Raw genomic sequence first — 279485 nt, 5'->3', positions numbered from 1 at the left:
ATTTGGAATCATAGACGGGGCCAGGATGCCACCAACAGACCATTAGTGCTCTTCAGACTCAGCTTATAACTAAGTTATTAAATTATTCTTTTGAGTTTTGATTGCCCAGTGTTCTTTACAACCAAATTAAATATAAGCTAACAATAAGTGTTTACGTTGTGAAACTGATTGGGATTTTTTGGGTTGCAGATTTTGGGCACACAAACAAGCCAGGCAAGCATGATGATTGTTGGAGAACCTTGCTTAACCCTGTTCACGCTATAGGTCAACAAAAATAATTAGTGACACCTTTGTTGCGAAGCGAAAGAGAAACAAATATAAATATAAAAACTAATACGTGATATGATAAAAATATGATAAACATTAATTACATATTTAAGATGAAAAAATATTTGTCAATTAGATTTAAATATAATTTTGTTCACTCAAATTTAGGTTACATTTTGTTTTAAATTTCTTCAAAGTAATTTTTTAGTTTCTAATTTGGAAATAATATACTTTTGTTCTTTATCCGTAACAACCAAAAATATTACAAAAGATACACATAAAATTACAAAATAAGACAAAAGTAAACTATTTTTCAATTAGAAGACTATTTTTTTTAGATTTGAGAGAAAACAATATTTAAATCTTCCAATTACTGTTTTGTAAATAAATCCTTTTTTCGGCCTCTTTGTGAGGTGGTGATAATTGCGGTACATAAGTATATTTGATGATTAAATCTTACAAAAATTATTAGATTTCTTCTATTTTATTACTCATTTTTATGTGAATAATGAGAATTCTAACATCATTCAAATTATTGATCAACACGTGTTTAATTTGGGAAATTTATAATATTTTGATATTATATTTACTGTAGAAACATAGAATAAAGTTTGGAAGAGAACGTAGAGATATGAAGATTCTCGCTCAATGTGCAACACTTGTTCAATGTACAAAATTCACATGGAGAAACCAGCTATCACGTGAAAGCACGTTTAGCACGAGCCACGCGCTAAGTGAGTGAGTCAGTGGTCACATGTGTAAATTTTAAGCTGATTTCACTTATAAAAAGAGGAAGAGACAAAGGAAAAAGATACACCAATATCGAGAAAAATCCCACAAAATTAGAATTTTCCAAATAGGGGAAACTAACCTTTAGGAGACATTTCTTCCCTCTATCTGTATTGTTCTACTTCTCTCTCGATCAATCCCCAGCAAGTGCAAAGTCTCCCATGACAATGAGAGGTTAAACCCCCTCATTGTTTGGAGCCTAGTAACCAAACGATTGTGATGTAATTTTTTTCTACTATTTATTTAATGTTATTTTAATTTCTATTGTCTCTTTTCTATGCTTAATTTTACTGATTGTGATTTGATCACCCATATTCTTGTATCTGTTTTAGAATTTAGGCATTGAGAAATGTTTATCTTCTAAGAACTGGGAAATGACATCTAAATGATTCATGTTTAGGGATAGAATGATATTGTTTAACTTGTTTCATGCATATCCGTTTCTAATGCAATTTGCTTAGTTTATTCTCTTAAGGGATTATGAGAAAAATTAGGTAAATTAGACTTTTTCACTTAAGGAATCATGATTAAAGTATATGAATAGATGTAGGTGTAAATTAAAATAATATTAAATAGAGAAAAATAATTAACATTACATCGAGAGTAATTTTGGGAATTTAAGCACAAATATATTCGCATTTTGTATCAACCTTCGCATCACAATCCCAAAGTGTTTGCTTTTCTTATTCTTGTCTATTTTAGATAATTAGTTTAATTTTATGTCAATTTATTAATTGCTTGAAAATTGAAAATACATTAATTTAAGTATAAACAAAATTCATGTAGACTCAATACGAATTTTTGTTTTAATTTTAATACTTGTAATAATTTGATATACTTGACAATGAATGAATTAATAAGTAGACTTGACTAAAAGTGTCCTATACTTTTTATTTATTTATAGAAATTAAAAATAAATATCAAAAAGACTTGTAATACCTCACACAATCACACATTCTACTTAACAAATTAATGAGTTAGATCCCCTCGAACAAACTACCTTGCGTTGACTTTCAGTTGATGGAAAATTTGCTTCACATCAAAATTTAACTTACCGCATTGAGAGATTCTTTTATACTAATATTTTACTACTTTACTAAAATTAGAACTTGTTAACACCACATAACCATACGTATGGTTAAATAACAAATACAATATTGTTGAATTAATTTAGGATGATTGCAAAATTACGCCAAATATTTCTCTTATATTGATTCGAATTCTTTTGTCCTAACCTTGCTGTCTTTGGTTTTCTTTCAAAGATATTCTCCAATTCTGTATGATTCCCGAAGACAAGGAATTAAGTTTTGGATCAACCAGGACGTCACAGGTGATCTCGTAGTTCGTACGGGATGGAGACGATGGAATTGATCTATGGATTTTTTTTCCTTTTATCACATTTCACATTTCGCTCAAAGGATAGAAGAAAGATAGTAGTACACCAAGCTGTTGGCAAGGGAGCTGTGCACTGTATAGAAGCAACCTCGTATACGTATTTGTTGAATGCAGCGGCTAAAATTTTCTTAGACGTGCTAGGATTAAGACTCAAAAGCAAACAACAGTTACAGATCGCTTAACCGCCACTAAATATTCGATAGCTTTTTCTTCTTTTTTTTATTTATAAAAAGAAGTGACATTTTAACTTGAGTTAGCATATTGTAATTGGAGAAAAAGGAAGATAAAAAAAATGGAACTTGGGATTCACTGTATCACACAGTTACTGCCACCTTCGTCAACCTATTCAATATTTCCTATTGGTGGCTGATACATCCTAGTAATTAATTTTTTTTTTAAATGTTTGTTTCAAATTGTATTAAAGCCTTATTTATGTAAATTTTAGAATAAAGGTTATGTAGTAACTAGTAATAATAAATGATAATAATTAAGGAAACATGCATTTTAACAAATTTATTATTATAACAACTTTGTATTTTTAACAAATTTTAAAAATTAAATTTTAAAATTCATAATTATTTTTTATTTGTATGTTTGTATTTCATTAAATTCAAACAGTTAATTTTCAACTAATCCTTGACGTCGGACTTTATTTTTAAATTAAAATACACACTGGCACACTGCACTTAAGGAAATCTTAATAATTCTTTTATTTAACATTGGTTTTTTTTATAAAAAAAAAAAAAGAAACTAAGCGTGAACAATGTTATTTTTTAAAGAACAGATAAAGTAATGTAATTTAAACAACCCAAATAAAAGTACAATGCAATTAACTATTCATGTTTTAAGTTTAAGACGTATAGTTCTTGAGTTCTCATTTGTCCATTATCGCCAAAAAAAGCCTATATACCAATAAAAAAGGACAAATTAACAGTCTTAAGAGGGTATGATTAAAATTTAACTAGATCAATATCAGTACCCGAAATCGCAAAATCTCAATACTTGAACTGGAATGAGGATCCTTTTTCATGTTAGATCAATCAAATTGAGAGAGAGAGAGAGAGAATTGTAATTAGACTCATCAATCATTATTATTTATTGACTTTATTAGTTTTATTTTTATGTATTTTTATTTGTCATATTACTCATTGACAAGACATAATCCAAATAGCTTGAAGTGTACGGCTTTCAATGTTTCTAAGTATGTTCTACTATATGCAATTAATCAATCATTGAATTCTATGCCTGTTTTTACTGTTATAGTCAATAAAGTTTCTAATAAAACGTGACAGCAGAACAACTCTTCCATCTTAAAAATGTCGTTAGTACTTTTTAAGTTGGATGCTAAAATAACAGTGCGGAAAATAGCGGGAGGATGTTAGTTGTTTTTTTTTTTTTTCTTTTAAGTTTATTTTTTTCCCTCTCTCTTCTTTGTGGAAATCCAATCTTTGCTTCTTTAATAAATTGGTCTATATAATTGAAAAATCAAATAATTGTGTGGGGTTTGTTCAAATGGATGATAGACCGGTCTACACGGAATGTGAACCACAAAACTCTGCAATCTACACATCTTTATCTATTTGCCGTCTAAGTTAAAGATCGACAGTGATTGTGGTTCCGGCATCAAGAAACCATGTTTATGTTGCCAGCAGCTTAAAGATTGCAAAAGTTGAAGACAAAATAAATACTTTTGCATATTATTTTCTACATATTTTTACATTATTACACTTATATACATATTATATACTAGTATGTTTTTTGGACAAAATTTTATATAAAAATTAAAGTGCTACAGAGTAACATAAAAAAAAAAACATTTGTTCTATATTGTTGGTATACTTCTTAAAAAACTAGAAATATGTATTCATAGTAAGATCTTTTTCTAAAAAAATTGTTGAAACAATGAAACATTATTGAATTAGTATTTTTTTTTACAACATTACTGGCTTAGGATAAAATATTCATATAAAAAAAGTTGTAATTAATAGGGAAAGTCATGATGTTGATCCCTTTGCTTCGCAATTTTATGCCCCTCCCTTTCTTCCCTAGTTCATTATCTTTTTTTAGCCAGTTTTGCTTTCATATTTTTCCTTCCTTATATTTATTGTCATAGTGATGATGATGGTCTCGTGTAGTAGTCGTATACTAGTTATATATGTTGGTCATATCTGGTTTTACAATATATATATATATATATATATATATATATATGAGATTTGGTATAATACTCCCACTACTTTTTATGAAGCTGTAAGATAGCAACATACACCTTTTCAATTGGACCAAAAAACCCATTTCCGTATTTTAAGGTTAATTCAATTTGTGGGTATTCAAGTAATTTCTCTTTACTGTTTTCCTCTCTCTTTCCCACGACGGTTCGTGACTCGTGAGTACTTGGAAATTACTTGTTGCAGCTCTCGTTTCTCTCTTTCTCACCATTGTTCATTGTTTTGAGTTATCGTCCAAAGAAAGGGGAGCTTTCATCCCACACTTCCATGCTTAAACGTTGTGGTAAAAGTACTCGTGTCTAAATCTTTTTTGTTATTCTTTATATGCTCTCTTTCTGCACCGAAGAGCATAAGCTCGTTCTCAATCATTACCCTTTAAAGATAGCCCACAATTTGGAATTTCTTTCTCTAGATGAGTAAACCCATATGGTGCAGTTGGGAATTTGTTTTGCAAATTTACAATCTAAGAAATAATGATTATGCCAGAACCGTTTAAACGACACACAAAAATCTCAATATAGATTTATTTAAATCTGCCAAGGATCAAAATAACTATACGCTTTGAGGCAGAGGAGTTTATAAAAGCAACAACCAATTAATTTTTTATATGAACAAATGTGAAAAGGGTACAATTGAATCAAAATTAACCAACAAAAAATTGCAACTTCTTAAAATGAAGACTTTCTATCCATTTATACGTATTAAAAGGGTTGGCCACTTTGCTGCAGATCTTTGGTATTTGAATCCAAAGGGGGAAAATGTTGGCTATGGTGTCGGTTAGTATTTCATTGTCTGCAATATTGAAGCCTATGTCTAGATTAACCCGAAAATCGTTGACTCTAAACCTGGCCCTCAATTTCACCTTCAACCGCCCAGACAACATGTCCCAGATGCAATGCGTGCGTCGACCCCAATTTCCATAGACCTCGAATGAACATAGTGAGAAAGAGGGAGAAAAACAATAAAAGAAAATTACTTGAATACCCACAAATTGAATTAATCTTAAAACAAGGAAATGGTTTTTTTGTCCAATTCAAAAAGATGTAGGTTGATATCTTACACCTTCATAAAAAGTAGTGGGAGTATTGTAGCAAATTCATATATATATATATATATATATATATATATATATATATATATATATAAGGATGAATTTGAAATTTACTCGTTATTTCGATTTAATTTACAACATACCACCATCTTATGCAGTATTACTTAATGCATGCATTTGAATGTAATCATTATGGGATTCATGAGGGTGAGAGAAAGAGAGAGGGGAGGATTAGTGTGACTTGGTGGAACATGACAGACATCCTTCAATTTGAATATCGGCGTTTGTTAGTGGGGATCAGTATCCACAAGTTCCTTACTTCTCCGTCGAACTTAAGCTTATTAATATTAGTGTTGTTCTTCAAAACAAGCCAAATCCCCAACATGACAAATGCACCTAATCAACTTTTACTTCGCTCATTGTTCAAACAAAACAAATAACTATGTGCTTTTATTATCCTTTTTTAAAGCGGTCTTATTGAGTGAATTTCTTTTTCTCTTTTGAGGTCTTTAATTTGGTGGTTTTGCAGGTTTCATTTTGTTTTGTCGTCTTGTCGCATAGTTCAGTTCTACAAGTTTAATTGTGTCATCACATCATATCAATTGAAAAAACTCAAATTTTATTGAAAATATATATTTGTATACTCAGTTATATATAAAATAAATCCTTAAATTCAAAGTGTAATAGTGTGCTCTACCTACGTATAAATATAGTAATTCAGGGATACTTTTTTATTGTAGATAATTTCCTCTCAAACAATTTAAAATGATTTTGCTGGAACTTAGGCTTAAAGATTCAAGATAAAAATTAAAGACTGACAATCATGAAGAAAATGAAAAGGATAAAGCAGTTTACAACTTTCTTTGTATCGTGCTCTCCAAAGAACAACTTTTTTCAAAATCTCTAAAGGTTCTTAGTTAAAATCATTTTAACTAAAATTCTTGTAGTTTTCGAGGAACTTTTTTTGGATGAATTAAATATGCATATAAAGGACTAAACGAATGACATTCACTACAAAAATAATTAATAAATGTGATTATTATGATTATGATTGTGACTACGTAAATGGCATGTGTACTGATTAGATTTCTCCCCTAATACAGTTACGGGTCAGATTTAATGTACTAATTAGGCAGCTATAATATTTTCAAGAGACATCCTTTCTAAAGCAGCCCACGACAAAAAATCATGAATAATTAAGCATGTAACTTTTTGTTTGGTTCCTTTTAGTATTTAATTTTATGTATTCTGAACATGCATACACGTATGTTTAATTAATTAGTTTCTTCGTGCATATACATTGTAACCACTTTATTCATCTAATATAATATGTGAGTGTGCGCATTTTCTTTTAGTTTCTAGCCAAAGTGATAATCAAATCCTACGTGTTTAACTTAGAACAACTTCGTTGAGATTAATTAACTACAAAAGCTTAGCAAAGCCAAAACAACAAACTTATATATGAGATTAGGGGAACGGCCAAAAGTGAATATTTTCCTCCGAGAAGGGAACACGTACTCTTCACTTGATTCCATTTTGTTCTCGTTTTATGTTGTGACAATAGATTCCAACATTTTCCCATTCATTTCAGTAGGTATCTACATGCAGCTCTATTAGTTAGGCTGGCGACACTTATGCCCTCTCTGATTTGGATCAATTAATTTATATATAATGTCACATAAGTATGGCCCGTGCCTAAGGGCCTCAGTGCTTCCACTAAAACTCCTTGTCCATTGGTTATTTATTATGCATCATGAAAAGAACCACCAAATATTTAACTAACCTATACAATAATAATAATAATAATAAGTTGAAATTATGGCCTAATCCATAGATTTGGATACCTCAGGCTATATTCATTAACAATTGGTTTAAATCAAAGGAAAGATGACTGTCATGAAGGCATCAAGTTTTGGGTATAATCCCACTTTACATATAATAATCCAGTAATATGCTACTACTGGATTCATTGTCAGGGAGGTTTTACTTGGAGCAATCAGTCTGTGAGCTAGCTCTGTTTATTTCTATTATTATTTTTGTGATGAAAAGAAGTATGCGTAATTGAAAAAACCACTTAAAGTATATGGTTTTTTTTTTATTAAAAAAATGACAGGTTTGCCACGCGTGTTTATCCTTTATTTTTTGAAATAGCTAGAGATGGAAATGTAGGGCTATAGGCTCTGAATGTTGATGGCAAAGTGAAACTAACTAGAAAAAACGACGTCGCTCGATCTCATCCTCACCAAAGAAGCGGAAAGCTGTAAAGCATATGTATGATTGTCATTTCCATCGTTAAGCTCCTTCCAAGCTTTTTGAGTAAGCTTTGACTCCTTTGTCTTTTCGTCCATGCTATGATTGTCCACAAGTCCATTCCAATTGACGAAATTTGGCATGATCATTTCAGATTAGAACCTTTGCACGTCTTAAACTCCCTTACCTATTTAATCGCAACTAATTGAATGTAATTGGATCTTTTCGTGTTTGAAGTTTGCATTAAAAGTTTTGGATAAAGTACTGAAACTACAAGCCACCAACTTTGCCCTCCCATCGTTTTCCTCTTACGTAAACTATTGAGCCAATATTTATAGAAGCATAATAATCAATTGAGTAGGATAGTTTGAAACTTTTTTAAATGTAAATTAGAACATTAAGTTGTGCCTAATTAATTGGCAAATAGTTCTAGGTTGTTGTTAATTTATAATTAACCAGCTCATCATTAAATATTAATATCCACGTGAGTTGTTTAAAATTATTATGATAATGTGACACCATCACACTTCACAACCATTGATAATAATCTATTCTATCAATTCATAGGATTTAAGACCTAATCACCAAAGTTAGAAGGGAAGATATATCCAACGGTTTCCAAGTCAATCGATTTGTGAGATAAAATTTTACTTTTTATGTTTTGTCCTGGTAGAATTTAAATTTCAACGCTTACTTTAGGTAGTGGTTTTTTTAATTACTGATAATAAAAGAATAATTATGATCCGATATGACTGCTAATCGAATTTAGATACTAAGAAGAGATGGTACGTTGCAGATAATGCTGATTATAAAAGAGAAATTGTATTTATATAGTTTTTTGTTTATACAATAAAATAAACGATAGATAAAAGTAAAAAAGTTAAAAAAAAAAGTGCAATATATATAACAATTAACGTCATAGAGAAAAAAAAAACAAGAAGAAGATAATGTTATAAAAAAATATTACATGAAAAGTCTTGTAAAAATACTATAAAAAGACAAGACGAACCATTCTAAGAAAGGGATATACGTGTAGTTCGCTTAATCATGATTTAATAAATGTAATTAGTGGGATTTGGTTTGGATTTATACGTCAAATTAATCCATTCTCAGCGCATTTGTTTCTTTGGCTTGTTGTTATCTTATTGGTAGTGACTCGGCTAGAATAATCTTAGTGGGAGATGAGTAAGTGAAGATTAAACAGAAATAAAGGGGGAATGTGGAACTTATACATAAAATAAATATTGAATTGAAGATGTGTTTAGAGGAAGTGTTGTATATGGGAAAAAAATATCTTAGTATCCCTGTTCACTGTTGTCCTTGGCGTGTACGTTGGGTGGTGGAATGTGACGATTGAGGACTCTTGAAATGGGGCCCAAAATTGGAACATGGTTTGGGGCCCAAATATTCCTTACACCTAACCTCATCTGTTTCAATGACTACTTTTTGTTAGTTTTTTTAACTGCCTTTCCCGTTAAGACAAATGATAAGGTTTGAAATTTGCATTCTTCTGCTTTACTATCGTTATTTTGTTTTATTTATTTATGTATATGATATATGATATATCCTTTAGGCACTAGCTTTTGGAAAATAATGCAAGTTACAATCATGTGACGAAGATGGATAGATGATCATTAAGCTACCAAGTATTGGTTTGAATTTTGCTCTAGCTATAGGTATATATGATCCACAAATCACAAGACTAACATAAGTTTAAAGGTGTGCATAATGATCATATATAGTGGAGGAACAGGGTGGAGGCAAATTCAATATTGTTATAATTTTTTTTTTTATCACTATATCCCTCCAAAACAAGAGGTCCATGTCGCCAACCAATTTAGGGCGTGTGGCACTCCTTGTGAGGGACCTTTCATGATCCCAGTCATTATTTTTTGCATTATTTAGAATGTATCTAATTCAATTGTGTTTTTACATAAGCATGTTTCTCCCTGTATCTCTCTTTCTCTTTTGGTTACGGTTGTGAAATATGCAATAATTCTACGACTTAATTACATTTTTTACTTTTAATTTTTAATAAATTTTATTCCAATTTTTTAATTTGACGTATTTTACTTTAATTTTTAAGAATTTTACTTTCCATCATTTTACTATTAACATAATTGTACTTTTTTATCCTAACTGTTTTTTTTAGTAAATTTGACTCTTATTTTTTTTATTTTTTTGATAAATTTTATCCTAACTTTTTTTTTGACAAATTCTACTCCAACTTTGAAGCCTATGGTAGAAGCACAATTGCACGATGTCATTTGTTAGGTTAGGTTATTAACTAAAAGCTGATCAGCATTGATGCGTATACAATAAGTATAGCCGGAAAAACAGAAGGCTCATTAATTCAAACAGGATGGGAGAGGAGGAAGAAAAAAATCACGTGGAGAGATTGCATACACATCAGCCACAACTACTTCCGTCTTTCCTGTCTGAACTTCTTGTTATCAATTCAATTACTCGTGATTAATTATGAAATACTACTTTAGTTTAATTTATCTGTCATTTAAGTTAATTCTATAAGAATTAGAAATTGTTAAATAAATTTAATTATTAAAAAAAAAACATATTACTATCAAACTATAGTTGATATAATTGATAAAAAATCATTCATATCTAAAAAAGACGAGTTCAATTTCTTTTCACGGAGAATTTCTTGATATGTAATTTATAAATACTTCTATACATATTTTTTGAGTTTTGAGACATACTCTAGTCTTATTACAACTTCTGCACCTAACTTATCTAAATTTTTTTGTAACAAAAGAAATTATTAAAAAAATATTTAGATAATTGATCAATTTTCAATTATAAATATTTAAATTTTATTTCTATAATATCAATCTTTTTTATAATTTTTGGGAAAACTAAAGGATTAAAATAAATTTGAAAATATTAATACTTATTTAAAAATAAAAAGTTTAAATAAATTTTTTGAAAGCATATAATTTAAGATAAATTGGACAAGATATATTTATTTGACCTTTTGTATTAACTATTTAGTCACACGTTTAGGACGTATTTTCTCCGTCAATAATAAAATTACAAATACGACTTCCAAGTTATTCACCAATTTAACGTAACCTTTCAGGTTTATAACATATATCCAAAATTCCAAATACACTATAAGTTGATATATGTAGGTTGGTTGCCAAGTTCTCTACAGAAGAACGATTTTTATTAAACTCAACAGGTAATCTTAATTGTAGTCGTCCAATTCTATTTAAAAAATTATATACTCTGATGTAATACTACTCTCTGTTTTCATATATTGATACTACTACTTTATAAAAATAAAAATATTTTTTAGGGGAATAATAAAAATATTAGAGATTAGAGAATGATGCATTAATATTTGCATTTTATAAGGTATCGAATATTTAGTGCTTCATGATTCTTATAACAAGATAATTTATGATAGAGAAAGCTCAATCTTGAGCTCACAAACACTTAATATTAAATAAACCTCGATTAAAAATACGTAGCTGATCTATAAAAATTACGTAATTATTCAATGATAATAATAAAAATATAAATCTGTTCCTAGATTCTCAACGGATAGTGATGTTTGTGTATTTATTCACCGACTAATCTCGAGTGCAGTTCAACTTTAATTTATAAAAGCTAGAAATCTAAAGTCTGATATAGGAGGATTCTTCGAAATTTTTTGAAAATGAAAAACTCAGAGGACGTTTGGTATAGGATGACTCGTAAGTTTTCTGAAAATTTTAGGTTGAAAATGTTTGTTTTTCATATTTGATTTTTTTTTAAAATATAACAAAAATATTTTTTAAACGTTTTTCCTATACAAAATTATTTCCACGAGGGTGGTTGAATCTAACTTTTTTTTAGTTAAAAAAATTATTATGATAAAAATATCATTATTTTTATTAGATATTTTTTTTTATCGGGAATTAGATAATTTATATAATATTTTTTTTACATGTTAATTTTTTATTTCCAGAAAACCTTACATAAATAATTATAAGAATGTTAGGAGTGATTAAACTATTTTTTGTGATTTTTATTATTTATAATTCTCAATATTTATGAGAATCAAGATTTTTATCACCGCTATCATTACTTACACTAATAATATTATTGTTATTCTCATAATTATCATTATTACATTGTCATAATCATCATTGTTATTATTATTATGATTGCTAATTAATTTGTTGTCAATATTATCATTATATTGTTGTTCCTAACATATAAACACACTTTTAAATTAATTTTAATAGGATAGATAACTTTCAAACAAAATTTATCACATAACTATTAGAGAAAAATAAATAAACTAATTTTTTAAAAGATGATAATTGTCTAAAGTTATCTCATCACCTAAGGAAATTTATGTTTCTTTAATCCAAATTCATATTTACTTTTTTAAAGTTTCAACCAAGGATAAATTTGAAAGCATCATTAATTTTTTTTAAGTATAGCTATATTGGAATATTGATGAAGAGTCCTTTTTTTTATATTTGTTTTTGTATTTAAGTCAGTAGCTTTTTGAAAAAATGGAACCGTTTCCCACTTCATTTATTCTCACACTGCAAGCTATAAGAAGAAAAAAAATAGGGAACGAAAGATTCCGTGGGCCGTGAGGAACGAGTACACCGTGGGCACTGGGCACTCCTGTCACGGCATGCATGGGACGGATGGTGTTTAAGTACAAAATGAATCATCTTCTTCTTTATTAATCGAACGGCTTAAACAGAATCTCCTCTCACTGTACTCACTAGAGTAGAGCACATATGATTTATCCCATATTCATCAGGTGCTCTACACAGCGACAACCTTACCATAAATCCATAATGGACCCCTATCTCAATCCATATGATGTCACATGGTCCTATGTTGCATTTCATTTTTCAGAAAATAATATAAGTATATTATATATGTTCTGGGGTACGGCACCCTAGGCTGCATCCCAATTAAATGCTTCAATTAGAATAATAAAATACATTTATAAAACATCCTAATCCCAAACAATTAGGCAGGGGAATCCCTTTTTTGATATCATTATTCCACGTTAAATTCTTAATTGCCAAGGGGCAAATCACAAGGTTCCCAAGTCGGAAATCTCCATATCCAAATTGAATTTACAATTCCTATATGCGCTTAAACGAAAGTAAAATATCTAAAGCCTAATTCGAGGCATTTTGCTTTATGTTTATCTAAAGATCATGTATAAACTTTATCAGACTACAATAACCCAATATCGTGAATCATGCATGCATTTGTACGTTATTTATAATTAGAATGAGGTCACACAGTTACATGTCCTTTTACAACTTTTTCATCATATAAATTCGAACAGAAGAGGAAACCGATACACAGTATTAATAACTCATTTAAAGTATTATTCTTGCAGCCTTTTCAGGTTTTTTTTATCTCTCTTCATTAATTTCATTTTTTATTTTTATTTTTGGTTACATTTTTTTTTTATAATGATAGAATAATAAATATCCATATGGCAGCACTTGATTTCTTTTCTTTTCTTCTTTATTTTTGTGTTTGTTTGTTGCGAAACATGCAAGAGGATCATATTCTCTTCTTGTGAAATTGACATGGCCAGTTCACCCATGAGTGCGCGATGATAATCCTATCCTCTACGGGAAAACCAAAAAAGAAAAAAGAAAAAAAAAAAAAAAGAGAAACTGAGAAAAGTAGACCCCACACTCTGGTACTTCCTACTAAAGAAAAATGACGACACTAATCACCTATCTCCCCATAATGAAAACCTCTCTATAAATACCTTTCCACCCCACCATCACCTCTCAACCCAATTAATCTTTGTTTTCAATTCCTTATCTCAATAATTCTCTTTCTCCTTCTTCTATAACTCTCCTCTGTTTACTCTGTTTTTTTTCACAAAACAACATGGCTGCATACAGAGAACCCATGAACATGAACATGAGCGACAGAGCCCCGGTTTCTCCGCAGCAACCACACTCGCCGTGGCATTCTCCGGTTCCGTACCTTTTCGGTGGTTTAGCAGCGATGTTGGGTCTCATAGCCTTCGCTCTGTTGATCCTTGCATGTTCCTATTGGAAGCTCTCCGGGTACCTCGAAGGGAACGGGGAAACAGAACCGGACCTGGAAGCTGGCGAAACGGAACAGGACCAGAAACCTGCGAAACCGTACGAGGAGAAGATCTTGGTGATCATGGCCGGGCAAGAGAAGCCAACATTCTTGGCAACTCCGAGCGTGTCTTCGAGTTGCAGCACTAGCAGGACCTCTTCGTTCGGCGACAACACTAGCACATGCACCTGCGAGGAGAACCGAAAATCGCTTGAAATGGCCGTCAAAGAGGGAAGCGCTGCCGGGACTGGGACCACCGAAACCGCACACACCTCATCAGATCAGAACCTTTGAAACATAGTCACATGTTGGGGGTTTTGTTTTGTAGTTAGGTTGCTTTCGTGAAAAAGCAAAGCTCGTGACACCTGGGTGTCTCTCTAGGTTGCATGTTCAACAATTGGTGCTGATATGGGGATTCTCTTCTCTTCTCTTCTCTTTTTATTTTTTCTTTTTTCTTTTTCCTTCTTCTTCTTCTCTTTCGATTCTCGTCTATACATTATTTCGGGAATGTAAATTCTTTGAGGTGGAATTGAGACATTTGCTGTTTCACAAATCACAATTTTGGTTTTTTTGTTTTTTCTTCCTTTTTAGATGAGATTTATAATTTTACTAATTTGACACTCTGAGTGGTTTTTCTGAATTGATTTTAAGACGTGGAAGGTGGTAGATGTTGTGGTGTGGAATTGAGGAGAAGGTAACGAGTGCAAGCGAAGCGAGGGTGGGAAAGTGGTTTTATTATTTATGTGTGATGTGTCTGATGCGGCGAGAAGAAGCTGTGAATCAATCAATGCAGTGGCTGCACTGCTCCTCGTGCCACTCGCCTAATTAGCTTCAGTTTAGTTCCTTCCTTTTGGAGTATTACTCGTATTCTCTTTTTTTGGGTTTTTCTGTTTCTGCTGACGACATGCATTCTCAATTCCTGGGATGAAAACGGCCCCTGGAAATGCTCAAACGGCCCCTAGAAATAGAATCATGGTTTTGGCTTGGTTTCATTGTTTCAACTTGCATTCCAAGCAAACGTTTTACATAAGTTACTCGTCCCTGCCCCTGCATCTGAAAGGGTTTTATTTTATTATGTTCTAGAATTTTCAAGTACTGCAGTTTTATTTAAAAAATACAGTATTCTAATCAAATACCTACATTCTAATATATTGTTTTTATATAAAATACAGAACAAGTGAAGCATTTTTCTTTCATTCATTTTAATACATTCTTTATTAACTGCTTGTAGTATGAATATAATGTGTCAATGTGGTATGAATATTCTGGTAATGAAATATATTTTCTTCTTAATTTTACTTGACTGCTTTACTTGTTGCAAGGTCTAGAATAACCTTTTCATTGGGGTCCTTTTATTGATTGATGTTCATTGAAGTAGTGGGGTAAGGGTGACGGTATTGTGGGTTTAATGTATGTCCATAGTGTGTCTCCAAAATCATGATAAACACTGCAGAATGGTTGGTATCGGTACTTGTGAATGTGAAGTATATCAAGTAGTATTATTCGTACAACATTTTTTTTTTCTATTTTCTTATTATTTTTCATTTTTTCTGTTTATATAACCTAAAAAATAATGTACGTTTTAACGTTTTCCATTCTATTTATAGCACTGCAAAGTATAAAAGAAAAAATTGCCTCTGAAAGTATTTTTTAACCCCTATTTTCATCCCTTTAAGATAAGATGAATTTCTTTTCAATTTTTTTTTATCAATACTTCTGTTATATTTGAGTGTATATATATATATATATATATATATATATATATATATATATACACACAAAGCCGTGCAGTTATGCTTTTTTTTTTTCCAGTGTGTGATGCTCTACGATGAATTAACATGTAGACTATTTCTTTGGTTAAATAGTTTGATTAGGACAGGAAACATTTAATCATATCTTTTTTTTTTAATCATGTAATGATATCTGGGGGCTTTATATATTGACAGGAGAAATAATCTAAATAAATGTAATAGTACTATAATAGAAATGGGTGTTTTGTATATTAAAAACACTGTTATACATGATTATCTTCTTTATAACAATTACCACACCCCATATAATAATAAAGAATTATATTATTTAAATTAATTATTTTACAGCACGTTCAATTTGCTGTCTGGTTTTAATCACATCTTGTTATTTTACTACATATTTATTTTTATTTCTTTTTATCTCTCAATTTCGTATAAAATGTTGCACAAAATTAATTTAAACCAACATTTTTCAATAAAAGAAATCTCTATGCAGTGCAGGTCATACAATTTTATTTGTATAATTAAAGATTTAAAGTAATTAATACTGATATTGATATGGGGGGACTAAGTGACAAACACAAATGCGTGGTACTCATATATTCCATTAAAAAAAAAAGATAATGGTAAAGTGTGGGGAGAAAAATATATAAGAAACATAATCCTTTTAATTCTTGTAGTTTTTCGACCAAAGCAAAAAGAAAATATAAAGGAATCTCTGTACAATAATGCGGAATAGTTGAGCTTGAGTCCATTCTTTCCTCTTTCCCTTGAGCAAATCTAATACTTGCCAAGTGTATGTAGGCACTTTTTCTGCCTCAGTTTCGTTAAAGCAACACCATAGACAAAAAAAAAAAATTAGTGTTAATTATGTTACAAGCTAGTCTTAAAAAAATGTTATTAGCTAGCAATACTCTTGCATATTCACGAAAAGAAAAAAGATGATGACAGCTTCCATTGTTGTTTGACTTGAGCTTCTATACTTTTTCACATTGAAAATGCGTACTCAATTGCATAGTATAGCGCACCATATGCCTTTAAGGGTAGACCTTGATGTAATCGTTCACCAAAAATGCTGTTCATCTACCATCTTCATGGTCTAAATCATGCACAGGCTATTTCTTGAAAATATATGACTTAAATATATTTTAAATTCTTAATAAATAATTAAATTTTGTTTTGCATTTTTAATAATTTTTATTATTTTAAGTTTCAGGTATGTTAAAAAATTTATTTTGAGTTTTTATGATCAATAAGTAATGACGTGATACTATCATCTTAATCCTAATCATTTATAATGTTAATAATATCAATTTATAAAATGACACATTATCACTTAAGATAATAATAGAAACTTAAAATAAAAAATTTAATATATTAAAAATTCAAGACAATAAAAAAAATTATCAAAAACTCGTAACAAAATTTAATCATTGTGGATTGTGTAAAATATATTTATAATTATAAGCGACCGAGTTATCCTTTGTATCAAAAGTAAAACCATTACTAAACTTCTCCGATTCATCTTGCGGTTTACACTGGTCGCATGATGTTCAAGAACTCTACGAAATTGAAATTAAAGCCAATACGAATATGCACCAGACGATAGCAAAGATATGTTCCGTGTATTGTTAAATTAGGTTCCACGATAGGAAAACACACGGACGCATAAAACAAAATGCTTGATAGTTGACAAATGATTGCTGTTGCCATATTTTGTTAACTCTATTGCTCTAGAAATTGGATTCAGGGAAAGGAAAATGCCAATTTAAAGTGATGTGGGCGTCTCTAAAATAGAAGAGCTAATCTTGAAATTAATATCGTAAGGCTCATTGATTGAGACACGAGAAATGCTAACAATATTATAAAGTACGTCCATTTCTCGAACCAAGCAAAAACTTTCAGTAACATTTTTCCTCGTTTACAACATTTTTTTTAAGAAACTCTTTTACAAATTACGTAATTAAGGAAATTTGTCTTTTTTTTATTTGTTAGGACAATTAATCTTGATTAGAGAATCTACTTGATCATTTTTAATAAAAAAAAATTCAATTACTTTTTTTTAATATTTTTTTTCATTTACAAGAGTTAAATTTAAAATTTAATTTAAGTAAATTGATATGATTCAGATCAATGATTTATTAATAATTTTTTTTCTTTAATTCAAAACTTTTTTTTTTCATTTTGGATATTTTACACTTTGCCCCTTTCTCCCTATTGTATTCGGTGTATGATGAAATTCTTCAATGGGCTCCACTTTTACCTTCAAATAGATGCTACATAATTGGATTTCTCCTCTTTGGAAACGAGGGCGAGTTTGTTGCAGATTTTGGCTGGCTCTGTTTTCCATAGTTGACACCGTGTCAGCCTCCCTCATCTCTTTTCATGTGTTAAAAAATATAGTATAATGCTTAATTTTTTAATGATTCAGTCATTGAAGATAGGTTGAGAGAGAAAAGTAAGTTTTTCATTGATTTTGAAAAGTGGTTTTGGAATTTGAATTTGTTTTTGAAAAATAAAATTGAGGGAAAAGGTGAAAGGGTCATATATACCTACCGATGATGAAAAAAATTAAGAAGATAATTATCTTTTTTTTCTATATGTATAAAATTGTTGTTTTAAGAATTAGGATGAAAGAAGCAAAACTTTATAACAGGAAGTAACATCTATTATTATGATAATGACAATGTGCAACTAATTAGGATAAATATGGTCCTATGCGGTTAGCTGGTCTAGCTTGTATCGTCTTCAAATCGAATAACGCTCATTGTCGTCGTTAAGGCTCTTTATTGACATTGATGCAACGAAATTGTCTGTATTAATAAATCTTTGCATTATTAAAGGAAGCCATATATATGGTATCAATAGAAAGAAAACAAAAATTGCATATCAAAAAAAAGAAAGAAAACGAAAATTGAAGAATATCATATTGCTGTATATACTATATAGAGCTAGCGTAAAAGTCATAGAGGGTAAAATTTAGTAAGCTAGAAATCAATATTGATATGTACAGGCCACAGGCAACCTTGTCTGTTTTTCCCACTCTCTTTATCTATAATGATGTCGTTATGTAACTATTAATTTCATTTACTCGTAATTCTATATAGTCATATCCATGCATGTAATTGAGCATGATCATTTTTCCTCATTCATCAATGTTGGTTAATATATGATTGGTCAATATATATTTATGAGGGGGGGCACCAACTTCCTCCCACAATAGCAAAATGTGACAAAAAGCAGCTATATTTGCATACGCCTGAACAGCTCAATGCAAAAATGCGATTACAGTAACCTCCATTAGGGTCAGAACCCCACCTATTCACTCTAATTTGGGCCAACATAGTGCTACTAATCATGGTATGTCTCGCATCCTCCATGGGAAGACCTACTTCAGAATAATTAACTTTCATATTCATATAACACGAACTCAATTTCATTCTTTGACAATGTTAAATAATTGAAGAGAGATTACAATATTACATCAACGTTCAAATATATCATAAAGAAATAAATCGCTTGGTTATGATGTCCGGAGATTATTGTGGGGGTGACGGTTGTTTGTAAAGAGAAATTAAAATTTGTGGATTCAACGAGGATGAGGGTGCCAAAAATTTTGAGTTGCCCATTAGCTACTTGACGTCAAATCAAAACATTCCCAAATATAAATCATGACAACAGACAGTGGTAGCCAAGACTTGAACTTTGCGCACGTTTATTTTTTCCCTACCACGAGAGAAGAGTCACAACTCTTTGGGGGCCTGTGTATGTATATGGGTAGATAAGGCCCGTGTCAAAGATTAAATAACTGGCTTCTGACCTTAATTAAAGGGATTGAGCTATTTATTACTATTTAAACATAAAGATGAATTAAACGGAGCTTTAGATCAAGTCAAGGTTACTTCAACAGTAAAATTAATAATTAAAAAAAATACGAGTCACCAAAGGGTCACATAGTTGTTTGGCTTAGATTTTCTTTTGAGTATATGAAACATGTTGGGATTGAGTTATTTTTTTTCAATCACAGTAACTCTTTTCATGAAATTTCAAGTTATTTGTATTAGTTTCAATTTTTTTTGGCTGATTATAAGAATAATCATCTTTCCAGAGAATAGCACAAGTAAATCTAAAAACTTTTCACTCCTCTCCAAAAGTGTGATTGGAGAGAATTGTATTAAGCACTTATCGCGAATTGAGCCAAGGATCATTTCATATCATATATATAACACTTCTACTATAATTATGGCATATCATTTTTTGTCTAAATTTTTATCTTTAATTTTTCTTCATTTATTTTTTATTATATCGTGTTTCTTTCATGTGTATTGTTCTTGACTTTTCATACTTTTTAACTTGTCGATTTTATGTTTTTTTAGATAATCTTGCATTCCATTCATGCATATTACACATACTTTATTATATTTGTAACCTTTCCTATTTTTTTAATATTTTTTTTACAAAATTAACAACTGAAAGTTCATTAATTCTTAATGAATACAAATACACAGATTTTACATATATTAATCTTAAATTGAGAAAAAAATATAGATTAGATAATTAAAATAATTACTAGTTTAACTTTCTTAGATATATTAAGACGTAGGATTAATAGAAGAGATACCTCAAGGTCTCATAAGAGATAACAAATACTTTAATTAACTTTCTTAAAATAAACTTGTCCAAAAAATCAAATGTTTAAGCACAAATAATTAATGTGTTAAAGTTGACGTTGAATCATTTAGATATAATTTAAGTTTGATTCTTAATAAAAATAATTTTTTATCAAATTTTATTTACCTTTTCATCAAATTTTAGATTAATCAAGATTTATTCTTTCTGATAGAGCGGAGGTAAAAAAAAAGTATATCAAAAAATACATAATCAGTGATTATTTTTTGGGATCCAAAGATACCATGGGGCTTGAAAAAGTTTTCAGCCCATTCTGATATGCGGAATGTTTTCATTTAGTTTGTCTTTAGATTCAGACAGGTGTTCAAATGGGTCTAGGGAGCAAAAAAGATTTTTTTATTTGGAAAACAAAATGCAAAAACCCTCATGTTCACCAATTTATAGCCATGGCATGGGACCTCACACTCGCACAAACCCCACGGATTGAGTGAGAGTCTTGGAGAATGTAGGACTGCTCAACACAAATCTCCTCACCATCATAAAACTCTTGGCCTGAGGGTTGGATGTATAGAGCTTATTTAATAGCTCGAAAGTGAGCCTCTTGGTCCAAAATGGTGACAAATGCTTAATAGCCGATAGGATCTGTTAACAAAAATAATTTGGGTTAACTGTTGAATATTCGGAAGGATTACTTTCTAGTATATCGTTTGGAATTTGGAATGGGATGACTTTAATCGTTTTATAAATTTTGAAAATCAGCGACAGAGATACCAAAGAAAGTTTTTTCCGCAAACATGTAAAAGAGGAAATTAGTCCAATAAACATACAAATATAACCATATCAAGTTTGAATGTCATTTAGTAATGTAGATAGATCACCCGAGTTGACTAATATTTTAATTTGTGCCGCATACACCTTCAAGTTGAAAAAAATCTAAATTTAAAATCAACGAGAACTTGCATTTCGTCCAATTGGTATGTTAACACGAGTCTGTTTTTCTTCTTCTTCTTCTTTTTCTTTTTTTCTTCCAAATTTGCCAAGAAGGAACTTGAGGTCAAATATCAAAGCTTACAACTTCGTATGACATCGAGCTTCAAAATTTCTTTTAACAAACGTGAAAAAAGGTTCTCGTATGACTACGCATGTGAAAATTCTCAATTAGCGAAAAAAAAAGGGTGCGATCTTAAAGTAATAAAATTAACAACTGTAGTCATTCGTATACTTGTATATCCCAAGCAAATTGAATCAGTGATCCTGCCTCACATAAATGTTCGAAACCAAACTCTGAAATATATCATAAATCCTTTAGTTGACTTTACTTATACATATGTAACAAGAATTGTATAAAACATGAAACCAACGTATACATGCATCTGAACCAAAAAAAACGTATACATGCATAACTTTTAATTCGTTCCTAAAGAGAAGAAGAAAAAAAAGATAGTTTAGTGGAATTAACTCCCTGTAGACAATAATACTCTTGAGGCTTGACCAATTCGAGGACAACGGCTCAAGAAGGAATCTTAAGGGCATATTATCTTTGTTAGAATTAGTCAATTACACCTATATATATATATATATATATATATATATATATTTGCATATCTATGATTTTAAAAAGTACCTAATAGTATAATACATGTTGCAACCCCTTTATTATAGTTGTTGAAGCAAACTTAATATGAAAAGTTGGGTTAGCCGGCCAAAGTCGTTCGGCCGGCATTAATTACATGTGTGATTTGAGAGGACCAAAACCACTGTTGTATACTTTAAAAGAAAAAAATTCATTTGGACACAAGCTCCTTAAGTTGAGCACTTCATTATTCCGTAACAGTGTGCCAATTATGGGATCCTCCTTCAGTTGCTGCGGCTCAGAGAGGGTCGAAGAAGTGTATGTAAAATTACGTTTCTCCATTTCTATTTTGTGAATTTCAATGTTAGTTATGTGAATTAATTATTAGCTCTCATAGTAGTAGTTGTTGGCATGATCATCAATCTTTACCTAGCCATCAAAATTGTGCATGTAATTTTGTATAGGCCAACATCATTTGGCGTAGTTCACAATTCATGGAGAATATTCACATACAAGGAGTTGCACGCGGCTACCAACGGATTCAGTGATGATAATAAGCTTGGTGAAGGTGGTTTTGGAAGTGTCTATTGGGGAAGGACTAGTGATGGTCTTCAGGTAAAAATAGAAATCCTAGCTAGCATTCATTATTGGGATTGTCAATGACATATAGTGTAAATTTCAGTCTCAATCTCTTTGACACTTTCCCATTAGTCTTACATATGGCTAACTCTTAATGGCAGATAGCGGTGAAGAAACTGAAAGCAATGAACTCAAAGGCAGAGATGGAATTTGCTGTGGAAGTTGAAGTTCTTGGAAGGGTTAGGCACAATAATTTGCTGGGTCTTAGGGGCTATTGTGTTGGGGATGATCAACGGCTCATAGTCTATGATTACATGCCAAATCTCAGCTTGCTTTCTCATCTCCATGGCCAGTTTGCTGTTGATGTTCAACTCAACTGGCAAAGGAGAATGAAGATTGCAATTGGCTCTGCGGAAGGTCTTCTGTAAGCTTCCACCACACTCATTCAACCATTATATTGGCTAGAATTAGTTTTTACTAGAAGTATGATGTATCAATAATATATAATGATGAAATGATCTATTGGTATGATGCATCATACTATTATTAGTATAAATTCAAAAGGATTAAATATATATTTAGTTTGTGTAAATTAATAATTAAGAGATATTTTATATTTAAGGCATGCTTGGTAGGAGTAAGAATACATGAGAATGAAGATACCGTCTATTCAAACATACTTTCTATTATGTGCTCTAACCTTAATTGTCACTTTTCACCGTTGAATTTTTGAAATAGTACATTATTGTAAAGGATATGAGCATATGACTTATTTTCCACGAATGACTACAAAATTGACTTTACATTTGAAATCCTACATCTAGTAGCATAAATAGCTTGTATTTTATGGCAAATTAAGAATCTGAGTCTAGCTATGCCTCTTTAAAAAAAAAAAAAAAAAGCTTTGGCTCTTTCAAATTTTAAAATTGGATGTTGTTGCTAGGTACTTGCACCGTGAGGTGACACCCCACATTATCCACAGGGACATTAAAGCAAGTAATGTGCTTCTGAATTCAGACTTTGAGCCTCTAGTTGCGGATTTTGGGTTTGCAAAGCTAATCCCAGAAGGAGTTAGTCACATGACCACACGTGTGAAGGGTACATTGGGATATTTGGCACCCGAATATGCCATGTGGGGAAAAGTCTCCGAAAGCTGTGATGTCTATAGCTTTGGAATTCTTCTCTTAGAACTTGTAACCGGTAGAAAACCCATAGAGAAGCTCACGGGTGGGCTTAAGAGGACAATAACTGAATGGGCCGAGCCCCTAATAACCAACGGAAGGTTCAAGGACCTTGTTGATCCAAAACTCAGAGGGAATTTTGACGAAAACCAAGTCAAGCAAACAGTCAATGTGGCAGCTCTTTGTGTCCAAAGTGAGCCTGAGAAACGACCCAATATGAAGCAAGTGGTTAACCTTTTGAAAGGGTATGAATCTGAAGAGAAGAAGGTCACTACCATGAGGATAGATAGTGTCAAGTATAATGAAGAATTATTGGCACTTGATCAATCTAGTGATGATGATCATGATGATGCAACCGCTAGCTTTGGTGTTTTTAGTGCCATTGAAATCCAAAAGATGAAGGATCCATACAAGCAAAGTGATAACAAGATTATGGGCTAAGTCCAAAGAATATATATAATATGAACTTATTCATTGTGTGAAGTCTTTTTTATCTATTGGTATTTGATAATGTAATCAACTTTCAACTTCTAAGTATAATTTTCCCATAATGATTAATTATTCATCTTATGCTTTTAATCACCGCGGTGTACAAGGCTAGGCCATCGAAGTTGCTGTCTTAGATCTCTAATTTTTTTTTAATTGTTTGCTTTATATTTAACTATATCATATTACATGTAAATTTTGGAGGGAAATTTTTTTCATATACATTTTGTTAATTTACTTATATTCTTGAAAAATGATATAATATCAATTTAAATTTTCACATGTTGGAAGCTATTTGTTAATAAGAAGTAATAGAAGACTAAAAAATTAATCCAATTTATCTTTCCATCACCTTTGCGTGCAATTTTGTGTGCGCGTTCATGCGAATTTTGTGAATGCATGTTTTTTTATACATACGTGTAATGTGGTGTGTGTGATTTTGTTTTGTGGGTGTGCTACCTATGTCTTGTTCAATTCAATGTATAAAGAAGCACATTAATGTTTAAAATAATTGCTTGTGACTTATAGATTTGAAAAACATTCTTCACCCATGAAAGTTGTTACCGCTACAAAAAGTTTTTTTTAATTAAATAATTTTTTTATCTAAAATAGATAATATTATAAGTCTTTTTTAGAGAAGATAATATTATAAGATAAAATCAAATGAAATAATAATTGTATTTACTAAGAGTAAAATAATAGAAGTGCTCGATTATAAAATTTTAATAAATAATTTTGAAATAAAAAAACTAGGAGATTAATACATTTATATAATATCAAGTCTCTTTAAAAATGACACCTAAGATCCCAAAATTCTTATACTCAGATGTATTTTAAGACTAATTCTCTTTTTATAGAATCTTTCATGAAATTGATTTTCCTCAATCCTCCTTCACGGGACAAAAAAATATCAAAATGTCTTAAATTCTTATCACATAATATCTCATATCATGAATTTGATAATTTCATTTACATAATTGTTAGGATACATAATTCTGACTAATGTCCTTATAATTTCGAATAGAGTAACAATGGCAACAGTTGAATTGTAGTTTGATGTTTGAAATGAAGATGTGTTAACGAATTTGAATAGTAAATCTTTTTGTTTGTCTAATGAGTGAATACCTAATAATTAGAATTAACAATGAATTAAGGATATAAAAAAAATTAATCCTTGATAAGTTTAAAAATTAGTTATTATTTTTTATAATTAAGATAAAGAAAAAAATCAATTTATTGCTTATATATAGTACAGTAGTTAGTATGCAGTGTTGTTAAATCATCAAAAGATTAACTTTGTTACAAATTTCTTTTCGCGTTTGGGATCCACACGCACATTAGTACATTGCAGTGTCGCTTCAAAAAATTGAGCAACAAATAACGCAATTTTATGTGGAGTATAAAATATTGTGACTACTACGATGTAAAGTCCACTTTTCTTTTTTGTTTTGGTAGCAACCCCGATTATCTCTATATAGACAGAATAGCATCACATGTTCCACTTTTCAGTATTTTATACTTCTGAGTTGTAAAATCAGCATTATTATTTAACGAATCTTGAAGTGAAAGTCGCACATGCTTATTCAGAAGAGGCGATTCTTATTCAGAAATAGCAATAATTGGATTTACAATGACCTTATCTTCCTTGGAAGGGAGAAAATTATAAAAGGAATCCATGCTTCCATAGCACACTACAAGGCCATCTGTTTAGAAAATTTTCAATTCTATATTTTTCCAAGTTAATGAGAATATCCTTATGAGCCCCAACTATTATATTTGTCATAGATTTTCGGCTCATCCTGCTATTGCTACAATTCGTTGTATTATATCCACCAGGGTACTTTATGACCCTCTAAATTATGTTGTGCATGACAAAAATAATGAAGACTATGTGCCATCCTCACAAAGTTAGATAGTGAAATAGGGGAAATGTTGCCACTTCATCCATCAGAAAAGAGAGGACAGTTAGTGTCCTCTCAAAGTTTCATTGATGTTAAAGTGATGAGTGAAGCTCTACTTTTTTGGGGAGTGGCAAATAGATCAATAGCCTTTCCTACCAAATGGAAGTAAAAAACCAAAAAACAAGAAGAAAAGGTACCTTTGTTTACTAAATTTGAAGGGGAGCTTCATTTTTGGCTTACATAGCAAGATAAATCAAATACGTGTCCACCAACTTTTCTTATACCCCAAAGCAACCAACTACAACACTTAATTGTCACCAGAGAGAGAGAGAGAAATAGAGTCTAATCAGTTTTCCTATTACCACTCTTAAAGGATGGCTTTTTATTTATGCTTCTCCAACAAGAAATTGGACATGAGGTTGGCCGTTGGCCTCACAGCCCTAACTGAATTTAATCATGCTCTTCCTTTCACTACTTATTCAGTAATTTTAAGCCGAAAATGCATTCATTCATCCGTGTGTGACAAGAACTAGCAGAGTAAATAATTCCATTTCTCTGCACACACTCACAACAGTGACTGAACCTGTTGGCCAATTTTCATTTGAAAATGGTACTTCCCTCCCCTGCCAAAATACTAGTTGGCCTCTCCTTAGACCCAGATGACAACAAGGAGCTTCTCTCATGGGCAATAAGAGTTTTAGCCAATCCAAATGACACCATTGTGGCTGTGCATGTTCTTGGTTAGTCACTATGTTCTACCGAAATTGAAAATTTTCAACCATTTAGCCTTTTATTAGTTATTACTTAGTGCTTACTACCTGCATTATCACTTATTGAATGGTGTTTTGATAAAGTTCACTAAACTTAAGATTCTAATATTAATGATTGACAATTTGACATAGATTAAACCATCTATCTGTTCATACTGTGAACGGTTAGTGTTGTAATGGCCTGCAAGTTTTTTAAATTACAGTTGTTGCGGACAAGAAGAAGCGTGTCTCGGTCAGAAGAAGGCAATCACAACTTAGGCAGGCAAAAGCTTATGTTATATCTGTGCTTGGAGAATTTGTACAATGCTGTTGGTCTAAGCAGGTAATTCACCAGGATTAAATATAAGATTATAAAATGTCCCTATCTATAAAAGCAGCAATTTTTTTTTTTTTATATTCTCAGACAACGGTTAGACTACAACATGCTAGCTACTAAAGTCTAAATGCTCATGAAAACATCATTATCAGGTTAATTTAGAGGCCAGGGTAGCACTCAATTCCTCAGTTGGTGAAGGTTTAGTGGAGGAAGCCAAGTCCATCAGTGCTGACTATCTTCTTATCCGTGGCTCGAGAAACCGAACAAATAAGTATGAACTGAGTGATGTAATAAGTAATAAAAGTTATTTATTTTCTTTATGAAGATCATGCATGACAAACCTGATTTTTTTTTTCTTCTTAGAATTGGAACTTCTAAAGGAATTACCAAGTATTGCTTTGAGCATGCACATGATGGGTGTACAATGGTCTCAGTTGGGAGACTTACAAAGGCAAATCAAAGTGCCAATTCAAACTCAACACGTTTTCAAGGTAATTCAGTTCTCAGAAATAATGTAACAAAATACAAATTACAATGGATAACCAGTCCCTTAAATAAGAGATACCTTGTATCTTTTCACTAGCAGATAAAAGACAACCAAGTTCAAGATGGTTTAAGAAGGATAACCAATATGGCAAGGGTACCTCCCCTGTTCTAAAGGATTATATATCAGGAAGCAAGGCTCAGAACCGTTCACCAAGAACAGTACTAAATGGTCTAGAGGGACAATCGAACAGCACTGAAGATGATACCTTCAGCACTAGGGTCTCAAGCACCACGTATACCCCATCGTCATCGGATTCTAAGAGGCGATCCAAGATAAGAAAACCACAGTTCTCGTTCAGGTTCATAGCCTCATTCCTTGCTTCACCATTTAGAAGCAAAAACTTTAGCATATCCAAAAATGAAAAGCGTCAGCCTTTGTTGAAGTGCTTCAGCTATGAACAGATATCCAATGCTACCAAAGACTTCCACCGAGGTATGTTAGTTTTTTTGAACTAAACTTGGATACATTTTCTCAAGTATCTTTAAAATTTTGTTATTCTCTAATCAGAATTAGACTGTCTCTTCAATAATGTGTGTTATCCTTTAATGCAACCCTTTATTGAATGAACAGCAAAGATGATAGTTCAATTCTGATAGGAGCAACACTTACATCACTTAGGAAATTTTATCTAAGTTTTTTCTTCTTTTTTTTTAATTATTTGTGGGCTCTGGAAGCTATTTTAAGCTACTAGGAAACATTGTAATAAGAGTCCTAATTTCTTTTTCATTTTTTTTAAACAACAGATAATTTGGTTGGACGAGGTGGGTACTCGGAAGTATACAAAGGTGATCTTTCAGATGGACGAAGCATTGCTGTGAAGAGGTTGGCCAAGGACAACAAGGATCCTAACAAGGAAAAAGAGTTTCTTATGGAGTTGGGTGTTATTGGACATGTCTGCCATCCCAATACTGCAACTTTAGTGGGCTGCTGCATTGAAAATGGGCTTTATCTGATTCTCAATTACTCTCAAAATGGAAATTTGGCTACTACACTCCATGGTATAAAAGTCTCGTATTCCAATTCCTTATTTTATTTCATTTTTCAGCATGTATTGTTTTTTATGTCATTTGAGAGTAATGCATTGGATTATTATCATTTATCAGGTAAAGCAGGAGATTCACTAGACTGGCCAATCAGATACAAAATTGCCATTGGTGTTGCAAGGGGTCTTCATTATCTTCACAAATGTTGTAAACACCGAATAATTCACCGTGACATTAAAGCCTCTAATGTTCTTCTGGGTCCTGATTATGAACCACAGGTAGAAATAGAATAGTACTCAAATCAAATTCAAACATTTGGAGTTGGTAAAACAATATTGTTTTCACGTGATTCAATTCAATCAACTTACACTTTTACTTTTTGAACGTCTATTTAGATTACCGATTTTGGGCTTGCAAAGTGGCTTCCTAACAAGTGGACCCACCATGCTGTGATCCCCGTAGAGGGCACATTTGGATACTTAGCGCCAGAGTACTTTATGCATGGAATCGTGGATGAGAAAACAGATGTTTTTGCATTTGGAATCCTACTTTTGGAGATTGTAACTGGACGGAGACCTGTTGATTCATCGAAGCAAAACCTTCTCCTATGGGTAATCATACCTTTCATTCCCTTATAGAGTATCACAATTCACAAATGTTGCTGATTAACAAATTAGGAAGAGTATGCACTTAAATTCTTCCTGAAAATTTTAGTAATGCAAATAGAGATGACATTAATCTTTGGTTGGGACACATTTGTCCTGCTGGAAAGGAATAATGTGACCACTTTTGTAGAGATTAGTGTGAGAATTTTATGTTATTAGGGACTAATGTGTCCCATGCTAAATTTACTCCATTTAAGAATTATTACCGAACCATAATCCACTAGAACATACATGTATAAATTGGTTAAGCAAGACATTAATATACTTTTGTAACATATAGGCAAAGCCTCTTATGGAATCAGGGAATATTGCTGAGCTAGCTGATCCAAGAATGGAAGGAAAATATGATGGAGAGCAACTGCATAGGGTAGTTCTAACGGCTTCATACTGTGTGAGACAAACTGCCACGTGGCGTCCCCCAATGAGTGAGGTGAATGAACAATAATAGTCGTATGTTTGAGTTTCTGAGTCTCAACAAGATACACATCACCTAAATGAATCTTCCTTTATTTTCTGTTTTTTCTTCTTTGGTTTTACACAGGTATTAGAGCTGCTAACCAGTGGCCAAGAGAGTGAGATTGGAAAGGGCTGGAGGATCCCAAAGTTCATTTCTGAAGAATTGGATGATTACTCTATGGTTTTCGGATATGATGTACCCTCAGACATATCATTGGAGGATTATTTGTGAGAATGAAATGTTGGGTTCAATTTCAATTTTCTTTCTATACTCTATATATGTTAGGTTTTTGGTAGGAGTGAAGTAATAAGCATTATTAGATCAGAGGTTGGTTCTTTATTTGTGTAACTTATCATATGACTCTTTTTTTGTGTGTTTATTTTGTACACCTCAGTCTAGTCTATCTTTGTTGATTTTTTCTATTTTTTGGAGTTGAAGGGGAGGATTATAATTTTTATGAAGATTTTAGGGAAATATTGTTAATACGAAAGACATTCTTGTCTGTGCCAAGTTGTTTGCATACAAAAATATTATAAAAAAATTAGTTTGTCTTTGTTTTGGTGTATGCTATTTGTTTGGAAAAAAAAAACATTCAGTGGATGTTTGAATAGATTGGCAAATGAAAACAAACCACATAATTTTTGTACAGTTGTCTTTCCTAATAGTGCCAGCATTTCGCTAAATATATATACAGTTGTCATCCTGTTTATAATAAAAACATGATCACGTCTACCTTAGATCTTGTTTTTATGATCGATCAAATGGATAAATGTGTCGTTTTGAAATATATGATTTTTGAAAGAAAAAAAAAACAATTCACAAAAGACAGAATTTTTAGAACGAGAAAACGGGATTTGTTATCGAATACAAACATGCTCTTGGAAGTTATGTCAATTGTTGTTAGGCCATGTAAAAGTATAAGTTAAAAATTTAACTTTCTTACGCATTTTTATTTAATTAATCATAATGTTAGATATGATTTTAAACATAATTCTCTTTATATATTTTTTTCTGTAAAAAATATATAAATTAGAATATTTATTTTAAACGAAAACATTTTTAGAAATTATTTTTAATAAGAATATTTATAAGAGTTTTTTTAGAGATTTTTGTCAGCATCTTATATTTTTTTTAATATATCCTTTTCATATTTAATTTTAAATTAAATTTTAATACCTTTTTAAAAAAATATTAACAATTAAAAATAACATTTTATCACAATAATAGTAATTAAATCTAAAATATAATTTATATTTTAAAAATATTTTTTTATTTTAAATTTAAATTATAATACAATTTATAAATTAAAAAATAATTTTTATTATAAATTTTAGTTATATAAAAGACTTAATTATAAAAATAATCCTCCTATTTTTTCTAATTCACTAAGTCTCCCTACATTTTAATTCATTATTAAAGTTTCTATTTTTTTTAATTGACTATTTGAGTCTTATGACTAAAATTAGAACAAAAATGTTAATTATCACATGTCATTATATAATTGGCCGTTAATATTTTTTTATTAATATTCAACGTTCAAATTTTATTTATGAAGATTCAAATAGTCAATTTGAAAAGAAAAGAAAAGATTCTAATAATGAATTAAAATATAAGAGATCAATTTAATTAGTTGGAAAAAATAAGAGAATTATTTTTACAATTAAGCCTATATAAAATAAATATTGACAATGTAATTTTTTTCCTCCGGTATATTTAATTCGAATTCATGAATATAAACTTTTTTTATATATTTCTTGGGTCATTAGACATCCATTTCTTATTTACGTCCAGTGGTCATTGTATTGGGCTCAACACATAGATAGCTAAAAAAGCTAGCTAAAGCTCAAAAATTAAAGAATAAACGATTTTTGGTTTGCAGCTTTGCACTTTGAGCGAAAATTTTAGATGAAAGTCCATTCGTTATTGGCAACGGTAAGCAAGTTTGGCTTTTATACGTAGCAATAAAAAAATAAGTATCATATATTATATTTAATTAACTGAATTAAATTTTGTCCGTAAGAAAGTTCAAAGTCCTTTATTAATTTATTACAAAAATAAAAGAAGATGTGATTTATTTTCTTTTAAAGACTAATAAAATACTATAACATATTTCTCATCTTTTCATACCTTAGTAGTGTGTTTTGATGAAGCAATTTAATAGGAGAATTTATTTTTTCAAGGAATTTAAAATGATTTATGATAAAATAGTTTGTTTGGATAGAGCATTTGAAAGGAGATTTAATTTTTAGTATTTTTATGAATTATTTTGTTTGATTTTGGAATTTCAAATTCTTTCAAAAAAATATATAATTTGAAATTCTTTTTTTGGAGATGTTTACTCTAACTCATATTTTTGCTCGCGACTTTTTCTCGTTCAACACACTCACAACTATGGGTGACCAAAATTTTTACGGCCGATATCGACATAAGTTATTTTTCAGTGACGTTGGCCGAGGTTTTTTCAGTCAGAATTTTTTTGTATAATGTCAACCAAAACTATTTTTTGCCGATATCGGCTAAGATTTTTTTTTAGATGATGTTGGTTAGGGTTATTTTCTCACTAACGTCGGTCATGAGAAATTTTTGCTAACGTCGGCCAAGGATTTTTTTGGTCATTGTCATTCAGGTTTTTTCAGTTGATGCTGACCAATGATTTTTTTGGTCAACGTTGGCTAGATTTTTTCTACTGACATCGATCATGACTAACTTTTGAGTAGACACCTGTTAGAATTTTTCAGCCGACGTCAATTAGGTTTTTCCAGCCAACATTAGCCAAAGTTATTTTTTAACCAATATCGGCTAGGGTTATTTTTTAGTTGATGTTAACTAGGGTGTTTTGGCTTATGTCAACTAGATTTTTCTAGCCGACGTTGGTAAAAAAATCTAACCAGCATCGGCTGAAAAATAGACTCAACCAACGTTAGCCAAAAAATAATTCTGACTGACGTCAGCTGACAAATATTCTCAACATACTTTGACAAAAAAAATCCTATTTGACGTCGACCGAAAAATAACCTTGGTTGATGCCGGTTTAAAAATATCAATGATTGTGGTCTGGCAAAACAACCCTAGTTAAAATTATCAATATTTTATATTTATAAATTATTAAAAATTGAAAATATCTTTTAATTAATATTTCAAAATTAAATTGTGTTTATGTTCTATAAAGTTTAATATTAAAATTTCATCTATTTAAAATATAAAATTAAAATTTTACATATGGTGAAAATTGAATTGTCCTATCCAAACAAAGAATTTAAAATAGAAAAAATTTGAATTGATTTATCCAAACAAAGCATTTAAAAAATGAAAAAAATTAAAATCAAAACAATTCAAATTTTAGACATTTCAAATTCTTTTAAATTTTGAAATTTTTAATTCAAACACAATGTAGGTGTTTAAAATATGAGAACCGTGTTTCAGTAAGAAGGCAGGCTGTAAACTGACAAAAAGTTTAAGGAACAGAAGTGAATATATTTTTTTTGGAAGGCGGACGGAAGTAAATATATTGACATGTATAAATTAAAATTATGGTTGAACAGATTTTAATTTTATGATTATAAAAATAAAAGAGGATATGTGGTTTATTTTTCCTTTAAAGACTTCTAAAATTCTAGAACAGAGTTCCCGTGCAAAGCATGATGTGCAAAGCAAAAAAAGCTACTCAACAGTTTTTGTATTAGTACAAAAGCAAGATGTGGAAACTCGAAAGAGAGAAAAAAAAAAAGTGTTAAGGGTTAAAGTATATATAATACTAACATGTGTAAGTTAAAATGATGGTTGGACAATTTTTTTTAGATACAGGTTGGACAAATTTTATGACATTATTGATTACTCGAGTGAATATAATATTGTTGCAATCTTAACAATATTTTTAGTAGCATTACAAAGTATTCTTTTTCTCTTGCACACTTCAAATTTGACACTAATAGGTAATCCCATTTCAGGGGAACGAAATTTCAACATTTAATTTTTGTATACAAATTCATCTATATTTTTAATCTGCATTTTTTAAAATCTATTTAAATAATTAACCATATTTTATAATTTTAAGTGCTTTATCTTAATTCAGTTATTTTCTATATTATTTAAATATACGTGAAAAAATGTATAAGATTTTTTTTGTCCACGTATGAGATATTATTTGTCAGTGTACTTATAAATGAAAATAACTTCTGCCAACTTAAGCCCAAGCTAGCAAATAAATAAATAAAAATGCAAGAGAGCATAAAACAAAGAAAAGGAAAGGACCACATCTAGCATCTACCTTAAGTTTGGATTTTAGTTTACCCCTTCTTCACACGGTAACATTGGAAACCGAATTGAAAGCTCAAGGAAATAAATAGCACATAAAGAAGGTTGAAAATGAAGGTGCATCATATTTATCCAAACACAACCCCTTCAATCCTTGTCCCTCAATGGATGTAACTTTCTTACACAATGCCTCAATCCTTACCAAGAAAACAACCATTCTAAATTGAGATCAAACAATTACATGCAATAGGAGGAGACCAATAGACCAAACCCTAACATGTTATGTGTCTTACTAGATTTGTGGAGTCCCAACGCCCGAATCAAGATGTGGATATGTTACATGTTGCTGTCGGGAATTACTTACTATGCATCTCTATTTTGTTTTACATGTTTATAGTATTACAATAATATAAGGGAAAGAAGGTTATGTATTAGAAGTGTAATACACAATTACTCAATTACAATTAATTAACTTTTTAAAATAATTTAAACAATAATTTATGATTATATGATAATATAAAACTATTTTTTTTTTTAGAGTATATAAACATTAAACTGGTGATGTATTGGTGAATGATATCCCAAGCCAAGTGTTGTGTTGACTATGCAAACCGTAACATAACATTGTGGGCTCCTCTATAGTCTATAGTGGGATTGATGATAGACAAAAACTTGAATGGACCACACTGGACAGTGGTGCTGCAACGAGACAAGTTGGGCCACAAGGGGATGGTTTGGACGGGTGGCGCACGTGAAGGGGGTGTGGGCCGGGGCCACCTTGTAGCCCATTTGACAGTGACCCCACGTGAAACAAGTAACCGACACCTTTTCGTCTTCATTGTTCTATCCCATATTCAGATAAAACGCAGCCTGCCACTATCCATATCAGTTTTCAGTTTTCTTCAACAGAAAAAAAAAATAATATATATATATATATATATATATATATATATATATAAATAATTGGTTGCTTGATGCTGATAATTGAATGAATCCAAATTGTAACCAGTTCTCCAAGAATGAAATTTTCGTCTTCAAAAGGACGTCAACAATGTAGTAATAAACAAATATTTTTATTTAATTTAAAATATATTAATTAATAATAGATAATGGCATTGCATTATTATATTCAAAATTATCCTTAAAATTGTTACAACTTATTATCTTTTTTCACTTTATTAATTTTTATCTCATTAATTAATTTGTAGAAAGAAAATTATTATTTCTTTATCTTGGTAATTTGTAGAAAGAAAATTATTATTTTTCTCTATTCACGTGAGAAAAGGAGTTTATCTGATTAATTTATATTATTCATTGTTTATTAACTAAAAAAGATATATGTAATTCAGGTTAGTTGATAAAATAAATAATTAATAAAAAATTAATTTAAAAAGAATCTTATAAATAAGAAAAAACAAATTTGTCAAACGAATTTTATATATAGGGAGGAAGTAACAATTTATATACTTGAACTATTCTTTGATCATGTATGAAAATAATTTTTTATCAAATTTTATTTATGTGGATCGGTCAAATTATTCTTTTGTGCATGTCTCACAAAAATACCTGAACTATCAAAAAGCATTAAATTTACTATAAAGAGCATCCAATTCATGTGTTTCCTTTCTTGTTTTCTCAATAGAAAAATAATACTTCAATGGAAAAAATAGCAAACAAGAGATAGAAACAGAAAATTGTCATTTTCATCCACATATCAATTTTTTATTGAAAAATGGAAAAGGAGACAGTAAATTAGTATAAGTGATTTCTATGAATATTTATAATTTTTTATACTAACCAGACAGTAAATTTTTTTATTAAAAATCGTAGTAAAGGTATATTAATAATATTCAATATCATATATTTTAATAAAAGAAATACTATTTTAAAATTCCTTATCATTACTCAGTAAAACCGTGAGAGAAAAAAAACTTGGAAAACTCTGAACTTTGCGATGCGAGTTCGTTATTTGCTAAATTTGAGGACATGAAACTTTTGGGCACTTATTTCCTAGTTTACATACAGTTTAACAACTAGATTTGGGTTAGTCAACTGAGAGCTTCCGATTGGGTGTATCAGAGATCTTTTTGGAGATGAAACCTTTTCTTTGTTTTAAGAAAACCGCGCTGCATTATTCTGTTGGAGTAACAACCAAGCACATTGACCATAGTCTGAAGATGATGTCGTTACTATTGCTTTCGAATTTAAGAGTGAAGTTCAGAAAATCAAAACAAGGAAACAGTAGTAGGTAGATTGATCAATCAACGCCAATTTGATCCTTTCTCACAACTACAGGCATCAGGCATAAGTCCATTGGAGGAGCAAGTTCAAAAGTTAGTGGGGACAGTGATTAATGAAGGACAATTGCATTGTATATATATAAATATAATAATTCTAAACCTTTCTCACAACATTCCTGTATTAATCTTTCTGTTTATTTTATATGATAAGTATTTAATGCTTCTTATATTTATGAGATATTAAACATATTTTATTTTTATTTAATGATTTCTTTATAAAGTACTCTCTTCATTTTAAAATAATTGATATTTTAACACATAAAAAATTCATATATAATAGTTAGTTTTAACTCATAAGATAATTGACATTTTAACGCATAAAAATTCATATATAATAGTTAGTTTTATGTTTTATTATTTATTTAAATATTGTGTTATTTAACACGTATGCATTTGAGACATTGTCGTGATATTTATTCAATGTAACACAATTAATTTTATATGATTTGTTTTCATTTAAATTTAGAGGAGTGCTAGGAACATTAATTATTTATTAAATAACTTATAGTTTATGTTACATGATAGATGGCTAGATGGACGTGCATCTATTTTAACGATTATTTTATAAATAATTATTTATTAGTATTTTAGCTTATGCAATCCACAAGATAAGTATTTATTTCGTATAACTAAAATTTATACTAAACATTTTTTTAAAATTATATAAATCATATTATAATTAAAATATAATAAATAGATATTTGAACATATAAATTATATTTTAGATTTATAATAAATAAGTTATAATGTGATACAAGATTTTTTTATGACTATTGATAAAATTTTAAAATAATAAATTTAATTTAGAAATAAAAATAAATAGATAAACATATTCTAATTTAAAGATATGATATGTTAAAAAATTTCAAAAAACACTCTTTAAAAAATGTTTAAATATATTTTTTATCCCTAATATATACTCAAATTTTGTATTTGGTTTCTAATAAATTTTTCTTTGCAATTAGTCCTTGACATTTGAAAACTTTTATAATAAGTCATTGTTGTTAGAAAAATATCGTTAGTGTTGAAGTGTCTGTTAACTTGACACATCAATAAGCCACTTCTAGTGTCATATAAGATTAAATATGACATGTAAGTTGATGATGTATCGTGTGACATGACTTCATATTTATTGTTAAGTCAAAGACATTTATGTCTTAAAGATGAATCAGAATTCCTAATTATTTTTATTAAATGCAAATAAATATAAAGGATAAAAGTTATGTTTGATGTGTTATTAGATCATGATCTGTCTCTATGCGTTTAAAGTTTTCAGAAGATACACTCGTAAGACGATATGATATAACATTCAAATAATATATTTAAGACCTTCATTTAATATTCTATGTTTGGGATTCTTTCATGCAGAAAATATTCTCTTAGGATCTGTCAAAGTTCTATGAAGAATAAAAGAAGCTCACAATCTCAAAGACACTCATTCTCATCAAAAGGCGTACTCTATTGTTGCAAATATACTCTGATGAAAGAAGTGACTTCCTTGCTGAAGTACAAAACACATTATCTTATCAACATATATTTTGCATGAAAAAGGGACGTGTGTTTAATGCATTAAGTGCTCCAACGGACTAAAGACATCAGACAAAGAACAGGGCAAAAAATTCAATCGTTGAGAGACAACAGATACTTGAAGATAAAGACTATATAAAGAAGAAGTTTTAAATAAATAAGATATGAAGCATCTACATGAATCATTCTTTTATTCTTTCTTGTAAAGTTTTTTGGGAATTCTTGTAAATATACAAAACTTTCAAAACACCTTGTATACCTTAAGATAAAAGACTAAAAGTGTTACGTGATATATCCGTCTGTTAGATAATCATACTTTAGTCAGTGACTACTTTTTCAACAAATCTTAACGATTTGTTTAGAGCCAGCAGTGACTTAGTAGGATAAATAATATTTGGTTTAAGTCAAGTTTAGGGTAAAGCTTGCAAGTGTAACAACCAAAAGTGACAGTAAACAATACTCGTAACTTTGATAAGTTAGTGAAAACTTGATGGTTGCCAAGAACTAGATGTATTATTGAGGTCGAGATAATTTGCAATATTAAAGTTTTTGGTGGCCGATACCGATGATGTTGGAGGTGATGAGAATAATTTTGTATTCGATGGGGTTGAGCTTTTAATCTACTCACAGAGAATCCTTAGTTTTTCAATCACTAACATTCCCTCTTCGTGAGTGACCACTGCGGTGTTTACCTCATGACTTTGGTACAGGCGCGAGGGTCTACCATTGAACGTGGTGGCAATGATGAGAACAACCACGAGCAGTAGAGCAACCAAACCTTCAAGTCGTACCACCACTTGAAAACCCTAACGAGCCACAAAAGCATAATTTGGTGCATCAAGTTCTCCCACAACAAAATCTGTTGAGCCACCCCCACCCTCCTCCAACACATCGACCACTTTGAAGGCATTTCTAATTCCCATTAGATATGCTCTGCCTTCGACGATTACACCCTCCACATCTGGGATGCCACTGGTGCCGACATTGCTAGATCCGCGACCACAACCACGATGCTTTTTGTGTCAACGTCAAGATCCTCATTGTATTTGCTAATTATGTTTTTAAAAGAAAAATCCATTTCTTAATTGGAACCTTTACTCAAACTTGGAGAACACGTGGCATCATAGTGCTGGTTGGTGTGTCATGTTAACAACCACGTGAACATCTAACGGAACCCTTCTAACGATAAGGACCTATTACAATAGTTTTCATATGTCAGAACCTATTGTAAAGGAAAAAATTATTAGAGACCAAATATAAAATTTAAGTATATATTAAAAATAAAAAAAATATTTAAACCTTAAAAAAACACCCTAAACACTCTTGTAAAAGAATTACATTTAAATATGTTCTCCTTCAAAATAACTATTCTAATTTATCGTATATACAAAGATATTTAGATCAAAAGTACATTTTTTTTAGAAGAGATCAAAACTCATTTAATAAATAAATACTCTTCAACCAGCTTTTTTAAAATATTCTTAACTTGTCTACAAAGAATTATCCAATTACTAAATAATAAATTGATATTCCATAAAAATATTAGTTTGATTTTTATGTTAATGTGAGAATCTTGTTACATAATAATTTATAAATATTTATGTTAATATTCTTTGAGTATTAAAGTCTATTTTAAGGATGATGACGTTGATGAGTCATGGGAATCCAACACAACTAAATATTTTTTTGATAAAAAAAAAGTATATTCTGAATCTTATAATAAACTATCATCCTATTGTTAAAAAATAAAACTACCATCCCGATAAAAAGAAATCAACAGCTCCAAAAGTATTAAAGGAAAACTATCCGGAATGTCAATAGTTGTATTAATTGACTTGAAAAGTCTTCAATCGCGACTTAGCCAAACATACAAGTTATCAGATTCAAATGATTGAGTTATAGATTTTCGCTGGATTTATGTTAAAATAATGAGTATTTGAAATAATATTTTAAAGATTTTGTTAGAATATCTAATTTTATCTAGTTACTAAATAGAATCGTATCAAAACATACAATTATGTATAATTAAAAAAATCATAAGTCTTATATAAAATTAATTAATGTTACACTTTTTTTATTAGTAAGAATAGAAAAAATATACCAATAATTTGAAACATTTTGAATAAAAATTCAAACAGACACTTAACTAGATACCAACCTACCTAACACATAAAACACTGTTCAAATAGATTTTTCAACGAAAGAAACGTGATTTTCCTGTCACCCAACGAGATACTTAAATTATATATATGCAAGTCTGTAACAAGTCAAACGATGGTAGGTGTTACTGTTGATTTCAATCTTTGTGTGTGTGTGTTTTTTTTAAAATATTAGTTATTAATTGTCAGTTTTTTTAATTAGTGAGAGTGTGAAATCTCTCACTTTCTTTCTTCACTGTTATATTAACCTTATAGGTATATTTGTGTGTTTGGTCTGAATGAATGAGAAAAAAAATTAATTTTTTTTAAATATTTTTAATTATTTTTAATTATTTTTCATTCTATTTTCTTCCATCCTACCAAATCAACCCTTAACAAATTTCCAAACATATCAAACTAAAACTTGCGTTTTTCTCTAAATTATTTATCATTAATAATATTTTTTTTCACACACACAAATTTAACCTTTTACTCTCAAATAAAACATGCCCTTTTTTTTAAGTCATAAATTTAACTATATTTTTATAATTTTAGTTTTTAAATATTACTTTAGATTTTAAATGCTTGTATGATGTGAGATACCTACTAGTTGAATAAGCAATTATTAATAAACATCTTTAAGGCATAACAAAATATATTATTCTCTTTGTTTCAAATATATATATATATATATATATATATATATATATATATTCTCTACTGCAAAACTATTGTCATTTTAGAAATTCAAGGTTTGGTCTGTTTTTTTAATCACATTCAAGTTATTTTTACTAGCTAAATGAAACAAGTGAATATTAAATAAAAGGGAGTTTTAGTCAAAGTATAATTATTTTTTAAATCAACTAATGATCTCTTAATTGTTGAATGTTAACTAAAGACAATAATTTCAAAATAAGTATAAGATATTATAAAGGGAAATATTTAATACTTGTTTTAAAAAATTAATAAATATACTTAGTAATTGTGAACTAATAACCTCAAATAATTTATAATTATTTTTTAAATAAATACAACTTCAATTTTAATATGAACAAAAATTAAAACATGAGCCACTTATAGCCATGAGACACAACACATATAACATGAACGTAAGCACATATATATTGACTGTGCCTATGTTTGTATTTGTTTAAATTGATAATCAGAATGCATATGTGGTTAAGAAATATTTTTATTGAAAATTATGTTGGTATTGCTTTGTAAAACACAAAAGATTGGATTGTTAAACTTTTCAATAAAAAAAAATCCAGTTTTGATTCTTTAATTATTGCCCTTGGAAAATTGGTTAGCATTTTCCTTTATATATTTATCATTATGTCAATAGAAATTGTTAATTTTTATGATAAAGATTCTAAAAAAAAATACTGGGAGAGATTATCACACAATTTTAACAATTTTTTTAATAATAATAATAATAATAAATCTAAAATAAGATGATGAACTATTGAATTATGTTTTTCACCTTCAATGACTACCAAACCTCGAATGAAAAAAATAATTCAATAAAAAAAGTTTATGATACACTAAAAAACAGTGGAGAGTGTGAAAATGAAGATGGAAGCTATATATGGCACTAAATGATTATGGATTCACTATTTTAAGTTATAAATCGAGAAGATATATAATTTTTTTTTGGCATTGTTATTACATATACAGCAAGATGAAGGTGAAAATGGAAGACACGACCAAAGCATGAAAATGAAGATAGAAAACACAATCAGAGCATGAAGATGAAGATGGAAGGCACAAACATAATATTAAATAAATATGTCAATTGAAAAGGAGGTGAAGATGAAATTCGAAGCCATGAAGACACTATGAAGACAAGGTTGCTCAAAAACAATGAGATGAAAATAAAAATGGAGAAAGAAATATGAAAGAAGTGGACCAAAACAAAAACAAAGACTAGGAAAATTGAGAAAGTGCAGATTTTTGTGACAATGTATGTGGAAAGATTTTCTTAAAGTACCTAAAATTTCATTTTTACTATTTTTAGAAGGTTAAAGTTAATTATATTTTTTTGTCAATTGAAATTGTTGGCACTAGTGGTGTTCCTCTTCTTATCCAACTAATTAATTAAGAGTATCATCTAAATTTTGGAACCATATTCAAGTCATGTCCTCAATTCAATGTTTTAGAGTTGTATTTTTCTTTTTTAGTTTGAACACATGAATAATGTATCAAACACACATAGTGCACATGTTGTACAAGTGTTGATGTTTGACTCTTGTTAAAGACTTTCAACACCCAAACACATCTTTAACGTGTAATATTTGTATTACACATAGTTATAACCACACACATGAATAAACATTTTTTCCCTCTTAAGCATATCCTTCCTTCGTTTCCTTTTAATCCATATCATTACCTTTTTTTCTATTATTTACATTGACAACAAGGAAATTTGAATTGAAATCTCATTCAAACTTCTCATGACTAGGATAATCCTAGTTAGTAATGATAAATTAGTAATTAAAAAGATACTATTGCTTATAAATTTATGTGTCTCTTAGAATCTATATAAAAAAAGATCATTAATAAAGTGAAAGAATAATTATTAAATGTAATTATACTCTTGGAATTAAAATGCTGAACAATATTTGAAATATTTACATAAAAGACTAAATAAAAGTACAAGCATTTCTCAAACGAATTTTAGGGAATCAAAAGCCGAAACTTGACTTGGGGTGAGCATAGAATGCATATAACTCGTTGATAAAACAAAGGCTTTGATGATCATCATATAATAAAAAAGTGATATGATAAATATAGTTGGGAGTGACAGCCAACAGGAACGGAGGAAGAGATCCGTGATCTGGCTGATAGAAAAAAGACACTTTTATACTAAAAAAAGACAGAAGGCAAGGCAGTGAAAAGAGTTTACAGTACAGATTCTAATTCTACACGAGGTGAATATGAAACAGCAGCCCCCTTTTAAAAGTTTTTTTTTTTTTTTATAAAAAGTAAACGGGCTTTTCTGGTCGATCGAGACAAATCTTCACAATAATCTTCCCCCATCGCGCTCCAGCTAAGAATCACGTTCGTACCGATTCGATTCTTCACCTTTTTCCCCTAACAATCCCACAGAATCGCTAATCATTATTCTAAGATTCATGCACTCCATCGTTTCTTCATTTTGAAATTAACTAAAACGATGGTACGACGCCGTATGGAGTGTCCAGCATGAGCACCGCAGGGCCAGGGCTATAGAGACGCTCCACATCCGAGTCAATTTCTGTTCGTTTGGCGAAGCGGCCTTTTATCCTGGGCCGGGTTTCCGCATATGCTTTTCGCGATGCGTATCGAATTGTCTTCTCGAATTTTCGGTTCTTCCTTTTCTCTCTGTATCGCAGTACCCTCGCTTCCCGATCCATTCCACACAACTGCGTCGCACCTTGCCCCACACTATTTCCTGACACAACAACAATCCCACTCGAATCCGAACTGTTCCGACCAAAAGAATACGACATGTCTGACACCGTGTTCCCGTCCGGCACCACTCCAACATCAAGCGACGACGACGAAACCTGTCACATAAATTTATTTTTTTTTTAGAAAATTCCGTCATCAAAAAATAGTTTCCGTCGCTAAATTTAAGTTGTGTTTTTAGTACTCACGCTTTGGCTAAGAGAATTGGAAGGGTAGTTAAAGGAGGAGAGCTTCGAGCGACAAAAATCGACGTCGAAGCAAGTTTCTGATTGGTGGTGGTGGTGATTATTGATTAGGGGAGGGGCGAGAGAGGGTTTTTGAACTGGAACGACGCTGTCGTTTCCGGCGCTGTTGTTGTTTTGGAAGGAGTTTGAGTAATCAAAATCGAGGAAGGGGTCCATTTCAGAGAAGAATATCTCCTTGGACTTGATTTCGGGGGCGTCCATGAGCTTGGACCCGAAATTAGGGTTCGGGATGAGCCACGCGGCGGCGTCGGAGTCATCGGGGGCGAAAGCGTCGGAGGCGCCGCCGTCGTCGGATGGGACAATGAACCCGAAGGTGGCTGCAGCAGAGGCTTTCACTATGGACTCAGCGGAGTCAAAGAAAGGTTCCACGGGGACGCGCTCGTGGCGTTGCGCGAGGGGGTTCGCGGAGTGGATGTCGGAGTCACACGTGACGCAGAGGGCGGCGGCGTCGGCCTTGCACGTGACAGCAGCGGGTGCCTGCTCGCACACCTCACACATCCACACGCGCTCGTGGCGCGACGCGAGTTTGTTCGAGCAGTGAATGTTGGAATCGCAGGCGATGCAGAGAAACGCGGAATCGGGGCGGCAGAAAAGCGCCGCCGAAGCCAGCTTGCAGGAATCGCACGGCTTGGGCGGCACGCTCCAGGCGCTCCTGAATCCCTTGAAGCCTCCTCTTTCAATTCCCATCGCTAATTCTCGAAAATCACTTTTGAAAAACGCGGCTAATGGTAGTACTGCTGTTGTTGCCAGCGAGGAGTTGAAGGAACTAGGATTAGCGACTTGAATGAGTGAGTGAGTTGATTTCTTCGGGTGCGGTTTTTCTATTATCTATATTAGTGACTAGTCCTAGGGAGGAAATCTAGGTGATGACGAATGAATGCGGGACACGTGGTGCGCTCTTGGCCACGTAAATGGTTCGCTCAGACCAGCAATATTAGAATAGATATGTATTGCGCAGTAGTAGTTGTCATCGTGTTGTGTCTGTGCCGACGTGGGCCCGTCACGGATATTATATGCAATCACACTTCTTTTAAATGCTTTTGTAACATTTTTTTTAGTATTAGTAAGATAATAGAAAAAGATTAAAGAGGATGAATTTCTTTTTCAACTGGTCATCTTTTTGGAAAAAACGAAAAGAAGATAAAATATTTTTGTGTCTTTTTTTATATTGTCGGGATCTCAAGTTTATGGACATCATTAAAATTCGTTATATTTAAGATATTGTTTGTTTAAGTGATTAATCATCGTGATTTTGTTTTTTAATGAAAGATATTTTGACGGGTTGTTAAAAATGATATAGTAAATGATGGATGATTTTAATTCTTAAATGATGTGATAATTTATGTAGTATATATATATATATATATATATTATTTTAAAATATTGACAGATATAAAATAAATAGATAATATTTTGCTACTATCAAATAAATGATATATATACTAAAATTATTTAATATTTTTACACTAAAATGATAAATCTGTTAATTTAATAATATGTATCTTTTTTTTGGTGAATTAATAATATGTATCTTAAATATGATACTTTACCAAAATATTTTACATTAATATCTTCTTGAATATATATAATTTTCCCTTCTATCAGTGAGAGCCTCATACTCATCTATCGAAATATCAGGAGACGCAACTGGGAAGGGGTGACATGTTAAAAGTTGGCAGGAAGAGGCAACAGCAAGCCCACATGGGTAAAATGAGATATAGGAGAGAGAATGCACAAGTTTAAAGTTTGGATTTTAATTGATATTTTTTGTTTATGTAATTGCTTAGTGTGTTCTCCAAACATTTTTCTTTTAAGTTGATGCTAATTAAACTGTAAGTAAATTTAATTTGTGGTACATGCCAAATGAAAAATATTTTTTGTCAAGTTCCAATTTCCTTTCATCTCTTACAGATAATTTTGTTCATTTTATTTTCTGAGTTTATAAGATTTTTGCAGAATTTTACAAGCTGACACTTTTAGATATACGCTTTCCTGGAAATAAAATGTTTTCAGATTTGGAAGCAGACAATAGCCAATTATAGATATTCATCTCATGTGGATATGAAATTTGCTTTCTAAACTGTAAATAAGCGTGAAATCATATGATTTCAATCCAGTGTAGTAGTCAAACAATTACGTAAGATGCAGCCTTTGTTTTTATGTAGGAGCGGATATTGGTCATTAGAATGTTCTAGATAATTAAGCACCTTTTTATTTACGAAAGATCATAAAGCACCCTTTTTTTTTCAAGAGATAATTAAGTACCTTGTTTTTAATTAATTTGCAAACACTCAAGACACATTATACATATTGTGTGGAATTGTTAACAGATGCCTTTAAAATAACAATTAAGAAAATAAAAATGAAAACATTAAATAAAATATAAAAACACTAATCTCTTATTCAACCACTCATCTAAAATTTTTTAATTAATAGGAATCTAACTTAGTTAAACAAGATATGTGAGACTATAAGTATTGTAAATCTTAATATCATGTTGAATTTCTCAGATAAAAAAAATCTAAAATTTGTTAAGGTATACAAGTCTTAGCTTTTTTGTTATTATTATTGAAGAAATCTTAGGTGCTAGTATATATATAACAGGTTTTTGTCACATATATATATATATATATATATATATATATATATATATATATATATAACAGTTTCGTAAGCAATCTTTTGTTAAAAAATATTTCTGAATTTATAAAAGTAACTTGCGACATTCTTATAAATTCTTTTTAAATTATTTTGATACTTAAATATTATATTAAAAATAGTTTGATTTTTATATATTATCAGTGTAAATTAAGATTTTTATACTATATATTAACTAGTCAAAAAACATTTTAGACATAATTTTTAGAATAATCATTATATATACTACTAAACTTTATATACATATCGATTTATGATAAGATCAAAACATAAAAAAATTATGTATTCACCATACATTTTAAATAAATTCATTAAGAAATGTATCATTAACGTTTTCACATCTTGCAAAACTTTTTAGTCCATCAATAAATGAGAGACAAGTACGGCCTTCTAGAAATGCTATAACATATTTGGATTATTTTGTTAATTCATGATATTTTCATTCTTTTGGGGAACATTTTGCTAAAGAAATGCATTTTTTTTGTCGTTGCAAACAAATTGACCAATAATGCTCACATTTCTACGCGTAACATGCTAAATGGAAATAAATAACCTAATAAACGTATCGGATTTGCCTCTTTTGTTGTGTCATACGATAGGGGCACGAAGAAGAGTAATTTTTATTAGTATTTTTTATGATAAGTACCATTACGACACTGGTATATATGATTCCCACTATAGATAGGAAGGTATAAAATAATTTGGAGGTATACTGAGAAAATATGGTATAGTGGGAATCATAATCATTGCATCCAAGGCACTATAAGGAAAGTCAAACAATGCAAGGAGATTGGAAATGATATGCTCGTGGGGACCGTTCATCTATTTTGTTAAGAGAGGAGAAAAAAAAAAGTATTAGCCTTAAGCAGTGTTAGAGTGGAAAATGGGTTTAAGTGCCAATTTTTTTATACCGCAGAAAACTTTTCTTTTCTTTGGGTTACTGAAGAACCTTCATTTGCTTTGGAAACTTTTGAAAAAATAAACTTATGGCATGATTTCATGTGGTTCTTGAAGTTATTGGTAAAAGAACAATTTTCAGAACATTAGATTCGTAGAATAATATTTGGTACTTAATATGTTTTTCCTTGTTAGAAAAAGGGTGTTTATACAAAAATTAAAAATTTAGCAACCACAACAAGAAGTCGCAAATTTCTTAAATGCAGTGGCTAAATAAGCTTGCAACTGAATTTGTCACTGTGAAGAACCAGCTGCCAAAACCCCAGTTGCAGACAGGTTTGCCACCGAATATTTGCATCGGTGCTAATATTAGCATTTTTGCTACGATTGTACCGGTGCCTATATTAATCTTATTTGTTGTTTGACAATGATCATAAATAAATCCGGTCACAAATAGATACCGATTTAGTAACAGATATATTTGGTAGCCAAATTAAAAATACATTTTTTTGATAAATTTAATTGCAAAATTATAATATGATTTTAATTATTAATGTCAATTAATTTCCAAATTGTACCATTTTTCAATTTTTCAATTTCAATAGTTTTGTGAGGATTTTTATTTAATTTATACCATTTTCATACTCTTTTATCATTTTTTAGCATTAAAAAATTAAAGACTATAATTCATAAAAGAAAGAAACAATAGAGGAAAAGTCTCATAATGCTCTGTTACCCCTACATCTTGTGTTCTTCCTTTATACTTTCTCATTTTCTTTCACCTTCAACTACTTATGCATTATGTTACTTCAACTTAGCTCATGCAGTATTTCAATACCTTCTATCATTGTATCTCTTAGATCAAGAGCCACCTGATACATACATGTATTTCAAAAGTGAGTTTGTTTGACAAGTTCAAAAGTGGGATAAGCAACAAGAAAATGTGAGAACTGAGAACCCAAATATAACAATTTAATCCTGCCCAAATGTATCAAGGCTTGAGACTCCAAAGAGTATCATATCCTGTGATGTGATGAAGATAAAGGATTTCAAGTGGCGAAATAATAAGTTGATCATAGTGACTACAAAGGGAAGTAAAACATATTGATCAGAAATAAAGCCTACACATTTCTTTAGCAAATAAACATAAAAAGTCTGGGTGGACACAAGCCCCATGAAATAAGAGCAATTTATATGCAATTGGTCCAATATGGTGAGTCACACCAAAATGGATAAAATACCATACTTTCATTTTTCTTTAGCTTAATTTTCAAATTTGTCTTTATATTTTGCCTATTTCATCAAATCGGTTTCCATATTTTTTAATTTACTATCGGAGTTCTCCTATATTTTAAAATTTATTATCTGAGTCTTTTTATTTTTAATTCACTATATGAGTCACCCTATATATATATATTTTAATTTATTATGCTTTTATAATTTTATATATTATCTTTTAAAACATAATATATAAGATTAAATTTTATTTTCACATAAATTAAAATATGTATATTTATATAAGTTTTATTTTTATTTTATATATTATATTTATCTTTTAATATAATGCTTGTGATTTAGTGACAATATTTTTTTTATCTACATTAAGATATTTATCATATTTATTATAATATAGATAAAAAATATTGTCAATTAATCACATACATAGATATTTTAAAAAAGTATAAAATACTATCATTTTATTTAATTGTGTATCTTTATCATATAATTTAATTATTTTAAAAAAATTAGATACATGATTAAATAAAATTAAATATAAATAAAAATACTATTATAATAAATAACAATTTATATAAGTTTTATTTTTATTTTATATATATTAGATTTGTATAATCTTATGTATTTTTATTATATTATTCAAAACTTATTTTATACATTAATGATATAATATAACTATACATATTCTTGTAACTTATTATAATAGTATTTTTTATTTATATTTATCTTTATTTAATCAGGTATATACTTTTTTAAACAATTAAATTATATAATAAAGATACATAATTAAATAAAATGATAGATAATATTTTCTATTTTTTAAAATATTTATGTATGTAATTAATTGATAATATTTTTTATTTATAGTATAATAAATAATATGAATATCTTAATACAGGTAAAAAAATATTATCATAAGCATTATTTTAAAAGATAAATATAATATATAAAATAAAAAAATTATATAAATATAAATATTCTAATTTATGTAAAAATAGAATGTAATCTTATATATTATATTTTAAAAGATAATATATAAGATTATAAAAATATAATAAATTAAAAAAGAATAAAATTTAAAATATAAAAAGACTTAAATAATGAATTAAAAAATAAAAAAAATTGATTTAATAAAATAAATAAAATATGAGGACAAATTTTGTAATTAAGCATTTTTCTTTGGGTAGAGAAATTGTTGTAGATAAGGTTGCAAGCGAGCAAACTAAGACCTAATCATCAATTGCAAACTCCAATTTAGGTATGACAAACAGAGATCAAGGTATGCGGGAACTGAAAATTAGGTACTAGCTAACTTGTGTTTTACTTTCAGGGCACGCAAGAGATGAGTCGATTAGCCAGCGATTTTTTTTTTCTTTTCTAATTTGAGTTATATGCCAAACGCGTGTTGACAAATTGATAGTCACTGAAAAAAAATCTAAAAAAATCACGAATTATAACCTTTAAATAAACAAAAAGAAATGTGCATAAAACTTATTTAAAATATATTTAAAGGATAATTATCATAAAGTGTTATCTATAAAGTTTTATTATTTTTTTAAAGTAATATAAAAATAAAAGCTTTTCGTAAAAAGTAAGAAAAACTTTTTGATAAGAGTTATTTATTAAAAAAATTTAAAAAATTTAAAAATTGACTATATAGTGATAATATAAAATAATTTTATATTATCATTAAATTACAGATCATTATATATAATAAATTTATTTTAAAAAATAAAATAAAATAATTTATTTTTACAATAATTATTTTAAAGTTATATTAATGATAATTTTTAATTAATTAATAACAAAGTTGATAAATGAACCGTTCGACCTGTCACGTTGAGTCAAGTGTGATTTGAATTATGTCTAGTGATACAAAGGGTTTCATTGACCACACTGGTTATAACTAGATTTTTTAGTCATTTCTAGTTTCAATAAACACCAATCTTATACCCAAAATTATAAATTAAGTATCTTTTTCCACTAAAAACTTATTTAGGCTTTCACAAATAGACTGTTTGAAACATTACAGGAAATTAACTCACAAAGTGAGACTATAAAAGTTTAACACAAAATACAAGGTATCTTTACTAAGCAAATGATATAACTATTTTACCCTTGTAGGAACTATCGTCCAGGGGATACAAGGTTTAGAGCAAGAGATCACAAATATGTTCAGAGCGTGTAACTACTTCTCTTTTCTTCAAGTATTGCTATTATAGACTTACTCAACAAATGTTCAATGTGAGCAAACGAGCTTTAGCTTCTTCCTGTTGTGAGTCTTAAATAATATAATTGATTATGCGTGCGAGCATAATCGTTTTTTTAATTTTAAAAACTGTGTTTTGCTTTTTTCTATAAAAAAATTGTAAAATTAGATTACGAAAATAAATTTATGTTTAAGGATAAAATCGTGTTTTTTTAATACTATAAATGTATAGTAGTAACATAAAACAGTTATTAGCAAGACCGCAAGTCAACTCATTTATTTTAAGCAAGGAAAATACGTGATGGATGACCTCATGGGCACGTTTAAGTCTTTAACAAATTACTATGTAGTTAGTAAATAGGAAGGGTCCAGAAAAAGATAAATTAATTTATTGACATGCTATCTTAATCTACTCAGTTTTAAGGTAAGGATTAGTGTAAAGAAAGAAAGTTGAAGACAATAATGGTGGCACACCATAACTTTAGGTCACTTTCCTGGGCGGTGGCATGGTGAAAAAAAGAAAATGGCGTAGATAACGACAAAGACAGAAGGAACTTAGTGGCAATGACGCGGGCTAACGGCAATATAATTGCGGGGATGATAATGCCCCTAACGTGAGACTCCAAAAGGCTACGTTCGTCTTCTTGTGACTAGCTTCCTCTTCCCTCACCCAAAGGGCATGCACACCTTTCGGCATTAGTTGCAAATTAATCACCATTTCCAAATAACGTTTCAATTAGCTAGTTGACCCTCAATGCGGTTTTAATTGAAAAAACTAGATTATGTATTAATAACAAAATAATTTTTTAGGAGAATAAACTCGTGTTTTATTCATAATAAGAAGTAGAGATAAATTTAATCAAAGATATGATGATTAACATGAAATGGAGACGCGCTCTGGTTAGAATATAAACAAGTCGATCGGAGAAGACAGTTGAACCTTTTGCTGTTGAGAAAAAAATGTTTACATTTTTTACTATGAATCCTAGCATAGAAAATTTGTGGTTTATGTTTGCAATACATATAACATATTAAATAATTTTATATTATTATTTAATTATTATAAAAGTTATCCTACAAAGTAATTTTTAATTGACAGACAATAATTATTAAACTCTTTTAAATTTTAAGTTTTACTTTAGGATAATCTCACTTCAAAAGTATTTTTTATGAGTTTAATAATTATGTATTATGCAGAAAATGTAGATTGTCAATTAATAAAAGAATATTGCTAGTATAATCTTTATGATGATTATTATAAAGTTCATAAATTTTAGTAGATAAATAATTTTTTTTGGTGAATGCTTTATAAATAATTTATAATAAAATAATAATATAAAGTTATTTAACATTATCAATCCATAATTTCTTTTTTCTTTTTCTTTCTAAACACCGCATAAGAAATTAGGCATATTCCGCCGGTAGTGTACTCCAGACCAGTTACGACTTATGTAATATATAATGTACGTATGTATATATATAAACACAATTAACTCCATGTGACTTTCTAGTAAGTGATCATAAAATTTTAAGTCGCGTTCAGTGATAATAAAAGCATCTGGTGCTATTAGGAAGTGATAATAAAAATATTTTTTTTACAATTTATGAAATTCAAATTAATAAAATGTTTTTGAAAAATTAAAATCTAATCACATTTATATAAACGAAAACATACGTACAAAATTGACAGTATATAAAAATGGTAAAATAAATTATTTGAATACGGTTAAGAAAGCATCGGCAATCACTTAAATGATGAACCAAACCATATCATCATAATTTCATAAACTTCACTGCGAGATCAAGAGTTATACATTTAGGTGATATTAAAAACCAGTCACGACAATAATAATGGAGTCCCGCAAGGAATTGAGCATATGTGGATAGAAAAGATCCCAAATTTGAAACATTATATCAATCATTTATTCTATAATACCTGAATTAATTTTACAGTCAGCCCTTATGGATAGGCTATGCAAGAAGATTACACAATCAATTAAGAAGATTTTTTTTTTAAAACTTTTCTTTTTTTTTTCTTATCAAACAACTTATAAAATCATCCAATTTTCTACCTTTTTTCTTCTTCTTTCCTTTTAGCTTTCTTCTCTAAACTAACCAAATCCTATTGGATTGATCCAACAGGGCAAAAATATTTAAGAATATTTTATAAAAGAAATACAAGTATTCATTAGATTGGGCCCTTAATGGACCGATGGTCGTTTAGTGGTTGAAACTACAAGGATATGTGCATATAGTTCCACTTCCAAGAAACCCACTCCAACTCCTACCCATATTCCCCGGTCCCCCATCCCCAACATATAATAATAATAATAATCTTCGGTTATTTGGATTGTAACAATTTCATGAGAATTGTTTTAGAGTGGAACCATGTTAAAAGTATTAACGTGATTATGTGTAAGGATGAGAGAAAGAAATCACGATCATCTCCTTTGTCCTCATAATTTTCCCTCTTTTAGAGCGAAATTTTATTTTAAAGCAAATTTGAAGAAATTGTTTTGTATATTTTTATCCACTCAAACAAAGTATTTATTTATTTATTTCCTCTTCAATGATTTTTCTTATTTCTTTTAGCATCCGAAGTGTTGGTCTTTTCTTTGGAGGAGTGCTCCAATTTTTTTTCAGTCCATGGTTATGAACTAATGATTGAAGCTCGAATTTACAAGCCAATTATATTGTTCTTCCAAAACCTCCCAAGTCCCTGTTGCACGCGCTATATATCTATATAGCTAGCTGTTTCATGTATTCCGTTGGCCATTTGGATAACCGCCACTGCAACCTTGTTTTAGTGGTAGTAATTGTGTCATAGTTCTATTTGGACCAAGCACATGTTGGATGTACATGAGACACCCTCCATCAAGGTTTTAATTAACTAGTGGAATATGGACGCAGTTAAACACTTACTACCAAAAAACTCTTCCTACTAACACGAATCATAGCAATGAGAAAAGAAAGAAACTACTCGGTGAAGGGTGAATTCTTTGAAGGGAATGCTTCATAGTATGAATTCGTCTGACACGGAGACCACAAATAAAGGCAACTGCTTTTGTTTTCAATCAAAAAGTCTTATTTTTATTTTTTTAAAATTCAATATCTATCCAATAATACACAAACACGCGGATTCGTTTTGTCTTCGTGCTAAATGGTTTGTACCATATAAAACAAATGATGTACATGTCAGAATTCATGAACGGGCTCAATTAAATTTTGCTTCATACTTCACGATCACGAGCCAAACTAAGTTCAACTGGTTCATATATGATATATAGGCTCATTATCAAGATTCATGGCTAAGATATGGAGTTACACAGTTCGCAAGTTTAATTCAAGGGGAATTCAAGTCATTCAACTAATTTCATGTTTGATTGAATTGATTTCAAGCTGATTCACTATTCAGCAAATTGATATGGAAATATGGAATAATGGAAGAACTCTTAACCACTGTGAGAACATTAAGATGCTTAAGTCACTCATAACAACTTGCTGTGGATATCTCAATTAATGAAACTTCTTATTATAAGTTTCCACAATTGTAAAGAACATATTTTAATTGCAACAACTATTGTTCCCCCACCTCACTTTTCTTTTTTGCTTCCCTCCTTAAGTACCTGTTTAGTTATCAAAAACTCACAGTGATAAAGGATGTAGAACTACTTTTACAATTACACCACAGCATTTTAATTGAATTAATGCCATAATTTTTGTGATTTAACTACTACTTATGTACATGTATTAAGGGGACACCTAAAAATTGAATCACAAGCTCACAATTTCTGTTAAGATTCATATCTGTAGGCTGAGAAGCAAACGACTATCCCAATGCACATTGGTCAATGACAAAGCAGTAACTGCAATATGGTTTGAACTCAGTCCTGCCATTTGAATTTGATCTGTCTGAGACCCATGGTTTATATATCTGTCAGGCAATGTCAAGGCTCGCCACTGCACCAAATGAAGATACTATCAGTTGATACACTATGCAAAAAACTAACAAACTAACAACTACCGTTTGCCCCCATAAGAAAAACAAAACTATGCACAATCCATCTACTTACAAAGAAAGGTAACAGAAAAAGAGTCTCACCTTGAGATTACCATCTAGAAGACCATTCAAGCCTAGAAAATGAGAAACATGAGAACCAAATCCTCCAATGGATCCCTCTTCAACTGTGATAAGAATCTCATGCTCTCTAGCGAGTCTCCTCATCAAATCTCCATCTAGAGGCTTACAAAATCTTGCATCAACCACAGTTGTTGAGATGCCATGAGCTTCAAGAACCTTAGCTGCTTCCATACAACTTTGGACCATTGTTCCATAACCAACAAGAGCAACCCTACTTCCCTCCTTTAATACCCTTCCTTTACCGACCTGTATTTCAATTGTCAGTTACAAAAAAGTAAGCATCTTTGGATTAACAAAACAAGAAAATTTTGGAAACTTAAAAGGATTAGTTGAAATAAGCACCTCCAATGGCGTGCCCTTATTGTTGGGTGGAAGAATGGTACCTATGCCATTCCCTCTTGGGTACCTAAAGCAACTAGGCCTATCATCTATGGCTGCAGCTGTGGCTATCATGTGCATCAATTCAGTCTCATCTGATGGAGCCATGACCACCATGTTTGGCAAACAAGCCATGAATGTTGTGTCAAATGCTCCACAGTGAGTTGGACCATCAGCACCAACTAAGCCAGCTCTGTCTAACGCAAATCTAACTGGAAGCTTTTGAAGATCCACATCATGTGCTACCTGCATGCACGACAAAGCCACAGTGTCAACGCGGAGATATCAGATATGGATACCACTAATAATTTCCACTATGCAAAGAAAGAAAATGAAAAAAAAAAACTAGTTTGGTTTAATTCTCCAAAGTTTCACAACTTCTGACCTGATCATAACCTCTTTGTAGAAAGGAAGAGTAAATTGCGCAAAAGGGTTTGAGGCCCTCAGCAGCTAGGCCTGCAGCAAAAGTTACAGCATGTTGTTCTGCTATCCCAACATCAAAACATCGTTCGGGGAAGCGCTTTTGAAACAAGTTAAGCCCCGTGCCCCCTCCCATTGCAGCATGGATGGCAACAATTTTCTCATCAACTTCTGCTTCTGCTGTCAAAGATTCTGCAAAATACTGCGTGTAAGACCGCGTACTAGCTTTGGATTTCAATTGCTTCCCTGACTTAGGATCAAATTTCACAACACCTACACAAAATAGAATCCATTAAGCCAATTGTATTATGTTAATGTTATGTAAACAATTAAGTAACAAGTTCAGAATAGTAAAAGGCTAGTAATACATATGTAGTCACTTAATTACCGTGCATCTTGTCAGGAGCAACTTCAGCTGGATGATAACCTTTTCCTTTCTCAGTGATTACATGAATGAGAACAGGTCCAAGTGTCGGCATACCCTTGACACTTTTCAGGATGTGCACAAGGTCTTCTATGTCATGGCCATCTACTGGGCCAATGTAGAATAACCCAAGCTCTTCAAATAAACATGCACCAGCACCACCTACCATCCCTCTAAGGTAGGAGTCCAATTTAGATGTAAATTCATATGCTCGGCTTCCAATTTGCTTCGTGATTCCCTGTTCATTGGTCACCAAATATTAGTTCTAATTTAGAACTACATCGGCATGATATTTTATTAATGTATACATATATATTATTAGGCCTATACTTTATATGCATTAGGGGAAGCCAAGGTTGTTGCTTCCTGCATCCTTTTGGGATTTTTTTTTACCTTTCGGATTGATCATTGTGAAAACCGAAAAAGGGGTGTATTCTGGAATGTAATTTTACATTCTAGATGGGTCATTTTGAAAACCAAAAAAGGAGAGCTACAGGAAGCAACAAACGGAAGAAAATTGAGCATGGGCCAAAAGTGTGTGTCCATGATGAAACTAAAATAGGCCCATGAATGAAATTCAATTCAAGGACCAATTAATTTGACTCAAAACAAAAAGAAGCTTAAAGGTTCCACTATTCAAGTTCAATTGTTACCTTTGCGAGGTCGCGTAGTTGATGGAACTTAGAACTAGTATTTAGCCTGGCGAGGGCTCTACTAAGAGCTCCAACCGGTGGAGCTGGTCCATCAATGGTTGCAGTGGGAAGGGAAACTTGTTCATTGTCGTTTAAGATTATAATAAGATTGGTGTCAAGAAAACCAGCGTTGTTCATTGCCTCGTACGCTTGTCCACCCGTCATGGCTCCGTCGCCGATCACTGAAATCACATGGTTATCCTTTCCAATCAAGTCTCTTGCAACTGCCATACCTGAAAGTCACGTGAAAATTGATGATTAAAAAAAGTTCCTCAATTTGAAGAAGCAGAAAAAGGTCTACCATGATAAAGACAATACATCAAGTTCATGGATATCTGACTCAGAAGTAATAATTTATGCGTAACGTCGCATTCGCAAAATATTGTTTATAATTATTCGTGTGTTATGTGCAAATAAATTGTACATCTTTAATAGATGCTTAATATTGTGAACGCGTGAATTGAAATGAGTGGCATCATTGAATTTTCTTAGAGAGAGAGAGAGAGACTTGTAACTAATTAAGATATCAATGATGACATTAACTGTAATTAAACAAGTACTACATATAGTTTTTACCTAAGGAAGCTGAAATGCTAGTAGAACTGTGACCCACACCAAAGGCATCGTGAAGACTCTCATCTCTCTTGGGAAATCCTGCAAGTCCACCAGTTTGTCGAATTGTGTGCATTTTGGATCTTCTTCCCGTTAAAATCTTATGAGCATAGGTCTGTCAATCCACCAAATTAATTAATGATTACTTCATATTCTATAATACTACGACTTTAAGGGAAAAGGAAGGAGATTAATTGTTTTGGGTACCTGATGACCAACGTCCCAAACGATCTTGTCTTGAGGAGTGTTGAATACATGGTGAAGTGCCACAGTTAACTCTGCCACACCTAAACTTGAACTTAAATGCCCCCCAGTCTTTGACAATGTATAAACAATCTCTTCACGGAGTTCATCAGCTAGCTCCTCAAGTTCCTGATCATCAATATAATGTTGCAAATTAACGATGAACAGTGCATTATTATTTAAACATTAATTGGATGACATTGCAAGAATGCTCCTTTACAAAAAACTTTCAAGTAATAAGAGTTAAGAGCAAAACACAAAACAGGACCAAACAAAAGCAAGCAATTAATTAATCAAGTACCAACTCCAAGTGATAGTATATACTTGTCTAGTAGGTACCTGAATGGATAGATTTTTCATGTGTATTGGGTAGTTAATGGTGTCCAATACTGGTGTGGATGGCTTCTCTCCTGAGAAGTTTAGAGATCTCCGCAACTGTTGATTAGGTTCGTAGCTTTTCTTCATCATTGTGCTATTCATCTCCTCACAAAAATTGTCTCCTCCAGCAGCTATCACTTGGTTCATCTGAAAATGAGAATCAAATTCAATAAGTGTGTATTTCCTTTTTTTTTTTTTTTAATTTTATTGATGCTAGAATTATTAATACCCTTTGTGGATTGGTGGTTATATTTGAAATACTTGGGGAGCAGCTGTACTTATCATGAGAATAAAAGAGTGGAAGGAAAGTAGTCCCAAGAACAAAGGAAGCCATATTAAGTTGGTAAAATGTGGGAACTGGGAAGAAGTTGTGTTATGTTGTTATGTGGTGAGAAGAGGAGAGAAATTTGGGCACAATTAGAAGAAGCACTTGTAGGTGCGGACTTGCAGGGTTTCCATTGAGCAGGACAATTTATAGATACATCATACATAGTACACTGTTCCAAAGTTAAATAGTTGAAGTTGCACGTTTAGCACGCGGGCTTCTCACATCACTTACAGTTTAATTAAAATCATGTACTCAAATTAGATTATGTCATTAATTCAAATGGTTCCTGCGGTGCCAAAGCTATTCATTTCTTGTATACTAGTATTAATTTTCCACGCTAGCGTTTGTGGTTTATGTATACTAGTATTTTCAAACCATCGAACGAGAGTACCAAAAACGAATCAAGAGTGTTTAGGTTAAAGTCTGTATTATTTTGCTGTAAAAAAAAATCTATATTGTTTTTAAAATAAGCAATGAGAAATATTTTTCTTTCTTCTAGTTTTATATATATTTTAAGTATATAATTAGAATAAATATTTGTTAGAAAGATATTTAGGCCATATATTTGAAGATGTTAGTCTGGAAGTTGAATTATTTGTTCAGATCAGTTGTCATCTAATTTGCGTTTGTACGGATGCTAGGGCATCGAATTAATGTTCCGTGAAAATTAATTCTTGAACCACAGAGCACATGGAGCAAAGGTCCAATGAGGCCTGAAAGTTTTGGATCAACAACTAAAATGGATACTCTTTAATTACAAAAATGTTGATCACGTGGCATTTATTTTAAGATAAGTTTATTGAATCCTATTTTTATAAAATGTAGTACTTCATTATAGAATGCTAAACCCAAATTGTTCTTATCCTCACATTTTAGGATTGTGAACATCTTATTTTCACCTCAACAATCCCATATGAGGATTGATAACTGAGAAATTTGGGTTTAATTGATAGTCAATTTTGATTAAGAATGATTAATTTTTTTTATTTTATTGTTGTTTTAAATGAAATAATGATGATTTTAATATCATTTTAATTTTTGACTAGCGGGATTCAAAAGAAGAAAATTAAAGTGTTTTGGAGGAAAATTGACAAAAATTTGAAAAAAGAGCTTTGAACAAAAAGTTAAAGATTGTAACAGTTTGCTTAGCACACAAGACAGACTCAGCGCGTAGCGACCAACCTTAGCGCAAAGAAGGCTCACGAATAAGCCCAAAGGTGTGTTTAGCACGAATCTCGCACTTAGTGCGTGATCGATGCCATACTTGTTAAGCCCAGTTGTCGCCGCACTAAGCACGTAATCACCGTCATACTCCCAGGAGGATGCAATTAGCGCGAGATCGTGTGAATGGTAAGTAAAAGGAGTAGGAAACAAACGAGAAAGACACACTAAGACTTAAAGCTCTCTAATGCATACATCCAAAGCCTGAGTATCTCTCATAGGGAAAACTCTTCTTCTAAAGCCATTCTCCCCTTCGCCTCCTCTATATATCAATCCTTTTTCTTCTTCCATTCCCATCAACCCCTAAAATGTAAAACCTCTCATGACTATGAGAGGATAAACCCTAATACATTTGCATTATGAATTCATCTTTTGCATTCAAATTATTGTTTATTTTTCTTGTTTTCTTGTCTTCTACTTTTCCCTTTTAAATTTTTTACTCACAATTCCTTATCTCTTCTACTCCCTCAATTGCTTAAAGATTAAATATATACCAATCTAAATACAAACAAAATTTCATATGGATTCGATACTCGAACTTCCATCTTACTTTATTACTTGTGTCAATTTGATATACTTATCAATGAATTAATAAGAATACGCACACATATTTCTTTCTAATTCTAAACATCTTATTCTCATCTCAAGTTCTCAACAAGTACACATGACCAGACATGCATTTTTATCTCAATGGTCATCACAACTCATATTGAATAGAATTTCATCAACTTTTTTTTTTTGTTAAGGTAGAGATATGAGTTAAGAATTCTCTATCTCTAACATTAACTGATCGAGATTAAGATTTTTTTTCCATAGATCGAATAATCATTCACATTTTAATTTTTCCCATCAGTATGAATTGATAAATTTACTTTTTTACGTATCTCATATTTCTTGAAATTTATCCAAATTAATTTATAATATTTGTTCAAAAGTAACTTTTTTTTAAAACCAAACCTATTCATAGTATTTGAAATTTCTACTAGTCTGGCTCCACAGAACAATGACAGCTAACCAAGAAATATATTCAAATACCAAAAAAAAAGATGAAAAATAATAATAAGGTAAAATTTTAAGTTATTAATCAAATTAAAAAACATTGTTTCATTTTTGTTCTAAATAGTATATTATAAAAATTAATTTTATCTGATTGAGAAATGTAAATTATTATCTTTCTTTCAATTCAGTCATTTATTGTCTTGTAAAATGTGAAAATTATATATAAAATTCGATATACTATATTTCATGCTTATTTATTCACTTGTTAAATAAATCAATGAAAATAATACTGATTCTTAATTGTTTCTCTCTAAGATATTTTTTTTGCTATGAATATTTTGACATGTTTTAATTAATCATATGATTGGATGAAAGGAAAAGAAATAGAAGAAAAAAACATAAATAATGATATATTTTTTAATGAAAATAGTAGAAAAAAGAAAGTTTGAGTTTCAGAAACAAATTCAAGGAAAAATTACACTATTTCTTTCGTTTAAATGTCAAAATTTTCTAAATAAAAAAAAACTTCAAATGTTTTCCCTTCGTTTTCCTACTTTCAAACGGATAAGATTGGCCGCGTGTTACTATTCAGTGTGATATTTCATATTTGTGTGATACACGTGAATGGGAAGAGCTATATTGCGTAATACGCGGTTTGCTAAGTATAAAGTCTTGTCGCTGTCATTTAACACTTTTAATCTATTAGTTCTCATCATCTTCACAGTAACTAGTAGCATGCGCAGCCTCCAATATTCATCCCTTTCTTTGTTATATCAGTCTATATAATTTTTTTTTATCAACATCATATTAATATAAGATATTTATTAATTTTATTAATAATTAATTTTTATAAAAAAATTTGATTGATCACTTTTATTAAAAAAAAATTAATTATATTTTTTTATTTATAAAATTCAAACTCAAAATCTTATTTAAAAAGATGAAGTTCAAGATCACTCAAATCAATTATTTGTTGATATCATATATAATTATTAATTTATTTTTTAAAAATTTATATATATATATATATATATATATATAAATAAATATGTCATATTTGAAGAGTTATATTTTTTTTTATTAATTTTTAAGAAAACAATCAAAACATAGTTATATCAAATTTTTTTATATGTTTGAATAATTGATACTTTCATTGTGTTGAAGAGTTGAAGATGAAGTTAAAATTAAAATTGACTGAGTTTTGATATATATAAATTAATGTGAGTTTTTTATGTTAAATTTTTAAAGTTTTCCATCACAACTTGTATAATGCAAGCTTATTTTATTAATTAGGTTCTACTTTTTTATTATATTTATACAATATTTTTATTTTTCCTTAACCTCATTTTCTCGGCATTTGTTTTTTCAAATCACATACTCGTTTCACTTCTATTTCTATGTATGTAGACCTTATTGGTAATGCTGTATTCGACCCTCAATAACACTTCTATAAGGAAAAAAAAAAACCCTTAATAATACATTCCCAATAAAGTGCGTTTTTTTAATTACACCTCCTCCAACGACGTCATCATAATTAACTTCTCTTTTTGACTCAAAAAATAATAGACTAATTAATTAATTCTCTGCATTTGAATAGAGAAATAATTAACGGTTGGATGATGTACAGGATCCTATTTGCACAGCCACTCTGTCTAAACTAGTCGATGCTTTGGTTATAATTAATAAACAAAGGTGGTAGCTAGGTTGAACTTGCTATAAGATAATAATGCCGATCGACGTGAACTGATATTTATATAATATGTGTGTCTGTGTGTGTGTGTATATATATATATATATAAATTAAATGCATTTAATTTTCTTGTTATGTGAATTTTGATACTGATAATTTGTTCTTACTCGAATATTGATGCCAAAATTTTGTATTTTCTTTTGAGATATTGTTTTGAATGTTTATAAAATTCATTTGAGTTGTGCTAATGGAAAAGAGGAAAATGTTAGAGTGAATAACCAAAGCCTTCTTTTGATAATTGAGATATTATTTTATGTATAAGGGTATAATATCATAGGTTTCTAATTAATCAAGGCATGTCTACGAATCATTAATTCTTGTTCAAGAAATCGTAAAATAATAAGAACGTGAAATAAAGTTACATTAAAAAATGTTTATTTAAAGTTGTTTAGTAAAAGTAATTTTTTTTATCTCTTTTCATATCATAAACAACAACAACCATTAATTCTTGTTCAACTTAGATCGACTGCATGAATCGATTGAACTAATTAACTGTCATTAATATTATAAATAAACATCATTAAAGTTAGATTTAAAAATTAAATAAGAACAAGGTCTTTTCATACTTTTTTATATTATAAAGTATAAGCAATTAATTATTGTTCAATTTAGATTCAATAACATGATTTAGTTGACCTAATTAACTGTAATTCAATTACACATTATCGTTGATAATTTTTAAAATAATTATCATAAAAATCAATAAATTTATTATATATAATAAATTATAATTACATTAGTGAATAATTTTTTTTCTTCCCAAAACTGAAGTAAAATGTAAGGATTTATATTTAACTGATGACAACTGGCAAGCAATATTTTAGTGTTTAGACTCAAACTTCAATGAAGTTATATAGCAATATTGTTTAGGAATCAAACTTAAAATCATGAAATTATTACGAGTGAAAAGTATAATGAAACGATTCTCATCAGAAAAAAAACTAAATAAATACGAGTAATATCTTGTAAAGTGCAAATCTGAATTTCGGCGCCACTTTTAGGATCCTAAAGATAAAGATTTCTCTGGATAAGGTAAACCACTGAATTATGCCTATATTAAACAAACGCCATGGCTTCATCTATAACTGAATTCTTTTTTTCTTTTTTGTTATACCATATGATTAGATTTGATTTCCGGCTGAAGCAGTGAATCATCTGTAATCTGATCGGGAATAATTTAAGAAACATTAATTTTAAAGTTTTATTAACACAATTAATAAGTTAATTCAGACACACAATATTACATACTAAAAAGGAAAAAGACTATATTATTTAAATTGTTTTTCTTTCATTTGTTCTTATTTATTGAAGTTCAGACTTAAAATTTGCTAACTCAATCTTCTCTAATTTTTGGGGAAGTACTCGAGTAGTACGTAGGTCCGTTCAAGAAATCGTGATAAATAACGGTAAGAATATATTTTTTACAATGACGAGAGATCAGATTTATATAATGGAGAAATCATTTTTTTTATATTGAAAATAAAAAATAATATTAAATTTACAATAATTTACTCAGTTCAATCAACAAGCTAGAATCTTAACAATGAAAAAATCATTTCACCATTCATGAAATGGACCTTATCATTTCAGCCACTAAAAACTTGACAAACGATCATAGAGCCAGCTTCGTAAATGTTAATTAATAACCTGTACTTATTACACTTTTTTATTGTTAAGTAAATTTACTATATAAAGAATAAGATTTATTAAATAAGAAATAAGATCCTCGCTGCCTTGTCAAAACCACATAAATTTAACTGAGTAAGAGAATTAAATCCTCTTGTGATAAATTTTTACATAATAATCATATAATGCGACTTTTTTTTTAATCTATCTCTTCATAAATATTTTCAAATTGTAATAAGGTTTTGCCTATTTAATGTCTATAAAAAATAAGGTAATTAAATATGAAAATTTCACATAACAAAATTAATTTATATTGCATAATTATGCGTAATCATTGTGTATTTATAATAACTGAAGATAGCAGTAAAAAAAATAACTGAAGATATTATCACAAAAAAAAATCCAAAGATATTAATATATTATTAATTTGGTGTTTTTCTAACGGCCAAACAAATTTTATTAAAAAGAAATCTTTAAAGAAGCACAAGATATATATATCCTATAGGATCCAAGGGAACAAAATCCAAAAAAAAAAAAACAGGTTGAATCACAAAGTCTGAAGCAAAAATAAAAGCACATGAAAACAGCATGTACCATACACCCAATACGCAGACACACACGAAAAGTACATCTGCATACCCACCAGACCCCTAATTCTGAGACGCAAGAGCCAGGGACATAAATTACACCTCCCAAAGCCTCTAACAGAAATGAGCGAATGAGAATCACTCGAAAATATAGCCCCATCACCAATACATGCATAAGCACCAAAAGTCCAACACCTCACACCCACATTCATACTTAAATGAGATTCTGGCCAGCCACAAACACAAACCTCCACCCAGCAACAACACCGGAACAGATTCACAGAAACAACACCCACACCCCTCCCAACAACAGAACTCTTCACCGACAGTCACATCCCCCCAAGAGGACTGAGTAACCTTCTAAATCAACCGATGAGCCTCTTGCAAGAGCCATGATTTGATAAAAGTGACCAATAACTCATTATGCAAAGCAGTGCTAAAACCAAACCACTTCATACAATCTTGTCAAACGTGAGAAAATACTTTGCTCCACAAACAAATGCTGAGTAGATTCTTAAACTTTTTGGTACCCTACCCAACACATCACGTCATCCCCTTCTAGTAGACCTCTACTATAAATATTTTGTTTCAAAGGGATCCTATCTTGCAAAATCTTTAACACAAACATAACTACCTACAATGGAACAATCTTATTCCATATTTTTTTCCAACGAAAAGCCTATGCATCAACCCCATCATGCATCGAAACTTGAAGACATTTGTAAACTGATGACATCGTGTACACACCCAGATGGTCCTTTAGCCATCTCCATTTGTCTCCATTCACCTCATAATATTTTCTCACGACCAACCTCATCCTCCAACATATGGACCAAATCCTTTGCTTACTTGTAATTGGATAGTAATGAATATTATTGGATTTTCTGGAATTTTCTTACATTGATGTGAAGAATTACTTATATAATTTGTTTAAAATTATAAACCTATGATTAATATAAACTAAAGGCTTATTTGGGATAATTATAAATTATAAATTTTGATTTTCAAATATAAGTTTTAAAATGAAACATGTTTGACTAAGATGGAGCTTGTAAATTGCTTTTCAATTTGATTTTTTTTAAAAAAAATTAACTCAATTTTAAAATAAAAAAATAGTTTTAATTCTTTATTTAGTTGTAGAAAAAAAAATTCAATTCTTTAATTTCTCTAAAAAGACTCATTTGATCACTATCACCCTTCTTAGTGAGTTTCAGTTTCGACTGACATCTGATAGTGATGGTTTTTTTTCATATGATAAGATGTTCTTATTTTCCAGCAATCAACATCCAATTTTTGGGGTAATTAAAAATTGTTCATCTAAAACAAAATTTCAAATTTAATCTTGTGAATATAAAACAAACATTAAGAAAATTTTGCCCAAAATAAGTTATCCAATCCAACTCAAAGTAGTTTGAACCAAAAGTTACTTTTAGATATCAGAAATTTCAAATCCAAAAAAATCATATACTGTCTTCAATACATTTTACATTAATGAAAAATTTGCTACCTTAGATTCACATTGTCAAAAACAATGAATGCTCACTCCTCCTCATGCCACCAAAGAGATTTGAAGGTCTGCCATCATCAGGTCATTGACAACTACCTTATGGAATCATCGATAGGTCAAGCACATTAAGAGTAAACCATGTAGTTCGATTACACAAGATTAGACAAGAAATTTTTTCTTAGAAACCATTCAGCTACTGCTATTAGAGGAGCCAAGTGACTCACTTAAAAAATATAAAAAGGACAATAAAAAAAAAAAGACAACCAATGACCATTGTCCATACCTTTAACTGTAAACACAAAGTGGAATAAAACATGTGTACGAGCTTTAATAATCATATTATTATAGCATCATTCACAGTGAAAGAGATATCAAAATATGCATTTCAACCTTCCTTCTGAGTTCAATCGTCCATCTAATTCGTTGAAGCTGAGACCTTTAGCCACCTCCAGATTTGAGTGTATTGCTCAACCTATATAACAAGCTCACACATTAATATTTGTAAGGTATTATTTTATGTTATATCAGCTAAAAATGCAGCTAGAATAACACTAATATATCTCGCTAATCTGAATTTTCTAAAGTAAATGACTGCATGACGTATAAGTTCCCATTTATATTTTCTAAACCAAGGTGAACTTGCTTTCGTATTTTCAGGAAAAACGAAAACGAAAAACAGCATGCCAAGTTATCAGACGGGGTTCTCTATTAGCAAACCAATGAACTTTCAATCTTACATATTTCACAGGAACTCTTCATTACAATATACTAACTCAAGGTCAAAATGATATATGTATCTAGGCAATAATTCCATGCAATTTGACAGTCAAAATTCATCAATTAGAAATAACACTTGGACCTGCACATTATTCTATAATTATGGAAATAAGATATCCATAAAAAATTGTTTTAATTTTTTTATATAAAAAAAATTTAAGAGAAAAAGGGAGGGGATATAAAGAGGAAACAATCTCCTCAAGATAATGGAAAGAAACGAAAACAAAAAAGCAATAATATAGCAAAGGTACCTATTATCTAAGGATATTTAAAATCATAATTCCCTCGAAACAGCCTTCAATTTTATTTGACTTACCAGTCCAGGCCCTCAAAAAGTCCTTCTCCTTTTATGGCAGAAGTTTTGAAAATAGCCCATTGGCGATTTTTGATCTTGTGTAACTCTAGAGCCTCCGTCACTGCTGCATCATCAAGTGCACCGGGAAGGTCCTGTATAGCGATTTTCAAAAATTCAGTTTTACACACAAGGTATATTACAATATCATGTATGTACATATGCATTGCATATAATTAATTAAGTACAACTTGATGTATGCTTTTGCTGTTTTGCATCATCTTAATTAGCAGTCACACATTTTCTAACCCACTCTACTATTGATACAAAATAATGCAGAGTTCATTATAATAAGAGCTACAAAATTTCCTTCTACTATCAGCTTCCTAAGTTTTTTGCATGTTCTTTCCTTCTTATTGTCCTTGTGGGAATAAGAGAATCAAAAAATTATAGAACAAATTGTGACCTGTTTGTTTGCGAAAATGAGAACAACTGCACCTTTTAGTTCTTCCTCCTGGAATACAGGTTCAGAGAAAACAATTATTTAGTATTATTTTTGTAAACCTGAAATCACAATTCATAGGCAATAACTAGTGCCAAAGGAGAATAGAGAACAGAACAAATCATGTGTATGATAACTTCACAAATACATTTTAAAAAAGGAAATTGAAAATACATTAAATTTAAAATGATAACTTAAAAAAAATAAATTGAGAATCAACATGTATACTTGTATGAAATTTGAATCATGAAAGCCGCTTTAGAACCCAATTATAATTGCTAAACCTTCAAAAACAACAAACTCTTTTCAAACTAGGTGCAAGTGGCTGCCTGGATCAAATGATGCCACTGAAATCAATTAAATCTCAATTCTTCACAAGAAGCCCATTTAGATTTAAATCATTTTTAATGCTTCGCTATGTTTTTCTTGGTCTTCCCCTTCCTCTAATTATTGGTCTACACTCATTCATCTGATCGGGTCAACTAAGTGGAAGCTTCTTTTAGTGATCTTTTCACATGTCCAAACCATCTTAGACATGATTATATACCATCTGTTCCTCAATAGGTGCAACTCCTGCTTTCTCTCTAAAATTCATTCATTCATGATCTTATATTCTTATCTTTTCTTGTACGACCACATTCATGAATCTACTCAACATTCTCATCTTTGCAAAAGTTATCTTATGTTCTTTGGCACTTTATTGCTTAATATTCAATACTGTATATCATTGGTGTTCTTATTTATGGCTATAGATTATAGAACAAAAGTTTCCTAATAGCATTCCTCTATTTCATCCTCTTAGCAATTGCTGAAGCTGCACATAACTAATATAGCCTAGAAGTGCAAATTAGTGCCACCACTCTCCCACAATATTAACTACTTATCAGTGTTCAGAATGACTTCATTGACTTGTAATGTAAGTGAGTTTACACTCCAAACCAAGATTTGTTTTGTACAAGCTGTTATAAGTAGCATGTTCACATTCACAGTTTTCTCATTCTAAGTCTTCATAATACAATGATAGCCAAAATAGTTATATGTCATATGAATATATAACTGTAAAAGTAAATATAAATACACAAACAGCCCAAATCAAGAATGACAAATACCTCCAGAATTGCATGGAACTCCTCCTTAGCTATCACAAGCCTATCAACGTCACTTGAATCAACAACATAGATTATTGCTTGGGTATTTGGAAAGTAACACCTCCAATATGGCCTATGGACAAAAAGTAAAAAATCAAACCAAAAAAAAGTGGGAGAAATAAATGGACATTACATCTATAATGTATAACATATATAAAGGCAATACAAAGTGTTTGTGTACAGATTTTCTTTTACAATTTTACCCATGAATTGCAAACTGTAACTGGTCCCATTTTCGATTCAGTCTCTCCCTCTCTCTCTTCCTCATCTTTTAACTTTCCCCTTTGTTGCTGTCTCAAAGCCTTCCTCTTCTTTTACATCAACAACAAAGCCTTATCCCACTAGGTGAGGTCAGTACAATAGTGCCTATCTTTCTGCTAGTATCAATTACAACAGCAACAATAGTCTTATTCCACTAGGTGAGATCAATTACATGGATCATACAATGCCATTGAGCTCAAATAAAAATCAATTTCTCAAGAATTTTATTTCACTATTAGATTCCATTTAATGATTTCCTCCAATGTCCTTAGTTTCTTCTCAACTCCTTTTTAAGAGACAAAAAACCACGTGATCTACTTTCTTCACCAATGGCTCCGATAGCCTTCTTTTACACATCCAAATCACCATTACCAATTTCATGTCATCTTTTCACAATAGGAGTCATACCAATATCTTTCATAATCATTCCATATCATGTCCCTTCTTGTGTAACCACACATCTAAAAGCATGGTAGCCTAAAAGTTACAGTGTTTGTGCTTCGCTATGGTTTAATAGTCAGTCCTAAGCCTAGATAAAGGAGGAGGGTTATATTAGGCCCTTGACAACCAACATAAAACTTGTAGAAGCCCCAAATATATGCATATCAATCAAGATTAAATTTATTTTCCAAGCTAATGGTTTGGTCGATTTAGTTTCAATATGCTAGTGGTTTGTTCTGTTACCATGTTATCACCAAATACATGTAAACAGAAATATGGGAGAGTTGAAGGGCTCTTACAAAAAATAACCATGCATGTAGAGCCTAGTAGCCAAAATTGTAGTACAAAATGCCTTGACATGCTAGCTAATGACAATTCTAGTACATCCTTAATTCCTTATATTAAATAGGAGTGATAAAGAATTACAAATTAGTGTGATATTATAACACATCAAAAGTCACCCAGTACTATGAGTTAAAAGTAAATATTATATAAAAAAAATATTATACATCTTCAATCAGTCAAAAGAAGCACGAATGAAGCCAAAGTGTTTACCTGATACTTGTTTGCCCACCTGTATAAACAAATGTTTGATATTAAAATTAGAATTAGAATTTGGAAAAAGCCCTCCTATGTTCTCATGCAATTATAAGTTCACATGCTTGTAAACAGAAATGAACTATATTTATAAGACTAAGAATTATATTTAAGCAATGCATCTAAAATAGATAAATATCAGAAGAAACATGGAACAGGAAAAAAGTTAATGTCTAAGTTATTTGTTATGTATTGCACTTACCCAGTAGTAAAACTAAGAGGTCAACTCTCAAACATGGTCAATGCATGCATGCTTGTATTTAACATGAGATGGAAGAATACCATGCAGTGCAAAATGGAAAACTTGCAGAGGGACAACGGGAGAGGGGAGAGGGGGAATTGCGAAAACTAGATTCCAACATTTTAAAAGCAAGGGATCAAATGAAAAAACTCATAGTATTTAGAAAGACCTCTAAAACACGTTTTTTGCTTGTATTTTATTTACTTTTTATATTAGTAAACACTAGTTTTAATTAAAATTTATTGGGTAAAGAATTTGAACCTTGCTCATTGAGCACATTTGTAACTATAATATGGTCATCTCTGAACTCTAGAGTTGGTTCTAGATCTGTTTAGTTCAGCATAGGCAGTGAAAACATATGCACAACAAGTACAAAATTATACAGAACTTGCTGAATCATGGTGACAAAGGTCGTTACCTAAATCCCAGACTTGAAATTTAATGTTGTTATACTGCACTGTTTCGACATTAAACCCAATTGCTGCATCAAAAAATCAAATAAATCAATCAGTCACTATATGGAAGAGCACAAATACCATCCACGCAGTGGAAACATACACGTACATGTATGTCGAGGAAAAAACAACTGATAATAATAACACAGCATGCAAAATTTTGTCTACATTTTTAACCAAGGAACACACAGAACAGCTTTAATCAAGGACACAAAGAATTATATTATTTATAAATACAAGCGAGCTCATTCAATTAAATCAGATACTATTAAGGAACCTAAAATTCAAAACAAGATCGCTCGGTAGACGGTAGCTTACAAAACCAAAAATGCTAGAAGGATAGAAGCAAAACGAAGAGTAGACGTTAAGATTCAGGTAAATGTAAAGGAGATCGAGTACGAACTTGGAATGGTGGAGACAACTTCGCCCATCTGAAGCCGATCTGAAAAGGAAGGTAATAAAATCGAACGAATCAAATTCGAGAAACAGCAAATTCAAATCGGATGGTGAGTGAGAGAAGCAGAGAGGTAGGAAGCGTACAGAGAATAGTGGTTTTGCCGGCATTGTCGAGGCCGAGAACGAGGATTCGAGCTTCCTTGTTACCGAAAAGAGAGGAAAACAATTTGGTGAACACTATTCCCATCTTCCGATTCGGCAGAGTGACGCTCGCAGTGCAATTGCAATTAGCGCATAAATCAGTCACACGAGTTTCCTTTCTGAATGAAAATGCGATCAGATCTCAGAGCAGAGAGTTTGAACAAATCGAGGAGAAGGGAATGTGAGTGCGAATCTAATCTGCGTCCATAATGGAATGAAAGCAATTCGAAAAGCGTAGAAGAGAGCAAGATCGATTGGCGAGCTTTTTCTGAGAGAAGAACCAGATGAAAAACGGAAAAAGGAAGAACGACGACGACAAAAATGAGGATGAAGATAAATAGTAGTACAAGGTTTGTTTGATTCCCTCGCCCACGCCCTCCACCTTTCCGGTTTTGGGATCTCGCACCCTATATGCTATACCATTTCACGCATTCAGCTAGCTACGATCAAATTTGGGCCTGGGCCTCTCTTTTCATTTCCAGCATGGAGGCTGCTATTTACACCTTCACTTTTCAAAATCTAATGGAAGGACAGTTGTGCCCCTCCCTCCTTTTTCCCTACACCTCCTTCCCCTTCTCCCTCCTCATGTTACCTTGTATTACATTTTTAATTGTAATAATCAATTAGATTACTACTAATAATTTATAGTTTCGATCCTAATTAATTCAATTTCAATAAAAAGGTAATTTGTGTCATAATTATTTGATTTTTAATTACCATTGAGAGCTATTTTTAAAAATTAATTACACAATGAAAATATAATTTTGTTGTGTATTACATAATGGAAATATAATTTCATTATTTGTTATCTAATACACTATGTAATTATATATTTGTAGTGTAATTTGGGGTGAGAATAAAACACTTGAACGATAATATGATTTTGCTATACACATTGCACATGAATCATATTTATTTGAAAAGGCATTTTCATAATAAAAATAAAAATGTCAGCCATGTGGTGGTGCAAATAGAAATTGAGTGGTGAGAATAGCCTCTTCGGAATTACAATTGTCCCCTTGAAGTTGTCCACCCACTATCGACCCGGATACTAAATCGCTTTTAAAGTAGGTATAATTAATTTGACCAATAAAAATTAGATTAGTTTTTTACTGCAAAAATAGTATATATACACACACTATTAGATGTAGAAAAAGATTCATGGACTTCTGTTGCTGTCTATACTCCTATTTTGAGTGATTTTTTCCCACAAATAATTAACTAGACATTAAATTCATCAATATGAAAAAACAATGATCCCATTCACATTTGACCGAAGCTAATATAAATTAAATATGTTTCCTCATTAATTAAACTACAAAAGTAATTTTTTCACAAACTAAAAAAGTAATCAAGTATATTGTTTTAGAATAATCAATTATAATCCTTCACAAGCCTGTTGCATTTTTATGTTTGTTTCAATTTTTGTTACAACATCAATAATGCATAATTATTTATAATTTATTTATTATAATTTTGTGGATCTTACAAAATCATATAAATTTAAGTATTTTAAATAAAAAACTCCAATACTAAAATTATTAAAATAAATACTTAAATTAATTTTATAGATCATTCCAGACTTAAAAATATATTATTTATGACATAACAATTTTTAATAACGATTATATATATATATATATATATATATATATATATATATATATATATATATATATATATATATATATATATATATATATATATAATGTCGATCCTCCCGTATCCGTCGGGTATCGGGTATTCCCACCCGTCTTAAATCCAATTCAAATTAGAAAAATAATTTTTTTTGTAAAGAAAATATTAAAAATTTGATTTTAGAATAAATAAATTAATTGTTAAACATTTGTTTTTAACTATTTATATATTAATAAATTTATTATAACGCATGTGTCTATAAAAATCGTTAAAAAAAATATTAAATTATGTAAACATTTTAAAATAAAATAATTAATAATAAAAATTTTAGGCTTTTTAATTAAATTATACAAAAATTTTAAGTAAAAAATATTAAATTATGTAAACATTCTAAAATAAAATAACTAATAATAAAAAATTTAGGCCTTTTAATTAAATTATACAAAAATTTTAAGTAACGGGACAGATTTAAATTTGAGGTTGGAACGAATGTACTAATCCCGTACTCATACTTAACTTTTGATTATAAGAAAAAATTTGAATCCAAATTCGATCAATTCGAATATTACCCATCAAAATTGAAATGAATTCGATTAGGTACCACGAGTAGAATTTTCTTGCCATGACTAGTGCTTATAAGCAACTCCACATCTTATAGTCGAGTGTTAAAGTTAAACAAATTATTATAATTTCTTTTTACAAAATTCATATGTTGAAATCATCTTCGTACAGACCCTTCTTAAACTCCGTAATTATAATTTGATATAACAAACTTCAAAAAAATTAATAGACTTTTCTCTCGATCACGTACAATGAGATGAACCAAATACTTTCTCACAATACTTTGCATCCGTAGCACTCAGTAATTTCGGTATGGATTAGAATTGTGCTTAAGAATAATAATGAATAAAAATCGATACGGAGTGAAACTAAAATTAATTAACTCAAGCATGCTCAAAGCCAGGGAAGCTATGCATCACGTAGTTTTATACATAAGCTAACATGCACTTCACCAGGCTTCGTATCCACCTAGCAGATAACAGCTTCACACTTATATTTTCCCAAGGAAAACGAAGCAGGCATAAGTCAATCTTAATTTCCTTTTATTAGTAAACCTAATTATACCGAATTGTTCCTAATATAATAGACGAAAAATAGCCACCACACACGGCTAGATTCTACTTTCTACAGAACAGATTGGAGGATCATCTCGGCTAGCTCCTGTAAAATACCACAAAGACCTTTATTAGAACCTATTTAGTCGATAAATACTGTTTTATGTTTCCCCTTTTTACAGAAATTTTATGTTTTGAGTTACCTGTTTCGCAGAAGCAACCTTTGGTTCTCCCCATTCCTTGACCTTCTTCTCAAGCAGTTCAAAGTCAGCCTTACCAGCCTACGGCAACATCCATATCGATCAAGTTAACCATAAAAGGCACTAAATATTTTGGCAAGGAAAATGTAGGAAGAATTTTACCTCTATTTGAGCCCCAATTTCAGTGTCAAAACTCTGATAACGCTTACGAACAAGCTCAGCAAGAGAACCATCCTTCAATCCAGCATAATGAGAAACTTTTAGTTGACTCTCATGAAAGGCTAAAAAGCATTCATTGAGTTTACACATCTGAATTATGAGAATACAAATAGATGTAAAGGGAGGGTCCAGTGTATCACCTCAATCAACTTGGCAGCATTCCTCAGGCCACGGGCCAGGGTATCCATTCCAACAATGTGGGCTATGAACAAGTCTTCAACATCTGTGCTCTCTCTCCGCCTATAACATTGCTAAGTACAGAAACTGAGGGGGGGAATAAAACAAACAGGAATACAAGTATATAAAGATAGAGAAGGACTGACAATTTCGCATCGAAGTTGAATCCACCGGGTGCAAGTCCTCCCTGGAAAAGGCAAAACAAGAAGAACCCGATCAGATGAGATTGCATTTCTAACATGAAGTGTGTTGCATTTCTTGATGCAAGCTCACTGACAAGTGACAAGCATTTTCTTACATTTCTGATCACACTGAGCATAATCAGTGTCGCCTCTTGAATATCTACAAGAAACTGATCAGTGTCCCAACCTGCAGTAATAACAGCTTCATATTATAACTTCCATTCTTGTGGTATGTTACCTCAGTTCATGTTTCTATGTTAAAATTTACATGATTTATTAAATGAGAGAATTCATACATACCAACTTGAGGATCACCAGTGTTTGCATCAATATTACCCAGCAATCCATTGATCCTTGCAGTTTCGAGCTCATGATGACAACTACCAGGTACAACAGAAATTGTAAGTACAAAGAACGTGTCCAGTTTCAGTTATGATTTATGAATATCAAATTTAAAAGGGAAAGATCAAGGACAGCCCATGTAAACACAATATACAATGATCGATTCACCTGTGGCCAGAGAGGGTGGCATGGTTGCACTCTATGTTGAGTTTGAATTCCCCTAGAGAATGAAAAGAAATGAAGCAGAGAGAAATTTGTAAATTGGATTAACATTGTTCTTAATGGAGAAAATTAGAGCAGTATTTTAAGAGCAATATACATACGAGTGATACAGAGACTCATCCTGCTTTGTTAGTTTGGCTCCGGCTAAATTAATTTAACCAAGGAACCATTTGACCATTAATTTTATGGAGAACAATAGTGTCATATTGAGGACAAGACTTAACAGATATGCATTTAAAGTGAAGGTAAAGAGCATAATATATATATTTAAGCACATCAAGAAAGTTATATACAGTTCAAAATCTTAATTATGCACTGTCTGACAACATAAAATTTTAAATGTGGAAAGATATCACATTCAAATTTTAGTTCCTGGGGAGAAGGGATGAAAAGGACAAGTAAATAATTTACCTGTAAGTCCATATTTTCGCAAGAAATTAGCTGAGGTTGCAGCATCCCAATCATACCTGGAGGAATATAAGTTTAATAAAGGTAATAGGTGCTGCAAAATTATTTATTGAACTGGTAAGAGTCATACTGGTGTTTTGTAGGTTCTTGTGGCTTTGGTTCGATTAGAAATGTCCCTAAAATCACACAAGGAAAAGGAATTAGAAAAGGAAAAAATCCCTTAATAAGGGAAAAAGAATAGAAAAATATTTTTCATACAAATTTTGGTGCAGTAACATACAGAGATTAAAAGAAAACATACAGAGTAACATACAGAGATTAAAAGAAAACACAAAACATCTATGTTTCATAATTTAGTTCTATAAAATGGTAGAGATAGTGGGAATTCTACAGAAAGTTACCATTGAATCCAATCTTCTTTTTGTATGCAACAGCAGCTTCAAAAAACCTAGCCTGTATAACCAGGTAAATAAACAGCTATAATTAGGAAAGGTACAACATGACTGCAAATAAGAAGACAAGCATTTGAATTTCTTGGTGTAGGCAATGGATTGCCACAAGTTCATGACTCGGTGTGTCATTCTTTTAATATGAGAACCGCTATGAAGGGATAGGTGGTTGGGGGGGAGAGGTCATGGGTGCTGTGTGTATCTCTCCCACTAACAAACTTAACATGGCCGATTAAAAAAAATTATGTGGTCTTGCTTGCATATTGTTTTAGCATCCACATTGAAAATTAGTTGTTGTAGCATGCACATAAGATTGATATTTCATTAATTTCAAGAAGATTTCTTATAAATTGTTTAGTTATACAAGAAATAAAAAAGGCAGCAAAGTCAAACAATAACTTCAAGGCAACCATGATTCACGCACCAAATGATTAAGCTCTCGCTCCATATCTGTGTTCAAAAGAGATTGATAACCTTCACGACCACCCCAGAAAACATAATTTTCTCCCCCCAAATAATGTGTCACCTGCAATATATTCAAATCAGCAAAAGAACAATGGTTTTAAAAATACAATGAACCTTCTTACTACTACATGCATACACAACAGTACCTCTATGGCTTTCTTCACTTGAGCAGCAGCATATGCATAGACCTTTAATTCAGAGCTGTAAAACAGTTCATTTTGTGAGCCATGAACCCAACATGCATAATCATCATATAGACAATTTGGGCGGTAATTGTATATATGTTACCTAGTAGCAGCACCATGCATGTAACGAGGATGCATGAACAACTGAGCTGTTCCCCATAACACTCTTTTTTTAGCCTATATGGTAACATAACAAAATTATTACATGTATTATGGTTGTTTACCTCAAGACATAAAATACATAAATTTAGAACAGTGTTCAGGCAGAATATTGTATAAACAGGAACACTGGAATTTAAATCACAAAAATACTTCATGAACTAGACAAAGGGGAAAAGAAAAAGAAGACTGTACATCAAACGTTCATGTAAAATTACCTTAGTCTGGAGCTCTTGAGCAAGGGCAACCACTTCATCCAAGTTTGCATTAGATTCCTGTGATAAAGACAACAAGTGCAATCCTATAGCTCAGAAAGCAGATTTAAAAATGTAGCAGCAGAGTATTAATCAAGAAAGTACATTCCACCGACTATGATCATAACTGAATATTCCAGATATAAAAAAAAGGTAAGCATATGCCACTGCATCTCGCACTTTGATCCTGTCTAAGAATTGCAATTAAGTGAAGAAACTTGAATATTGACTCACCTCAAGAGTTTTTCCATCAGGGGCTATATCCCTGTCGTGGAAACACCAAAAGTCAACACCGAGTTTGCTTATGAACTCAAAGTTAGCTCTCACTGTGATAATTAAGAGAATTTTATTTTGTGACACAAACAAATATCTGAATGTGAAGTATATCAACTGGAGAGTCAAGAATTAACATACTTCGTCTTTTAGCCATGTTTAATGAATTGGTACCATCTTCCCATGGCCAGTATTTGGTAGGTGCACCAAATGGGTCAGCACCTGTTCCACGGAATGTATGCCAAAATGCAACACTAAATCTTAACCAATCCTGCAGGTATTATATAGAATAAATTCAAGTCAAAAGCCAATGGGTGTTGGTGGATGATGAAGTATAGATAAAACTGACAACTTCTTGGAATATAAATGAAAACCAACCTTCATCTTCTTCCCAAGAATTTCCTCCTCTGCATTATACCATTTAAATGAAAGCACATTCTTACTTGACGGACCCTGAAAATTAAATTTTTGCACCAATCAGTAATCACACAATAACAGTCCCCCATAAAGAATTCTCAAATTATTAATTTTACATTAAGATCTTGCTGCAAAACAAAATATGAAAACCAATTAAGTTGAGGAAGATCAACCTCTTTCTCCCCCTTCTCCTCTTTCATAAAGGGCAGCTAATATTTATTTCGTGCTAAGGGAAATGAGGCATTACCATGCAACCCAAAGCCCTCCGGATTTAATAATTAATATTCATTAGCAATTTTAAAGTTCCAAGAATCTGGAGGAGTTAGAAGGATCTTAAACTTCCAAACAAGTTAATTATCAAATAAACCCTCATTCCCCTCCCTTCCCTTCATTTCCATTTCATTTTATTACATTGGTCTCTTACTCTCTCAGCTTTCCCTTCTATTTAGCACAGAAAGTATACCATTACAATCCTTGTGTGACATACATAGATAAATTCGGATAAACAAGTCTACCTCATATTTAATTTTGGGAATGTCAGGGAAAAACTCCCCTTTCCATTCATCTGAATCGCCGCATTTATCCTCATTGTTAGCAGGACAAGTTTGAGGAGCACCAATCTGTTTTGCCATCAAACAAAATAACTTGTATTTACATATGATGATATGTAGTCCCAAATAATAATAATAATAATAATAATAATAATAATAATAATAGAAAGAGAGCTTAGCCAAAAAAAAATAAATAGAGAGGAACACAGTACCACTGCATAACAGAAGAGTTTCACACAAAGGAGAAGCAGTAATGTTTTCACCAATTTCATTTTCATCATCGACGTCAATACCTGCGCAATAGAGAGTGAGAAAATCGTAATCGTTTATATTAGAAATTTGGAAGAAAATACACGAAGCTAAATATAAGATGAAAAAAGTGAAGACTGGAGCTATGAGAGATTGTGTATAGAGATCGAAACCTTCTTCGGCGATTTCAATCGAAATAGTGAAGCTGATAAGGACTAGGATATTTATACAGAGAGAAATGAAATTTCAGATTTTCAGAATCACGATGTGATATTTTGCGTTATTCAGACTTTTCACGTGTTTAAATTAATTAGAATAGCATGATGAAGATCCCACGACTCATATTTTATTTCGATAAATCAAATTTTAGATAATATTTAAAAAAACAAACCGACGATTCTCATCCAACGGTGCATATTTATAACGGCATAAATGCATACAGTCCATTTTCTTCACCGATCATGGCGGACTCCAACCGGATAGTTAAGCAAGATAATGCTACTATTTAGTGAACCGATTTAACCTAATTACTCTCTCAGTCGCCATTAAACGAAGTAGTATTTGTTTTATTATATGTAACTAAAATTTATGATAAATAAATATTTTGATTTTTTTACTAGTTATAAAGATTATGTATGAGATGCACGTTTGAAAGTTACAAGAAACAAATGACTAGGAATGTCTAATTAAGAGAGTGGATGTAACTTTTCAAGTTTTTTTTTTAATACGTGATTGTATAGAATAAATGTTAATTTTATATAATTAAAAATTGAAATAAATAAAAAGAGTTGTTTAAAATAAATTATATTATAATTAAAACTTTTTTTTAACATGTGCAACATTGAAAACAATAAAAGTAATTAATAATTTAATTTTATCTAATTTAGATTAATACTTATTTCTAATGATTCTTTTAAATTATTATTATACTTTTCTTATTTAGATTTAGATTAATAGATTCACTTTGAATCAAAATAATAAGTATCTCTCTCATTTAAAAAATAAACTCATTTCCTATAATTTTTTCCTAATAAATTTATTATTTTATTTTTTGTCCTTTGATAGCGATTTTAAAAATGATTTTAGATAGCTTCTTGACTCTTGAAGGATCATAACAAAATAAAAAATTATTTGGGACAAAAAAGTTAAAAACAAATTATTAGAGAACAAAATTGAAAGTTCATATTTTTTCCAACTATCATAATCAAATGTTTAATAACTCAATAGTTTTATATTTTGCTATTCTGTCTTCTTTCTTATTTATTACTTGTAAGATCAAATTACTTAATTCATTAATATTAAAAAAAAATTGATTGATAGTAATAAGTTTATCTTAAATTTATAATTTTTTTAAAAAATTATACTTAGATGATCGTTTATCAATATATTTCCTTTCTTCTCTAAAGTAGGGATATTTTTAGTCTACAAATACTTAATGCATAGAACATTATAAATTGAGGTTATGTTTAACAAAATTAGTTGGTAGTTAAAAGTTGAAAATTGACTTACTAAATTATAAGTGATTGATAAAATTAAATATTGAAGTAGCTGAAAAATATAAAATGATACAAAAAAACATGATTTGTTTTAAAAAGGTAATAAGGAAAATGAATAAATATTGAGGATAAAAGTGAAAGATAATATAAAAAGTTAGAAACTAATATCTTAAAAAATGATACTTCAAGTAATATTTCAAAAAACGATAGCAGCTACTAAAAAAAACTTGTTTATCAAGTAATAGTCAAACAAGTTTTTCAACTATTAAAAAATTAGAAATTAATTAAAATATCTTGCCAAACATAACTTGAGTCTTATAAAAATGAAAAAACATCATTTCAAACTTATGTCTTATAAATAGAAACAAAAGGAATACTAAGTTTGGTTAAAAATGGCTTGTGATTAGAGAAACTAGTTGTAAGTGTGGGCTAATGATGTCTACTATTTGCTTAATCATATTGATGAAATCCTGACCATCTTTATCAAGCCATTGCATTTGTCATTCATAATTGTTCATGTAACTATATTGATGCTTTGCAATTGCCCGATTCAATTTTTTCAGAGGCTTATCTTATCATGGTGTATCAGTGGCTCCGAGATCTCTAGGGTAACTCATAAACTACATTTGTTCCTTAGGGGCCAACGAACTGAAGCGACGTGTGTTAGTGGGTAAGGAATCTGGTAACCCTAAAGTACTGATTGGGAATCAATTGCCTAGAGTGTTCTAACTCCGACCAAACACCTTGAAGGGGTTCAAGCCCTGACCAAGATGTCAGGAGGGGTACAATAGTAATCCTACACAATTTGAATAGAATTATCTCAATTGAAGAATGGCAATGATCTATTCAACTAATTATAAGACTAAACTCAATTGATAGAAATCAAGAGTATTAATCGGAAGGCACTGCATTATATTCCTAACCCCACTTAAAGCACGTATCACGATCTAGATCAAAAATAGCCACAAAGTGTATATCATTTCATAAACAATAATGATTTCATAATAATTATCCCAACACTGAGAGAAGACGGGATACTGATCGATCGACCACATAATATCAATGTGCTGAATAATACGTTACCAGTTTCACGTAAGACAAGATTCCCTAATTAGTGGTGAATGGTGATACTCCCTAATTCCAAACTCTGAGTTTAGGAGGGAAATTATTGTTTTCAATACCAAATTAACAACCATTCAAATCACGTTCCTTTGTCTTAACAACTAGCCAACCAGCTACCCGCCACGCACACTTCTACCTTCCTTTCTATGAAGAGCGCACTCCTAAATTTTAATTTTCCATGACCTCTCAAAAACTACATATATTTTTATTAAGTTGTCCAATGAAACTCAAAAAGGTAGCCATTTTACATGGTCTAAAAGAACCAAGACTTATCATAGTGGAGATCAAATAAATTGTGTGCAGACTTCAAATCAAAGCAAAAGTTATATTATATAGCATACAGTTTGCTATACAGTTTATATTACAAGTTCTTGAAAAGAATCAGTGCCAAAAACTTGACACCAGGAGAGGAATGGGGCTTGTAAAAAAAATTGGGAAGTATCAGCTTGGTAGGACAATTGGAGAAGGTACATTCTCTAAGGTTAAGCTGGCTGTCAATGGCAACAATGGTCAGAAGGTTGCGATCAAGGTCATTGATAAGCATATGGTCCTGGAAAACAATCTTAAGAATCAGGCAAACCTCACCCCTGTACTCCTTTTTCTATTTAGCAAGTAGCAGTTTGTAATTTACCTTTATTAATCAATACAGAGGATATGGCATATTTCAGGTTAAAAGAGAGATCAGAACAATGAAACTTCTCCATCATCCAAATATAGTTAGAATTCACGAGGTATATATACCTGCTGGAAAGATTTTAAATTGTAGTTGTAGTTTCGTCGCATTTCTTAATATTGCAGGAAATTGCAGACAAATGGGGCCGATGGAGCCACAGTTGTGGTTGCAGACATCCAAAAACCTTGACGTTGTGACTGAAATTGTGATGGTGGACCATTTTTTAAAACCTTGCCTGCTGGTGTTAGAATTGTGGTGAAGTTTGAACGTACATAATCCCTTTGTCAATACTCTATTTCCAATGAACTTCTTGAAACAGGTTATTGGCACAAAAACGAAGATATACATTGTGATGGAATATGTTTCAGGAGGACAGCTATTCGACAAGATAGTGAGAATCAACAATCTCTCCAAATTGAATCATTATGTAATTATTTATTTTTCTTCAATTTTCAATTGTAATACTTGATGTGCAGTCCTATGGAGAGAAGTTGAATGCATGTGAGGCAAGAAAACTATTCCAGCAACTTATTGATGCCCTGAAATACTGCCATAACAAAGGGGTTTATCATCGAGATCTCAAGGTAAGTTCAATTCAACCAGCTTTGTTTGTTTGAAATGGAGCTTTGGAACTTAACTTGAATCTTGGCATGCCATTGTAGCCAGAAAACTTGCTTCTTGACAGCAAGGGAAATCTCAAAGTGTCTGATTTTGGATTAAGTGCATTGCAAAAGGTAGCATTGTTCCTTTGAACCTTATCCTCAGTTCCATCATAAGTATTTTTTACTGAGTCAAATTTGTATACGTTATCAGCATAACGATGTCTTAAACACGCGGTGTGGATCCCCAGGCTATGTGGCACCTGAGGTACCATAAACTGTCTTCAATATAACATCTAATTGGGTCTGCTTTATCAAGAGGATTTCCTCTTTCAAGGGAACATCAAAAGATAATGACTGCATTTAATTATGTCATATGTGTATTATTGATTCTACAACCCCTTCATGTGCAGCTGCTATTGAGCAAGGGGTATGATGGAGCAGCTGCTGATGTTTGGTCATGTGGGGTGATCCTTTTTGAATTACTTGCAGGCTATTTACCATTTAACGACCGGAACTTGATGAACTTATATGGAAAGGTAAAATCTATAGTCATAAAAAAAAAAACACAACTAGTGTTTGTAACAAATAATTCACATTTTCTGATAACTTTCATGTGTAAAAAGATATGGAAGGCAGAATATAGATGTCCCCCATGGTTTACTCAGAATCAAAAGAAACTAATTGCCAAAATACTTGAACCACGTCCTGTAAAGGTAGAAATTCAAGAACTACTATAACACTATATACTTAAAGTGTAAATAATAGATAATGATTTACCCTTCCTCCCTATCTCTCATGCAGCGGATAACTATACCAGATATTGTTGAAGATGAGTGGTTTCAGACTGACTACAAGCCTGTTTTTGCATCTGAATTTGATCAGAACATTAACTTGGATGATGTTGATGTTGCTTTCAATTCAATTAAGGTAATTTGTTAAAAAGTAGCAAGTTTAAAAAGAGTTATAGAAAAATACACTTGCAGTCATGGACTAAATTGTCTTATAATCTGCGCTGTAGGAGAATATCAGAGAGTCAACGATACCCAAGTCCTCAAGTTTCATTAATGCGTTTCAACTAATAGCCATGTCTCAGGACCTTGATCTATCTGGCCTTTTTGAAGAACAGGTAATTCTACTAATCTGAAAGAGGATTCAACTTATCTATAGGTGTTATTCAATTATTACAGATGCTAATGTTGTGAGCTGGTTGTTTAGGATGAAAAAAAGCAGAGAACAAGGCTGGGATCCAAACACACTATCAATGAAACGATAGAAAAAATAGAAGCTGCCGCAACAGATGTAGGATTGTCAATAGAGAAAATGAACAACTTTAAGGTATAAACTATGATACTTTGATTCTTATATGCATGCATGTTAAAATCTACCTTTTTCTTTTTTAAATTGGAAAGGCTACATTTGGTTAGAATGTGGTTCCAAATGAATTTTCACTCTTGATATCAGATAAAAATGCAACCAAAACATATAATGACTAGGTGTTCTAGATCATACCTATCAGCCCAGGTAACTTATTCATTTTATTGTTACATACTCTCCCTAGTTTCCTTTTTTTTCTTTCTGTTTTATTGTTGTGGAGAGTTCAATTTCCCCCGTATATGTGTGACAATTATTAGGTGATTGAAGTTGCTCCAACTCATTGTGTTATAGAAATATCAAAATCTACAGGAGATCTAAGAGTGTACCATAAAGTAAGAAAACATCCTCTTAGTCTTAGCTTAATGTGCAAGCACGTGAATTTAGTTACTAATTTTAATTTTAATTATCAGTTTTGTGAAAGTTTATCAAATCTGCTGAAACAAAAACCTGATGTGCCATCACAAAGCCAAGATTCAGTAGATCTATGTGCCGCTGAAAGAAAAAAACAAGATGCTGGATGGTAGTTATAAATTACAAGTCAATATTACATTACTCAATGGTGATGATATTGTTGACTGCCACCATTTGCTCATTGGCCATTTTCAATTATCTTTTCAGCTACGAAGAGCCAAAAAGTGAAGATAGCAAACCTCTTCCTGGCTATAAATCTGCTTGAAGATGGACTGAATCCATGTCTCTTTCATTTTAGTGAAGTTCATGGAAGTTTGACAAGGATGAAACAAAGTACAAAAAAAAATCACGTAGCAAATTTTTTGCTATGAATATTTCTTCTTTGCTCCGTTTCATCTATCTTCTTGATGGAAGCAATTTTCTTCTTTTTTTCGATTTTCTTTTCCGTTGTTTTTTTTTTTTTTTTTCATTCATTACTCTCTTCATTGTAAAATAATGAGAAATGGAAATTTGGCATTTCCACGGACGGAAATCCTCTGTCCCAAAATCCTGTCCCCTTCCCCTAATCAAATTGTACCTCCTCATTTAATGAGCTACGTCAGCATCACTGTAATTTTCACGAAGTTTAACGCTGTTAGTGGTTAGTTACTGTTCCCCCTCACTGTTACTGGTTGTCAAGCTAGTTCTCCCTTGCAAGCATGCTCGTTCTTCTTTCTCACTTCTCTAGTGTGTTTCTATGCGACCATTTTTCGAAATTGAAAAACAAATCTCTGGCTTCTCTACGATATTCTTCAGAACCCACTTGCATAATGTACATTTTTTGGATGGTAAAAGAACAATTTATATCTGAGATATGGGCACATAAGAAAAATGTTTGACAACTTTGTATATGATAAAGGCTTATCTTAAAATAGGAAATCTTGAGAGAGCCAAGAAACTGTTTGACTAAATCCATGAGGGAATTGTTGCAATGTGGAGGCCTGTCGATAGAAGAATGAGCTAGGGAATTGCTATGCTTGAGGGATTGTTGTTATGTGCAACAAACTCCGTTAATTTCTATTCGACCCTAAATTAAAGTGATGTGGCAACTTAAATGACATGGCATTCAATGATTGGGGAGACAAGGATAGAGGGACAGGGGATTTTCATCCCATTTTCACAGCACATCCTGTAGAAACTAATAATAAATGTGAATAGTATTTGCATGAATTCAGCGGGTTAAAATGTTGTGAGCAATAATACTCTACTATTTTATCATTTATTTTCTGCAACAAGGTTTGTGTCACCAAAGTAACTGATGTCAGTTCAAAACTTAATGTCACGAGCTGTCATCGAAACATGAAGGAAAATAACAACATTTGAATTTCTGTTCTTCTGGGTTTTTTCTTTTTTAGTTTCTTGGGAGAATTGCAGTTAGGGAATTCTCGGAAAGTGGTTCACGATGTTCAAAAGATGGTTAAAGGGTTAGCAATATTGACTCAATCTTATATAAAAAAAATATATTGACTCAATCAAGTACTTTTTCGATCACTATTACACTACGACGAATATATTTTCTACAAGTCTTCCATTTTACTTTTTTTTGGTGAGAAAATCTAACATTTTACTTCGACGTTGAACTTTTCGCGCAAATGCTTTGTCAATATGATGTTAGTTTGGTCTTACAAAATGCTTTCAGATAAGTGTGATCAATGTAGTAAACTCACAATTTTGAGTGAAGCCCTGGAAGAGAATCAAATATGCATTGGTAATATATAGGCATAGTTTAACCAATAACCATGTATTTCCACCGCGAAATTCTGTCAATTATCAAAGCAGAGAAGTATTACTTTAATATAAAGTCCAATATACAATAAGAGAAAATGTATAAAAAAACTCATAATTAAAAATAACAAAAACAAAAAAAAGAAGTAATACAACAAAAACAAGTAATTCCTCTGCATACTGTATTTCTAGAAGAATTTTGTCTCCAGCCGAAGTCTTGACTCGTCACATTTTTCTCCTCCTTGATTACTGTGCTCTGCGCAATAGCCAAACAACGGCTGAGATCATGCAGGAAGTTGGCTAGACGAAAACCAAACACCAGAAGATCCAATGTGCCAAATTAGTATATGAAATTAAGCACTAGTCAATTTAGTTATTGATATTATAAAAAAGAAAGTGCGATCCCTAACTTTCACAATTGTTTATCAATTTAATTTTTGAAATTGACACACCAATCAATTTGGTCCTCTATATTACAAAATCAATCAATTTTAGTCTAGAATTTGAAAATTAATGTCAATTTACTCTCTGGCGTTAGAGACCAAATTGACTTATGTAAGCAAAAGTTAGGGAATGTCAAAGTTAGGGATCAAATTGATTGATACTTAACATTAAGGACAAAACTTTCTTTTTCATAATTTTGGAGATATCAAATGATGAGTAAGGATTATGATTTTAGGAACGAATTTAATGGTTTACTTGAAAAGAAAAAAAAAGGGCATGATTCATCACCGGAGTAACCCTTGCACCATAGAATTGGCTACCAAGAAATATTTAGTCTTAGTTTACAGATCTAATTTCCTCTCCATGCCTTTAGTTACTATGCATGGCAAGCCCTTGTGTGGTACTCATCAGACATTAGATCCTTTACCCGTTGACAAAGAAGACTAAAGACACTAGTAAGCCCTATCATTACCAGACATAAAATATTGATTAACACACCACACTGTGGAGCCTTAATTGTACTAAAACTAAGCTTTGGTTTGGGAAATCAAACACTCAAGTTTTATAGCATCAACCATAAGAGTGTAACGTACCTCTCAACCGGAGAATAAAAATCAAGCAAAACGCTGACATTGTCACTTTTATAAAAATCAACAAAATACTTAAGAATATTTATTTTATATAAAAATTATAACAAATATGACAATGTCACATTGAAACAAACACATTGTAAAGACATGCAATGTTGCAATGATTGAGACTACCGGAAAATCATAAGATTTGATTTTGAGTACTCTGCATAACTGTGTACAATGATATCTTCTGTCAAATGATTTCACTGTCTTTTTTTGTAATGTGTTATAAATTAATGATTTGTTTTGTTCTGTCTAAAGTTTTGTGAAACTCAGTTATTCTACTCATATTATGCAGTTTGTTACATTAGACATGTGGAAAACAGATAACAGACTTCAGTTGTAACATACAAATTTCATAGATAAGTCTGAACCACTACTTTGTTACACTTACATTAGGCATGTGGGTGCTTCGGGACTTGAGTTGCAACACGTGGCACGAGGTTAATTCTAGAACATACTATATGGTGGGCACCAACGTCCCAAGGACAAGAAAACTCACGGGCACAACAGAGACCTGGCTCACGGGGAGACCTTCAATCATCGATCATAGAGCATAATCTCTGGCAATGCCATTGCCATGCACATATTCTCACTCCCACACTTCACATGCGTTTAGCTGACGCTCAATATCTCCACATCACAACCACAATCTGGTACATTTAGAAGTATATTAATTAATATTAAAATTTTAAACACACACTTATCAATTGGCGATTATTCCTCACGGACCTAAATCACAAGTGATCTACTAACTCCCTAAAACACTAGCTAAACTCCAACCACATATTCTTTAACCAAACTCAAATATAAAATAAGGCACATAGCTCAAAATTTTGTGCCACAGACAAAATGAAAGTCCATTTGGTCCTCTTCTTGCTCCTAATTCTTGTCAGCTTCACTAGCAATGTTAACACTCTCTCAACCAATTCCAAATCCAACTCTTCAATTCCTCAATTAACCCAACAGAAAAGACCTGACAATGAGACAATATATAGAGTATCAAAGCAGCTATGTTGGGGTTGCATTGCAGAGTCACTGGAGTTTGTTCAGGCACAACTTGGTGAGAGCAGCCAAGTGGGAACTCCCACTGATGTGGGACTTCCAGCTGGAGCAATACGCGAGGTGGTGGGCTGGTCAAAGGAAAGCAGATTGCAAGCTCGAACATTCTTTCCCAGAAGATGGTTTCAAGCTTGGAGAGAACATTTATTGGGGTAGTGGCTCGGCGTGGACGCCAAGTGATGCTGTAAGAGCATGGGCTGATGAAGAGAAATACTACACCTACGCCACTAATACTTGTGTGCCAGGTCAGATGTGTGGCCATTACACTCAGATAGTGTGGAAGAGCACCTGAAGAATTGGATGTGCTCGGGTTGCATGTGACGATGGAGATGTGTTCATGACTTGTAATTATGATCCCGTGGGCAATTATGTCGGAGAGCGACCCTATTAAATTGTTATAAACTATGTGTGCATTAATTCATGTAGCGAAATTGAAACTCTAGTGGTATTAGATAATACTACAATAATTGAAACTCTAGTGAATTAGTTTCTCAGTCCTTATGAGTGAGTATGTGCGAGTGTATATGTAAATACTTGTGGGAAGTGGGATAATTACGGGATTGGCTTTAATAATTAGTTAGTACTTGGGTCAATAAATAAAAGTACCAAAAAGTAATTAAAGGGTATCAGTAGTTAGAGATCTGTTGCCTGAGGTTAAACTTTGAGTCATCATATAAAGTGAAATAAAATATTTATCCTCCCATGTGAAATGCATCTGATTGTCAACTATACCAGCTTGAGTTGTCTGATATGCATGGAGTTACTTGACTTGCATTGCTCCGCGCCATTTTAGAACCTTTTAGTTTATTATCGCGCGGGTAGTTAGTGCTTGTAGTTTATTTACTTACACCCTCAACCACTCAGTTCATTTGGACCTGTTTAATTGAAAGCTTTTAGCTTTTGGAGGACTTTAAATGCAAGTTTTAAAATAAAGGTGAAGTGATTTATAACTGAATTTTAAAATAATTTTATTTTAATTTTAAAAACTATTTTTTCTTTGTGTTTACTTACAAAAACACACGTTATAAACTTGGGTTGATGATAAAGGAAGTAGAAATTGTGGGTTTCAATTCATTTCTAACAAAAATTAATAATTAATATTTATCCATAAAAAAAAAACAAATGCACACGTTGTTTTAGTTATAAAAAATTTGGAAGAGAACAAAAATTAAAAAGACCCAAGTTACTATAATTAAATAACAAAAAATGTGTCAAAAAAATACTTTTAAAATTTATTTTATGTATTTCTTAATTTTTTTATTATATTAATTTTTATTTAAATTTCACATTTCAAAATATATTGTAAAATAAACTAATGTATATTTAGATATTAAACTATTTATTTAAAATAATAAATTGTTGTATATTTGAATATTTTAATATATATATATATATATCAATTTATTTTAAAAAATCATTTTAAATTCATATGTAGCAATTATTAAATTTAATAAATATATTATTGATTTTTAATTTTCAAAATGATTATTATAAAAGTTAATAAATTTATCACACATGATGATTTGTAATTGGATGACAATATAAAAAAAATCCACCATCTAAAATACTACTATTATTTATTCATAATTATTTTATATTTATTAAATGTCATAATTAATACTGTATTATAAGTATATATTAAATGCTATATTTATTATAATTATTTATATTTAATAAATGTCTCAAAACATTAAATACTATTTATTACATATAATATGTGGTTAAATTACTAACTTTTATTATAATTATTTATTAAATGATATACTCATTATAAGTAATCATATTTAATAAATGTCCCAAAATATTAAATACTATGTTTATTACATATAATATGTAGTTAAATTATTAAATATAAAAATGATTATATATATCATTTATTAATGCTATTTTAATATATTTGATTTTTCATTTTAAAATATATTTATAAGTTAATTGTATATTCCTCACGGAACCTAAATTGCAAATGATCTAATTCTCTTCAATGAAAAATCTATTAGATAGTCCTCTAGCATGATTTGAACATTTTCTACAAAACTCATTCAAATTTTACAATTTACGAGAAAAAAATTCATTTAATTATGTGTCATACAAAAATTAATGAAAACTAAAAGTTTTCCATCATCTAATAATTTCCCCATCCAATGAAACCATATATAGGGTGTGAAAGCAGCTATGTCAAGGTTGCACTACAGAGTCACTAGAGTTAGGCACAACTTAGTGAGAGCAACCAAGTGGAAGTGGGAATTTCCACTGATGTGGGACTTGCAACTTGAGCAATACGCGAGGTGGTCTGGTGGGCTGGGCAAAGAAAAGCAGATTGCAAGCTCAAACATTCTTTCCCGGAACATGATTTCAAGCTTGGAGATACCATTTTTTGGACACCAACTGATGCTATAAGAACATGGGCTGATGAAGAGAAATACTACACCTACGCAACCAATACTTGCGCACCACCAGAATGTGTGATGATGGAGATCTATTTATTACTTGTAGTTATGACCCTGTGGGCAATTATGTTGGAGAGAGACCTTATCAAATTATTATAAATCACATGCTCATTTTAGTCTGGGCCAAAATTGAACTTGGGAGTTAATTGGGAAATTCCACCTGCACCTTCAACAAAAATATCCGAAAACTAATTTCCACAAACAATTTTTAAAGATTTGTGAATGTCTCATAAATTAACTTCCAAGATGCATTATATAGCTTTTGAATTGTGGAAGTTATTTTTTAGAATACATTTACTAATATATTGCATTAATTAATTTTCAAAATGTTAATATTTTAACCGTTATTATACATTCTAGTTTTCAGAAATAATGTATGTGACCTGTGAAAAAAAAGGTAAATTAATCATAAAATAGAAAACATTGATAAAGGAGAAGACCACAACGAAGGGCCAAAAAAGACGGGAGGAGAAATGTTGAGAGAAAACTGAGTAAGAGGGGGAAACAAGAGGATGCCGGTAAAAGAAAGAGGATAAAGAGAGTATAGCGAGAAGGAGAAGGAAAAGGAAAAGAAAGAAAAGTATATTAGATATTATTTTTTTAAAAAAAAACAAAGAGGTATAGAAAAAAAGAGTACAAAAAGAAATGGCCTAGGAAAATACTATTCATACATCCACATTCTTTCTAGTTGATTTTCATCTTATAGTCCACATGTTGATACACTCTATCCTATCAGATATTTATTGTCGGCAAAATCCACACAAAATACTTATTTAATAAATTAAATATTTCAAGAATAAATTAATATTTATATTTATTATAGAAAAGATTTTAAAAAAACACTAGCCATAGTTATTAATATCAATAAAGAAGTTAAAAAGTGTATCAATAAAATAATCAAAGAAACATAAACAAATACAACAATAAGGATTAAATGTAAAACCTAAAATATATTATCCAAACACTTCATTATATTATCTAAAATAACATATCGCTACTAGGTTTTAAAATTATAATGATTGTTTAAATTACTTCCTAAAATTTATAAAATGACAAGATAGTGTTATAACAAAAATATATTTATTTAATACATTAAAAAAAAATCCAAGAATCATTTAATATTTATATTTGTTATAGGAAATATTTTTAAATTGTGCCATAATTATTAAAAATTAATAGATGAGTGATAAATGTATCAATAAAATAATTAAAATAATAGAAGACAAATATCAATATCTTAGTAAAAGAAATAAATAAAAAGGAATGAATGACCCATTTCATCTTTGAAATTATAATGATGAATTACATTAGTCCCTATAATTAATAAAACAATAAATAATTCCTATAACATAAATATATTCATTTAATACATCAAAAACATTTAAAGAATCACTTAATATTTGTACTTACTATAAGAAAAAACTAGCCAAGCATAGTTAATAAATATTAATAGGAGTCATAAATATATTTTGACATTAAATATCTAATAGAATGATGCTAAATATTTGATAGAATGAAATGTCCTAAAATAACATTTTCTTTTACATAAAGAAACAAAAAACACAAAGTACACTTACAGATAAAAATAACTCATTTTAATAATTTTCATTTTTAATCCATTCAATAAAAAAACTTTTTTTTTTCTCCAGCTTTCTCTTCTTTTTTTATCACCTCACTTGTCAAATTTATTACTTTCTTTCTCTACGTTGCATTTTTTTCCTATCTGTCTTATTTCAACCCCAATCCACTCCATTTTAGAATATATGAACATGGTAACTCTAAGTCATAACACAGCCCATAAGCTTATGATGACTCCATGGTACGACACAAATCCAGCAACAAGATCCATCCAATGAAACAAGCTCTAAAATGCTTCGTGGGATTTGGCGATTCCTAACATCAACTATTCTGATTTCCTACACTGCCTTAAATAAATAAAATGCCAATTTTTTTTAAAAGGAAGCATATCAGACATTTATACTTTATATATTAGAGAAGCAATAAAAACAAGAATACAGAGTAGCTACACGATTTAACACGCGAGACAGAGCCAGAATTAAAGCCACATGGCAAACAGACAATAATATTATGCCAGCGGAGAACATGGCTAGCTAGCTACTACGATCCTATTAGTACAATATTATTGACTTGTGTCACTTGTTATAATTAATTATTATACAAGTAAATTTCAGTAAGGTCTCTCTCCATAGTAGTTCCCAGGAGGATCATAGTTGCAAGTCATGAAGGTACCCTTACCAGCAGAGCAAACAACGCTAGCGCAACCAACTTTCCTCGTGGTGCTCCACACAATCTGAGTGTAATGCCCACACATCTGTCCATTGGCACAGGAATTGTGCCAATAATTGTACCATTGGCGCTCTTCAACCCAAGCACTAACAGCTTGTGCTGGCTCCCACCCCGTGCCACTGCCCCAGAAAATGTTCTCACCGTAAGGTCCGTTTGAATGCTCAAGAGCACAATCGTTGCGCCTCTGGTTTGCATACCACTGAGCATAGTGTGCTAATTTGGAGTCCCACACCAATGGCCGCAGCCTCAGCACCGCACGTGCCGCGTTCTGGGGGATTAGGAATTGGTTTGCAAAGCTTCTTGGTGGCTTTTGGGTGGTGGTAGGGGCAACCGTGTTAGCATAGGTTGTTGTGACTAGGAAAAGAAACATAGCCAAACAGTGCCTCATTTTTAAGTGTGGTGTTAGAGATTTGAGGATGGTTTATTGCCAGGACCATGCCTTGGGATGTTATATATAATAATGGTGGGGGAGTTGAGACGAGTGACTGCCTACATTGTCAACTGTCTTGGCCTTGGTGGCATCCATGTTCGTTACTTTTGTTATGTTATAAACAGAAATGTTGTTGTTAATTGAAACGATTGTCCGTTACTTAGTTTTATTCTTTCCCTGAAATTTCGCCGGCTAATAATTCTTTTCCACGTTTGTAGGCCTAAGGGATTATACTAATTGCTTATAAGATTTCCTAAAATTACATAAATACTTTCCGCTTTCTTATCCATATCCATGATGTAAGAATAGATTTTTTTTTATATCATATGTAATTTAAGAAAAAATTAGGAGGTACAACGATAATTTATTCTAAAATAATAATGATGTCTAAGTATATAACTATTTTAAATAAAAGATATAAGATTCATCGTATGATTAGAAAAAAGATAAAGGGAGAAGATAGGAAAAAAATAATGAATTTGAATTTCTCAATTAATAAAACTAACAAACTAATATTTATTAATAAAAATATATAACTATTTTAAATTTTAAATATTTAGAGAAAATGTTTCTTTTCATAATAATTATATTTAACTTTAAGATAATTATCTGTCATGGAAGTTAAAATATACTTAACATTTAAAAAAACAAAATAATGATGTCATTCAAATCATAGAAAAAAAAGGCTTGACTATAATTTTGATTAATTAGTCTATCATGATATTGCTTTTAACTAAATGATGAATAGATGAAAAAATTTCGCGAGTTTTATCATTGACATAAATAATTTGGCTTGACATGTGATACTACATATTAGTCATTTGATTAGTTAAAGAGATTCATTTTGACATGTGAGATTTTTTTTCTTTCTTAACTTTCTAATTCATGGAACATGTATTCTGATTCATTTAAAGTTTGATCACAAGGTAATTAAAATCTGATCAAGAATTATCGAGCATGAATTTATTTTGACATTGTCTTCAATCACTTGATTAACATGTGAGATTAAAATACACAATTTATTCATTTTTTGTTTATGTAATAAAATTATTTAATCCATTTTAATGTTTAATCCCTTTTAATTTTATATGTTGTATTGACGATTTTTTAATACATTAGTATGTATCATCTGTATTTTTTAAATTTAAGAAAAATATAAAAACATTTAAGAAAAAATAAAATTCTAAGAAATTAAAAAGACTTAATTTCAAAGCATAAGTAGTTAAAATTTATCTTAAAAAACTAGTTAAAATTAGAGATGAAAACAAATAAATCTAATATAGAAAATTAAAGCAATTAAGGCTTAAATATAAAAACTAAAAATAAATTTTAATAGAAAAATCATAACATAAGATGAAAAAATTTCAATAAAATACTAATTTAGGATTTTTTTAAAAAAACAAAAAAGTAAGCTATAAAAATGACAGAATCATGTATTGTATAGATAGAGGGACAAAAAATAACAAGAGATGTTTTTCTTTTTGCTAATCATGATATTGACATGAAGTTTTTCTAGAAGTTGGTTATAAGTTATAACAAGAGATGTTTTAATGTTTAGAAATGAAAATTCAAATTTACAATCTTTTAGTAGTAACTTTTCTATATGTTGTACGTTTTAAAAAAAGTTAAAAACAAAAATAATTTTGTATTTGTTGTTATTGAATGTAAAAAAGGACGAATTAAATTTGAAATTATAAAAAAATAACATCTCTTTAATTTAGCATGCTTTTATCAAAATCTAAATTTAAATTCAATATGAATAAAAATATAACTACAAAATTAAAACAACATACTTACTAGAAAATAAAGTATATAATTAATAAGAAAAAAGTATTTAAAAAATTTAATTTTTAATATAAAATTAAATATAAAACAATAAAATATATCGGATCTCAATACTTAGAGGTATATGATTCGGGACTCAATTTTTTATTTGTGGATCTCAATATCTAGAGGCATGTGATTAGGGATACAATCTTAAATTTATGCGTATGAAAAAATTTATTGAGAGAACTTAATTTCTTAAATAAATTTTAATATTTTAAAATATTTTAGTTATTAATCAAGGATATTCATATTCACCCAATTTTTTATTAAAAAAAATACTAATCCAGTTTTTGAAAAAGGATGGAAGTTGGCTCGTTTCCCACTTCCACCCCTAAAATGGGCAACTTATATTATCTGACCCAATAAATTATACCTATTTTACCGTTCCAAATTTCCTACTGATATTGAGATTGATGACCAAATTAGTAACATATTATGTCGTAATGCAAAAGTTATGCACTATTATTTCAATTAGCAATTAAACAATAGTCTAAATTTTAATTTTAATTAGTTCCTCTATCATTTAAAATTCGTGAAAACTAACTCAAGGGAAAAATAAAAAGTGTTTTAATAGGTTAATAGAATTAGAACTTATGATCCTTTATTCATAAACAAAATAATAAATCATTAAAATATTTCATTCATTTAGTTAATTATATTAACATTATTTTGTATGTATTATTAGTTGAAAGTTATTACTTTTTCCTTCAAATTATCAAAATTTATAAATTAAAAAATACTTAATATATAAATATTTTTAATTTTATTTTACATCATTTTATATGTTTTTTTAATAGTTTACATATTTTATTTTTTTTACCAATTTATAATTAAATTTCATAAATTAATATGTAAATTATTTTCATAATTTTTTTTGTAAATTGATTTTAATATACATATTATTTTTACTCTAATTATTTATGTAAAATTGTTTATAAACAAGACAATAAAACATTTTCTTTATTTAGTTAACTATATTAACATTATTTTCTATATATAATTAGTCAAGAGTTATTAATTTTTTTAAAATTATTATAATTTATAAATTAAAAACATTTAATATATAAATATTTTTAATTTTATGTAAATAAGTAGAATAAAAATAGTTTATAAATAATCAAAGTAAAAATAATTAGACTAAGGTTACTTTTGGTGCATGACCCAAGAGAATGTTACGTGATAATTGAATGTGAATTTTTTAATTAAATAAATCATTTTTACTCCTATAAATGCAATAAGATTTTACATTACTATGTAATAATCCTTTGGATTAAATCATTTATATATTAAAGACAATTTATAAAAAAATTACGTAAGTAATTAGATATTTATTTATGAAATTTAATTATAAACTGGTAAAGTAAAAAAAATGTAAACTATTCAACATAGAAACATATAAAATAATATAAAATAAAATTAAAAAGATTTATATATTAAAATTTTTTAATTTATAAATTTGATAATTTAAAAAATAATAATGACTCTTAACTAATGATAAAAAAAATAATGTTAATATAATTAACTAAAAAAAAAGTATTTTAGTAGTTTATTATTTTTATCAATGAATAAATCATCATGAATTCAAATTCTATTAGAACATATTTTGAAAAATTACTTATTTTGAAAAAAAAAATAAATGTTTTGATTTAAAAATAAAAGGACCAAAATTACAATTTAGCATAAACATTAAATAGTAGAATGACTTAATCTATTTAATTAAAAAAGTTAACAATTTGATTGGTTTAAATAATTACAGAGAATTTGAAATTGCACATAAAACAGAGTAATTAAGAAATGAGAAATACAGATGTGTAAACATTAATAATAATCCTCGAAAATAATATCACACGTTCACACGCAATGTGTGGAGGGGGTGTATGAATGTTATTTTACATCATTTGTAAAGGCCTTGCTCCTAGTCCAAAGATTATCTTGAGGATTAAGAAATAATCATGTGTTTAAAAAGTGATTAGGAATATCAGTATTCAAAGATAGAGCGAGGGGGGCTTTCGTAAAGCTGAAAATTGTCTTGTGCGTTCATGTACATTCCTTGGAGTCTTAATTCCCGCCTGAGTTCTCGGACAAAGAAAGAAAACCCCGCCACTTAATAATTGTTGCTTGTAAACTACTCTATTTATACTTTATAATAATAATAATATATACAATAATGTTTTTTTTTAAGAATGTTAACATGTGATATTTTCTAGAGTTGTAAATCATTATTTTTTTCTTAATTTTAAATTAAAAATTAATTAATGTCTATCAATTCAAATCATTAATTGTTAGATTTTTTTTATTGTAGATCAATTTATACGTGTTGAATAAATTTTTTAATAATTGTATGCTGAATAATATGTATATTTAATTATATTTTAATAATTTAATTTATAAAAATATATGCTAAATAATTTTTTAATAATTATATTCTGAATAATATAATATAATTATAAAATATGTAATCATTCATAATTTTAATTTTTTTTAATTACCATAATTAAAATCTTTCACTTCTTGATAACCTTTAGGATATCTCATAAGCTTCTATCCTTTTGGAGTAGTTGAGATCAGTTATGGGTTTGAAATTTAGTCACAGACTCACGCTTAAAGTTTACTTTAAAAATTGAACTTTCATTACAAAAATTTGAAAATAATTTTTTTTAACTTGATGATCAATTAAAAATCCCTAATAAACAATGGAGTTCTGAGAGGATAATAATAAGCGCAGTTTGATTGTTATGGTCAAATAATATGGTGCAGCGCTTCTCTCGTGTTCACCGCCCTTGACTTCCATGGAAGAGGATGCCTTCAAGAAACAGTCCAGCACATTCAGGATTGGAAAAGCTTTCACCTCCACCGGCGGGTTCCGTGAAATGCAACCTTGACGCAGCCATATTCCAAGATGATCCTATGTATATATGATTCAGCTACATCTTCTTGTTTCCATGGTATTCCATCACCCATGGAGGCCGCGGAAGCTAGGGCTCTACAACTCGCTATAAACTGGTTAGCTGATCAGGATCATGACTCCATTATTATTGAGACCGATTGCAGGCAAATCGTAGACTCCTTTCTGCAAAAACATTTCCAATGTAAATAAAATGTAATTTAAAATTCAATGGAAAAAGACACAGGTATTGAAATTATTACCCAGTAGGTACAAGTTTGAATATGGGGAATTTTTAAAAGTGGATATAGAAATAGTACTATAGTAGTATCTTACCCGGACTCTACGCACATATTGACATCCTTATCATGATATATGTTGTGCATGACATACGTTACATTTTTTTTATGGTAACTAGAAATTCTTACTTTAGTTTAAACTATTATTTTAAATAATTATTTGAAGGCTTAAATATATTTAAGATTTATAATAAATGATCAAATTTTATTTTAAATTTTTAATAAATTTTGTTGTTGTTTTATGTTTTGATATATTAAAACTTTACTTTGAGTTTTATTTTTAATTAATTGATGAGGTGACATTATCATAATTATTGATAATGCTGAAGAAAACAATTTATAAGGTGGCACGTTGTGATTATGATAAAAACTCAAAATAAAAATTTAAATATATCAAAGATGGTAAACAATGAAAATATTTATTAGAAACAATTAATAGAATTTAATCATTTATCAGAAACCTTAAATATATTTAAATCTTATTTAAATTACTATTAATTAACATATAACTAATTTTTATTTCTTCCATTTATTTTTCTTCCATTTATTGTATTTTAAACATCATAGTCTACCATACATATAATCAATTATATATCTATAAGGTATACCAATAATAATTCATTAAAAAATGTATACCAGTAATTAATAATTAAAATTTTATATTTTAATTGAAAATAATTCATAATATAAATTTAATAATTTTATGTTAGTCTATATGTGAAATTAAATTAAATTCAGATATTTAAAAAAGGTTGAAGTTCAACTATTGTAAATAAAAAAATGTTACTATATGGTGGTGAGACGACATTAAAGATCAGTCAAGTTCTTAAGTAAAAGTTAATTATAAAAAAAATTAATAAATACTTCGCATGTATTTTCAGAATAATAAGAACAAAAAATGTTTTTTTTAAGTGTAACATCAGAAAATGTTAAATATGACAAAATGACGAATGATATAGAAGAGAAAGCAAAAATGTTCTTTTTTAGAAGAGTGTCATAGAGATGTGAAAAAAATAAATGTTAATAATACACATGACACTTTCATTATTAAAAAAAATCATTTAACATATATTTGTTTATTTTTCTCTTTCACAAAATATATCGTATTATATTTATTATTCCCTCTTCTATTTTTGTTGACTCTCTAGATCTACTAAAAAATAAATGAGGTAAAAGAACGAGTTGTTGTGATTATTATTAATCATCAAGGCTCGGCTGATTAGTTGAAAAAGCAAGGATATTGGTATTTAACACTTTATATATTAAGTTGATTTTACTTACTAATTTAATAAATAAATAATTATTTAAAATTATGATAATTTTATTATATTAAGAATATTAACAATTAAAGTTTTTACTTTTAATTATTTCTTTAACCAATTTCTTTAAAACAATGGTCAACAAATCCCAAATTAATTAAATTTGACTTTGAAGTCAGATGTTACAACAACACAAGCCTTATTTGGATTCTAAATTAAAAGGGAATATTGTAAAGTAAGTACAAGAACAAAAGGGAAGGTTGCGTGTGTTCTCAGATTCCCCTCAAACATGCGTCAGTACGTTGATGGATGGTATCGGTATATACTTAATTAAATGTCTCCTATAAACTTGTAAGCTAGCTTTAAGATTTAAAGACATCCTCAAATTCAGCTTGGAAAAAAAAAAAAAGAATGAGATAACTCACGGTCCTCATTTCCTAATTTTGTGTGGAAACTATTTTAGGGTGTCCCGGTTACATGCACAACTAATAATTGATCATACTGCAAGGAAAGGAAGATGGTGGTTCAATACGTAAGGTAACCATCGCAAATAACTAGCAGAAAAACGAACATGCACTGCCGGTCGTCCACCTCTTTGTTAACAGGTAGTCTCCGAAGGAGCACATGGTGGTTATTAATTAGGTTTAACTTTGGAGGTTAGTTAACGGCCTTGCCTCAACACTCTCTTTCATCAAACACCTAAGCATCATCATGCGTATGATATGCTAATTGGCACATAAACAGTTAAGTTAGTTACCACTTTCCAACAAAAAAAAATGCATGTTTCCCTCTGTTCTCTATAATGGCCTATTATAATATTGCGTCCGACAAAATTGTCGATGGGAGGAGAAGGAGAAGACTACAATAACAATATTTTTGATACACGAAGAAGTGCATAGTGTGTAACCCTAACCCTAGCCACCATGACTGTCTGCCCTACCGACGACAGGCATGTGGCCGTGTTGGCGTTTCCCTATGGCACACACGCAACTCCACTCCTCAACCTCGTGCGAAGAGTAGCAGCAGAGGCTCCCCAAGTCACATTCTCGTTTTCAGCACCAAGAAGTCCAATGCCTCTGTCTTCGCTGGCCTCAACAAGGAGCAACTTTTTAACATAAAGCCTTATGACGTGGATGATGGATTGCCAGAGAATTATGTGCCTTCAGGGAACCCCAAAGATGCCGTCGCATTCTTTGTCAAGGCCATGCCGGCGAACTATAGGACCGCCTTGGATGAAGCCGTCGCGAAGACGGGGAGGCACATCACTTGCTTGGTTTCTGATGCATTTTTTTGGTTTTTGTGTTGACATGGCTGAAGAAATGCATGCAAAGTGGGTTCCTCTATGGACTGCCGGGCCTCACCCCTCTACTTGCACATATTTCCTCCGTGCATATCAGGAAAAAGTTGGGCCCCGTCTATATATATATATATATATATAACATGCTTTTTCTCATGTCTTCACATAATTGATGAACAAAGGTTGAGTTGATTGATTTCTCTTTAGATTTCTAAGCTTGAATAGATTTATGTGTAATTCGTATACAGTGCTATGTTAAAAAAAAGTTATATATCTAACTTACTCTAAGTAAAAATAAGATTAAATGATTTCATACTTATTCAATGTTTGTTCAATTACTCTAATACTAGCAAATGCAATATAAGTATTTGGTTCGACAATATATAATAATATCCCCAACATGCCAAAACTAGCTGTAAGATTATTGATACAATTTTCTTGTATTCTTTAAGATGGTTGGAGCTGCGTGTATAAATTACCCCAATGATATATAATGGGTTTTTTTAACTTTATTTTTATTTGAGGTGAGTTAAACTACCACAGTACCACTTAAAATATATTGAATTTAACAAAAAATTTCAGCTAAATAATATTCAATTTATTTAGGTGATTAATAAGAACTATATTTGTCATGTTTTGCAGTCCGTGAAAACAAAGAAGTCGATTTCCTTACTGGTTTCTCTGGGGTAAAGGCTTCTGACTTGCCTGAAGGATTAGTCGAAGAGCCACAAGACCCTTTTTCAATCATGTTAGAAAAATTGGGATAAGCGTTGCCGCGAGCAACCGCAGTTGCCATAAACTCCTTCGCTACAGTGCACCTTCCTATTGCACACGAGCTAGAATCCAAGTTGCACAAGCTACTGAACGTTGGTCCATTCATTTTGACAACGCCACAAGCTTTGTCGTCTCCAGATGAGGATGGGTGCTTACCGTGGTTGAACAAGCAAGAGGAAGGGTCAGTAGTGTACCTTAGCTTTGGAAGTTCGATAATGCCACCACCCATGAGTTGGCTGCAATTGCAGAAGCCCTAGAAGAAGGTAAATATCCGTTTATTTGGGCGTTTAGAGGAAATCCTGAGAAACAATTGCCACAAGGGTTCTTGGAAAGGACAAAGACACAAGGGAAGGTTTTGTTGCGTGGGCCCCACAAATGCAAATCCCAAAACATTCAGCGGTTTGTGTGTGCATGACACACGGTGGTTGGAACTCAGTTTTGGATTGTATAGTTGGTGGCGTTCCTATGATTAGTAGGCCATTTTTTGGAGACCAGATGTTGAACACAGCAACGATGGAACATGTGTGGGAGATTGGTGTGGAACTTGAAAATGGGGTTTTCACTAAAGAAGGCATTCTGAGAGCTTTGGAATTGATCATGTCAAGTGAGAAAGGGAAGATGACGCGGCAAAAGATTGTGGAACTCAAGGATTTTGCAATGGCAGCAGGGGGACCTGAAGGTGACTCTACGAAGAATTTCTGTACTTTTTCAGAGATTGTGGGAGGTTCAAGTTATGAGCAATTAAACCCGCAACAGCATGATTATCGAGGTATCCGCAACAAAATTGCAGGCGCATTTGCTGCCGCAAATTCCAGATTTACTCGTCGCAATAATCCAAAGCATCAAGGTTTAGAAGCTTTTTGCAGGCACAAACAATTGCAAGGTTGAAATTATTAAGAATATCGATCAGTATTGAACTTTGGATTTTGTTCTCCAAACGGTAGCTAAATGAATTCACACTTACTTGGTTCTAGGCAGTATTTGAAGGGCTCCTGATTGTATTCCTAAACTTGCAAATCAACAAAATAATAATGAACTTCGATTTTCTCCACACTCTGAAATCTTACAATATTAGTTGTTTATATAAATTTGAAATTAGAAAAATCTAGAATGATTCTTAAATGTTCCATGTAAAGTAAAAAAAAAAAAGACTTTTAATTAGTGGATAGTGGAGAAAATATATTTGTTGTGGATTTTTATTAAGTTCTTAGAAGTGAAACAAAAAATTTAAGTTCTTAGAAGTGAATCTAGACTTCTCTATATTATATATACTTATAAGTACCTCTATGTACTTGGCATTTGCAATACATTTTAAAGTGTACCAAGATTGAATCCTTGTGGCTAAAGTGCTTTCAGTGGTTCAACTATACCAATGTTATTTCGGGATCCCTATATGATCACTTTATACGATATCCTTCCTGCTTGGTGGTGAATTTTGAAATTAACAGGTGGTGGGTTATATGGTCAGCGATGGCGTGGGCTATTTGTAATGTTAGAAACAAATGTATTTTTAACAGTAGAATGTTCGAGGGTGAGACAGCTTGGAAAAATAATTGCTTCCTGGCATGGTCTTGCCGCTATCAGGTCGTACTGACTGGTTTCAATACTTATCATCAATCCCGGGGCATGCATTTGTAGCAGGTGTTAATTGACTTCTCAATTGGGCTTGGTGGATCACAGATGAGCTATAATGAAGATTCTTGATGTAAATTCTCTGACATTATCTAGATGTTAGTTATTGAATATTAAAGGCCAATGTTCCAATTAATATTAGTAACCAATTTGTGGGGGAGAATTGTTGCTAATTGCTTGGTCACGGATATTCCTTGTAACTGAAATGGGTATCTCTTATACTCTTGATTAACGTTATAAATCTTTTGTTGAAAAAAAAAGAGCAAGTTTGAGTTCTCTTTTAGAAATCCCTTCTTTCTCCTCTAATAAAGTAGTTTCTAGAGCTTAATTAGTTTGATCCAGAAATTCAGACAAACATTAAGGGGCACTTGGTTGATAAAATATTTTTTATTTTCTTTTCTTGTTTTCATTTTTTAAAAATAGTTTTCAGATTTTCAAATTTTCAAGATTTATATATTTTTTTAAAATTTTATTTTCTATTTTCTGAAAATAAATACATTGAAAATATGTTTAGTTTAATTAATTTTCATAATAAAATTCATAATAAAAATAGAAAACGATCAAATCAAACGTCATCTAAGAGTTTGACATATCAATAGAAAATTTGTCTAAAAAACAAGAAGGATGCCTTCCTAAAGAAAAAGGGAGGATCAACATGTCCTTACTCTTATTCATCAATGTTTGGATGATTCCATGTTCTAAAAAATTGCCTATGGAATTACTTCAAAATTAAGAAGCTTGGGAGATTTTGGAGACTTCCCTCCAAGGCATAAATTGACAAAGTAAAGACAAGACTTCAGTATCACTAAGGTTGATTTTAAAGCTTTGAAGATGAAGAAATATGAATCAATTTTAAACTATTGCCCATGAGTAAATGTGGTAGAAATATGGAGATAAAATAAAAGATGTTTGTGTGAGGGGAAGATTCGTAATTCCTTAACTTTGAAGTTTGATTATGTGGCGTGTTTCATTGGAGAGTAAAAATAATTTGGCTCCATATGGGGTGCTCAACAGTGTGCTAATGCTGCATGCTAGTATTTTTTTTTATCTATGTACAACACACTATTAATATCACATTAACATTGGGTTGAACTTACATTATTTGTCATGTTAGCATGTTAGTGTCATGTCATCACTAATGGGTTACATAAGTAATTTTGGTTAAAAAATTGATGGCACACTACTAAATTTTACAAATATAAGAGATTAAATGTACAATAAAAAAAATTAAGAATCAAAATTATATAAGAACAAACGGTAAATTTAAGGCTTTTAAGTGAAATATTTAAAAGAACTAGTCTTGTTATGGGCCATCTCTATCCCGTTATTTGGTTTTGTGGGCTTAAAGTTAATTAGCGCCCCTGATCCTCTTGTCTTGGGCCTGTTGTGCTCATATGTAAGGCATTTGAATCCTGAACGGTTGCACTTCTCATTATATTTTAAAAGTTGATTTCAAAATGTGTATTCCAAAATATAATATAGAGATGCATGATTTAATTCTGCGAGTGCAAAAAATAAATGCCTATATGTAATAACAAAAAAAAAAAAAAACAGTTGAACATCCTACTGCTGAGAAAGATTCCCCCAGATTGAATGTGTTAATTATAGGACAACCAGATTGGATGAAGGAAATGGCACACTTGGATTCTGATTCTAAATAAATCCTCCTAATTAAAACCTATAGACCAAGCAATCCTCAAAGCAAATAAAATGCCCCAACTTCCAAGAGATTGCGGGTTTCTAGAGCCAGATAGAACAGTAAAAATAAGAAAAGGCTTGTTTCTCATAGCTTATATATTCATTGATACGTAAGAAATTGCATCCAAATTTTGTCCTTTTACTTTTCACTGTTTTTTCCCCCAGATATTGGTTAATAAAAAAATATGTTCAATTGGAAAATCAATCATATTGATAGAAATTTAAATTTGTTAAAATTAGCTTTTGATACATTTTCTAAAAAAAAAAGAAAAAGAAAAACCTATAACCATATCTTTTTAAAAACAAATGACCTAGTTGAAATTATTTAATCAAAATAAATTGACATTACCTTGAGTTAAAAAAAGGTCCCATCACTCTAATTTATCTAATTACTCTATCATGCAATATTTTATATGGGTCTTACAAATTAATTTAGTGAAATAGTGATGTAAAAATAATAGTGTTCGCAATTATTTGCACCGAATGTGCATTTGTAAAACTATAAATGTAATATTACTTTCTCCACAAAATGAAATTTTATTTTACCAAATAAAAAATACGAATACAATTATACTATAAATTAGGATTATTTTATAAATGACTTTGTAAGAAGCTTGTTAATGAAATTATTTATGTACCCAAAAAAGTAAAATATGTTTTTTTTTTAATTTAATATAATGTAATTTGTTTCCTTTCACACGAGCAAAAAGAGCTGCAAATTTATTCCCCAAAGCTAGAGTTAGAGAAAAATAACAAAAATGACCATGGGTTTCATAAAAGCACGTATCCAAAACCAGATTCTTGTCACAAAGGTACAATTAAAAGTCTCTAATAAATGAATAAAGTTTACTCTTAATCATTAATAATTTTTTTGTTATTTTAAGTATATGATATATTGAAATTTTTATTTTGAATAAGTAATAATGTGTCGTCTTGTAAATTGATTATTTTAATATTATTAATGATTATAATGATGTCAAGTCATTATTTAATCAACGAAAGAAATTTTGTAAAAAATTTAATATATTATGAATTCAAAACAACAAAAAAATTATTAAAAACCTTGAACATATTTAAAAAAAAGTTATAAGCAAAACGAACAACATATATATTCTTGGTCGAAGAAGATACAGTACCCAGTAAACATGCAATTTACATTCACGTTCTGTTCATTGACCGAGAAAAGAGCATCATGCATGCATAGAAAAAGAAGAAGAAAAATCTCAAAAAGTGCATAAAGAAGTTTCAATACTTCTATTGTTACGAAAACAAAACGGAGCAGGATGGAAACGATCGAGCAACGAGGAAAGTTAAAAGTTGTTTATAACTACATATGTATGGCATATACATACATATATATTTATGAACAACCGCTTTTAGCTCAATGAAATATTTTTTTCGTTACTAAATTGTACTGTAACTAGCTAGGAACTTTGTAGGAATCTTTATTTAACATCCTAACTTGACATTTTTGGTGAAAGAGCTAATGATATCTTTGATATTTCTGTGAGAATGCACATTAGGAAATGTTTATCTAATCATACAAAACAAATAGAAGAAGATTATCAACTTTAGGTCCACAATCTTATCATGAACTGAATATTGCTTCTTTTTGTTATTACTACCCACCCATACAGCTCAGAAAATCCAGCTTTTATTATTCTTCCTACCAACCCTAACCTTTGATACTTATAAAGATTACCAGCATAACACAGCAAGAAGTAAGATGGAATTCTTGTTATACATACATATATTTATGAGTAAATATCGCAGAATCACTGGAATATTATATATAGCTTGGATCAAAAGCATTTTTTGGGGGCCACATCATGGATAAGTTTCCCAAATCCCAGTACTTTATTTGTATATTTGAGGTTCGATCTCTTGAACTATGTATATGTATTAGAATCTCAGTTAGCATCAAAATAATAGAACATTTATTTAAAGCTTAAGGAAGATATATATTGAGTGCCTTGTGGTTGTTTAGAACAAACTATATAGTGGTTTCTACATTAATTACTTAGGCATTGGTTTACATTATTATATATCCATGATGTTGTTTACAGGAGCTGTTACTACTCATTCTTCCTCTTTCCACATCTTATGACTAATACAACAAATTAGCATAACCAGATTGAAAGTTAAATCCTTGTGATCACTACAGGCTGTAACCCAGTTCATAATCTTGGAACATCCCTTGTGTTAGAAGAGCCGGAGTAGCAGATGATTCCCAGGAATTTGAGGATGCTGATTTGGTATCAGAATCATTGGACCACCAAATCAAGCTATCCTTTGAGTCATTCATCTCTCTGAAACAATCAAACCCTGAAGCCATATCATGATCTTCCTGTGGCACATAACCCATTGTTCTGTTGTTGAGAATCTCATCTAGTTCATTTTGCAGTGCACCAAGTTGCTGAAATCCCACATTATTGTTAGTCTGCACATGAATAGCCTCAGATCTTGGTGCAAGACTTGAGTGCATTGGATTAGTACTACTCCCAGAAGCAACAAAGGGAACTCCACTGTTACTCAAAGGAATATTCTCCAAAAGATGAACCTGATCAGGGTTATTGATCTTTGCACCATCATGTTGAGGCTTGTAAAACTCACCCTTTTGTCCTTGTTCATCATGTGGGGAATTAGGCAAAGCATTTTGCATCACAGGGTTAGAGCCATCATTCAAAGATTGTAGGCTATGGATCATCTTTTCTTGGATAGGATGCAACTTAGGCCACAGCGCAGGGTTATTGTAGAAAGAGAAAGGGTTTTGGAGGCTTTGAAGTTGCATGTGCAGTTGGAGTCTTTCAAGAGCTGAAGTACTAAGGGCATTTGAATAAGAATTCTCCTCTATTCCATTGTTTGTGTCTTTTGAGCTGAAGTTAGATTGTTTGCGCCTCCCGAGCAGTTTCTTCTTCAATCTAGTGTTCCAATAGTTCTTGATGTCGTTATCTGTCCTTCCAGGTAACTGAGCAGCAATTATGGACCACCTATACACAGATTATATATGTTGGAACGCGTTTAGTTAATTTCTACGAATATTATTAACCAAAGGGAAAATAAAAACATGTGGAGCTAGCTAGAGAGATTCTAGTGACAAAACAAAAAGGACAAACAATTTTGTTCAAAAACTACAGCACAAGGCTCGTAGATAGAGATGGGGGGTTTTGAGAGAGAAGGACCTGCTTCCAATGCTAATGTAAAGGCTGCAGATGATGTTGTCTTCTTCTTCAGTAAATCCACCATGTTTGATATTAGGTCTCAAGTAATTTAACCACCTAAGTCTGCAACTCTTTCCACACCTCTTGAGCCCTGCGAATTATTTGTATCCATCAATAAGGTTTTGAATTAATCGATGATTAATTATTATACTAACCAAAGTTCACCTTTCCAAAGCCAAACTAAATAGTATTTGCTCTTGGACTCAATAAATATATACGCTTAAGAGGAATATTAAAAGAAAATTATAAGAGAGAGGAGTGTACCAATTTTCTGAGGAAGAGCAATCCAATTGCCACCAGTTCCATTCTTTTCAATATAGGTTTTGAGTGTAGCATCCTCTTCAGGAGACCATGGTCCTTTCTTCACGTTGTTCTTGTCACAGCATGGAGCTCTACCCATCTTTTTGTGTTGTTGTCTCTCTCTCTCTCTCTCTCTCTCTCTCTCTCTCTCTCTCTCTCTCTCTCTCTCTCTCTCTCTCTCTCTCTCTCTCTCTCTCTCTCTCTCTCTCTCTCTCTCTCTCTCTCTCTCTCTCTGTTTAGGTTTCTCTTTCTGTTTTTTGTTGAAGCAAATATCAACTTTGCTAGCTAGGATTGTTGGGAAACTACGACGAAGGAAGGGTATGATTTATAGGTAGGGAAGTATGGCTGATGTGATTCTTAAAAGGACAAAAAGTCTTGCACACCTCACCCCCTCCATTCCCTCACCAGCTATTTTTTTCAACTCGGTTTTTTTCTTCTAGGGTTTATTCATCTTTCTCTGTCTTCCTTTTTGGATTAGTTCGGTCACCGCGTTTAATTATGCATGCAACTGGACAAACGTAACATAAAATTTCTCTTCTTTTACATAAAAAGTTGCACTGCTTTTTCATAGGTCTATTAGTTTAATGCTTGAACCCGATGCTACAAGTATTTGATCAATAGAAGGCTCCATCCTCTTAGTTTGTCCGCATTATCCTTGAAAACGTTCCATTGTCAAGTCATCCCAACATATCTTATTATATTGACGGGAATGTACTGCAGCTTCCTATTGGTAATTATTTCTTAAAATAAATAAAATTACCCTTATGTGTAATTAATTAACTGAGGAATTATCGTGGAAGATGTGCGAAGGAAACACACATTGCTTTGATTCAGTCAATAACTTTATCATAAAAAAGCAAATACATTTACGAAGAAAAGATGAGCCTTCTAATTTATAATTTTAGTAGCTAGCCAGTATGCAAATTAAGAATGAAAATGTTATATATATGCAAATTAAGAATCAAAAGGTTTAAAAAAAAAAAACGGAAACTAAAGTTGCAACGTTCTTTTTTTCGTTTTGGGTGAATAATGACGTCGCAGCTGAGGACGTATGCTTCGGACTTTTTGCTCTTTCCCTTTCTTCTCATATCAATGTTAGAATATTTTCCTTTATAAGTCTCTAACTCAACCATGAAATATTTCAGATATTCCATGATGGTTGACTTTAAATTGAAATTCAAATAATTAATATTGCGACAAATTGGCTCATCATGGGTTATTGTACGGACTTGAAATGGGAGACATGATACTGAGGGAAAGTTTCTCTGAATATTTAAGCTCCACATAAATAGTTACTTGTATTTCTTTCTTAAGGTTTCAATATATAAGCATTATAAAATGTCAAGGGATTGAAATTCTGTCAGAAACCAATACATACATTGTTGACGAGCTGATGATGAAAGTTAGAAAAACTATAGCTAATGCCTTGACAATGAAACCATCGTTTGCTTTCACCACAAAATCATAACCCACTGATTCTTATTTGAAACCATGCACCAATAAAAACTGGCATCTTTTCCATCACGACAAGATATTTCTAATACGAAGAAAGGTCATGCCATGTTATTTATTTGGCTCTCAGTTGCTTCTCTTCTCCACCAGCCTCCAAAAACCAAAGTCATTTAGCTTGAATTCTTGATATGATATATAAATTAGAGACCTAAAATTGTTCTTTAACATTTACAGAGTAAAAAGAATATTTATAAATTATCATTAAGTTCAATATAATGTTCATTGTTATAAAAAAACAAATTCATCTTATCTTTTCTATTATATATATATATATATATATATATATAATTTTATATAATTTGAACATCCTTGATATATACGTTGTTTAACAATGGAGATTTGGTTGTATTTTAAAATAATATATTAATTGTTAAAATAAGGCAATAATAAAGTACTAACTAGTACATATATGAGGAACGTTAGTGATATACTATGTAATATATTTTTTATCATTAAATAAAATTTATTTTAAATTATAAAATCACAAGTGGGATTCATTAAATAAAAAATAATTTTTATAATTTTCATCAATTTTTTTTCAATATGTTGCTAATATTCTATTTCTTTTAAAAGTAGATTCTTATTGATATATCCAAGTTATAGAAGATCAAGATACCACTTTAAAAATAAAAATAAAAGATCAAGATACATCATAGCTCTCCAAATACTAGTAGCTTATTATAATTCAAAGAAAGGCTCCTTTACCAGCCATGGAGCTCGGGATTGATTGTGCAATAATGTAGCTATGTGATTATAAAAGTAGAAAATGAAAAGGTCAAACATTTGTTAAAATAATTGATATATCTTTTTTTGTCCTTTTTTTTAAAAAAAATGGCTAGGAATTAGTTGGGTTATTATCAACAAACAAAATCCCATTTCATTTTATTTGGTATTATTTTACTTTTCTTCTTTGTTCCTGTTTGACAAGTTGGAGTAGGACACGTTAAAGACAATAAGGAAACTGTATCAAAATAAGAAAAGAAGTAAAACCAAACAGAAAGGTCTTTGCAATTCAATATTTTTCAGAAGAAGCACCACTCATTGACCTTGGTTTTCTAATTTAATACTTCATCTAGCGGTTTTTTTAATCAATAAGCAGGAAAATAAAGGTATGGAACCGCACTCACTTAGAAATATAACAAGGAGAAACCATCAAATTCGAAAAAGCACTTAGCTCCTAAATTTATAAACTTTAATATCTTTATCATCAAATAGTCTCGGATCTTTGGGACGAAGAAAACATGCTTCTGCTTGTCTTTCTCCTTAACAAAGAATCTTTACATTGACGCTGTATTTCTTTTTCCTGTTCTTCAAGAAAAAGGTGAAGCGAAATGGGGGAAAAAGAACAGTACATTTCATCATCGAGAAGACTAATCTAGCGTAACAACTAGTTAATACAGTTTTGATCAGAGGATAAACATGGAAGTCTAACCCAAAACTATCTTGGTAATTATTGGTTCTGCCTTAATTTATTAATTAATACATACGTTAAGGAAAAAACTTGAATTATACACTATACAGTATTATTTTATGTAAGCCTTAATAAGCGGGTATTCCTTAAATTTTATTATTATTTGGTTAAATTGAATTTATAAACAAAATAAGGTAAATTTTCAATGTATTTGATAATATTTTCACAGTTAAACCTGATCTAGTCGTAATGTTATTTTGTACAGTATGTACTAAATGTTAGATATATAGAATATAGTTGCATGCCATTTCACACTCTTTAATGTTTATACTAGTTTTCTAGCCAGTGGAAAAACAGTCGGATTTCACAATTCAAGTTGTTTGATTTGCAACTCAACAACATGTTAGATTACATTTTCAAGTTAGTATTTCAGGGAAAACAATGGGTACACAAAATCATGATTAAAAAAAGGTAAATGTTTTTTTTTTTACAGAAAAAAAGGCATATGTTAAGGGTGCTAGTTAAATAATTAAAAGTGAAAAAAAGATTAAAAAATATTGTCAATATACTCTCATCATACATCTCTAATGTGATTTTCAATATTTTTATTTATTGATTGATTCCTTAAAAACACTCATTAGTAATATATCCTATAATTTAAGTTATAGAATTTTTTCAACGAGCTCATATTTAGTTCATATGGTTTAAAACTTCAAAGTATGATCTTTATTGTAGTGTCTTAATGTTTCAGCTTCTATCTTTTTTACCCAGTTCGATTTGTTCCATAAATTCTTAACATCTCTCTCTAGCTCATGTTAGGAATGCTCTCTTGGGAAGAAATGAGGAAAGGTAATTCAGGAAATTGGGGACTGAAAACTCACAACACAACCATAATTTTTGGTGATCAGAAGAAATACCTGCTAAGCTATATTTCTCAACACATTTTAAGAGCACTTTTATTCCAAATTAATTACTTTTAAACTGATCCAAGGAAACATAACTTGCTATCATGACACCTGTGATTCACTTTGTTTAATTTACTCTTTTAATTAGTAGACTTAAGATAAGCATCAGATCGAAAAAAGCCAATCTTGTATAAAAATAACTAGAGATTCGCAGAAAGATCACACTTTGTATATGTCGTCACTAGGGTTGACAAAGATGCTGTTAGTAGACTTGGACGCCAAATATTTATTTATGCCAACAGAGTTCAGTATCAATTCTTCTTTAAAATGACACTAATCATGATTGCAGGAGTCTACGTACGTATACGTGTGACTCGATGATCGTATACTAATAAATAATTAAATAACAATAATCAAACTGTGATTATCCATGCTTCATGCATTTTTTGTAAAATATTTACTAACACAGCATAAACAGACCTGGTTAATTACGTTACTGAGTTCAACTTGATCTCTAATCGATCCCTTTCTCGAGTCACACCCAAGAACTGTCAAGTTCTAAACCCGTTATGTTACTTGTTTCAATAATACTGGTAAGTGGTAACAAACCCATATATATATATATATTTGATACCTGGATCACATAATCTAAGTTTTTAAGTAATACACAGAAATATTGACTCTTCATAATGAAAACCTCAATTACTGAAAGCAGAATAATACAACTTCATAGTTTTAGAGCTAAATCATTATAATCGAAGTGGGATTATATTATTATTATATATATTAAAAGAAGGAGATATACTCCCTTTAGAAACCAAGTTTCAAATTTTGCATTAATCAAAAATTAAAATAAGGGCATCAATGTATGCAATAGAGTAATTAATACTACACAAAATAAAAATTAATTTACTAAAATTCACTGAGCAATTATGTTTTTTCATATTGTTCGTCACTGAGGAGTTATGAACATAAACATGTCCACGAGTTCTACCTAAGTAACTATCTTATTCTTGAATAAAAAATGGTTGTCGATTGCCTTGATGAATCATAGAGGAAGCAAAAAAAAAAAAAAAAGTATCAAAATACTGTTTTTTAAGAGATGAAACAACATTAGAAGAAGGAAAAAAAAAGACATTGAAATTGTCATGAAAAAATAATTTAGAAAACTAAATTAAACGGAAAAATAAAGACATTGATAAAAACAATTAAGAATTGAATTAAATAAAAAAATTTAAAAATACCAAAATCTTGATTAAATTTAAATAATAAAATTATAAATATTTTTATTTTTTTTAAAATGTCACAACTTTATTTTACTGTTATTTACCCATTATTTTATATGATGAAAATTTAAAAATAAATAATATCTTTAATATTCTAAAAAATATTTTTTAAAAAAAATTAAATCTCAGTAAATAAAATATAATTTAAAATAAACTTAAATTTGACAGTACATACTTTACCATTGTAATATTCTTATATTTCTCATTTCAGATATTTGTCTTTTTTCGGTATTTATTTTACTATCTTATTAAAATAGTGTCTTCAAAATTATCAAATAATTTAAGAGTTCAATCTACGTGGATGTAGCCTACCTGGATCTGTTTCCATAATTTTGAGAGATGCACCAAGTATGCATGAGATGTCACTGCCTTGCTTTTATTTTCTTTAACTTTTGTGTCTTTGTTCTTTAACTTTTGTGTCTTTTTGTTTTACAACAATTAATTATGTCAATGATTTTTTACATGCATGGATATATGAGTATTTATAATACCTGGATTCGATCATTGAAAATAATTCTTAATTAAGTTTTATTTATTTTTTGACTAAATTCTGGATTAATCAAAGTCTTTTTTTTCTTATGGATCAAAGGAATAAGAAAAAATATATATAAGTATTTTCTGAACATTGGCTCTCGTAAAGAAACCACTGCATATACTAAGCCATGTCATGTTCGTCCTATGTGTATATGTATTTCTCTTATGAATTAGATGGCAATCAAACTTTCATAGTATTTATTTATATTCTTTGTTTTAGGCTTTATTTGGGAAAATTCTTGAAGAGCTTAAGATGATACATGATCTGAGGATACTTACTAAGGGCACTGATGTTTTGACGATATTGTTTTAACTTAATTGTATTATTTATAATATTTCATCTTCGCTATTTTGTATCTTATATTGACTTAATTTACAAATAGTGCAAAAAGGAGGGAAGAAAAGGGCAGTGTTAAATATCAAGGCCTTTTAGGAGAACAATATATTTAGTGTCTTCCAAGACGTCAGTACACAATCTGAAAAAAAATGATGCTTGGACATTATTGATAGGAGACCAACGTATACATTAAACAAACCCCTATGCCTCAAGTTGTATGAAAAAAAATACTTTATTTATACAGCTTCAATTTAAGTATGCACATTCATGCCATTAAGTAAGAATATGGTATATTAATATAATAAGCAATTCAAACAAAATATCGATGACAAATTGAATTGGTTCCATCAAAATGGGAAGCACAATTCGTCATTATCCTCTCCGTATGAAAGCAACGGAGACATGTCGTTTGTTGATTTTATGTACACATCTCTCCAGAAGGCATGGTTCATTACCCTGATCACGTAAAAAAAACCTGCAAAAACCAAGTAAAGAACTAATAAATCAGAAGAAAATATTTTCCTGTTCAGTATCATCTACATATTAACAAAATAAAAACTCACACTGTTCTTCAGAACACCATGCTGCTTCTGGGAGAGAAACCATGCTATAGTGCAAGTAACTGCACCAAGGAAGATACCATTAAAGGCAACATTACAAAAACAAAATTTAGACTAAACCAAGGCATGATGATATTACGTTACAAGCTTGGATAAGCTTGAATACTCCTTTAAATTATTTTTTCCCTTTTTAAAGCTAAGCTTGTTGGTAGGTGCCTTGAACTGGAAGAACCATTCTTCACCTTATTTCCCTTTTACCAATTCTAGGCTACATACAACGGGAGAAGGTCAATTAACTTATTCAAGATCAATTGACTATTTCAAATTCATTGAAGCAGCCATACTCCTCAGCTTCTTGGAAATTTCTGAAAAAGATGGTCTTTCTACAGGATCAGAAGCCCAACAACTTTCCATTAGAGATTTCCACTCAGGATCACACCAAGTTGGGATTTGAGGACGTAAAGTGTTGTTCACAATTCCTCCTGCAAACAAAGCACGAAAATGGTGAATATTGATATATAATTTTGCACACCATGTCGAGATTTGGTGATATATAATTTTGTTCACATTTTAGCAAGACAAATTACTTTATGCATTTTGTTTGTTACTTGGTTCTCACCTATTATTGAAGCACAATGCATATCAGCATAGGGTTCATTCCCTGTGAGTAATTCCCACATGACTATACCGAATGAGTAGACATCAATCTACAGCACAAGGAAGAATAGATGCAAGGAAAGATCATCAGAAAAAATGAAAGGAGGAGTATTAGACATGTAAAGTCAAACAGCTATGCCAAGAATACCTTCTCTGACACCATATTGCTTTTCCCACTAAGAAGTTCAGGAGCCATCCAAGGCAAGGTCCCCCGTACTCCACCAGACACTAGAGTGTGCTGTTTAACCTTTGATAAACCCAAATCACCAATCTGAAAAATTACACAAATCTCATTTCAATCTCCGCTAGCAGGTTGCGTTTGGCTTTTGTTGCCTCAGTATATGTGAATGTATTCTTATGTGTACCTTGCAGATAGGCCGTTGAGGATCTCTCATATTGACCAATAGATTCTCACATTTCAAATCAAAATGCACAATGTTTTTTCCATGCAAATACTCCATCCCAAATGCAGCATCCATGGCTATAATGAGCCTCTTACGACGATCTATTGTTCTGTTAAATTGCTCAGAATAAACAGCATAAATAAATACATCAACAGTCCATGAGGGCTTTCAGATGGAAGGCTGCACATTTCAGTGCCTTAAAGCATACTATTAAATATTGATGAAATATAAGCCCATGCATGCATCAAATTACCTATCTTTCTTATGCAAGAACTGTTTCAAAGATCCATTAATCATGAACTCTGTGACTGTTGCTAAAGAACCATCGGGGCCATCACGAACAATGCCATAAAAGGAGACAACATTTGGATGATGCAATGAACTCAACATCAATGCCTCCTTCCAGAAGTCTGCGATCTGGGACAACAACCAGAATGAAATCACTATAGAGTTGGGGATCTAACAAATGTTTCAAATATGCCACATTTAAGCCTTTTTACTTGTCATTTCACTCCTAAATATATAATGTGGTGTGGGAAATTCAGATGTTTATTTCATCATGCACAAAATGAGTGAATTTCGATGTAGAACAATATAGTGGCACTATCAACACATTCCTTAACAGGGCTATCCCATAAACCAGCACCTCAATTTGATCCCAAAAGCAATTCTACATTATGCATTTCTAGTACATTCAAATATTTCTTTTGGAGCCAATATTCAAAGTAATTTTTTATAAGGCAGTGAAGTTTTTGAGCAATAGATTGAACATTTCTGACTGAGATAAGAAAATTCTTATTCTACAAGGTATAAATCTGGGAAAAACTCAAATCCCACATTGACTAAAGATAAGACAAAGATAGAATATATCAGTGGGGGATAATCCTCACCCCATGAGCTAAATTTTGGGGTTGAGTTAGGTCCAACCATACATTCTAAAATAATATCAGAGCTTATCCTAGATCCATTAAACAAACCACTCACCATATTATACATGCACTAAGCCCAAAAGTGTTGGGCGCAAGGAGATGTATTGAAAAAATTCCAAGTCTTACATCAGCTAGAGATAAGACAAAGATAGAATATATAAGTGAGGGATAATCCTCATCCCATGAGTTAGTTTTTGGGGTTGAGTTAAATCCAAATCCACATTCTAAAACTTAAACAAAAGGAACACAAATAATACCAATCTTGCTCTTTCAGATGGCCTTCCAGCAAAACAACTGGCTTTTATTCTCTTAATGGCAACGTCGGAACCTTTCCATTTCCCATGATAAACAGCTCCATAGGTTCCAGAACCAAGCTCACGGATCTCCTCCAAATCATCATTTTTAATAGTCTGAAAAATGATCAGTCTACCATCAAATCCTAAACGCATGTGGGAAAAGGAAAGCCAGAAAAGACCTCAAAACACGAAACGATGAGAACATAATGCATGAGTAAGATGGAAAGAAAACCTGTAATCCCTTAGCAATTGCTTCTTCCTCAGCCCTTGTAGGCTCAATTTTATTAGTATCTACATGGTCATTTTCAGAGTCCAATTCTAAATCACCATGAGCATTCTACAAGATGAATAAATACATATTGTAATATGAGGCAACACAACAACACCTCTCCTTGATAAAAGAAAACAAATTCACTTTTAAATTTTCAAAGAAGAAAATAAAACCATTTCATCCTTACCGCTGGTTCTACTTCATTTGTTGTTTCATCTTTGGTATCTGAATTGTGATTCGGAGAATCAGCATGCTCATCGACTGCAGCTTTCAACTGCACAGCATCTTCTAATGCAGCCTTTTTTACAGAAGCAATCAACTCAGGCAAGAAACTGAATTGATCAACTAAATGTTTAGAATCTTCTGGAACAGAAGGGTCCTTATCAGCCAGTTTCTCAACATGCACGCAGTCTGCTTCAGGTTTTGACTTTAAATTGTTAGACTCAACAGAAGAAGCAGCAGCAGCTTCGCATGCATTCTCAGCAATTTTATTTTGCACTGAAAAAGATATAGTCTGGGTGCCAGGGTTTTGAACATTGTCCTCAATTTTTACCACTATTCCTTCACCAATCAAACCATTAGATTCAAAACTCTTTGCTTCAGTCAAATGAGTATCGTCTCTTAAAACCTGTTGATTGGGAACCATATTAAAAGAGGATTTTGGCAGCTGCAAGGGTTTCAAGCAGGTACCAGCATTCATGTCCTGTGGGGGATGAATGAAATCTACAATAACCGGGTGTTGATTTTCTTGACCAAGGGGCAATGGATTCAGAGCATGTGCATAAGGATATTCTGGGATGGCTGTACCATCATGTCCTGTTAATTTCTGTGAGGAATCAACCCAATGATTTTGACTATCTGGTCCAATGAAAAACCCTGGACTGGCCTCTCCTCGGATTAATCCTGCTGCATTCATCAAACCATTCACCGGCTGAGGTGAAGTAGCAGCCTCATAAGATGGTCCAATATGAACAGGAACTGGAGTGTTTCTCCAGAAACCAGGTGGAAGTCCACGCGGCACAGCGTAATTACTATCTACTCCATAAGGAGAAGCTGAATTTCCATACCGCACATTGCAATCTTCCAGTGGAGGAAATTGTATAGGAGGTACAGGAGTCACGGTTTGTTCAGGGAACAGTTCGGTCCCCAATTCAGGTCCAGCCTGCTGGTGAACATAATTGGAAGGCAAGTTATGAGCATCAGTCACACTACCATGCCCAAGAGAGACATGCACTCTTGATTCCTCAACTCGAGCAGTTGGATGCTGCAAGCCCCATCCTCTCTCGTGATTCTGAGTATCATTAAAAACAGACCTATGATCATTACTGGGTTCATTGGGATAGATTGCCGAGTGTAACTTTGCATCAGCAGCAAAAGTATCCCTATTTGGTGGGGGGCATTCTGCACATAGATTACCAACCTGTGGAACTCCATTACTTATATTAGAATGCTCCAGATGTGGTTGGCCTCTATGAAAACCCATGCGACACTGCTCACATATACTGTTCTCATCAACAACATGAGGACTATGAATAATATTGCCTGGAAAAGCCGACTTTTCGCCATGTGCTGGCATCCACATAACATTTTCAGAATATTGCGGCTGATTGTCGTACACAGGATGATGATTTACGTGATGTCGCGCATACTCTTCCGGCACTCTATCAATGCACTTATCTGGTAACTCGGGAAATGGCACGCGATACCTTGTACCGGAAGGAGAAGATGGAAAGTCATGGAGGCCATGATGCCTAGGAGAGTAATAGGCAGGATTCCAAGGAGCATCCATTTCATTGTACCTCTGGCCTAAAGCTTGCGGGTGCTGGACAGTGAGATGATGCATATTATAAGGCGACATAGATAGGTCCCCACTTCTCTGACTATGAATCCCACTTTCCACATTGATTGGATTATAGAACTGATCAGCAGCCACATGAATATCCTCAACAGGACTCATCATAGAAAACTCACCTTGTTGCAACCTCCTAAAGTCAGAATTAGAACCATCGTTTAAACTATTCAATGCATCAACATACCTCCTCTCAGAATCATCCCCATCAATGAAATGAGAGGAACCATCCTGTTCGGATTGCGAAAAGAGAAAAATCCTGAGCCTAGTGAATCCATCTCCTGACCCTAACTTGTCATACTCCTCCATCATGTTAACCACATCATCATCATTGACAACAGAGACAAGAGCATCAAGATCCTCATCAGGCTGCTGGTACTTCAACACAGCAGCCCCATCATACAGCTCTCTCATCCTCCCCATCAACTCCTCATAGCTAATATCCCTCGGAACACTAACAATTCGCGTCTCGCCGCCAACATAACGCAGCTTCCCATCTTGGGGGCGAGGCATTATGCTTCCCAGGAAGCTGCACAAGAACTTAACACGCCGGTTATCTTCACCGGAACCGGAACCTGAACCGGTGGCCGGCGATCGAATTGGACTATCCATGATGAATCCTTGCCTATGATCAATTACACTCTCACACTGGCTCAAGCATTGAAACCCTTTATTACACATGAGCACCACTCACATCATCACATCTTACAGCTCCAAAGTTTCACAACCTCTAACAGGGGTATGCCCCCACCCAATAGGTGAGTCTATGATTTCAAATTATTACGTTGAAGATCAGGAACAATAAATAAATCAATAAAGAAATAAATAATAACAAAAGGCCAATCACATTTCTGAGAATAACCACGAGGCGATTGCTGAAACAGAAACAAAAGAATCGAAGCGAAAGAAAGAACCCAAGGCCACGACAAGTGCAGATCCAAATTCAGAGAGAACCATCAGCGATACCTGACACGGCTAATAGGGTGATGCCTAGATGGCAAAATTTAAAAATTTAGGAGTGAAAACACGACCCAATGGAAATAAATAATTGATTGATTGGTTTGAACAGAGTTTATGGTTCTCTCAAAGACACTATTTTGTCGCTGTTTTTGATGTTTTGTCGTGAGTTTAGGAGCGGAAAGGAAGAAAGGGAGAAGAAGATAAAGATGAAGAGAGAGATTGTTGAGAAGAAAAGAAGGTGAAATTGAAAGGGTGGAAGAAGAAGGTGGTGGTGATGAGAAGAAGCGCCATGAACATGGGAATGAGGAAGAGAGTGGGGGCAGAGGTTGAAGGTTGCAATTGCAAGATGCGATGGGTGATTGCCATGTAGAGTCCCACGTGGCACTCTCTCGTAACGGTATTTCTTGGCATATTATTTATCTCCCTCGCATATGCCCTTTCGTCTTACGCTCTCTACTGCATGTGACCACCACACCTTCCATTTTGTTTTTCTTTTTTCTTATTTTCTCCTTCGTCAATCGACTCAATTCCCCCACGCCACCCACAAATTGTGTTCAGAAAATATACGTTTTGATTATTCTGATGATGTTTTTTTTTCTTTAATTAATTAATTAATGAATTGAGAAATCGTAGAAGTAAGAGTGTGCGTGTTTCAATTTGGTTTGGTTTTAGTGGAGGAAAAATTAACAAATTAAATTTGATTCATTAGACGCACTCTATACCATGGTTATATATATATATTTAATTTGAGGAGTCAATCAAATGAAAAAAAGATCTGTTATGGCAAGTAGTTCTTATGCTATATATCATATTGATTTGAGCCTTGTTGCTAATAAATGTTGTAAGAGTATTGTTTAAGGAAGTAATAAATAATGAATTAATCATATAATATCAATCAATTATATTATTAATATAAAACAATACGTGGTAACATTAAACCTACTTTTTTCTTGCCAAAATGCCATTGAAATAATTTTATTTTATTTTATTTCTAATTCATAATATACATAATTATAATAATTAAGATGATTATAATAAATATATTTTTAATTTAACATATCAATTAAATCATTAAATCTTATATAAATTTTAGTTTTAATTTTATATAATACGGTGATCAGTTTACTAAATTTATAAAATATTTTTTATAATTACAATAATCAATCGTTACATGTTATAAAAAAAAAAAGTAATCAATCGTTATGTTATAAGGTTGTCCATAGCTACATACTACATCACAACACCATATTTCCCCTCCCCCCCCCCCAAAATCATTATAAATTTAATTCATTGATTTCGTAATATTCAAGCCCAAAATCATATCTGACTAAGAATTATGGGGCTACGACGGAGGGTTCCAAGAATTCCAAATAAATCGAAGGAAGTCATATGGTACAACTTAGAACAATGATGTTATCCAAGTATCAAACTCGCTATATTTGTACAGTATGTATACTAGCAGTAGCAGCTGCCTATTTTTTTTATTTTATTTTGATAAGTGTGCGCAAGGCGTTCAAGGGAGAAAATAAGATGCCAGTGAGCCTGTACATAAAATTTCTATAAGAATTTTAACCATAGTATTGGTGATTATTTTTCCTTGTATCTCTGATGTTCAATGTCTAACCTGCCACCCAAATTGAAAACCGATCTTCGTCAAAATGGCAGTATTCGTATTCAGGCCATAATTTCTTTCTCCATCCCAATGACTTTAATTCTTGAAGCATGAATATACAATCTTCGCAAGGAGCACCTAACTGCAATTGACAGTTTGAGTCAAAACATTCTGCAAAGCTATGACAAGGCTTGGGCCATCGTAGAACGATATGAGAACTGCTGTTCATAAAGGCCACGGAAGATCTTGTATTTGGCATCATGGTACTTTTTTACCTTTGGATCCTTAGATGGATGAATGACCTGCCAAAATTCATGTACACCATTAGCCGTTCATGGAAAACTAGTGGTAGCATCGGTTTTATTTCGTTAACAAAAACACCAGGCCTAACAAAAAAAATGCAAAATCGGTAGTAGTTTCACAAGGAACTGACCTATTGTATGTGCAAAGTCGGTGATAAATGATTATTTCTTTAACATTTTTTTAAACCTTAGAGATATTTGAACTAATACTACGTTATTTATTCTAATTTAACTACACATTTCAGTTCCTAATACTTCCAACTTTAGCATCAAGTTACATAAATTTTTATTACACAGCATTAAGAACTATATGGAAAGTACCACACTACATGTAATTTAATGAAATTGAACTTGATTTCTAATCTGAAAATAAAAAACTAATTGTACTTTTTTATTCAATATTTTAACACACACAAAAAAGGCATCCACACCTGGCCAGCTGCATTCAGGGCTTTCATGGCCTCGCTAAGGCTATGATATTTTCTTGTAGCAACGGCACCCAGAATAGCAGCACCCAAGAGCACAGATTCACTTTCCCTTGGAAGAATTATAGGGCAACCTTGGAAAATTATAAACAAGATTCATTATTATTGAAAAAAACTGTTGGATAATCAAAGCTCCCACAAATAAAATTACCCACACACACAGGATTATGTGAACACAACAAAGATTACATCGTAAGAAAAATAATAACAAACAAAAGAATTTAACGTGGTTCGGTACCTCTTCCTACGTCCACGGAGTCGTCTCAAAAAGTATTTTACTATCACAAAAATGATTACAAGATTATAATCCCACTCCAAATAGTGTATCACTTTACAAACCCGAGTATCCCACTCAATGGTTACAAGAAATGATAACACTCTCACACAAAGACACTTTTCTCTTAACAAACTGACTTTGTTTCACAATCTCTCTTCTCGCACACTCTCCCTTCATGTGTTGTTTCTCCACTAATTATCTTCTCTATTTATAGTGTTGTTTCTCCATTAATTCTCTTCTCTATTTATAGTGAAGATTGCCACTAACTATAGTAAATAAGTTCTCTTGGAAGTTGAAACAAAAACAACTTCTAATGCATCCATTCAAATAGTCTTCATCTAGTAAAATGCAATTTTTCACTTTGCATTTAAACTACCTAAGCCTTATTGATAAAAAAATTCAATTCCCAATGTGCATGTACCTTATCTTTTGGCTTGAAACTCTACATCGAAGAGTGAAGTATGATTTTTTTTCTAGGTTGACCATCAAACTAGACTGTCCTGTTACTATGTGAGCAACCCTAGATACTGGCATAACTTTGCTAATATTTTAAAACTGGAGTACACTGAATGTCATTCTTTACATAGAATAAGGTTGATATAGAACATGTAACACAAAGATATGATTATCTGAGTTAATGCAAACATCCTACCCACCCCACTCCTCAACACATACCAATAATATCAGCATGTTCCTGCATGAAGATAGGATTCTTTGAAAGGCCGCCACATGCAAGTAGTGTGTTTATCTACAAGCAAAAGCAGAACAATTATGGTAATAAAATCCATCAACTCTGCATCAACAAACAAGTAATGACTTGGGAACATAACAGGGATATATAACAATTATACAATTAATTTTTAGCTACTTGTAAGGATACTACTAAAGTGATGTTAATAACCAGAATATAAAAGATGGTCCTTAAATGACCGACAGCAGACCAATTGTGTCAGGGACCAAAGGTTTGGAAGGTATACACAAGAAAGCTGAAGAAAGGGGTTAAGGTGGCAGGGCTAGTGGGAGTCAGTTACTGAGTAGCACCCAATGGGCATAGTGAAATGACAATGATAATTTAAGAGAGGTTAGCTAGCCTAGAGGAGAGAGAGTGAGAATGATTATTATCTAGTTCATCAGTAAGCTGGGGATGGAGGCGTTTTTCTTTAGAAGCTTTTCCCTGGGAAGGTGTTAGCAGTAGCTATTTTCTACCTTTCTGGTGTTGTTCTTTTTCTTCTTCTGTAATCCCTTCATGCTTTGAAGCATATATAAAATACAACAGAATATCATTTGGTTTTCACTATTTATTATTGGGTTCCTATCAAATGACATAATACAAAATTGAGCGCCATAGATTAACTTCCTTGCCTACACTATAATCTGAGCATTATGATACAAAAAATTGTAGTGCAGAGGATTTCTCTCACTTTCCAGAATAGGTTTTCTAAGTGTAAGTTAGAAATTTCAATCAATCATTTCTTTGAAATTAAAGGTATTAGTATTATTAAACCTTACTCCCCCCCACCCCCCCTGCCAAAAAAAAAAAACTGGTAGAATATGATTTTATTTTTATTTATCTCTAAACTTGTCAGTACAACCAGTGTGCAACATACTTCTGGCAGATCCTTACTTTGTGACCATGAGCATTGCAATGCTCTACAATGTGACGTGTGCCATATGCAATGCCCTGCACAGTAGCCAGGTAAAGAAGAGCCAACTGTTTGTCACTTGTGTCAAGTGTCAAACCATAGATGACTCCTTTTGCTTTTGGATCTGCAATGGGTGACCTGGACCATAATATATATCAGCCTATTATTTGGAAGCCACTATGGCATGACAGGAGGAAAGCTGTTGTTCATTGCAAAATACCTATTCCCATGGAAGTCAGGAAGAACATGTACATCTTCAGTCAAGGCAGCAATAAAGGATAGGTTCAGCTCAACTATCATTGTTTCCAACATCTTGTTCAGAAGCTCAAACAATGAAATCTCTGAAATATTACATAGAGAAGTAGTCTTGTTAAGACATTTCTCAAAATCAGACTTGTTGAAGAAAAAATCTTACTTTGGGTAGCAGCTTGATTTGCAAGGCGTGCAGAAGCAGCATGGTTTTCAATTATATGATCCAATAATGCACCAGTAGCACTCTGCCCACCTTCCGTTAGCCAATATTCTGGTACCATTGCTGAAAGTTCGGATAGAGAAAAAATGCACCACAACATAGAAGATACAAGAGAAGCAGTGATGAGTGCTTTAATCAATCTTAAATACAATAGATTAAAATGAAAATTAAACAGGTTATTCCTTCAGGTGATCCTGTCAAATGTAAACTCCAACTTCAGTTACTACTTACGTTTTATCCCAATATCAATGTTCCACAAAAAGGAACTAATCACAAGTAGCCACACAGATATCTTTACAAAGACATACATGAATGGAGCTAACAAGAATACAGTCACAAAAGTATGAAATATCAATGATAAAATGAGACAAACATTCAACCCGAACAAATACATTCCAGATCCAGGTTCCAACCAAAGCAAATTTAATCCATGAATTTTCAACCACAGCCAAGAAACTTCCAAATATTATTAAAAAAAGAAAGAAATTTTCATTTCTCACTTTAAACGGCATGAATTGCAACGATAGATACCCTAAAAGATAATCAACGGACCATGATTGTTTCAAATGTGTCCAAAAGAAAAAAGTACAATGTCATCCACAATTGAGATTTAATTCATAAAATAGAGAAAATAGTATAGTGTACCTGACCAAAATGGACCCCAAACCCCAGGTATGAACAATTTGCTCCGCGATACAGCCATATGGCATGTAGAAGTTCCACAAACTAACACCATACGGTTGCAAATTGCTTCCATGTCATGTTCTAAAGATGTAGAAATCCTTTTAGTTAAGAAATACAACTGCTTTATCCAAATCTTACAAGTTACAATCACAAGTGTATAGTATGTGATGACAACCTTCAGCTTCTGATGGTGGCACACTTTCAATTACCCCCACGCCACCAGCATGAGCATCAATTAATGATGTCCCAACAGGAATTCCTGGTACCAGACCCAGTTCCTGAAAATTTCAACCAATCAGAAGTATTAAAAAACCAGCCATGTCAAAGAAGTTTGTTACATCAAACTGAACCAATCTCCATAGATGGAGGAAGGTTGTTTATTTTTCCAACTAAACAATGTATGTTAGCTTTGTTAGTGAATCTCAGAAAGCACCAGTTCAAACTTCAAAATAATGCAAAAGTTCTTGCCTTTGCTGCAGTAGGAGTAAGGCCAGAACCCAAAGGATGGCCAGGGAAAGCAACACTTCGTCCTGTTATTATGATTCACTATCAAGTTAAGCAGTGGGAAGACAGAAGCAGCAATTAATGGCACAAATATAGATGATTAATCATAAGCTTACTGACACCATTTTTCATCAAATCAACTGATCAAGCATGAGAAAACACAAGAACTCTTCAATAAATGTGCAATTAACAAAATTCAAATTAATCATAAAATAATCATATTGAACCCTAACATTGTTTCTCCATATTGAACTTCCAAAGGGAGAAAAAAATTGAGTTCAATATTAAAGCTAAGGTGAACGGACACAGCTTGCAGTTGCACAAAATATTCCACTAGATTATTTCCTGAAACTAAAAAATTGCTAGACAAGTAATAAAAATTTGATATAATCTAATAATCCCAGTCAAAGAGGTCATTAATTGTAAAAAAAAAAATTATTTGAAACTTTAGACAGAAAGAAATTCATTTGCAGATAAGGAATACAAAAATATGTAGCATTTACTCCAGAGGGTGGGATCCATTTACAGACATGCACACACAGAATGAGGATTCATTTACTCTAGAAATAAGTTTCATTAAACTCACTCTGTTTAATCTGTCTACTGAATAAAAATTTAAAAGTTCTTATTAAAGTATATCAAGTTTATAAAATTTTATACAATTTAAAAGTTAATTGATAAGTCATCAAATTAACTTTATTTTAAAGTATTGTGTATTTTTAAAGTATAAGTAAACATTGACTATAAAATTATATACCTATTAATTTTATCTAAAATTTGGCATAGATGATCATCAAGATAATATCACATGATTTAATGGCTATATTTGTTAAACTCATGTTATATAAAAGTTATTGAGAAAAGTGTCCATGACTTACACCTATAGTAACTGAATTCCTTCCTCTAAGTTTTCATATGCTTTCCCCTAATAGGTTAAACTTTTTGAGATGGCTGTTGACATAATATCAAAAGCCTCTATAAACAAGCAAACGTGTTTGAGCCATTCAACTATAGTTGTATCCACACTTCAAGTCCAACAAGCACATGCATTAGTTAGTTCTTAACAAGGCCAATGTTAATAAGATGAATACCTATCTTCGCATGATGTCCTTCAATAAGATCACCCAAACCAATTTCCTCCCAAAAATCATCATCCCATCCACAAGCTTCCATGTCTCGAGACTCTTTATCATTGACATGCTGCATGTGTGCATGACCCAGATATGTCCATTTACAAACTGTGGTGCATAGACTGCGAGTATCATCACCGGTTGCCCTGTAGAATTACTAAAAGTTAATCCAAGTGAAGTGCCACTAGACTAAAACACAAACCGATCTTGGACATAGAGAAGACTTCAACTACATAGAGTACCTGTATGACAACCAATCGCTTAAGTCCATCCACCTGAAAACCATTGACCAAGATTCTTGCAAATTTTCTTTAACCCATAGAAGCTGAAAAGTTAGATTATATAATTAAAAATTCTTGGAAAATTATATTTCTAAACATTGATCTTCCATTAATTTATTAAAACATTGGTTGAGTGGTATCTTCATGTGTCTTGAAATATCCCTAATGTAATCAATGAATATTAGACATCACATGGTGAGTGTAGTTGAATGGTGTAGCCTATAATTGAATGGAATCATGACAGGTGGTACCATTTCAACTCTTCATGAAAGGGTATGATTTGAATAGACACGACTCTTAATGAAAAGATATGAATGAGCCATTAGAACCCTTCATGAAAGGGTAGGTCCTCTCCCCACTTTCTCTATACGTATATGTTTCGGGACATATGGTAGAGACTTCTAATCTACATACACTTACCCATTGAGTTTGACAAATGAGATCAAAGAACATTCAAGTGAATTTACATTTATGAGGAAACAATGGCATCAAGAGACAAGTTCCATTGGCCTTTCCTAATATTTTTATGGTGTCCTAATTCATGTAACTATGATCTAATAAATTACTTATGATGTATGAAAACATAAAAAAAAATTATAAAGCAAAAATAGAATCAGTAAAAATTGCATCATAGTAAAAAAAATATAAATTAAAATGAATTAATAATATATTATATGAACAAGTGGGATTGTGCAGAACATGACAGTTTAGTAGTTTCAAAAGGTAAATCCTATGTTATATAATTCTTTTACAGATGTGTTTATTTAAACATTATACTGCAAAAGTTCAAACAAGAACTCAATGATACATATAACAAGGGAATCAAAAAAATAAAAAGTTTGGAGAGAAAAACCCTTTTTTTCTGTTAAAGAATAATCCGTCAAAAGATAATCTACCAATCCTATCAATTGTGCCTAGCTGGTCACCCACTCAGATTAATCATCATGTTCCTAAACTTATTCCAGTATGGATGGCAAGTCCCTATCACAGTTGCAGAGGTGCTATTTAAAACTTTCAGTGATCATTGCCATCAACAGATATGCACCCAAAAAATTTACAACAAAAGGCATGTAAGCTGGAATGCTTACAATATAAGTTACTAGACAGTGTGAGAGGTAAGGTTGGCCCAGTGGTTGGGGAAGGGTGAAGGGAGAAGGGAGGGGGGAGAGGTGGCAGGTTCGAATCCCCCTAACTGACATTTCTAACAAAACTAACAAACTAACATTTGCTGATTAAAAAGAAAAAGTTACTAGACAGTATAATATGCACAGTGACCAATAGTGAAATAATGAGACCGGTTTAGATAGTACCTTTGGTGGCTCCATTTCAGGTGAAACAGCTCCACCACAGTACTCCAATACAGGTGATTTAGAGGAATTGATCCTTTCGGCTTGTTCTACAGCTCTATGATCCATCCATACAATCACATTTCTTCTTGAATCACCACTCCAAGAAACTGAAACAGGTGAGCTGTCGGAATCCACAGCAACTGTCATAATCCATGAACAGTCAGTTACAGTTACTTCACATAAAACTAAATATTCCATGTTGTAAAGGGGGGAAAGCAACAATTTCAACACTATAACATACCAAGAGAACAAGTAGCAGCAAATCCCATACCCTTTACTTCTGTTGGTGCAACTTCAGCTTTAGAGCAAGCTGCTTTTACAGCTGCACAAACTGCAAGCCATATATCTGTAGAGGATTGCTGTTTAGAACAAAAAGATGAATCTACATTACAAAATATATACATTAAAGCATTGAAAGTGGAAATCACCAACATGCAAAATCAGGAACTAAATGTGAACTTAAAAAGCATCCCTTCCCAATTTACAAAATCAGCACAAAAGATGATTCAGATTGATTTGAACTTATAGAGACAAGGTTCCATCATGAAACTCTAGCCATCCAAGAAACTTTAGTATATACTATAGCCTCACAGAGCAACAGAAGCACAAATTTAGGACTGATTATACCCTTCCTTGCAAATGGCCAATATTGTAGGCTAGCTTCATTTGCCAATATATAGTAACAGTAAACAAATCCTGTCCATTTACCCTTTAATTTTCACAACCAACAAAACATGGTATGCAATTGTGTCATGATATTTCTTCCAGATGCTGTAATTGATTATTATAACACCAGCTTCAGCCTTCAGGTAATCATTTGGATCTGCTGAAAGTCCAGTTACCCAGGAAAAAAATTACCTCAACACAGGCACCGTCTTTCCATATTTGTATTGAGCTGCTAGATGAACCAAGAAGCTTTCCTTCCTCGTCAAATAGACCTGTATTAGTATCACCAATAAAAGGACCAGATCATTTATACCATTTTGTCACATCTAATGACTTAAAAGTTTATTAGCCTATGCATACACTTCCTGCAGCACAATACTACATAACATAGTAAGTTTAAAAAAAATCTACCACTTCTATTCAAACTGAGGAAGGTAAATAAGTAAAAATAGTGGCTGTTTGAATGAAAGCAATAGAAAAGAAAAAGTAAAAGAGATATAGCTTTCAAAAATACAACAACAGCAAAAACCTTATTCAGCTGGTGGGGTCGGCTGCATAAATATAACTTTCAAAAATAAATAAATAAAAATTGAGGATAGTTAAATAAGGATTAGGTTATTTGCATGAGATTCTAAGTTCAAACAACGTTGTCACAGTTGTATAACAAGAAAATGAGAATCAGGTTGTTTAATATCAAAATTTCAGAATAACCATTTGAAGTACCAGAATTAAATGAAACTCTCCTATTCTAAAATCTATACTAGAACTTGTCATTGTGAATGTCATATCAATTGGCCAAAATTCCAAACATGTGAACATGATAGGAAAAGGACAATAGGACCGGCAGCACTATTAGTGTTTATTGCTCCAAATGCTAATTTCACTTTCAGCGGCTAGCAATACTGTTTAGCAATCGAAACAGAGAAAGACGCACACTGAAAAACGAACACCGTCAAGCTTCCGATGAATCAAAACCTTAAAATTCACAATTCATTTAAGCAAAAAGCTCATGAAACAGGAACAATATGTGAATGGTGGAAGCGAACCTGCACGAGCGCTGCCGGTGCCGACGTCGACGCCGAGGAAGACGGAGCGAGAAGGCTCGTCGGGAGAGGAAGAAGAAGCGGCCATTTCGACGGAGAGAGAGTGTGTATCGGACGAAACCCTTCTTGTGCCGGACATTATCAATCGCTTCTTCTTTGTCTCTATTTATTTAATATCTTTGTTTTGATTTGTTTTCCCTATCAAAATCAAATATCGATTGTCAGCATTCGTCGATCATCACTGGTTTAAGTTTTAATTATGAATATTTTCATCTCTGTGTAAGGTCGCGAATTTCATAGTGGTAAATTGTACTTTAAGAGTTTAAGTTAACATCAGATTCATTGATAATTCATAGAGTCATGTGTTTGCAAATTATTTCGAATTAAAATTAAACGTTAGACTTTGGTGGGGTTGTTGCCTTGTTGGTAACGAAATAATATTATTTTACATTATAAATTAATAATCTTTTTTTAAGAAAACTTTATATAAGTATATATTAAGAAGAAGATTTAACTTTATGTCAAGAATAATTATTCCATTTTCTTAGTTATAATAAATCATTAATTTTATTTGTTAGATTTAAAAAACAAAAAAATACAAGGATGAAATATTATTGTTATAAAATTATCTCTCCTCATATATATATATATATATAAAAGACGGAACATAGTTAAATATATTAATATAAAAAACATATATATATATATATATATATATATATATTATACAGTATTATTTGATTATATAAATATTTATTTTCAAAATATTATCTTTATAAATATTAGGGGAAGAAGACACTTTGTGTTTCTGTAAATTTTTTAAATAATAATAAAAGAAAGAAAAAGAAATGAGAAGTTGATAAGAAAAAAGTGACAAGTTTAAGAAATAATAGGGTAAATTTGTTTAATGACATGTGCACACTAAATAGATGTATTTTCTTTACTATTAGTATAGATATTTATATTTGTATATAATTTATATTTATATTAGATTTAGATTTGCATTTAGATATATACAATATTTTTTTTAAAAAAATTGATATTAAAAATATCATCATCCTCATCTTTCATTTTATTAAGATTTAATGATTGTAATAAGTAAATATTTTTTTTTATTTAATGATTGATTTAATGCTGTTTTTGATTCATTTATTGGAGACTCAAAGGTAATGCAATTTTTTTTTTGGAAGACTTTCTTTTGCAGGTTGGCTAGTAGACACGGAAAGTCTGAAACTGCTGTTTTATTAGGTTTTGGTGCTGACGGAATGGATTTGTTATTATACTGATATTACTGACAACTAATGTATCATTTTTGCTGGTCGCATTCCGTCATAATTCGATTATCCAATGAAAATTATTTTGTTAATCTTCAATTTGATTTCTTTTATGATTTATCAATCTATACAAACTATTAAGTAGCTTGAAATGATTTCTTATTCTTGATTGTAGATTTTCTGATTGCTCTTGTACGTTTGTAAACCAATGCCTGAAAATATACTGCATGATTTCTTGTGAAGGCAATCTTATTTATTTTTATTTTTCATCACCATTTGTATTTTAAGCAATGTTCGTGAATCTTTGATAGATACCCCCAGTAGTTAGTTAGGTTAGTTGGTTGAAGGAATAAAGCATGTTTCCTATAAATAAAAAGGGAGGTGAAGGAAAGAGGTCATGTTGTCATTTATGAGAGCATTGGAGTCTTTGTACATTGGGAGGTGCAGACCCCCTTGAAGTTCTACAAGTTAGGCACTGTATTTAAAGGAGAAATCTGCTATTCTTATTAATAAAATACCAGGTTCTATTAGTATTAATTTGCTCATTATTTTTGGTCTTACTAGTATTGTGTTCATGCGAAGCAAAGTTCCTGGACAGTGTTTTGATGACATAATATTAATAATAGTGATGTATATATACTCTTGTTTTGGTTAGCTCAAGGCCCTTTTGCATGGACATTCGTACTCTGCACATGCTATGGGCTGCGCTGCTGCTGTTAAATCAATCCAATGGTTTAAAGATCCTTATTCCAACCCTAACATCACTTCTGAAGGAAGATTACTCAGGGAGGTATGATTACTGTGATTTTGTTCCTCTGAACTTATTATATTATTAGCTTCTTACTCCACATAATAAATTAAAACCCAGAACAGCATATATTTAGTTTATATTTTCTAGTAATCTTTTTCAAGGTTATATGACTATGGATGACAATACACCAACCATTTTTTTTAATGTATTTCTTGTCATGTAATGAAACAAGGATTTGTTATTCACTTGTTATTACCATCTATCATGCATTTTTGAATTTGTGCGTTCGTGTTTTTGCTAATTATAAATTGGACAAATGTTTAGTATTTCCTTTCTAGCCTCTTCACTTTACTTTTGCTTGCCATTATTAGATGAATATATAGCTTCTGTATTCAATTTAAAATAAAATTGAAGGAATTCATAAAGTAAATGTCCAACATGATGGAAATCTTTCTTGGACATTCTTGTTGCTTTGGATAAATTTTTCTATTGATTGTTACAACAAAGATAAAAAGTGGTACATTTTCTGCTGATTATGATTGAAACATTTCTGCCACCATGTAGTCTGTTATGGACTATGGACCTTCGCATAGGAATGATAGGAGTGACCGAGGGACCTAGAAATGGGATATTTCTTGCAACCTAGAGTAAAAATGAGAAACGGACTCATCCTTGAGAGAGCCCCTCCCAAACTAACACAAGTTTTCTAAACTTAATTTCTTGTTGATAATATTTCTATCGGACCTATTAAGCTCACATATCCCTTAAGCAAAGTCTTAAATTCAAATTTTTTGAACGAAAAAAACATAATTGAAAAAAAAAATTCACTAAAAATTATCAGATAGGTTTTTCAATAAAGATAAATCAACAAGAATAAATAAACAAAAAATAATTCAAGATTTAAATAAAAAAGATATGGTAATACTAATTAGTGGTCCTCATTGTATCTTTCATGAAACAAACGATACTTACATGTTCTAGTTTCCATAGACATTTGACATGGTTTGTTCCAGTAATCATGGGACTTGGCAAAGTTAGCATTGGAAGCTTTTCATATGGAATTCGATATGGCTGCCCACTGCCTTAATAAATTATGTTATTGTTCGCTATAGAGTAGTGTTCATTTGATCAAACTTCTATTGTGCATTTGCAGTTATGGGATGATGCAATGGTTCACCGGATCTCATCACATGCACCCTGCAATTCTAAGAGTAATTGCTTTGGGAACTTCATGTGCCTTGGAATTAAAAGCACAAGGCAACAATGCCAGTTATAAATTTATCAACTTTATCCTTTCCCCTTTTCAATAGTTTTGTGCATTTCTTGTTCCAGAATTCATGTTAGAAAGCTTAATGAGCATTATGTATAACTGTGTCAAACAAGAGTTACTAACTTTGCTACTGCTGTAGTTTTGGTAGTTATGATATTAAATTCCCCTACAAAACTATTACAAGAGGTAAAAGGAACCTCTCGGAGAAAAGATGGTTTTGATTTTAGCAACCTATAGATTGACACAATATCTCTTGGTCATGTCCTTATGTTACCCTGTGGTTTTTTATTTTCAAATTCTTGTTTTGTTACAAAAACTTTTTAACCTTTTGATGGGTAAAATGTACAAATAAACCATTAATTTTGAGCACTTCTTGATCCTTCAGGAGGTTTTCTTCTAAATAAAGTTATACACAGGTATGGATCGTTGTATGCAAGACCACTTCTTGAGAAGCGTAAGGAAGATGGTGTATACACGAGAAGAAGTTTGCAATCAATTACTCGTCAAACTTGATACGCGGCTTGAAGAGTTTGACGTATGTAAGAACTGAGAATCCCTTAGTGGATAAGTCTAATATTCCTGTTATGGATTTTAGGTAAGTTTATAAATATAAAATGTATCTTATTTCAATCCCCTCCCCCCTTCCTATTTTTAAGATGTTATTAATAAAATGGTTAGAATATTTTATCATTTTCTTTCAATATTTTTGGAAAAAAGCAATAGTTTTGTAATTAATAAAATTATATTAACTGAAAACAAAACCAGAATAAATTAAACATAGCCTAAGCTTATTCTCTTTTTTTTTGTGATTTATAGTATTATTGTTAGAATGTTACAAGTTATTATAAGCTTTTATTAAAAATGATTTATTTAATGTTAGATTCAGTATATACATAATTTAAACCATTTTTTTGTTACAAAGTTATGTGCGAAGTATCTAAGACTTTGTCGATGACAGTTGATGACTAATTTTTTCTTAGAGAACGTGAGATAAACTGTTTTAAATTATGTGACTGACAAACATTATTATGGACTACAAAAATATAAGTAGTATATTTTACAGAATGTGGACTTTTTTTTCTTTAGATTCTGAAAAAATGGATAGACAAAAGCATTGCAGATTGACAAAAAAAAATATTGTAGTTTATAACTTGCATGAATAACAAACGGCATTAATGGATAATTATTTCATAAATGCTTATAGAAAAAAATTAATTGTGTTTTTTTAATAAGTTAAAATTAACCTATGCAATACAGTTTTTAGAGAAGTTAGATTGAAGAATTTTTATAAAAAAATAAGCTTATAAATTGATTTTAAGTTTATAGAAGAAATTTGATTGATTTGTATTTTTTCTCTTTTTTTATGGAAAATGTATTTAAAGAAGATATAATTATTCAGTAACAATTATTTTTTTAGAAAAGCCATCGATAAGTCGATCGAAAAAAAAAAAGAACAATTTCGCAGATTTTTTTGGATGTTTAATTACTGAAATGCATTCCAACATTTTGCTCGATTTGGCAAACCCAAATTGAGTTAGTTAACGCCAGCCAACAGCTTTCAAACTGCTCCAGCGCAGTTTTCTTACACCCCAAACACTGATTTTTGTGAATCCTCGCGTTTTTAATTTTTAATTGTAATAAAACAAAAAATGTGGACCAATACCGTATTACTATATTCTGTTCCTCACCCTCAATTAGGATTTAGAATTTACAATTAATGAGGATTAATTAATTGCAAAACCAAACTCTCTCTCTCTCTCTCTCTCTCCCTCTCCGTATCCATCTATATACACTGAATCCTAATGGGTGACACTGCCAACATGCTGTTGAATTGTTAATTTATTCTCCTATCCTTACGAGTGGTTATTAATTAAAGAGTGCAAACAACGGAATTCTCTAGTGCTCCCGCCCGCAAAATATGTATCATTTCAATGATAGGACAAATTATTCATGTCTTTTCAATATGACAACTAATGTAATATTATGCACTGTATTTAGTAATATAACTTTTTTTTACTGGATTTAATAATATAACTCTAACAACAAATGTGTTAAGAACATTAAATTCTTTTGTTAAAATTATAATAAAAATATATTAATAAAATTTGCTATTTTTTATTCCTTAATCGGAACTTGTGTTGTTGTGGTTGTGGCATGCTGCTATCCACAACAAAAGTAAAGTGATGATGTTAGCTCGGTGACGTGATCGGAGAGTACAGGATGTCTGCAGTGACGTACGTACCTAGCAAGTGTTCCCTTTTCCTTCGTTTTTCTAATCTCATCCACCAAACATACGGCTACGATTGCACGACAAGGGTCGTACGAGATAAATCAATTACTAATAATAAATAAGCCACAAAAACTCATAAACACGGTCCTGCCTCGGACTTAACAGGTGTAATAATCCTGTACCAATGATCAAAACAACGCAATAAGCGCATCATCGTTAAATAAAAAGATTAGGATCATCATACGCGTGAGTAAGACATTATTAATTCTGATAAGGAACATTGTTCCGCAAAGTAGGCGATTATTCCTCCCTCAAGTTGAAAGTCGCCATAGTAGACCATAACTACATGAACGAACTGAAACTGTTGGACTTTCAATTCCAACTAAGGCAAAACCAAAACTCATTTCATGTAATTCATTTTCTCTCTCCCCCCGAACACTCAAGTTTTATCTCTCAGCCTCAGGTAGTAGCACCTTCGTTTTCTTGCTTTATGTTTTACCTTTGCTTTGTCCCGTTTTTTCTTCAATTTTTCAGCTCGACCAAAACAACTTTTTTTTTCTTTTACTTCGTTACTGACTTTTTTTTTCTTTTGTTTTTCGGAAGTTTGCTGCTAGAGGTTGCATATTTGGGGTTTCACACGTGCGCAATTTGAAGGTTTTTTTTTTCGTGAAATTCGAGTTTAATTTGTTTTGTTCTTGTAATCTAGATCTGTTATGAGTTTCGTCTTTTCGGGCGCTGTAGCTGCTAGGGTTTCGTTGTTTGTTAGTTTTTTGTTTTAGTGTAGGTGATAGTGGTGAGTTTCTGTGGTTTTTGAGTGGTTGCAGATTTGGTAATTTAGGTATTATTGGAGGAGAGAGTGTAAATGAAGAAACCAACAACCGACGCAATTAGTATGGGGAAAAGGAGCCTGGAGGGTGGAGAAGATGACCAGCCTGAACGAAAGAGGCCTGCTCTTGCCAGGTAAATTAATTACTCTTCGTTTTTCAATTGTGTGCTTCCTTTAATTTCCATTCTGAATCCACCTTTTAAGTTTGGGGTGGGGGTGGTGGGATTTTAATTTTGACTTGGTCACTATTTTGCATTAATTATTTAATCTGAGCAATTGATGATATTTTTTGCGGGTGTGTGTGGAGTGCTAGTTCTAATTAAACATGTAAGGTGCTGTTTGTACTGATTCCCAGTTGGAAGCAGGTCAAAAGAATGTCAATGCCTCTGTAATTGAACAATATACTTCTGAAGATATTTTGAGTGCTGGTTAATTATATCACTATTACTAATTTTTTACCCCTAATTAGCTACTTGAGTCTGATTGACTGTGGCTATCTTCCTAAAATGCTGTAACGATGGAACTTTTTGTTGTCAATTGTCGTTTTGAATGGAATATTACTTGTTACCAGTGCTTGAGACATCCCGTTATCATCTTTTCACTGTAGTGGCTTGTGTGAAAATGCTCTTCTTGATGGTTTTGATTCCATTTTGAGTATCACTGTGTCATGCATTTGAAGGATTCTTTCTGATATTTCTAAATCATCCTTGTGCTTAAAACAGTTATTTGAATGGCCAAGCAAAGTTAACTAAGGTTGCAACTGTTAGTTGATTTGTTTTTCTTGTTTTCTCTGACTGCTGCTTTTTTGCCCTTTTTTAAAGTAAGAATGCTTAATATTTGATTGTGTATCTTGCTCATTTTCTTCTCTAATATTCTTCCTTCTTTAATAAAAGTCTCTTGTAAAAAGGTTGTCACTCGGAATATAATAATAAATATTGTGAATTGAGAGATTGTATCTTTGCTTATGATATAAAAAGTGTATTACCACCTCTTCAAAAACAATCGAAACTTGTTTCCTTGGCAACAAAGGTTCTTGGCTTGATATTATGAAGCACATAGGTGAAAGCATTTCCTAGTGTATAATCTGAAGTCATTGTCCATAAAAAAATTTAAAATTTTCCCTCATGTTTACTTATCTGAGCATGTTTTTCTATTGTTTGTTAATGACTTTTTTGTTTGTTCTAATGCACTCTAAAAACTTTCTTGAAAGTTATGATCAAATGAGTATTCAGTAACTTATAACAAATGAAATGTTTCAGTATTTATTTCAAGTAAATCAATATATATGCTTATAAACTTAAATAGTTATATGATTGTTTATAAACTTATATTGAAATAGGGTTTTATTTCTTATTAATTATAATTCATCTAGTTGTTTCTAATTTATATTTATTGTTAGTTTCATATAATTGATTGATGCACATACTTTTCGCAGTGTAATTGTGGAAGCTCTGAAGGTGGACAGTTTGCAGAAGCTTTGCTCATCTTTAGAACCCATTCTTCGTAGAGTTGTAAGACAGTTGGCTTGACACTACTTTCTCACTATTTTCTGCTATATACTTTTCTTTTTGACATGCTTATTTTTTTGGTGTGGGGGCTATGCATTCTACGAATTCATTTCCTTTTTACTCCAGCTGGAAGCCATTTTTACTCATTACATCAATTTCTGAAGTTGTCATCTGATATGCTATTAGAAACATACTTATTTGTAAAATGTCGTGTTCTTTAATGAAGGAATTAAAATAATATACTATGTTTACTTGCTTAAGGAGATCTATTGTTCACCATAGTAATCAATAGCATGCTATAGTGGAGTAGCAAAGCGAAGTGGCTTGAGGCCTTGAGCTACTATGGGATTCAAATAGCGGAGCAGTTTTCAATAGTATCTGGCCATTCTGGTTGCAATAGCTGCCAAAATAGAGCCTTTTTGCATGCTAGAGCTGTTACCATGATAGAGGCTTCAAAAACCCATTTTTACCCTTGAATAATGTTGTTTAGGACTTTTATTGCACAAACAATTTTCTTTCAATGTTCCATCTAACTTCTTTATTCTTCCTTCTTGGAATGTCATGATTATGGGTCACTAATGTGAAAACAAGTTTGGCACATGATTGGGAAAATGAGCTATTTTGTATTCATATACGGAATTATACTGTAATATAATTTATTATGTTATACTTGTAAGTTTCTGCATTTGGTTCTTAATTGATTCAGTAATACTGATGTGAAACAGGTCAGTGAAGAAGTGGAGCGTGCTTTGGCAAAGTTAGGTCCTGCAAGACTTAGTGGAAGGTTTAAGAAATTCTTTACAAATGCTAATCATTAAGAAAGTTGCATTATAAAAATTAAACTCCATTTGCCTCCCCCCCCCCCTTCTTCTAATATTATGTCCATCCTTTCAAACATAATACATGTAAACTGTCACCACTTCAATGCCACCATAACATCTGTTGTTTAAATTTAGTACCTCAGTGAGTCTGGTATTTTCTTGTAACAGTTTAAAAATTCCAGGTCTCCTCCTAAAATGATTGAAGGCCCTGATGGTAGAAGCTTGCAGCTGAAATTTAGGTCCCGGTTGTCTCTTCCCCTATTCACAGGAGGAAAAGTGGAAGGCGAGCAGGGGGCTCCAATACATGTTGTTCTGATTGATGCCAATAGTGGAAGCATTGTAACATCTGGACCTGAATCCTGTGTTAAACTTGATGTTGTTGTCCTTGAAGGTGATTTTAACAATGAAGATGATGAAGATTGGACTCAGGAGGATTTTGAAAGCCATGTGGTAAAAGAACGTGAAGGAAAGAGACCTTTGTTAACTGGGGACCTGCAAGTGACACTCAAGGAAGGAGTTGGGACATTAGGGGAACTGACATTTACAGATAATTCCAGCTGGATAAGGAGTCGGAAATTCAGGCTTGGCTTGAAGGTTGCATCAGGTTTTTGCGAGTCCATACGCATTCGTGAAGCTAAGACAGTGGCTTTCATAGTTAAAGATCATAGAGGAGAATGTAGGGTTATGCTTCTACATCTTTTAGTTTTTCTCTAGCATCAGTGCTCTCCCTGCTCCTACACTGTAATAGCATCTTTTAAATTTTATATTTTGACCTTTTTCTCAGTATATAAGAAGCATTATCCACCTGCATTGACTGATGAAGTGTGGAGATTGGAGAAGATAGGCAAGGATGGGTCATTTCATAAGAAGCTGAATAGTGCAGGAATAGTCACAGTTGAAGACTTTCTTCGGCTTGTGGTTAAAGATCAACAAAGATTGCGGAATGTAAGTTTAGGTTTTGCGTCTTAATCTTGAAGTTAGGTCTTTTCCCAGTTGTTTTCTTATATCATTCAACTGTAGATCCTTGGGAGTGGTATGTCAAACAAGATGTGGGAGGCTCTTTTAGACCATGCAAAAACATGTGTTCTAAGTGGGAAGCTCTATGTTTATTATCCAGAAGATGCAAGAAATGTTGGCGTTATTTTTAACAACATCTATGAGCTGCGTGGCCTTATATCAGGAGACCAATTCTATTCTGCTGATTCTCTCACTGATAGCCAGAAGGTTAGTCCATGTCATGTGTTTCTTCTGCTGATATCAATAGATAATGCTATGACTTTAAGTGTTTGATGAGCTTCTGTAGTTCTGTATAATAGTTTGTCCTTCTCCTAAAGTTGAGCATGTACTAATATTACTGGCATACTTGAATTGATTAATTTAATTGATGCAGCATTGCTGTCTGTATCTTCTTCCCTCACACTTGCAAACGTACAAATGTTGAACACAAATGAACAAGTAAATCTGTAAATGTTATGTTACTGATTAAGAAATCCTAGATAATGATCAGGACTGTAACATTTTAGTCTTGCCAAGGCTCAAAGTCTGCAGTTTCCTTTAAAGTTTTCAGTTGGGAATAATGTAAGCTTATGGAATCTTTAAAATGCTTTTACATGTCCAGGTTTATGTAGATTCATTGGTGAAGAAAGCATATGAAAATTGGGATCAGGTTGTGGATTATGATGGCAAATCACTCGTGAATGCTAAAATTTCTTCTGAAAATGAACTTCATGTGGAGTCAATTGATTATGGTAGTGGTTTAGATCATCAACTGCAACTGCCGGTCCTTCCAGTGTCTGTTCCTTCTGAACAGCAAATCAATTCAGGGATACCTGTTGGAGGTAAGCATTACCATTTCCTTGAACTCTGATTTGATGGATCTCTCTTCCCCCGCTCACCCCCATCACTCTTTGCTGTTGGGCTGCGGTTCTCAGATTCAGTTACTTTTGTGTCTCAAAATATGATTTCTGAGTACAGATTTCAAGATAAAAAACGATATTTCAAAAAATGAATCCCCCCACCCCCTCAAGGGAACTACTGCATACACATGAATGAATTTGTTTGCTTGCAAGCTTTGTGATGATCTTGAGTTGCAAATGTATGCTAATACAATGCCTTTTCAGGTTACAACGATAATAATATAGTAACACGATATCCAACCCAGTCATTGATTCCAAACTCCAGCTCCCGGAATCAGTTCGATAGCTCATTATATGTGTCGAATGACCAATTAATCAGCAATGCTCACCAAACCCAAAGCACTAGTAATGATCATGGCACCGTTGGGTTAGCTCTTGGTCCTCCTCAATCATCGACATCAGGGTTCCATGCTGGCAGCTCTTCTGCTATAAATCCTTTTGATGATTGGTCCCACAACAGGGACAAGGGGGCTGATGAATTCTTTTCGGAAGAAGAAATCCGCTTCAGAAGTCACGAGATGCTAGAGAATGAAGATATGCAGCAGTTGCTTCGCCTCTTCAGCATGGGAGGTCATGGCTCCATGAGTGCTGAGGATGGCTTTTCATTCCCATCATTCATGCCATCTCCCAGTATACCGAACTATGATGAGGATCGCTCTCGCCCAGGCAGAGCTGTTGTGGGATGGCTGAAGATCAAGGCAGCAATGAGGTGGGGCTTCTTTATCAGGAAGATAGCCGCTGAGAAGCGGGCACAGATAGAGGAGTTAGATGAATAAGTTGTATGGACAATGGTTGCAGGCTTAACAGTTAGCCATAAGATAATACTGATATTCTGCAGATTTAGTTGTCTTTATCAGTGCCAACCAAATTGTGCAGTCCATGGTGTTAATATTCTTGATCTATGTATCTGTGTATCTGATTTGACAGCAGCACGTTTGTCCCAGTATTCTGTACAGTTTGTTGAAGCTTAGGAAAAACCGTGATTGTCAATTTGTTTTTCTTTTTCACGTTTATGCTCCTTTCTTTCCATTGGCTTTGGGTTTTTAGGGATTCTGTGTTTACGCAACACCTCTCATATTTGAGACGATAACTAAGATTGATCATCTCACTGTATATTTTGAGCTACTTGATTTTCTAGTTATATTATGAGTTATCTTATTATCATCCGTGGATTGCTTACAGTTATTTTGTGCTGTTGTGCTTACATCTGGTGCTCGTTATGCTTTTAATTGTATCTGAGCACGGAAGGATTTTCTATCAATGATGCTTTGCTTGTTTATCATTTTTCTCTTTTTACTGTATCTATATAGTGTTAGTTTGGCCGTGACAGAAAGAGAAAGTAGAAGATTGATCCGTTTTACAGTTGTAGAACTGATTTCTCATTTACTGAAGTACGAAATCGTCCCATCAAAAGGCTTTGGGTCGTAGTTGCTATATAAATAGGCTTGGTTACTCTCCTTTAATTTGCCAATGGAAAGTTAATTCTATATGAAAAATATGTTGTAATGTCTATTTATAGTTTAAACTAACTTAATTATATATCGTAATTACGTATAATGGTTTATAATATTTTTAAAACTAATTTTACTTAACTTATAAATATAATTTTTCACTTAATCAAAATATATTTCAACATAAATTTATATTTGAGATTAATTAAGTCATACATTTTAATTATGTTTAAAAATTCAGAGCTAATTTTATCGATGTTCTTCCAAAAAATTTTAGGAGGAGCGCAATTTGGACTCGGTGCCTGTATGTTTTAAATTCTAATGAAAATAATTTTTTAACCTTCATATATATACCCAAATTTTAATCACATTTTACTTGCATTGAAGTGCTAGATTGATTTTAGTATTCATCACGAGTTCTAAAAGGTGCGAAAGAAAAAATGATACGAAAAATTACTATTGAAAAGAATCTATTTTATAATAAAAATGGCCGTATTTGTTAACACAGTGGTGACAAACAGGGGAACAAATGAAAGAATTAAACTACAATAGCTACATCAAGAATTAAACTAATATTGGTATGACATTCTGATCATAGAAAATATAAGAGGAATGCGTTGCTTTGTTTTTCTCTCCAGAGATGTTGCATTCTGGAGGAAGGCCCTGTGGGAAACGCTTAGTGTCTGTGCAATAATTGTAAATCATGTAGTTCTTCTGCACCCACTTCAACCTCTGATGGCCTGCAGAGTCCAGTTCCTGTGAAAGCCATGAACCACTGCTAGTGGTGGAAGTAGAAGAAGTTTTAGCACAAGAAGATGCTCCAGAAGACCATATGCAAGTCTCAGCATTGAAGTTTCTGTAGGAAGCTGTGAATGGAGCTTGTGTCCAATCTGTCTTCACAAGGCCACCTCTTGTGGCCCAGTCATCAGCATTCCACAAACTAGAGTACATCCTCATTGGCTGATTCTTTGGGAAGGGGACCCCAATAGGCTCTAAGTTCTTGAACTCTCTAATGGGAGTGCCATCAACAGAGAATCTGAATTAAAGAGTATAGAAAATTATGTTAAGGATTAGATAGGATAGAGAGAAAAAAGAAACAAAGTGTAAAAAATGATGGTTGACTTACATAATCCTCTGGGGGTTCCACGTGATAGAGTAAGTGTGGAAATCAGCAGTGGGGTCAAACCACAGATAGAATTGTTGTTCCCTGTCCCCTTTGCCTTGGCTGAAAACGTTTGTGTGAAGGATGTATGGATCACCACTCAAGTTTCCAAGAAACTCATAGTCTATCTCATCCCAAGTAGATCCTTTTGAAGATAACTGCAAACAAAAGGCATACTTTTTATTGTTTACTTTGAATAACAATGTTTTATAATAAAGGGAAAGGGATGAAAAGAAGTAAACCCCTTAATGGGTTATTGCTAGTGTTGTTATTCTATAATGATGAAGTTAAAGGAAGAACTTACATAATAGGCAGTGACGGTACCAGCAGAGTTTCCAGGGACGAGCTTGAGCTGCATGTCAATCTTCCCAAAGAGATACTCATTCTTTGATTGAAAACCTGAACCAGATGCTTTGTCCAATGAAAGAGTGAGTAACTCTCCATTGTTTAGTATCTTGGCGCGGCCATCTCCCCAAGTGATGTCAAAGTCTTTGTTTAAGTCACCAGCAAAGGCAACCATCACTAGAAGGGGAAATAGAAGTGCAAGAGGCAGTTGAAGCCATCTCCAGTAGTAGTAGTGACTAGTGAGAGCAATTGGAAGTGATTATGATTAGTGAATGGATAATGTTATGCGTAGGAAGCAGGGTTGATGATGGTATTTATAATAATTAATAGAGTAACACTTCCATAAGCCGGTTGGTGAGGAAGGGCATGCGAAATAGGTAAGCTAAGGTGGACACTGTTTCCTCATTTTTGTCAGTAAGAAAGTGTCCAGATGGCACTCGCTATTATCTTGTTGGAAGGGACGCGGTTGGTCTCTTTTTATTAACTTTGAATTGAAAGGCATGGTTAAGATTTACTACTAGAAGTAGAGAGTTGAGAGTAGTGGTCAATTTGTGCAGTGACACAGTGCAATTGTTGCACAAACTTTATCTAAATCTACCCTTCGCCTTTGGTAGACACCGCCAAGTGACAACCAAGCCACACACTTTTCCAGCTAAAATTTTAAGGAGGTTACATTCCACCGCCATTACTTAATTTTCAAACAATACGAACCAATGGTCCCTCCCTCATGGACAATATAACAACCACCACGCGATCTTTCCTTGCTAAATCTAATGTTTCATCCTTACCTGAAAAAATATGTAATGCAGATCTTGTCTTTTTGTTTAGTTGGCATATATTAATAACATGTTTTTTTTTTGTTAAATAAAATCTGTATTTTAAAATAAAAAATGAAAGTCGCATCTTTTAATAAATTCTACGTACGTATAGTTTGTTCAATAAAAGTATATTCGACAAAAAATCGCTTTTAAGAAAGTAATATTGGCTGTTGGTGGAAGGTAGAGGTTTTTAAGAACTTTTTAGGTAAGTAATCTGAATGGATAGTGTCAATCGCGTTTTACTTTTTAGTTGCTTTGACCCTACCCCTTTTCCCTTGGCCTAGGCAACTTAAGTCAGGCACCGATTGTTCATTCATTTAGTTTTTGAGTATCCACACTTCTAATCTCTAACTCACAGATTGTCATTTTCTTGTGCAATTAAATTTTCATGGATTCCCGTTAAAGGTTTATTTGGTACCACTTACCAGTGTTATTAACTGCGGATTGGGGGCGGGGGAATGACACAAACTCTGCTATATTTGTAATGGGTAGCGTTGGCAGCCAAATACTGTATAGCACTTGAAATATATAATTTATAAATCAATTATGTATGCACAAAAAAAATTTATGCTGTATTCAATACAATATCAAGAAAATATAAATTTCACCTAAAAAATATCTGTTCACTAATCGGAACCACCAAATAGCTAGAGTTTGATCCATAACCTGCCACCCTTCGAATCAGACAATTTAATTGCATATAGTTTTAAATAAATCATATACTTGTATTTTAATTCAAATAATATATAGAAATTAACAAACAATATGAATATAAAACTATTTTTTAAAATAAATTATTTTATAATAATTTTTGTAATTTTATCTTTTTATTTAAATATAACTATAATTTATATTATTAAGTTATTGTAATAATTAAGTTACTGATTTATATTTTTAATAATTATAAAAATTATAAAGTAAAAATATTTTACTATCTCTAAATTATATATATGGTGTGGGAAACTAGGTTTAAGGTATTCATAGGATTTCATCAAATTCATTATCCAACACCATCAAAATAATTTAGGTTGATTTTGATTAAATTTGTGTAATTTTTCAATCAAATTCAAACCGAATCAATCCAATCAATAATAAATTAGTTTTGGTTGAGTCAATCGATACTAAAAATTAAAACATTATTTTAAAATTTTAACAAAATTATATATTTTTTTACCTTTATCATTTTAAATGAGATTTTGATATAACTTTCTAATAGTTATATTGTATTTGATTTTAAAAAAAAATATTTATGCTATAGACACAAAAATTCATACACAACTATGAAACCCTATAAAGTTTTAAAAAAATAACACATTTTTTTTATTTGTTCTAAGGTGTTAAATGCGTCTGTAGCTTAAATAAATGCAAACTCTTACTAAAAGAGATGTTAACTTTCATACCAAAATAATGTTACCACGTAGTGAACTTAAAAGTTAAAACAATTAATGCTAATACAAAAAAAAACATTTAATGCTAACTAATAAAATAATACATTTAAAAAAATTAAATAAAAACTTAAATAAAAAAGAAACTGGTACCTTTTTTAGAGGAAAAGAAACTGATACTAAGAGGTGAGAGGAGGTAAAAATTGATGTTACCATTGCCAAATTAAACAATCCTAACTAATAATACATTAAGAAAAGGTGTACGACATCGACAAATAATAAATTAAAATTACATTCATAGATTATCTTGGATTGGATTCATAGGTTGAACACCAAAACTCAGTACCAACCTAAAAGATGAAGCATAATTGTATTTTTTCTATCTCTATTTTTTAATTTTTGACGAATTCTATCTTTAACTTTTTAATTTGATGTATTTTATCATCCCTGGTTTTACTACTAACAGAATTATATTTTTTACTCCTAATTTATTATTTTTTGACAAATTGTATCTCAACTCTTTTATTTTCTGATAAATTTTACTTCAACTTTTTTTTTCAAATTATACCTTCAATTTTTGTGTTTATTAATGAATAAATGATAAAAAGTAAGATTTGTAAGTTTCTTAAAAGTTAAAATAAAATGCGTCAAATTATAAAATTGGTGATAAAGTTCATAAAAATTAAAAAAATTAGGGGTAAAAAATATAATAAGTCTCACCTTTAGGTTGGGAAGGGGTTTTGGTGTTAGAACCTATGAATCCAACCCAAGACAATCTATCAATGTAACATATTTTTAATTAGTTAGCAAATCTGTCAGTTGATGACGGGAAGGAATTTATAATTACATATATATTTCTGTTAGTTTATTGCTCCTTTAATTATGAAGATTAGCAGAGTTAATTTATTCTAAGCTTAAACAAATTAATTTTAGCAGAATTTGTATTCTGTAGATTAAGTGTAAAAGATTCAAGAAAAGTATTATTGAGGCTTCTTTCCGTTTCTTGTAATACAATCGACAAGTATCAAAGAATAAAAGAATGAACATCCATACAAATGAAAAGCAATTCAATCAGCCTAGGAAGAATAAAGAATAGTGTTGTGGTATTTGTTTCGAGTAGGATTAGAAGGAGTTCAAGATGTTTGGCACTCTGGGGGAAGGCCTTGTGGAAATCTTTTGGTGTCAGTGCAGTAATTGTAAATCATGTAATTCTTCTGCACCCAACTCAGTCTGTCCTGGCTTGTTGAATCCAACTGTTGGGAGAACCAGGCATTGGAGGAAGAAGAGTTGGCAGTGCAAGATGATGATGATGATGATGATCCAGAATGGACGCAGGCATTGGCATTGAAATTTCTATATGATGCTGTGAATGGAGCTTGTGTCCAATCTGTCTTCACAAGTCCACCTCTTGTTGCCCAGTCATCAGCATTCCATAGACTAGAGTATATCCTCATTGGCTGTTCCTTTGGGAATGCAACTCCTTTTGATTCCATGTTCTTGAATTCTCTTATTGGGGTCCCATCCACTGAGAAGCTGAAACATACGTACATATGAACCACCATGGATTGATTAATATAACTCAGGCTGTGAATTGTGAAATTATGAATTATAAATATAAAACATTTTTGAGGAATGCTTGAGGGTACTTAGGCCATTGACAAGTGCTTACATTATGCGCTGAGGATTCCAAAGAATGGAATAGGTATGGAAATCTGCAGTTGGGTCGAACCACAGATAGAACTGTTGCTCTCTGCTGCCTTTGCCCTGACTGAACACATTGGTGTGAAGAATGTATGGGTCACCGCTCAGATTCCCCAAGAATTCAAAGTCAATCTCATCCCAATTTGATCCTTTTGATGACAACTGCATTAAATTGCACAAAGCCAAATTAAAACCTAAATCAGGAATTTCAATGTTTAATAGCACTCAGGCATGCATAGACATAATACATTAATCTTTAGTACTTACATAATAGGCGGTGACAGTGCCTGCAGAATTTCCGGGTACAAGCTTGAGTTGCATATCAATCTTGCCAAAGAGATACTCGTTTTTGGACTGAAACCCCGAGCCAGAGGCTTTGTCAAGGGAAAGAGTGAGAAGATCGCCGTTGTTGAGTATCTTGGCACGACCATCTCCCCAAGTTACGTCAAAATCCTGGTAGAAGTTGCCAGCAGAGGCTGCGATGGAAGAGGCCAATACAAATACATAAAGGACAGTTTTTGTTGAAAATGTAATGGAATGAAGAGAAGCCATGATTGTTTTGAATGAAATGTAGAAAGAGGAAGTTAAAAATGTAGTAGCTTGGTAGAAGTAATGAAATGTGAGAGAGAAGGAAAGGGATGAGTGTGGCGGAGAGGTAGGATTTGTAGTATTTATAGATGTGTGGAAGCTGCTATGACTATCAGGTTTACGCGTAGGACAATGGTTAGTGTGTCTGGAAGAGTTGGAACAAACATTAAAATATTAGCAATTGGCTGTCATGTACTCATGCTGGCTTGCTTTAATGCCAACGCGCTTTTGCTTTTTTAATGACACAAGAAATTGCAAAGTTGGTTGGTTCGCATGTGGGTCTCTAAATATTCATTCGAGTGGGTGTGGGGCTCAGTCTGGACACCCAACCCAATGTTTTCAACACTACACCGCCATCAAGCCATTGGCATTTGGAGGTAAAACCGAGTCATGATTTGCAGTTCCCTTTGCAATATCAATTCCGTGTTCTTTTTTTAAATTTTTTTTTAAGAAGATAACTTTTGTCCATCTCTTATTCGGAACAAAAGTGAGAAACATTTAAAAAAAAAAAAAGTAATTTCCAAATACGCGTGCATATAGTATAACGTCGGGTGAATGCAATTAGAGAAGTAGACCGTGAGCTGGTCTAATCCATGACCCATAAATGCTCAGATGCTAACAGCGTTGACCACATAATTTGATAGTTCAGATTATGCCAATATTAATTAATCGCCTAAATCTTCTACTTTCACACGCAATATGTCCTTCCTTGTCCTTCAATAGATCAGTCGGAGACACATATTATGGGTTCACTTGTTACTTTAAAAGATTCTGATTTTTATTTTTAAGAGAATTTGATTTGTCAAATAAAAAAAACAGATTCTAAATTTCTTTCCTGTAGTTTTTACCTTGATCTTAATGAATCTTTTGTAATTATATCGTTAATTTAATCATAACGAATGTAATTTATATTTTATAACAAAATCTGAAACCATATTCAATCTATAAAAAATCTTTATTTTATTTTATTTTGTTCGGTTTTCTAATTTTTGGATTTGTTTATTTTCTAATTAATTTTATCAGATTCAATCAGTTTATGAATACTTCTATTGTTTTATCCTTTTTTTGCAATTAACGTACGTTATTCATTGTCCCATTTTTTTTATGTTTTTTATTTCTTTATTTCATTGTCTATAACTAAGGAAAATGATGAGTGAACATCTAAATTCTAATTTGACACCTGTAAACATAAAGAGAGACAGACGGTAAGGTATAATGTAATAAAAGGAGAAAAATATGAAAAAATAATAATTGTTTACGAGTATTTAATGTGATAAAATATTCTCAAAGCACAACTCTTATAAGTATTATAACTAAAGTCATTAAGGAAATCTGAGAAAGAATGAACCATTTGAATTGAACACTGTATAAAAAAACTTTTACAACCAATCAAAGAATTTATCATTATGAAAATTACAAAAGAAAAGAAAAAAAGGAAACTCCAAAGAGAGCCGAAAATTGGAGTCTGGATCAATCCACAGGGAAACTAAATATCTTTAGGCTGTGTTGCACTCTGAAGGAAGGCCCTGTGGAAATCTTTGAGTGTCAGAGCAGTAATTGTAGATCATGTAATTCTTCTGCACCCACTTGAGCCTCTCCTGATCAGTTGAATCCAACTCTTCTGAGAGCCAAACATTATTGTTAGAAGAGGAAGGGTTGTTTGAACCGCAAGATGAAGTTCCGGAGGACATAGTGCAGGCATTGGCATTGAAGTTTCTGTAAGAAGCTGTGAAAGGAGCCTGTGTCCAATCTGTCTTAACAAGACCTCCCCTTGTGGCCCAATCATCTGCATTCCACAGGCTTGAGTATATCCTCATTGCCTGGTTCTTGGGGAATGGAACACCCTTTGACTCCATGTTCTTGAACTCCCTAATTGGACTTCCATCCACTGAGAAGCTGAAATGAAACAAAATTAACAAACACACACTTAATCAGTTGCTTCCAGCACAAGTTAGGAAAAAAAAAAAAAAACACGTATCGATTCTATTTTATGATAATATTCTTGAGGATTGCATAATAACTAGAAACTTACACAATACGTTGAGGGTTCCATAGGATGGAATAGGTGTGAAAATCTGCAGTTGGGTCAAACCAGAGGTAGAATTGTTGCTCCCTATTTCCCTTGCCTTGGCTAAACACGTTGGTGTGAAGGATGTATGGGTCGCCGCTCAAATTGCCCAAGAATTCAAAGTCAATCTCATCCCATGTCGCTCCTTTTGAAGACAACTGAAATTCACCACCATAAATATTTCCCATTAAATTAGTTTTTTCTTTCTAACCAAAACCTATAAACAATATGTATGACTTAGATTAAAGTATAGTAAGGTAGAATATGATTATATGCTTACATAGTAGGCAGTGACGGTGCCAGCAGAGTTGCCAGGGACTAGTTTGAGTTGCATGTCAATTTTGCCAAAAAGGTATTCGTTCTTGGATTGGAAACCCGAGCCAGAGGCTTTGTCAAGTGACAGAGTGAGAAGCTCTCCATTGTTGAGTATCTTAGCCCGACCATCTCCCCATGTGATATCAAAATCTTGGTGGAAATTGCCGGCAGAGGCAATCACAAAATACCCGACCGTGCATATTAGCAGTGCAACTCTTGAAAAAGCCATTCAAAAGCTGTTTCCAAATTCAGATAAAACAAAACTAAGCAATATTCTGCAAGAATTAATGAAATGGTGTTTGGCTGTGACTTGTGAGAATGTTGGGTGTGGATTGTTCAACCTGTGATATTGTAGAGAATGGCAGGCTTGAATGGTATTTATAGGTGAAATAGAAAGTAGGTAGTCAGAAAAATACGAAAGTTAGAAGAAGGTACGTGCAACTTTTGAATTAGTTGTTTACAGCTGGTGAGGAATGAGTAGTTGTTATAGATGAACACCCACACGAATCATTGCACGCGTTTCTCCATGAAATGCAAATAAGAAGCACCGCCATATATACACTGTTGTCGTTGTTGGAGTGGGCCCCTGAAAAACTAAAACTATGGTATATTACTGCCTTTTTTCAACAAGTCGTGAAATCATTTTTCTTCCACAAAAACATATATATAGAACCCTAAAAACTTAATTAGCAGAAAAAAAAATCAGTAGTGTTTATTAATATTTTTGAATACAGTACTAGAAAAATGTCGTTTAGCGACAACTGAAAACAGTCGCTATTTAGATTAGCGACGGAAATAGAAACTGAAAAGATACGGTGCCAAAATCCCAACGCTAAACCCTTAGCGACCGAAATTATCATTAGTCGCTGTCTCGCCAAAATTGCTAAAGCTTTTTATTTTTCTTTTACCTTACAATCAATTTAAAAATATTGTGCCCTGAGTGAGATACTATTTCAGGGGTCATAATTATTTTTTAAAATATTTTTTATATTTTATTTTTTGTTACATGAAAATTTCATAAAAAGATGATAAAATAGAGTGAATATAAAAATAAAACCAGAAATGTTTTGTCAAACAAAACAATTTTGTTTTGTTTTTCTAGTTTCAAAATAATAATTAATTTTAGGCTTGAAAATGAATTTTATCTCCAAAATTAGCTCATTTCAATTTTATTTATTATAATTTTTATTATAAAATTGATGTTAATTGGTTGCATTCTTAATTAATTGTGTCAAGTATTCACATTGAATCATTTAAAAGTGATATATATTTAGGAAAATTAACTGGGAGTTAAAAATTAATTTTTTAATTGTAAATTTTCAGTAAATTAATTATTGAAGTAGCTAAAAAATATAAAATGACATAAGAGTATTAAAACTGATTTATTTATATAAAAAAAAAAGATGATCAGTAAACTTGATAAATATATTGAGGATAAAAATAAAAGAAAACATAAAAAATGAGAAACTAATAGCTAAAAATTTAAAAAATATTATTTCAAGGAAGTTTCAGAAAAATGCTATAAGTTACTATAAAACTTATTTACCAAATAATCAAACAAGTTTTTCAATTAGTAAAAAAAAATAACTCGCTAAAATGTTTACAATCATAATCATAACTTCATTATATCACATCATTACTCAATATTTTTTTTTCTTTTTCATCAAAACCACAATTATTTGTTGAGTGGCAAATATGTACAGTAGAAACTCTTTAAATTAATACTCGATAAATTAATAAATTCTCTAAAATAATAATTTGTCTGATTCCGACTTGAGCCAATATAAAAAATTAAAAAAACTCGATAAAATAATAAGATAATAATTTTTCGTGAGATCCCTTTATAATTTGCGGTCCCAAGAAAATCATAAATTAATAATTCAATAATTAAAGTCTATTTAGAGCTCATCTCTAACACACATTTGTTCCTCTAGTTTATATTTACTTTACTTCAAAAGTCATTATTGATTTATAATGCATAAGAATACACTAATTATTAATTTACGTTGAGTCCCAAAATTATAATTACTTAAAAACTATTTAAATTAATAATTATTAATTTATTGATAAATTAATAAATTTCTTCGATGCTGACATTATTAATTTATAGAGTTTTAGTTGTATTTTAATGAAATAAATTAATGATAATAATTAAAATTACTCTATTTTATTTATCATTTTTTAAGTCACATGATAATAACACAACATATGTAATGATGATCTTACAGCCAATTCTTAATATTTTAATGTTTGTTTCAACTCTTCCAGACCAACATTTCTCCACCACAACACAAAGCTGATTGAACCTTCCTCTGTTGCTTCCACACATCTATAGACTATAAATACCAATCCTACATTTCTCTGAGACAAAATTGAATTCATCTTAAAAAATAAAAGACTTAGTTGAAACTTTTAAAAATAAAAAAATATAATAAATTATTTTTAAAAATTATAAGACTTAATTAAATTTTTTAATGATAAAATGACTCAATTAAACTTAAATCAGAGCATCAGAATTATAATTAAATCTTTTAATTTTTAAAAAGTGCGATAACATGTTCATAGCTATTTTTTTTGTTGTCAAATTCAAATCTTTCTTTAAAGCATCTCGTATCCATGGTAAATATCAATTGACTTAAAAGGGTCAAATTTCTTATATTCTTTTTTATATGATGAGGGAAACTTACACCCAAACATATCAGACCACACAAAATAAACACAGGGAGGTGGAGGAAGATAAAATAAATGCAGACCCAAAGGTAACTTATAACCATAACCAGCCAGCCAATCAACCACTGAATTGGCTTCCTGGCTTCCCTATGTGTATGAGACAAATACACTTGCCAATCTCTATTGATTGCATTTTTAATTTCCCTCAAAATACCAGCATATTGATGAAAATTTTCTTATATTCTAATTAGAGTTGGACAAACGGCCTCGAGCCTGGGTCACCTGCGAAACCTACCGTCTGCGCAATATATGAATTCCATTTTTTTTAGCATGTTTAAGAAGTAGGCTTTTTAGTCCTCCCCGCATAATCTGCGGGTATTTTAACATTTACTAAAGAAACAAAATAGTGTATGGTTTAGCAAATATGGGATATTTTAGCACTCAGACTTGTTTGAATTATTTGTATTGTATTATTTTGCACTTAGACTTGTTTAGCAAATATGGGACATTTTTTTTGTCTATTATATTTCTTATTAATGAGATGGTATTAGAGCTATCTTCTTATGATAATAGAAGTCAAAGTAAGTTTTTTACAAGTTGCTTATTCATAGGTGGCCTTAAACACGGTAAGGTGGGCGATCGCCCGGATCCCATTTATAGAAGAAACACCAAATTTTTTATCTCTATATAAATATTAAAATTAATTTTCATTATAATGTTATAATGTAACAATGTCAATATCGACCTAGAGAATTATTTATATATTCAGTTGGGTTGCAAAATGTAAAAATGAATAAATTAGAAAATAAAACAAAATAATAAAAATTGAAAATTCAAAAAATTGATAATTCTTATGATATAGATGGTGATATTTTATTTGAAGAATTAAAAGTTATTAGATAGATTTTAACAATTGAATCAAAATTAAACTTTTATGATGTATTGAATTCTTTGAAGACAACTAATTACTTTCTAAATGCATGTATAATTTATAGAATAAGGTTAATTATTCATGTTATTATTGCATATACTAAAAGTTTATCAAAATTAAAAAGGTTAAAATTTTATTTGAGATCAACTATGTCATAGATTAAATAGTTTCATTTTGATTTTTATCAAAAATTATTTTTTAAATAGTTTTGATGATAAAAAAATTATTAATAAATTTTGTAACAAAATAAAAAATACACAAAAGACAATATTAAAATAATTAGAAGGGTATAAATTTTTTTATCCTCTCCCGGGTATTAAAAATCTCAGGATCAGCCTGGGCTTATCCTATTTTTTATGGAGAAAGCGTAACCTTTGCGCTAAGGCTTTAAGTCTCTAAAGAAAGTTATGAAAGAGGTTATGGACTTATGGTGTTGCTATATATGTTACCGGACAATCTCACCATCACTCAGATGAGAAATTACAGGGAATAAAAAATAATCTTTATTAAAACAATTACTTAAAAAATAATATGTGGAGGGGAGAAATATCTGTGGATTTGAAAAACTACATGCTTATTTTCCACTTTAAGTAAATATATGTGGAGGGGAGATATATAGATGATAAATTTGAATCATTCTGTTAATAAAAACTATTTTATCTATTGTAAATTTTGTAGTTTCTAGTAAGATAAAGAACGTAATTAATGATACCAATAATTACAAAAAGACTGTTCGACAAAAGTGTTTCGAGTGCATAGAAATATGTAATGAATTGTATTGTACCGAAAAAACTTGAACAGGAATCCATGGAAATATGCACAAGAAAATAACAACCAGCTGTGAGTCTGAGATTGAATAAGGTGGATACGCAAAAAATAGTAAATAAAAAGTGGCGGCCTCACCTAACTTGGGCAGCCCAGGGTAGGGTCAAAGCGTCAAGGGAGGTGTCGGTGACCTTTAGTGTTCGATCCTATCCATTAAGACATCTTTGATCATACTTAATTAGTTACTGCTTCAAGTCTCAAAAAGCATGAGTCACACCCTCTACCCCCCACCAAATATTACCTTCTCATATTATCAATTAAATACGACAAATTTATTATTTTGCCATTATAGCTTTTGACAGCTTTCTTCTTACCGTAATCCAACTATCCACAGCTACCAAGGGAGGGACCTTCCCACCCTTTTCCTCCCCAACTTGCTTCAAATCACACACTCGCTCCCACTATATATATCTTCCATCATGGCATCACACCACAACCAATACCATCAACACTTCATTTCTTACTCTCACTGAAAAAAAATAGCTTGTTCACACCATCCTATTTTTTCAACTCATATATACAAATATATATAACATGGCTTCTACCTTCTCTCGAAGCCTAGCACTTGTAAGCTTTTACATTGTCGTTTGTGCTGCCGGTAACTTGAACCAAGACTTTCAGCTTACGTGGGGAGATGGTCGTGCTAAAATACTCAACAACGAAAATCTTCTCACTCTCTCCCTTGACAAGGCCTCTGGCTCTGGCTTCCAATCCAAAAACGAATACTTATATGGCAAGATTGACATGCAGCTCAAGCTCGTTCCTGGAAACTCTGCTGGCACTGTCACCGCCTATTATGTAAGTACCAATTAATATATATATATATATATATATATATATATATATATATATATATATATATATATATATATATATATATATATAGATTGCATTTGCATCACTAATTGTGTGTCTGGCAGAACTGTATATAATATAAATGTTTCTTCTTTTCAGCTGTCTTCAAAAGGATCAACATGGGATGAGATTGACTTCGAGTTCTTGGGGAATCTGAGTGGCGATCCATACATTCTACACACCAATGTGTTCAGCCAAGGCAAGGGCAACAGAGAGCAACAATTCTATCTCTGGTTTGACCCAACTGCAGATTTCCACACTTATTCAATTCTTTGGAATCCCCAACGCATTGTGTAAGCATTAACCACCCAATCCATATCTTCTCTCTCTCTCTATCTATCTATAATTGCAAACTGCAGCTAGATATAGATCATATGTTTGTGTAGCACATAAGTTACTAATTTCATGTTTTATAATTGCGTGTTGCAGTTTTTCTGTGGATGGCACCCCCATCAGGGAATTCAAGAATTTGGAATCAATAGGAGTTCCTTTTCCAAAGAGCCAACCGATGAGGATATACTCAAGCCTATGGAACGCTGATGATTGGGCCACAAGGGGTGGACTCATCAAGACTGACTGGTCCAAAGCTCCTTTCACTGCATCCTACAGAAACTTCAACGCCAATGCTTGTGTTTGGAACTCTGGAAAATCCTCATGCAAATCAAATTCTTCACCTTCCTCTGCATCTCCCACTAATGCATGGTTATCACAAGAGCTTGATTCCACTGCTCAGCAGAGGTTGCGTTGGGTGCAGAAGAACTACTTGATTTACAATTACTGCACCGACAACAAGAGATTTCCTCAAGGCCTTCCACTCGAATGCAAACACTCCTAGAGCCTATAGGACTCACATCTCGCACTACCCATAACAAGTGTTGCAATATAATCTTATGAACCATTCTTTTAATTTTTGTATTCCTTTTTTTTTTTTTGTTCGATGCTTGAGTGCTATAGTGCTGTTATTATACAAATATACAATGTAAAAATATCCCATGTAAAATAATGCTTCTGTTTTTTTTTTTAAAAAAAAAATAATGCTTCTCTTGTTTGTATGACTGAATTTTGTGTAATCAATTTATAAGGTCCAGATTAAAAGTGTAACTTAATATTTATTATAAAGTTTAATTTTTTTAAAGAGGAATTATAAAGTCTCATTAGAGCTTACGTATTAAGAACCAAAGGGAGTATTAAACTTGATCTAAATCCTAAAATACAAGATATTTGTGAATTTTGCTGATAAAAAAATCAAAATATTCACCAATTACCAACTATCAAAAGTTGTGATAATTTTGAATTATAAATTACTTACCAATTGTATCAAAAGTTGTGATAATTTTGAATATAGATTACTTACCAATTGTTTTGAGTGTATGCTTGAATTGACTTTGATGAAATATGATGAGGTGAGTCAAATTTGATTTGACCAAAATTTTATATGTTTAGTTATTTTAGTATGATCAATTTTAATGGAAAAAATCGTGGTGGAATTGAAGTAAGAGTAGCTTCCAGTTCTACCAAAATCAATTTTAGTTAGATTTTATCTAATTTATTCTACATCAGTATTCTCATGTATATGTTTATTAGAAAAGTGTACATAGATATTAAAATCCATTTTAGTCATTATACTCTCAAAATCAATTTTGATTCTTAAGTATTTAAATAAAATTCTGTTAAAAAATCACCTTTTTTGTATGATTATCCAAATAGAAATCATGTTATTTTATAGTTAATTTTAATCATAATTAATTTTATAAGATCAATTTTATTTAAGTAACAATAAATATGAGCAGTTAAATTTTCATTGAATTTATTTATAATTATTTTTTTCCTACCTATATTCTTATTCGAATACAATATTGTTCCAACAAACAGCGAGACAAAACTGGAGTCTCTAATTGGAGATACATAATTGACCTGTAGATGAGCCCAATTTCGGAATGGTACACTAACTAAAGTACTTCCCAACAAATAACATCAAATTCAAATTTCAGTATTCTTATTATGAATATATTTCGTTTCCATAAAAATATTTCGAGAAATATTAATAATATGTTTTTATTGAATAAATGATAACGGTAAAATATAAACTAATTTGATAGTTAATTTGGATTAATGAGTGTTTGTAATTTCTTTACTTTATTATTATTTTTAATGAAATAATGAATAAATTAATACCTTTGTTATTTTTATTAGCAAAATTTAAAAGAAGAAGATTTCAAGTACTTTAGAGGAAAAATTAATGTGAAAATTGGAAGAAAAAACTTTGAAGAAAAATTGAAAGAATTGGAAAGTTCGTTTAATGTGCAAGACAAGTCTAGCGCGCAACACACGCTTAACACGAAAGTCTGCGCATCAATCCCCTAAAGTATAAAAGTCTTTCATGACAATGAGAGGCTAAATCCCCCCTTAGTTAGGACCTGTAATGCCTAGAAAGTCAACAGATGTATTGTAATGTTTCATATCTATCAATGCAATTAGGTGTTTTCTTTTTTATTATCCTTTCTTATTTTAATTTCATGTATCATTCATTCTTGCATCATTTTTAGGAATTAGTCCTTCGGGAGACGATAATCCTTAATAAAAATACAAGGAAGATGTTACATGCATTAATTTTAGGGGTTATTCATTGAAAAATGGTAATGTCTAAAGAACTGGAAAATGACATCTCAACATTGCATTGCTAGGCATAGAATGACTTTGTTGTACATCTGCATACATCTTTATACTTAATGTTGTTTATGATTCCATTTTTGCAAAGGAATTTGAGAGAAAAAAATACATAAATTAGGTTTTTCATCGTGAGGGATCCGGGTTAAGCATATTAATAGATTTGGATAGGAAAAATCCACCAAATTGATAAAGAAAAATATAAAATCATACATTTTAGACAAATAAGACATATTAAACCTCAACATAATTGCATTCTGATATCATCTTTTGATTATCTTTATTATTCCATCTTTTTTTGCATTTAAATTATTATTTATTTTTCTTGCTATCTATTTAAGAGAAGAAGACACGTACAAAAAATTATAAATGTGAAATTTGGAGTAAGACAAAAAACAAAAAAAAAATAACAAGAAAAATAAATAACATTTTAAATGAAAAAAAATGAAATAATAAAAATAATTAATAAACTTGATGAAAACTTTATGAAAAGATGTCACTTTTATTTTATTTTAAAATTACATATATTTGTTTAATAATATGTTACTAATATTTGTTAACTAAACAAACACTACGGGTACACAATGTAACATTAGATTTAGTAAGGAAACAGCGGATTATTGTTTATATAATATTAAGCATTAATTAAATCCATGTTCTGGGGAAGGAAGATGATTTATACATGTCTGTAATATAATATTTTTTTATACATGACTCGACAAAAGATCATAACAATTTTAGGAGTAATGCATAAATATTTTATTATTTTTAACATTTGATTAATGTTTTTTTTATCACGTCAAAATCTTTATTATATTTGTATTTTTTTACTTATTTTCTAAATATTACATAAGAATTTGGGGTCTCCATTCAACTTTTTCTTAGTTTTAGATACGACAAACGCGACCTACTCCAGCAGCAACAACAGTGAATGGCGGTGCTGCTTATATGCATTTTTCATGCAGAACCGCGTGCAATGATTTGTATGGGTTATCCATGACAACTACTCCTTTACTCGAACGCTCGTCATTTCTCACCAGCTGTAAACAACTAATTCAAAAGTTGCACGTACCTTCTTCTAACTTTCGTATTTTTCTGACTACCTACTTTCTATTTCACCTATAAATACCATTCAAGCCTGCCATTCTCTACAATATCACAGGTTGAACAATCCACACCCAACATTCTCACAAGTCACAGCCAAACACCATTTCATTAATTCTTGCAGAATATTGCTTAGTTTTGTTTTATCTGAATTTGGAAACAGCTTTTGAATGGCTTTTTCAAGAGTTGCACTGCTAATATGCACGGTCGGGTATTTTGTGATTGCCTCTGCCGGCAATTTCCACCAAGATTTTGATATCACATGGGGAGATGGTCGGGCTAAGATACTCAACAATGGAGAGCTTCTCACTCTGTCACTTGACAAAGCCTCTGGCTCGGGTTTCCAATCCAAGAACGAATACCTTTTTGGCAAAATTGACATGCAACTCAAACTAGTCCCTGGCAACTCTGCTGGCACCGTCACTGCCTACTATGTAAGCATATAATCATATTCTACCTTACTATACTTTAATCTAAGTCATACATATTGTTTATAGGTTTTGGTTAGAAAGAAAAAACTAATTTAATGGGAAATATTTATGGTGGTGAATTTCAGTTGTCTTCAAAAGGAGCGACATGGGATGAGATTGACTTTGAATTCTTGGGCAATTTGAGCGGCGACCCATACATCCTTCACACCAACGTGTTTAGCCAAGGCAAGGGAAATAGGGAGCAACAATTCTACCTCTGGTTTGACCCAACTGCAGATTTTCACACCTATTCCATCCTATGGAACCCTCAACGTATTGTGTAAGTTTCTAGTTATTATGCAATCCTCAAGAATATTATCATAAAATAGAATCGATACGTGTTTTTTTTTTTTTTCCTAACTTGTGCTGGAAGCAACTGATTAAGTGTGTGTTTGTTAATTTTGTTTCATTTCAGCTTCTCAGTGGATGGAAGTCCAATTAGGGAGTTCAAGAACATGGAGTCAAAGGGTGTTCCATTCCCCAAGAACCAGGCAATGAGGATATACTCAAGCCTGTGGAATGCAGATGATTGGGCCACAAGGGGAGGTCTTGTTAAGACAGATTGGACACAGGCTCCTTTCACAGCTTCTTACAGAAACTTCAATGCCAATGCCTGCACTATGTCCTCCGGAACTTCATCTTGCGGTTCAAACAACCCTTCCTCTTCTAACAATAATGTTTGGCTCTCAGAAGAGTTGGATTCAACTGATCAGGAGAGGCTCAAGTGGGTGCAGAAGAATTACATGATCTACAATTACTGCTCTGACACTCAAAGATTTCCACAGGGCCTTCCTTCAGAGTGCAACACAGCCTAAAGATATTTAGTTTCCCTGTGGATTGATCCAGACTCCAATTTTCGGCTCTCTTTGGAGTTTCCTTTTTTTCTTTTCTTTTGTAATTTTCATAATGATAAATTCTTTGATTCTTTCTTGAAATTCTTGTTATATAGTGTTCAATTCAAGTGGTTCATATTCAGCAAAAACATTCAAATGTTTTACTCTTTCTTTTTGAATTTTCCTTGAAGACGTGCGTTAGATACAAGAGTTGTGCTTTGCGAATGGTTTACCACTTTAAATACTCGCAGACAATTATCAATTGAGTGATTAAAAAACAATTATCAATTCTTTTTCATATTTTTCTCTTTTTATTACATTATATTATTAAGGCAGATGCTATAAGTATATTGTTTCGAATAATTGTCTATGCCTAAGATCCAATACATCATGTAAATAATTTTAATTTTAATATCAAAGTTTTGTTATATATTTATCATTTTTTATATTCTTGATTAGAATTAAAAATTTGTTATTATAATAGAGATTATAAAAATAAGAAATAAGTCTCTTATAATTTTAATCTAAATTATTTTTTATCGTAAGATTATTATAAATAAGACATCAATAATTTAGATAGATCAATATATATATATATATATATATATATATATATATATATATATATATATATATATAATGGTCTTTATCATATACAAATCAATATATCTCATTTATTAAATTATATATATAGATGATATATACGTGGATATTATCATTAAACTGATTTAATTGAGAAGTCTTAATATATAATATTATCTTGATATGTTAATAATAAATTCTCAAAAAAAAATATAATAGTTTTTTTTTACGTGAAATTATCATAATAATTAACAAGATATTTGTTATATTTTAATTTCGGATACTTAATGTCTTAAGCCACTATTTGAATAAATATTAGATATGGTTAAATAGTTATAGAATTAATGATTAATCAAGAAGAAACATATCAACTATAGATAATAAGTTTAAACTTTATCATAGAATTAAAACCTTAGTCAGGATAATTGAATGAAAGAATAAAAGAGTTTCTTAATTCATTTATTGATTAAATACAATGTGTTAATTTATTAGAGTTTGATGATAATACTATACTCTAGGGTTAACCTTAAGCTCTAAATTATAGAAGAAAATATTACATTATTTTTCTATTGGTTCTTAAAAATAAAAAATGTTACTCTATGTTATAGAAATGTTAAGAAACTATTGTACTATCTTGACTAATAAATTAATTATGATTAATTATTACATATTTAATATTGAATCATGAGATCACACGCAAATAAATATTTTAATCTTTAATAAAAAATAACTTATTTGATAATTAAATTAAAAAAAATAATTTAATCAAATAAATATTTTAATGAAATATTATTATATTCTCTACTAATATTAAGAATATAATTAACATAAATAAAAAATATTATTTTATAAATGTAATAAGTGTTTATAAAATAAGAATAAAATTCTCTCACGAAATTTAAATCATCACGTGATTTTTCTTCTAAGCCCAATGGATTTGGAGGCGGTGTTAGTACATTGGGTTATCTCCAATGAATAATATCTTTGAGACCCCACTAGCCCATTCCGCACCAACATTACAATTTCGTGGGTATTTAGAAAACCAAAAACGCGTCCCAGGATACAACCAAACCACTCCTCAAAGGAAGCGAGCATGAGTCTCAGTGTCATATAAACTTTAAAAATTCCTTAACAAATGATCAATAAAACAAACCAACAAATTTATGTGATCTCAATAAAACAAATATCTACATAGCACATGTTTAAATTTTATAATTTTGTATAGAAGGAATTAATAATAATTGATTTTGATTATGTGCAACTCCTTAACACCCACTTGAGTTTCTTCAGTTCCGTGGCAGTAGAGCTAGTAGCTGGCCAGTGCTGTGTTGAGTATCTATCTGGGCACGGCCGTTACCTCAGTGATTTTCAAAATACTGATGTAGATAGTCAGCATGTGCAGACAAATGGGAACTAGTCACCACTCACCATTGCCAGAATGAATATATTAGCTTCAGAACAAAGGGAAGGCGTGCATGTTGTTATTGTTTTTATGGGGAAACATGGGCTAGGCAACAAAAAAGAGGATGAAAATGCACTTGCTAAATTCCAAATTAATACTTGCATAAGGTCATTAAAAGAGCTGGATACAGATGGCAGCGTAAAGTGGAAATGGTTTAGACCGTGAAATGGGTTATGTCTACTAAGTGACAGCACAAAGCTTCCTTAGGGTCACCATTATTTAGTTAGCTATGACCAAAGGAAAAGAAAAGAATAAAATCAATTGCATGTTTTTCTAAATGGATTTAGACGGATAATACCTTTGTTGTCTCACTACTTTTTCATTCTGTCTTCAACCGAACAAGAGAATAATTTTTGTGTGTATGATCATTGTTGCATAATTTTTTTATGAGTAAATAATTTTTCTTTTTTCCGTGCAAAATTTGGATTTTTTAAATTTGAATAATTAATTTTCGAATTATTCTATAAAAATAATTCAGTTAACTCAATCATCTTTACATAATGGATCAGTTTATTTATTTTTCTTCAAAATAATGTTTTTTTAAAAAAGGTTAAATTCAATTCAGTTATCCATTTTATACTTATATATGGATCACTTTTTAAAGAATCCAAGCGAATCAAATTAGTTTGTAAAAATAGATTGGTTGATCAAATCGTTTTCTCCAAAAATGATTTGATTTTTTCATAACGGTTCAACTCGAGTTTAGATTAGTTGAGTTTAGTTTGTTTTTTTCACACCCCTAAGTGTGATTATACTACATGTTTTAAATTTTGATCAAATATATATATAAAAAATACTCTTTGTTTTTCTTTTTAAATGCTAGTTTTCGAAAAAAATAATATTTTTATCTGTAATTTTTAAAATTCAAGATAACAATAATTACTTTTTTGGTCAACTTTGCTCTTACTTTTTTTTTTGTTCAGCTATATCATAAGAGTTAGGTCAAATCTTTAACAATATACATCAAGATTCATTAGTAATAACAATTTTACATATAAAATAAAAAAAGAAAAAGAAAAAAACCAAATAATCAATGTAGTCCTGAATTTGTATTTTACTGTTATTTTAGTCCCCTGAAACTAAAAAATAGGGAGAAAATAGGGGACACATTTTTATTTTTAAATTTAAAAGAGTGATATAATATTTATAAAATAAAAAATAAAAAAGTTATGTTACTTGTTATATTTTTCCTTTTTGAAATTACTAGGTAATTTTTTTATTATATATAAAAATAAATAAAAATAATATCATACTTTGATTTCAATTTTTTAAACTCATTTAACTGTCATAAAGACACCTTAAAAAAAACTGTCATAAAGATAATTTAAGTGCACACTTCCTCACATTTTCAATTTAACTGTCATAAAGATAAACTGTCTTCCTCTTTTATTTTATTTCTATTTAAATTAAAAAAAAATATAGAAAGGATGTTTCCCCTAGTTACAAATAAAAGAAATTGACTTACCTTCTATTTTTTCTTTTAAAATTAAACCTTCAAATATATTTTTAATTGCTTAAAATTAGTTTCATTTTATTTTACTCTGGATCCAATTCCGGACCCTGGTCAAAAGTACTTGAACTCGGCCCAAATTTGGCCCACAAAGAAGACACAGCAGACACGCGAAAATCTCAAACTCTGCAAATATGTGGTGATTTAACTTTGCTACAATTACGAAATAATTTGTACGAAACAGAGAAAAATCAAACGTGGCTCTATTTTATTGGATTATCATTTAAAAATTGAAAAAAAAAGTTCAACATTTGACGGAAATCACGTTGAGCCGTTGGTACAAGATTTCGTGAAATTTTCTTTAGATTCAGAAAATTTCTTGGTGATTACTGATTACTCTGTGGCAGCGTTATACAAAGACTAGACGACGTGTTTTACTTAAACATCTTTGGAGTAATAATTTTGCAGAAAGGAAATCTCCACTCTCAACACACCTCGGACGATTTTCCCTCACATTCACGTTGTTGTTGGTGGTTGAATTATTGCATGCATGTTTCTATCTCCGTCTCTCCAGGTTTGCCGAAGAATCTTGAACTTTCAATTATGTTTTATTGTCAGAGGTGCAAATTATAGCATGATGTTAATTAATACATATAGATGTATGCGTTTGCGTTCGTCTTTGTGACTGACTCATTCTAATTACACCTGATTTGTTTGATGATAAATGCATAATCTAATTAAGAAGGTTCCTTCCAGTGGAAATTAGGAAGTACTGAGAGGAATCCACACTCACCCCCTTTCACCCCTCCTCTCAACGCCTTCATTTTCGTTACCACTTACCACTTACAACATTTGAATTGATCTATTCGATGGATCGTAGATGAGTAAAATTCTAAAATTTGTGGTTTTACAAAAGATGCGTGGAAAGCAACAAGAGGAATGATATTATTTGTATAATTTTAAACTCTAAAATACGTGTTACAATTAAGAGGAATGCTCTTAAATAAACATGTAAAGTTAACATACCTAGTGTCCGTTCGTTAAAAATTACGATACTTAACGGAATAAATAATTTTTTTCCCATTTAATTTAAAAAGGGAATAATTGATTTTTTTTTTGTACCACATATATGAAGTATTAAAAAGATATATTTATCTTACTTTTATCTATTTAACAACGGAAAAAAAAAAAACTTACTCACATAATCCTTTTAAAAAGGAAACACTAGATTTTTTTTATTTAAATCTCTCTCTTTTATTTGGATAAACATATTGAATTTGATATAAATTTTATTAAGATCAAATTTTATAAGAATATTTTAGTAAATTTTATATTATTTTATTTGTAATGTCAATTATTTGTTAAGTGAATTATAGGATAAAAAAATGTAATGTAATTTATGTCTTATCCAGTGTTATTTTTTCTTATTTTTTGTTCGATTTGATACTGTAATTTTAATGAATGAAACACATCTTATTATTATATATAAATTTTGTTTGGATGGAGTTTTTTTAGTAAGTAATTATAAGAGAAGAAAATAAATTTAGTTTTTTCTATTAGTTGAAATAAACATATGTATAATTAAAATTTTCTATCGAAAAATTAAATGAGATAATTTCAATAAAAATTACTTTCTTATTTTTATCTCTCTGAAGGCTTGTTAAAAAAAATTATCTAAACGAACTATAGGAGTAAATTTTATTTGATAATGAAAATTATGCTAAAAAACATGAAGAAAAAAACATTTTTTTATAGGATCTTAGTAAATACTAACGGATAGTTAAACCGGTTCTCTGCTGTCTAGAAAATCCTTTCAGATTTCAGAGCTATCCGCTCTTCTCTTGTAGTGAAAGCATGCCATATTTTTTGTGCCGGAGCTATTACATAGCAGGAAATTGTCAGTGGGGGATGTCTTGGCCTTCGGCATTTGGTTGTTGATGAGAATTTCGGGCATATCGTGTGATTTAGTGCCTTCTTAAGGGTCTTATTCTTTTTTGTATATCATTGGTTATCTCATATTTTAGTTGCATAATATAAATAGGTTATAACCAAGGGTGGTGGGTGCTGTAAAGCTTCTTTTGGTTTCTGACTTATAAATGAGTTTTTCGTACCGCTAATACCAATGATCAATATGCATGTTCATCTTTGCTGGGGAAAAAAAGCAGGAAATTGTCCTACTCAAATTATATGAAAGTATATATAACACGTTTTGTTTTAAAGAAAATCACATTTTTGTGTATTGAAAAAAAAGAGTAGTGAATTAATATAATTAATAATAACCAATCAAAAGTAGTAGTATAACACACATCTTTCTGTACATAATTAAGAACAGGTGAAAATTTGAGTGAGGTTCATCACTTTAACTTGTTACCATGACTCTTAATTTCTCTCTATACACATGTGTAATTGTGATATTGTGATGTGATTTGCAGCAAATACAGGGCCAGAAGTTGCTAGAAAGATAGAAACCGGACGGTGTACATCTTTAGAATTTACATACATGCATGTCAAGGAATGAAACCAATCCCTCCTTGCCGCTGACTAGGCAAGCCAAAAAGGTCCCGTGGAAGATACCCGAAACTACATTTTTAAATCCTCAAGTTGTAGTAGCACTTTGGATAAAAATCCTACACGCTTGCAAGAGCTGAACCCAGGTTTGGTTTGGTGGAACAAAACAAACCTAGGAAGTCATAGCCCTTGCGCCGAATGTGTGTAAAATAACAGAAGCACCACGTAATGGACCAGTATAAACTATGATCATTATGCTAATGAAACATATTGCTGTCCAGCTGTTGAGTTCCCACATCATCCCACCCACCAACTTTTATTATTCGAACACATCCCCAAGCCTCCACAATCCCCATAGACTACTATAAATTCTAGGAGGGGACGAATTTTCCTTCTCATCAATTAATTGTGCACGAAATACCAATTCTGTCCCAAATATTATACTAACATATTAGAAGCTGTCCAATTCCAATGGTTCCTTGTGTTAAAGCAATGGTTGCGCTTGTCCTAGCGTTTCTAATCTCTTTGCCTTCTATGGTTGCCTATGCTGGCAACATGTACCAAGATGTTGATGTCACGTGGGGAGATGGCAGAGGCAAGATTCTGAACAATGGTCAGCTTCTTACTCTGTCTCTTGACAGAGCCTCTGGCTCTGGCTTTCAGTCCAAGAATCAGTATCTATTTGGCAAAATTGACATGCAAATCAAACTTGTGCCTGCAAATTCCGCTGGCACGGTCACCGCTTTTTACGTGAGTTCCCTTGATCAATATCTTAATTCATCTGATTCAATAACTATCCAAAATAGTTCCATTAACTTTCTTAACACACCACAACACACGCACACATATTCATATTGCATGTTCATGATGCTTAATTAATTCTAACTATTTCTAATGTATAATTTGTGCATGATGCAGTTACGTTCAGAAGGGTCATCTTGGGATGAGATAGATTTTGAGTTCCTGGGAAATCTGAGTGGTGATCCTTACATAGTTCATACTAATGTGTACACACAAGGCAAGGGTAATAGGGAGCAACAATTTTATCTTTGGTTTGACCCAACTGCAGATTTTCACACCTATTCCTTTCTCTGGAATCCTACACATGTTGTGTGAGTTTATCAAATCTAATCTATATACCATATAATGATATAAATATAACATTGAACTGAAAATTAGAATATTCAATATTCAATACTCAATGCATGGAATCTTTTATTTTTCAGATTCTATGTTGATGGAAGACCAATTAGGGAGTTCAAGAACTTGGAGGGAGTGGGTGTTGAATACCCAAAGAAGCAGCCTATGAGGTTATATGCCAGTCTATGGAACGCTGATGACTGGGCAACGAGAGGAGGGCTAGTGAAGACAGATTGGAGTCAAGCACCATTCACTGCTTCTTTCAGGAACTTCAAAGCCAATGGTTGCGTTTGGTCCAATGGGGTTTCTTCATGCAACTCCACCTCCTCTTCTGAAAAAGCTTGGCTATATTCTCAACGGCTTGATTCCACAAACCAGAAGAAGCTAAAATGGGTGCACAAGAATTACATGATTTATGATTACTGCACAGACCTTAAGCGATTCCCTCAGGGTCTCCCTCTCGAATGCACAGTCCGCACCAAGTCATAACAAAAATATATGCAAACTGCTATTGTATTTGCATGTGTGTGCATTCCATTTTCCCATTACACTGCATCGCTTCTCAATCTCATTCTTTATGCAATTAATTTGGATACAAAGGGCATCGTAATGTAACAATTAATGTTTATTAAAGTAAAAAAAAAAAAAAGGGATACTATTTCTGAGCAATAAAGTAAGACTTGCAACTTGTTGAGGACATTCGGGCAATGGGAATTTAAAGTGCGGTGCGCAACATTACAAGGCTAACCTTTCTGCTGGATTGATTTTTTTTATAAAAAAAAACTACACCTACCTCGTTTGTTTCTGGATTGTTAGTTGTTACTATGAAAGGTAGTGAAACATGGTGTTGTTGTTCATGTCACTCTAGGCATGAATTATAAGATCAAGTTTTTTTTTTTCTTCTTAAACACCTGATTTCTCGTACAAAGCTTAATTTGATACGAAAATTTCTTTAAAATACAGACTACTTTTAATAAGTATGTTAAATAAAATTATAAATACACACTTAAATAAGTTAATAAATGAACATTGATAAGCAATTAATGAATTTAAGCTTTTAAATAAATTTATAAGTTTAAAAGCATTACTAGCACTAACACTAGATCTCGTTGGTTTTAAAATATCATGTTATAAATGTAATAGAATCTGATATTGTCCATTTCTTAGTTTTATTTTTTTATTCAAATATTTCTTAAAAAAATAATCATAATAAATAGAGATAGCTTAAGTCATGAAGCGGAGATTTATTTCCCTCTTGTGAGACAATTATAGCATTCCTCTTACTATTACTATATTTCATTATTAGGGACAAGTAGTAGAAAATTCTACAACCGAGTTATCCATGTCTAATACAAGTGCACATTAACTTGTTCCATGTACCTAACAGAAAAACTATAGGATATAACGCAAGTGGCTAGTAATTTACGTATTTGTGTCTTTTAAACATACGATAGAGATTCGATTTTGTGATTATGCAAATAAAGCAACAACTCTTATGGGGAGAGGAATTGTGCTCTTCTTGGTACTTTATTTCCTCAATAATTAGTTCCGTGACTTCTATTTTGTAGAGATACCTTCAGGAGCACATTAAAATGTTCTTCGAAAAGGTACTACACAATTGTACACAATACGCAAATGAAACGTGACATTAGAGTTATTGGATTAAATTTTTTATAGTGGGTTGAAATTAAATGGGTAAAATATGACATTTTTTCTTCCCTCGATTACCCTATATATACTCACACTTCTTTCTCCTTCTCCAACCTAATTATAAGAGACTCAATGGTGGCAAAATGGTTGTGCACACGAGAGGATTCACGGCGAAGCTTTTTAGTTTTGGGTGGAGTGTGAAGCCCATGGGGATGGGATAATGGCAGCTGGATCTGTTTCGGGGGTTGTCGTTCTGTTATGTATCTGTCTCGTTATAGATTCCATTGCACACTTGAACCACACAGTTGGAATTAAACATCATTGTCAAACACAGTTATACTATGCAAAAAAATCTCAATTCATAGATAAGATGGAAACTAATTGAGATCAAGAGTAGGAAGGAAATAAGAAGTCAAATATCACTTCTTATGAAGTATCAATAGGCTTTGGGCCTTGCTTAGGAACATTTTATATTTCCGTTAAATTCTTGCCAATTATTGGAAGGAATTTGAAATAAGTAAATTTTTTTTAATACTGAATCACTTCCTTAAAGATACAAGATATAAGTCGTTATTATTCCTTAAAGATGCAAGTAGTTATCATTTGTGCTTGTGAGTTTAAATAACGTAATTTTAATACTTGATAAACAATGAGAGTAAAATGAAAACAATTAAACTTAAATTAAAGAGATCACAATCACATATAAGATAAAATATAAAGATGAAAAATATAATTAAGTCAAAATAATAATATAATATTTTCGTGTTCACGCCAATAGTACATTAATTGTTTATTTAAGTGAAATAAATAAATAAACTGAAAATGGAAATACAAATATAAAACATACTCCCCTTTCTATTATTTTCCCAATTACATACATCTATTTTCATATTTAAAAATCAAATTTACTTTATAAAACATAAATTCTAGATGGGTCTTAATAAAATATTTTAACATAAAAATATTAAATAAATTAATAATCGTTAATTTTTAATTAAAGAAAAATATTAAGTCAATAATTTGCCAATGTTAAAATTTAGGGGAGGGTAGTAGAATTAAATTTAGAATTTGTCGTTATTTATACAATCTCAGTCAAGTATAATTTACAATTTCAGATAATTCATTCCGTTAATTTATATTAAAGACTAAATTAATTTACATGAAACTATTTGAAATTGATTATTACTTAAAATAGTCGACTACTATTTGTTGTAATATAAAATTTAAGTAAAGTTAAAAAGATTGTATTGTGATAATTTCATACTTGCAATTGGGCCAGTTCATGTTGAGGTGAGACGAGCCTAACTGGATTGGGCCTAAGTATTAGTATTATTTTAAGTAAATGCATTGACTTAAGTCACAAGCTATTCCGCCTCGCTGTAGTTGTCAGAACTAAGAACAAACACCCGTTAGAATATGGATTCACTCATTTACAACTTTCAATTCGTTCAACATGTTCCACGCATGGATCATATTAATTGCGAGCCCAAGTGACAAGCTTAGGCCACTTTCATTTCGTTATTTCATGAATTGAGCTCGTACACGTACTCAGCAGGTTGCTTAAATCTACCGAAATTGTACAATTAATTGTCCTTAACTACGTATAGATTTGAATGTAATGTAACACCAAAGCGTTTATGAAGTCAGTTAAAATTGGTTGGATCACTGATGTGGTAATAAGTAAACCAAACTAGCTAGGTAGTGCCTACAATTTAATGAGGATTGCCTTATTAATGTACATAGATATTTCTAGTTTCGTATGACCATGTGCATGTTCAAAACTAGTTTATGAAAAATCAAACATCACTTTCCAGATTAACTATTTTTCACTAATGGAAGAAAAAAACTATTTTTAACTTTGGCTACTTTAGTTTCTAGGAAGTACGATAATTGTGGGGAGAGAAAAAGACGAAAGTAGAGGTTTTTGAGTCTCTATCACTTCAATTTTCCTACGCGCACATAGAAACCTTAAAAACCATGATACAACTGTAATGTAACAGAAGGTTTTAAAAACAAGTTATTTCTGACACAATAAGTACACAAAAAGAAGATAGAGAGATCCAACTAATTTGGTTGAGATAAGATCGATAATAATAAAAGTTAGGTAATGGTTGAGGTTATTATATATACACACCATATCCGTTTACGGTTTTCAGCCAGTATTATGAAGTCAATGATTTTGGAAACATAATACTACAATAATATATAGGGATCAACCACGATTCCATAAAGAAGCTCAAGGTGGAGCTAAAATTAAGAGCACCGGAAAAAAAGGATCAATTCATCTGATAAAAAAAATGAAGTTGCGAATGGCGAGAGGGGAAGTTTATCTAAGGGTCTCAGCAATACTGGTTTTGGTATTAACAGCATGTTTGGTTGCTTTAGATACTCAAACCAAGGTTGTGTTCTTATCTATTGAGAAGAAGGCTACATGCAGAGACTTGAACGCTCTCAAGTAAGAGTTCCCTCTCCTGTATATATATTCTCCGATTGCTGTGGCATAGTGTGGCTTAATTTAATATATATTCCCGAAATTATATAGAGTTGGGAATTTTATGTTTTTTATAGGATCTTGGTGTATGTTACATCTGCGTCTGCTGGTTATAATCTGCTTCTATTGTGCAAACACTCCATTTGGTCTAGAAAAAACTTCAAAGGGTCTTATCTATGCATGGCTTGGATTTGTTTCTTGTTGGATCAGGTAAATTACTATTTCCTAATTATCTATTATGTATATGTTTGTATTAAAACGCTTTCCTATGTGCATACTTTGATCAAGATATCATCGTAGCCTGCCACTGGAGAAGGGAATACTTTACTAAAGCAGATTCAGAATCTTCAAAGGGTCATGTTGTTTATTCAAGGAAAAGTCTGAAGTCTGAACCTAAATATGGATCATACATGGAATTAAATTTGGTAGAGGGTCACCACTAGCTAGTTTTAAGTTGTGGTAATATATTTGTTCAATATATAATACCATCAGAATCTAATTAACCAGATGTATTAAAACAAAAAAGATTCTCTGTTTGAAATTTGATAATTAATCATTTGATTAATATTTGGTTTATGTTAAAATTTGTGAACATGTAGATCGCCGTGTACATGACATTTGCTGCAAACACTGCAGCAATGGGAGCCGCGATGCTAGCAATAACTGGATCAGATGCCTTTCAGTGGCTAAAGGTATGTGACAAATTCACAAGATTCTGCGTCCAAATAGGAGGGGCTTTGTTATGCGGCTATGCAGCGTCCATCATAATGGCTCTAATATCCACTATCTCAGCCTACCAAGTGTTCAGGATGTACTCGCCAAAGTGGTTCTTGCGTTTGAAGAACATGTGATCATTATCTATCTTTTCAGCAAGGAGCAAAAATATGAAGAAAAGCTCGTCAAAGGGTAGTATAGTTTTGCCTTTGTTCTCAACTGCTATTAGGCTGATGTATTATTTTCCTTCTCTTTTTTACTTGTGTGTTTCCCCCCGCCTAAAGTACTTACTCTTTGTCCAGTGAAAGAAATTAAGCAAAAAAGAAATAACAAAAATAGAATGAAAAAAAAATTGTATTATTTTTATCAATAAAAATAGAAGAAGAATCTTAGTATTGTTGTTAGCACTCCTCAATAACACATTCATTCCTAGTTTCCTACACGTTATGAAACAAAGATAACAAATGAGGAGTAACAAAACTAAACGTAGAGTAAGAGGTAGAAAAACAAATGATCGAGTATGACCGTGAAATAATAATGCGAGTAGAGAAAAAATGTTTTTTTTTAGGTGAAAGAGAAAAGATGTATAACATAGTACAAACAAGAACAACAAATAATAGAAAGAAATAAAAGTATAAATAAAGATATTTTTATATTAACAGTTCATTTATGATTTTCATTTTTTTTTTCAACATTTATGCTTTCCATATGAAACGATGTTTTTCTTTGGTCCAACAAAACTATTAACGGGCGCAAAATTACTTTCTTGCGACTTGGCCCAGCATAATCCAATACTCAGGCCTCCAAGAGAGTATAGATTTCTCTTTTTTATTATTAGAAAACATAACTGATCATAATCTTTATTTTTAATTATTTTTTTTCACTTGAAAGATTGATTCCAACTCAATATTTTTAAAAAAAATATATATATATTTAATATTATTGAGACCAACTTTGTTAGGAGAGCAGTTTATAGATTAGAGATATGCTTTCAGGCCTGAAATTGGCCACCATTTTTGCTCAAGAAAGAGTGGTTCCCGTCAAGGTCACGTGCTTATTTCTATGATCGGGGCAAACTAAGTGGTTCCTGTCACATTTAAAGTAAGAAATGAAATATATTATTTAAAATATTTTATGTGACACACGAGAGGACAACCGTGATAGGAAAAGACAAAATTGAGAGCATCTCAATCCGCCAAAGTTTCATACACAAATTTCTTTATCATCTTTAAAAAAAAAAATTATGATCAATGGCCGCCTAAGTTAGTCCACATAAAGTTGTGATTTACATCCTTTTAACAATATTCCACACGTTCCTCTTACAAAAAATAAAGCACACGTATAATGTTTAGAGTGTTTTTTTTATAAAGGATATTCATAGAAAACTAAACAAAATTGTTTGTACATTAAAAACGAGGGATGTAAAAATTATATAAATTTTTATATGCAAAAACTATCACTGATTTTCATTCCATTTTAATTTTGATTAATTATACTTGAATTTTTTAAATAAAGTTTGGAGTACAAGTTTTATAGATAAAAAAAGTAATCAATTTGAAAGAGAGATTCCATTAAAAATAAATAGTCAAATGTTTTAATAGAGATTAATCTTTTTTAAAATGGATAGATATTTCACAACAATAAAATATTAACCTTTATATATAAGAAAATATTACCTTTGAAGTCACGTATAATATTAAAGCTAAATCAACCTAAACACCTTTGAAGTCACGTATAATATTATTATAAATCATTTTTAAAAATGTTTTGAAATTAATAAATACTCTGCTCACTAAATCGATTGAGAGGCAATTAAATGAACTTTTCGTTTTTCTGACTGATAAAAAATGAACTTTTCATTTTTTTTTTATATTTGTTTTGACACATTCTGATATTCCACATGGATTAGAAATTATTACTTTACTGCAACATAGATGCAAAAGAGCTCAAGAACAGGAAAAGTATGCCCAAAAACACGAGCATTTCTTGGGCTGTAGTGCACTCGGCATATCGTGGGGACATGCTAGGTGCACCCAGCAACATTGCTAGTGCACCTAGCAATTAGGTGAATGGGTAAAATTGTCTTTGCGTTAAAAAAAATAATTTCTTCTTTTGAAAGAAGGTTCTTTCGGAAATCTTTCGGAAGAAGATTCTTCCGGAAGTTTCCGGAAGAACCTTCTTCCGGAAGAACAACAATTTGTGTTCTACCGGAAGAACCTTCTTCCGGAAGCTTTCCGGAAGAAGGTTCTTCTGGAAGAACAAATTGTTGTTCTTCCGGAAGAAGGTTCTTCCGGAGAAGTTACCGGAAGAAGTTCTTCCGGTAACTTCTCCAGAAGAAGGTTCTTTTGATAGAATAAATTGTTCTACCGGAAGAACCTTCTTCCGAAAGAAGGAATTATTTTTTTAATACAAGGGCAATTTTACCCATTCACCTAATTGCTGGGTGCACCAGCAATGTTGCTGGGTGCACCTAGCATGTCCCCATATCGTGGCATCTGTCTTTGGTAACATAGCTATGTAGCTATGTGGACCTCAGTTTTCACTTTTATGGGCCTCTAGGAGCCTCTATTTGACATGAAACTTATTGAGTAAGATGATTGTTTGTATGAGATGAGATAAATAAATCTAAACTAAACATAAATAGTTAGAATTAAATGAGTTTTTGTATGAAATGAGATAAATAAATCATATAATTTCATACGTTTACTTAAAAAAGTCATCTGATTTTATCTTTTAAATTTTAATATTTTACGATTTCATCTAATTGACATAATTTACTCCTCTCAAGAACAATTTATTTTTAGTTTTCTTTGTATTTTTTAAAATTAAATAGCCAACTAGTTTAATTAAATTTTCAGTTTTTAGGGTGAGTATACGATGTAAGGTGCTCAATTATATATATATATATATATATATATATATATATATATATATATATATATATATATATATATATATTAGACATATCAAGTGACATGTTCCTTATACATCAAATGTGATTGACTATATTAATGCAATATTTTCTTTGTGAAGGAATTAGACATTTTGAACATATACCATATGATATATATGTTGGGGAATTCAAGGCACTAAATATTAGAGAAATTTACATCAATGAGTCATGAGCAATTACATTATAAGATTTGACACCACACTTTAACTCAAAACTTTCAATTGGGGAGATTTACATCAATGAACTATAAGTAACCACATAAGAGAATTTGACTACACTTTAACCCAAAATCTTAAGGTTCAGGCTTATGGGTCTGCTCTTCACTTATAAGGTGCTCAATTTTTTCACTTACTTCACCTCACACCTCACACCTCACACTTGTATTCCAACAATATATACACACCAGAGATGTCAAATTTTATTAATTTAATTTGTACTCACTCTACAAAATCTAAGGTTGAATTTAACCCATTAGCTATCTTAAAAAAAATACAAACAAAATTAATACCAATATTGTTTTGTTAGCCAGCTCCTTGACCATTTCAAATTGTAAGTGATTATCCCATGCACGATGCAAGATGAAATGTCTATATTAAACCAAAAAGCTTAAATCTGATGGAAAAGAAACCAAATCTTCTAGGAAACGGAAATTAAAAGGAAAAGGAAAACACAAATTCAGAAAAAGAGGAACACAATCCTGAATATCTGCACATGAAGTAACATGGTTCATGCAAACTAAACGATAATGGCATACTAATCAAAGTGATGAAATCACTTTGACGTGGCTTTAGTTTGTTGCTTGTTGGATACAGCTTTCTTTGTGAAAGGAAAACTTTTAGTGTCCGTTACGTGTCAAATTGTTTCGTCCTTGTTTCACATAACAGGCTTTAGTTCCTTTAGACCTCAGTAAAACCTTCCAAAAACAGTGTTGCTGAAATGAAAACATTATCCCAACTATACCAAACAAGTTTCCGTAATATAAGGCTGTTAGCAGATTCAACAGATAGTTCAAATTACTGTCTTGAGTAGACAGTTAGATGAGTAACATTTAAACGTATTTATTGAGTTTAATAGGAATGTATTAATATAAAATAAAATAATTTTATACTATCATTCAAAAATAATTACAAAAGTATTTTATATAATATATGATTATTAAACTCAACTGTAAAAGAGTCAATTAGCTATTGTTCTCTTGCGAGACTTGATCGATCGATGAATCTGATTATCAAACTAATTTTGCACACTCGATCTCAATGTATGGGTGCGTGACTATTTTATGTACTGTTTTTAAAGTTTATAAATACTTGCCCGTACACACCAAATTTGGAGAAATAGACTTTCTATTTCATAGATAAATACATGACAAATTAAACACACCATTATCAATTAAATTAATATCAGCATCTTCACAGGAACGTTGAAAGAGAAAGTTTCTGTAGTAAGTGATTTAAAAAGGCTAAAGTCCACAACGCACTTGAAGGGGTAGATTAACTGGAACAAGAAAGACACTGAATTTGTTGCTTCATTATAGCTAAACCGGTGGAAAAAAAGGAAACCATGGCAAGCTGGGCCTCTACCTTAAACAATGAAATGATGATAAGTGGTTGATTAATTAAGCAAGTAACAAAGAGTGTGCCCCACCATAGGACCAAGTCGAGGACGTAAGGACTGATAGTCAAGGATCTATGGACCACAATAATGCAGATAATGATGATGGATTATCGATCTGTGCTACTTAGGATGGATTACAACCTTAAAGAGACACCTAACATGGCCCCTCACAAACTCTATAACTTAGAAATTATTATGGCCGACCGTATCGAACCCACTTCGAGAGTTTTCAAAAGTACTTAGCAACAATCCCTGTCTGGTTTACTAATGATCCATCTAAGTTCTACATTTGACATTTTAAGTCCGTGCACATATGTTTGCACCTCCGTTGTAATTCCAATTTCTTTTACCATTATAATGAGTAATTATGACAAGGTTTGAAGCAATTCTTTCATTTGCAATGCTAATGTAAACATTATTTAAATATGACATTTATTATCAGAGACAAAGTGAGTAATAGATATTTTATCTTCGATGTTAGATCTAAAAAAATTAAATGAAATTGAAAATTAAACATATTTAAATACTAAGTATTTTTTTATATTTTAATATGATTCGGTTAAGTGTAAATTTTTTATACTCGATCAATACACTACGTGATTATTTTGAATTCATACATTTTAAAACTGACTCAAGCCATTACCCTAACCCTAACTCATCAATCAAATTCTGGTGTCAATCATTCTTTTACTTAAAATATTATATATATATATATATATATATATATATATATATATATATATATATATATATATATATATATGGAAAATAGTACAAAAAAATGAACTCAAGTAATCTCCAAAGTCATTTAGCTTCACTTAAGCAAAGGCTACGTGAACACTCTTTATTATTTTTATTATATGTTTGGTCTAAATGAGTGAAATATCATACGCATTTAAATTTAAAATCAGATTACACGATAGGTTTACATATACGGGATGGAATTTCCAATTTTTCGTCAAATACAATTTTTTTCCCATTCTAAATTTTATTGAGTGAACTCGTGAAATCTCACTTTTCATGGGTATTATATGAGTTTAATTTTTATATACTATAAGTGTAAAGATTTTGACATTATCACCTAATTAAAAGATATTCGACTAAATTTATAAGTGAATAATAGGTTAAAAATCTTTATATTGCAAATATATTTAAACTAAAATCATTCTATATATTTTTGTCAAATAAATCTCCATATATATGTACTTATTGTTAATGTAGTCTTATATTTTTTTATTAAATAACATTCATTATTCTTTCATAATTTATAAAATATTTTTTCCATTGAGTTACTTCCCCCAAATATGTAGGACAGTTTTTTTTTTTTTTTATCAAGAATTTTAATCTTGTGCAGTACTAAAACTAGTACTTTACCAATATTATTAAAATACAATTCCAGAAGATAATATGTTGATTATTATGAAAGATAAAATTTGTCAACAAATTGTTAGAATATATTTCTTACCAAGTTGTTCAAAGTTTAAATATGTCTTTTTTAAATAAACATTAATATTTTATGTGTCGATGCACATACATGTGTAACAAAAAACCAAGAAAAAACAATTTTAAACATATAAATAAAATGACAAAGATTAGCTTCTTCTATAAATATGTACTATCTGTGTGTCTCACTCCACATATATACGTGTAAAATATTATATGTCAATTCTGTGGTATAATTTTTATTATATTTTATCTTTAATTTTACCTAACATTAAAATCATAAAATGTATTTTCTGTAATTTATTATTTTTTCTTTTGTTTCATAAAATTCCATTCTCTACATAAAATATAACATTAAAGACGTAGAATAGAAGACAAAGCATGGATATTTTTAAATTTAAATAAATTTTTGAAATATAAAGTTGGTATTTATATCTGTCATGTACCTTGGTCAAATTATTTAAATCTCTCGTTGTAAACTTTAAAACAATTCTCAAGACAAAGTGATACTGGGAGAGTTGGAGGTTTCGTATTTAAAAAAGTGTATAATTTCTATACAATAATGTCACTTTGTAAGACTTAAAAGTATGATAAGTATGATTTTTATACATATCCATTTTTTATTTTTGCTGAATTTTTATACATATCCATCTGTGTTTGAATGATAATATACAGATACACACTATTCAGTATTCACTCTTAAGAAAATGTAATTTCGTATAAAAAAAAATGAGGTTGTGATGTATTTTCTTTCAAAACGAGCACAATGTACGGCAACAGCACATCCGCAAGTAATTAATTGAAAGAAATCCAATAATATACCTTCTGCACTCCAACGTGATGTAATGGAAAGCACATCCATTGCACACGGTTGAAACTTGTCACACTTGTTGAAGCACGAAGTCTGCAACTTTATGTGTGCCAAAATACGAATTAATGGCCTTCATCTTGATCTAGTAAACAATGAATTTGACATCAACAAGGATATTGCCTATTAAAAAGATGCAGATAATTAATTCACTTCGTAATTGTTTGTAGGAATTTTCAACTCCATGACAATAAGCTATTTACCATATGATTAAATTAATTCCACTCTAACTCCCAAATTAAATAAAGACCATTTATTAATTCGTTTATGTCCAACATAAGAAGCTGGTGATAGAGATGGGCATAGTCTGGATGAATTGTCTGGTGAAGGACCACAGATAACGATTATTTTTTAGAACATCAATGAAGTTAATTAGTCGTAGTTAGATTAATTATCGTAAAATTATTTTAATTTAACTAGTAGTTTCAAATTTAAATTTTAAATATGCAATTGCGTTTAGAAAAAGATTTGTCATGCATAATAATAATAATAGTCTTATCTAGGTCATTCGAGAGTATTTCTAATGAAAAATATTTTTTTTTAAAAAAAAAATGAAGCTGATAGATATCTCTCTTACATCTAGTTTTACAAGTATTTTCTTGTTTTGAAGCAATTGGGGAGTTTAACAAGTTCATCAGTTCAAGCCCTTTCAATGTCGGAAGAAACCTTAAACATAGAAGCTTAATTATTAGTCATTTGTTTTTCCTTTTTCTTTATTAAGCTCTTGTTGGAGTTGCTTGGGGTGTAGATTGGTGGCAAAGCTAAGGAAAATGATACATTTTCGTTTTCAAGAATCAAGAAAGAATTACATGTCGGGAACTATAAACGACTTTCTGAAGAAGACATTACTTTGTGTCAAAAATTAAATGCACATACAACTTTTAAGGAACTTATTTATTGCACATAGGAAACTTTAATTTCCCACCAACAATAGCATGTGAAATACTTTCAGAAACTGTATTCAGACTGCATGTAAGGGTGCAGAAACCGAAGGAAAGTGTGTTAAATGACACTTGCTGCATAAAATCACAAGGAAACTGAACCTATCTATATATGCAGTCAGGGATACTGCAACATGATTCCATAATTATACCATTATAGGTTCAACTTTAAGTTTTTAATTGTACGTCTGCTTCTTTTTTTTTTTTTTGACAAACAATTGTACATCTGCTACTCTTTCATGTTATAAGCATATTAAGAAGCAATGTGGCACGGAAATCCCTAAAACTTTGCATGGAAATTTTAGTCTATGGCAAATATTAGCCTGGTTTCTGATAAAGAGTTGGTTACACTACTGTCTGCAGCGGCCAATGAATATTTCTTGTTGCATTCCGCCATTTTATTTGATCAAACTTATTTCTCTCTTGAAAATGTCTCAGACTTTCAATAATAGATATACTGCCATTCTTACTTTCTTACAGTACAAAAAACTTGCAAAGTAAACCATAAAGATAGCCACAGTCACAAATATAGTAACCTATGTAACCTGAAATAAAGCTTCCCCTTTACCTTCTACAGAAAAAAAAATGGCACTGGCACGTTCTGATCTTCTAAAAGTGTCACTTCAATTTGTTACAGGATTGATTGATTCCCCAATACACCCCTAACTAGCTAGCACTAGCCCCTCTCACTGGGGCATTTTTTGCTACATTATAATCAGAAATTAATTAACTCATAATGGTTCATATTATATTCATGATCACTCATAGAAGCAAAGATGCCATAGATCACAGATTTTTCCAATTACTGAAAATCTCAAAGCCTTAACGACAAGTCAAGTTGGCCCATATCCTCCTGAACATGTTCAGAAGCCCTTGACCAGGAAGCCACCCCTACCCCTTCCTTGGAACCATAACTGAACTCTTTCCTTCCACCAAGCCTCACATAACTTTGTCCTTGGTTATCCACAACCCCAAGAGCACGATGACCAAGATGGTGTGAAGCACCAAAGTTTGATCTTTGCTCCGCTGCTCCATAAGATTGCATGTTCAAACTCAGTTCCCTGCTCTTCTTGGCCAGTGTCCTTTCAAGCTTGTGGGCATTTTGGTGACCCCCTAGTGCTTGAGAGCTATAGAACTTTCTCTGGCAATAGTTGCATGAGAATATCCGTGGCTCCATGGAACAAATAGGTGAAGGTGAAGATGAAGAAGAAGAAGATGGCTCAAGAAGAAGATCTAGGTTGAGATGGTTCTCATCATCGTGTTGGCTTAGGTGAAGAGAAGTATTGGGGTTATGGAAATTCATGGCTATCTACAAAAGAAAGAAAGAAAGAAAATAAGAAAGAAAGCAAGAAGTTGTACAAGGTAGTGGTAGTGGTTCAAACTTCAAAGTGTAGTATGGAGTAAGAAGTGTGGAAAAGAAAGCAATAGAGGGCAAAGGATATGTGCTGCGAAGTGGGGGTGAGAGGATCTTTATGTAATATAAGAGGCTCAAAGTTTCACTGTTCCTGCAGACACAAATAGTAGTATATTGAGTGAAAGAGTGAGGGTATTGAGTGAAATAGAGGGACATGTATCTGCAAGATCAATGGAGAATCAAAGAGGTTGTCGCCTTCATTAATGGCAGAGTTTGGATCCTTTGTCGGTCGATGGCCAAAAAATAATGTTATGGGGTACCCCGTATGAAACCCACCAAGAAGATTAATCAGGTTTATTTGTATTTTAACTTTGTTTTCTGTCTTGAAAATGAGTGGACGTTCAATTTAAGAAGCATATAATCACAAAAATTTAACTAGCATTGTTGTGACCCCTTGTCAACAACGAGTTTAAACTCGAATCATGAAGTGTTCCATCAATGTTCCAATTTTGGAATTACAAAATGGGCAAGATAAACCACCTTGACTCGACTAAACAATGAACATGATTGGAGTACTATTTTTACATTTTTGTCTTAAATCAAGGACGTACTATACCTATGTTTCACTCTGGCACTATCTGTCCATAGAGGATTGGACAATGAACCCGTTTTAACGAAATCGGCGGCTTAGATTAATTAACTAATATTGAAGCATTCTGCTCATGAACACCTCGTATGAATTACGATACGAAGTCTATATGTAGAATAATCAAGTTATATAGAAGCAATGTATATCTGTCTGCCCATGTATGTACATATGATAAGAACAAAGGCTACTCAATTTGGGTGTATTCAGTCAATAATATATAGCAGACCTACCAATAATTCATATTTTCCCTTGAAATTAATTGAATTTACATAACGTGCATTGTTACGATTCGAACCCAATACAAAGCACGCAATTACTTGACAATTAGCAAATCTACCCCTCCACCGAAAAATAATCTTTTAAGGTGTGTCAGGTGTATTTTTAAAGGATGAAGTACGTATTTATTTATTTTTTATCCTGTGAAGTACGTATTTATACTTGCTGATTAAAAATGGAAAATATAGATAGACTATAGACATCCACATGTTATTCAACACCCACAATGCTATTCAGCACTTAGTATATGTATGAGAAAGAAAAAAAAAAACGAAAAATATAAATGTGATAGATAATATACAAATAGGAAAAGAAAAAATAAAAAAAGAAGCAAAATTGGTGAGATGTTTAAAATTATCAGGTATTCAAATATTACTACTCTTAAAAATTAAGAATAAATATAATTAGGCACCTTAAATATTATTCTACTCCTAATAAGAGAAAAAAAAACATATATGATAAATAATGTGATGTGATAGAAGAAAAAGATAAAAAAAAAAAAAAGTATTGATGTGATATTTAAAATTCAAATGCTCTTACTAAAAAATTAATGAAATTTAAAAAACGAAAGAAAAATAAAATTCTTTTAACAACCTTTAACTTTAATAATTTTTTTGTTTTCGGATTTACCTTTTACCGTACTTCCTCGATCGCTTTGAAAAGAATCAAATAAATATAAAACGGCAGGGTAGCTTGTACATAATTCCTAAATGTAGATATGTAGTGAATTTCGTACTGGTCCCTTTGAATCCATATCTCTAATCGTCTGTGATGTTAAGTTACAGAACAACTACTACTACTAACAGTTACAGACCTGACTCTATTGAATCTGTATTGATGACTTTGCCTTCAATTTCATCAACTATAGTCAGTGCCAGAATGGAGAAACAAGCAGTTCTATCTAGCTCTGTACTCTGTCTTTGGCACGATGCCATTATTAATTAGGACCAAACTTACTCTTCTATTCTATCTTTCTTTCTCTCTCCTTCCCTCCCAACCTGGTTCAGTGATTTTACAAATTGTTGACTGGACCAAGCACATGGGAGATGGAATTATAAAATGAGACATTATGTTTGTATAATTTCTTTATACAAAAATTTGTATAACAAAGAGGAAAGTGTATGATACGATGAAATAAGATAGAAAAAAATGTATTTTTTTAATCCGTGTGAATTAAAAAAAGTGTTAGATGATTTACAGTAACGCATTCGTTCAGAATTAGACCCATTAACATAAAAAAAAAAATTATATATAAAGAAATAATAGGCTTGAATAATTAAAAGTGTCTAACAAAAAATTTATAAGATTGTTGCGTAGCAGACAAATAAAATTCGAACCGACCTCCTGCACAAGTATTTGTTATAGCACAAAATCTCCATCACGGAAAAGGCTTGAATAATTTAATGGTAAAGCATGATTGAGGGATCATAATCTTGTCATCGGCTATCATTGCGGAGAGGCTTGTCTGCAAATCACAGACACAGAATGAACCAGGAAACTACGTCCTTCTGCCGTATCAGTTACTTGGTCTTAAGATTCCGAAGCTAAGTAAACATTAATTCTTGTGCAAAACTAGACAATATCCAGTCAGTCAAATGGGATGTTTCCCTTAGTACTTGAACAAACCTACATTAATGATAACTAGGTTCCATGTATATGCAGATTAATGTTAATTAATGTCATAAGAAAATGCAATTATAAGGGATTGTCTGGTAGACATGTTACACAACTGAACTGATCTCTGCAACTTCTTCTTGGTCCAAAGGCAGAGACTATGGGTGTCTCCCAATACATTGGGTCAAAGACTAATCCCACTCATTGTGGGTAATTTATTGCCGGCCTAAGAAAATTTTGCACAAGATGGAATCAAAGTGATAGCAATAGCACTACAGATAGCAAGCCAGCAACAGCATTAACAGGCCAAAGAGAGTGATAAGGAAGTCCATTTACCTCAATGACTACGTGCAGAGTTGAATTCACAAGGCACAGTTACCAGCTAGTTCGGCAATTCCACTACCTCACCCCTTCTAGTCCCACTCAATCTGTTATCACCCATTATCAAATCTATTATAACCATGTTTTATTCAGTTAGACACGATCATTGAAATTAGTATAAATATGGGTAAAAGAAGGAATAAAATGAACTTATATTAATTTTTTTTATTCTGCATCCTTATTCCCCTGCAACCTGCAACAGTTAGTTATCACAAATACAAATCTCCCGTCAAATAAATTATGTTTACTCTAATGAAATGAATCTTATATTACTGTAACATGACGACAGTGGTAAAAATCACTGTTATTGCGGTGATGTATATTCTACCAAAAAGTATATTTTTATAATAAAAAATTTGTTCAAATCCTGCACTAGTGTAAAATAGGTTTTTAATCTTAATTATATTCAACATTATTTTACTAGCCGATGTAGAATTAATTGATATAGAAAGTTGGCATTTTTAAATCAATTTAAAATCCATATATAATCGATCTAAGAAACCTTCTTTTAAATTGATAGTGACAATATTTGATGTAAAAAAAAAGTTAAAAACCTATTAAAAAAAACATTGCAAATGCATTGTCTATTTTTTATAAAAAAAAATACAAAGCTAAAATTATATACAAAATTGAACATTATGGAACACTTCATTTCATATCGTACATGCAATACATTTGTATATTAAAACACAACATTATAAGTATCCAGTTCCTTCTTTCAAGCTAGTTTTATCTTTCTTTTTATTTCACATTTTTGTTATTATAAATTTTTACCCAAATTGCATTTATTCATGTTTAACAAAACTACCACGATCACTTGTATATTTCAACACTCATTTTCTAGTATTTTTTAGGTTTGATCAAGTAGAAAATGAGTGTTAAAATGTAGGAGATAGTGATGATAGTTTTACCAAAGAATAATGAATATAAATAAAGTGAAAGATTTATTATAAAAGAAATGTGAAGCAAAAAAGCAGAAATGAGAGCTGCATGGAGGAAGAAATTGAATTCATATCAAGATCAAACGAAAAGAAAAAAAAAACTTTGTACATATTGTTGTAGGAGTCAAATTTCTCGCATTTGACCCATGTAACCAAAAGAGAGAAAGTTCATTATCTCTTTATTGTTGTGGCAGATCATGATGCCTTGAGCGAGTTGAGAATATAATTTTTGGAGCCTTTAGACAGATTGTTTAGAGCTTTTGAACAAAGCACACATAACTCATACCACACAGGTCATTATAATTGATAATAATAACAAGATCACGATTTGAAGAAAAAATATCATAAATATATTACACACTTATCATATCACAATGTATTTTAATCCAAGTTTAAAGAGAAATGTTGGTTTAAACATGTTCAACCGTAAAATGTTGGTTTCAACTGTAAAATTTTGGCAACCCAGTTCTCAGCTTTCAAAATGTTTTTTATTTATGTTTTATTGTTAAATATAAGCTTGCTAAGCTAGCTGAGTTTTAAGATGCACCGTTAAACTTTAAACATGAATTGCAATAGGGTATTTGTGTTTTTAAGTGTCCTTTGATGAAGAGATTCTGTTTTTAAGGTCACATTGGACGAAAAAAACATAAATATGATGAAATATTTAACTAAAAGTAATTACTAAGATTTTTTGATAGAGATTTATTATCAATAATTAAACTTTTTTTTTCTTTTTCAAACTGCACCATTTTAAAAATTAATGTATCTGGATATCATGCTACGGAGTACGGACTACGGATTCTCTTCGTATTGAACTACAGGCTCTCATGGGTTTTGTCAGGTTTTGGCCCATTTGTTTAGTTAAAAAAAAAAAAAAACTCTCTAATAACATGACTGTATACTTCATGCAGTAAAATAGCATTCTATCAACCTCTAAATTTTACCAGTAAAAAAAAGATCAACCTCTAAATTTTAAGTTTATAGAATAAATAAATACTAAACGGATTTCTAACTTTGGTGCGTGCATTATAATATAGCACTTCCTCCTCCCCTCTTTATTAAAAAAATAAAATAAAAACTCACAAGGAAAGTCTAACCACGAGATCATTAAGGTCGTGCATGTCTCTGGGCCTATGCTTAAGATCCACAGTCATCTCAATTCTCATGTTAATTAAAAAAAATCAAATTATTAAATGATAAATTTTGTTATATTGTTTATAGTCAATTTGCTAGTAAAATTATTAAATTTTGAAATATGTATAAGAAAACTTATTTTACGTTTGTTTTTAATTTCAACAAAAGAAAATTAACACTGAAATGAGTACAACTTCTCTCTACTAAACCTTTATAAAGTAATAATTCTAACGTTGTTTTTATTACATATGGATTGACTGTTTTCAAACAATATTCCAAAACAAATTAAACAAGTAAAACAACCTATCTAAATAACTCTGTTTTTAAAAAACAACTTTGAATAAGCCCAACTTGGTAATGATTATAGATTTGTAGTGGGAGAAAGAGACATGGAATCGAGAACTGCAAAGCCTAGTGACAACATTGATGAGATGGAAGCAAAATCTTGTCTCACGTTTAGATATGGAATATATGTGAAAGGCAGACTTAGATAAGAGGTTGTTGACAAGTATATTTATGTTTTTACTGGCTTCTATCTAATCTAAATCTAAACTAAATACATAAGTGAATGAGAAGGTACCTCTTTCCTTTTACAAACTTCGTGCATCTTTTTCTGCCTCCACTGTGCTAGCTCCTCCAATGGAATTGTTCTCTCCTTTTTCTTAGTGATTAACATTTCTTTTATGGTACACATTTCAGCTTTAGACTTTAAGTTATGGCTTACATGGCAGTGACTTCTAATGACATGATCGATCATTAAAGCTACAAAATGAACATGTCTCGTCACTTGCAAGTTGCAACTCCTCATGGCGCGCGCTACGCATTTTCTTTTCCATGCTTCATTAATTTTGTCGTTTTGCTTCTTGGCTAGGTCTCGCAGTACTGCTTTTTGAGCTTCTTTTTTTGAAGTTACGGGGCTAAAGTCAAAGGTTAATTATATATGGGGATAGTTTGAAACATATTCCTTCCAAATAAGGTTACAAATATTTGCAATTTAGATCCTCTTGTTTCTTCGGTCAAAAACACTCTTGAAGTCCTTTTAAAGAGTAACAAGCATGTCCACAAATTGGTTTCACCGTATATGGACTCGAGAGTTTCTTATTAGTGATTAATTCATGAATTCCATATTTATAATTATTTGACGAGGTGTCCGGTCGATGAAAATTTCTGATCATTCATATATGAAGATAACTTTAACTTCAGCTTCTTTTTCTTTATATATATATATATATATATATATATATATATATATATATATATATATATATATATATATATATATATATATATATATATACCATAAATAGAACTTTAGCTTTTCGATAAAATCTTGAAGTATTTTTATAAATTTCAATATTTTTTTTATTAATTACTAAACTAATTTTGAATTTAAAACTTAACCGGCATTAGAAATAAGATCATAATAGAATATATAAATAAGAAATAATTTTTATCTTATACATATTCTAAGAATCATACTAACCTTAACTTCATTAACAATTTTAACTTCAATGTAAGTTTGGGTAATCTAGATGACCTTTTCTTCCCTCCGCCATTCCTCTAAAAATATCCAACCCTGTAGGTTTATGTGAGCCAAAATGCTTCTACATTTAATGACGCCAAACCCTTGACTCCTTTTGCTGTATAGGAAACCATGATTTTGAATTGGATCCATTCATAGACCATCAAGTACTAGATTTTTATTAGTACAATTCTAAGGAGACTAGAGTTTTGTCTCTCATAGGAATATAAGATGGTATATCTTGTGTCGTGTCCTGTTTTTTTTTGGGAAGAGGAGGGGTTGCTTTAGCCAGGCCATAACAGATATTGATTGTTCTAGTTCATTTTGGAAGAAGCTGGAACCTATATATAAATCTGAACGTTCAAGCGAAAAAAGAAGAAAACCATCTTCCGATCCAGTTATCTCCAAATATCAAATTGCTGCTTCAATCAACAGATTAGTGATTCCAATAGTATTCTTTTTCAGGTCCAATTATGAGATTAGTCATCTGATACAAGCCCCCTTTTAAGATAGGTGTTTTAATCCTATTAATAAGTGCTTACACGATCAAGTAGTGGAATAATGTACGGTTAGGGGCCGCCCTAGATTTATGCATTTACAAGTTTAATGTCTAAGAGTTAGAATGCTTCTTATACTCTTTATTAAGAAAGTCTTTTGTTGTTTATTATACACAGGTATATATAAAGCTTTTAGATTATCTCATTTTGATGCTTCTTTCTATCTATTAATTCTTCCATTCTTTTTTATATATAATCTAGATTAGCCAAAAGGTGCATCTCATTGCATCACCATAATAGTAATGTTCAAGCGGATAATGATAGACTGGTAGGCTGTAGTCATGGTTAATTACTTGGGATGCGCTTGGGCTTAATGATTTTAGTGGCTGAAAACCATTTGATAAATGTTAGAAATATAAGACTTGAATTTAGTCCCAACAAGACGCGGCAGGTGAAAGACCCCGGGAAGGACGTTGTGTTTGATACACGAGAGTAGAAAGTACAATAAGAGCAATAATTTATAGGGTGAAAGTACTTTTCATTTACAAATTTAAATGAAGTGTGATTATAAGGGAGATATATTTAATTTGAGAAGGGATTAACTTATCCTAATAGTAATTTTTATCATTTATTTTTTAAAATTTAATGATTATAATAAATCATTAATTTTATCCATTAAATTTTAAGAAAATAAATAATGAGAATGATGAGTAAGTCTAAATTATAAAACACAATTTTGATACATTTAATTGTTAAATTATAATATAGGTGATATTATTTCGATGATCATACATATTAAATTTTAAATAAACTAAACATTAATCGCATTACAAAATAATTGTCATTAACCAACCATTTAGCATTGGATGAACTTTCATTAGTATATTTTTTCTCTAATGAAAGTTAAACTATCACTATAAATATATTGTGAGGTTATACCAATAATATGATATCAATTTTATAAATATAATTTATAATATATATATATATATATATATATATATATATATATATATATATATATTAAATATTATTAGTATAATATATCATATTATTAGAACAAATCTTCAAAGTCCATCTAATTTAATTTTCGTTAAGAAAATATTATATTAACGAAGTCAATGGTGATATTAGATAATTTTTATCTGTAACTAAATCAATTTTTTATAGTGTAAATATATAATTTTATATATAGTTGATATTTGTCTATTTGACGAAGTATCATATCATTTTTTTTTACGTAAATAAACTTATTTCATTTCATTTAAAATAACAGTGAATAACATTATTGACTTACCTCCTTATAAACTCGCCAATGAGTTTCGAATAACTTTTAAAATGTCTCTACACTTTGCCAAAATAAGATGGAAATCGGTTTTATTGTTATTACAACACAATAATTCATCACAACAGATTTGCAATCTACTTCAATGTTAATGTTCTCATAATCAAGCTCCTGAATTCAGGTTTGCTTCATTCGGGTTTGCTTCTCCATGACACCATTGAGTTCTTGTCTTAACAAAACCTTCATCCTCGACAGAAACCAGCTCCAGAACAGACATTTTCATAAGAAGTTACAGCATCAATATTTAACTTCAATGTACCTGGTTGAGGAGGAATATCATATAAAATCTTCTAAAGTTGATAAATATAATCAAAACGTTCCAACTATTGAATATAGGCGAAATCCAATGTCTAATAAAAAAGGTTATTAAACATAATAAATTTGAAAAATGCAAGCAAGAGGGAATTAGGGGCTGGAAGAGAGAGGAACTCACGTCCAGTGTGCCACACTTTAGATTGTGGCACATATGAAAAACATATTTTTCGCATATTTCCATTAATGTCAGTAAGGACAAAATGTATACATGAAGCCGAGCCCGCATGTTTGCAATAAGGGTACAAATCATATTCCTCAACTGTGCAAACATGGGTGACTCTGTAGAAGTAACAGGATCCAACTGTTCTAGGAGAGAAACGACAAAGACATGTAACTTTTGTTTATCATGAACAATTGTATTATATAGGTTTAATTACTTTTTTTACCGTCTAACTTTTTAAATTTTAGTAAATTTTACATCAACTTTTTAATTTTGTACATTTTATCTTAATTTTTAAAAAACTTACGAAATTTTATTTCAGTCATTTATTTATTAATAAGTACAAAAATTAGATGTAAAATTTACAAATAAATAAATAAAAATTTGAGAGTAAAAATTGTCAAAAAATAATAATAAATTAGGGGTAAAAATACAATTATGTTAAGACTAAAATGATAAAAGATAAAATTCACAATTTTTTAAAAAATTAGGATAAAAACACCAAATTAATTTTTTGGAATAAAATTCGTCAAAAATTAAAAATTTAGAGTAAAAAATATAATTAAGCCTATTATATAATGAATTTAATAAAACATTTTATGTGACCTATGTACTTAAAACATTTATCAACATAAAAATTGCATTGAATATTTTATAGATATTGAACTGTACTTATAACCGATAATGTTTAACTTATACTATAAATGTTTAGGGTGGAATTTCGATCTTTATGATATTTGGTTGAGATAAAACTTTATTTTTTTAATGTTTTTCTACAATTTGATTCTAAAATAGTAAAGAAAAATGCAACTAAACTTAGTGGGTAAAATGTAATTTAAAAAAGTAAATGAAAATGAAAATAAACTTAAAACTAAAAGAAAGAAAAAAGAGTAGAAGAGGAAACACAATGAATTTAAATAATTTGAAATATAAAAGAACAAGAGTGTAAATCGAACGAGATAACATGGTAAAAATGTTAAATGTAGTTGAAAACATACATTAGGTTCTCAGAACTAACAATCATTAATTTGTGAGGCGTATTAGGAAGAGTGTTTGTGTAATGTATTTCAACAATGTAACGATTAAAAAATCCGATACAAACAGGTGTTGAATTGTCTATGATCGAATGTTACTTGATACCTATTAATAATTGTCTTTTCGATCTTGACACTCAATCATTTTTATCTCTTTTAACTTCGCTTCTTAGTTTTGATTTCAATCTTGAATTGATTTCTTCTCGGAGCATTCATTATTCTTTTAGTATAATTCAAATCAATTCGAGACTTCACATACATAGCTTTTCGAGAAATCAAAACTTGACCGATCTGAGTGAGACCTCCAACACTTCAAAATTATTTTCAATTGACACCAAAAATAATCATATTATTTTAAAAGATTGATAATCAATGGCATACTTGATTAGTAATATATTTCCACTGGCATCATTAATCCAGAAGATTAGATACTAGGAAACATCCTTCCCCAGTACCACTGTACAAAGGATGATTTCGACTTTGACAAGCTGATCATAACAAGTAACAAAAAGATTTGTTGTTGATCAACAATTAATGAGTTAAATTATTTACGCCACTTGACTTAATATTTTCATTGTTTGAAAATATTTATTGTCTGACTAGCTAGCTTAATCTAAATACATGTTTTCTCATTTTACAGTCTAATAATCTATCTTAATCTTATCTCTTAAGTTTCTCAAAATCCATCTTGATTAATGCGGTAAGCTCTTTCTTTTTGAGAAATTATTAAATAGTCTTGGATTAATGTAGTAAAAAAAATTACAAAAGTAATTAATAGCATTCGAGTACATATTATATAAAGATTAACGTAAACTATGATGATTATGGTTCATATAATAATTTTGCTTTGTTTTCTAGCTAAACTATTGAAATTCGTACAATTCTATGGAATCCGGGCAATGAGATTGGCCCCAACTGAAACTACACCACCTCCTCGATCACTGAAATGTTTAACTTTGGTGTCAAAGCTGTTTGGACAATATATGTCCACACTCAACTACACCACTAACTTTATGTCAAACGTATCTCTTTAAAACGTCTAATATGAGAGCCATTCATCTGTCTACATTGACCTCACTCAGTTCTTGATAATCTGAACACGCTTTTATATTTTGGCCTTATACGGAAGATTTGTTATAAGGAGCGGAAGAAGCTATAGCTAGCAAAATCATTAGAAAAAAGTGTGGAGTCGTGGACCATATCTATCAGTTTGTGCTAAGAGCTCTAGCTAGCTGTTAGACTAGGTAAGGTGGACGTGTAGGTAGTGGTTATGATAGAATTAAAAAAAAAAACATAAGGACTAACATGTGATGAAACTAGAGTCCCATATGCGGGTCGAATTGAAGATGGAAATATGGCTTTGTAAGTAAGATAATAATAGGTGGCAGACATAAGAGTGAAGCTAGTTGACCATAACAGACATAGCCATCTCATTTGATATTGGAAGATGAGGTGTTACCACTTAACCCTTGCCACTTTGTTGACCTATCTTCCCTAAGTTGGAAGTGGGTATCGGAAATTTATTTGGATTTATATGTATAAGGGGTTAATGGTGAAATTTATTAGGATTTATATGCTAGTCTTAATATCATTATCTTTTTATTGTCTTGAAAACTGTTATTTCGATATTTTAATTATTAAAAGATAAAGATCATATATTGTTGGTAAAAATTGAAAATCAAAGTTGTCAATGATGAAAATTAAAGATAAAGCTATTGACAATAGAGATCGAAGATTAAAATCATCAACAATAAAGATTAAAGATAAAATTATCAATGGGCGAGAATAAATACTAAAATCATTGACGATAAAGATTTAGTAGAAGTTTGTAATGGTTAGGAGAAGTATAATTTGTACTCTATACACATAGAGCTTGTATTTTGTAATAAAGGTTGAAATTTATAAACTCCCTTATATCTCAAGTCTTCGTGACACTTCCGATCGACGAGTTAATGCAATGTTCGCAATCATCTTCTTTTTCTTTAGTAGAATAAATCCTTTCAATGACAAAATCCTCTTTTTTCTATATCAGCTTATTCTTTTGGTATATCTTCTCTTCCTATACCACCTTCCTCATTTGATCTCCTTTTCTTCTTTCTCTAACATCTTTCATTTAATGCATTTTATTAGTTTGTTCAATTATACTTGCAAACATATATTTTAAATCAAACGAAACATTTAAAATTTAACACATTAGTTCATGGTAAGTGATCCATTGAGATGATAGCGGGCCTCTAAAGAAAGAATTATCAGCTTCCTCAAATTTTTATGGAATTATTTTTATTGACAGAAACTGGTGCAAAATTTGCGCCTCTTTTATTTACACTATTCAGTAAGTACTATTAGTGCAGTAATGATTGACCACTTAACCAATCACTATAACAGTAAGCCTTTGTTCTGAACCACATCCTTAACAGTATAGGCCCAATAAAACGTGAGCTGTAGCTATAATGAGCCCAACTATCAAGCCCTTAACACCCACACCTATATATACACATCGAAGATCCTTTCCTAATTTTGTTTTTTTGTGTGAAAGATCCTCTCCTAATTGGACATCATCTTCTATTAGGCTACTTCCTGCACTTTCTATTGCATACTCATACTTTGATGAACCATCCACCCACTTCGGTGTCGGAATGTTTACACTTATGACTTACTACCAACACCAACAACAGAGATTCTCAGCAACAACCAGTAGTCCAAGCACCCTGCACACTCGAACTTTATAATTCGAACGGGAAAAGATTTTAAAAAATTATTTGTCATATTTTCAAGTGTCTTTTTCTTTTTCTAACTGTATGCCATTTTTATGTTAAAAAATTAAGCCAATATTCATTATTATTTTATCAATTATATCCTTATTTTTTTATCTAATTTTCAATTATTTTGCACATTTATCATAAAACAAAAGAGAAATAAATACAATGAAGAATAATAAGTAAAGGGCAATTAATTAATCAAACAGATAACAAGTATAATAAAAATAATGATCAATAGGAGCATGCACTAGTGATAATGCAATCCAATCATTTATTAATTTTTAAAGTTTGCTCGGGGACAAACAAAATTCTAAATTTGGAATATTGACAAATTCATATTTGATTAAAATAAAAGAAAGACTACATAATTGTTCTAAGCCTGGAAAAAAATACAGAGATTAGTATGGATTTTATTTTACACCTAAAAATTGCAAATATTTAATTTTAATTGAATTTTATTGATTATATGAATTATATTTCTTCTTCTCTTGTGTACTAGCTATTATTTTCAGTTTTTTCGGAAAAAAAATATTCTTATCAATTTTCTAAAAAAGTTGAAACGAAAAATATCCCGAAATAGTTACTAGTTTTCGGTTTAATAACAATATTTATACAATATTTTTATATCCATCTTTCACTACTCTTTGGAGGATAAATAAGAAACAAAGTCTTATGTTTTATTTTCTAACAAAAAGTATAAAAATGATATAAATATTTTTATATGCAAATAACAAAATCTTTTGTATATTTTGTTTGAAGTTTTCTTTTGTAGTCCATGAAAAATGAAATGTTGGGCATGGGCTTTTTTGCCTAGAGACTATAGTATTGGGCTATGAAAAATAAAACAGATTAAAAAAATAGTATTGGACAAGTTGCTCCTATTAAAATTCAGAAATAATATTGAAACCTCCGGTTGACTGAAGAGTTGGGTTGATGATTTATCATCAAAGTCACACTATGGTTTATTCCAGTTCTAGAATTGCTTTTACATTTTCATGTTTGGCATGCGTACTATTGTATAGTGTATATATGTGTTGCTCAGCCTTTTGTCTCTGTTTGTTCTCCAGTCTATCCAGGGGTGTTTGTGATCAGTTTGGATTGATTTTGAGTCAAGAAACCATCAATCCAAAGATCAAAAGGACTTGTATTTCCATTCAGTTTGGATGCCTTTTTAAAATAATTCTGTATATCTAATCCAACTTGGTTTAGATTGGATTGGATGATTTTTACCATTAAATACCAACACACCCTTACATGTATCCCTGAAATCAAGCATAAGCATAAATTTCTCTAACGACCTTAGTAGTTGTAGAAATATGAAATTCTTCTTATATAGGTTAGACTAATTAAATTATAGGGTGTGTTATAATATTTTCTCCACAATATGCTGAATTTTAGTTGTAGAAATTTGCTGAATTATATGGAATATGAATTAAATTCTTTTTACTTTAGTACTAATTTAGTATACAGATCGTAACAACTTGCTGAATTTTAATGTGTTCATGCTGTAATTCAGAGTCTGGTCTCCAATATATACAACATTATAAGTTACACAAGAATAAATTCATGCAATACTTGCATATTATATATATATATTGATAACGAGATATAAAATTGGAACAAAAACCACAACAGGAAGGGCCTGTGGTACGGTAAGTAAAACAGCCACGATTTTCCTCTGTCACAATTATGGACCTAATTGGCCACCACCAAACCTTCGTTAAGTCTTGCAGTTAATACCTTTCGCAGAATTTTGCCTGAGGGTGCTTTAGGAATAGAGTCCGTGAAGAAAACTCTACCTATTCTCTTGTAAAAAACCACCTGCAAGAAACACATGCAAATTAGCCCCAATAAAATCAACTACAATCATATAAAATATTAAATGATAGTTCATTTACATGTTCATTAATATTCTATCTCCACTCAGCAATAAAATAAAATATTCTATCTCCTATTTTTAATTACAAGAGGCATATACACCATAAAGCGGGATCACTGAAGCTATTGCTACAATGATGTGAAACAAAAAAAGAAAGATAGATAATAGCTAAACATGTACTGGTGGGATTGTTTTTGCAGGGCATTAACATAAAAAAAATAATTATTAATTATAATGGAAATATTAAACTGATCCTTAAACTCCTCATTTGCCAATAAAAAAGAAAAGAAACCAATTGTGTTGGTAAAGTGAACCTGTTGTGAAATGTATTTCTTGATTTCATCCTCGGCGATCTCAGAACCATTTGACCTTACAACAAATGCAACTGGAATTTCCCCTGCAGCTTCATCTTTCATGCTGAAACCACCAACACCGGTTATATTAGTCATTTTCAGAGATTACTACTAACTATATATATGAAGAATGCAGGTAAAAGAGGATAGAAGACAGTTTCTTCTACCCAAAATTTTTACTGCAAATATTTATAATGAGACAATTAAACAAACAAAAAAGTAAGAAAAAAATAAAGGTTGTTGGGCCTTTTTTATAGAAAAAAAAATGAAGGTTGTTGGCCTTTTTATCATAGGAGGTTGCTTTTCCCCCAAAAAAACTTACTGAAAATATTTATATTTATATAATTAAACATAAAAGTCATAAAAAAATGAAGGTTGTTGGGCCTTCTTTTATAGAAGGTTTTTTCCCCAAAAAAATATTTACTGAAAATATCTATAATGAGACAATTAAACAAACATAAAAGTCAGAAGAAGAAGAAGAAAAAAATGAAAGTTGTTGGACGTTTTTTTATAGAAGGTTGTCAGGTAACGAACTTACCCTACAACGGCAGCATCAGAAATGTTTGGGTGGGCAATCAACAATGCTTCAAGCTCAGCAGGAGCCACTTGGAATCCTTTGTATTTGATCAATTCCTTTAACCGATCAACAATGAAGAGTTCATCATCATCATCAATGAAACCAATATCTCCTGTGTGTAACCATCCTTCTTTGTCTACAGTTCTCTCTGTAGCCTCTGGGTCATTTAGATATCCTGACCAACCACAAATTGAACATATCAAGAAAGTGTAATGGTATTTTTTGTAACATATTACCTTTGACAAGACTTAGTAGGCTAATTAAATTTAGGGTTATAGAGTTTTACATTTATTCTTTTAATCAATTATTACTACACATTTTATAGTCCAGTAATAGGCAGGTGGTCGCTGATCACCTACTTTATAGAACTATCTATTTTCATGCCAAAGTGAAAATGGTGTAACTCTTGGTAGCTGTGGAGCATATATAATGAGTGGCTTACACGTCCTGAATGATTAAATAATTGTATATTGGATCACGTGATGTCGTCATTGTGGGAAAAACAGGTAAATGAGTTAGGTGAGGATGTGGACTTGGTTGAGTGGTGAGCGAATACGACTAGAGACTTCCAAACAAAGCTGGCACAGACCTTCCATGTCAACTATTACTCATAAGTTTTCTCACCTACCAAACTCTTTGGGGAATTGAACCGCTAAGGGTTCATTCGTGGAGTGGAGGAACCAGAATAATCATATGGTCATGGGTGACTGTTACTCATTGCTACTTGTTAGTGCGCACGCGCAATACTTTTTTTGTGTAAGAATAAGAATAAAATCACACTTTTTAAAGATTCTATTCAACACTTTATTTTAATATTGAAACGTATATAAACTGAAAAAAAAACATATATATCTTAAACTAAGCATAACAAATAATTTAAGTAAAAAAAATTTAATAAATAATTTAAATTTGAAACCTAAAAAATTATTGTAATATAATTTAACAAATTAAATTCACTTATTTATATAGTATCATGCACATAATAATTAACCCTCTCTGCCTTTTAAAAAAAAAATAATTAACCCTCTCTAAAATCATTGTCTCCATGGTTTGGTGGCTGATTAAAGCTGCTTCACACATTTGAAGCGCTGAAACTTTGTTGGGTTCACACTTTGAATAACTGTAGCACACATATTTAGCGTCCCCACCACATCTAGAAGCCATATATAAATATCATAATAGTAATTTTTTTAAAAAAAATACTAGCAATGTTTTTAGAGAATTGATTAAGAAACTTAAAATATAAATATTTTTTATTGAAAGGCAAAAAATACGTTATTCATAATATTTTGTTTAATTTCTTAACTAATATCAGACACTAATTATCAACATCATAGGTTAATAACAATAATACTGCTCTAAACTAAAGCAACCAAATCCACGCAATCTTCTGCTCCACCGAGCTCACAATTCACAACAACTCCACTTAGACTTTTAAAAAAGTTAATACAAATTAAAATACTTAAGACTAATACAATCAATATACTTTACAAAGATTAACATAATTTTTGTACATATTATATATCAGTTATCAACTTTCTTGCGAATAAATTAAGAATAATATACTTTACAAAGATTAACATAATTTTTTTACAATATATATCAATTATCAACTTTCTTGCGAATAAATTTAAGAGTGCCCTCTCCTATAAAGATATTTGAATATGAAAATGATAATTATTTTAATTGAAAATTTAAAAAGAGGGAATGACCCTAAGTTCAAAACAAAGAAAGTCTTTTGGGCTCAAAAATTTAAAAATGATATTTGATTAAGATGTTTAAACTTAATACGTATTAAAGAAGACCTTTTGACCCGTAAAAGAACTATCACAATCGATTATTATGATTAATATTACTCGGGAGTCATAAAATGGTTTAGTGATCATAGGAAGAAGCATAAGTATTAGAGTTATAAGAAAATTATTGGTTCGAATCTTTCTATTAACATAACATGCTAACAATTAATATTTGTTGAGAAGAAAAATTAATATTTTTCTCAATTTATACGAAAGCATACATCACCACTAAATAAGAGTGAAAAAAAGTGTAAATTACATAAATTTCTATGAATTTAATGACTTTACCCTATCGGTATATAGCTTATTTCTTAATTCTTGCTGTTTATCCTCTTGTATGTTTCTTGTTTATAATTATTTCTTTGAATATTTCTTGCATAAATTTCAATCTCAAATTAGAAATAATATTGGCCAAATTAGAAATTCTAGATCTATCATATTAAGGCTAAACATAGCTATGAGACGCCACCCATATTGTTCTGTGATATTTAGGATATTCGTTAAAGTAACACAAAGGGTTATATAAGGGATAATAAATGTATGCAATAAACATGTATACGAATACGATGGTATACCTTTCATGACCTTTGTGCCTCTTATGCAAATTTCACCGTGTTTGTTTCTTGGAAGTGAATCACCCGTTTCTGTATCCACGATTTTCATCTCGGCGTTTCTCACAACGGTTCCGCATGCACCTGGTTTAATCTTAGAGGGTACTTTTGCAAATGCCATGCTAATGGCAAGTGGTCCTGCTTCTGTCATCCCATATCCCTGTACGTCAAAATTATAAGCTATCACATTTTATTTTCCCTTTCAGTTTATTAAAATCACAGGAGAACAAATTTGTTTTCATATAACTACTATGGTTTTATTTAAACGGGATAATAATAATAATAATGATCATTATAATAGCAATAATAATATGATATGATGATTACGACAACACGACGCTGATAAGTTTCAATGTTTTTTTCCGATTAAAAAGTTAAAAATTGCACTTTTTTTAGGTGTAAACTTTTACTTATAACTACTTTTTAAAACTAATATTTTTTATAATTATAATCAAGTAAAGAATAACTTTATTTTTCATAAAATCTCTAATTAAATTTTAAAAGGTCAGACGTATACGATAAAGTTTCTATGATATGATATCATGATGACGAACGCTAAAGTCAAAACTAAAACATAATAATAATAACTGATAAAGAAAAGTAATTAATAATATTTAAACTTAAAAAATGACAGATAAATAAATAAAAAAATCGACAATTAAAAAGAAACTGAGGAAACGGTTTATTTTCTTGTAGAGAAGATTCGCACTCCTGTAAATGCTATCCAGAAAGGAAATTTGTACGAAAAAGTTGTCTGGAATTAATAATACGAATGGTTATTATATAATGAATGAAGAAGCGTGTGAAGAAACTGTAGCTTACGTGGCCAAAATCTCACTTGTTATTAACCAATCAAAATTTGTAAAATTAGAAGTTCAATATTGAAAAATGAAAATATCCTTTTTATCAATAAATTTTTCAAAAGTAATGAAAATGAAACCTGTCCAAAAGTAGCGTGTGGTAGCCTAGCCTTAACGGCTTCTTGAAGTTCCCCTCCTAAGGGTGCCGCGCCGGTGACCACAGCGCGAATAGACGACAGGTCGTAGCGATGAGTCTCTCCGCTCTTAACCAACGCCAAAACGATGGGCGGCACAAACGACGCAACCGTCACCTTGTACTTCTCGATGAGCTCCAACAGAGTAGTGATCTCAAACTTCTGCAAAATAAGCACGGCCGCACCGGAACGAATCCCGCAGAGCAAAATGGAATTGAGCGCATAGATATGAAACATAGGCAACACACAGAGTAGCACATCCTCGCTGTGAGTGTATTGGTGCGGGTTTTCGCCGTCAACTAACTGCGCTATCGTGGTGACCAAGTTTTTATGCGATAACATAACGCCCTTGGGGAGCCCAGACGTGCCAGAAGAAAACGGAAGCGCAACGAGCTCGTCAGGGTTAATCTTAACGGCAGGGGCTTCCGTTTCGTCGGCGTTACTGAGCGTTGAGAAATGCAAAACGCCGTCGTTTTCATAAGAAAAATCATCATCAATGCACATCACCATGACATCGCTGCTGCTGTCCGCGAAACTCTTGATTTTCTCAACGTACGCGGATTGCGTTATGACGAGCCTGGTTTTCGTGGCCGTCGCTTGCTTCGCAAGCTCCGCCGGCGTGTAGAAGGGGTTGGCTGTGGTGACGACGGCGCCACGGTGGGTGGCGCCGAGGAAGGCGAGGGCGAACTGCGGGCAGTTGCGTAGGACGAGCATGATGACGTCACCCTGGCGGATGCCGATTTTGTGGAGGCCGGAGGCGATGCGGCGAGCAGCGAGGTCGACGTCGGCGTAGGTGAGGGTCTCGCCGGTGTCGCCGTCGATGAGGCATGGACGGTCATGGAACTTTGACAAGTTTTGGAAGCAGTAAGAGTACAATGGGAGATGTGTGGGGATGGGAATATCGGGGAGTGGGGATCGGAAGATGATTTCTTGTGGAGAAGGTGCCATTTTTGTTGGTGTAGGAGGAGAATTTGCGACTTTGCTTGAAGGTGGTGCTAGCATGTATGCATATATATGGGTGTGTTTGTAAGGCCTCTGGTTACATCAAGAGTTGGTGAGACAGGGACTGCCTGACAATGTTTGAATGGAAGTGTTTGTTGTATGCATGGATGTTTTGGTTTTTGCTTTCTATGGATCAAATATTATTATTGTGGTTTAGCTTGAAACAGTAGAGATATTTTTAATATTAAGGTTGAATTTTATTTGTGTTTACATAATAATTATCGTGTATAGTTTTTTTAAGAAAATTATTATTATTTTAAATTTATAATATAATATTAATTATCTTTTTTTCATGTATTCTTATAATATTAATAATAAAAGAGAGTAATTATTTTATAAAATTAATTTTATTATAATTTATTTTCATTTTTTTATTTCTATTATTAATATTATAAGAGATGTAAGTAAAAAAAATCATTAATGTTTGATTAATTTGGTATAATTCTTTTACACAAAAAAATATTATGGCAAAAAGCGAGAGGGAGTATATATCTAATTAAGTAATTATCCACATTTGACTTCCATTAGTTTGGCATTTATTAGGTAGAGGATTTGTTAACCTATATTCTCTCTCTTGTTTTAGAATGTGGATGTTAGTGACTTATATTCATGAATAACTTAAATATACATTTATTATATAACTTATTAGCATATTTTTTTCAAGAAAAATAAGTAGGCATGTATTGATAAATATTTGTGAGATTTGTTTATATATATATATATATATATATATATATATATATATATATATATATATATATATATATATATTCACTTTTTGTAAAAGGAATATTTTAATATGTTATACTTGTAATATTGATTATCTTTAAATATACTTAATACTCAAATAAAAAATCACCCGATTTATAGTAATTTGCTAATTTACTTCTTTAAAAATTAAATAAGTTTACCGTACAAATCAACAAATCTCATTAAGTATATAATCTTTTTTACATAATTAATTATATAGTCTTAAAGAGAGCAAAACTTGTACGTGATAGCTTTGATGTACTTTTTTTGTCTAAAATAAGAACAGTAAGGAAACTTTGGACAATTTTTTTTTATTTATTTAATGAATTTTATCAAATAGCGGAACACTTAATAAAAAATGAGTTTTGAATGTATATTTGCATTTATTATTAGGTACTGAGAGAAGGATAATATGTATTTTAATGATATTATTAATGATTAATTAAATTTGCAAATTTATTTATTATATATTTATTTACTGATATTAATATGTAAATATGGTTTTATTTATCACATATGCAGTAATTATTTATGGTGTAGAAGTTTGACCGTGTTTAAAAAATTGTTAATATAATGTTTATCAACATTCCGTAGGAGATTGAAAAAAATGTCTTAACTCTTTCTGATGGGATCTAGTAGAAATTCTGGAAAAGGAATTCATTAGTTCAATTGGGATCGTCGTCTGCCAATGAAGAAAGACCATGGTGATATGTGAGCTTTCCATCATCTTTATGGCTTTAACTTAGTTTTAAAAAAAAGGTGAGGTTGGAAGTTTTTTTCTAAGATGCAATAGTATTAATAGTTTTCTAAAAAAAATTGGGAGAATTTGGAGAAACCCATTACATTGTCTTTGCACACTGCTAAAGATTCATGACTCAATGGAGGAACGTTCAACATTTTCTTATGTTCATCGTGTTTGACTGTTTGTCATTTGCCTGCAGTAAATTTAGATGGTCAAAAATTGGTGATCAAGTTTTGAAATGCAATGTTGATGCTAGCTAGGGATGACAATGAGAATAGCATTTGGATAAGATATTATAGTACTCAATCTCATACTTACTAGATACTTACATACTTATATTGGCACCCCTTATTTATACTTTATTTTTATATAAAATTAATAAAAATATTATTTTTAAATATTATTATCAATAAATTAAAAATCACTCTAATAATTCAGCCATAATGTTGAGTTATTCAAATTTAAGTCATAAGCTAAACAACATTATAAACACAATCATTTTTAAACTTAATACATTTGTTTAACAAAATTATTAGAAACTTCAACACCAAATGATGACAGTAGTCTCCGTCTCCGATAATAAACTTATCTTACAGAGATTAGTTAACATAATCATTCAATTTATCTTGTTATGCTATTAGTTAAGGTCAATTAACAAATTTATAATATTACCGATAGTGATATTGGTCGGATAAAACAGATTAGGAGTGTTCAAGGTATGGTTTGATGTGATTTTACTTTAAAATTATTTCAAAATCAAATAATAAAATTAAGTACGATTTGATTTGCTTCGATTTAAATTATTTATCAAATTCAAACCAAATTAAATTAAATCAATCTTTTGTAGTTAAGTTTGGTTTGATTTATTTTACTTCAACTTTTGTAATTTGAAAATTTTGTTAGTAAATATTAAAAAAATACTTAAAAAAATTATTATTTATTGAACAAAACTTTAATAATAATTAATTAAATGAGTGATATACACTCGCGGATGAATGTTGCTTGAATTGCCCCTACAAAGTAATTTTTTATTTAAATATTTGAAAAATTATTGTTTTTGCCCCATAAAAAATAGATATTGCCCATATAAAATAATTTTTCAAATAAAAGAATGTAAACATCAAAAGAAAAAATAAATTGATACTAATTTTACCTATTTTATCATTTTAAATTGTTGAAGTTTAAGCATTTTGGTTTTCTTTTGTATGATGAGATAGTGTGTTTTGTAAAAAAATTATAATATTTTTCGTCTATAAAAATATAAATTATTTCTTTGTCTCCAATGAAAAAATATCTTAAATCTATCATTAACGATATAAATGAACAAGAAAAGTTTCAACAACTGAACCTAAAATAAAATAATAATTATTTTCAAGTTAAATAAATCTTGAATAATATTCATTCAATTTTAAAATAAAAATAATACATAATACTAACTTATATAAAATAGTGAAACAATATTCATAATATTTGTTTTCAATCATGAAAATTTAAAAAGTAAATATTTAACAACAAATTTTTAGGGATGTTTGGAGTATGGTTTTTGCGTATCAAAACGTAAACTCAACAGAATTGCACGATTTAGAAAAGAAAAAAAAATCAAACGAATGTGAATCGATTTTTCGGTGATTTTTAATTTTTTTAATCAATTTTCGGTTTTACGAGTCAGTACAATAGTTGTCTTTTAAGTTTTTCAGACAAGTAAATACAAGAAAGTAAGCCACACTAAATTATGTTGGAACACACACTGTTCCTCACTCAATTGCAAGAGATGCAATTCACTCCCTCACACATTCACTCTTGTATCACTCACTGTTTTCTAAGCACAGAATTGCACAGAATTGCACACCTACTAGGAATAGCACTAGAGACTGAAAATGATAGAATGAAAAACAACACTTTATTAAGATGTATGATTGCCCTTTTATACAAGCAAAACAAAGTAACAACCCTTCACTCTTAGGCTAGCCCTTCTAACAGAATTTTAAAATTCTGTTACTCTCTCTTATATACAAAGCCAAAACAGAATTAAACTCTCACACCCTCCCTTAATTCTGATCTCCTAAGTCCATCAAGCCAATTTTGTCCCTTAACATTTTAAACCTCTCCCCTTTGAGGGGTTTGGTTAAAATATCAGCAAGTTGATCAAATGTGCAGCAGTACTCTACTTTCAATTTCTCTTTGTTCACTTGATCCCTAAGATAGTGAAACCTTGTTTCTATGTGTTTGCTTCTACCATGAGAGGTTGGATTCTTTGACAGGCTTATAGCTGACTTATTATCCACAAAAAGCTTCACTCCATCACCCTCCTTGATTTTTAATTCCTGTAGTAATGTGTCCAACCAGACAGCTTGACAAGCACTCATTGCAGCTGCAACATACTCAGCTTCACATGTTGATAGAGCCACTATGGATTGCTTCTTAGAACACCACGATATTGGTGCTGCACCATACATGAATATGTAACCTGTAGTACTCTTTCTGTCATCTCTGTCTCCTCCCCAATCTGCATCAGTATATCCCATCAATTCCTCTAAGTTGCTATTGTCTTTATTTGGAAATAAAATTCCAGCATTGATGGTCCCTTTTATGAACCTTAGAATCCTCTTGGCAGCTAGGAGATGAGGAATTCTGGGTCCTTTCATATATCTACTTACCAGTCCAACAGCAAATTCCAAATCAGGTCTTGAATGACACAAGTACCTAAGAGAACCAACAATCTGTTTGAACTCAGTTGCATCGACTTTGTCTTCCTTGCCCTCCTTTTCAAGTACAAGACTTGCCTCTGTTGGTGTTGCTGCTGAATTACATTCAACCATGTTGAATCTCTTCAATATTTCTGTTGCATACTTGCTCTGGTGCATCAAAATACCTCTCTCAGTCTTCTTGAATTCAAATCCAAGGAAATAGGATAGAACCCCCATATCAGTCATTTCAAACTCACTCATCAATTCCCTTTTCAGTTCTGCTATCTCACTTTCATTACCACCAGTGATCAACAAATCATCCACATAGAGGCATATAATAATGATATTACCTACTGATTTGGATCTTACATAGACTCCAAACTCACAACTACACTTATCAAAGCCAATTTTCATCATAAAACTGTCAATTTTCTTGTTCCAAGCTCTTGGGGCTTGCTTAAGTCCATAAAGAGCTTTTCTCAACCTGAGAACCTTTGACTCTTGGCCAGCTATAGAGAATCCAGGTGGCTGAGTCACATAGACCTCTTCATCAAGAGGACCATTTAAGAAAGCACACTTCACATCTAGTTGGTGCATTGTCCAATTCTTTAGGCTAGCAATTGCCACTACTGTTCTAATAGTCTCAATTCTAGCAACTGGTGCAAACACCTCTCTGTAGTCAATCCCAGCTTTCTGTAAAAATCCTCTAGCCACAAGTCTAGCTTTATACTTGACCACCTTGCCTTCTGGATTTGTCTTAATCTTATAGATCCACTTCACATCAATGGGCTTCTTCGATTTTGGTTGAGATACCAGCTCCCACACTTGATTTTTCTCAATAGATTTAAGCTCTTCTGTCATAGCTTCAACCCACCTTTGATCAGTCATAGCATCTTCAAAGTTTATTGGTTCTGCTTCAGAAAACAGAGCAAAATGTACAAGATTCACATCTGCACTTACATCAGCATCAGACAACATCTCAAAACCTTGAAATCTAGCTGGTTTGGGTGCATTTCTCTGGGGTCTCACTTCTCTTTGAGTGGTATTACCATTCCCTTCACTTGTTTCTTCCTCTTCTGACCTTATCATTATTAAAGGTCCCTTCATTTCAGTATTCTGCTCCCAGTTCCAGCTTCTAGATTCATCAAATACCACATCCCTACTGATTATTATATGCTTACTCTTCGGATCAAACAACTTATAGCCTCCAGTTGAGTGATATCCGAGTAAGATCATTTGTTCACCTTTATCATCTAGCTTCCTTCTTAACTGATCTGGGATATGCCTAAAACAAAGTGATCCAAAGATTCTGAAATGGCTCACATTTGGTTTAGCACCACTCCAAGCTTCTTCAGGTGTTATTCCTTCCAATCTCTTTGAAGGGCTCATATTCAGGATGAAGACAGCTGTAGACACTGCCTCTCCCCACAAGTACTTGGGCAGACTCTTGCCTTTCAACATGCTCCTTACCATATTCATTATGGTTCTGTTTTTTCTTTCTGCAGCTCCATTATGTTGAGGTGTGTAGGGAGGAGTCACTTCATGAATTATGCCTTCTTGATCACAAAATTCTTGAAATTCTGCAGAAACATATTCACCACCACCATTTGTTCTCAATATCTTGATCAATGAGCCACTTTGCCTTTCTGCCATATTTTTGAACTTCTCAAAGACTTCAAAGACATCACTCTTCCTTCTTATTAGGTAAACCCATACTTTCCTAGTCAATTCATCAATAAAGGATATGAAGTATCTGTTTCCACCCAGAGATTCAGTTTGCATAAGGCCACACACATCAGAGTAAATCACCTCAAGTTTCTCTTTTGCCCTGATTGGTACATTTTGTTTGAAAGTGCTTCTTGATTGCTTACACTGTAAACAGCCATCACATACTTCACTAGGAGGCTTGATCTGAGGCAAACCCAACACCATTTCTCTTGAGTTTAGCTTAATCAGATCTCTAAAATTTAAATGGCCAAATCTGTAATGCCATAACCACTCTTCACTATTTACTGTAGTAGTAAAACACTTCTGTTCTATCACATCAATCTCAATTTTAAATGTTCTATTTTTTGAAAGAGGGGAATTCAAAATGAGCTTGTGATTTCTGTCAAACACTCTCAACATCTTGTTTTCAAGCTTAGTCATAAAGCCCTTTTCTAATAATTGACCTAAGCTGAGTAGATTACTTTTCATACCTGGTACAAAGAGTACATCAGTGATGCAAGACTGACCTCCATCCTTTGTTTTGATAAGGACCTTCCCAATTCCTTCAGCAGTCAAGATTCTATCATCAGCAAATTTGACTTGGCTCTTCACAAATTGATCAAGGTTGAGAAACCACTCTCTTCTTCCTGTCATATGAGTGGAGCAACCTGTGTCTTGGTACCAACAATTATCACTTGCCCCTTCAATTTGAGTAGTTACCATTAGCAGTACCTGTTCAGTGTCATCATCTTCTTCCTGAGCCAATTTTGCATCATCACCTTTAGGTTCTCTTTTGTTATTGGGTTTGCTGTAACACTCATCAGCAAAATGCCCAAACTTTTGACAGTTAAAGCATTGAATACTTCTTTTGTCAAACTTCTTTCTATTTGAAGAGTTTTGGGAATTGGATCCCTCTCCTTTCTTGTGGTCTTTATCACTGTTCTGATTTCCCCTCCATTTATTGCTCTTCCCTTCAGTTTTGTCTTTCTTCCATCTATCACCATGCTTCTTTGGATTAGACCGTGCTTGCAAGGCTTGTTCACTTTTCTTCTCATTTATCCTTTCATTCATTCTCTGTTCATGAGATTCCAAAGATCCCTGCAATTCCTCTAGGCTAAGCTCTTCAAGATTTTTGGATTCCTCGATGGCTACCACAATATGGTCAAACTTGGGTGGCATGGTTCTAAGCACTTTCTCTACAACTGATTGCACAATTATCTTTTCTCCATAGCCCTTCATTGAATTCACCATTGTCTGCACTTTTGTGATGTACTCAGCAACTGATTCATTCTTTTCCATTTGTAGTAGTTCATATTGTCTCCTCAGAGTTTGCAGCTTGATCTTCTTGGTTTTTGTGGCTCCATCATGAGATTTCTGCAGAATGTCCCATGCTTCTTTGGAGGTTTGAGCCATTGCTATCTTTTCAAAGTTAGCAGCATCTACACTTTGGTGCAAAATGAAAAGTGCCTTGCAATCTTTCTTTTCTTTTTCTCTATCAGCAGCCTTTTGTTCCTCTGTTGCTCTCTCTCCCACAGGTATATAACTTTCTTCTACGAACTCCCAAACCCCTTGGAATCGCATCACCACCCTGATCTGAATCTTCCAATTTTCATAGTTCTTTCCTGTGAGAACTGGTAGATTTGCAGGAATTGACCCAGATACTGCAGCCATCAAAGAACTCCTTCAAGAACACCTCCAAGAACCTTTCTTTAGCGATTCTTGCCCCTTCTATCGAAACCAATGCTCTAGATACCAATTGTTGGAACACACATTGTTCCTCACTCAATTGCAAGAGATGCAATTCACTCCCTCACACATTGACTCTTGTATCACTCACTGTTTTTTAAGCACAGAATTGCACACCTACTAGGAATAGCACTAGAGACTGAAAATGATAGAATGAAAAACAACACTTTATTAAGATGTATGATTGCCCTTTTATACAAGCAAAACAAAGTAACAACCCTTCACTCTTAGGCTAGCACTTCTAACAGAATTTTAAAATTCTGTTACTCTCTCTTATATACAAAGCCAAAACAGAATTAAACTCTCACAAATTAATGGCTTAATAGCTAAAAAAATAAACTAAGAACAAAAATTGCGATGCATTAGCTGAATCATTCATGGGAGTGATTTATCAGGAAGCAGTGAATGTGTGCAAGCATATCATATTCTCGAACGTCAGAAAAATCAGTCTGTGGATATTTTCTCATTTTCTGTGATGTTATGGACTTATGGGTATGTTGCAATTTGCGTACGTGTTGCATGCAGCTTCAACTTCCATTTTAAATTTGTAGTGTATAAAATGTAACGTTCTTACCATGCCTGTATCTAGAATTTTTTGGGACATGACAAATTTTTTTGAGACATTCGATATAAATAGTACTATAAATTTCGATTCCTTTATTAATCTCTAAATTTTATGTACAACACAATTATTTATTAAAGTTTTATTATTTGTTGTATGTGCTTGTGTAGTGAATTTTATATCTACAAACAAAAATCATGTTAATTAACCTTTAAAATTATTTCCTCTATTTCGTTTTATTTGTCTATTTAAAAGTATAATACATAAATTAAAGGAATGTTATAAGCTCAGTTCCTCTTAAGTCAAAAGCAAAAATCCTTACACTTTGAGAAATGACTAGGGCTGTTGTTGCTACATTCGATTTTTTGGTTAATCTGTTTTGGTTCTTAAGCTGTTAAAACAATTTGGGATGGGTTTAATTCATGATACTGACCTCAGTAGTAAAATGTTTACTCTGTTTATGTTTTTTTTTCTTCTTATATGATATTTGACCGACAAAAATGCTTTGATCTATTTGTGCTATCATAATTGATTTCATTTCCTCGTTGTAAAAGTATTTCTCATATAGTTTTTATTTATTTTTCCCCATTGTAAAAAATGCTTGCTCTGAAAAATTGTTATTGTTCTGATAACATATAATTATTAAAATATAGATTTTATATTTATATTTTCTTTTTTAGTTTTTCCTCATTGTAAAATCATGTAATATTTTCAACGACAAAATTGGTTTTTTTATCATACAACAAAATAATTTTACTTGCCAAAACAATTATTCCGTGAATTTATAACCATAATGGTTCAAAATGAAAATGAATTAATAATTTAAATTGGTTAGATAATAAAGTATTTATGATATAATTTCTATCACGTACAAATTTTGGAGACATACCTATAAAAGAATATAGGTATGTATCACTCTATCAAATATTTAATATCAATCAAGTGAATGCTAAACACATTTTTAACAATTAAATTTTAAATCACATTTTTACTCAATTTAACATAGTCAAGCTTACTCACTTTATATATATTTTTTCTACAAAAATTAAATTGATCTTCTTTATATCTTATATAAAATAAGAAAAATGAACATAATTATATTTTTTTATTAATATAAATTCAAAAATTTATAATTATGACCACAAAATTTGATTTAAAAAAAATATATGACAGATTAATAAAATAACACTAATAATATTTAAGAAACTATATCTAAGTTTTATCTAAAAAATAATAACATGTTTGATAAATTAATTTAGATTTAACTAAAATAGTGTAAAACTTACGTTAAGAAAAAATATTTTGTTTGTGAGCATATTTTATTTTATTTATCTTTCTATCTTTTATAAGATATATGTTATAGATTGTAATTATTTTTTATTATAAAAATAACATTATTCTTTGTCTATCCCTTTCTCACCAAACTTATGTCTGTTGCTGTTGCCAAGTGATTAGTCGTTCTTTCCGTGAAACAGCCAATATGCATACGCTTGTTGAGACTTGAGAGTATTTTGGGGGAACCTTTTGGCTAAATTGATATAAAATAAGTGTACAATGAACATGTATTATGTAAAATATTTTATATTATCACATAATTGAAAATTTATATAAATTTTAATATATTTATTTTAAAGTTAATAAATTTTATTATATATAATAAATAATTATATAAAATCATTTTACACTATTTTACCTATTCTCATAAAATAAAGTCAAACACAAAAGGCAACTGTTACAGTCAGTCGCAATTTGTCGTTTCCAAGTCCACCTACCTTTGTGATCGTACATTTCAATCTTATAGCCACACTGGCGTCACTTCTTTCGTCACAAAGTTCTTTTTTTGGTATTGAAAGCGGGCTAGCATTATCCAGAGCTCTAGCACGGGCTTACAACTTTAAACATGGGATGCCTAGACTACAAGCCCAATCAATATAAAAGACATGCATGTTATTATTGACTAATGAATTCTCAATAACCAAGAAAAAACATGAAATATCTATAACTATTAATAATAAAAATTATCCGACTTGATGTATATATTTTCTAAACATTTTTACCCTACATGTATTTATTCTTTTTTTTAAAAGCTGTCCCACTACTTTTTAATTAGTTACTTCATTTTCTTACTCTCTTTTTTAAACTTCTAAACCTTTATTCTTTCTTTTATTTTATTTTTATTTTAAACATATAGAAAGGTACAAAGTGTCTTTCTTCTCCTAATATTTATGAAATTAAACATAGGCCCATAAGGTTTATCTTTTGTATATTAAAACATGGTCTCTCGTAATATTTTTTGTAAACATTATACACCTGTAAAAATTAAAATAGTGATATTATACAAAAATAATAAACTTGAATTTATTTATTTTTCGTATATGTAATTTTTTTATTTTCCTTCTATTAAGAAAAATGTTTTTGTTTAATCTTTTTTTTAAATAAGTATCCAAAACAGAAAATTATAAGACTAATACTCACTATATAAATATCACTAAATAAAATACTGAGATGTAATATGAAAAGATGTCCAGGTCAAACTCTTAAAAATGAGGCCTTTTATATTTTTTAACTTAAATATTTTTTTTTTCATTCCATCCAACCAAACCATCCCATGTAATGGATTTGAAAGTACACTTAACTTCATAAAGGAAGAATAAAATAACACAAAAAACAGGCCTTTGAATCTTTTTTAGTTTTACAAAAAAAATTCTTGGTTGTATTGGGCCCTATATTGACAACTAGGGAGGGCCTCAATACCTTGCCCTAAGGTCTTTCCGCAAGATCTTTCCAGAGGGGGCCTTTGGAATTGAGCCCACAAAGAAAACCCTACTGATTCTTTTGTAAAACACAACCTGCCACAAATAATAGCAAAATTAAAACATAACAAAACAAAAAGGAAAGGACATAAAAAGTAGGTTTGGTCAATTTTTTTAACTTCCATTTTGTCAGAATTTTCCAAGTCATTCCAGCTTAAGATTTTCTATAATTGCGTTTAGATATTAATGAAAAAAATTTGCTCGACCAAGTCCTTCTCGCATTAGGGGATTTTTCACCTTAAAAATTTGGTGCGTGAGAATAAATTTAATTTATTCATGTTTGTGTTGAAAGCCAACGAAAATTAAACTACCTGCTTTGAGATGTATCGCATGATTTCATCCTCGGTGACCTTAGAACCATTTGATCGTACAAGAAATGCAATAGGAACCTCTCCCGCAACTTCATCCTTCATGCTGAAATCAATGTGATATCATTAAAGTATATTCTAGAGAAAAATAACTAAACATGATATGATCAAAATATATTATGCTAACTAAAGAACTTACGACACAACAGCAGCATCAGAAATGCTTGGGTGAGCAATTAAAATGGCTTCGAGCTCAGCTGGAGCCACTTGAAATCCTTTGTATTTGATAAGATCCTTTAACCGATCAACTACGAAAAGCTCATCATCATCGTCAATGTATCCAATATCGCCGGTATGCAACCATCCTTCCTTGTCTATAGTTCTTTGTGTGGCCTCTTGATCATTTAGGTAACCTAACCGAACACGATACAACTTATGCATTTGTGGTACACCCTAAATTAATTTGTTATAATATTTTATAACTCTGCATAAAATTAAATTTTGTTTTTACGGTTTCCTGGAAAATATCTTCTTCTTTTTCGGTGTGTCTGTTTGGAACCATATATAAATTAATAAAATTAATTAGCAAATTCATGTCTGTTTGGAATCATATATAAACCAAACTTTTTTCACTCAACGCTTTATACTTTTGTTTTCTATATATTGATTTAATTATGATATTTTATAAGAGAAAAATGATTATGCATTAAAAGATTAATTTTTTTTACATAATTATTCAAATTTGATAAATTAACAATAATAAAAAGAGACAAAAATAATATAACAAAATGATGCTTTATGAATTTATTATATATGAATAATACAATTAAATAATTAAAATGACAGTTAGGTAATAATTAAAATAATTTCCTGAGTTATAGTTCAACCATAATCAGGTCAGTGTTTTTTAGCATTGTTCGATTTAGTTGAACACATTGCAGTTCAGTTCATTTTTTCTTAACAGTCCTGATGATGATGGGAAGACAAAAAAGTTTACCTTTCATGATCTGGTTGCCTCTGATGCAAATCTCACCAGCTTGATTTCTATGAAGCGAAGCACCAGTTCGAGGGTCAACGATCTTCATCTCCGCATTTCTTACGACAGTCCCGCAGGCACCTGATTTCACCTGCATTGGCTCCTTCGCAAACGCTAAGCACATTGATAGCACTGGCCCTGCCTCTGTCATCCCGTAACCCTGCAAGTACACCACGAAATCACGTTTCGTTAAATTCATTTACAGTACTTCTTTTTCATTCACTCTAAAACGTTAGTGAGTGTAATTTCATGAATGCGTAATGGACTTTACGAAACACGCCGAATTTATTGATGTCTACGGCTATTCATGCAATTATGACCTTATTCATTTTTTCTCTTTTCGGTGTTTAGTGAATAAAGCAAGCAAACATACGTGGGTGTATTTCAACCTCGTGCATTAACAGTTAAAAACAGTGAAAAGAAGGAAAAAAATGTGGTAAGACGGGTGGTGGAATACTAATAATAATTACCTGTCCGAGTATGGCGTTGGGAAGTTTGGCCCTGAGAGAATCCTCAAGTTCTTTGCCCATAGGTGCCGCACCCGACATAATCATTCGAATCGACGACAAGTCGTATCGCTCCAAATCGGGACTCTTTGCAACGGTCAATACGATGGGCGGCACAAACGGCGCGATGCTCACCTTGTGTTTCTGGATCAACTCCAGCAACGTAATGATCTCAAATTTCGGCACGATCAAAACGGAAGCCCCTACTCGAAGGGAACACAGCAAAACAGAGTTGAGAGCATAAATGTGGAAAAGTGGAAGCAAGCACAAAACCACATCGCTGCTCCGAAAATACAAATTAGGGTTCTCTCCGTCAACCTGTTGAGCCACGCTCGTAACGAGTCCCTTGTGCGTTAGCATCACTCCCTTCGGAAGCCCCGTCGTGCCAGACGAGTACGGCAGCGCAACCACGTCATCTTGAGATATTTTAACGGCGGGAATGTCTCCCTCGTCGGCCTCCGTTAACTCCGAGAAGGGAAGGTATCCTTCCGGCGCCGAGTCAACGCATATCACTTTGACGTCGTTTTCTCTCGCGAAATCCTTGACTTTATCCACGTAAGATGCTTGCGTTATGATGAGTTTGGAGTTGGACGCTGTGGCTTGTTTCGCTACCTCCGCCGGAGTGTAGAAGGGATTGGCGGTGGTGACAGTGGCACCGCGGTAGGAGGCGCCGAGGAATGCGAGGACGAATTGGGGGCAGTTCTGGAGGAGGAGGAGGATGACGTCGCCTTTTTGGATGCCGAGTTTGTTGAGACCGGAGGCGACTCTGCGGGCGGTGAGTTGGATGGCGTGGTAGGAGAAGGTCTCGCCGGTGGTCCCGTTGATGAGGCAGGGACGGTGTTTGAATTGGGAAAGGTTTTGGAAAATGTAGGTGTGGAGAGGGAGGTGCGATGGGATGTAAATGTCGGGGAGTTTGGAATGGAAAATGAAGTCGTGGTGAGCTTGTTGCTCTTCCATTTTGCTTGCGGGAGTCAAAGATGAGAGAGATAGCTAGGGACTTGGGAGGAAGACTTGTTGTCTGTTACATTACTTATAGTTCTCTCTCATGTCACAAAATATTTTACATTTTAAACATGAAAGGTTATAACTCTTTAAAAAGGTTCTTACCATAAAATGATGATGTGTCTCTATTATTATTTATATATTATATATATTCAACAAAAATATAATTATAACCCTTTTTTAATTATTTACCCTTATCAATTGCATAAATATTTTAATTTTTCACTCGCTGAACATTTTCTCTCTTATCTTCCTTTTATCTTTCTTGTTTTCTATTTATGTTTTTTCTCTTATAATTTTTTTTCCTTTTTACATCTTCTCTTTCTTTATATTTGTATGTTTTTTCTTTATAGTTTATATATTATATATTTTTATTTATTTATTATTATTACTATCTTTGTATAATTATCATAAAATGATATTATAGATATAATAATATTTTTACATTAATATATAATAAATATATTGAAAATAACTTATTAAACATATTTTTATCAAAAAATAACTTTAATTTATTTACTAAATAATATCACAAACTAAATTATTTTAAAAAGTACGATAGAAACCATAATTATTATTCACATAAGACAATCATGTTCAATATCATTTTCTTCAAATATTTGCATTATATTAATTTTTAATGTCTTTTATATATTTAAATTTATGTTTTTAATTTATATTAGCATATATAATCATAATAATAAAAACATATTGTGATTTTATCGACACTATATTTAATTTTTCTTGAATTATTCAATATAATAATATGTTGAGAATTATGTAAAATTGTTAAAGTATGTTATTATTATAGTAATTGAATAATATATTTATATACTTACTTCTTATTTTTTTAAAATAAATAACTAATAATTTAATTTTACTTTGAAATCTTATGAAATTATTTTTCCTTAAAGATAAAAATCATATAAATAAATTTAAATAATTTCATAAATAAATATTTTATTGATTAATCTTTATATTATAAGCTCGTTAGAAACACAAAGCTGGAGGGAGAAAAAGAAAGACATATGTCGTTCAAGTCATGAAAATGAAAAAATAAAAATAAAAAATAGAAACATGTTTAGGAGTTGGCTTAGACATTTTATTGAGGACAAGAAAAACTTATGAATTAAAAATTCACTTTCAAAAGTAATTATACATTAATAATAATGATTCAAATTCTTTCTCTTTTAATTATCAAATTAATCTTATAACTTCTACTTTTATTCTATTTATAATACTTGAACTGAAAATATTAATTAAGAAAATTCAAGCTTTTATTTTTGTAATTTAAATAACAGGCATAACTTAATCACTTATTTTACCAAAAATTAAATGATAAACCTTTTCAATCTTTTTTATATATAACTTAATCTGGTCATCATATATGCTTTTTTATATTTTAATTAACTCAAACAACATGGATGAGCTTTGTTCTCATCAAGTAATAAGTTGTTCTACACAAATTAACATCGATATATTCCATTGAAGTTCTTCTATGCATCATTCGAAAATTTGGGTTTTAAACAATAAAACAATACAACAAAGCAGGATTTCGGGTCTTTCAAGAATCAACTAAAGAAATTATTGATACTAAATGCCCTTTTTCTCTTGCTTGGTGGGGCACTAAATTACATTGAGTACAAAAGTGACTCAATTGGGTTGGCCCCTTATTCACAACGAACAACCTGCCACAAAAATGGCCTTGTGATAGAACATTTAATTAGCCTAAACGGGAAGACTAGCCACAGGCCTTGTCCTGAGGTCTTTCCGGAGGGTGCTTTAGGAATTGAGCCCACAAAGAATACCCTACTAATCTAAATCTATAGAGATATGAGTAAAAGAATAATGGGTCCAAGGTTTAAAATAGACATTCTATTTTGACCACACTTGGTATAAAAAGGGGTATTTGTGACATTTCCACAGCCCCTGTTAGTGTCGTGGCTTAATATTTTCGTCTTCTGCGAACAATTTTTAAGGGGTCATCAAGAACTGGGTTGTACCCTGAGTGAGTTCTCATGTAAGCCCGCCGCTTCTCTTCCCTTTCTCAACTCCTTTCAACTTTTTCATGCTTTTGTTTTTTCAATTTTTTTATATATTTTATTTTAGAGTGTTTTCCCTGGCTTATGATTAGTGGGGATAACTGCTGATCCTTACAGGGTGGCTGATACACCGTTTAGTGCATTGGTTTGTTTGCCAAGTTTTTTTTTTTTTTTGGTTATTATTTTATCTCAAATTGACGTAAAATGCGGGGGAAGTGATTTTCTTGATTTCATTTTTTTCCTTTTAATTTCTTAAGAAATTAAATATTTTTTTTGTTGGATAATTCAAAAATAATAAATAATTTATGTTAATAAAAAATGAAGTAAAAAATTAAATTTTAATTAGTATAAAATATTTCTAAATAACTTATTTTATTTAGAAACATATTCCCAGATTAGGGCTGTTCCAAAGTATTTCTCAGGGGTGCTTTTTTTGCACGTACCCAACATGGGATGCGCCAGTTCTGTTGGCGACTTCGTGCATGGCAGACACGTGTCGAACGGGTGAGGGACGCGCCAGTAGTTCTGGCGACTTCGTGCATGGCGGATAGGTGACTGGACGGACGCGCCAGCACTGCTGGCGATTTCAAGCAGGGACATGTCATTGCTGTCGGCGCTTTCTGCCAGTTCTGCTGTGAAGTCCCGTCAGCCAGTGCAAGTGCAGAGGCTACGTGCAGCAGCTAGGTGAGTGCAGACGAAACGTAACTCCCATTGGCGATTTGCGCCTGCTGAAGTCGCTGATGCCATTGGCGTTTTGGGCTGTTCTGCATTTATAAACTGGTTATGGCCTTCAATTGTTTGCCTGCATTCCTTCCTCTTGCTTTCGATTTTGTTTGTTATCCCAGAGAGTGAATCCTTGTGTGGAGAGAGAACTGCGTGCTTGGTGCTGTTCTTGTTGGTGCTCTTCCATTTTCCTAAAATCTTGTAAGTTATATATTAAATCTTTTGTATGTTTTTATTTATATACATATTTATATTCTGATAATAAAATGGTTTTAGGTAGTGTAAGATAATAATTTTGTATAGTTTAGTTTCAATTGTTAATGTTATAGGTTAGATTATGAATAGTTTTAGGTACCATAATTTAATAATTTAAGATTAGGAATAATTTTAGGTACCATAACTTATTAAGTTTAGATTAGCTTTAGTTTAAATTTTGTATATGGTAGATTACATTTAGGTTAAATATTTGATATCATAGATTAGGAATAATTTTATGTATTTTAAATTATTAATTTAAAAATAGGTTTGAATTAAATTTTTTATATTACGTTAATTTTAATTATTATTAGTTTCATATGTTATGTTTAAATTAGAATAGTTTTATGTATTTTAAATTATTGATTTTGTATGTTAAATTATTTTACTTGTAATTATTTGAAGTCATTAATTTTGTATATGGTAGATTACATTTAGTTTAAATAATTGTTATGATAGATTAAGAATAATTGTATGTAGTGTAAATTAGTAATTTTAAATTAGGTTAGAATTAAATTTTTTATATTACGTTAGTTTTAGTTATTATTATTTTCATATGTTATGTTTAAATTAGAATAGTTTTACGTATTTTAAATTATTGATTTTGTATGTTAAATTATTTTACGTGTAATTATTTGAAGTCATTAATTTATATATTTAAATTTATATTTGTTTGTAATTTAATTTGTTTATAGAATATATATGAATTATCTTATTTGTGTAATATATTTTTGTTATTGAAATTTAAAAAATATAAATTCTTATTTGGAGAGTATATTTTGAATTTATTTTAATTAATTCATTGTAAATATACTTAATTTGTGTATGTATAATTAATGTGTAAATTTTATCGTCAATTAATTGTATTATATTTTATTTTGTAGGATCAATGGCATCTTCGTCGTCATGTTCATCAAGTATACAAACGAGGTCTGGTCCAATTGAGGGTGACGTTTTGTGGATGCAATCCAAGCATGTTTCAGAACATGTTTGGAATGTGGAACCATACAGAAAACTACACATCAGACGAGCAGTGAAAATGTATCAAGGTGAAGAACAAATACCAGAAGAAATTGTTCCTCTGCTTCGGCAATGTGGGTTTTATTGGATAATTAAGATGGGATACCTAAAGATAAATGCGGCCTTAATTAGTGCGTTCATTGAAAGATGAAGGCCCAAAACCCACACGTTTCACCTGAGATGCGGAGAGGCTACCATTACTCTGCAAGATGTGTCAGTTTTGTTAGGTCTTCGTACTAACGGGTCACCACTAATTGGCTCAACAAATCTTGATTAGGCCAACTTATGTGAAGAATTATTAGGAGTCAGACCACAGGAAGGCAAACTTGAAGGCAGTGTTGTCAAATTAAGTTGGTTGGCTCACCATTTTTCTCACATAAATATTGATGAGGGTAACGTTGAATAATTACAAAGGTTTACCCGTGCGTGGATCCTTCGATTCATAGGAGGTGTCCTCTTTGTTAACAAAAGTAGTAGCAGAGTTTTCCTTAAGGTACCTACAATTTTTACGTGATTTTGAACAGTGCAGCACGTAGACGTGGGGACCTGTCGTGCTTTCGTATTTATATAGAGAGATGTGTAGCACCACCGATTACAAAGTTAAATCAATCGGAGGTATGTGCATCTTAATCCAAATGTGGGCATGGGAACGATGCACGACTTTAGCTCCAAAGAGGACGCCTCCCATCATAGATAATAAACCACTCGGACACAGGTTTGTCGTTTAAAAAATTACATTTGAATTAAAAATATTTAATGATGGAACGTGTTGACAATGATGATTTCATTTTTATCGTAGGTGGCTGCGACGAGGAAATCAGCATATTGGCAATGATGATCTTAGAGTTTTCCGTCGCAAATTGGATCTGATGAAACAACATGAGGTAAGAACATCATAATGTAGTACTTAAATGAGATTTTAATATGTTATGCTTGACTGATAATTGACAAGTGTGTTGTTATATGCAGTTTGTCTGGGAGCCATACACAGCAACTGTGATGGCAGCGTTGCCTCCAATTTGTGTGGTTGGAAGTGTAGCCTGGTTTGCGGTGGTGCCACTGATTTGTTTTCATGTTTTAAGTGGCACCAACCCGATAGAGTTTTACGACAATTTAGATTGCAACAACCTATTCCCGGGTTTCCTTCGCAACCGCAGAATCTCCATGGCATAACGCTCAAAGGCAAACAAGATGAGAATTGGTTCCACCTATTGGCCCCAATGATTAGTCAGTAGAACAATGCAGCTGAGTTTAGGGTCGACGTTTATCCTCGACAGGAGGGCCTATTGGGTTTTAACTCGGACTACATGGTGTGGTATAGGCGTAAAACAAAGATGTTTGTCGACCCAAAAAATGCAAACACAGCTGCATTGGTATTTATCTGTTTTTCAATGTTTAACTTCTAATTAATTTCTTAAGCATGAACATTAATTTCTTGACGCTAATAATTGCAGGGTGAAGTTGTGGAGACTTTACAATATATGGTGTCACCACAAGGGAGGAACACATGGACAGTTGATAATCTCGTGCCTTACGTGGATAAGTTAGCGATTATATCTGAAGAGCAAGAGAGAATCATTGAGCCAGTGTCACATGGTCCAGCATCAGAGCGTGAATTCCCAGCACAAGAGTTTCACATTCTTCAGTCAAGTGTTGAAACTCGGGGCATTGGCAGACGAAGGGAGCCTGTTGAAGCGAAATAATATTCCCAACAAATGATAGAGCGTGGTCATGGAATGTATTACACGCCAGTAGCATTTTCCGAATATCCTTCACAGATGTATCAGTATCCTTTTGCAAGTCATCATACTGATACTTTTGAGACCTCACATTCGTTCGGTGGTGTTGCGGAAACACAGCCTCATTTTTCATGGTCTACTATGACTCCTTCACAGTAGCACGATGCCCCCATGGCAACACCTAACGCCCCATTTGCTCCGCAATGGAATGTACCCGGAGCAATACCTGATATGGGCGACTTATTAGGTGTTGATTTGTGTCAGGAGTTTTCTGCAGAGACTGAGCAAGCAAAAGCGGGGAGACAACGCGGCGACAGAAGAAATCCTGATCGTCAAGCGCGAAGATGGGATCGACCATGTGGCACATCCTCACGACATCACGGACACCATAATGACTGATTTTCATGTATTTGTGTAATTTTGTTGTTGTTTGTAAGACATTTGATTTTGACAATTAATCTATCGCATCTCATTTATTATGCCTTACTAATGTATAGAGTTTATGTGGCGCATCAAACTATAATAATAAACTAAGTTTACAAATAAAACTAAAGTTGACAAACGAAAAATAAGTAGTTTCAGTAACTAAAGCCAAACACCAACGCGATATGCTCTCTTTACGGTTATGGGTTTAGAGATTAGAGATTAGGCTTAGGGGTTACAGTTTAAGGATTAGGGATGTGGCTTAGGGCTTGGGGTTAAGGTGTAGGTGTTTGGGGTTAGGGCTTAGGGTTAGGGTTATAGGTTAAGGTTAGGTTTAGGGGTTAGGTTTTATGGAATAGGGTTAGGTTTTATGGAATATGGGTAGTTTAGGGGTTAGGTTATATGTATCAGGGTTAGGTTTTATGGATTAGTGTTAGGTTTTAGGGTTAGGTTTTATGGAATAGGGTTAGGTTATATGTATTAGGGTTAGGTTTAGGGGTTAGGTTATATGGATTAGGGTTAGGTTTAGGGGTTAGGTTATATGGATTAGGGTTAGGTTTTATGGAGTATGGTAAGGTTTTAGGGTTAGGTTGGATGGTTAGGCTTTATGTATTATGGTTAGTGTGGCCTAGGGCTTGGGGTTATGGTTAGGGCTAAGGGGTTATGATTAGGGTTAGAGCTTATGGGTTTAGGGATTAGGGGTTGAGATTATGGGTTAGTGTTAGGATTAGGGTTTAGGGTTAGGGTTAGAGCTTAGGGGTTTAGGGATTAGGGGTTGAGATTAGGTGTTAGGATTAGGATTTGGGTTAGGGTTAGAGATTAGGGGTTTAGGGATTAGGGGTTAGTGTTAGGATTAGGATTAGGGTTAGAGCTTAGGGGTTTAGGGATTAGGGGTTAGTGTTAGGATTATGATTAGGGTTTAGGGTTAGGGTTACGACTTAGGGGTTTAAGGCCTAGGGTTTTGGATTAGGGGTTATGAGTAGGGTTTATGGTTATGTTTTTAACTAATGAATTCATGGAACCCCACAAATAGTTAATGTACACAAACCAAAATAAGTAATGTTTTTAACTAACAAATTGATTCAACCCCAAAAATTCAATACATTCAAGAGAACTTAAACAAATACGAGTCACTCGACTAACATACATAAATCAATGATTTGAACAACTCCCACGCTCAGATTGCATTGGACAGCGACGCCTGTTATGCCCTTCGGCTCCACATCTATTGCATTTTTGTCGGTGCTCAGATGGTTCGACCCAATTCATCTCATTCCTTATCCTTGTTGATTTTGGCCGACCTTTCGCACGAATTGTAGTTGGGTAAGGGATAAGTGTCCATGCGTCATTAGAAGGAGGAATAGTCGCTTCATTCCTAAGAGGCCACCATTGTGGGAATTAAGCTTTTAAGATGTGCTTATTTGTATAAACAACATCTATATATTGATAGTAGTTCAGCCTCACGTAACCACAAGCTGCAATAATATGTGAACATGGATAGTGAAGCGCAGAATACCTTCCGCATTGACAATAATGACCATTCAAGTTAACTGCCCACTTTTGTCTGCCACGTTGCGTAATAGGATTGAAGGTCTCCTCTACTTCAAACCTTGTGGAGTGGATGTCATACATGCGAACGATGTACGAACAAGTTTGTTCTTGATTTTTTCTAAGTTCTTTAACAAGCTTTGAACAATATACTTGCCCTTCATTTAACTGTCTCTAGGCTTGGCGGCCACGCTCAACAAAGTACTTTCGACACCTACTGTACGTTGATTTGACCAATGTTGTTATGGGAATGTTGCGACAATCCTTCAAAACCTTATTGATACATTCTGAGAGGTTGGTTGTCATGTGATCATATCCACGTCATTCTCTATCATAAGTCATCGTCCATTTTTCCTTTGAAATGCGATTAATTCATGTTACTATGGCTGGACTCAGTTCACGAAATTTTTCTAAATTTTGATCAAAAATGTGCTTGCAAGGAGTGTAGGCTGCATAAAATTAGTTATGAATAACAATTTTAAGTATATATGAAAGTTAAATAAACGTGACCATCAAATATGAAATCTTACCCAATTTCTTCAACATTTCTTTTTGTTTTGCATTATTGAATTTCCGATTGAAGTTGCTTGCTATGTGTCGCACGCAGTAGACATGATAATCGTGGGGAGGTTGCCAACCAAGAGCTTCGTTAGCGACAACGGATTTTATACTCGCGTGTCGATCATATATCAGACAAATCCCATTTTTATCTGTGACGTGTTCACGCAAGTGTGCCAAAAACCATGACCACGCTGTCAACGTCTCACCTTCAACAACCGCGAATGCTAGAGGAAGCACACCACCATTTCCATCTTGTGATGTGGCCATTAAGAGGGTCCCACGGTATTTTCCGTACAAATGTGTACCGTCAACTTGTATGATTGGCTTACAGTACTTGAAAGCCTCTTTACATTGCCCAAAAGTCCAAAAAACTCTATGAAACTAACGGTGTTCGCGACTAACCGTATTCCCAACGATAAAATCGTCATGTAGTACTTGAAAATATGATCCAGGAGAATGATTTTGCATGTGTGTTAGCCACGACGAAAGTTTCGCATATGACTCACCCCAATCGCCATATTCAATTGCAATGACTTTCTGTTTCGCCAACCACGCTTTTTTGTACGACACATTGTATGCAAATTCATTGTTAATCCTCTCTTGAATCAAAGATATTTTTATTGATAGATCTTCTCTGACCATGTATGTCAATAACATAACAAAATTTAAATGAGAATTAACAAAAAATGAACATAATATGAACATAAAATACGTACCTACTACACAAGTGGCAATTAAATCTCAATGAAGTTTCTCGTGATCTTGTGTCATGGTCATATTCAGACATGTGTGTGGTTTACCTCATTGTGTAACTTTCCACGTATCTGTTTTTTTGGATAAAATTGCCCTCATATAGAAAGGGCAAGGACACTCTGCACTTTTATTCAAGCAACAAACCACATACTTGTTCGATTTGCTTTCAAGAACTTTAAAACTTTGATGCACCTTCATAACATATTGTTTGACTGCATTTTTTACCGCATCTTTACTATCAAATTCCATGCCAACATATAATTCTTGGTCATCATTAAAGGTCGACGACATCTCCAAACCGCAAATGTCCTCCTCATCAGGATAACTCCAGTTGATATTATTATAATGTAAAGCATCATTCCAAAATGGATTTTCAATTCGTTGTGCACCTAACAATTCAAAATAAAAATTCAAATAATACTTATTTAGCATTAAATTCAATTGTCATCAAATAATAAATGTATTGTCTAATTTTTTAATTCAGCAAATTATCCCTTCTGCTGGATGAACAATTCTTATTGGTTGAGGGATGTCGGTGACTTCATCGTCTGTATCAGATATACCGTCAACACTGTCATCTTCGTCTAAAGACTCTTCAACGTATGAGTTAGACACAAAATAATCATCATCATTATCGTCTTCGTCAATATTTAAATTGCTCATATTTTTTTGCGGTTGTGTGTCATCATTAGATAAATAATTTCCACATGATGTAAGCGAATGTGCAGAATGAAACATTGAACCATCAGTCACATCCTTTTCTATGTACAATTCCAGAACTGACATTTGGTCTTGTTGTTTAAAACTTTCCAACATCGTTTCAACGTCTTCGTCATCACAAATTTGGAAGGCAATCTATTTTCCTGACACTAAAAATCTACAGCTGATAGCAGAAATAATTTCATTATTTTGTAACTTTATCTTATCTCCAATTTTTTTCTTCAAAGCATTGAAACTAATTCCACGTTTAATCTGAATCACTTTTTTACTGCCTTCAAATATGACACCATCATTGTCTTCGTATACCCTTCCATTGAAATACAACACTGTTATAATCGAATTTATCGTTTACCTACAAAAACAATATTTTAACACGTCAAATAAATTATAAAATGGGTATCACAAAAAGTCATTACTGGAACTTCAAAATAAAACTTTATTTTAAAATAAAATTTAACTTCAAATCAATTTCACATTAAGACACTTTAAAAAAATTTACGATTTCAATGTAGTAATTTTAAACTAATCAATATGTAATCAAAATTATTAAGTTTAAATAAATTTCACATCAACACACTTAAATAACACGAACCATTTTATAAAACTTTAAATCCAAACTAATAAAATGTAATCACAAAAGGTCCCTTTATTGGAACTTGACATTCAATTTTTCTTTTAAAAAAATTTAATTAACTTCAAATTAATTTCATGGGACACACTTAAAAAAAATATAATTTCAAGATAGTAATTTTAAAGACAAAATAAAATAATTCATGAACGAAGTTAGTAGTATAAACAATTAATCTTAACAATAATAAATTCAAAATGACAATAGCTAATTACAAAATTACTATAAATATAATAAAATAAATATGATACTAGAAACAACAAAGCATCATCAAATAATACTTTCAACTTGAACAGTTCTAAATTTTTAACACACCAACAAATGGACCTAATCTAATTAAAAAAATACTACACCTTCATATTAAAATTAATTTCGTACTCAAAATACTTCAAATAAATATGATCTACAAATTTTTTTAAATGAAAGATCAAACGTTCATCAATTATTAACACACTAATAAATCATCAATATCAACTTAATCTAATTAAAAAAGTACTACAAATTTCATATTCAAAATATTTTATTTTCAATCATAAAATTTTCTTCAAATAAATAACATTAAACACTTAATTTTTCTTTTATTTTATACATTTAAATACACACTAACAAATCTATGAAAAGTCTATGAAATATAAAACATACTTTAAAGAAATATTTCATACCACAGATATTTTTGATTGCCAAAACCAACAATGGAAAAGAACTTGCAGACGTAAAGTGAAGCCACAGATAATTTTGATTGCCAAAGCCAACAATGGAAAATAACTTGCAGACGTAAAGTGAAGCCACATATATTTTTGATTGCCAAAGCCAACAATGGAAAATAACTTGCAGACGTAAAGTGAAGCGCTGGAAAAATACTGAAAGAGGAGTGGTATTTGAATAGCCTAAAACGTCAAAGGGAGTGGCGTTTTTTTCCTCCTCTTAAAACGCCAAAGGAAGTGGCGTTTTCTTCCTTCTCCTAAATCACCAAAAGGAGTAGCGCCACCATCTGCAAAGGCACTGCACACACTTGCTGCAAAGCTGCCCTAGCTGCTGTAGAAAAGTTGCCTACCCTAGGCTGAATCGCCAAGAGCACTGGCGCTTCCATTGTGGCGCCAATTGGCGTTTCCCACTTCACGTGGGCTGAAATCGCCAGCAGTAATGACGCTTCCTTCCCCCCTTGACACGTGTCCGCCATGCACGAAGTCGCCAGCAGTACTGGCGCATCCCATGCTGGGGACATGCAAAAACAGCACCCCCTGAAAAATACTTTCGAAATAGCCCTAATCTGAGAATATGTTTGTAAAACAACTCCTCGTTGGGAAATTTGCCACAAATGCAACAGGAACCTCTCCTGCAACTTCATCCTTCATGCTGAAATTAATGTGATAATTAGAATCTTTGTTCGAAGAGAAAATTAAGTAGATAATATATATATATCTATATATATATATATATATATATATATCGTTCCTGTTTTTTTTATCAGATTAAGAAAAATAATAAATAAATCAAAGAATATATTAACTTTACAATATTAATTTCATTATTATTTTCTTTTCAATATGCATAAAATAATTCTCTTAGTTTCTACCACCTACATCATATCACTCATTTATAGTCACTTAATTGATTCATTTTTAGCAGATTTAATCTTCTTTATTTTGTGGGAAAAAAAACACCTTATTTGCTCGAAACATGCAACACAATAGCATCATTCAAAAAAATATTATTAAGAGCATAAATGAAAAAAAGTACTACATGCATCCATGGTCTTATATGTTTTAAACAATTAATAGTGTTAAAAAAACGAAAATATCATATAATTTTTTTTTAAAAAAAAAACACAAGGAGTGTAAACTACTTATTTTCTACTGTTGACATGTGGAATGACAAAAAAGTTTAGAGTACCTTTCATGATCTGGTTGCCTCTTTGGTAGTGTCAGGGTCAATGATTTTCATCTCCGCATTTCTCACGACGGTCCACACGCACCTGATTTCACCTGCGCGCATTGCCTTCTTTGGCAAACGCTAAGCACATTGACAGCACTGGTCCTGCCTCTGTCATCCCGTAACCCTACTTGCATGTGTACGGTGTACCATACAATCATGCATTGTTTAGATATTTTTAGATAAGCGTCGATCCAATTAACTTAATTTTGAAATGACTTAATTTATATTTAGATATTTTTATTAAAGAATTAAGTTAAAAAAAATTAATATAAATTTTTTGATCCAAAATAAAAATTAACTCAAAATTGTTTCAACCTATAAATAATTTTAAACTTAAAATCAATTTTAAAATCTTTTATAGCATAAAATTAAATACGTAAAATTTAATCAATTTTAGATCCAGAATTAGTTCTCTAAGCCAAACACACTTTTCTTCACCTCTCGCGGACTGCATTATTGATGCTACTGGTGTTTATACTTCATACAATTCAAACATTTTTCCTTTTTCCTTTTTTGCATTTTTAGTTAAGAAAGTATAGTTGCGTCCAAAATGGAGCTGGAGCCTGCATGGAAAATATCAAGATTTTCTACCTTTTATTAAGATAAAAGCTATAAATCTTAACAAATACTTCTAAATTAAAATTAATAAAAAAAATAGAAAACAGAGATAATTTTGATTAAAAGCATGTTAAATTCGAAATAATTTTTTCTAATACTTATTTCCCCTCGTGAGAAGTAATGTCTTCTCTTGTGTTTGACTGTTTGCTGGTTCCGGAATACTATCCAACTGTCCTGCACACACAGTGCCAAAACCGGCCTGTCCTGCATCAAAAAGGCATAAATGAGGTATTGTGAAACTTGTAAAAGAGCTAAGAATATGTTCGATAACATGTTTGAATTAGTTTTTAATTTTTTTTATTAGTTCAAAAATTTATTTGATTATTTGATAAGTAAGTTTTCTTTAATAATTTTTAACATATTTTTTAAAATTCCACTTGATGTAATGTTTTTTAAACATTAAATTTTTTTCATTTTTATCTTTAATATTTATTTATTTTCTTTGTTATCTTTTTTAATTATATAATGATTTTATTATTTTTATTTTATTTTATATTTTTTAATTACTTTAATAGTTAATTTTATTAAGCACTTCTAATTTAATAAGTTTATTTTTCATCTAATTTTTTAGATAATTTTATTAAACATAACGTTGGTCAACGAACTAAAAAGAAGGTAAATTATTAAGATGCATAAAATAAAATTGTTAATATATGATATTTTTTTGCATTTTTTTATAATTTTTGTACTACATACTTTTTTCTCTAATTTTTTTAATTAATGTATTAAGAATACTTATTAATAACACTCATGATAAATTAATACCCACCAAGTCGGCGAAATGGCTCAGTGGTGTTTATCAGTTTGATGAACCCGATCAACTAAGGAATACAAATTCAACTAATTGAATTCGTTAAGATTTTTAGCTTGGTCAAATCTAGTAGTTGATATGAACCAAACCAATCAACGTTTTATGGTGATTAGTTATAGTATTGGATTTGTGATTTGTAAATTCGTTGAACTCAAACTAAATTAATATTAAAATAAAAATAAGAACACTTGTTTTTAGAGTATTGTATTAAAAATAATAATTAATAATAATAAAAATAAAACTTAATTATTCATTCATAGATGAAAAATAATAATTAATATTATATTAAAAACAAAAATAACACTTGTTTTTAGAGTTTTTATATAATACTTTTTTCATACTTAAATATAAATAAAAATAATTAATATCATCTAATTTTATTAATCTTAAATAAAATTAATAATATTTTCTAAAATATTCTTAGCTAAACTTGATATCAAAATAAAAAATCCTTGAAAAGAAAATTGTAATGAAATAAAAGACTTTTTACATTAGTTCTCTTATAATTTTTATGATAAATAATTTCTAGTTTTAATTTCTTAATCAATATTATAAGGAGACTTGTTAGGAAGATCATAAATACATTTATATTTAAATTTATTATACTTTTTTCTTGTATTGAGGAAGCAATTAAGTACTTGTTCATGGGATGGTTTGACTAGTAATCACTTGTCCGAGTGCACATAATCATCCGAATCGACGACAAGTCGTATCGCTCCATATCGGGACTATTTGCAATGGCCAAAAAGATGGGAGGCAAAAACGGTGCGACACTTACCTTGTGTTTCTGCACCAACTCCAGCAACGTAGCGATCTCAAACTTGTGCATGATCAAAATGGTAGCCCCAACTTAAAGGGAACAAAACAAAGTTGAGAGCATAAATGTGGAAAAGTGGGAGCAAGCACACAACCACGTCATCGCTGCGAAAATGCAAATTAGGGTTCTCTCCGTCAACTTGTTGTGCCACGCTCGTAACGAGTCCCTTATGCGTTAGCATCACTCCCTTCGGACGCCTCGTCGTCGTCGGGAGATTTTAACAGCGGGAATGTCTCCCTCTCTTTGGCTTTCGTTAACTACGAGAAGTGAAGGTATCTTTCCGGTGCCGCGTCAATGCACATCACTTTGACGTCGAAATAAGATATGTTGGGCTATGTCTAGGTTGCACCTATAAACAACGTGTTTGGACGGGGTCTTCGTGTACTGATTTAGGTAGGTTTTGTCTAATTTTAGAATATAACTCAACTAAATTTGATTGGTTTGATTTATTTTAATTTTTATAATTTTTTTAAAAAAATTTAATTTAATACAATTTATTTATGGAAGGTTATCCATTTAAATTTGATTTTTTTTTCTTAAAACTAAGATTTTATATCATAATTTATCAAAATATTTAATACAATTAACACAATATTATCAAAAATATTTGAAAGTAATTGATTCATTTAACATCATTAACATAATATTCTAACATAAACTAATACAAATTAAAATAAAATATTTTTCAAGGAGATTTAGTATAATAATCTAAATCATAATTATTTTTTACAAACTAATTCTTGCAATAAACTTTGTTATAATCAAATTTGTTGAAACAAATAAATAAAATATGATCCATTAATATTATAAACATGACAGAAAAAATAAATATGAAAAAAAGTGAAACAAATAATAATATACCTACAAATAATACCTTAAGAAGTTCTAACATTTGAAGTATCAATATTAGTTGTATTTAAAGTCAAACTAAACCACTTTAAAATTTTGAGAGGTTCCGTTCGATTTTGATTGGATAGATAAATCTAAACTTGTGACAAGACATGTGTATAAACGATTTTGATCGGTTCAATTTTATTTAGATCCAAATACATAAATGATCATATCCAAACTATTCTCGAATTGATTCGAGTTAATTCAGATTCACATGTGACCCATATCCATAAACATTCTCATGTTTAGACTTGTAAAAGATTTTAAAAATCACAAAGTTACGTATAAATATCTAGTCAAACGTCTTAAAAACGTAACATTAGTTAAAATTGTTATATCATTAATTATTGTTATATCATTAGTTAAAATTATTACATAAAAGAACTAAAAGAAAAAATGTTAAATTTTATCTAAATTAAAATAAACAAAAATAATAATGATCGTATTTTTTAGAGATTAAGAATATACTTAAATGATTAATTTATAACACCAATGACCATATTTACTAGCGCAATATTAATAATAATTGGCTAACCTTCCCCATTGTTTCTTTACACAATAAAGTCAACATATAGCAAGCTCATTATTTGTAATGTTAAGCCCATGACAATATGTCATGGCTCCTAAATTAATTTCAACCTACTACTTGTTGCAAAGTTTTCTATCATATTTTTGTGGATGCATGTACAACATGTTGTAGAACTTCTAAGATTTTTTTTTAATTTCAACAAAAGACACAAGTTAATCACTCGTTCACCCATCTTACTACAAAGATAAATGAGAGACCTTTCTAATGTCTCCCACCCTCTCTCTCAATATATATGTATATATCGATATACACCAAAATAACTTTAATAATTATTACATTATTTTTATAATTTAATATAAAATGTGATTATTATTGATACAACCATTAGAATATATCTATGTATTATTAAAATTATTTGTGTCAAATTTTATCAAAATTAAACAATAATAAGAATAATGATCCATATTTTATTATATTTTGAAATATTTATATTACGTTGATTTTAATTTATATAAAAGAAAAAATAAATGATTTTAGATTAATATGAAATTTTATATACTAATTTATATGAAAATAATTTTCAATCCAACGATTAATGTTAAAAAAATATTATTCAGTTAAAAATTATAAAATAATATAATAATTATAAAGTTACACTAATCGGTGATTATTGTGTTTTTTAATATTTTAACTCAAACAGCTTGGATGAACTTTGTTCTCGTCGTTTAATAACTTCTTCTACTTTTTACGAATTTACATAGATATATTCCATGGAAGTTCTATATATGCTTCATTTGAACATTTGGGTTTCAAACAAAAGAACAAAATAATACAACAAAAGCAGGATTTTTGGGTCTTTCAATTCAAAAAAACACATTAATAGTATGAAATGTCTTTTCTCTCCTGCTTAGCGGGGCACCATTTAGTACAAAAATGGTGACTTAGTTGGGTTGGGCCCTCATATTTACACCGAAGGTGGGTGACCTTATAATAAAACATTTAAATTAAAGCCTAAATAGCAAGATCGGTTGCAAGCCAGGCCCTGAGGTCTTTTCGAAAGATCTTTCCAGAGGGTGCCTTTGGAATTGAGCCCACAAAGAAAACTCTACTAATTCTTTTGTAAAATACAACCTGTCACAAAAATATTGAAATTTTCGTAGCACAATATAATTAAAATACAAGATGCCACAAACATTGTAACTAATGCTGAAAGCCAACAAAAATAATTACCTGCTTTGAGATGTATTGCTTTATTTCATCCTCAGAAATCATTGAACCATTTGATCGTACAACAAATGCAACTGGAACCTCTCCTGCAACTTCATCCTTCATTCTGAAATCAACGTGATCATTAAAATCTATGTTTGAAGAGAAAATAAACAAGAGAGGATCAAAATAAATTTATATGCTAACTATATAACTTACGATACAACGGCAGCATCAGAGATGTTAGGATGAGCAACTAGCATGGCTTCGAGCTCAGCTGGAGCCACTTGAAATCCTTTATATTTAATCAACTCCTTTAACCGGTCAACGATGAAGAGCTCATCATTATCATCTATGTATCCAATATCACCTGTGTGCAACCATCCTCCTTTGTCTATAGTTCTTTCTGTGGCCTCTTGATCATTTAGGTAACCTAACCAAACATGTCTTAACTAAGTACCACTTAAGCATTTGACATACTCTTTGAATTAACTAGCTTGTTATAGAAACACACACACATATATATATATAACAAAATTTGGTTAAATACACCACAAATTTATATATATGCGTATAACTTTGATTTAGTTTAAATTATATCAATTCCTAAAATTAAAGTTAAGAATTAATTTAATTCATTAACAAATATGTTTTTTTTCTTTTTTTATTCTTGGTTCATTTTTTTAGAAAAATTCACGACAATTTTTTTTTCAATTTATAATACTTCTAATTGTAATAATTTATTTTTGTCAATCATTTGCATCTTATTATTCAAATGTTTGAAACATATATATGAATATGAATATTAAAATATTAATTATTGTGTTCTTTAGAGCTTAGCAAATATTTGAAAAAAGATATACGAAAGCTACTGATTTAAAGTTTGGCGGCGTTTATGTTCAAATTCACTTTTTTTTTTCTCTCCTTTTCTTCCTATTTTATAGAGAAGACTGAAGTTAAGTGTTTCACTCTTTTTTTAATGTTTCCTTTCCCGTTTTTTCATATATATATTTTTTGGTATTCTTCCTTTCCCGCTTTCACTGATCAAAAGAAGACTGGATGATAAATTGAGTGTCTTTCCTTTCTCTCCCACTCTTTCTATCATACCAAATAAAGTAAAAAATAATAATTCCAAGGAACTCAATATGGCTAACCTACCTACCAGCGATGAAGACCACTTTTTAGTGTTCCGTGGCTCGTGGGTAAACTAATCAAATATAGAAGAAATAATAGTTTAACATTAACAGGTAATAAGATGATAGATCATGGGAAACATGTGACAAAAACATTCAATAGTTTGACAACATTAGCAAGAAATTAGACAATCAAATACTGCAACCACCCGCATGGTACCTATGTGTAGTAATTAGCTAATTGCGTTAAGAAAACAAAAAAAAAAAAATCATATAAAATTTGTCCAATACACCGATTTAAGTATTTATTTTCTTGGGTTATGGAAAGAGAGAAAAAGTTTAATTACCTTTCATGATCTGGTTGCCTCTAATGCAAATCTCACCAGCTTGATTCCTATGAAGCGAAGCGCCAGTATCAGGATCAATAATTTTCATCTCCGCATTTCTTACGACGGTCCCGCAGGCACCTGATTTGACCTGCATTGGCTCCTTCGCAAACGCTAAGCACATTGATAGCACTGGTCCTGCCTCCGTCATCCCATAACCCTGCAGCATGTATCATACAATCGTCGCAATGTTTACATTTCTTATGCTTCTTTCATTCTTTGTAATTGTCCTGCTGAGGTTTCTTTCCTAATGCTGCTCCTCATGAATGCGATAAGAACTTTACGAAAAATGCGCCGAACGAATTTATTCATGTCTAGTGCAGTAGTGCTGTTCATACAATTATGACATTATTCACTTTTCTCTTTTGGATTTTTAGTTAAAACTAGAAAAATAATAGTTGTGGAGCCTGGATGGAGCATATCCAATTATGCTGCGTTTCTCTTGGAAATTATTCATTCATACCGCTATTTTTTTTTTCATTAAGATTTTTTTACTTACCGTGCTAAGAAATACTTGTCGTCTAAATTATTGACTAATCTTTAACGAATACAACGAGTATATAAAGATAAATATTTATCTTATAATATAATTTATTTCATATATAAAATTATGATTTAAATCTTAGATCAAACATAAATTATTATATCAACTATTGTTGATACTCTTTTATGAATATATACCCTAATGACATGCTAATAATTACGTAGTACTTTTAAAATATAAGTATATCAAAAGAAATAAAATTATTCATTATATTAAAGTATTAAAGAGGCAGGAGTGTCTCTCATACTGTAGTAGACTATAGTAAAAATAAATGCTAATGACTGTTTTTAGTATTAGTTAAAAATAAAAAAACAACAATTTTTATTGAAAGCATTTTTGAATTAGAAATAAAAAAATTTCATACTTTTTTTTAAATATCAAAATACTGTATTATATACTAATGTATTTAAAAATCTTAACAGAGTCTTTAAAAAGTGTTACGATAGCATTACTTAAAATATATTTAATACACTCAACTTAAGACATTTAATTGCTTAATGATATAAAAAGATGTGGACTATTAAACAGCTTTTATACTTTTAGGTGCAATAAAATACTTTATTTTTCCTTCTTTTTGACGACAATAAATACGTTCTTTCAGGTAGAAATCGTTAACATTTGCACTTTTGAATCCTGGCTTAGCTATAGGGCCCTGACTCAAAACTAAACCATTGGACTGGGAATTAATGTATCCTTTGTTAAATGGTTTTGTACTATCCAAGTGTCAGGCTTAGCTATAGTATGCAGTATGCACCAAAACTTGAAAGAACTGACTCAAAAGTCAAAAGGCAAGACAAGAGTCGGTATGAATAATTTTTTTTCAAGAAATACTTTTAACAGATTGAAAAAAAAAATCATAGATTAAAAATTTTCATATAATTTTTTAAAAAAATATATATAAATTAATTAATATAAAACTTATTTTAACTTATGAAAAAAATGACTTTTTTTTTCCAAAAATACTTGCAAGGAAAACTTACTAAATAGACCCATCATGTCTTCTCCGTTTGAATCATAATTACCTGTCCAAGTGTGGCGTTGGGAAGCTTAGCCCTCACAGAATCCTCAAGTTCCTTTCCCATGGGTGCCGCGCCAGACATGATCATCCGAATCGACGACACGTCGTATCGCTCCACATCAGGACTCTTAGCAATGGCCAAAACGATTGGCGGCACAAACGGCGCGACGCTCACATTGTGTTTCTGCACCAACTCCAGCAACGCAACTATCTCAAACTTCGGAACGATCAAAACGGCAGCCCCAACTCGAAGCGAACACAGCAAAACAGAGTTGAGCGAATAAATGTGGAAAAGTGGCAGAACACACACTACCACATCGTCGCTGCGAAAGTACAAATTAGGGTTCTCTCCGTCAACCTGTTGAGCCACGCTCGTAACGAGTCCCTTGTGCGTTAGCATCACTCCCTTCGGAAGCCCCGTCGTGCCAGACGAGTACGGCAGCGCAACCACGTCATCTTGAGATATTTTAACGGCGGGAATGTCTCCCTCGTCGGCCTCCGTTAACACCGAGAAGTGAAGGTAACCATCCGGCGCCGAGTCAACGCATATCACTTTGACGTCGTTTTCTCTCGCAAAATCCTTTACTTTATCCACGTAAGATGCTTGCGTTATGATGAGTTTGGAGTTGGACGCTGTGGCTTGTTTCGCTACCTCCGCCGGAGTGTAGAAAGGATTGGCGGCGGTGACGGTGGCACCGCGGTAGGAGGCGCCGAGGAATGCGAAGACGAATTGGGGGCAGTTCTGGAGGAGAAGGAGGATGACGTCGCCTTTTTGGATGCCGAGTTTGTTGAAACCGGAGGCAACTTTGCGGGCGGTGAGTTCGACGGCGGCGTAGGTGAAAGTCTCGCCGGTGGCGGCATTGATGAGGCATGGAAGGTCTTTGAATTGTGAGAGGTTTTGGAAAAGGTAAGTGTGGAGAGGGAGGTGCGTTGGGATGTAAATGTCGGGGAGTTTGGAACGGAAAATGAAGTCGTGGTGAGGCTGAGGCTGTGTAGGTTGTTGCTTTTCCATTTTGGGGTGGTGGAGAAGGTGAGGGTCTCGTGGGAGATCGAGGAAAAGAAGGTGGGGAAGTTGTTGACGTATGCCTTTGCTGAATTAAATTGTAGTTTCTTGCGTGACGATGCCTTTGCTGCTTTTGTTGCAGATTTGGATCAGTTGGGTATGTAAACGCAGCAGGTAAGGAAGAAGGGGTAGTACAAATAGAGTTTATTTGCATTTATTGTTTTTTATATTTCTTATACTATTTAATTATTTTTATGTTTATATTTGTGTGAGATCTTCTCAAACGTTAAAAATTAAAGCAACAACTTAACTTCATTTTGTCATCAATGGAGCATTTCATTGTGGTTATCCATAATTTCTGGTGGATAAATAAATCATAATCAGTATCCTTAATTAGGATATTTTTAAAAAATTTAGAAGAAGAAATAATTTTATTTGAATAAGTAAAATTGTGCTGTTTATAACTTTTTTTTTAATTCTCACATATGTTTTACATAATAAATCATTTTTAATTAATACACTAATAATATTGATTAGTAAAATTTATTTTGTTGTACTTATTTATGACTATTTATGTTTGACATTAATAAGAAACTCTTCATTACTTTCTTTTTCTCTCTATATGTATCTTTCACAATTCTCATACTTTATAGTTTTATAATTTATGTTAATCATAACATATTATCAAATGATTATCTGTTTATGTATTGAGTTTGAAAATATGCTATTACATTAAATATTAAACATTATATAGAAAATTTTTGAAGTCCATTAGAATTTCATCCGGTTCGAATATAATTATTTATAGTGAAAAAAATGTGATCTAAAAAAACTTAATTATTATATTTGTTATTATTTATTATCTTTCTTAATTGTCCTCCACCTTGAGCAAAAACAATGCCTATGATTATAATTTAGGACTTCATTAAGATTTTCATCTATTTATGAAATGAACAATTTATGGTAAAGATTTTCTTCATAAGTTTATACCAAGTTGCAACCTGTACTTTATCTGTACACCGGTTTAAAAAAAAGCATGTTTTTTAATCATTGCACGGATGAAAAAAATAGGATAAAAAAGGAGAAAACTTTGAAAATAAGAAACATTAATAACTCAATCATTAATATCTTGAGTTAATTAAGTTTTTAATTCCTAACTTTTTTTTAAATTTAATTTTTAATTCATAAACTTTTGTTTGATTAGTCAAAGTTCTTTAATTTTTTTATTAAAATTTTTAGTTTCTAAATTTTTGTTTGACGGATCAAAATTTTTAAATTTTTAAAAATTTTTAATTTTTAATTCTTGAATAGAAGTTTGAACATATTATTTTTATTTATTTAATTATCACGTGAGCTTTTCATGGAATTTATTAAATTATGTAATTTATACTCATATAATAAAGTAATTAACATAAAATTTAGTAATTATCACGTTTATTCGAAGTTTTGCAACTAACTAGATTGATAAGGAACTCGAATCCGACTAGCATTGAATTATGCGGGCCCTTAAAACTTTTATTTTCCCTGAGCTAATGTTTGGAATATGGGCCAGCTTATTTAAATTAAAAAAAAATATCTTTAAAGGTAATTTTTTTAATACGTAAATAAGATTTACTTCTTTAAACAAAGACAAACATAAATTCAAGATTCTATTTTGGTGCTTTTAAGATTATGTTTTTTATTTTTATTGTTTATAAGTTCATATTTTAGAGACTACATAGAGTAAAATTAAAAATATGTATATAAAATCATAGAAATTAATTTTTTTTTAAAATATCAGAATCAAAATTAAAAAATCATGAATTTATAAAGACTAAATTGATATATTAATAAAGAATAAATTCGCCAAAATGTTTTATAAGACGTAAATGTCAGTGTCACGCTGTTTAGAAATAGGAACAAAACTATAGAAAATTAATTAATAGGATAATGCAGTGTCACCTACCGCTCGCGTCAAGCATATTCACATAAATGGTTTTGTTGTGCGTGGTGTCTCCATGGCCATGTATCAACATGTGATGAAAGCAACACACTGGTCCAATCAATGCATGCATGCAACCACGTTCCACAATTTTCGACCTCTATCCTTCTTTATTTGCTAAAAGGACAGAAATAAATAGATTTAAAAATGATGAAATATTTTTGTAAGAAAAACAAAATTGATGTTGTCGTAATTTAGTAATTAATTACTAAGCCATCATTTGATTCTGAGGAGAGAAAATAAAAGAATGAAAGAGAATAAGTGAAAGAAAATAAAAAATAAATAAGAAAGAAGATGAACATGAAAGTGATTTGATTGAAATAAAATAGAAAAGATAAATATTTAAATTAAATTGATTTGATAAATAAAAAATGATCATTTTAAAAAAAATATTATTTTATCATTGAACTGAGTTTTTCTTTCTTCTCAACACGACTTGCATGACTGTCCAGTGCATTCTTCCTTTCAAATCCCGACATTCTAGAAGGGATTAAATTTGGCATGGGTCCCACCACGAAAATTTGAATTATTACCTTTGGATGTATTGTATCAAACCACCCAAAATATCTATTTTATCATCTCTTCCCTCATCTTCTCTCCTCCGCTTATATTTGCTCTCAACCAAACGACCCCTAAAGCTAACTTTTTAAGTTTAGGTCCAATATAAAATTGAGCAAACCTTATGCTTGGGTTTTAATTAGTTTGAGTTAGGACTGAGTCGGAATTAGGTTGTTGTAGTTTGGTTTAATAATTTTGTGGATTTTCATATTTTTATCAAAATTTTCAATTAAGTTTTTTTTCCTTTTAATTGGTTCATTTTGTTTAATTGTTGTTATCAAAATCAAATACATACACCTAATTAGAGGTACATATGGTACTGGACTAATGTGTTTTTGAAGTGTGTTGTAAGCAATCTCACACCCAAGTTGAGATTTTTTTTTAGTTTCAACATTTGGAAGGTAAGTGTTATTTTAAAAGTCTTTCACAAATTTTTGAGACTTTGTAAAATGTTAAAACTCTCTCAAAACTGATTGTGTTTACAATACACTCTAAAACTATCATTTCACTTACTATATTTTTAATTAGGTGTTTGTGATTATTTTTTCATAATAACAATTAGATAGAATGACTCAATTAAAAAAATATGTATTTCTCCTTTGACCACAATAGTTATGTTGATATAAAATAGTAAAAGTATAAGAAAAAATAAGTTATATATTAACAATATAAATGTATTTTTATCTTATTATTTAATCATAAATCATTGTGTACACTAAATTTATTTACTCTTATAATAATTATCTTAAAATTCATATATTATGTATTATGTATATATAACTTTTTATTGATTAGCCATAATATGAAAAAATACATTGAAAAATACATAGTCATTAAACTTAAAGTATAATAACATATCACACCCCTTCTTAAAAAAACAAACATATCACATGCTTATAATTATTAGATAAAATGGAAAGAGCTAAACATTTTTTTTCTAAAATATTAAAATATTGTTTTCTTGATACCAAATTTAAAGTGAAAACATTGGAATATAATCATATCTTAGGCTACTACATCCTGAGGAGATGGCCATCTCTTTCTTGGCCCAGGTAACAATTAATAAACAATAGAACCATGGGACATGCTAGGTGCACCCAGCAACATTGCTGGTGCACCCAGCAATTAGGTGAATGGACAAAATTACTCTTGCGTTAAAAAAAATAATTTCTTATTTTGGAAGAAGGTTATTCCGAAAATCTTCCGGAACTTCTTCCGGAAACTTTCCGGAAGAACCTTCTTCCGGAAGAACAAATTGTGTTCTACTGGAAGAACCTTTTTTCGGAAGAACAAATTGTTGTTCTTGTTGTTCTTCCGGAAAGTTTCCAGAAGAAGTTTCTTCCGGTAGAACAATTTATTCTTCCGGAAGAAGGTTCTTCCGGTAAAACAAATTGTTCATCTGGAAGAACCTTCTTCCGGAAAAGTTACCGGAAGAACTTCTTCCAGTAACTTCTCCAGAAAAAGGTTCTTCTGATAAAATAAATTGTTCTACCGGAAGAACCTTATTCCGAAAGAAGGAATTATTTTTTTAATACAAGGGCAATTTTGCCCATTCACCTAATTGCTGGGTGCACCAGCAATGTTGTTGGGTGCACCTAGCATGTCCCTGGAACCATCCAACAAAAACATGTGCCCTATTGGGCCTGGGCCCGACAACATTGGCCCAACAGGGCCCGACAGGGTTAGATACAATAATTTACTGACTAAATTAAAACTTTGATTTTTTATTTTATTTTTTATCCATAATTTTGATTTTTATATTTTAAAAAAATAATAATTTATTTGATTTAATCCTTAATCTTATATAAATGGATCCTAGTTCTATACTTATTGGCCAATCGAGCACTGCATAATCTGAAATAAAGAAAAACTTGTGAATAAGTATATAAAAACTGTGACAAGCCTAAGAATTAAGACATATATGAAAATATGTTCATATTTTTTGAAAAAAAATCCAAAAGATAAATCATTAAACCCATTAGAAATTGCCTGTTTAGTGCTGATCACTATAGCAACCAAGGTGTAACCGGGTCTACCAACAAGCAAAGCTTGAATAGAAGTGAGAAAAAGTCATACTTTGATTTTGACCATACATAGATGTAACTAAACTAAGTTTTCAAGCTATAGCCGCCACGTGTCGCAACTCGCAAGCACCGTAGTCTATTTGTACACGAACTTTTCAGCACCCTTTTCCTTCCCCTGCAATCCACCATGTTCTCCTTCAATAATAATTTAAAATTCAAACTCCACGTCATTATCAACTTTCTATAAATATCCACCACCTACCATAACAAGTTAACATAAATCATTATCTGCCCTTGTAACGAACATTATGATCACGAACGAGAAGATGCAGAAAAAGTCGTTTCTATTGAGCCGCCTCAGGGTGGCGGTGAAGAAGATGAAGCTGCTACTAAGCGCCACCGTACTCAGCCATGCGTGGCATGCTGCAACCATTCTCCGCGGCGTTTCTATGAGCAAACGACAGATTAGTTTCAACGACCGACCAGGGTTGATGATGTGCACTGCTTCATCAGATGAAACTGATTCGGAGGGTTTGGTTTCTCCAGCGCATCATAGCCTTCAGAGGACCATAAGCTGTCCCTCTGATGATGATATCGATAAAAGAGCAGAGATGTTTATAAGTAATTTCAGACGGCAGCTTAACATGGAGAGGCAAATCTCGCTGCAGCTACGCTATTGCAGCCAAAATAGTTTTGAATTGGTGTCTCCCTGATTAATTGTTGAGGTTTTTTTGTTTATCTTCAAATGGAGGACTTTGTGTTTTTTCCAGGGAAGGACCTCCATTTTGCAGTCTGCGATGATCGCCAAGAGAACGTGGACAAAATTTGTGAAAAGGATTTTGGATTGATTTTGAAGGCTAAGGTTTTTTTTTTTTTTTTCATTTGTAAAGTTTTGGATTTTTGGTATAGTTTTATTCTTGTGTGATTTGCAGCGATTAGAAGGGCCTGGGAGCATATGCTGTTTTTGTTAGCTGCTCCTTTGCTCTCATGTATTTGTTTCTTTCTCATTGACCCTAGCTACACCTTACTATATAATAAAATTTGTCATTCTTGAAAAGAATATTCCTTCAAGGTCGAATCATTATGCTCGATAAAAAAAAAAGTCGAATCAATATGCTATTATAAATACTAGTATCGTATAGTTTAACCTTAAGGATAAAATATTAATCAAGTGCACAGAAAAAGCAAAAATTAGTATCCAATTCCTAGGTTAATGATACTTGCATGGGCACGAGTTGTGCTTGAGATTTTCTTTTGATTAATAAAATTTTATCTCTTACCTGTTTTTTTTTTTTTTTTTTTTGAAAAAAAGGTATCCAGTTCCTAGGAAAACAATAGTTGTTGCATATATGAATGAACATAATGCAATACTTCAAAACGTTTATTTTTTAAAATAAATAAAGTTTAGTTTTATTCTGTGATTTGATTTGCAAACAAATATATAGAGGGGTAATTAATCTCAAATTTAAAAGCAGACAAAAAACATGAATATACAAAGTACAAAAAACATCACTGTTGGATTAATTGCAATATTTTGACTGTAAATAATCAATAACCTCTTGTTTATTGTAAATTATATCGTTCTCCCTTAAAAAAAGAGTAAATTATATCGTTCTTTTTTATGATCTAGACGAGTCAGCCAGCTACCTCGTATTAGAAATCCTCATAATTTATGAAGCACGTAGTAAACATTTTAACATTTCTGGTATCCTCATAATTTGGTGTCCCTTGGGTCCCATGACACTACACTCTGCTGGTATCCCTTTACACTTTTGTAAAATCAGTTCTCACACTTTAAAAAAATAATATATATATATATATATACACACACACACACACACACGTTTTTAATGTAAAATTATAATTGAGATTTAATAATATAAACACATATGTTAATTATGTTCAATGATTTAAATTTAATTTCATTAAAATTATTTGTATTTAACTTTTAACAAACCAGACCCTGAATATGTTTTGATTTTCAAACTTATACACTTTACCCAGTCTTATTTTATTTTGACACGTTTAGTATATATACTTGGTTTAACTTATTTTGAAAAATAATCACTTGTTGTTTTCAATTTTTAATATTTTTAAAAACAAATAATTATTTCACTAAATTTAGCTCAACTAAACATTTTATTAATGATAGTAGTGTTTGCTGCATAGGAATGTATTTTTCTTCGTTTCACTTCGAACTTGTGGACTTCTAATGATTGGGTTGGGCTTGATGGGCTTTCAAGCCTGTCCTATAAGCAATGCTGCTACACAGTTCTTGTTCTTTTCCTCGCTTCCCTAATATGTACGAATAATTTGAAATCATTCTTTTTACATATATATTTTTTAATCTTTGCTACGTGTATTTGTTTGTCTTTAATTATTAAATGTTGTTTATTTTTTAAAAACATAAAATATTAAATAAATTTGTTTTCGTTTAATACATTTCTTTACAAATTATTAAGAAAATGTTACAGGAGGTGCCAATATCCACCTTTAATTATCCTATTTCTGGCGTAGATAGTGACAGAGTAACTTTAATTATTAACATCCTATTTCTGTACATGCATTTTCCTTTTAGACGTTTTAGTTATCCTTCATTCATGTGTTGCTTGCTCTAAGTAACTTTGAAAGTACTTGGAGTTAAAAAAATGAAATCAATGAAGGCCATCCCTCATTTTATTTGTTTATATTGTCTGGGATGTTTTATTCTCTGTGATTAATTATGGTATGAAACTATGAATTGATTGATCTGTCTTAGATTGTTGGCTGAAATTTGAATGCTTTAAAAATTTCTCCGGCCTCCAGGGGAAGTCCAATTGTTGAACATTCTGACTAGACTAAATTCTTGCTTTATTTTCTTCTGATATAATATCCCTTTGGTTTTTACTGGTTACCTCAGCCACTTTATGCGGTGTGCCTGTAGCAATTTTTTGGTAGAAAACAACATCAATCTAGAGTACAGTTTATTAAGGCAGAAAAACTGGTATTTCATGAATGTCACGCAGGTTAGCACGAGGGAAACAAAGCTTAAAGCTGGTGCTGGCAGAAAACAGTGTCTTCTAGTATAAACTTTTAATTATATTTTAAGGAATATATTATACATTTAACACTTTATTATGACAATATTTTTTTCTATTTATCTCTCCATTAATTTTTTTCTCTCTCCTCTAGTTATCTTAATTTCTTTTAATTATATAAAATTTATTGCATAAACACAGTTCCTAATATTTTAACTGAGGACCTTAAAGAATTGTTTCCTAGTCAATGGCGTTACTTGCATCATAATCAAGTATGGCGTGAACGATGCTGAAGCCACCTTTGTTCATGCAAATATACCTAATTACGAAAAGTTGACCAAACCACTATAGCAAGCAAGCGAGACACAACAAAGTGCACGCGGCCAACGTTCAGGCACAACTCCACCACCGCAATTGTTCCTTTCAATTTAATTAATATTTTTTGACTGAAGTTGCTCAATACTAGGCATATATTAGGGATATTTATCAAAAGACCAAAACATCCCTACTCTTGTAATCTTCCCCTGCGTAAGTGTAAGTTCCTTGAAAAGCCATCAAACTCGTCACATTCTCCTTGTAATTTTTTTAGTGAGAGAACACGGTTGTTTTTCAATTAATTAGTTCAAATCTTAGCTGTTACACATGATACAAATTAAATATAAATTATTTTTACTCGTGTGAATATAAGAAAAATTTGTATCATTGCATTAATCATTTGAGTTTTCATTACATCTAATTTATCTAACACACCATCTTTTTTCTTCTTAAATAAACAAAAAAGGTGTATGAATTTGTATTACTAAACAATTACTACTTTATAAGAGGAGAAGTCAAAAGGAAAAAGGAAATCCCAGTAGCACGAAAATGTTCACCTATGCGTTACCTCTAAGAAACTTAGAAATTTTATTAGTATGATGACGAAGCCAACCTACACTACAGAACATTTCATTTCCAAGATTAGCACAATGGCGGTGAAGTCCTCAAAGCCCAACCGGGGGCGTTTCATGCTCTCTTGTTTCGCATTCATCGTCTTCCTCTGCGTGTTCGCTTCAATAAACGAAGTCCGATTCAACAGCCTACTAAGGTTCGGTCGCTGTGCCCTGTCAAACGAATCTCTTCCCACAAACTCAGAAGACAACGACCTCCGAATCCTCATCTCTGTCCTGACCCTCCCCGACCAGTACCAACGGCGACACTTCCTCCGCCTCGTGTACGGCACCCAAACCATCATTGAGGGCGCCAAAGTGGACGTGAAGTTCGTGTTTTGCAACCTCACAAAACAAGACCAAAAAGTCCTCGTGGCACTGGAGATCATGCAATACAACGACATCATGATCCTCAACTGCACCGAGAACATGAACAAGGGGAAGACATCCACGTTCTTCTCGAGCCTGCCCGAGATCTTCAACAAGGAAACAACAACAAGCGGTATCGTTCCTTACCCTCCCTACCACTACGTGATGAAAGCAGACGATGACACTTACGTGAGAGTAAACAGTTTAGTGAGGTCTTTGAGGCCGTTGCCGAGGGAGGATTTATACTATGGGTTCGTGATACCGTGTGGAAGCATGGACCCTTTTAAGCACTACATGTCTGGGATGGGGTTTGTGGTGTCCTGGGACATAGTTGAGTGGATCCATGGTTCTGATATTCCTAAGAAACACGTGGAGGGCCCTGAGGATAAGGTGTTTGGAGATTGGATGCGTTGGGCTCGCCGTGGAAACAATAGGTTCAATGCTAAGTGGTCTATGTACAATTATCCCGATCCACCTTCTGTGTGTAGCCACGAGCTATGGAATGATACTATTGCGGTTCATTTGTTGAAGAATCAAGAAAAGTGGATTCGGACTCTCACCTATTTCAACCACACTGATTCTCTAAAGCCATCCAAGTTGTACCATATATCTTAACTTAATAGCTACTATTAGGTGATCTCAATTAACCTTTGTTCTTTACCATTTTGTTTATTTTATTTTATTTTGTTTTTTTATATGTGATGATAGTAACAATATTACCATATCATTTTGAGGGTCTTAATAAGTTGTTATCTTCTGTTGAGGAAGAGAAAAGAGGGAACAATTTAACTTGCAAGGTGCGAATTGGTGTTCGATTTGTGGGTTTTACGTACATGCAATTTTGTATCGTACATTATCTATAATTGTTGTGAAAACATGGGGATTTTTAAGTGAACTTGAGCTTTCAAATATATTACAACGAAACGACCCAACATAAGAAGGAAAACAGGGTAAACAGAGAAGGCAGGAAAGAGAAAACAAGTCATGCAATCACTACGCGAATTCTGTCATTGCAAAATAACATGTTAAGGATCTGTATTGTTCACTTGTTCAGAATTCATAAATCTTATTCTACTCTGCAAAGTAACACGTTAATGGATATGAGAACCTAAGGATAATTTACTAAAAATATTTTTCATTCTATGCAAAATAACATGGTGAATACATTCCATATTTACAAAAATCATAAGAGCTATAAAGTCATAAGAGTCAATTAAAAAAATGCTGAAGAGCAACATAAAGAACACATTGAATATGCATTGTTTGAAAAATAAATAATACATCAATTCAACATGTATGGAAATGGGACAAATAGGATCCACCATCTACGGATATCACTTTATATTATTTTGATTCATTGTGTCCAACATGCTTACTTAGATAGAAAGAGACTTTTTCATTCCTTTATTATAATTTTTAATTTTTTATTAGCTAAAAAATATGTTTTACTTCTTGATAAATAAATTCTTTTAGTAGCTTATAAGTTATAATGTTTTTATTATTTTGCTCCGAATCCATAAAATATAAGGATAGACCCTGGGATTGATTGAAGGAAATATTTCAACCCCAAGTCCTTACTGTTATTGAACACCACGCCAATGCAACAATGTTTCACAATTTTCTTATTAAAAAATTTGGAACTACAATTTGAACCAAACGTTAGAAAGGAAATCTTTCTCCCCTTGATTACCAATGCACGCCCATTTTTTCACTGAGGTTTTGAATCGGGTATGTGTGATGATTTTGTGTAAGTTCTTCGTGCCTTCGGGGACGATGTGCCAATCAGGGTGTTCAATTTTTATTTATTTTTTGAATGGATCTGTACGTGATGTCTAAGAATTCCAAGTGAAAAAGGCTTTTATGCCAAAACCTTATTTTCAATTTTTGTTAAATCTTCCGTACGTGAAGGGATTCTAATCATTAAAATTTATTATTAATTTTCACAAATTTGTTTTGCATGAATTTTTTCGTGTATCCATCCCATCGGATGACTGGGTCACAAGGGGTGGTTTTGGAGAAAACAAATTGATTTAAAAAAATATTATTTTTAATTTCTTAATCAATATCCTATTAATTTGTCATAAAATTATTACTAAATTTCAAATAATGAGATAACCAATGCAGAGACAGGGCTTTTCCTCCTTCTAGTTGTTTTGTGTTTTTGCTTTGCAAGATATCTTATCCTCTCCTTGGTAGAACATTATTTTACTAAGTGATTATCAATTGCCGTTGACCCATCTTTTTCTTTTTCAGGTAAATTTTATAATTTATTTTCCTATAACTCTGCCATCTACCAAGTTGAATTGCTCCAATTTTTGTATTCACAAAATAATTAACTTTGGTTCTATGCTGCAGAATGCATTCATTTCAACTAGCGTTTTTTTGCTTGGACCACAGTAAGTGCTCCAATTTTTATATTCTGAAAATAATTAATTAGCGCTCTATTACCGGTCCAACCTATCTATGTGCATGCTTGACAGATTCTGCTACTGCTACTACCTTTGTGTTGTGCGTTTATTTGCTGAGAGTATGCTGAGATAAGGTCTGCCACCATCTTTCTTGGTAATATACCCTTCAAAAGTCTCAACTTGCTTCCTTTTTTCTTTTTAAATATTTATCACTGAGCATTGGGTAGGTATTCCAGGAATTATCACAGATCTTTGAGCACAGTGATGCAAATACTATAAGACTCGTGTATTATTGTTTTATACATTGTATACTTGCATTTGAAAACTATATCATATTAATTTGTCTCGGTGATTACACTGCATCCCTCTGTACTGATCGAACTGCTTAAGCACTATTAGCCTAGTAAAAAGATTAAGTAAACTGCATTCCAGGAGTTTTTTTTTTTTTTTTTTTTTAATTTCAGGTTTGCAAAATGTTGCTGGTTTGATCGAGTAAACCCATGTCATGAATATGATAGTATTGTGCCACTGTTTGGCAAAGGAAGGTTATAAACTCAAAAAAGAAAAAGAAAAGAGAGAAACTGGGAATTGTATACTTTGTTACTGCCATGTATTTATCTATAAATGCAATTATTGGGGATTTAAATAGTTACATTATTTATGTATAAAAAAATAGTTACATTATTTGGATTTTAGAAACAATTTTTCTTAGTCTTGACTAACAAAATGTATATTTACTGCTATGTATTCATCTTTATCTTAACAAGTTTAAATATATCATGCGTTTAATTAAATATATCAGAGCTCGCTTGCAACTTTTATCTGAGGAATCCGTTGTGCCTCCTTCTGCAATTTTGGATTTATTCCTTTTAGATTTAGTTTTTAGCAAGTTTCTTTGTCTTTTCCTTATTGTACCAAAACAAAATACTGTTCTTCTTTATTTTATATAAATTTATCAATATTTTATAATTAAATACAAAATTAATATAAAAATTTCTAGAACAAGCTATAAATTTGTATGAATATTTTGATATCTTTAAACATTATGTTTTATTATATTTTAAATCTCAAGGTTTTGCGAAATTTCTTGTGGATTTTGATTTCATAAGATTTTTAAAAAAAATTCACAGAAAATTTACCTGTGAATTTTGATATGAATATCAATTCTCAAGAAACTTACCTCTTGATTTCAAATCCGCATGAAATTACCACTAAATTTTAAATTTGCAACAAATTTAAAAATTTATAGGAACATTTTTGCAGTTTTTTTAGGAAGTTTTGTTTTGTGGATTTTTAAATTCACAAGAAATTTTTTATTCACGAATGAATCACCCGCAAATAAAAATCCAATGGAAACATGTTTTTTTTTTAGATTTTATGCAAAAAAGATCCCCACATAATAGAAGAAAATTTAGTAGTGTAAGCATCTTGCATTTTTATACATTAATACATGTAATTATTATTATTTTTACATTAATACATGTAATTATAGAAAACTACTATAGTGAATGTATTTATAAAAAAGGCATCATTAAGAAATTTATACAAATACAACGCAATCCTAATGTACTAGGCTACCCCTCTGGCATGTCATTATATGTTGAGTGGATGGATCTCTTGAAAATATATGAGTAGAGAGAGATGCTTAATATCACGGTTATATAAGTGTGGTTGATGTAAATACATTTAATTTGTAAACCTGTTAATAAATTAAATGTCAATTTATTATAATTAACATTTTATTATAATATCTTATGTATCTATATCACTTATATACTAATATGGAAGACATATTTATGATTTCATGGATCCATAATTCATTCAAATTAAATATTGGGAATAAGATAATAGATGTTGAGATCTATTTGCAAAATAGGTTATATCTAGGCCAAAAATAGTATTATTTAGCACCTTATTTGCATTCGTAAGTTCTAATTTCCAAGTTATTTCAAATTATGTGTTATTTACAATTCTAATTCATAGTATTTATAGTTGTTCTAAAATGTACGAATCACTGGTATTTTTGTTCCAAGAATAATGCTGTGGTGTTATTGTGTTTATTATACAAGAAGCAAATCAACTAAGAAATGAGAAATATAGTTGAATCGTAAGCTTGTATTTTTAAAACATCTTATTCTCATGTATTTATAACTTAAAAACCTATCATGTAATTCACACAATTATTTATTTATTTTAGTGTCATGGGCGGATATCAAATGTTGATGGGTATACAATCAACAAATAAAAGAAAGCCTACATGAAATTATCCGTGTAAGTAGTTTTAAAATTCACAATCAATTAAAAATTAAATGTATTTATAGTGTTCTTGAGAATTGATATTCATATCAAAATTCTCAAGTTGAGTTTCACACCATGAATGAACATTAAATTTAAATATAAATAGTGACGATTGAAAACACTATAAATACATTATAAATTTAATTGTAATTATAATTTTAAAATTTTTAAAAATATTACTTATTACATTCTTAATAACGGAATAGTCCTAGGACTTGAGTATTGTATAACCCATAAACTTGGCATGAACTCATAAAACACAGGTAGTCGAGGACCATACGAAATTCTATTAGTCATCATGAATTCAAAGCTTGGCTAGCTTATGTACCATATGACCCATAAACTCGACACATAATGGTTCCAGTAACTCAATGTATCGTGCGGCCCATGAAGCCGACACATGATGGATCCCAACGACCTCCTATAAACTCGGCACGACACATAAAGGGGTGATTGGCCAACGTGACTTCAAGGATGGTGCAACTTCCTCAACATTGAATGTGTATATATAGACCCATAGAAGATACTGTCAAGTACATTTTACTCATCCTAATTATAAACACATAAACATCTTAGAGCATTATTGATTTATTTGTTGGAATCCTTTTTGCACGTAGCCTCCCCTTTAACATTGGACATCGAATATTCTACTTAGAATGAGAGGATCAAACAACTCCATCGGACCTCATTGAAATTTAATAAAAACATAAAGATTCTACCTTTAGTACTTTTAAAGCATACAAAAAATATCATTCTCGAGTTTGATATCTATTTTAAAAACAACATTACAAGACAATAATGTTTTTTAAAAACTTTTTTAGTTAGATTTTTCACAAAAACATTTGTGAGGGGTGAAAATCTATCCTTTTCAAGTTAAAGAAAGATTTATTGTGATAAAAATATCACATAACTTTTATTAGATTATTTAATATGACAAACAATTAAAATATTAGTTAAAAATATCATGTAACTCTTTTTATTTTAAATATTTTTAATAAATTTATATAAATATTTTTAAGATTTGTTATGATCAATCAGATTTTTGTCGTTTTTATTTTTCAGAATCATGATTCTCAAAATTTAAACTTATTAATATTATGATGTAAAATAATTGATTGAGAAAGAAATTAATGATAGAATGCAATTACTTTTTTTTAAACATATTTATGAATATACAGATAATTTGCCATACAGAACATTACTCTCATGGATGACAAGCTGGACAAGAATGTGTGAGCAGACGGCAACATATTAGAGCCAACCAAAATGGAACAAATTGAGATTCGGGCATTAGTAAAGACCGGCGTGACAAGCTTTTCTTTTTCTTGTAACCAAGTCAGGATTTATGAAGCTTAACCTAAGAGTATTCAAATGAGATCAAAGTGTAATTTATCTTCTTAACTCTATCGTGAGGATTCTTGTTGAAACAACTTCTCTCCACTACTTTAACGGTCACCTCTCCTCTTTATTGCTAATTAATCCATTATCATTCATTAAAAACGAGAGTGGGTTATGGGAATGTTGTAAAAGAGTTAAGAGTCCATAATGATTGACAACCGATCATTACCAAGCTTCAAATTCGTGGATGCTGCGACAACTAATATGAAGGGAAGTCACGGTCATCTTTCAGAAATGACATTGAATGAATCAATAGTTGGATATATTAATGATGTAAATAATTTAATAACAAATTAATTTTATAAATTTAATAATATGAGCTTACTACACATTCAAAGAATTAATTTATCACATTTGTGAAGGAAGTTGATTATTTACTTAAAGTAAACCGAGTCTAGAGTCTGTCTGAGCTAACTCTGCCCCCACCAACCAATGGGATATTTTTTATTTTTAATGAGAACAGGTCATTCATGTGTAGGTCTAGGTGTGAATAGGCCACGTCACCGTTTTGAGTCCGGTTGTGAGTCAGTTGCGAGTTGAGACCGGGCCTTTGCATTTTCTTGCGCAGCCCATACAGACTCTGCGCCCTGTGCTGCGTGTGTGTGTGTGCGAGAGAGAGAGACAACGACCCCAGACGCTTCCACTCTTTCTTTGGCGGCGGCGTCGTTTTCTCTACGCTTTACCCATTCATTCATTCATTCTCAGTAAGTCCCCTTTACTCCTTCTATCATCATTGGTAAGTCCCCTTTGCTTTTGATTGCGATCGTTTGTGCCCGTGAGAGTTTTTTTTTCTTTCTCATTTGGATATTTTGTCGAGCACCTGGTGCATGTAAAATCAAAAGGTGCGATGCGATGCGATGCACAGTAGTAGTTTAATAATGTAGTGTCTCTTAGAGAACTACTGGAGTGTATTGAGAAGCTGGTTAATCTTCTTTTTCTTCTCTAGTTTGACTTGCGCGTGAAAATAACGCATCTTTTCAGCTCAAATTCACAACTCCCCAGTTTTCTATCTCAAGTTCCTCTGAACCTATACTAATCGTGTTTGCTAATGTGAACATCAAAGATTGCTTTTTCAAATTGATTACATTAATTGGCCACAATTTTTGCAAATTAACTTAGTCAGCTTGAAATCATCATATTGAAAAAAATACCCCTTGGTTGCACTGAAGGATTGTGGTGTCTTGTTTTGAAAATAGTAATGGTCAGGGTTGGGGTAGCTTGAAGGAACATAAATGCTTTTCCTGTTGGGTAGAGTACAAAGTAAAATTCCTATGCATTAACGTCACTAATAAATTCCAGAGGCTTTAACTTTATTGTCCTATTGAGTCACTGGGTGTTGCTCAGAAGAGTCTGAACATTATCTTTTCGCGTATCAATTTACCATTTATATTTATGTGTTACACATGTATTGACATCATTACATGCATACAGTAGTGCAGTATTTGTGTAAAAACTCATTGTCCTACCTCTCTTCATCCTGTGACGTTCTGGTTACTAATCATTTGCTACATAGGAAATATTGCATTTGCACATATGCACACAAGCGCATGGTACTGTTATGTTTGGTATTGTACCTGGTTTTTGTCCTGTTTTTTTATTTATCGGTATTATTTCCTGAAATAGTGAAATTGACAATTAAAGTATAAAACAATAATTGTGTTTCGCAGGGTTCGGGGCATTTCATTCTGATTCACTATGGCCAATGGTCCAGCACCGTTTTCTGAGATTGGGAAAAGGGCAAAAGGTAAATTTGCATTTGGAATCATAATATATTATGTCATTGCTCCAAGATGCTTTTCATATGTACTTGAACACATCAATGGTTATCAACTGTTATAGACACATGAACAACATCCTGTTGCTGGTTTCTGGGTAATAGGTTCTCTTATAGCATAGAAATGACAAATAACATGTTGATTTGTGTATCACAATTGATTACTTGTTCACCCCTCACTTGTGTATACATCAGATATGTAGGACATGATATGGTAAACATCCACAACTGTAATGGCCTTCATGCCTAGCATTCTTCTTCAATAATTTGATTTTTCAGATCTCTATGTTCTGTTGCACAACTAATTTTGTTATCACTGTCCACTTTTGATTTACTTATCCGTTGATACTTCTAACCTAATCCAAATATCATGAGAAGTTCAATATAGATTCTCATTTTACAAGATCATTGACTTTCTCAATGCATCACCAGCATTGTACACCAAGCCTCTGAAAGCATGATCTGTTGTATACTTGTATGAAGATTATGTTAGCTAACAATTTATCTTTTAAATTTTCCTTCTTTCGAAACCCTTTCTGATCGTTACATGGCCTCTATGGCTGAAAATCTAGATTGTTGGCTTCTCTATATTTCATATCAAGTCACATCTAAATTTTGTAAAATATACCCGAGGCATTAAGTTGTGAATAATCTTGTTCCTATGCAGACCTTTTATACAAGGATTACAACTTCGATCACAAGTTTAGCCTCTCAATTCCAAACTCCACTGGATTGGTAATGCATAACCCACTATCTGCTATTATCTTTTTTTTTATTTTTAATTATTCATATTAGTTCACTGTTCAGTTTCTCATTGCAGTTGATGCCTAATAGATATAAAATCCTTTTGCTTGAATATGCCATGATCTTAATCACACATGCAGTCGCACACACATACTTAACGTCATATAATTTAAAAGGTACGAAGATAGTGATGATTGATTTTTTGACCAGCCATGAAACAGTAACATGATTCTTTAGAAAATCCGAGGATAAGGGCATTGCATCTGATTATTGCCTATTATACGAGGATACATGTTCATCACATCCATTTTTCATCATTCTTTGTTATTCAACTATTAAGTTAAAAAGGCAGAGCGAAAGAATGAATAGAATTAATATAGTAATTAATTTATTGATGTCATTAAGTAAATAAAATTGCATTCCTTAAATTATTAATATTTGAATCTAGTTATTTTTAATTTTTTATTGTTGTAGTCAAATATCATGGGTTGTGAGAAAAATTTAACTGCTGGACTCCTCTAGAAATATTATTTTTCATAAGGAATTGTGTTTTATCTATTTAAGGTAATTAACATATATACTAAACTCTGGAAGACATCATCAAAATCTCGAAATAACTAATTATGTGTACTTACAAATCATTTGCGTCATATTAACTTTCCCCCTCCCCCATGTGGAATTGTACTGCCAAATACAGTGCTGTTGGATTGGATGAATATTGCATGCTCCTTTCTTGAGCAAGTTGGGCTTATAAAGTTGGCAACACACATATCGTTCAATTCATGGGTTGTTTACACATTCCTATGACCGCTAAAGAGGATGAATACTCATGACAATTGGAAACTTGCATTAATTTCTGTGTTTTATCAAATAGTCTAAAATGATTGCAACCTTTAGTCTGTCCTTCTGTCCATTGTGCCTGATTTCAAATTCTAATTTCCATTTGGCAGGGGCTTATAGCAACAGGATTGAAGAAGGATAAACTTTTTGTTGGTGACATAAGTACACTCTACAAGAGTGGAAATACTACAGTGGATGTGAAAGTTGATACATACTCTAATGTAAGAAATAGAAGTCTACTTTTACTCAAATATGCTTCCTGTGATATATAGACAGTGTTGCTAAATGACTGATTGTAGCAAAAGTTCAAGCTTTCCAAAATTGCTTTAGTTATCTACGTCAGTGAAAGCAGTGGTTAGTATTCTTGAAATTATGGGGTTTTAGGTATAGTGGTAGGTAGAGAAATAAAAGAGAATATAGACTTTGAATAATATTCTATTGGCTACTGCAATGAATTACTGTCTTTATACTGGTTATAATCCTAACTAAATAGGAAACAAATCATGAATTTGGTAATCAATCTTGAGAGGTAATTATGAAATAGAGAAACTAATCCTAAAGGATAAAGATATTCAAAGATAGGATGGAATATTTTCATATTTTCTAACAAGTATGATGCTCCCTTGAAATTTTTACCATCTTTTATGTATGATGATGTTTTCTCTGATTTACCTCTTCAGATATATACAAAGGTGACTGTGAATGATATCTTGCATGGTACAAAAGCTGCTTTGAGCTTCAACATACCTGATCACAAGTCAGGAAAGGTGGGAAAATCTAGCTTTCCCAGTGTGAGACAATGTTAATGCATGATTATAACCTATAAGACTGAATTAAGTAAAGCATTGCTTTCATTTGCTCCTGAAAGTACTTTAATTCTTTAAATGTTACCTTTGATTCCATATCTATGAGAATTTCATTAATATAATGACTCTGTTGGAGCCTAGCTAATACAAGAAAAGGTATTGATGATAAAAGTTTGCCTCAAGTTATGCTGAAAAAAATAATTTGGTTGGCAATTGGAATATTGCTGATGATAGTTGATTCACTTGATCGAGATTGGTTGCAATCAGAAATCATGAGTTGATAAACTAGTGCACCAAATCATCTAGTTTTAAGGAAGAATGCATTCTGTTTTCTCTGTGTGGTAGAGGGTTTGGAATGGTAATAAGAGTAGTAACAACTATCAAGGATAAACTGATGTTGTTTGGGCAGTAGCTTAGTAAAACCTGGAAACAGCCTCTTTTCAGTCGTGATCATGGGGCTGTGGCTGCTTATGTTTGACCGTTTGACCATTCCAAACCCTGCAATGATGCGAGCCTCCTGGCTCCTGCACTGGGCCATCCTTTTTTTTTATGCTTAGCAATATGTAAGCAATGAATTTACTTTGGCATTCTTACAATGTATCTGACTATGCAATATTACCTCAGCTGGATGTGCAGTACCTTCATCCTCATGCAGCTGTTGATTCTAGTATTGGTTTGAATCCATCCCCTCTATTGGAGCTTTCAGCTGCAATTGGCAGCAAAGATCTTTGTCTGGGTGCTGAAGTTGGATTTAATACAACTTCTGCTTCGTTCACAAAATATAATGCTGGAGTTGCCTTCAATAAACCAGATTTCTCTGTGGCACTTATGCTGTAAGTGATGTTGGTACCATATTTTCTGTGTTCAGTTCCATGTCCTACTGTCTTCTTATTTATGTTTCAGTTACCTTATTTGTTTCTTTTTTATGTTTTCAATTAGTATCTTAGAAGACCTGTCAGAAAGGCTAGAAAAAAATTTGAATCTTGTAAGCATGTTTGTTATTTATTTTTGAAGAAAAGAAAAAGTAAGTTATCACCGAATTCTGAAGCCTAAAAACTAAAGCTCTGCGTATAGATATGGACTGAAATAAACGTGGTGGACTATCCAATGATATACAGTAGTTCTATTTCTATATTTTTTTAATTTATTTTTAGTTGATTGAAAAAATAAATAAACTCTTGCAAATTATGTGTATTTAAACTCAAATTTATCTTCTGCCTCCCAAGTTTCGTAGATAAGCAATTCTATGTTAAGGTGGACAATTGTAGTACGGTGTACTCGAAATTTTCTATGATCCTTGAGATATGTTTTCAATGGGTTTCTGGGAGGTCTATGATTTATGGGGAGAGGATACTCTACCAGCTAATACTTTGAAAATTGAGGTGGTGTCACTGTTTTTTAAAAGAAGTTATGTCTATTACGATCAACTTATACATCAATTTATACATAACACTTTGCTGACCAAAAATAAATAAAAATTTATACATAACACTTTTCTGTCTATCACGATCACTATCACATCACTCATAATGACCCATTACATCTCATGCTTCTCTCTTTCTCATTGCTGTGTAGTCATTGTAAAATTCATTGTACAGTGAACATTTCTTTTTTTAAAAGCATGAGTTGAGAATTAAAGTTATCTCTCCAAACTACATGATATTTTATTATAAACATTAGACTGTACACACTACACAGTATATAAAATTCTTTTATTAGTAACAAATTTAATTGAGTCTTTTTTGGAAACTCCTGATAGGATACTATAGAAGGTATATATGTTAATGAAATTAATGTAGGAGAGGGGGGTATTTCTTTTCAGGCTCTTTTGCTTAAGAGTTTGTGAAGATTTGTCTTTGTCTACAAAAGTTGCTGTGTTTATCTGCTTTGATTGGGTATATATTTTACATAGTGCCATTGACTCACTATGCAGGGCTGATAAAGGACAGACCCTGAAGGCATCTTACATTCATTATGTTGATCGCCCTGATGGATTTACGGTTGCTGCTGAAATCTCCCACAGGTTTTCTTCCTTAGAGAACAGATTTACTATTGGGAGCTCGCAGTCAATAGATCCAAAGACAGTTTTAAAGACTCGGTTCAGTGACGATGGCAAAGCTGCCTTCCAATGCCAACGAGCATGGAGGCCAAATTCACTTATAACCCTGTCTGCTGAATATGACTCCACGAAGATCTTTGGTTCATCCACCAAGTTCGGTCTTGCTCTAGCTCTCAAGCCTTAACTTGGCCTGCCTATTAAATCTTATTTGGCGACTTCAACTTTTACCATCATATCATTTTACATTGTTTCCAAAGCCCATGGTGGGTTGTGTTAAGCCCTATCATATCATAAGGTAAACCAAAGAAACTAGTAATATTTGTGAAATCTTCTAAAGCGGCACCGGGAAGGAGGACCCAGTTTTGAAATACTTGCATAATGGCTAGAGGGTTTTGTAGCTGGTTTATTATACCATCCAGGATCTAGCATATGATTTTGGGCCAAATTTTATTATTTGATACAGTGACTCATGATCAGGTGGATTTGTCGATGCCTGATGTCTCATTTCATATTTATTTTCTCCCTAATATCTTCTCATATGGCTCCAATTTTATCGTTCTATTTCTCCAGCTCCCTCGTCTCCACTGGGGAATAATACACCATGACAGTGTTCGGAGAACTTTCCTATGATTATCCTGAGCAGTTGAATAATTGCAAATTAGATTATATGTTTTATATTTCGGCACCTGGTTTGAATTGAGCAAGAGTAAGTGATATTTTTTTGAGGGGTTAAATAAAATGTTACCTGTTTATTTATTCTGTACTTACATTTGTGTTTTTAACCTTGCCAGTAGAAAACCACAATATGGAGAAAATGGATCTGATGTTCAACATGTAAGGAAATCAAATGAGAAAATGACACGGGGCCAACATACTTAAAATATTAATATTATTTAATTTTAAAGTAGACACAAGACTTGCTTATATTATTTCTTTCTGCCTTTTTTTTTAAAAAAAATGGTTCCATAAGATGTTTAACTTTAAATTTTCTAAATATTAATTATTATTTTTTTATATTGGCAAATAGAATCAATATGTGAAATATCAAAGTAATAACTAAAAAAAAAGTATATATTGGAAGTTTATAAATAATATTATAATACTATATCAATGAGGAGTTTAATTGATTTTTTATACCATGAGAACTTAACTTGGAATAAAAGAAATGAAAAAGAAAATGATATTTTTCGCTACAGATCCCGATCCAACTAGAACGAACAAAAGTAATAAATTGCGTGTTTACAAAAGAATGTTTGTTCAGTAAAAAAAAAGGATGTTTGTAAATATAGTTCATACATTAAAAAATACAATAATCTTTTAGTGATTCAATATACATTAAAAATATAATAACTCATTAATATAATGCAATATAATTCACAAGTTTTTAGTAACAATAAACTCTAAAATTAATCTTAATGACAAACTTACAAAAATTTATTATTTTCTGAGTTTGTAGTATTAGAATAAAATCTTTTACCATTAGATCTAAATACGCGTTAAATGCATGATTGCGTTCCTTGAAGTTAGTTTGCTTTCAATTTTATATGAATAATAACATAACATAAGAATAGTTTATATGAACACGCAAGGTAAGTTAAGGAGACCAAAGGAAGAAGAAGAAGTAGTGGAGTGATCCTGGTTGGGTGTGAAAAATGTCGCACAGCGATACCATACCCCTTCACCCATCTTCCCAATCCGACATTGACGAGATCGAGAACCTCATCAATGCCAGCGTTCACCAATCAGTCCCTTCGGCGAGACCTCCCAGTCCCCCACGCGCCTCCATCCCCGTCTCCGTCTCCGCCGCCCCTTCCCCCTTCATCTCCTCCAACCTCCCTCCACCGCCACCCCTCCCTAAATCCTCCGTCTCCGCCGTCCCTCCGCCCCCTCCCCCGCCGCGCGCCGACATCTCCTCCTCCGGGTTCGGCTCCGCCCCCAACACGCTCACTGAGCCCGTCTGGGACACCGTGAAGCGCGATCTCTCGAGAATCGTGAGCAATCTGAAGCTCGTTGTGTTCCCCAACCCTTTCCGCGAGGACCCCGGTAAGGCCCTCAGGGATTGGGATCTGTGGGGCCCTTTCTTCTTCATTGTCTTCCTCGGCCTCACCCTCTCTTGGTCTGCCTCTGTCAAAAAGGTATTTCCTAATTCATTATTAGGTTTTTCTATTCAGATCGAAAACCTTACTTTCCTGATCTGTTACGATTTGCTGATCTGCGTCTCTCAGCTGATCTACTGTTAGGTATTGACCTTGTTAGTGGCTACTTCAGCTCAAATTTCTCTGTCTGTCAAAAATCCTAGGTTAGGAACTTCAAATTCACTTAGGGGTTTGACAGTGTGCTTGCTCTTTATCGTTACTTATTGTGAATGTGTGCAACGATCGCTTGGTCTTTCCTTTCTGCGGTCCGTGATTGCATATGTATGGTAGAAACATAAAATGAAATTAGTGAGTGAATGTATATATGTACAATGCCTAAATGCTGTTTCTGATCTGTCCTGGCTGGTTTCTTCGCTGTACTTTGCTTGTTTCTTTTTGTTACATTATTTCTGCATTACATTACAGAATTCGATGGTGGTTTATCCTTTCAAAATTAAGTTGATGGTTCTGATTCTGCCTGCTAGGATTCATGGTGCCATTGGTTTGACATTTTTCTAACCAGAGTTTGTGTCCGTTGGTTTGCTGCACATGTACAACTTATGTTGTCTGGAGCACCATTTCTAGAAAGTGTTTTCCTAAATCGTTCTGCTTCAAGTTTCCAAATTATATATTGTTAATCATGGTTGTAGATTTGGGATTCTAATCATGAATCTGTAGGCCTATTTTCTGAATCGCAAATTGAATTGTATAGTGAATCATCAGATTCATGATCTATAATTAAGAAACATAACTCTAGGAACATTTTAACATAAAGAAAAATATGAAAAATCTATACATATATAAGCTTCAAAATAGTTTTATTTTATTTCCAAAATATTTTGATTAGAAAATATCTTTAGCTAAATTTGATTAGAAAATAAAACTTGATTATAATAAAAATGGATTTGACTATTATTTTTTTCTATACATTGATTAAGAGATTAGAGTCACGTATGAATAAAATGATCCAATAACTGATGGTGAGATGGTCTTTGTCTAAGTTGCTAAAGTGAAAAAAAGAGTACTCTGTTGTTTAGGGTTAGGGTTATGAATTCCGTCATCTCTTCTCTGATCCACTAACAGCAAGTGCAGCCATGAGTGGAACAGAAGGTGTAGAACTGCAGTGTGACGTGCTTTGCCTTCTCTGGCCGCATTTCCTGTGATTTTTGGCCACAAAAAGCACCACTCCAACCACGACGGCCAGGTGTGATGTGACGGCCATTGGATGGCAAGGTTCTGCAACCTGCTGCAGAAGAATCGCAAGATTTGTGTGCAACATGCGATTAACATGATTCATTGTGATTCGTGCAATTCATGTGCGATTCAAGCACAAAATCGATTCAATCTACAATTCGTATTGCCAAGCTGAAGAATCATAACGTATTGTATTGCGAATCATACGATACTGATAACCATGTTGTTAGTTATCCTCAGTTTCATCTCATCACATATAGAATTGAATTTCTTGCTGGGATTGGTCTTAAATTTGTGTTTTGGCATTTAGTTCTTCATATATTGTCAGCCCTTAATATATATTGATTATTTATCCATGTGTGTTTATACCATAGGGATTGGAATATTGGAACATATTGATTTTTAAAATAGAGAAGTTAAAGCCTTGTCTTCTTTTTTATCATCTGCTTATGTATTAATTTTAGTTTAGATTTCTAGAAGATTTGTTTTTCTTATCTTTTATAAAACTTTGTCTTACTTTAAATTCCTTCAAGTTTGCAAACTTATTTGAACTTTGCATTTTTCAATCTTTTGCAAAGATACAAGTTATCTAAGTGGATGCCATTTCTTTTACTATTTTTTCATAAACAATCAACTGCAAGTACTCTGAGTGAGAGTTTTCATTTGAAATTCCCTGAAGAGCTGAGGTACTCATAGCTTTGGGTTACTGAGCTTGCCAGGGAGCAAATGGCATGGAAGCTAGCAGTTAACTTTGTATCAGGGGTTCAAATGTTTTAGTCCACTCCCTTGGTCCTTTTTTGTACTATGTTCTACTCCTAATTGCATCTTTCAACAGAATCTATCTCTCTTCTGCATGTCATAGTAATCAATAGGGTGCTACAGCAGGATAGCAGAGCATCCTTGTGCCACTATGGAATTAATAGCTGAGCGGTTTTCATTAGTGGCCAAAATAGTGCCTTTTTGTGTGCTATAATGCCACTACCATGATATAGGCTTCAAAAACCGATATTTACCCTGGAAAATCATTGTTTGGGCTTTTTTGGGTAAATTATTTCTCAAAAACTTCTGTTTTGATCTCTATTCCTTCACACATTATTGGACTATTTTTTATCCTGTGTTGCATTCTTTCTTCTTCCTTTAGACTTCACATTCTACTATTTTTTTTTATTATCTAATTTATTATGTTCTTTTTCTATTAATTTCACCATCATCTTTTTTTTTTTTTGGCTTCATTACTATATTATTATTGCTCCTAGATTGATGGTTATTGTGTGTGTAAACTAAATATTATCAGGGGTTCAAATTTCTTAGTCCACTACTTGGTCCTTTGTACTATGTTCTACTCACTTTGGTGGCTCTCTAGTCTATACTTTTCTTTTTGCCTGCGTTGTAGTTTGCATGATGAGAGTGAGTCTTGGCGCAATGGTAAGGTTGCTGCCTTGTGACCTAGATAGGTTATTATGGGTTTGGATCCCCTAGAAATAGACTCGGAAATAAGGTTGTGTACATCTACCTTCCCCAAACCTCATTAGGTGGGAACCTTGTGCACTGGATTTTGTAGTTTGCATGTGTTGTATAACTAAGTGATTTGGTGAATGCCATATTTTTTTCTAACATCTTTCTATCTGATTGTGTCTCAGTCTGAGGTTTTTGCTGTTGCATTTGCTTTACTTGCTGCTGGCGCTGTAATTTTGACATTGAACGTACTTCTTCTGGTAATAGCCTCTTTCTCTCTCTTCATCTAGTCATATTTTGAGCGTCAAACTGTTTGTGTGATGCTGAAGGGTGGTGTACCTAACCATTCTCAACAGTATACTTTGATGAATGAGGGCAAATATTTGACTGTCTTCATCTCTTCAAAATTTCAGGGTGGACACATTATTTTCTTTCAGAGTCTGAGTCTGTTGGGTTATTGCTTGTTCCCTCTGGACGTCGGTGCATTAATTTGTATGTTGAAGGACAATGTCATAGTGAAAGTGGTTGTTGTGTGTGTGACATTGGCTTGGAGCTCTTGGGCTGCATATCCTTTCATGAGTTCTGCAGTCAACCCCAGGAGAAAAGCTCTTGCACTCTACCCAGTTTTTCTCATGTATGTATCTGTTGGTTTTCTCATCATTGCCATTGACTAAATGCATCAATGCTTCTGATTTCTTTATTACGATAACCACCTGGAATCTGCTTCTAAATAGGAATTTTTGTTTGATGATCAACCATTTTTTTTTAATTCTTTTCTGCCCCTCCTTTTTTCTGTTTAAAATTTGGTTAGATATATTTGAAGACAAACAGTTGTATAATATTACGTGGAAAGTATATGGTGGGATCAAACTTGCTACATAAGTATTGTTTCTCTTTCTATTATGTATTATTTAATGTGTGAATGGGAATACTGATAGGATTGAAGGATCCAAAGAAAGAAAGAAATTGAACAAATGGATTATTTTATTTTGGGGAAAAAATTACACTGATACCCCTTATGTTAGGTCTAATGAGCGTACACTTGACATATCTCCTTTTTTTTTTTTTTTAATATTACTTTGATCTCCCTTGATTTATATAACCACATAAGAACACAAGAGAGGTCGCCTAGTAAAAAAAGGAACACAAGAGAGGTTTCTGTTAACGGAAAATATATATGGTGTTGTGTTGTAGTATAAATTAAGGGAGGTTTGTGCAGGAAAAAAAAAGGGAGGGATATTGAGTTGAATTTTATTAAACCTAGGGATGAGTGTAATATGCGCTTTTATTTTTATTTTTATTTTTAGCGTCATGCTGATAACTTTGCAAAATATGTCAATACTCCTATAAAACATATCACCTCACGTTTTAATAGGTTTCATTTTATTATATTTGGCTTCATTTGTTTTCTACACTTGTTCTTTGACTCTGCCACCTAAAAAGACACGTGAGTTGTAAGGCATTAATGATGCGTATGAAGGATTTTTGAACTTTTCGGATACTGTTTACTTCCGTGGGTTTACAATTTAATATTTCTGTTGCATGGACTGCACGGATGTCTGACTGCTAATTCTCTTAATAACGTTTCCAAACTTGACTAGTGACCAAACTCTGTGCTGGAGTTAAGTGCATATTAAATTCAATTTTTATTTTTTCTTTCTTTTGAGGAGGGGTAAAACACCCCAATTACACACCAACAGAAAGGGGCAAAGATATCCCTCCAACATCTTCAGCTAGCAGTAGCCTACACTCGGCCGGAGGGTGATCAACAATATGAATACCTACCTCATAATTATGGGCTTCATTTGCAAGATAATCAGCAACCGAATTCATCTCGCTATAGTCAACAGAATTGTTTTGATCACTCTGTGGAATATGATTCAGTGTCATCTCGGACACACACACAAGATGATCAGCCGTTTAGGATTTCCATTTTGAGGGATCCCATAACTTTTAAAAAATCTAAAAAAAAATTATTAACTTCATTTTGATTAACTTTTTAATATATTAGAATTTTGTGTATTATTTTTTTTATGATTGAATTTATAAATTTATGAAATTTTTTGTTGATGAATTATTTATGAAATTGGTTGTTTAGGGTTTTCTTTCTTAGTTTTTACTTTTGGTCCCAAAAATGTGAGACTACACTGATGATTGAGTAACACTTCTGTTGGTGTCGCAGAAATAAAGAGAGAAAATAGGTGAGAAAAGGAAAAGTGTTTAGTAGTCAGAAAAAAAAGGAGAAAAATAAACAAATAACTGTGGCTTTTTGCATTTTTTTTGTTTCTCTGCAAACACTGGTAATGAACAATGATCGGCAAAGTGAGTGATATTTTGTGGCGTTTTTTAAGCATTAAAAACTTTAATTTTGTGGTGGTTGTAAACAAACCGCAAACAATTGGTTTTCATAGTAAAATTGATTAATTAATACAGCAAAAACAGTGGGTTTTTTTAATATAGAAAAACAATGTACTTTTGAGTATGATAATTGATTGTCAGACAATTTTTTTTTCTTATTTCTCTCTTTGATATTTCTTTCTTATTTCTCTAAAATTAAACGCGCATTTTCACGTTATTTCTATTCTATTCATTTATTTATTTTCTTCTCTATCCTTTTCCATCTTTTTTTTTAAAAAAAAAATTCCCTTCATATCAAATACACCATAAGTGCTCTACCTGTGTCAATCCTGCTCCGTACTGTGTTCTGCTGAAGCCTGAAGGAGAGAAGGGGATTTAGGCAGAGTCTGAGTAGACCAAAACGTGAAAATTAAGGGTGAACAAATTTTTACGTGTGACTTTATAAATAATTCATTTTTTACCTCATAAAACTAATGGAATCATTGATGGGATGGCAACATCAGTAGTTTTATTTCACTGGGTAAGGTTATTTGCATGAATCACATCATATTCGGTTAAAAAACCAAAATTTCAATGATGTTATTTCATACGAATTACGAGATTTTTTTTTTAATTCCCATTTGATGTTCTTTGTCTCTTTTTAGCCCTTCACAATACTAAGAGTTTAGCATGTGATAGTATTCTCTTCAACCTCTCTCCATTGATAAGAAAAAGAGGAAAAAAATGATAATTACTTTTTTATAGGATTTATTTTAATAAATTAAATAATAAATAATGACATCAAAAGTGTGATGCTTTAGTTCTATTTATTATTAATTTTTAGTCTAAATGTAAGAACACACTTTTACTTGAATATTTTAAACTCGTTCTTTTAAGAACTTTTTTTGTTAGTTTACCTAGAATGAATGACGGCATCCTCCTACATTGGTCTTATCCACAATGCTCCAGAGTGCAGCTCTTTTGTGACAACTGGGCCTTTCAATTATTGATTAACGTAAAAGAATCCACGTGAGACACTTGGACATATATCTATTTAAGTAACCGTAGCAAGTATATGTGTATTAAAATAGTGGTGTACATAATATTACTCTGTTAACAATGACTTGGCAACTCACATTCCCAAAGTAAATAGGTGAGTCCATTGATTAGGCCAATCATGATAGGTTTGTTGCTGGGCCAACAAATTGTTACATGGTTCGTGTTGCTTCTTTCTTGATCTAGCTGTGTTTTCTTTAAAATGAAAACCCATTTGCAATGCAATTCGTTAGTCACGTCCAATCCGACAATAATCATATAAATGTTGGAATCTCGTAACCGAAAAAACTCAGAAAAGCTTAAATAATTAGGTTTAGTAGGTTAAGATTGAGACATTAGAGCATTCATTGTTTCCCTATATATAGATTGGTGGCGGCGTTGTTAGTGTGTGGACTAGTTGCCCTATCCTTTCAACAGTTACTGCTAATATTTACTCATTTCACTTTTGATTGAAACTTAGAAAAAAGTGGAGAGGGACGCCAACAAATCATTGTAAAGCTGTAGCCAGCAAATTTCCTTTCAGAGTAGTTTTCAATTTTTCATCTTTGTCGCATATGATTATGAATAAATTTAAGAGATGATAGTGGGTTAATGCTGAGACACTTTGGTTCATAATGGACGTAAAAAGATGGTACGGACCGCGCGTGGATGTAATACGAGGGATCAAATCAAATAACACTAGTAAATAGAATCCTTGTTTTAGTACGGTAGTTAGAGAAATATGAAAAAAGAAAAAAGTCGGAAAAAAGTTATAGATTTAAATTTTTTAACTGATATTTTTAGTAAAATTAATTAACTAATATTTATGGATTAAAAAAACATCACCATCAATTATCTCTATTTTTTTTACATAGATGGATGTTCCAATTTCTAGTCTCATCTATACGTGCATGGTCGTGGATAGAAATTGAACACGCCATCAATCCAAATTTTTACGATAAGCCTTCCATCCTATATAAGTTCGTATGTAGGGTCAAATAATATATATTTAGTTGGCATGCTGTATAGATTCTTCTTACGGTATCATCATTTCACTTTCTTAACCTAGCTAAGTAGCTATACGCAGTTTGATAAGACTGAATTTCAACGGATATATATTAAAGGGAGAAAAACTAGTGAGCTTAATTACTTTGAATCATAAAGGGGCTCAGAGAGACGTATATTTACCAAAAGGGTACTATATGCCTAAAAAAATTAATTTGCATGGATCAGACTCATATCTCAAATATAAGAATGTTATTGGTGAACAATTTATAGTATCTGTATTGGGTCATGGTGAATTCCAGCACAAATACCACAACTTCCTTTGATGAAAAAAATAAAAACCTCAAAAGGATACGTACATGCTATTACTGTTTTTTCTTACTAACTAAATTTCTCATTTATTTAACCAGTAAGAATAGTAACAAGGGATAGGGTGGTCCAACCTCGAACTTATCATAAAAAAGTCTAGATTGACAAATCTTCTAGATGATTACTTGTTTTCTTTTAAAGTTTAATATCTTTACGAAAATGTACAAGGAAAGAACCAAATTAGCATAATGATAGTTTGGAATTAAGTTTTTGGCAACATTCCGTAAAGTCGTACATTCAAATATTCAAGTTTGTATATCTTTCATTGCCTTTTCCTTCGGTGTTAAAAGTTTTTAAAAAAAGTTAATTTGGAATGAAGTGTATGTTATTCAGAAGAAAAATATATCAGTTGAAATTTCATACAGAAGTTTATTCCTTTCATTTTCGGTTAATGGAAAGAAATAAAGCATCTCTAAAGTAAGAGAGAATGGAAGGTGGCTACAATTCTTGGTGACTATTCTTCAATAAAAATAAAATAAAAGGAAGAAACAAGTAAGTTATTCTTACAATCTTATCCCGTCTTATTATTCGTCAATAGTGAAAGGCAATGAAAAACACGGAACTGAAAATTTCTAAGTTTGGTTTAAAAAGGTGTATTTCGCTATGTCTATTTTAAAGTGTGTGTGTGTATATATATATATATATATATATATGTATGTATATATAACATATTTTTCAGTCAAAAAAATATATAAACATATTTTTAAGAGGATTAAAACAAGTTATAAGTAGAAGTAAACTGGCACACATAAGATCGGGTCATGTGAGTTGCAGTGTAAATTGTCTGGTTTCAACTCCTTGCATTTTCAATAATGGAAAATCGGAAATTTTGGATAAAGGCATATTTCCTTTCACGTGTGTTAAAACAACAAGCACTAAAGACTTTTTATGTTGTCAATTTAAGTTTTCTTGTCATGGAGATGCCTCTAATGGCAACACACTTTTAAAGAGACCAATTAAGCTGCGAAAACCTTAGTCAAACACGGTTTAGTTCATTTTTCCTACAAGCATGATATAGGTTCAATTGTGTTCCTATTCCTACATGGCTTCTAGTTTTGACTAAATATTCTGGTTCTAATCTCTAAATGTGAAAAAAAAAGAATAAATACTTATTTTGATTGGACATTATGTTTAGTTAATTGAAGAATAAAAGATATTGTAATGGAGGGAGACAAGTGATTTTTTTTATTTGACTCACAAAGAGAGGAAAGATATTTTTTTTGTAAATTACTTTTATATCCTAATAATTTGTAATTTCAAAATATAAGCAGACATATTTTGTTCATTTCAATTGAAATGTTTTAAGTCATATTCCTCTTCCTCTCCCCTCCAGGTCTCCAATATTAGAGGAGAGCAAAGATAGATGAAGATGAATTTTGCCCCCTTCCATTTTCCTTTCATCATTTCCTAAAATTTGAATCAGTTTTAAAAAAAAAATCCCATCCCTTCCGTAGAACCAAACAATATGTAAAAGTCACACATTTTATGAATGAATTATGATTGATTAACAATATACAAAACTTCACACTATCAATGTATAGCAATTAAGCTTAATTTAATTAAATCATTTATTGTCGCTTTGTTAAACAAAAATCTTGTAAAGTTGTACCTTCTAACCTTTCTTTATAATTTTTAAACTTTATTACACATTTTACTATCTAAATATCATGATTTTACGGATTTTAACACCTAAGTTTTTTTTTTACGAATTTTACTACAAAAGTATTTTAATTTTCACTTCAATTTTTTAATTTTTATACATTTTACTACCATGATGGTTAGGAAACGATATCTTTTAATTTTTTACTAAAAAAATAAAAAAATTTGTTTGTTTTTTATTTTTTTTTAGGAATAAGTTAACATTGATAAAAATGTATAAAATAAAAAATTTAGATGAATGAATTGTGATTTATTAACAATATAAAAAATTAACTATCAATATATATAGCAATTAAACTCAATTTTTTTTTCTCAGCCAATTAAACTCAATTTAATCGAACCATTTATTGTTACTCTGTCAGACAAACAAAACTTGTAAAGTTGTACCTTCTAACCTTTCATTATATATATATTTTTTTTACTTTATTACACATTTTACCATCTATATATCATCTTGCTAATTTTAATACCTGTTTTTTTTTTTAATTTTGCTACACATGTTTTTAATTTTCACTTCAGTTTTTTAAATTTTTTTGGACATTTTACTGTCATGATGGTTATAAAATGATGTTGTTTCAATTTTTTAAATAAAATAAAATAATTTTTTTGTTTTTCGTTAAATTTTTTACTGATTCGTTAACATCAGGAAAATGCACAAAAACTAAAAATTTAGACGATAAAACTAATGGAAAAGTTTGGATGATAAAATTTGTAAAATAATAATACTTAGGTGATAAAATATACAAATAAATATTTTTTATATGTAATCTTCCTTGGTTGTCCATGATTAAAATATTTTTTTTTTATCGTTTTTATTCGTAAGAATTGAATAAAATATATTTAATTAACTGAGTTTGAACATATTGATAATATTTGTTTCTTATAAAAAAAAATTAAGCAAAATGAAACTTACTAATTGAGTAAACAGATCACAAGTAGTGCCTCATTTGCTTAAAAAAATACAAGATGATAATAAGTCACTAAAGTTATATCTTAATCATGTATTTATTATGCTTTATTTTTCCCTTATTGCAATTACTTATGAAATTTATCAGCAAGAGAAATTATTAAAATCGATAGCAGATTTGGTAGAGATTAGAGAAATATATTTTTATCATATTGATATATAATAGTTTTATTAGTGATGACGATTAATTTTCGTTAAAAAATATAATAACACATAAAATATGTATTCTTTTTCAATAATATTTATTACATATCCATCCAAGACCAATTAAATTTAAAACTTAAATGATTTCATTAAAAAATACAAATCCTTAATACTTATATTAATTATTAACTTATGTTCATATACTATTAGAGAAATAGGGACAACAAGGTTCCATTCAATGTATCGTCGGTATTAATCATAAAACTGTTTGATTTTGCATAGGAATGAACAAATTGTACGGTGGACAGAACTGATGAGACGCAGGCACTCATGACTGCGTGACTGTGGTCTCTGTTCTGTAACCATCTTCTGGTTTTACGTGATGGTGAAATTTGTACGGCAACAAGAGCTGTGACATAGAGAGAGTTTGCTTTACGTAATGGGAGACCTTTTAACTTTACTTGCAACCTGTACTTGCAAACTATCCATGTTCATGTCAATTTGGCATCTTATTATGACTGTAGAGTAACGTACCAATTGCCAATTTACCATTCAACGATGGGTCAGAGCCTATCAGATAAACAAACCCCAAAAATGATTCTGATCTCCACAATCTTCAACATTAAACTAATTTACGTATTAGATACAGTATTTATCAGTAGTAACAATTAACAGCATTAACTAGTCGCTTGGGACTCCGCGATTCAGAGTGGTCAGTTCACTTCTCTGCAAAACCTAAATAAAATTAGACAACTGATTATTGATCCTTAATTGTACCTTCCGATAAGTTTTGTTAACTGTTGATTTATGATACATTTCTCAAAAAATTACTATATTTTTAGAAAAAGACTAGTTACTGTATATTTTCTCAAGGTGTTTAGTTTTTAAAATAGTATTTTATTGTCATGCAGTTTTTAAACGCATTTTTAATTAAATATGATTTTAAATCCCATATAAAATAACAAATGAGAGAAAATTGCTCTCTCAATTATGACTTTGGTTTTCTCACAACTAAACTCTCTAATGAGATAACTGGTTTTATAGTTAGTTTGATTAGAATACGGACACTCATTAACTATTAAGTGAGCAATACAATCTATCATGATCATCACATGTAGAGTCCAATAATAGATACCTATGTTATCAATTTATCATAATTAAAATGACAATATTAATTTCTACTGTTAATATTATTTAATTTCACCTACTCAATATTCAAATACTTGACTAAATATTATCATATCTAAAATGCCATAATAATTAATTACAGATGTGATGATAAAAGTAAATTAATAGATATATCATAAAAATAGAAAATTTAGTTTCACCAGCCCAGTATTCAAAGACTTGATTAAATATAGGCGTGACAGTATCGAAAAAAAATATAAATAAATAGTTAAAAGGCAACATAACTCGTTTGATTCAATTTATAGGAGCGATATTCTACTTAATGCAACCAAATACTGAAAGACAACGTAACGCGATCAATTCAATTTATAGGAATAATATCTATTTAATGCAGCTAGCAAGTTGGCCATTTTTTACTCTGCCTTTCCTTCTACATATCTATCCAGAAAAAAATATTGTATAATCCAGAATTATGTCATCCTAATCAATCTTATCTCTATCTAACACATAAATTAATAAATATAATTATATATCTCATAAAAATTATAGTTGAAATCACATAATCTTATAAGTTATACCAAACATTAATTTCTCCGGCGCTGGCTGTTACGGCCAAAGTCAACAACAATCAGTGAGCCATTGTTTCCCTGGTTAATCCCTAGCCCCACAGCCTGCAGATAACTAGATTCCAATGGATGATTGGGTATAACTTTCTACATCCTTTGAATGGAAATTAAGTGCATTGTGAATTCTTGTACGTTTTTGGATAAGCCAAGTGAGAAACTAGAGTACAACAGGATTATGGACTGTAAGATTCAATAAAGTATACTCGATTGTTCTCCCTACCCCATGAGACCAAGTACAAAATAATGGAATTGATCAAACGCACACAACCCTTTATCTTAATATTATCAATCCAAATCACGCCTTTTGCCCACGCTCCTGCCATAACTTTTTAACTTGTTTATCCATATTATTTATCACTATCTCTACCTCTAAATGCAGGATTTTGATCATTATTGTAGCTATCTCTACCTCTAAATTCAGGATTTTGATCATTATTGTTGCTTCAAAGTGCATTGTTTCAAATGAAAACCATGCTTTTTGGTTGTACTCTTCTTTGGTCTGACCTTCTCATAACCAATTCATAGTGTGTTTGAGTACATGCAAAATCGTGGCGAGTGATTAGAAATCATGTAAAAAAACGTGGTTTTTCCATAGCAATAAAGAGTAGCTTTATATTCATTCTGAAATTAAAATTGATTTTTCCTCAACTCACTGCCATCTAGAACATACATTTTTTTGGTTCTTAAATGCGTCTTGGATGGTGAAAATTTATTTGGTGTAACATTTAATAATACAAAGTAGGCAAATACTAACAAGTATTTTGAAGACACTAGTTAAGAAATTAAGAGTAGAATTTTTTTTATTGGAGGAATAAAATTGTGTCTTCCATAATTTCTTTTGTGTTTTTCTATGATTTAAACATTAAAAACTATAAAGTAAAATATTTTTTTTCTTCTTATAAAATTGTTATGTGAAAGTGAAGTATCCTGAAATTTATCTTAACTAAAGGAATTGAGATATAAGAAAATTATTAGTCAAAATCAATTTCATTTTTTTTATGAATGATAATCTGATGAAAAAATCAATAAATTATAACTCGACACTATTAGTGACTTTTGTGTTTTTGTTTTTTGTTTTTTAAAAAAGAGGTCTAGAAAGAGAAGCAAGGAAGTGTTTTAATGCTAGGAATGAGGTTGGCAGTTTGGACCCATTGTGGATTGGACACTTGTAATAACATGAGATTAAACAAACCCCAGTTTTATGCTCCCAAAATGGCCTCGAATCCAGGCTGATACGGAGTATTTGATTGTAGGAGAGCTGGCCACCGAATCCCTCCATGTTGATCCCCTCAATTAACTACTTCCCCAATCTTTTTCTCAACTGACAAGCAACCACAATAATTTGAAGTAGTAGTAGTAGTAATAGTGAGAGCAAAATCTCAATGAAAAGATAATACAAAGAAATGTTTCAGAAAAGTAGAATTAGAAAATTGTGTTTACATGTGAGCAAGAGTGTGGTGGGGTCATATTACCTTCCAAATTTCAATCAATTCTTCGGCTTTATAGGGGCACCTATATTCCTATGCGTCTCCGTTCCTCCTTTGTTTAGAGTGGCAATGATAACATTTCACACAGATAGATGGATTAACTGGTTGAACAAAGTGAAATATAATCCCACACTCCCAATGTGCTGCATCAATGTGAACCCCCTTTTCCACTGAGGCACAATAATTAAAGTGCAAGCCTCCGCGAATTTGCTAAAGGACGTTACTTATTATACCCCGAATCCAATGGTACATTATTTTCTCGGTTTTACTACTAATTAATTCCTGCAAAACTCACATGCACATATGACATATCCCTATCAGCATCAGGTACGTAGGTAAGACTTAAGTTTTGAAATAATAATAATAATAATAACAACAACAACAATCTTCTCTTTTCTGGTTTCTAATTATGTGATTTTTTTTTAACCCACACTATTTATAGTGATGTTTATTTATTTACATCCCTGCAAAACAGCTGTAAAACCTTCCCTTTCCAACTTAGTTGTTCCTTGTCCAATTGCAAAGATATTGAAACGAGGCATTCTGATACCATTTCAGAATCATCGTCAGCCATCCATCCATCCATCTGTGGCAATAGCAGCAAAGTTGAAAAATAAAATTTCCACATTAGTGTAAAGGAAAAAAAAAAGAAAGAATCCTTTGAAAAGGTGTGTAGTGTAGCGTAAACACACACACACACTACACTGGCTGGCTCTCAAGTCCAGCTCCGAACCCAATGGATTAGGCCCCATCTCTGATTTGTGATTTCTTCCCAAGCCAAAAATTCCAAATCCTTTTGTTTGTTTCTTCCACCCTCTGTGTTCTTATTTGAGTTGTAATCCACTTGGCCCACCCACTCACTCTATTCACATATCAATCCACCTTTGCCTTCCTTTATTCCCCCAAAAATGTTACGATTACATCTATTGAATTATTTAACCCTCAGATAGAGAAAATAAAATATAAATTTAATAGTATTTATGATATGATAAGAGAAATATAAAAAAATAAGAAATATTATTTGTATACCATTAGTCTTTATTCGGCTTCCCTCGCTTGAATCTCTTCCCCTTCCAAAGCCCCTTCACTCTCTATAAATACAGCCAACCCCCTTCCCATTAAATTACAACAACATTTCCAAGCACCATATCTCTCTCTCTTTTCTTGTCTTTCTCAAACCAAAACCACTTAAAAAAAAAACAAAAGAATGAGAGAATATTGGACCTCGTTGGCTTCAGTTTTGGGTGTGTTTGCCTTCTGCCAAACCATCCTCCAAGCAGTGTTCCCACCGGAGCTGCGCTTCGCTTCCGTGAAGCTCTTCCACCGGGTCTTCCACTGCTTCTCCACCTACTGCTACTTCGACATAACGGAGATCGACGGTGTGAACACCAACGAGCTCTACAACGCCGTCCAGCTGTACCTGAGCTCCTCCGTCTCCATCACCGGCAACCGGCTGAGCCTCACACGCGCCGTGAACTCGTCCGGGTTCACCTTCGGCCTCGCGAACAATGACAGCATCGTGGACACCTTCAACGGCGTGAACGTGCTGTGGGAGCACGTGGTGACCCAGCGGCAGGCCCAGACCTTCTCGTGGCGGCCACTCCCCGACGAGAAGCGTGGTTTCACGCTCCGCATAAAAAAAAAGGACAAGTCCTTCATACTAAACTCCTACTTGGATTACATTATGGAGAAAGCCAGCGACATTCGGAGGAAGAATCAGGATCGGCTCCTCTACACCAATTCCAGGGGTGGCTCCCTGGACTCGCGGGGCCACCCTTGGGAATCTGTGCCTTTCAAGCACCCAAGCACGTTTGACACATTGGCCATGGACCCTCACAAGAAGAAGCAGATCATGGAGGATCTTCAGGACTTCGCCAATGGGCAATCTTTTTACCATAAAACCGGTAGGGCTTGGAAGAGAGGCTACCTTCTCTATGGCCCTCCAGGTACTGGTAAATCAAGCATGATTGCCGCTATGGCCAATTTTCTCGGCTATGATATTTACGATTTGGAGTTGACTGAGGTTCATAACAACTCTGAACTCAGGAAGCTTCTCATGAAAACCAGCTCCAAATCGATTATTGTTATTGAAGACATTGACTGCTCTATCAATCTCACCAACAGAAAGAACAATAACAGCTCGAGTTCCGTTTCTGCTTCGACAGGTTACTATGATTCGGAGATACGCGGTGGCGGCGGTGGTTGTGCTGAGGAGGGTGGTAACAATATTACTCTTTCTGGGTTGTTGAATTTTACTGATGGATTGTGGTCTTGTTGTGGAAGTGAGAGGATTTTTGTGTTTACTACCAACCACATTGAGAAGCTTGACCCTGCTCTGCTGCGGAGTGGGAGAATGGATATGCATATCTTCATGAGTTACTGTTCTTTCCCCGCGCTGAAGATTCTGCTGAAGAATTACTTGGGGTGTGAAGAGTGTGAGCTTGAGGAGCCGATTTTGAAGCGGCTGGAGGAGGTTGTCGACGTGGCCCGGATGACTCCGGCGGATATAAGCGAGGTTTTGATCAAGAACAGACGCAAGAGAGAGAAGGCGGTGGAGGAGTTGTTGGAGACTTTGAAGCTGCGAGCGGAGATGAATGAAAAAAATGGAGTTCTGAGGGTGACTAATGGGGTTGAAGAGGAGGAAGAGCAAGAGAAGAGGGCTTTAGACAGTGAGAGTCCTAAGCAGGAGTCAGAGATTGAGGACAATTGCAAGGAGGAGGAGGAAGAAGAAGAGAAGATCAAGTAATATATAGTGACGAATGATAATAATGTTGTTTAAGACATGTTTGTTTGTTCTGTTCCCCGGTCCAGTGAAGAAAGAACAGGGAGAATAGAATAGAATGAGAATGGAGAAATACATACAGTGTAATATCCTATGCAAGTGTAGTTGTACTCGATCATCATCAACAAATTTTTTTACGGGGGGATATTTTATGACTTGTGAGATACAGGGGAAGAAGATGCTAGGGGCCTCTAATTTTAAAAACATGTCACATACTTGTGTCTCTTTTAGTTTTGAATAATGGACTCCTTTATTGTTTGATATGTAGGGAAAGTTATTTGCATCGTGATTATATATATAGTTTAAGATTTGTTCCCTTTAGTACATTTTGTTTTTGACTCTAGGTAGGGCTTTACACCCTGACATGCTTGGGGAGCCAGCTGAGATGTTGGTGAACACCTGGGTGCACATGGCATGGGAAAGGTTGGTGACTTGATGGGTCGTGTAGGGAATATCGGTAATTAGTAGGGTAGTAAGACTATTACCTAATACCAATTTGAATCATACAGTATTCGGGTTGTGGTTTCATATTATCCTTGTTCTAAGCGATTTGTGACGATGCCTATTTTTACATTCAAATTATAAACTTGTTTTTGAATTGGTTATAATCATCATGGCAATGTTATGACTTATGATATAAATTGGTTATGATAGATTGATGATGACACAAATTGCAGACAGAAAAATTGGGATTAATTTAGTAATAATGTTTTGTTGAACACTGAATGTTGGTGTGTGTTTGCTTTAATGTTTAAAACGCCTGTGTATCAATATTTTGACATTACACATGTTAAAATAACGCATAAGTTACTTCTATAGGCTTCAGGACTTCAACTAAGTACATGTTTAGATGGTTGTTAGGATTGGGGAAGCAATCGATGATTATGAAGTGACTTTGGGCTTCGTGCTGCAAATCCACCATAAGTTACTTTAATAGAGAGCTTGATAGACTGAAATAAAAATGAATTAACATGAAAAAATTTAAAGTGTAAATTGTTTTCTTTTTTCAATTCTCTTTCACCCCAAATAAATGGGGACTAAAACAAACACCCACTTAAGCTATGTTTGGTTAACTTTTCCTGGATGTTGAATATACCTTGCTCAAAGCAACTCTTTTGTAAATTGTAATAATTTGGAAGGTGCCGAACAGGTTTCTAAATATGCATGTAGTATATGTTTGGATGTTAGTGAGAAAGCTCAATTTTGTTTTGAAAATAACAATTTTTTTTTTCATTTATGTGCTTTGAAATTTGGGATTGCGCATTGTATTTTTTATGATAACCTGATATGATGAAATAGGAGAGAAAAAGAGGTCAAATGTATTACAATTTACAATATTGGAATCATTCATGAAAATCATTTTTTAGATGATTTTTTAAATATAAAATACTTATTTGAAACTCAATATTACTTAAAATTACTTTCATAGATTAAATTTATAAATACTCACTCAAACACAAATTAGAAACTATGTAGGTAAGATAACGTGAAGAAATGTCATGCCCAACGAAAATTCATCTGTATAGTTTAAGCTATGAAGACAGTTGATATCTCTCTAGAGTCTAGTCGCACGGCAAAGGGAAAAAAAGAAAGAAACCAACGCATACACAAAAGTGCAAAGAATGGACCTGTAACGTTTTCACTAGCAGAAAACTTGTGTTTTTTATTGGTCTGAACTTGCCGTTTAAAATTGTAGTGACTGAGATGAGATTCGTAATTGTTGTCTAGACGTCTAGTGCAAAAG

At 31.5% G+C, this 279485-nt stretch overlaps 29 protein-coding genes and 3 pseudogenes across 40 annotated transcripts; 16 read left to right on the top strand and 16 right to left on the bottom strand.

Moving 5' to 3' along the window:
* Positions 1-13750: 13750 nt before the first annotated feature.
* On the top strand, positions 13751-14642 carry LOC114392239 (protein GLUTAMINE DUMPER 3-like). Its single transcript, XM_028353289.1, has one exon. The coding sequence runs from the start codon at positions 13873-13875 to the stop codon at positions 14365-14367; it is 495 nt and encodes a 164-aa protein (XP_028209090.1). The 5' UTR covers positions 13751-13872; the 3' UTR covers positions 14368-14642.
* Positions 14643-22126: 7484 nt separating this feature from the next.
* LOC114393039 (PTI1-like tyrosine-protein kinase At3g15890) lies at positions 22127-24365 on the top strand. The gene is made up of 4 exons (XM_028354294.1): positions 22127-22344; positions 22491-22641; positions 22767-23029; positions 23549-24365. Exons 1-4 carry the CDS (start codon positions 22184-22186, stop codon positions 24225-24227), a joined length of 1254 nt encoding a protein of 417 aa, XP_028210095.1. The 5' UTR covers positions 22127-22183; the 3' UTR covers positions 24228-24365.
* A 2321-nt stretch (positions 24366-26686) lies between these two features.
* LOC114392948 (probable receptor-like serine/threonine-protein kinase At5g57670) lies at positions 26687-30470 on the top strand. 2 transcript variants are annotated; one of them, XM_028354210.1, is made up of 10 exons: positions 26687-26913; positions 27147-27265; positions 27412-27530; positions 27623-27750; positions 27843-28238; positions 28550-28804; positions 28910-29067; positions 29185-29400; positions 29735-29884; positions 29996-30470. In XM_028354210.1, exons 1-10 carry the CDS (start codon positions 26781-26783, stop codon positions 30140-30142), a joined length of 1821 nt encoding a protein of 606 aa, XP_028210011.1. In that variant the 5' UTR covers positions 26687-26780; the 3' UTR covers positions 30143-30470. The 2 variants fall into 2 exon arrangements, with proteins under 2 accessions (XP_028210011.1, XP_028210012.1); XM_028354211.1 differs by having other exon boundaries at positions 26688-26913; positions 27846-28238.
* A 12363-nt stretch (positions 30471-42833) lies between these two features.
* On the bottom strand, positions 42834-44638 carry LOC114393374 (zinc finger protein CONSTANS-LIKE 5-like). Its single transcript, XM_028354685.1, has 2 exons — positions 43769-44638; positions 42834-43678 (listed from the first exon to the last, which is right to left on the bottom strand). The coding sequence occupies exons 1-2, from the start codon at positions 44510-44512 to the stop codon at positions 43298-43300; spliced, it is 1125 nt and encodes a 374-aa protein (XP_028210486.1). The 5' UTR covers positions 44513-44638; the 3' UTR covers positions 42834-43297.
* A 9595-nt stretch (positions 44639-54233) lies between these two features.
* Positions 54234-58562, bottom strand: LOC114392300 (probable 1-deoxy-D-xylulose-5-phosphate synthase 2, chloroplastic). The gene is made up of 10 exons (XM_028353377.1): positions 58343-58562; positions 58075-58260; positions 57700-57864; positions 57457-57607; positions 56842-57113; positions 56153-56426; positions 55730-56037; positions 55309-55590; positions 54928-55212; positions 54234-54785 (listed from the first exon to the last, which is right to left on the bottom strand). Exons 1-10 carry the CDS (start codon positions 58445-58447, stop codon positions 54627-54629), a joined length of 2187 nt encoding a protein of 728 aa, XP_028209178.1. The 5' UTR covers positions 58448-58562; the 3' UTR covers positions 54234-54626.
* A 7550-nt stretch (positions 58563-66112) lies between these two features.
* Positions 66113-71846, bottom strand: LOC114393857 (ADP-ribosylation factor 1). The gene is made up of 8 exons (XM_028355318.1): positions 71386-71846; positions 71249-71287; positions 70809-70871; positions 70108-70126; positions 68812-68923; positions 67667-67714; positions 67225-67355; positions 66113-66603 (listed from the first exon to the last, which is right to left on the bottom strand). The coding sequence occupies exons 1-8, from the start codon at positions 71486-71488 to the stop codon at positions 66570-66572; spliced, it is 549 nt and encodes a 182-aa protein (XP_028211119.1). The 5' UTR covers positions 71489-71846; the 3' UTR covers positions 66113-66569.
* Positions 71847-73983: 2137 nt separating this feature from the next.
* Positions 73984-79268, bottom strand: LOC114393701 (xylose isomerase). Its single transcript, XM_028355105.1, has 21 exons — positions 79121-79268; positions 78911-78991; positions 78663-78767; positions 78109-78183; positions 77872-78001; positions 77692-77783; positions 77422-77478; positions 77148-77221; positions 77006-77060; positions 76819-76920; positions 76347-76398; positions 76076-76121; positions 75949-76004; positions 75484-75535; positions 75274-75353; positions 75090-75160; positions 74938-74978; positions 74755-74854; positions 74558-74629; positions 74399-74476; positions 73984-74301 (listed from the first exon to the last, which is right to left on the bottom strand). Exons 2-21 carry the CDS (start codon positions 78977-78979, stop codon positions 74266-74268), a joined length of 1443 nt encoding a protein of 480 aa, XP_028210906.1. The 5' UTR covers positions 78980-78991; positions 79121-79268; the 3' UTR covers positions 73984-74265.
* A 2504-nt stretch (positions 79269-81772) lies between these two features.
* On the top strand, positions 81773-85286 carry LOC114393702 (CBL-interacting serine/threonine-protein kinase 21). Of its 2 annotated transcripts, XM_028355106.1 has the most exons (15): positions 81773-82139; positions 82234-82296; positions 82558-82629; positions 82715-82822; positions 82901-82972; positions 83052-83105; positions 83251-83376; positions 83464-83553; positions 83642-83767; positions 83859-83966; positions 84056-84175; positions 84302-84361; positions 84472-84546; positions 84625-84734; positions 84833-85286. In XM_028355106.1, exons 1-15 carry the CDS (start codon positions 81978-81980, stop codon positions 84888-84890), a joined length of 1404 nt encoding a protein of 467 aa, XP_028210907.1. In that variant the 5' UTR covers positions 81773-81977; the 3' UTR covers positions 84891-85286. The 2 variants fall into 2 exon arrangements, with proteins under 2 accessions (XP_028210907.1, XP_028210908.1); XM_028355107.1 differs by lacking the exon at positions 81773-82139 and having other exon boundaries at positions 82230-82296; positions 82374-82629.
* A 3031-nt stretch (positions 85287-88317) lies between these two features.
* Positions 88318-89241, top strand: LOC114393149 (annotated as a pseudogene). Its single transcript, XR_003662474.1, has one exon. The product of XR_003662474.1 is annotated as a pathogenesis-related protein PR-1-like (transcript).
* Positions 89242-92939: 3698 nt separating this feature from the next.
* On the bottom strand, positions 92940-93749 carry LOC114392982 (pathogenesis-related protein PR-1-like). Its single transcript, XM_028354242.1, has one exon. It carries the CDS (start codon positions 93667-93669, stop codon positions 93163-93165), a length of 507 nt encoding a protein of 168 aa, XP_028210043.1. The 5' UTR covers positions 93670-93749; the 3' UTR covers positions 92940-93162.
* A 7154-nt stretch (positions 93750-100903) lies between these two features.
* LOC114393507 lies at positions 100904-102939 on the top strand (annotated as a pseudogene).
* Positions 102940-107360: 4421 nt separating this feature from the next.
* LOC114392828 (transcription factor MYB36-like) lies at positions 107361-109219 on the bottom strand. Its single transcript, XM_028354058.1, has 3 exons — positions 108867-109219; positions 108564-108693; positions 107361-108371 (listed from the first exon to the last, which is right to left on the bottom strand). Exons 1-3 carry the CDS (start codon positions 109000-109002, stop codon positions 107540-107542), a joined length of 1098 nt encoding a protein of 365 aa, XP_028209859.1. The 5' UTR covers positions 109003-109219; the 3' UTR covers positions 107361-107539.
* A 5808-nt stretch (positions 109220-115027) lies between these two features.
* On the bottom strand, positions 115028-121325 carry LOC114393316. 2 transcript variants are annotated; one of them, XM_028354609.1, is made up of 9 exons: positions 118192-121325; positions 117966-118070; positions 117695-117847; positions 116762-116925; positions 116470-116617; positions 116253-116375; positions 116067-116154; positions 115451-115929; positions 115028-115383 (listed from the first exon to the last, which is right to left on the bottom strand). In XM_028354609.1, the coding sequence occupies exons 1-8, from the start codon at positions 120532-120534 to the stop codon at positions 115763-115765; spliced, it is 3291 nt and encodes a 1096-aa protein (XP_028210410.1). In that variant the 5' UTR covers positions 120535-121325; the 3' UTR covers positions 115028-115383; positions 115451-115762. The 2 variants fall into 2 exon arrangements, with proteins under 2 accessions (XP_028210410.1, XP_028210409.1); XM_028354608.1 differs by having other exon boundaries at positions 115028-115362.
* Positions 121326-122165: 840 nt separating this feature from the next.
* On the bottom strand, positions 122166-131562 carry LOC114393298 (FGGY carbohydrate kinase domain-containing protein-like). 4 transcript variants are annotated; one of them, XM_028354580.1, is made up of 15 exons: positions 131265-131562; positions 130411-130490; positions 129824-129911; positions 129514-129692; positions 128165-128247; positions 127884-128068; positions 126757-126818; positions 126464-126566; positions 126250-126369; positions 125548-125667; positions 125353-125473; positions 125114-125270; positions 124165-124237; positions 123159-123286; positions 122166-122727 (listed from the first exon to the last, which is right to left on the bottom strand). In XM_028354580.1, the coding sequence occupies exons 1-15, from the start codon at positions 131398-131400 to the stop codon at positions 122605-122607; spliced, it is 1758 nt and encodes a 585-aa protein (XP_028210381.1). In that variant the 5' UTR covers positions 131401-131562; the 3' UTR covers positions 122166-122604. The 4 variants fall into 4 exon arrangements, with proteins under 4 accessions (XP_028210381.1, XP_028210383.1, XP_028210380.1 ...); XM_028354582.1 differs by having other exon boundaries at positions 129824-129898; XM_028354579.1 differs by having other exon boundaries at positions 129794-129911; positions 131265-131561.
* Positions 131563-136929: 5367 nt separating this feature from the next.
* Positions 136930-143021, top strand: LOC114393297 (calmodulin-binding protein 60 B-like). 2 transcript variants are annotated; one of them, XM_028354577.1, is made up of 10 exons: positions 136930-137249; positions 137390-137440; positions 137611-137746; positions 139048-139123; positions 139846-139904; positions 140124-140617; positions 140726-140886; positions 140962-141165; positions 141560-141779; positions 142062-143021. In XM_028354577.1, exons 3-10 carry the CDS (start codon positions 137649-137651, stop codon positions 142631-142633), a joined length of 1884 nt encoding a protein of 627 aa, XP_028210378.1. In that variant the 5' UTR covers positions 136930-137249; positions 137390-137440; positions 137611-137648; the 3' UTR covers positions 142634-143021. The 2 variants fall into 2 exon arrangements, with proteins under 2 accessions (XP_028210378.1, XP_028210379.1); XM_028354578.1 differs by having other exon boundaries at positions 137084-137249; positions 137625-137746.
* A 743-nt stretch (positions 143022-143764) lies between these two features.
* Positions 143765-145216, bottom strand: LOC114392900 (probable xyloglucan endotransglucosylase/hydrolase protein 23). Its single transcript, XM_028354153.1, has 3 exons — positions 144775-145216; positions 144435-144628; positions 143765-144344 (listed from the first exon to the last, which is right to left on the bottom strand). The coding sequence occupies exons 1-3, from the start codon at positions 144988-144990 to the stop codon at positions 143873-143875; spliced, it is 882 nt and encodes a 293-aa protein (XP_028209954.1). The 5' UTR covers positions 144991-145216; the 3' UTR covers positions 143765-143872.
* A 2755-nt stretch (positions 145217-147971) lies between these two features.
* On the bottom strand, positions 147972-149373 carry LOC114392740 (probable xyloglucan endotransglucosylase/hydrolase protein 23). The gene is made up of 3 exons (XM_028353968.1): positions 148987-149373; positions 148688-148881; positions 147972-148551 (listed from the first exon to the last, which is right to left on the bottom strand). Exons 1-3 carry the CDS (start codon positions 149269-149271, stop codon positions 148152-148154), a joined length of 879 nt encoding a protein of 292 aa, XP_028209769.1. The 5' UTR covers positions 149272-149373; the 3' UTR covers positions 147972-148151.
* Positions 149374-150629: 1256 nt separating this feature from the next.
* LOC114392742 (probable xyloglucan endotransglucosylase/hydrolase protein 23) lies at positions 150630-152053 on the bottom strand. Its single transcript, XM_028353970.1, has 3 exons — positions 151656-152053; positions 151340-151533; positions 150630-151203 (listed from the first exon to the last, which is right to left on the bottom strand). The coding sequence occupies exons 1-3, from the start codon at positions 151917-151919 to the stop codon at positions 150804-150806; spliced, it is 858 nt and encodes a 285-aa protein (XP_028209771.1). The 5' UTR covers positions 151920-152053; the 3' UTR covers positions 150630-150803.
* Positions 152054-156541: 4488 nt separating this feature from the next.
* On the top strand, positions 156542-158031 carry LOC114392741 (probable xyloglucan endotransglucosylase/hydrolase protein 23). Its single transcript, XM_028353969.1, has 3 exons — positions 156542-156914; positions 157071-157264; positions 157401-158031. Exons 1-3 carry the CDS (start codon positions 156651-156653, stop codon positions 157804-157806), a joined length of 864 nt encoding a protein of 287 aa, XP_028209770.1. The 5' UTR covers positions 156542-156650; the 3' UTR covers positions 157807-158031.
* A 2752-nt stretch (positions 158032-160783) lies between these two features.
* Positions 160784-162270, top strand: LOC114392179 (probable xyloglucan endotransglucosylase/hydrolase protein 23). The gene is made up of 3 exons (XM_028353227.1): positions 160784-161176; positions 161299-161492; positions 161628-162270. Exons 1-3 carry the CDS (start codon positions 160913-160915, stop codon positions 162025-162027), a joined length of 858 nt encoding a protein of 285 aa, XP_028209028.1. The 5' UTR covers positions 160784-160912; the 3' UTR covers positions 162028-162270.
* Positions 162271-165944: 3674 nt separating this feature from the next.
* Positions 165945-169884, top strand: LOC114392600 (probable xyloglucan endotransglucosylase/hydrolase protein 23). The gene is made up of 4 exons (XM_028353790.1): positions 165945-166113; positions 167972-168797; positions 168966-169159; positions 169274-169884. The coding sequence occupies exons 2-4, from the start codon at positions 168519-168521 to the stop codon at positions 169674-169676; spliced, it is 876 nt and encodes a 291-aa protein (XP_028209591.1). The 5' UTR covers positions 165945-166113; positions 167972-168518; the 3' UTR covers positions 169677-169884.
* A 2995-nt stretch (positions 169885-172879) lies between these two features.
* On the top strand, positions 172880-174437 carry LOC114392466 (CASP-like protein 2C1). Its single transcript, XM_028353614.1, has 3 exons — positions 172880-173292; positions 173406-173538; positions 173928-174437. The coding sequence occupies exons 1-3, from the start codon at positions 173135-173137 to the stop codon at positions 174177-174179; spliced, it is 543 nt and encodes a 180-aa protein (XP_028209415.1). The 5' UTR covers positions 172880-173134; the 3' UTR covers positions 174180-174437.
* Positions 174438-182301: 7864 nt separating this feature from the next.
* LOC114393186 (zinc finger protein 2-like) lies at positions 182302-183579 on the bottom strand. The gene has a single exon (XM_028354450.1). The coding sequence runs from the start codon at positions 183162-183164 to the stop codon at positions 182676-182678; it is 489 nt and encodes a 162-aa protein (XP_028210251.1). The 5' UTR covers positions 183165-183579; the 3' UTR covers positions 182302-182675.
* Positions 183580-197305: 13726 nt separating this feature from the next.
* On the bottom strand, positions 197306-203076 carry LOC114393048 (4-coumarate--CoA ligase 1-like). The gene is made up of 5 exons (XM_028354305.1): positions 201999-203076; positions 201023-201218; positions 198613-198826; positions 198036-198138; positions 197306-197663 (listed from the first exon to the last, which is right to left on the bottom strand). The coding sequence occupies exons 1-5, from the start codon at positions 203052-203054 to the stop codon at positions 197538-197540; spliced, it is 1695 nt and encodes a 564-aa protein (XP_028210106.1). The 5' UTR covers positions 203055-203076; the 3' UTR covers positions 197306-197537.
* Positions 203077-213727: 10651 nt separating this feature from the next.
* On the bottom strand, positions 213728-216897 carry LOC114393123 (4-coumarate--CoA ligase 2-like). Its single transcript, XM_028354385.1, has 5 exons — positions 215876-216897; positions 215367-215565; positions 214569-214782; positions 214373-214475; positions 213728-214097 (listed from the first exon to the last, which is right to left on the bottom strand). The coding sequence occupies exons 1-5, from the start codon at positions 216866-216868 to the stop codon at positions 213996-213998; spliced, it is 1611 nt and encodes a 536-aa protein (XP_028210186.1). The 5' UTR covers positions 216869-216897; the 3' UTR covers positions 213728-213995.
* An 11483-nt stretch (positions 216898-228380) lies between these two features.
* Positions 228381-231687, bottom strand: LOC114393506 (annotated as a pseudogene).
* A 2003-nt stretch (positions 231688-233690) lies between these two features.
* On the bottom strand, positions 233691-238386 carry LOC114392488 (4-coumarate--CoA ligase 2-like). The gene is made up of 5 exons (XM_028353644.1): positions 237218-238386; positions 235613-235811; positions 234352-234565; positions 234157-234259; positions 233691-234057 (listed from the first exon to the last, which is right to left on the bottom strand). The coding sequence occupies exons 1-5, from the start codon at positions 238223-238225 to the stop codon at positions 233938-233940; spliced, it is 1644 nt and encodes a 547-aa protein (XP_028209445.1). The 5' UTR covers positions 238226-238386; the 3' UTR covers positions 233691-233937.
* A 4659-nt stretch (positions 238387-243045) lies between these two features.
* Positions 243046-243857, top strand: LOC114393099. The gene has a single exon (XM_028354358.1). It carries the CDS (start codon positions 243088-243090, stop codon positions 243490-243492), a length of 405 nt encoding a protein of 134 aa, XP_028210159.1. The 5' UTR covers positions 243046-243087; the 3' UTR covers positions 243493-243857.
* Positions 243858-246544: 2687 nt separating this feature from the next.
* Positions 246545-247895, top strand: LOC114392877. The gene has a single exon (XM_028354126.1). The coding sequence runs from the start codon at positions 246708-246710 to the stop codon at positions 247704-247706; it is 999 nt and encodes a 332-aa protein (XP_028209927.1). The 5' UTR covers positions 246545-246707; the 3' UTR covers positions 247707-247895.
* Positions 247896-253681: 5786 nt separating this feature from the next.
* On the top strand, positions 253682-260103 carry LOC114394086 (mitochondrial outer membrane protein porin 6-like). 4 transcript variants are annotated; one of them, XM_028355654.1, is made up of 7 exons: positions 253682-253931; positions 254863-254939; positions 255637-255704; positions 256664-256774; positions 257234-257320; positions 257984-258192; positions 259293-260103. In XM_028355654.1, the coding sequence occupies exons 2-7, from the start codon at positions 254891-254893 to the stop codon at positions 259600-259602; spliced, it is 834 nt and encodes a 277-aa protein (XP_028211455.1). In that variant the 5' UTR covers positions 253682-253931; positions 254863-254890; the 3' UTR covers positions 259603-260103. The 4 variants fall into 4 exon arrangements, with proteins under 4 accessions (XP_028211455.1, XP_028211454.1, XP_028211457.1 ...); XM_028355653.1 differs by having other exon boundaries at positions 253683-253899; XM_028355656.1 differs by lacking the exon at positions 253682-253931 and adding an exon at positions 254505-254745.
* Positions 260104-260967: 864 nt separating this feature from the next.
* On the top strand, positions 260968-265109 carry LOC114394059 (protein YIPF6 homolog). The gene is made up of 3 exons (XM_028355610.1): positions 260968-261553; positions 264388-264462; positions 264616-265109. Exons 1-3 carry the CDS (start codon positions 261071-261073, stop codon positions 264874-264876), a joined length of 819 nt encoding a protein of 272 aa, XP_028211411.1. The 5' UTR covers positions 260968-261070; the 3' UTR covers positions 264877-265109.
* A 10927-nt stretch (positions 265110-276036) lies between these two features.
* Positions 276037-278065, top strand: LOC114394006 (AAA-ATPase At5g57480-like). The gene has a single exon (XM_028355544.1). The coding sequence runs from the start codon at positions 276167-276169 to the stop codon at positions 277703-277705; it is 1539 nt and encodes a 512-aa protein (XP_028211345.1). The 5' UTR covers positions 276037-276166; the 3' UTR covers positions 277706-278065.
* The last annotated feature ends 1420 nt before the right edge of the window (positions 278066-279485 follow it).

Source organism: Glycine soja, chromosome 17 (genome assembly GCF_004193775.1).
Source record: "Glycine soja cultivar W05 chromosome 17, ASM419377v2, whole genome shotgun sequence".
NCBI lineage: Eukaryota > Viridiplantae > Streptophyta > Magnoliopsida > Fabales > Fabaceae > Glycine > Glycine soja.
This window is presented reverse-complemented; position numbering and strand designations above follow the sequence as displayed.

Excerpts from the sequence above, each read along its gene's own strand:
- LOC114392239 (XM_028353289.1), top strand. The coding sequence starts at position 13,873 with ATGGCTGCATACAGAGAACCCATGAACATGAACATGAGCGACAGAGCC.
- LOC114393039 (XM_028354294.1), top strand. The coding sequence starts at position 22,184 with ATGTGTGATTTGAGAGGACCAAAACCACTGTTGTATACTTTAAAAGAA. Across the intron at positions 22,642-22,766 it reads GGACTAGTGATGGTCTTCAG|ATAGCGGTGAAGAAACTGAA; the intron begins GTAAAAATAGAA and ends TCTTAATGGCAG. Across the intron at positions 23,030-23,548 it reads GGCTCTGCGGAAGGTCTTCT|GTACTTGCACCGTGAGGTGA; the intron begins GTAAGCTTCCAC and ends TGTTGTTGCTAG.
- LOC114392948 (XM_028354210.1), top strand. The coding sequence starts at position 26,781 with ATGGTACTTCCCTCCCCTGCCAAAATACTAGTTGGCCTCTCCTTAGAC. Across the intron at positions 27,266-27,411 it reads AATGCTGTTGGTCTAAGCAG|GTTAATTTAGAGGCCAGGGT; the intron begins GTAATTCACCAG and ends CATCATTATCAG. Across the intron at positions 29,885-29,995 it reads GGCGTCCCCCAATGAGTGAG|GTATTAGAGCTGCTAACCAG; the intron begins GTGAATGAACAA and ends GGTTTTACACAG.
- LOC114393374 (XM_028354685.1), bottom strand. The coding sequence starts at position 44,512 with ATGGGAATTGAAAGAGGAGGCTTCAAGGGATTCAGGAGCGCCTGGAGC. Across the intron at positions 43,679-43,768 it reads CCAATTCTCTTAGCCAAAGC|GTTTCGTCGTCGTCGCTTGA; the intron begins GTGAGTACTAAA and ends TTTATGTGACAG.
- LOC114392300 (XM_028353377.1), bottom strand. The coding sequence starts at position 58,447 with ATGGCTTCCTTTGTTCTTGGGACTACTTTCCTTCCACTCTTTTATTCT. Across the intron at positions 56,038-56,152 it reads TGCTCCTGACAAGATGCACG|GTGTTGTGAAATTTGATCCT; the intron begins GTAATTAAGTGA and ends TATTTTGTGTAG. Across the intron at positions 55,591-55,729 it reads TACAAAGAGGTTATGATCAG|GTAGCACATGATGTGGATCT; the intron begins GTCAGAAGTTGT and ends TCGTGCATGCAG.
- LOC114393857 (XM_028355318.1), bottom strand. The coding sequence starts at position 71,488 with ATGGGAATAGTGTTCACCAAATTGTTTTCCTCTCTTTTCGGTAACAAG. Across the intron at positions 67,715-68,811 it reads AGTTCCATGCAATTCTGGAG|GAGGAAGAACTAAAAGGTGC; the intron begins GTATTTGTCATT and ends CCTGTATTCCAG. Across the intron at positions 66,604-67,224 it reads CTTTTTGAGGGCCTGGACTG|GTTGAGCAATACACTCAAAT; the intron begins GTAAGTCAAATA and ends CTTGTTATATAG.
- LOC114393701 (XM_028355105.1), bottom strand. The coding sequence starts at position 78,979 with ATGATGAAAATGAAATTGGTGAAAACATTACTGCTTCTCCTTTGTGTG. Across the intron at positions 77,784-77,871 it reads AAACATGGCTAAAAGACGAA|TGAGAGCTAACTTTGAGTTC; the intron begins GTATGTTAATTC and ends TAATTATCACAG. Across the intron at positions 77,479-77,691 it reads CTGATGGAAAAACTCTTGAG|GAATCTAATGCAAACTTGGA; the intron begins GTGAGTCAATAT and ends TCTTTATCACAG.
- LOC114393702 (XM_028355106.1), top strand. The coding sequence starts at position 81,978 with ATGGGGCTTGTAAAAAAAATTGGGAAGTATCAGCTTGGTAGGACAATT. Across the intron at positions 83,106-83,250 it reads CAGGCTATGTGGCACCTGAG|CTGCTATTGAGCAAGGGGTA; the intron begins GTACCATAAACT and ends CTTCATGTGCAG. Across the intron at positions 84,362-84,471 it reads GATCATACCTATCAGCCCAG|GTGATTGAAGTTGCTCCAAC; the intron begins GTAACTTATTCA and ends GACAATTATTAG.
- LOC114392982 (XM_028354242.1), bottom strand. The coding sequence starts at position 93,669 with ATGAGGCACTGTTTGGCTATGTTTCTTTTCCTAGTCACAACAACCTAT.
- LOC114392828 (XM_028354058.1), bottom strand. The coding sequence starts at position 109,002 with ATGGGTAGAGCTCCATGCTGTGACAAGAACAACGTGAAGAAAGGACCA. Across the intron at positions 108,694-108,866 it reads TGCTCTTCCTCAGAAAATTG|GGCTCAAGAGGTGTGGAAAG; the intron begins GTACACTCCTCT and ends AATAATTCGCAG. Across the intron at positions 108,372-108,563 it reads TACATTAGCATTGGAAGCAG|GTGGTCCATAATTGCTGCTC; the intron begins GTCCTTCTCTCT and ends ATCTGTGTATAG.
- LOC114393316 (XM_028354609.1), bottom strand. The coding sequence starts at position 120,534 with ATGTGTAATAAAGGGTTTCAATGCTTGAGCCAGTGTGAGAGTGTAATT. Across the intron at positions 117,848-117,965 it reads CAATTGCTAAGGGATTACAG|ACTATTAAAAATGATGATTT; the intron begins GTTTTCTTTCCA and ends ATCATTTTTCAG. Across the intron at positions 115,930-116,066 it reads GCATTGTGCTTCAATAATAG|GAGGAATTGTGAACAACACT; the intron begins GTGAGAACCAAG and ends CTTTGTTTGCAG.
- LOC114393298 (XM_028354579.1), bottom strand. The coding sequence starts at position 131,400 with ATGTCCGGCACAAGAAGGGTTTCGTCCGATACACACTCTCTCTCCGTC. Across the intron at positions 130,491-131,264 it reads CACCGGCAGCGCTCGTGCAG|GTCTATTTGACGAGGAAGGA; the intron begins GTTCGCTTCCAC and ends ATACTAATACAG. Across the intron at positions 128,248-129,513 it reads CTGAAATGGAGCCACCAAAG|CTTCTATGGGTTAAAGAAAA; the intron begins GTACTATCTAAA and ends CTAACTTTTCAG.
- LOC114393297 (XM_028354577.1), top strand. The coding sequence starts at position 137,649 with ATGAAGAAACCAACAACCGACGCAATTAGTATGGGGAAAAGGAGCCTG. Across the intron at positions 140,618-140,725 it reads TAAAGATCATAGAGGAGAAT|TATATAAGAAGCATTATCCA; the intron begins GTAGGGTTATGC and ends CCTTTTTCTCAG. Across the intron at positions 140,887-140,961 it reads ATCAACAAAGATTGCGGAAT|ATCCTTGGGAGTGGTATGTC; the intron begins GTAAGTTTAGGT and ends ATTCAACTGTAG.
- LOC114392900 (XM_028354153.1), bottom strand. The coding sequence starts at position 144,990 with ATGGTTGCCTTTGCTGGTGACTTAAACAAAGACTTTGACATCACTTGG. Across the intron at positions 144,629-144,774 it reads GTACCGTCACTGCCTATTAT|TTATCTTCAAAAGGATCTAC; the intron begins GTAAGTTCTTCC and ends TTTTGTTTGCAG. Across the intron at positions 144,345-144,434 it reads TGGAACCCCCAGAGGATTAT|ATTCTCTGTTGATGGCACTC; the intron begins GTAAGTCAACCA and ends TCTTTAATTCAG.
- LOC114392740 (XM_028353968.1), bottom strand. The coding sequence starts at position 149,271 with ATGGCTTCTCTTCATTCCATTACATTTTCAACAAAAACTGTCCTTTAT. Across the intron at positions 148,882-148,986 it reads GCACTGTCACCGCCTATTAT|TTGTCATCAAAAGGATCAAA; the intron begins GTAAGTACTAAA and ends AATTTAATGCAG. Across the intron at positions 148,552-148,687 it reads TGGAATCCTCAGCGCATAAT|CTTCTCAGTGGATGGGACCC; the intron begins GTAAGCACTTGT and ends CGTATGTTTCAG.
- LOC114392742 (XM_028353970.1), bottom strand. The coding sequence starts at position 151,919 with ATGGCTTTTTCAAGAGTTGCACTGCTAATATGCACGGTCGGGTATTTT. Across the intron at positions 151,534-151,655 it reads GCACCGTCACTGCCTACTAT|TTGTCTTCAAAAGGAGCGAC; the intron begins GTAAGCATATAA and ends GGTGAATTTCAG. Across the intron at positions 151,204-151,339 it reads TGGAACCCTCAACGTATTGT|CTTCTCAGTGGATGGAAGTC; the intron begins GTAAGTTTCTAG and ends GTTTCATTTCAG.
- LOC114392741 (XM_028353969.1), top strand. The coding sequence starts at position 156,651 with ATGGCTTCTACCTTCTCTCGAAGCCTAGCACTTGTAAGCTTTTACATT. Across the intron at positions 156,915-157,070 it reads GCACTGTCACCGCCTATTAT|CTGTCTTCAAAAGGATCAAC; the intron begins GTAAGTACCAAT and ends TCTTCTTTTCAG. Across the intron at positions 157,265-157,400 it reads TGGAATCCCCAACGCATTGT|TTTTTCTGTGGATGGCACCC; the intron begins GTAAGCATTAAC and ends TGCGTGTTGCAG.
- LOC114392179 (XM_028353227.1), top strand. The coding sequence starts at position 160,913 with ATGGCTTTTTCAAGAGTTGCACTGCTAATATGCACGGTCGGGTATTTT. Across the intron at positions 161,177-161,298 it reads GCACCGTCACTGCCTACTAT|TTGTCTTCAAAAGGAGCGAC; the intron begins GTAAGCATATAA and ends GGTGAATTTCAG. Across the intron at positions 161,493-161,627 it reads TGGAACCCTCAACGTATTGT|CTTCTCAGTGGATGGAAGTC; the intron begins GTAAGTTTCTAG and ends GTTTCATTTCAG.
- LOC114392600 (XM_028353790.1), top strand. The coding sequence starts at position 168,519 with ATGGTTCCTTGTGTTAAAGCAATGGTTGCGCTTGTCCTAGCGTTTCTA. Across the intron at positions 168,798-168,965 it reads GCACGGTCACCGCTTTTTAC|TTACGTTCAGAAGGGTCATC; the intron begins GTGAGTTCCCTT and ends TGCATGATGCAG. Across the intron at positions 169,160-169,273 it reads TGGAATCCTACACATGTTGT|ATTCTATGTTGATGGAAGAC; the intron begins GTGAGTTTATCA and ends TTTATTTTTCAG.
- LOC114392466 (XM_028353614.1), top strand. The coding sequence starts at position 173,135 with ATGAAGTTGCGAATGGCGAGAGGGGAAGTTTATCTAAGGGTCTCAGCA. Across the intron at positions 173,293-173,405 it reads AGAGACTTGAACGCTCTCAA|GATCTTGGTGTATGTTACAT; the intron begins GTAAGAGTTCCC and ends TGTTTTTTATAG. Across the intron at positions 173,539-173,927 it reads TTTGTTTCTTGTTGGATCAG|ATCGCCGTGTACATGACATT; the intron begins GTAAATTACTAT and ends GTGAACATGTAG.
- LOC114393186 (XM_028354450.1), bottom strand. The coding sequence starts at position 183,164 with ATGAATTTCCATAACCCCAATACTTCTCTTCACCTAAGCCAACACGAT.
- LOC114393048 (XM_028354305.1), bottom strand. The coding sequence starts at position 203,054 with ATGCTAGCACCACCTTCAAGCAAAGTCGCAAATTCTCCTCCTACACCA. Across the intron at positions 198,827-201,022 it reads AGGCACAAAGGTCATGAAAG|GATATCTAAATGACCCAGAG; the intron begins GTATACCATCGT and ends GTGGTTGGTCAG. Across the intron at positions 198,139-198,612 it reads TCTGATGCTGCCGTTGTAGG|CATGAAAGATGAAGCTGCAG; the intron begins GTAAGTTCGTTA and ends TGGTGGTTTCAG.
- LOC114393123 (XM_028354385.1), bottom strand. The coding sequence starts at position 216,868 with ATGGAAGAGCAACAAGCTCACCACGACTTCATTTTCCATTCCAAACTC. Across the intron at positions 214,783-215,366 it reads AGGCAACCAGATCATGAAAG|GTTACCTAAATGATCAAGAG; the intron begins GTAAACTTTTTT and ends GTGTTCGGTTAG. Across the intron at positions 214,476-214,568 it reads TCTGATGCTGCTGTTGTGTC|CATGAAGGATGAAGTTGCGG; the intron begins GTAAGTTCTTTA and ends CATTGATTTCAG.
- LOC114392488 (XM_028353644.1), bottom strand. The coding sequence starts at position 238,225 with ATGGAAAAGCAACAACCTACACAGCCTCAGCCTCACCACGACTTCATT. Across the intron at positions 235,812-237,217 it reads CCAACGCCACACTTGGACAG|GGTTATGGGATGACGGAGGC; the intron begins GTAATTATGATT and ends TACATGCTGCAG. Across the intron at positions 234,058-234,156 it reads AGCAATACATCTCAAAGCAG|GTTGTATTTTACAAAAGAAT; the intron begins GTAATTATTTTT and ends TTTTTGTGACAG.
- LOC114393099 (XM_028354358.1), top strand. The coding sequence starts at position 243,088 with ATGATCACGAACGAGAAGATGCAGAAAAAGTCGTTTCTATTGAGCCGC.
- LOC114392877 (XM_028354126.1), top strand. The coding sequence starts at position 246,708 with ATGATGACGAAGCCAACCTACACTACAGAACATTTCATTTCCAAGATT.
- LOC114394086 (XM_028355654.1), top strand. The coding sequence starts at position 254,891 with ATGGCCAATGGTCCAGCACCGTTTTCTGAGATTGGGAAAAGGGCAAAA. Across the intron at positions 255,705-256,663 it reads TTCCAAACTCCACTGGATTG|GGGCTTATAGCAACAGGATT; the intron begins GTAATGCATAAC and ends TCCATTTGGCAG. Across the intron at positions 257,321-257,983 it reads CTGATCACAAGTCAGGAAAG|CTGGATGTGCAGTACCTTCA; the intron begins GTGGGAAAATCT and ends ATATTACCTCAG.
- LOC114394059 (XM_028355610.1), top strand. The coding sequence starts at position 261,071 with ATGTCGCACAGCGATACCATACCCCTTCACCCATCTTCCCAATCCGAC. Across the intron at positions 261,554-264,387 it reads GGTCTGCCTCTGTCAAAAAG|TCTGAGGTTTTTGCTGTTGC; the intron begins GTATTTCCTAAT and ends ATTGTGTCTCAG. Across the intron at positions 264,463-264,615 it reads CATTGAACGTACTTCTTCTG|GGTGGACACATTATTTTCTT; the intron begins GTAATAGCCTCT and ends TCAAAATTTCAG.
- LOC114394006 (XM_028355544.1), top strand. The coding sequence starts at position 276,167 with ATGAGAGAATATTGGACCTCGTTGGCTTCAGTTTTGGGTGTGTTTGCC.